The 243,793-nt window shown below is 41.5% G+C and overlaps 2 protein-coding genes across 6 annotated transcripts; one reads left to right on the forward strand and one right to left on the reverse strand.

Annotated features, from left to right (window-relative positions):
* Positions 1–58,166: 58,166 nt before the first annotated feature.
* Positions 58,167–235,013, forward strand: MCPH1 (microcephalin 1). 4 transcript variants are annotated; one of them, XM_061622908.1, is made up of 14 exons: positions 58,239–58,449; positions 60,688–60,779; positions 63,648–63,766; positions 73,302–73,386; positions 74,091–74,205; positions 77,114–77,254; positions 78,261–78,356; positions 84,189–85,175; positions 99,863–99,972; positions 108,193–108,230; positions 110,166–110,328; positions 116,280–116,357; positions 233,107–233,344; positions 234,096–235,013. In XM_061622908.1, the coding sequence occupies exons 1-14, from the start codon at positions 58,257–58,259 to the stop codon at positions 234,155–234,157; spliced, it is 2,517 nt and encodes an 838-aa protein (XP_061478892.1). In that variant the 5' UTR covers positions 58,239–58,256; the 3' UTR covers positions 234,158–235,013. The 4 variants fall into 4 exon arrangements, with proteins under 4 accessions (XP_061478893.1, XP_061478895.1, XP_061478894.1 ...); XM_061622909.1 differs by lacking the exons at positions 233,107–233,344; positions 234,096–235,013 and adding an exon at positions 138,789–138,956 and having other exon boundaries at positions 58,167–58,449; XM_061622911.1 differs by lacking the exons at positions 233,107–233,344; positions 234,096–235,013 and adding an exon at positions 149,508–149,918 and having other exon boundaries at positions 58,169–58,449.
* ANGPT2 (angiopoietin 2) lies at positions 116,686–178,025 on the reverse strand. Of its 2 annotated transcripts, none has more exons than XM_061622912.1 (9): positions 177,294–178,025; positions 151,337–151,492; positions 145,536–145,657; positions 138,135–138,367; positions 136,554–136,684; positions 128,347–128,448; positions 126,359–126,525; positions 122,247–122,377; positions 116,686–117,528 (listed from the first exon to the last, which is right to left on the reverse strand). In XM_061622912.1, exons 1-9 carry the CDS (start codon positions 177,579–177,581, stop codon positions 117,368–117,370), a joined length of 1,491 nt encoding a protein of 496 aa, XP_061478896.1. In that variant the 5' UTR covers positions 177,582–178,025; the 3' UTR covers positions 116,686–117,367. The 2 variants fall into 2 exon arrangements, with proteins under 2 accessions (XP_061478896.1, XP_061478897.1); XM_061622913.1 differs by having other exon boundaries at positions 117,418–117,553.
* Positions 235,014–243,793: the final 8,780 nt, after the last annotated feature.

The raw sequence follows: 243,793 nt of genomic DNA on the forward strand, positions 1-243,793 counted from the left end.
GCCTGTAACAGCTACTTGATCTGAACCTCATTAACGAGTAAGCTGAAAAACGCTCAGGCAACATGATATTCTGTTTGTGAGGAGCCCAATCCTGCCTTTTCTATCGGAGCACAGGTTTAGGGTACCCGGGGGCACCACAATGTAATCCGTTGCATCAGGAGTGAGAAGCGACTGACCTCACTGAGGCAAATTAGCAGCTTTGGTGCAGGAGGGATGAGGGATGGCCCATACAGAATACACAGATTGCTATCCAGGAGCTTTTCCAGGGAAAGAAAAAAGCCTCGCTGTTTCAGAGAGCGTTGTTTTGTTTTCTGTTTTGGGAAGGTTTTTAACAAAAGTGAGGGGCAAGACTGTTGTGTGTGCATGCAGAGAGGTTGTTTTCTTGAGCTGGTTTGTTGGTTTGTTTGAAGCAGCACACCTTAGGAAAACAAATTGCTTTTGCGTAGATGTACCTGGAATCACTAGGTTCTGGGCTTAGATCTGCTACCATGTTGAAGTGGTTAGAGTGTTGAACAAGGACTGGGAAGACCTGGGTTCAAATCTCTGCACAGCCGTAAAGTTCATTCAGGCCAGTCACTGAACCTACCTCACAGGGCTGTGAAATGTGGGAGAGCCATATACACTGCCTTGAATTATTTGGAAGAAAGGCAGGATATTTGGGGGGAATGTAATAAATAATGCCCACTACTACAATCACGCCCAGCTTCACCACAGGACCTGCCACCTTAGGCAACACATAGGGCTCATCCATACTGCTACAAATCCATATTTTCCTTATTCGCATTGTCCCCTGGTAGTCCAAACCTGATTGCTTTGCATTTCCTTCATACTCAGATTAAACTCTTTCTCCATCCATCCTTGCAGGCGCATCCTTTTTTGTTTACTGCTCTTTTGCCATTTGCCTACCTCTGCACCCACCACCCTCCTTCTGTGATCAAGTGAGTCATACACGAATCCATTGGGTTTGTTTATAAACTACCCCTCCCTTCCCATCCCAGCACAGAGCTGACCATCACACACATCAGCAAAAATGGTGGTGGTGGTGGGAGGAACAGAGACAAAAGAAACCAGGAGGAATGGAGCCCCATTCACCTCCCCACTGTGCCCATGAGAGCTCCCACAGCACACATTTAAAGCTTCTGGAAACCTTTCACTCTTGTTTTGATGGGTGCCATTCACTTTCTGAAAACATGCCTCTTCAGATACTGCACGCCCCCAAATCTCCTCTTTATTATTTTTCAGCCTCTGCTTTCTTCTCATCTTGTTGTTTTGCTGAGATTGGCTCAAATCAGATAACAGAGGGAGAAGAGGGAAGGGGAAGATGAACCAATAGGAACCCAACAGAAGCAGGAGGCATGGAAGGAGGTGGAGTTAAACCACCTACATAGGAAACAGTAGGGCAAAGCAACTGCAGATGTCTCCTTGGCAGTAGTATGTAATTGTAACTTCTCTCCTTTTTAGAGTATCCCTGGTATGAGAAAATCAGGATTAAGGGAGGGACAAATGTGGGAAGGCAATTATTGGAGGAGAACATCATTTGGACAATGGATAATTCATGGGCATACAGGAAGCTTACTAGTCACATTAAATGATGAGTATGGATGATACCAGAGTTTGTTTCAAAAGATGAAAGCTGGTGTCACTACCACTTACCAGGATGGGCTGGGGCAGGCATCAGCAAGGTCAAGGCTGTGCTGGTACACCAGCGAGAGCACCAGATTAGCTCTGTTTGAGGCACCTACACAGTCCCCAACTCGCCATCGCTCTGTCCTACCCCTGCATGGTTCCATGAAGTGGCACTGACAACTGTTGGGAGGGAACGGCATGACACTACCCCACTGTGCTAGATGCTCCTGTAGGATCAAGACCATGGCTTGCTGTTCTATGGCCTACAGACATGCATAGGGGAAGGGCATAGCTTAGTGGTAGAAGATCTGCTTTACATGCAGAAGGTCCCAGGTTCAATCTCCCACTGGGAGCGACCCCTGCTTGAAATCCTGGGGAGCTGCTGCCAGTCAGTGTAGACAATTCTGAGGTCAATGGAGCAATGGTCTGAAATAATATAATGCAGCTTCCTATGTATACAACAAAGGGGATTCAGTCTTGAGAACTAACCTTCTGCTTGTGCCAGAATAGCAGCAACAGGTAATAGGACACCTGACCATTTGGAGGTGGTAGGGTAGTAAAAGACCACATGCTCTGCATGCAGAAGATCCCTGATTCAGTCCCGTGACATGTCCAGGTAAAAGGGATAAGGAACCAAGTGATAGATATGCAATCGGCCTGAGACCCAGAAGAGCCGCTGTCAAGGCAGAGCAGACAATCCCGGCTAGTAGATTGACAAATAATCTGACCAGGTATGAGGGAGCTTGCTGTGGTCCTAGAAGAAATCTGCTCATTTTAAAGTCAGAAAAATAACTAGGCTGTATTGATCTGGACAATGGGGCAGAATAACTCCTGAGACATGACGTCCTGGTATAAGGTAGTTCTTTGTCAATTTACGACATTTTCTGGTAAGAGTGGCTTGCTTGCACTTTTTTCAAGGAGTTTGTATTCTGCCACTGTAGGCCTTGCTTAATATATTCTGCTCTAAGTCCAACCTGCACAGTCAAGAATCATGCATAATTTGACAATTTAAAAAAAAAAAGAGTGCAGAATTTACATCACCATGATAGATAGAACCATGTCTTTGCATTAATTACATGTCTAATTCTGGATGCAAGTAAATTTTACAATTAGATAGCAGCACAATATCTTTAATGCTATCACCCAATTAATATTAATCAGCTTAAAAGCATGGTGGTGTGCAAACTATGAAGCTAAGGAAGCCGTCTTGTTTTTTTGTCCCAGGAGCATAAAGCAGAGCCAAGCCACCGAAACAGCAGACTCCACTGAAATAGTCACAGCTTTTATTGAACAGCATGGGATGAGTTGTGACAGCGTCACATTGAAAGAGGATTGCTCACCTTTGTATTCTTACAGGGCCTGCTGTGATTTTGAAATCTGTGTGACAGACAGAGGAGTCACAGGTGCAGCTTTCTCCATCATTGCATCTCCACACTGGGAATAGATCCACCTGTTACATTTCTGTCAGTTCTTCCTTACCTCCATCCTTCTCGCTTGCAAAACGGCTGTCCCATCAAACAGATTATTTTTTCTATTGTTTTACTAGAACCATGAGATCTCCCAACTGGAGCTTGGTGCAAAGGAAATGCATTTAAAGAATTATGAGCCCAGGAATTTGTTTTGAGTGCTAGAACTAAACAGAGTCCACAGTTGTTCCATGCAAGAATCTACTTCTAGTTACCTCAGACTTTCTTCATTTTAGCCATACAGGCTGCAGCATACACACCATACATTTAAAGCACATTTCTCTCCCCCCCCCTGCTTCCTGGGAAATGTAGTTTACTCCTCACAGAGCTACAATTCACAGCACCCATAACAACCTACAGTTCCCAGGATTCGGGGGGGGGATATGTTTTAAATGTGCTTTAAATATATGTTGTGCCTTTTATTAAGATCAGGTGGAGTAATTTTGTTGTTTGTTTGTTTGTTTCTTTGTTTATTAAATTTATATCCCATCCTTCCTCCCAAAAGGAGCCCAGGGCGGCATGCAAAAACACTAAAAGCACTGTAAAATATCCTAGAAACAAAATACTTTAAAACATATTTAAACTAACCAGCTTAAAAAACATGTTTAAAAAAATCTTTAAAACATCTTTAAAAAACTAAAAACATCTTAAACAGCAATTCCAGCACTGACATAGACTGGGACAAGTTCTGTACTTAAAAGGCTTGTTGAAAGAGGAAGGTCTCCAATAGGCACCAAAAAAGATGACAGAGATAGCATCTGTCTAATATTTAAGGGGAGGGAGTTCCAAAGAGTACTAAAGGTCCATTTCCTATGTTGTGCATAGCAAACCTCCTGATAAGATGAGATCTGCAGAAGGCCCTCACCTGCAGAGTGCAGTGATCGACTGGATATAGAAGGTGTAAGACGATCTTATCCTGATCCCAAGCTGTGTAGGGCTTTGTACACCAAAACTAGAACCTTGAACTTGGCCCAGAAGCTAATAAGCAGTCAGTGCAATTCTTTCAGCAGCGGGGTGACATGTTGGCGATACCCTGCCCCAGTGAGCAGTCCTGCCGCCGCATTTTGCACCAGTTACAACTTCCGGACCAACCTCAAGGGCAGCTCCACATAGAGCACATTAAAGTAATGCAGCCTGGAGGTTACCAGTGCATAGATAACAGTGGTCAGGCTATCCCGGTCCAGAAACAGCCACAACTGTCTTACAAGTTGAAGCTGGTAAAAGGCACTCCTAGCCATGGAGGTCACCTGAGCCTCTAGTGACAAAGATGGATACACCCCTAGGCAACAAACCTGCTCTTTCAAAGGGAGTACGGCCCCATCTAAAGTAGGCAATTGACCAATTATCTGAACTCAGAAACTGCCAGCTCACAGCACCTCTGTCTTGCTAGGATTCAGACTCAGTTTATTGGCCCTCATCCAGCCCACCACCCAGTCCAGACAGCGGTCCAGGGCTTGCATGGCCTCTCCCAATTCAGTTCCCAAGAAACAGAGCTGGGTGTCATCAGTGTACTGCTGACACCTTGCCCCAAATCTCCTGATGACCACTCCCAAGGGCTTCATATAGATATTAAATAGCATGGGGGACAAGATGAACGACTGCCAGGGGGCTGAAAGACAATCACCCAATACTATACCTGAAAACAACCCTGGATATAGGATAAGAACCACTGTAAAACAGTGCAACCAATACCCATCTCACCAAGTCAGCTCAGAAGAATACCGTGTTCAATTATATCAAAAGCCACTGAAAGATCAAGTAAGAATAACAGGATCACACTCCCCCTGTCCTTCTCCTGATAACGGTCATCAGGGTGATCAAGGCCTATTCAGTCCCATATCTAGGCCTGAACCCAGATTGGAATGGAACAAGATAATTGTTGTCAGTGTTAATAGAGATTAATTTTGGTTTCTCTTCTTTTCAGTTTTAAATTCACTTCTCCACATGTCTGCATCAGTTTGCTATCTTTTTATGTGAAAACACCATGAAAGTCAGCATTTTAGTGCCCATTCCTCCTAATATACACATTTTTGTATGCCATTTTGCCTCAAATACACATTTTTGCAAGGAATTTTCCCTATTATAATACATTTATTTATGGTTTCTCTCTAATATATGCACTATATATGCGCTAATATATATTATTCACTAATATATGAGGGCCCCCTGCAGATACCATCTTATCAGGAGGTCCATTCCGCACAACATAGGAAGCGGACCTTTAGGGTAGTGACACCTACCCTTTGGAATTCCCTCCCCTTAAATATTAGACAGGCGCCATCTGTGTTATCTTTTTGGTGCCTACTGAAGACCTTCCTCTTTCAACAAGCCTTTTAAATAGAGACCTTATTCTGGTCTGCGTCTGTTTTGGAACTGCTTTTTAAAATGTTTTTAAAGCTTTTTATGTTTTTAAAGATGTTTTGTTTTAATATATTTTAATGTCTTTCTTTAATGATGTTTTAGATTATTTCTATTGTTTTTGTTTGCTGCCCTGGGCTCCTACTAGGAGGAAGGGCAAGATATAAATTTAATAAATAAATTAAAATAATAATAAATTTTACACACGTTTTACCCTAGTATATGCATTCTTGCACACATTATTTCATTGGAAAACTGTTTCACAAAATTCAGAGAAGTGCAAATATTTAAGGTTAGCTGTGTTTTTGTTTACATATTGTTTTGGAAAGTACAAATTAGATAGGTTCACATTAGAATTCAAACAGAACAGAATTTCTCCCCCATCCCTAGTTGTTAAACAACTGGCAGTCAGAAATCCTTATCGATCTACTGCAAATCACCCACATATCTACCAGCAGATCCCTATCTAACATCTGCTCACCTTGGCCTGTATAGTTGGTCTTTTTCATTGCTATCTGATTACCTTTAATAAAATCAAAGTTCCATTGTACATTTGCATGCATTCTATCTCTTACATTATAACATTTAATGCCTTGTCTGACTATGGATCTATTTGGTTATTCATCTTGTACCAAAGGGGCATTAGTAGAGGAATGAAAGCAAATGACTTCCCAGCACACTACAGCTCTTAAGATTTTAGGAAGATTGTTGAAAGCACACACACCTGCTTCCATAAACCTGATCTAAACTGAATGAGTCAAATGCAATTCAGTGCAAACTCAGGCTTGTACTATCACAATAAATAAAATAAATGCTATTATGTGTCCCTTCCGCCTGGGATCACCAATAACTTTTATACCTTGCATCTGTCACCTGCAAAATTTTGTGGAAGATGACAAAGCTATTGGTCTGATAAATTACCACACTTAATCGAGAAATACAATGCGGCTGACTCTCTTCAAAACAATCTCACCGGATTTTCAGATGATGGAGCTCAGCTGTTAATGAGTGACAGGAAATGCAGCACAGACAACAGAGGAAGTGGGGGAAATGTTTACAAATCAAGAGAACGACTACAGAGGGATGAGGAAGTTGCAAGGCTGAAGTTTCTGAGACACTGTGTTTTGTAAACCACATTTGTTATGCATGATTCTGCTGCAATGCATCCTTAAGGGTTATAAGATCTGTAGCTATTTTCTAGGCAAGTCAAACCGGTCAAGTCTGCAAGCAGATCTCTCTCTCTTTTCCTTCCTTGCTGCTGGTCTCCCTTGCCCCTTGCTCTTGGCAGAGTTCCTCTATTCCCCATCCCGTTGCAATTTGTGTACTCTACAGTGCCAACTGCCTACAACAGTCGTCTTGAACTTTTCCTTCGTTTTTCTTTTCCCCATTAGCATTTAGGTAAGAAATTGGTTTACATATGGAATGTGTCTACTCCCTAGGATGTTCTGTTTAGATAGCAATAAATTGAGGGTATGGACAGTTAAGTTCTAGAAAGAGCAACATCTCTTTGGATCCAGACTTAGTTAATGCTCACAGTAGACCCACTGAAATCAGTGGGACTTCAGTTCATCGTAAATTCTCCCACTGATTCCAGTCAATCTACTTTTGGCATAACTAAGTCTGGATTCAACTCAATGACACTCTCTCAATCCATGTTCTCTGCGCACAAGCTGCATTATCCACAAGGTGAAGCCTTGTTCTGTAAGTGCTTGTTCTGACATTGCATTCCTCTGTTCCAGGTGTGGAAAACCTCTGGCCTTCAGATGTTGCTGAACTGCAACTCCCATTGGTCATGCTTGCTAAAGCTGATGGGAGTTGTAGCTCAGCAACATCTGAAGGGCCAAAGGTTCCCCACACCTTTAAAGTGTGAAGAAATGGTTGAAGATGGGAGACATCTACAAGATCATACATATCACAGTCATGCCTGACCTTTCCAACATGATGAGGACTTGGGTGTGATCAATGTAAGTTTTAGACTTTCCCTGCCTATTTTTGTAGTATTTATGACACAAGAACATTCTACAAATGTAATTTTCCACCAAAGGGAATATGGTCTTCCTGAAGTATATCTGAGCATGAGGAATTCAAGTTTCATATCCCCCCCCCTTTGTAGCGTTTATTCTGCAAATTTAATTTTCCACTGAAGAGAATATGGTCTTCTTGAAGTATAGTTTGGTGGTCAAGGAACCAGTAAAGTAAATCAGTAATACTGTCAAATGCTTCAGTTTCTGTGTTGTGACATATCTCTGATTTATACACATTGTAGCCATAAATAAAGGTAATTGGGCACACTTTGATACTTCAAAGGAAGTCTTAAATCCACAATTACTGTAACTGCAGATTCTCCAACTACATTTTGCTGCTAGCCACTAATGATATCACAAATCAAAGATCTGTTGAGTTCATGTGCAAAAATATTTGACTTAAAAAATCTTTGTCTAATTCGCCAAAATGTATTGCTTTAGTAAAAAATATGTCTTAGTGACTACAAAATGGAATATGTGCTTCCCATGGATACACATACATAGTTATGAGCATTCAGAGAGCCAGGGCCAGCCCTATGATTAAGCAGAGTGAGGCAGTTAACTCAGGTAGCACTTGCTCGGGTGGAGAGCAGCATTAAGGTTTGGAAGACGGAGCTGTGCATCTCACATTCCCTGTCCTGCAAGCCCTAAGCTAGCTTACTATCTTCAGGACACTGGTCCTATTCTCAGTGTTGAAGTAAGATTCAGCTATCAGTCCAGTCATCATCTGTACATGGAATGGGGGATACCATCATGTCTTTCACTTCAGAGAGCAAAATGTCTTGGGCTGGCCCTGCAAAGGGCTTTGGCGAAACCTAATTTGAAATTCTGTAGAGGGATAATTAAATTGCCATTAATGAAAATGAGGTCTTTGAACTGAGTATGACTCTCAGACTGCACAATCCAAACTAGCAACTTAGTCTATTTTGTTTGCTCTGCCACTGTGCCTTTTTCTATAGATGTGGATGGAGTGAGTGTTGTGAGACATGCTTGGGAATAAGCCCCACTGAACAAAGTAAGACTACTTCTGAGTAAACATGCATAGACTGGGGCTGTAAAGCTGCAGTTTGAAGCCTCTCATCATCCAAAATTTTCCTTTCACCCAAACTGAGGTTTAGAATTGCCAACCAGACAGGAATCAAAATGTTGTTATGCTCAAGTGATGCAGTTTTGGCACATTATCTAGACTACTGCAAGGTTATGCTCTCTGAGGGGCTTCCTTTATGGCTGGTTCAGATTTTGCACCTGGTGCAGAATGTCACAGCCTGGGTGGTGAGTGGTGCCCCTTATCGGGCACGTATCACGCCAGCATTGAAAGATCTGCACTGGCTGCCTGTTAGCTACTGGGCCAGATTTAAGTTCTTGTTACTTACATATAAAGTCCTAAACAACTCTGGATCAGGTTACCTGAAGGAGCAACTTCCCCTCCATTGCCCCTTAAGGGCATTAAGATCAGCAAATGGAACCCAGTTAGTCTTGCTGCAGACCAATAATTATTGGTTTGTGGTAATGTGAATTTCAGCCTGTATATTTTTGCTCAGAGTTTAATGGAAGCCACCAAAAATCAACCTAGCTCCTCTCTGCAGTCCTATCCTGCATTCTCTTTCTTACAGTGCAATCTAATACATGTTTTCTCAGAAGTCACACTATGTTCAGTGTTTAGGATTGCAGCCTTTGTGTGTGTGTGTGTGTGTGTGTGTGTGTGTGTGTGTGTGTGTGTGTGTAAGAGAAAGAAAGAAAGAAAGAAAGAAAGAAAGAAAGAAAGAAAGAAAGAAAGAAAGAAAGAAAGAAAGAAAGAAAGAAAGAAAGAACAGGGTCCATAGGAAATGTCTTTATCAATAGTTACATGGTTTTCCTCAAAAGAGGCTGAAGTTGACTTGGAAGGGGAAAAACATAAGAGTGTAGTATGGTTTGGGGGTGCTTTTGCACCTCTCCTTCTGCCACATTTGCATCAAAGTCCTCTGTCTATAGTAGAGACCAGCATCAAACTATTTCCCAGATTACCTATCTTGCAATTTTGCTCTTGTCATTCACCTTTACTCAAGAAGCTCCTGCCAGTTCACTCCATCTCCAGTGGTTCAGATAAAATTAAACATGAGTTTGAACATATTAGTCAAGATGAAGAACTTTTTGTCTGTGCCAGCATTCCCCTGGAAGGAACAAAATCGTCCCAAACATTGCATCCTTCAAACAGATGTCTGGGTTACCTGAATAATTCCCCCTTTATACCCAGCTCAGTTATTATATTTGTGGTAATATGGTCAGACTGTAACATCACCATTTCCCTAATCAATTTCAAACTCCTTTCTGGTGCTACCAAGGTCCTTCCCATTTCTCTACCCATATGCCCAAGATGATGTCAGAAGACTCAGGCATCCCCTTTCAATCCCAGAAATCAAAGAATCAAGGAAGTCAATTGCTTAGGTGGGGTACCTATAAGACGGAGAATGCATGGACACTTCTGCAGTTAAACTCTGAATAGGGTTATATTTGCTCCTCTTAATGTTTATGGATATACATTTGCTCTTACGTGGAACGTAAGCAGTTGTGTGGTGGTATTAAACCTGAAATTATTATGCCTATGGGAAACCTACAAGCAGGAGCTACTAACTGATTATTTATATATGCTCAGAGAGTGAGTAATATAGCAGCAGTAAAAAGGGATGAGTGAGGTGGCTTACAACACAAATCTATGGAGTAATCTAAATGGCATTCCTCACCATATTCAGCGTGTTTATGTACCCTTGGAAAGCTAAACAGTCTGCTGAACATCAGTGCCATTGTCTTCTAATAATATTGCAGAACAAAACGGTATTTTGCTTCTTCCTGTATGAATCAAAGTTTCAGTCCTACAAGAGGTGTTTATGGGAAAACAACCATTGATTTCACTGGGTGCCTAAAGCCAAAACATTTGAAGTGTCAAAAAGTAAATTTGGAACTGTGTGCATCTGGCAGGTTAATCCTGCAGTTACTGGCCTGTCCCTCAAGGCTTATGAACTATTATAGAATCTACATTTGGACCAGAGCCAAATTGGCTTCTTCTTGCGGGCAGTTATCTTTCCTGAATACATCACACTAATGCAGAGCCATTATTCATGATCCTCAGAGACTTTTTTCAGACTTGTACTGCCTTAAAGGCCATCAGTAATTGCTAAAGATTGTAAATGATAGTAAGATTTATGGAATACATCCTGAAAACAGTTATTCATGTGCATATGATTACTTGGGAATTTCAATGGGACTCCACACAAGAGGAAGTGGGGAGGCTTGTCAAAAGTGATGATTCAACTTGAAAAACAAAATCTAAAGACTTCAGCAAGAGCTGAATCAGTTTGGTGGAACCAAAGCTAGATCAATTCTAAAGACTTTAGAAAATCTCAGTTTATGGAACATGCTCACTGGGGTAAACAAAAAAGCTTCTGTTTGTTTCAATGGCACTGAAATCAGAGTCTAAAGAATGTCCATACTTGGGAATTGTGCATAAGCTGGGAAATAAGAGAAATGAAGTACAATAAGAAACTGCTGTGCATTTTCTGGAATAGAATTAAGATTTTCTACTAAAAAAATTGTTGTACTATTCTATGAATGGTAGTATAATTTTTTTTAAAAAAAAGTACCTATGGTTCATATTCTGTTTGCATGTGCAGTTAGTTGTTGGTTTAATATAGATATTATGAGGAGTTTTAAAACAAAGAGAAAACTATGATAAGGGTGTAGCTTCTGATCTGGAAGTCTTTCCCTAATCCCTAGTGTGTAGAAACTCGTTCTATAATTCTTCAGTTTTGCAATGAATGCACTCTGCACCTTTTTCTAGGGTATTATCTGTTCTTATTTCTTATGTTCCAGAGTTGTAACTCAGACTTCAGAAACAATCGCGGCTCAGCGAAGAAGTGACACTGGGCTTGCCATTTTTTCTCAGCCTAACGTACCGTATATTCCGGCGTATAAGACGACTGGGCGTATAAGACGACCCCCAACTTTTCCAGTTAAAATATAGAGTTTGGGATATACTCGCCGTATAAGACTACCCCTGCTTATGACATGCAGGTACTTAGCAGGAAAACTGTCACTTATTGTGTTGTTTTGTTTTTGTGCCTAGGAATTACCACCAAAAACTGGGGAAAGATGTGAGAAATCTTTTTTTTAAAAGCAACATTAAATGCCTAGACTCTAGTTTCCAACACTATGGAGTATTTATTGATTGATTAAGAGAATTTATATCCTGCCCTTTTGCTGTTAAAAACAGAGCTCAGCACAGCTTACAAATATAGTAAAAACAATAAAAATACACAATCAGAGAAAAACAAGCCAAAATGTTAGGAAAAGGAGTCTTTCACACCACATGCTCAGTTCTAAATACTGTTGCAGCAAGTTTTACAAGTTCCTCCAGTATTCCACTGGTGCAGGCACTCAGACATTCAAAGTACTGTATGTTTCTTAGGTTTTATAAAAGCAGAGCTTTGCTTAACTCAAAATTTCTTCTCCCTTTGATAACCACATCTACACAGGTTCCACCTCCATACTCAAAATGAAACTGAGTCTGGAAGTGTACAACAACCCCACACATACCTTGCTAATTCGATTATCAATGCCAGGATGTCTGTCTTATCGACTACTCTCCTGCTCCCCCCCCCCACACACACACCGGGCATCATGAAAGACCCAGTCCTGGGCTCAGAAAGAAAATAAATATCTGGTCCTCTTCAAAGTATTGATAAGCCTCTTGTTTTAATTGAAATAATAATTATAAATTCTTGTTCTTATCACTAATGGGAGTTAATTATCTTGCATATGCTGCTGTTGCTTCTATGGCTGTAACGGAGTGAGGTTAAAGATAAGTGAAATGCAAATAGGAAAAAAAAATACAGAAGGCAGTAACACTTTCCTAAATGTAATACCATACCAACCACAACAAGATTCCTATAAGGCAAAAAACTAAGCATCTCACAACCAGTCAGGATTCCTAACCAAAAACCAAAAATATGATAAATGAAGAAATATTTATATAAGCATAACTATCAAATATATTTATTATTTACACAAACTGTAAAGATATTTATAGTGCAATCCTAAATTTATTTATTCAGAAGCAAGTCCCAGCGTATTCAATGGGGCTTACTCAAACAGGGACAGAAATGCAACCTCAAGTGATAAGTAACTTCATTCACACAACCCAAAATTCCGAATCATGCCACTTTACACTGTTTTGCAACTGTTTATACTTGTTTTTATGGTTATTGGATTTTAAATGGCTTTATTTCTTGTTGTGAGCTGCCTTGGTTTCCAACCCTACCTCACAGGGGTGTTGGAAAGACTCCATACACACACGCACACACTGCAGACGTATAAATACATACAGCCCATATAATAGTTTATTGTCAAACCAATTGGTCATTGCAGAAAAATCAGTATTAGTTTTTTAAAAATCAGTATTAGTTTCCTACAGAATAAAAACTGCAATACCTAAGTAAGCCCTGCCTACTTGCTTTAAAATAGGACTGGGGGGGGCAGAAAGAGAACACAAACACAATTCTTTTTTACATTCACTCCAAAGTCCCATTGATTTTCAGCACATTCATAATCATGTCTACTCAAAAGTAATTCCTACTGAATTCAATAGGATTTACTCTGGACATATGGGATTAGCACTGTTTTTACCCCCAAAAGCAACTATTGGGAAGGTTTTCAAAACACTGCCCAGGATCTGACTCCTACACACAACAGGGGGAAAAACTGAAATGTATATACCTACCCAATTTATGAGATTTTCATATAAACAGGAGGGGAAACCACCATTTTCTGCCCTTGCAATGAGGTTTTGCAGACAATGCCACCAAACAAACACTTCACTGATTGGCTGAAATCCTGAACGGGCGGGGTTAAAGCTACGAAGTGCTATACAGTAGTTTAAAAAAAGATTTAACCAGGGGGGGGTGCCTGACGTTTTTATATATATCTCGAGAACCGCACCACCTAGAAACTTAATTTTTTTTTAAATGAAAGCTGAGAATCCGGGCCACCTAAGGGGCTAGCCGGGCGCTGGGTGGCATGCTTAGAATCCGGGTAAAAGCCGGCTATCCGGGCAATATGGCAACCCTAATAAGACGACACCCGGCGTATAAGACGACACCCGACTTTGGAGAAGATTTTCCAGGGTTAAAAAGTCGTCTTATACGCCAGAATATGCGGTATTTTACAGCGTTGTAGTGAAGGTTTTGCGAAAGGGGAATATATAAATATTTATATACATAAATAAAACAGAGGGAGGAGACCAAGCATGTGCCCTCTCTGAGGTCGTATGCCATATGTGATGGGCTGGGGGAAGTTCAGTCCTGGTTTCTGCTAGGATCTGCCTGCAGGAAGTTGAATCCTGCTTGGTTCATGTGCATGAGTGAGCATCCGACTCCTGGAGAAAGCAGGATTGATCAACTAATACGAGGAAAGTTGAATCCTGCTTGGACACTAACTCCCCTACCCTGCAGGCCAACTTTCAGATGGGTAGGACCACACACCTGTCATTTACCTGACATTATTATGACATCAGATGATTGGCAAGTGGGTGGTCCTGTCCACCTGTCAAAAGGGGGAGAGATAAAGATCTGGTTCGCCATACCAAAAAGATTTCCCACCCTTGTCATGTGGCACTTTCATGTCAAGTACTGCCCAATCAGGCATAATGCACAAGAAAGAACACTAACCCTTTGATGGTATGCCCTTACATTGTGATGTGGCTCTAATAATGTCAGCCAGTTATGTACAGCGGGGATCACATCTCACTATATTCATGTCACATCATAGGATAAGTGTTCTTATATCTTATAAGGAAGACGGGGAGGATTTTACACAGGGAAGGCACTTTCAACAGCATCTCCAGATTGTGTAGTTGTATCAAGTTTAAAAAACACCTGGAAATTTAAAGGGCCACTGAAGGGGATCATGGTTGATACCTTCTAAAAAGATAGTTCTGGGGAGAAAATTATCTACACACAGGGAATATGCACACTGATGCTAAATTTTGTTTGTACACTGCCAGACACACTGCTGGTACACTTGAAAGAATGAATGAGAAATAGAAAATTCTCAAATCCTGTATGCAAGTATTACAGAAGAATGAGAGAGTGAGCAGTTTCTAGGACTTGTGCTATCATTGGCCTGAAAGAGACACATTTTCAAAAAAGCAGATGTTACAGGCATATGCACTGGAATGGAATAAACAGACCTAATGTCTCGTTCTCCCGCTTCCTTCTATATGACACTAGTAGCAGCCTGTTGGTGTAAGTTCGTGCTATCTCAGACAATTCCATCTTAAAGAAGAGCATAAGCAGCCTGCACCCATAACTTTGCCTGGTATGTTTTAAAGTCATGTGAAATTCAGCTGTTCAAAACTCCCATTAGGAGAGGCATGTCAGGAAGTTATGGTTACTGTGTAACAGGGAGGAATCCCATGCCTTCTACTTCTTCCAAGCAAATAGAGCAACATCTGGTTTTTCAAATGTATATGTTGAATAGATAGTTGGGTAGATATGAAAGCAATGACAAAATGCTCAGTGCACCAAAATTCCAGGATTTATTTTTTGAAAAATTCCTTGCAACTAGAGTGCCAAAAAGGCCTTTCCTCCTGGCTGCTTTGTGCATGGCACATCCTGGAGAGCCCTTATCCTTCTACATGTATGCACTGTTTGTAGAGATGCTTCCTTGCCAGAGATGCAGTACAATATGATTGCAATATGTGGTGAATGAAAAAAAATTGCTCTTAAGCAGGTCCATGTCAACATTAATAAATTATCTCAATAATAGTCAAGGGCAGCATATTTTGATCTTCAAAGAAAATTCTTGCTTTCATCTATTTATTCACCACCTCAGGGCTTTGAAAAAAATGTGCCAGTTCATTTGGCTTCTAGGTGCTAATCAATTGTTAATTATCTTTAACCATATCGACCTGTTCCTGCTCTTTGTGTCATATAGATTAATGAATGACATTATACAGAGCACAATATCACACTCAGAAAAGAATAGATTCATGTATTATTCACTCCACATAAATATATAGGCTTTATTGGGAATTCTCAAAGGTCTCCAGGAAAGACACTAAGTCTGCAGTCCTAACCCCACTTCCCTGGGAGTTAGCCCCATTGAATTTAATGGGGCATACAGTAATACCTCAGTTAACAAAATAGATGCGCTCCTGGGCATTATTTCTTTAACAGAAACTTTAGTACCAGAAGAGAACAACATGAAAAGAATAGGGATAGGTTCCTACATCCTCTCATAGATGGTGGGGGCAGTTTCAACAGGGGATTTAAAGGGTGCCTACCCAACTTCTCCCTCATCTCCTTCTCCTTTGAATTGTATTGGGTCCTTCCCTCCCCAGCCCTGGGAAAAAGCAAGGGATCTCTGTAATGCAAAGCAAACACACAGGCTTGTCAGTTTCACCTTAGTAAAGTAAAGGCACAGGCTTATTAGTCTGCTAATAGCAAAGCAAAGACAAAGGCTAGTCAGTTTCACCTTAAACCAAAAGCACAGACTTGAAAGTTTAACCATAGCAAAGCAAAACTGGTCAGTCTCACCTTTTAAAAAGCCTTCCTTACAAGGAGCTTGTTCCTGAGGAATATATTAACTGAGGTATTGTACTTCTAAGCAGACATGGTTAGAATTGTGCTGCCAGACAGCAATCCTTTGCATGTTTACTCAGAAGGAAATCTCACTGTGTTCAGTGGGGTTTATCCCAAGGGTTCAGGATTGCCACCTAAGGAACATAGCAGGTAGTCATATACACTGGACAGGAAAATAAACTGTATCATTAAAAAAGGCCAAAGAGGAAAAAGGAAAAAAAGAAAGATAAAGCAAGCACAGATGGTAAGCACACATATCTGAGAGAACTTGATTGCAATTAATAAACTGAAAATTAGCTTTGGACTGGCTGAGGCATTGATGCCTGCACCAATGTCTTTTGGATGAGGAATGCCATGCTTCATCCTTGGAAACATGTACACCCCACACTGCATGAATAATGTCAGTGATTCATGCAATCTAGGACCATCCATTAAATGTCACACTTTTAAAGGACTTTAACCCTTTGGCACTTTGCTCCATTTTCACCTGTACTCTTGAGATGAACCAGACCTATATTAGCCAACTTGCCATGTCTAGCTTTCATTTTTTTTTAAAGGCAGTGTTCCATTTGGGGGAGTCAGGAATGCTACCCTGCCATTTCTTTTGTGTATTTACTTTGTCACTTAGACAACCAAAGCCTCTATCTCCCTTCCTTCCCACCCCACCCTTTCCATCTATTGTCGAATTGCTCATGAAAAGTTCCCAGTATGGTCAATCTAACCTGATTCAAATAGGTAGTTATCTTTGTGTGCACAAAGTTTTTCATGCCTGATTGGCTTTTCATAAGCCCTGACTCTTGTTGACATGTAAATTATCGCAGGGGAATTATTACAGCACCTTCCAACCCCTCTAGTTCTGACATTTTCCCTGTTACAGTGGCTGGAAACTATGGTGAAGAGAGGTAGGCACACTGAGAGATTATTCAAAGCATGTTACATGCCACCAAGAGAAAGATTGCAGCTATAAAAGTCTGAGATAACTCAGATATTTACAGTTTAATAGTTTGACACTTGTGTAAGAGTTTATTGCTATGAACAAGAAAACTCTACTAATTACATTAAGTCCTGACCTTGCTCAGCATCCTGTAGTTTTGATAGGCTACATATAAATATATCTCAGGAAGTCCCCATGTGTTAGGTGATTTGACACATCCCTTTGCAGAATCAGGATTGTCCCCTTTAGACTATTTTCTGGTAACTTAATCCACTACAGCTTTAATTGTTCTGATTAATGGAGCTTCCATAGTTTCCTGGGAGGCTGTTGCACAATCAAAAAGGTTTCTTTATTTGGGAACTTTTTAGATCTAATTTTTTCTTTTTTCAATTTCCTTTAATTGCTAATTAAGTACCATTGGTTTACCCTAACCTCTTGCTCTCTCTTCTTGATATTATTAACATGCTTCAGTGGGCCAATATAGATTGTTTTCGTAACCCGCTTAGTTGCTATTTAACTATGGATCTCTAATTCCTAATCTTTTCCCCCAGTCCTTAACCACTTTCATTGCAGTGCTCTAAATGCCATCCATTTGATCAACATCTGCCTACTGTTATAATTTGTATCATGAAAGCACCCAGCCAGGACTATTTTTGTTCAAATCATAAAGCAGGTTGACTAAAACATTAAAGCTATAGGTTTTATGCTCTTGCTTTTGCTTTTATTCCAGAATATACTACTTGTTATGTATCTTGGAAGAAGTCTTCCCATTTCTCATCTGCACAACACTTTTAACACATATACATTCAAGAAGGTGCATCTTTAGTGGCAGGATAACACCGTTTCAAATGACTCTCAACATAGGGAGCATGCTTCCAAATACCAATTGCTGGAAACGGCAGGAGGGGAGAGGGCTCTTTGCACTCAGGTCCTGTTTGTGGGTTTCCCATGTGCAACTAGTTGGCCACTGTGGGAACAGGATGCTGGACTAGATGGGCCATTGGCCTGATCCAGCCGGCTATGTTCTAAACCTGTCTTCTCATTTGGCTGTACATTATGTTTATTTATTTATTTACCGTATGACCTTCCTTTCTTCCAAGGACCTCTAGGCAGCATACATGGTTCTGTACACATACAGACCACCCCTCATTTTATTCTTACAACAATAAGAACACATTAGCAGAGAAGGCTGACTTGTACCGAGTCAGACCATTGGTCCATGTAGTTCAGTATTGTCTACCCTGACTGGCAGCAGCTCTCCATGATTTCAGACTAGGGATCTCTCCCCGCCCTACCTGGAGATGCTGGGGATGGAATCTGGGACTTCTGCATTCTACTTCTACACTTAGCAGTGGTCCTTCCCCAAAACAGAGAAGAACAGGACGCAATCCTGTAAGGTGGATGCACAGACCAAAGCAGCTGGGGCTGGAAACAGAGTGCAGATTCTTTTTTAAAAAGAGTTGGAGATGGTGTGATAGAAGCATCTTTTTTGTGATCTACATATTCAAGCATGCTGTAGGAGCTTTTCAGGCATAATCGCAAAAGCCTGAAACAAATGAGAACAGACGCAATAAGCGTGAAGGCTCCCGCCCTCCCTCCAGAACGTGTATTATTCATGAAGATGCCAGGGGGGGAGCAGCACATCCCCGTTCCCCACTTGCATGCCCTTCTTAACTGTAAATATAGTGGGGCTTTCATTACTGTGCATTTAGAACTGGTTCATACAGGTCGCGTTTAAGGTCCAAGTACTAAGTTGCACATAATCTGCAGGTGGAGCTTTTCATTTGTCTCGCATCACTTATGTTATTTATTTATTTATATTTATATACTGCCCTTTCCAATACACACATTTAGTTGCTAATCATTTAAGACTCAGTTCATACATTGCTACCTTCTGCCATTGCTAGAGCCTTCAGAGGTCTTATATCCTGATGAGAATTGTAGGAGAGAACAGCAACTGTACAAAGCACCACCTCTGCATGGGGGGCAGCCTATGCAGCTCCCACCATTCATATGTCTTCCATTGTTTGAAAAAATGGAGCCACAACTGTGGTGATGGTGGAGAAACCATGTACATCTACCCCACCTGGCTGCTGTGGTTCATGAGTTGGTGCTTCCTAATTATTCCTGCTTGGCTACATGCTCTGGCTATGCATGCTCCTGCCAGTGATCATGTGGAAACTGGCAAATGTATTACCTGGGGCCAAGTGCAGAGTGACCCACTCTGGGAAAGTCTAGTGATATGAATTCATATGTCACTGAACCAGGCCATGGTAACTGGCAGCACAATGTGAGAACCAACTCCATTGATGCTTATCTATCTTTTGCATTTTGGAGGTGCATTTTTTACACAAAGACACTCAATGCAATGTACAGCACAAGCCTAACCATGCCTGCTCAGAAGAAAATCTTATTGAATTCAGTGGGGCTTACTCCCAGGTAAATGGTGCTAGGATTTCAGCCATATAATATTAAAAACAACAAACATAAATCATAAAAACATTTTCTAAAATTAATTTTATATCCAGCCCTTCCTCACAAAGGAGCCCAGGACAGCAAACACATCAGTGATGCAATCAAAACATATTTAAAACATTTAAAAACATATGCCATGCCCCCCTCAGAGGACTCATCTGAGGAGGAAGAGGAATGGGAGACTGCAGACCCAAGAGAGGGGACAAGCATGGAGACAGCCCAGGACCCTTCACCAGACCAGAGACAAGCCCCTGAGGGAGCCTGCCTGCCAGAATCAGTAAGCGATTAGGAGGCTGCCCCTTCCCCAGCAGAAAGAAGATACTAACAGATGTTGCAGCAATAAAGGCAATCAGCGTGATTAAGGAGCAGGAGAGCTCACAAGAACACAGGCTGATTGTAAGCACCTGGGCCAGCATGCAGAGTACAAAAGGCTGGAAGTAAAGGGAAACTCCTTGCTAGAGTCAATGTCCAGCAAGTCAACATCCAGCAAGTCAACATGTAGGGCACTGTGTGAATTACATTACAAACTGGCTCCAATCTGTGCAAACCACTAGAGATGGGTGATCACCCTCCTGTTTGCTCTGAAAGGCATCAAAGCTTTTGGAGCATTCTAGGAGGACAACCAAAAAGCCTTGAGTGTCTTTACTTACTGGGGGCCAGAATTAGGACTATACCTGAGGATCCTTGGCAGAAATGCCTTGCAGAGTTTTGGTTTCTATTGGGGATTCTGGGACTTGGAATCCTTGCTTGAATTGGAGGAGCTGGTTGAGTCTGCTCTACCACCAGCTGGGGAATTAGACCAAGCTCCTGTTGCTGTGGTTCAGAGCCAACAGAACCAAAAGCTGTGTTGGCACAGATGAAGTCCGGAGAGATAAGTCCTAGAAGAAGTTTACTGAGCAAACTAAACAAAAACAATGTATCATTTGAGGAAAAAGATTTTTTGTCCTTCATTTTAGGCCATGTACTGTACACAACAGGGAGACATACAACCAAACATACAGGGGTAACTCCCTCAGAACTACACAGCCAATCAGAGAATATGCTACCTCATTGAAGAACATGCCACTCTGCCTGATTGCTAAGCAATACCTCCATCTGTCACCTTATTGGTCATGTGACTTCAACACTAACAGCATTAACCCTTATGTTACAAACAGAATGAACTCTGCTGTTGCACTTCCAACAGGCTGATGGTTCAGAGTTCATGGAACCTGAGGCTGGTGTGCTAGAGTCACAGACTCTGAGATGGGACTGTTACAGATGCCATTCCCGGAGCTTCACTTATCAAAGGAATTGAGTGTTTTCTGTACTACCAGATACAGGGAGTACATTAGGCAGGAGATTCTAGAAAGGTGATGAAGGCCCAGGGGTCTTGGTCATTTAAGAACCATGGGGGGTATAGCTTGAGAAAGGTGGGGAAAGAGACGCATAAGGCCTCAATTAATCTCCAGCCTTTATTGGAGCAAATTGTTCACTTGGAGCTATCCGTGATGCTGCATCCACCTTGCTGCCTTGTTTCCATGGGTAGTTGATAAGGATGGGTCAGAACATCAGTGGGAAAAGACTGTTCTGTTGGGGATTAGAAGCACCAATCTCTGTTGTCTCTCCCTGTCACAAGATGGGGAAGACTGCTGAAGAAGGGTTTGACTAGAATCAAGGCAGACAGGCTAAGCCAGCCTTGATTCTGTTGGTAAGAATTTGAAGTGCCCTTGTTAGAATATTTGTAACTCTTCTACAAATAACACGGTGTGTGAATGGCTATCTCACATGTGTGAATGTAACATAGAAGAGTACATACAGGGAAAACTGTCATGAGACTTCCACATTACATATGAAGCTGCTTTATACTGACATACAGCACTGGACCATTTAGGCAAGAACCATCTGCTCTGATAGTAGTTTTCAAAGGACTGTCAACCTAGATGTGAAATTAATCATGAATTTGAATCCCATGCTTGGGATTATCTTTGTTTTTAAAAATATAACAATAGATGTGGGGCGAGGTCCCTGATCTAGATTGGGACTGCACTGTAAGGAAAGGGATGTTAATTAAATCGGGCCAAAGCATCCAATTAGCCCCAAAGCTGTTATGTGTAGCAGATATAAGGTTCTGGGGCAAAAAATAACTTCAGGGGGTATTTTGCAGGAGGAAAGTGTTACAATCCAAATCTCCCCTCCCTCCCCTCCCTCCCTCCCTCCCTCCCTCTCTCTCTCTCTCCCTCTCACACACACACACACACACACAGAGCAGCTGATAGTTTGAAGCAAAAAACAACAACAGGAGAATCCCAAGGATGGGATTCAGAAATATTGCTAACATCATGTCCACTTTGACCCATAATTAGAGGCATTTCTCAGTTCTAGTACCTGAAAGTCTTTTAACAAGGAATAACAGAAATGGAATATGGGACCTTGGACATGCAAAGCAGCTGCTTTGCCAATGGTCTGTGACCCCTCCCCAATGATCCTGTTCACAAAAGATACTTCTGTGTGTTCTATGATAAAATATATCCTTTGTTACACATAGACCCATTAAGTGAGCTGTTATTTGTACACATAGGGAATGGCTCATAATGTGTGGATCAGCCCTTGTCATCTAGGCAGAAAAGAAAAATACTTCCAGGTCAAATAATAAAAAATAATAAAATTTTATTTTTGAGTTGCCTATCTGGCCGAATTAACGGCCACTCTAGGCGACGTACACCAACAGGATAAAATACAATATAAAACCAATACAACACACTCAATAATTAAACCAACCACCACTCTTATATTTAATCAACAACATTAAAAGCTGACCCACCCCAGAGCTCCCGTAGGCCTGCCTGAACAGCCAGGTCTTCAAGGCTCGGTGGAAATCTATCAAGGATGGGGCATGGCGAAGATCGAAAGGAAGGGAATTCCAGAGGGTGGGGGCCACAATCGAAAATGCCCTCTCTCTGGTCTGCACCAGTCTAGCTGTTTTAACTGGTGGGACTGAGATAAGGTCTTGTGTGGCTGATCTTGTCAGGTGGCATGATTGGTGATGCTGGAGGCGCTCCTTCAGATAAACTGGGCCGAAATCGTATAGGGCTTTAAAGGTCAACACCAGCACCTTGAATTGGGCCCAGTAAACAACTGGTAACCAGTGTAGATCCACTAACACCGGAGTGATATGATCACGGCGACGGCTGTTCTTAATCAAACGTGCCGCCGCATTCTGTATCAGCTGTAATTTCTGGACCGTTTTCAAGGGCAACCCCACGTAGAGCGCATTACAGTAGTCTAAACGAGAGGAGACCAGGGCATGTATCACCCGTGGGAGAAGATGGGCAGGAAGGTAGGGTTGCAGCTTCCGTATCAGATGGAGTTGATACCAGGCTGCCCGGCTCACTGCTGAGACTTGAGCCTCCATGGACAGCTGGGAGTCAAGAACGACCCCCAGGCTGCGGACCTGGTCCTTCAGGGGTAATCTTACCCCATTAAATACCAGGTCTATATCTCCCAACCTTCTCCTATCTCCCACGAGCAACACCTCAGTCTTGTCAGGATTTAGTTTCAGCCTATTCCTTCCCATCCATCCACTTACGGATTCCAGGCACTTGGACATGGTATCCACAGCCAACTCTGGTGAGGACTTAAACAAGAGATAGAGCTGAGTATCATCCGCATATTGGTGACACTGCAGCCCAAATCTCCTGATGATGGCCCCCAGCGGCTTTACATAGATGTTGAATAGCATGGGGGAGAGGATAGAACCCTGTGGCACTCCACAATTGAGAGGCCAAGGGTCTGAAACCTCATCTCCCAATGCCACCCATTGGTGCCTGTCTGAAAGATAGGAACGGAGCCACCGTAAAACAGTGCCTCCTATTCCTAATCCCTCCAGGCGGTCTAAAAGGATACCGTGGTCGACGGTATCAAAAGCCGCTGAGAGATCCAGGAGGACGAGGAAGGTATATTCTCCCCTATCCAACGCCCTCCTCATATCATCCACCAGGGCGACCAAGGCTATTTCAGTTCCATGTCCAGTCCTGAAACCCGATTGGAATGGGTCCAGATAATCTGCTTCATCGAAGTGTGTCTGTAACTGTTTGGCCACCACTCGTTCAATCACCTTGCCCAAGAATGGTAAATTAGAGACTGGGCGAAAGTTGTTTAAATCTTGGGGATCCAAGGAGGACTTTTTCAAGATGGGCTTTATTACTGCCTCCTTGAGGGCTGATGGCAAAGCACCCTCTTCCAAGGATGCATTTACCACTGCCTTGATCCTATCGTTCAGCCTCTCTTTGCAGCTCATAATGAGCCATGATGGGCAAGGATCCAATGGACAGGTGGTTGGCTTCACAGTAGAGAGCACCTTGTCCACTTCTTCAGAGGGAAGAGGCTGAAATCGATCCCACCGGACCGGAATGCAACTTGCCGACTCTGGCTCACTTCCTGTGTCCACGGCGTACGGAATTGTGCTCGTCAGGCGCTCGATTTTATCGGCAAAGTGTTTAGCAAATATGTCACAGGAGGCTTTAGAGTGCTCCATGGGTTCCTGGGCAACTGGACCGACCAGGCCTCGGACCACTTGGAACAACCTCCTGGGACAACTCTGTACTCTGGGGAGTTCCACACACACATATTTTCTGCATGGCAAAATATGACACTCTAGCTCTAGTAATCTGAGCAAATTTTGATATGCCTGTTTATTAGTACCCAGCATAGATTTTTGGTGTAATTAATTACCCTACATTATATTCATCTATAGTAGAATTTGTTCTGTTGTAAATTAATATACAGATTAATCAATAGCATATAGATTTACTCTGTGTGCGTGTGTGATATTCTACTTGCAAATGCAACATGTATTCTATATACAACCATCTTGACTTACAGGTACCCTGTTGATAGCTGCTTACAGCAGCATCTCAAGAAGAACTTGTATGTCAGCAAATGAAACTGGCAACATCATCTGGGATGGCATGAGGTTTAGACCTCATTATGAAAGAAAAGGGAAGCAAGCAAACCAGCCAAACCAACCCCATCTTCTCACTGCTACAACCATGCATCTCTCCCTTCCCACCAACCCACCACGGCCCAGCTGCCTCCACCAAACAGCTGTTTAACCTTTTGGATTAATTGGCTCAACCTACATTTAGGCTTGTGGTAAAGAACAAGTTCTCAGACTACTTTTTTCCAAAACAAGCTATGCTTCTAGTTAGCATTTTAATAAGGCAACAAATTAAACAGTTTTTGAGAAAATAATTTTAGAAAAATAATGTTATGACTTGAAAATTACCCATAAGAATAAAACTAGAGATAAATGCATCCAGCTATATCTATTCTAGATAGTTTCCCTCATTAATCCAACATTTAATTCCGTATTCATTTGCATCTCTTAGTTCAGCTTCTGAGTTTTATGCAGCTATTCAGTACTTTCTCCTACAGTGCTTGAACCATACTCTCTCTTTCCAGTGTTCCAAGATTCTTAAAGTGTTCCAGCCCTCTCCCTCTTGTAGTTCGTCAAGTATCTATTTTCACAGCTCTTCAACTTCAGCTTGACTTATAGAATCAAAGAATAGTACAGGTTGAAGGGGCCTATAAGGCCATCGAGTCCAACCCCCTACTTAATGCAGGAATCCAAATTAAAGCATACCCGACAGGTGGCTGCCCAGCTGCCTCTTGAATGCTTCTGGTGTTGGAGAGCCCATCACCTCCCTAGGTAGGTGTATACAATATTTTCACTCTCATCTCACCCAGTCAAACAGTGAGTAGATTCCTAGTTAAGTTTCTATTTCTCTTTAATTGTCAGGTTCCTAGATTGAACCTTTGATCATCCTGTGAAAAACTGACATTTTGACCCTTCTGTACACCACTTCTCCCTGTGAACTTTTGACTCTCCTGTGCAGGAAAGCAAAAGCAACTATTTTACAACCAAAAACCACACATAAAGTAGCTGAAAATCCTGTTCCTTTGTAGCATCTCTGAAAGAAAAAACCCATAAGGAAGACTCATGGAGCATCTGCAGAAGACATTCAAAAGATTCAAGAGCATTCATTTATAATATAAATATTTCACTTGCATTATGATAAATTTATTTTTTACTCTTTCTGATAAAAATGGGGTGAAAAAACCCTAAAACAATCAAATTGATTAGTATTCGTTAGAACAGTCTGCATTCTAGAAGCACATAACTTTTTCTGGCTGCCACCAGAAATGTCCCCTTGCCCAAACCAAGAAATGTTAAAAGTTTAAAAATGAGAATGCTATAATCTCTTTATATTGTTGGAAGTGTTTCCACACCCCTATAGTTTTTGCATAGGAAATCTGTCACATTTGAAGTGGCCATTAGAAGCCTAGCTAAGTGGACTTGGTCTCAAATATTATGGCCTTAACTTTCTGTTTTATGGAGCTTCTTTAAAATTAGATCAAACAATACAGATTTTCCCCCTCTACAAAATAAGCCAAAAATGATTATACTGACAAAAAAGGTTTCTTTGAGGTAATTTCAAATTCTGAACTTCTAGATGTTCTGTGATACTAAATTAAACTGGAAGCATGAACCCCATGGATGGAACAAGACAATAGATAAAAAGGCACAAATTTATTCTGCCTGTATTACTTCTGTTTGACTATTACTAAAGGTGCTTCATAGTTTGATTCAAAGGCTGATTAATGAAAAGAACTTTAACATTTGCACCCATATCAGGATTTTCTTGCTTTAAAGAAAGTTGGGCCTTTTATCTTACCTGATTTTATGGAATAAAGATTCTAATTCTGGCCATTAGCTGTCACATTTTGGAACATGATTTTACATGAACTTGGATTTTCCTTGAGTAAGGACTGAAAGACTTTGGTCTTTGCATGATGATTTGAAAGGCAATGAAGGATAACAAACATGGCAGAAGTAAAAGAACTGCTTGTGTTCATGGACTGTGCTGTTCCAGAGGAATTTTTGACTCCCACCCCTTTGAACATATTTATTTATTTATTTATATCCTGCTCTTCCTCCCAGTAGGAACCCAGGGCACCAACTGACATACACACCTCCTTAGTTTCAAAAGCCACATGGCATATGGGCTTTGGGCCATGGTGGAGGGCTTCTGGAGAAAAAAGACAGTTGTAAAGCCCCATAAGCTAATGGCAGTAGTATCACAGTTCTTTGGACTCTATCCACAATGTATTGGCTGCCAACCACTGGAAAAAAACTAGTATAGGTTTAACACTTATTTTTCTCCTCATTTTTCTTCAGAGAAAGCCAGGTCTAAACCATGCTACATCTGCCAGAATCATAATAAAGTATTTTACATAGGAGTACTCTACCCAAAGGGAAACAGGAACCTTAGGGCACGGTGCTTCATATTCTTTTCCTGGTAAGTTTCTAATGCTGCTTACTAACTGTGGGCCTATTCTTATTGTCCATAGCTCTCATTTGTCCCTTTCTGTTGCTGTGCTGCTGCATGTGCATTTGCAGTAAGTAAACACATACCCATGCACATGAATAATGAAGAGCCAAGAAACACAAATGACAGGCTGGATGTCCATGTGTCATTGGTGCACTAACCTGTGGCTTGAAACATTAGGATGTATCATTTATTCTTTCGCATGACTTCTGAGTGAGCATGCCAGCCTGCTAATTCGTGGAAACTGGAACACCTGTCTGAAAGCAGATCTTTTTGTGGGTAAGTGCTCCATTCTGCTGTTTCAAGCAACAATCTTACATTGTTTCTCATGGTTACTGTCTAAGCATTGTGGGTTTTTCATGATGCACTCATTTCTCTGGAATAAACAACAGAAGCAGGGCCCTAATCAGCAACTCTATCTGGTGTCAACGTGTTTTATAATTGTACTTTGGCCAGAATATTTATTTATTTATCTTACCTTTATATCCTACCTTTTGCATACATCTTGTTGCTAGAGATTCCTAGAGAGGAGATAAACCATAGAGAAGGAAGTGCTTAAAGCAATCTATACATGTCAACTAACCAGGAAAGCTATTAAGCTATTGAATAGCTATGCAGTAGAACATCAACACCTAGAGAAATTGTGCAGCTCTTCTATTGTATTAAAAAGTAGTTCTGAAAAAAAATTGAAGCTGAAGAGGGAAAATATCAGAGGAGCATGTTTTGATCACAACATCATGCAGATGCCCATAAAAAAGTGACCCAACAAAGTGTGGCTATTCCACAGTAAATACTTGGTGCGGAAGCAGCCCTTTACAGTGAAATCCCAGATTTAATTTTTTGGACCAAACCCGCTTTGTCTTCCTACTAGCGAGATAGGAGTTGAATTTAGGCAGTAACACTTTTACTACTGCTTCTGAAATATTGTGTTCTGGAGAAACTTTTTGAGGGACATCTGTGGAAGGGAACTCTGTTCTGTTCTGTTTGTTTTTAAATTATACATCTTATAATTCCTACTTCATGCTTCCTGTAGTGCAGAAACAATGTCATGAACCAGAGCCCAAATCCTCTCTCTTCAGGATGAGACCACAAAGACAATCTCTGGAAGACAATTTTGTTTTGAGAAAAGTCCTTGATACCCCTAACTCCTCATAACCCGCATCATCAGAAAGGACCATGAGGCCAGTTCCTCTTCAGCTTGAAAACTCAAACTACCATTCTTAAACTCCAGCTAATGAAATTCCCCCACTACTTTGCAGTTGCCTCCATGTCAATGAAGTCAAAGTCTCTAAAATCAAGGTGGGACCCTTTCAAGGTGGAAGTCTCTTTCAATGTGGGGAGACAGCCAACAACCTCAAGGAAGTAAAAACACTCCTTAAGGCTCACTCAGAGTTTGCTATAGTTTGTCTGGCTTCCAGCTAAACTCAGAGCTCTCCATGGTGGAAACCCCTAGTTTTGATTATCTAAAATCTAACTTCCTCCTTATCCACATTTCTGGGACCTCCCCTTTGCCAGTCATCCTCAAACCTGACCCTTTTGCTGCATCTCATCATGCATATCAAAACCTGACTCCTGTTCACTGACCTGCCTTTCCAGAATTCAATCGTTCCCTGCCTCTTCTCACTGGACCCTGGATGCGGCCTTAATCAGTTTTTTGCTCCACTGGAATCAGGACCTACCTCTTCCGCAGTACAGAGGCAAAGAGACATGCTAGCACATCAATATTAGTCATCACTGCATTTTGTGGTGAGAATGAATCCAGACCAGTGCTCTTATGTTTTATTTATTTATTTATTTATTTTATTTATTTAATTACATTTCTAGACCGCCCTATAGCAGAAAGCTCTCAGGGCGGTGTACAACAAATATTTGACTTTTGTCTCCCTCTATCTACTTCCATTGCTAATCATAATGAGTTTATTTTAAAAGAAAAACAAGGTATACATTTTTAAATAAAATGTATTTAGCCATTCATATGACCTTTCTTCTTCTAAAATTGTGTGTGTGTGCATTTAAAGTTCCATCCATTTCCAAATATAAACAATTGCACACATCCATCTAAAACAATGTGTTGAAATGTGTGCTTGGTAGGAGATGGGAGGGATGACATGTTGAGACAGGAGTGTGAAATAGCTTGGATAGCGAAGGAGCCACAAATAGGTTCCACACTAAGAAAATTAGGCAAAGATGTGAACAAGTTGTCTATGGGAAAAGGTTGCACAAATACATTGCAACAAATGTAACGTTAAATTATACAGCCACAAGATTGGCTGTATACTATAGCCAGCATAGATTTTTCACATTCCGCAATATTAAATTGAAAATACCCGCATGCCATTCTGATGCTTCCCATAAGCTCATTTCAAAATAAAACTTTACAAAACTCATAGTCCTGAGCTCGGAAATGCTTGCTTAACAACCCTCTCAATTTTCATGGCAATACACAAAAGAGTCAGAGAATCAAGAGTTCAAGGTGTAAAAAGAGAGGGGGGAAAACCAGACCCCTTTTGGACTTTCTTCTGTCAGAGTTTTCATAATCTGTTAAAATTCATTAAAATTCAGTCATATTCACAGAGTACCTGTAATCCTATTACTGACCTTGCCCCATACTCTGACCTTCATCTTCTGCAGTTTAAAAGTTAAAAAAAATGCCTGGCTGATTTTTAATTAATTTAAGAAATTTAGCATTGAAGTCTATCATAACTTTGGGCATGCTCAGTAAGAACCAACTGTCAGTGTTCTAAAAGCCAGACTCATAGCTGCTTGGCTAATCAGCAGGCCACACCCACACCAGAACCTTTATTTCACTTGATACAGTCATGGCTTCCCCCAGAGAATCCTGGTAAGTGTAGTTTGTGAAGGGGGCTGAGAGTAGGCTGCTATTCTCCTGACAGAGCTCCAGTGGCCAGAGTTGTTTAACAGTCAGCTGCTCTGAATGAAGGTCTATGAGGGGAACAGGGCATCGCCAAGCAACTCTCAGCACTCTTCACTAACTACACTTCCAGGATTCTTCGGGGGAAGCCATGACTATCTAAAGTGAAATAAAGGCCTAGTGTGGATGTGGCCAGGGACAGCTTTGGTTTAAATTTGGGTGGGAGACTACATGTGCCTGCTGTAGAATAAAAAGGTGGGAGAAATGCTGAAAAAGAATGATACTATTCACGGTGTTTTCCTTTTAGAAAGGCAAGCAGCTTCCCCTCTGCCCAGTGCCCACCCACCCAATCTCTTCCCCTCCTCCTTCTCCCTCCCCCTCCCCTCCCTCCCTCTTTCCCCCCCCTTGGCCCTCCCCAGGTCAGTTTCACCTATCCTAAGCATGGGTGCATTAGAGTAAATTCCACTGAACTCAAAAATTATTATTATTTATTATTTATTATTTATTACACTTATATACCGCCCGACTAGCAAAAGCTCTCTGGGTGGTGAACAACAAGGAATATAATAAAATACACAATATAATACAATAAAAACATATAACATATAACAATAAATGATCAAAAGTCAGTTACAACAAAAAGAAATCAATAACTTAAGTTAAAAATGCATTGGGAAAGAGGAAGGTTTTAACCTGGCGCCGAAAGGATAGTAGTGTCGGTGCCAGGCACACCTCCTCGGGGAGACTGTTCCACAGTTCGGGGGCCACCACTGAGAAGGCCCTAGATCTTGTCATCACCCTCCGGGCCTCCCTATGAGTCGGAACCCGGAGGAGGGCCTTCGTAGCAGAACGTAGTGAATGGGCAGGTTCGTATCGGGAGAGGTGGTCCGACAGATAGCGTGGTCCCGTGCCGTATAAGGCTTTATAGGTCAATACCAACACTTTGAATCTGGCCTGGAAGCCTATTGGTAGCCAGTGCAAGCATGCCAGAACTGGTGTTATGTGCTCGGACCGCTTGGTCCTTGTCAGCAATCTAGCGGCCGCATTTTGCACTAGCTGCAGCCTCCAAACTGTCTCCAAAGGCAGCCCAATGTAGAGCGCATTGCAGTAATCCAAACGCGAGGTTACCAGAGCATGTACCACCGATGTAAGGTCCTCCTGACTCAGATAGGGACGTAGCTGGGCTACCAACCGAAGTTGGTAGAACGCATTCCGTGCCACCGAGGCTACTTGAGCCTCAAGTGAGAGGGAAGAGTCTAGAACGACTCCCAAGCTCCGAACCCGGTCCTTTAGGGGGAGTGTAACCCCATCCAGGATAGGGTATGTATCCACCATCCGATCAGAGAAACAATCCACTAGCAGCATCTCAGTCTTGTCAGGATTGAACCTCAGTTTATTAGCTCTCATCCAGTCCATTGTCGCGGCCAGGCAACGGTTCAGCACATCAATAGCCTCACCTGAAGAAGATGAAAAGGAGAAGTAGAGCTGCGTGTCATCAGCGTACTGATGACAACGCACTCCAAAACTCCTGATGACCGCACCCAACGGCTTCATGTAGATGTTAAAAAGCATGGGAGACAGAACCGACCCCTGCGGAACTCCACATTGGAGAGCCCACGGAGTCGAGCAATGTTCCCCAAGCACTACCTTCTGGAGACAACCCGCCAAGTAGGAGCGGAACCACAGCCAAGCAGTACCTCCAACTCCCAACTCCGCGAGCCTCCCCAGAAGGATACCATGGTCGATGGTATCAAAAGCCGCTGAGAGATCAAGGAGAATCAACAGAGTTACACTCCCTCTGTCCCTCTCCCGACATAGGTCATCATACAGGGCAACCAAGGCCGTCTCAGTGCCAAAACCAGGCCGAAAGCCCGACTGAAATGGATCTAGATAATCGGTTTCATCCAATAGTGCCTGGAGCTGGCCAGCAACCACTCGTTCCAAGATCTTGCCCAGGAACGGAACATTTGCTACTGGTCTGTAGCTGTTGAAATTTTCTGGGTCCAAGGAAGATTTTTTCAGGAGTGGTCTCACCACCGCCTCTTTCAGACAGTCAGGGACCACTCCCTCTCGTAAAGAGGCGTTTATCACTTCCTTGGCCCAGCCAACTGTTCCTTCCCTGCTAGATTCTATTAGCCAAGAGGGGCACGGATCGAGTATCGAAGTGGTTGCACGTACCAGTCCAAGCACCTTGTCCACGTCCTCGAGCTGAACCAACTGAAATTCATCCAATAAAGCATGACAAGACTGTGCTCCGGACACCTCGTTAGGGTCAACTGCTATAAATTGGGAGTCTAGGTCCCAGTGGATGCATAAGATCTTATGCTGGAAGTGTTCAGCAAACACATTACAGCGAGCCACCGATGATTCTACCGTGTCCTGCAGGCCCAGCTGAAGTAGCCCGCGGACAACTCTAAAAAGCTCCGCTGGGCGGCAAAGAGATGAATTGATGGTGGCAGCAAAATGTTTTTTTGCCGCCCTCACCGCTCTTACATACAACTTGGTGGAGGCACTAACCAGTGCATAATTGCATCCGTCGGGAGTTCGCCTCCATCTCTGCTCAAGCCGCCTATCTTGCTTCATTGCTCTCAGCTCTGGAGTATACCAAGGAGCTGTATGAGCTCTACACAGGAGGTGGCGCACAGGAGCGATCGTGTCAACAGCTCGGGTCATCTCTGTATTCCACAGGTCAACCAGAGCTTCAACAGGAGCGCCAGTCCTGTCAGCTGGAAAAAAACCCAGAGCCCTTTGAAAACCTTCAGGATTCATTAGTCTCCGGGGGCGGACCAATTTAATAGGTCCCCCACCCTTGCAGAGGGAAGAGGCTACTGAGAGTCTAAACTTCAGCAAAAAAAGCATGCAAATAATCAAACCTGCCCTTCCCTCCTCCTCCATCCTATTTCCTCCTTCTTGCCCCTCCCCCCTTCCTTTGCCCCTCTCTCCCCATCCCCTTCCAATCCCCTCCTTCCTCCTCCTTCCTCTCCCCTCCCCCTCCTCCTCCTTCCCTATGGTCAGTTTTACCTATCTTAAGAATGATTGCACGGAAGTAAATCCCATTGAACTCAATAAACATGCAAATGATCAAACCTGCCCCCTCCTCCCTCCCATCACCTCCCTTTTGCCCCTTCATTCACCCCTCCCCTCTCCCCCTCCCCCTCCCCTTCCAATCCCCTCTTTCTCCCTCCCCCTCCTTCCTCTCTCCTCTCCCCTCCTTCCCTCTCCTCTCCCCCTCTCCCATGGTCAGTTTTACCTATCCTAACCATGATTTCATGGGAGTAAATTCCAGTGAATTCAACAAGCATGCAAATGATCAGACTTGCCTTTCCCCTCCTTCCCTTCCTCCTCCCTTCTTCTGCCCCTCCCCTTTTCCTTCTTCCTCCTCCCCTACCCACTCTAGCCATCCCTCCCTCTCTCTTCTCCTCCCCTCAGGGTCAGTTTTACATATGCTAAGCATGATTGTATGGGAGTAAATCCCACTGAACTCGATAACCATGCAAATGATCAAACCTGCCCTCCTTCTCCCCTTCCGCTCCTGCCTGCTCCCATCCCCCTTCTCCACTCTGCCCTTCCTCCCCTCCCTCCTGCTTCCCTCCCCATCCCTTGTGGTTAGTTTCACCTATCCTAAGCATGATTGCAGGGGAATATATCCCATTAAACTCCTATTGAACCATGCAAATGATCAATCCATTCTCAGCAAGCTTGCAGAGGATCCCATTTCTTACCTCCCGGATTAAAAATCAGAGAAATTCACTAATAGACAAAAAACCTTGCAGTTTAAGAATGTACCTATAGCAAACATATATTTCTATCAAACTTTTAAAAGCAGGGAAATTAGGCAGCTATAGTGAATGCACCAGGGGAGCAGGAGACCTGACCTCCTCTCTGAGATATTGTGCTGCCCCGCACATCTGTCAAAATGCAAACACAATTTGGGTTGGTCTTTCACAGTCCAATCCACTTCCTGTGTAGCTCTGAAGAATTTGGTAACTTGTGCCCCTGAACATATGGGGAGTGGTGGCAACACTTGCAATAAGCCCAAATAACAGAAACAAGACATGTGCTGTGCTGATCTTGTTTTAGCAGGCAGGAAGCAACAATATTAAGACAGTTGATATAGTTCAGATAGTGACTTTAAATATGTTTAAATTACTTTGCTAGTTTAGTGAACTTTCCTATAGTAAATCATTTTCTTTTGCTTGTGTTTCCGTAGATATGTGAAGTACAACAACACTTTGCAACACTAAAAAAATCTCCAAAAACAATTGTGGAATAATGGCACTGACTATTCTGCAGAATAGGTTCCAGTGGACATGAGGAGCATCTCAGTTTGCACAAGATAAAACAGTGGGAGGTGAAATATATTCTAGCAAAATTCTAGGTATGCTCTATGTTTTTAATTGACCATGCCCACCTTTCCTTAAGTGAAGTGGTTTAAGCATTACACGCTGAAAACATGTGTCTTGGGCAGGCCAAGTTTTTTTCTTCCAACAGCTAGATTCATTGCTTAAGTAGCAACTTATTGTAATCAGTCTAATTATACAACAAACTGCAGTTTAAGATTCAACTGTTAATGCACCCAAAATAGAAATAGAACATAACCTCCAGTTTAAAACACAAAAGGCTGCCTTTACTATCGTATGACATTGACCAATAAAAAGCCTTTGAAATTAATTTGACACAGATTTCTAGGATGAATAATGAGAGAAATATAGTTTTCTAGGTTAGATTCTCTGTAGAAACAGTAGTAACACAGGGAAAACGCAAAGTAAGAAGAACACCAACAAACATACAAAAATATAATTCTCCATCTTTGGAGATGGCAGGTATTGCCACGACTCACCATATGCTCAGAGCCACATGCTACCAAATCCTTCCAAGCTACACAGGAAGTGGATTGGACTGTGAAAGACCAACCCAAATTGTGTTCACATTTTGACAAATTTGTGGGGCAATCCAATATCTCAGAGAGGAGGTCAGGTCCCCTGCTCCCCTGGGGCATTCACTATAGCTGCCCAATTTCCCTGCTTTTTAAAGTTTGATAGAAATATCTGTTGGCTATAGGTATGTTGTTAAACGGCAAGGTTTTTTGCCTATTAGCGAATAAGGCTCTGCTGTTAAAGGAGGATGAATGAGATAATGTTTTGGAAAAGGGACAACACAAGATTGCAGTCCAGACCAATTGCAGGGAGGCTATCACTCTTTAATGAATTAAAAAACATTTACAAAAGAAAACCTGACTGTAGCCCAATGGGTGATTGACAGTACTTATCATAAATTTATATCCTCCTTTTAAGAAAGGCAGCATATATTAGGCTATCTGATTTTATCTTCACAGACAACTGTGTGGTGTAGTTTAGCGTGACAACCCAAGCCAAGGCTACCCAATGAGTTTTATGGCTGCATATAGATGTGAACACAGCTCCTGGTCTAAATCCTGCATTCTAACCACTAACATCAGACTTAGATTGTGGCAGGTGGTCATCAAGCAAGCACTATCTCCTCAGATGAGTATCAGTAGCAGAGTCTGTAAAAGAAAATTTCTGGTCTGGATATGCTCTGAATGTCTTTTACAAAAAAACTCAGTGCTAAGTTTGGTTTGTTTATTGAAGTATTTGTCTGCATTTCCTGTAGTGAAATGTCTTAAATAGAAAAACGATTATGTTCAGGAAAGACTTTGAATTCTCTTTATGCTCTCTCAACTTGTTTTGTATATGTATTTGTTTTATCCTTGTGTAAAAAGGATTCCATTTGAGAGTGTCAGGATGAGGGTAGGAGGGGGGATTGGCTTCTTCTGTGATCTGAAGAAGAAATGCCTTGGAAAGCTGTGATTAAAAGAAAAACATCTGCAGTCATTCATTTTAGCAAACATTAATAAAAATAGTAAGTCAAAGAAGACAGAGAAGACAGATGGAAAATAAGAAATGTACATAAATTAAATAATAATAAACCCAATTCTGTATAAGACCTTTCATTCAGTTCAGAGCCTCAAAATAGGAAGCAAAATGCTCTTTAAATCTCACAGTATTACAGAAACTGTTCTTGCATCTGACTGAAATAATAGGCTTTTCAAAGGAGTGCCTTTTCCTTTCCAAGTATGGCATACAGACATTTTACGCTGCAATCCTGTGCATGCCTACTCAGAATGTTTCACCAAATTCAATGAAGCTTACTTTCAGGTAAAAGAAATAGAACTGGAGCCTAGGTCAGGTTATTCACAGTCAGGCTGCTCTGATAAAAACAGATATAGAACAGAATGTATCCCAAGAACCGCCCTGGGCTCCTGCTGAGAGGAAGGGCGGGATATAAATCAAATAATAAATAAAATAAATAAAAGAACATCTTGCATTTGGAAGCCAATAGCCTAACAGTTCAACATATATCAGTAACTAGCGAAGTTCAAATAGCATACATATGGTAGAACACATGCCCTGTTTGCATGAGATAATGTTCAGTTCTTAGCACCTCCAGTTAAACAGGGTCTCAGCACGGTTAGGAAAAATCTCTTCCTGAGGACTTGGAGAGCAGCTGTCAGTCAGAATTAACCATCCTGGGTTAGGAAGGCCAAAGGTCTGCCTTGGTGTAAGCCAACATCATGAGCTCATCGTCCATGTACTAATACTGATTCAAATCTTCTCATGCCCAAGCCTGTGCAGCCAACACTGCATCACTGATGCAGGATCAGGGTAATGCCAAGGTACAAGTACAAAAAATCTACAGGGAAAACAATTAAAGGGTGACCCCAAAACAGCCCCACAGTAACTCAATGACACAGAATGTTGAAAAGCAGCCTGCTCGCTTGTAAAACCTACATACTTCAAGAAGGGAGAGTGGAGATAAGCATGCTAAACACTGACACACACACCCATCCCTGGCACCCTCTGACACGGGGAAGGCAGAGGTCTGAGGGTGAGCATCTTCTGCTTGTGAGCCAGAGGCCTGCAATGACGGGGTGAGGCGGAGGAGCTTATCATGCTTCTCCCCACTCTACCTGCTCCTGTATAAGTTGTATCCACGAACAGAATGTGTGAACAGGACTTGAGGGGGAGAGGAAAACCTGACCACTGGGTGGAAAATGGGAATAGAATGGATGGATGGAACAGGAGGACAGAGTATCATACACACCCACCCACACGGTAGAAATGGTTGCTAAGAGACTTATATTTCAAGCCTGGAAGGATAAATACCCACCATCTATTACGCAATGGACTGAACAGCTCACTCCCCAGGCTGCATTTGAACATACTTCATACAGATGACAATTTCAAGTGGATACTGTGACGTCCTTCCCCAGCACCACCTGTGAAGCTCTCACTTGGGGCTACCAGCAGACAGGAATGTCAGGTTTATTCTTACCCTTTACAGCTCTAGCACAGATCTCCCTAGATCCCACTGCTAGGCAGCACCACCAGTCACTTTCTGTAACCCAAACTCCCAGAGACTTTGCCTAAGTCTCTCTATAGCTTGTTACTTTGTGACTGTGTGCCTATGCTGTTCCCAACCCCCTTGTATCTTTATATTTAAAGCATACTACTCTGGGTTGCTCCGGATATGTGACTTGTTACAATTTCTCCCTTCACTGCTGCCACCATTAGATACAGTTTCTGTTCAGCCTTGGTAATTACCTTGCCCTCCCTTCTGCTCTGTATATTCCCCCAGCCAAGGATCAGGCCTTTGGTAAACCAAACAAGTATTTATTTAATATCAGAAATAACAAGATTACTTAAGGAATGTTTCACAAACGTATGGTTTCATCTATTTTCTGTTAGGTACTTAACTTCTTACTAATTGCCTCAGAACTCCGACTCACTCTCCACACCACCAAACCTCCAACCTCTCTCTCAACCTCTCTAACACCCCCTCCCCTACACCTTCCAAACACCACCTCCCAGATTCCACTGTCATTCTTCCATTTATACTCCCAGCCATTCAAACACTCAGCCAATCATCCAGCATTCTACTGCTCATGTACTCCCCCGTCCTCTTTCACTCCACTTACCATATGTCTTCTATATAAACAGCACTTACCATATTTACAATATAATCAGGAACATCACAGATACCTATCTGGACATCTGGAGGGCTTATATTAATTTATATGCCTAACTCAAGATCCAGGTACTGATGGGTAAACTATCTGTGATATTAAATGATGATGGTTTATTGTTATTATAAGTAGTATTCAAATATTATTTTTTCTTTATTTTTTGTACTTTCAATATGTTTTTTTTCCTTTGTTATTTCTTTCTTTACTGTCATTGTTAAATTTGCAACTAAATTAATAAAAACACACACGGTAAAAAGAACTATTTCTTTGTCTGGATAGGTCACTTTTGGTTCACACTGAGAAACTCTTTTTAAATGTCCTCAGGGAGAGAAGAGAGAGGTACCTGCAGGCATCAGTGGAAAAATTAAAGAATTTAATGTAGCTGATATGTGCTTCAAATGTGTGTTGAATGTGCTTTAAATGAATGGTGTGGATCTGCCCTAGGTGTTGCTGTGTATTCATTAGTGAATTGAAAAGAAATATTTTAAAATATACTTTTTTAAACAGGGGAAGGGCTGCAGCTCTGTAGTAGGGCACATGCTTTGCATGCAAAAGTCCAAAATCAAACTCTGGAAAAGACTATTGCCTGGAATCCTGGAGATCCAATGTTAGTCCATCTGATCAGTACTGAGCTAGAGGGTACCAAATAGTGTGAGTCGGTATAAGGCAGATTCATTTGCTCCTAAAAGAGGAAAGAGACCCAAGGGCCACAGCAACTCTGAAATTTATTCATGTATTTAATTTACAACATTTATATACTGCTTTATTGTAAAAAACCTCAAAGTGGTTTACAGAAGGAATTACAACAATACAATTATTGGCAAAAAATTGTTAATGACAGGTATTTAAAAACATTCAAAAAAATAAAACCAACAAGGAGTTAAAAACAGATAAAAAGCATAATAGCTTCTACATGCCTGGGTAGGCTTGCCTAAAGAAAAATGTTCTCAGCAGGTGCCAAAAAAAGTACAATGAAGGCGCCTGCCTAATGTCAATAGGCAGGGAGTCTCAAAGCGTAGGTGCTACCACACTAAAGTATCAATTTCTTACAAGAGCAGAACATGCACTTGGCACCTGTAACATGGAAAGCACACCTTGAACTTGGACTAGTAGTAAATCGGCAACCAGTGCAGATTTCAGAGCAGAGGTATTATGTGCTGATAGAGTCTCACTCATGTCAGCAATAGAGCCACAGCATTCTGCACTAACTGCAGTCCCCGGGGCAGGTTGTGCTGCATAGGGATTTCTGTGATCTTGGCTGACTGGCTTCCAGGATTTTTTTAGTTTTGGTTATGAACCCTGACTGATTGTGGGATGCTGAGTTTTCTGCTTTACTCACAGGAATCTCATTGTGAATGGTATGGAATTGCATTTAGGAAATCACCACTGTCTTTTGTTTTTCTATTTCCATTTCATTTGCTTCTGACTTCATTCCTTTACATCCATAGAAGCAACAACAGTGGTTCCATCTGCTCAGCTCAGCCCCCTTAAACCCACTGATGATGTACCTTGTTTTTTGCATGATGGTTTGTTTCTTGCCCAATTGTGGTAAAAGAGAATTCACATACTGGGAAATGTGGCTTTAATTGCTGTTGTTCCCAAGCTACTGCCTGTGAAGGTAGACCAAACCATGTGTGTTTTCTCTCTGTCAATTATTACTCACTTGAATTGGGTTGGCTGTCAACGTGAGTTTATAGCAGCCCAAAGGCTAGGCAGAGAAGGGTAGAGAATCTTCTTAACTCTTACTCATTTCTCAAACCAATCTCTGCAGTGAATGGTCAAGTTTGTAATGAAGTTTGAAGCAGCCATGTTAAAAGGCAGGGGCAGGGCATTTCAGACAGGAGGTTGCCAACCCGTCTTTGAAATGGGTATCTTTGCAGAGGATCCCTAGTAAAGCCTTACCAGCAGCACGATCCTAACCATATCTGCTCAGAAGAAAGTCCTGTTGAGTTCTATGAGGCTTATGCCCTTAGTAAGTGTGCTTAGAATTGCAGCCTTCAGGGGCATCTATCTTTACTCCTGAGTGCTGCCATCTAACATCTCTACAACATTAGGCTCCCTTCTTCCTACAATGGCCTTCTGGTGACTGGACTGGACTAAAGGCACTTAAACCCCTCATGCCAGAAGCAAGTAGGCTAGATTAAATGTTCCCTACCCAGGCTCTCTAAGCGGTTGAGAAGGAATGATCTCATCACTTTGACCTGGGAACACCCTCATTTAGCGAAGATTTCTATCTTAATTTCCAATCAGAGAATTTTTTTTGTTTGAGTGGCATGCTCCAAGTAACTGTAATTGATTCTTAATGTATCATGCTTAATGACATCACTAGGGCCCACCCCTGAAATCTCAGGGTTTGGGATACTTCTCATGTGGCAACCTTAGGCCTCAGTGCAAACGTACTTGGCTAGCCTTGAGTACTGTGCACCTTATCTTGGGGAAGGAGATGTGTGATCTTTACATAAAGGATGGTGACCAAAACACTTTATTTAGAACTAACCCTTAACACACATTAGGCATGAGAAAAGCCCATCAGAAATCTGTCTCTGCTACCTCAGGGCCTAGTCTCTAGCGCTCCTGAGCTTTGTGTAAAACCTGGACTGGAACTGCTCTAGACCCTGGTGTACCAGAACACATAAAACACTGAGTGGATTCCCTTAATATTACATGGGGCACAATTGGCTGTTCTACCTCAGTCAGTAAAATGCCTTGGGCCAGCTCTTGGCTTAGGCAGATGACAAATTAGGTGAAATTCTAAATTAATTATAGTGGTGATGATGAGCAGCATAAAACCAGAAGTTCATATTTTAAAAGCACATTTGACAAATTTGCCAGTCATGTCATGGATGCAAACAGGGATGGTAGGGTCTGTCAATTTCAGTCAATTTCAGTTTTTCATTTTTCCAATCTTAAATTCAGTTCTCAACATTTCTGCAGCAATTTGTGATTTTTTTAAAACAAAATCCTCGTGAAAATTATTCACCATTTTAGTGCAAACTTCTCCTAACACACACATTTTTGCAAGCAATTTCTATTATTGTTGTTGTTATTATTATTATTATTATTAAATGTTATTTATACCCAGCCTTTCAGCCAAAGGCCCTCAAGGCGGCTTACAAAGAAAAATAAACACAGGTATAAAAATACAATAAAAGCAATACAATTTACAAAAATTAAATTAAATAGCAAATAACATTATAATAACAAATAACATTAAATAACAAATATCATTATCATATAGTGCATTTTGTATGTTATTGTCACTAATATATTAATTTTTATGCAAACATTCCCTAATATATGCATTTTTATAAACATTCATTGGCTGAAGAACTGCATTGCAAAATTTGATTAAGTGCAAATGTCGAAGGATGGCAGTAGGGATGGGGAAAAATATCCACTAAATCAGACTTAGTACCGGATTTTCAGACCGGCACTGATTTCTTGCAGCGGGCTGCGGCTTCCCCCCTCTAATTTGTCCCCAATTTTATGTAATTATCTTCATGATTACAATTGCTATTATCCATTAATGTCCATGGATTTACATAAGCATTTATGTTAAAAATTACTTAATTTTTTAGCCGCCCCAAACAAACAAACAATGGATCAATTCGGCAAGTGCAAAAGCAAGCAGGAACAAAAAACAGTGGATCAGGATTGAACAATGGGCTATTGGAATACAAGTGGATTGGAAATAGGCAGCAAACCCTATTCCTAGATAGCAGTGTTTCTGTTCTCATATTGTTTTGGAAAGTGCGGATTTGATAGATTCAGCTTTAAATGAAAACTGGATTGAATTTCTCCCCAATCCCTAAATGTAAATCAGACAACATTGTGCTTTCTTGTTCTTTGTCTTGTGGTCCACTAAAAGTGAATTGCCAGTCTCTCATACTGTCCACAAGTAGCCTTTTGACTGTGATTTCTGTGTGCCACATCAATACTTCAAGGGACCATCAAAAGGCATTCTTTCAAACAGCCACTAAAGAGTTGTGTGAAAGGCCAAGCTAAAGCACTTTTCAAAACCATGTTAAGACCTCCCTCTTTGTGTTGACTTGCAGCTAAATAGGTAGTGCATGCAACAAATGTAAGATCTTATATTTTGAGCATATATATTTGGATAGGAAGATGTAGAACTGGAGTGAAATAAAATATAATTCTCCCCTTTCTCATAACTCATTTGCTCCCCAGCTTTGGCAAACCAGAATATGGGGATATACTTCCCTAATCTGGAAGAGGAGACACATGCAGACTGAGAATTCTCTTAGACTGCATCTAATCTTTTCTCTGTGCAAAATAGAAATGTTAGCACCATTAGGGCAGTGGACCGTCTGCTGGTCTTGGCAAATGTGCAGCCTTCCACCTTCTGCAACCAGCTCTGATATTCCCTTTAGGAACACAGCTGGACTGTGGATAATCCCTGTAGGATCATCTGTGTGACACCTGAAAGTATTTATTAGGCCTGAAGCATGTAACTGATTAACCCATGCAGTACTAAAACAAGAGGTACTATACCAGTTCCCATTCTTCTATCTGTGCAAGATCTAGCACAGTTATGGCCGCAGAACCTCGAAAGATTTAGTTTCTCTCTTCTCACACAACACTGTAGTGGGAGGTATAAATCAATTCTCCCATGAGCAGAACATTTCTTCATGAGTGGAAGGGCATATCTGGATACAACACTGAGTATAGCCTGGAAAGCAAGGCAAAATTCAGATATGCTATTGAAAGCACAACATATTCAAAGGCTGTATCTGTAGTTGTCTCTTTTACAATCTGTACAGCAGGACTAATCCTCCATATTTTGTTGGACTATAACTCCCGTTATCCCTGACCACTAGCCATGTTGGTTGGGACTGATGGGATCTGTAGTTCAGCAACATCTGGAGGAACGTAGGTTAGCCACCCCTGCTGAAGAGCTTGATTAGTTACAGAGAATTTAGCCCTTCAGGTCTCATGCTTAAGTAAAATTGATCTGCAATATTCAAAACATTCTCACAAGCTAAAGTTTTGCAAAGTTCTCTTCTCATTTATCACCCACTGCAGATGATTTAGCAGTCTGATCCACAAACTTTACAGAATTTTTTTTCCAGAAATATGAAGGCATTATAAATGAATGATGACAGACATGTGTGTATATCACATGACATCATGTCACTAAACATACTGATAAGAAGATAACTTAAACTGTTCCAAAATGTAAACATGTGGAGGGTTTTATGAATATTTGAATGAATAAACTTGGAATCACAGAATAAATCCTCAATGACAGGTTGGTTTTTTTTAATGGAAATGTACTATACATGTTGTGAACTTGTGAGATATTCCAGGCACGGGGGAGAGATATAATCGCTAACAAGTAAAAAACTGTAATAAAACAGCTAGCAAAATACTAAAAGACAAAAAATACAAGGACTGGGAAAGGAAAATCTTCAGATTTCCAGTCATCTCAGCATAACACTCTTTACAAGAAGGTGACATGGACAGAGGGGGATAATATAACCAAAGTTTATATCTTCACCCATTTTTTTTATACCTCTTTATATTCAGAAATAAAACCTTCAGTCTTTATGAGTGAATCATGTTGGTTATCCCCAAATTTACTAATTTATCTCTGTTGGCCAGCTAGTATAGCACAGTGGGGAGGAGAGCCTGGCCTGGAGTCCAGAGTCTGTGAGTTCAAATCCCCGCTTGTGTCTCCTGGGTGTAAAGGGCCAGCTAAAGATCACCCCACAGTGAGTGGCTCAGGGGTTACGTGCTCTGCCACCTGTGCAGCGGTGGACAAGTTGCATAGTCCCAAGGAGCCCAGTTGCCCCCCAGCTGGCAGTTGCGGACAAGGAAGGGGCCGGCTTGTGCAGCTGTGGCAAGCTGAGCAGGCCCTAGCCAGCTGGGGAGGACTAGCCTCAGAGGGAGGCAATGGTAAACCCCCTCTGAATACTGCTTACCATGAAAACCCTATTTGTAGGGTAGCCATAAGTCAGGATTGACTTGAAGGCAGTCCATTTCCATTTTGGCCAGACAACATACTTTGGAGGGGGGGATGGCAAAAGCAATGTGTCTATAGAAAACAATTGGAAAAATTGCTAGTTGTGTTTCCTTTTACGTTTCTAGGTGACTTTCCAAACTCAGTTTAGATCAGAAGGCTATGTAAGGCAGGTTGGGGTGACAGCAAAAGGAGTGAAGGGAAGATTTGCTTTCCCAGCAACATTCTCTGCTAGATTTGTCTTTGCAATGCGTGACATTCCTTTCTTCTTCTTTTCTCAGTAACTGAAATATTGATTTGCTTTTAATGTATATACTTTATTTTGATTTTTGGAAACTGGGGGGGAGGTGATTTCTCATCAGAGCTCAAACCTGCCTAGAAAGTATTTATGACTAGGAGGCCCTTTTCCCTAATCCTAGATGTTTAGATGTTGGTGTGATTGAAGAAAAAGAGCTAATTTCCTTGTCGCAGGCCTAAGCCCTAATATTGAATATGGCAGAAACCCGTTTGGATGGGATCCAGGTAACATCTTGCACAAACAGAAGACATTTCTGCTTGTGCAAGGGAGACCCCTAACTTTCACCAATTCTACGCTCCAGCTAGAGCTTCTAGTACCACATGCCACTCTGTCCCAAGAGGTTTCCCAGCCTTCAGAAGTCGCTTTTCAGCAAGGTGTAAGGGGCCACAGTGGAGAGGAAGTTGGAAAACCCTGTTTTAGAAGGAACTTAGCTCACACTTCTTTGAATCCACATCTTTGAGTTTAGGCTGAAATTAAGACTTCGGTCACTTCCAGACCACCTGTTTATCAAGCATTTGTCCTGATTTATTTGCAGTTTGTGGGGAGATTATAAGACTACAGCTGTTTGTTGACCATTCATTCTAATTTATTTGCAAGATGTTTTTATGACATCATGTCAAGCAATGGTTATCCTACCAATTTCCTTACTTCAAAAAATAAGGTTTTTTGCAAGATGTGTGTTGGGGGGGAGTGCATTTTTTGCACAAAAGTGCCAAATCCACTTTGGTTGTGCAACCTAAACTGCCAGCATGTGTTTTAACACCACCAGCAAAATAGAGAGTATCTGGAAGACAGAGGAGAGTCCATCCAATTTTAATTTATAGATGTAATTGGATACATCCTGACTGTGTTTTCATGGTTCTTGAAAAGGGTTTCTTCTTTGAAATGGAGAATTTTGAATCATAGGTGCTCCCGCAGAGAGGTAACTGCCCCTTCCTGGAGGGGCAACTGTCCCTTCCTTAAAATTCTCAACAAGACTAAATGATGAGAGATACCAATTAGATGTTATATCTTGAAAAAGGATATAAACAAATAGGAAATTAAAACAATGTGAAAACATTTTCAGCCACATTCCCTTAGAAGAGGGGAAAGGCAAAATGGACAAGAATGAGGAAATAAAGAGTAATCATGCTATATTCATGCCATGGCTTAGTCCTGGGTAGTGTGGCAGCAGCACTATAGGAGAGAAGTCCAGCAGCCACAATCGTTGCTCCAAGAACTCACATCTTTGCTCATTTGCTCTAACCTATGGTTTATCTTAGCATTACTTGCAAACCAGGTCACAATCTAATAGAACATTCATCACGATTTTGACTACAACATATTGACTCAGTAGTAACTCCTACTGCACTGAGTGAAGCGATATCCGAGTAGACATATATTGGATTGAACTGCGAAGTGATTTTTTTAAAGATGGTGTTCAAAAAAGAAAAACAAGATACAACAAAACAGTCACAATATGCACACAAACCATTATAACTCTCTAATTTAAAAAAAATCAATTCTCTCCATGGCAGATTTTGTGTGTGTGTGTGTGTTAAAAAGTTGTGCCTGTTTTAAAATACTTTTGGTACCAATACCATTCTTATATTTAACTGACTGACAGAATGTAGGATTCTAACACATCAAACTGGCGCTCCCCCACTTTTTGGATGTTCTCTAGAGAAGATGACAATCAGTGAATGATTGATAATGTGCACCTTCACGACAGTACCTAATTAAAAACAGAGAAAAATGCATACCTACCAGAATATTTTAATTTAAAAAAACCTATATTTCTACAGCTTCTCGTAGGATAATGACAAGGATATAAATGCAATAAATTAATTCATAAATAAGAAAGAAAAACTATTTCCCATGTGAAATGTTATTGCCCCAAATAATATTTACTGACATTTGGGAAAGTGGCTCAACACTTGGCTGTCATATAACCAATTTCTATTGCACCAGGAGTATTGCAATTGTTTTTACAGCAGCACAGTTTCACGAGAGGTCAAAACATAGACTATCAAGATCAGTATGGGAACCAATTTGGATAAATTTGCAGTCAAACTACAAACAAGCATGACTCATACTTAGTATGGAATTTAGCCCTGCTTTCACTCTTATTATGGGATTCATTCCTGGGAGGTTTGCATTAAATCTCTCCCCATCCAAATAATATCTGTCCCCTGTCATTCTCTCCCCTGTCATTTTGACTCTTATGGAAATGCTATGCCAAAGAGGTGTATTTCTGCAGAGTGGCCTAGTGGTGGTAAGGCTATCTTATTATCAGCATTCCAAGTACTCAAAAATAAACCTGCTGAGCCAAATCCAGAAGGGGCGATTTGTTAAATTACAGGACACCAAGAGAGAATAAGATTGGAGGCACTGAATCTGGAGAGGTATAAATACGATGTGACCTGCTTTTTTCTGCAACCATTGCCATAAAAAGTCTCATAGCATTAGTATAGTCCCATTGCATTTTTAAAAGTTCGCAATGTCCTTATTTAAAATACTAACAATACTGATTTGTCACCATTTTTAATTAGATAGTGCTATGTAAGACCTCATCAGAGTAAAATGTTGCATTTGGTATGGCTGATGCAAGGGTGACCAGTCCTGGAAACTGCAGGAGAACTAAACTATTCTTAGCCTGTTAGGATGAGGCATGCAACTAATAAGCTGTGTTGCCAGTCAACATTTGGGATCATTATATGTACAGATGCACCTGACCTGTTTATGTAACATTGTTTGAACCGCTCATTAAATTCTTAAATTATATTCTTTAAAAAACACCAAACCTTTCCATCGAAGGGGAAAAGATCATTTTTCCATGTTAATTTTTATATTTTGTAAATTAGACTTTAAAAGGCACAAAACGATCATGTAACATTCATAAGAGGAAAAATAAGGCAACAGTTGGGATAGTACACTATTGGCAGTCCCCACATACACGTTACATAATTGCATCAAAATTAGGTGGATAAATTAACTACCTTCAGGAACGGATGCTAGATATTTTTGCAGCAGAATAGAAATAACTGCAATTCTTGCACTATAGTGCCATCTACTGTTCAGATGCACGTTTTAAATACACCAGAAATTACCCTTTCCGCAATCAAGTACTCAGCTTGTGTAATTATGCCACTTGCATCTTCTTCCGCTTTGCCTAAGCCAAAAATGGGTGCATTTGACTTGTGCATTTTCAGAGTTTCTGACTTTACCTACATTTCAAAAATGTGATCCTACCATTTCTTCTACGCCCTTATTAAATAGGAGCTTAGAAGGGGACATAACTGCCATACCAGTCCAACATGATGTTATGCCAGTGTTGTTAGATGTTATGAAAGCTGCTTCAGGGTACACTACGTCCACCACCTATTGGATTCCTAATTTGCCCAAGGCACACACTTCACTTTTTCAGTTAAAAGAACTTCAGGGAGCAGAAGTGGGAAAGGCACCTGCTGGAGACCTTGGAGACTCACTGCCAGTTTATTGTAAAATAAAAAATACTAACCTAGACATCTGACTCAGTATGATAATCCCTTATGTTCTTAAACTCTGTTGAACAAAGTAAAATTATACAGCCACAAGAGTGGCTGTATACTATAGCCAGAGTGGATTTTTCACACTCCACAATGTTAAATTGAAAATACCCCTGATGCCATTCTGATCCTTCCCATAAGCTAATTTCAGAACAAAACCTTACAAAATGTATAGTCCTGAACTCAGAAACGCTTGCTTAACAACACTCTCAATTTTCATGGCAATACACAAAACAGTCAAAAAGAATTAAGAGTTCAAAATCTAAACAGAGAGAGAGAAAATCCAGACACCTTTTGGACTTTTTTCTCTCTGAGTCCTCATAATCTGTTGAAATTCATTAAAAATCAGCCATGTTCACAGAGTACCTGTAATCCTAATACTGACCTTGCCCCATACTCTGACCTTCATCTTCTGCAGTTTAAAAGTTTAAAAAATACCTGGCTGATTTTTAATTAATTTAAGAAAATTTGGCTGGAACCCTATGATAGTGTTGGGCATGCTCAGTAAGAGCCAACTGTCAGTGTTCTAAAAGCCAGACTCACAGCTGCTGGGCTTGCCTAATCAGGGAGCCACACCTTTATTTCACTTGTGACAGTCATGGCTTCTACCAGAGAATCCTGGGAAGTGTAGTTTGTGAAGGGTGCTGAAAGGGGATTCCTATTCCACTGACAGAGCTCCAGTGGCCAGAGTGGTTTAACAGTCAGCCACTCTGATTGAAGGCCTGTGAGGGGAACAGGGCGTCTCCTAGCAACTCTCAGAACCCTTCACTAACTACACTTCCCAAGATTCTTTGAGAGAAGCCATGACTGTCCAAAGTGAAATAAAGGCCTGGTGTGGATGTGGCCTGGGACAGCTTTCGTTTAAATTTGGGAGGCAGGCTACATGTGCCTGCTGCAGAATCAAAAGGTGGGGGAAACACTGCAAAGCAATGATACTGTTCACAATGTTTTCCTTTTGGAAAGGAAAGGGGCTTCCCCTCTGCCCAGTGCCCGCCCACCCAATCTCCTCCCCTTCCCCTCATCCTACCCTCCCTGCCCCTCCCCCAGGTCAGTGTTGGACTATGACCTTGGAGACACACAGCCACACAGCCATGAAGCTCACTGGGTGACCTTGGGCCAGTCGCTGCCTCTCAGCCTCAGAGGAAGGCAATGATAAAACTGTTGGCGTGTGTAGCGTGTGTGTGTGTGTGATCCATAAAGCGGTGCCAATGCAGATCGGTTAGAAATGATCCAGACCAAGCAAAGTATTCTTTAAGAGCCTTTACTGGCATTAAGATTCTCTGAAACACAGTTCTCTCTCCATACAAAATCCCCCACACCAGAACTGGCCGTGCGCTCAGCTCTTTATCTGAATGTTGCCCTTGTCAACCAGCTGCTGGCCTTGGGCAGCCTGGCAACAGCTTCTGCACTTTTTAACCCGTTTGCTTCAGATTTTGCTCTTCCTCTCATGTATCTCTTTCTGTGAGAAACACATAAGTCACAGTAGCCCAACAAAAACCACCTCTGAATACTGTTTACCATGAAAACCCTATTCATAGGGTCGCCATAAATTGGGGTCGACTTGAAGGCAGTCAATTTCTATTTTCAAACATGATTGCACAGAAATAAATCCCAGTGAACTCAAAAAGTATGCAACTGGTTAACCCACCCTCCCTTCTCCTCCCTCCTATCACCTTCCTCTTGCCTGTTCCCTTCCCTCCCCTCCTCCTCCAATCCTCTCCTTCCCCTCCTCCTCCTCCTCCTCCCCATGGTCAATTTTACCTATCTTAAGCATGATTGCACGGGAGTAAATACCACTGAACTCAATAAGCATGCAAATAATCAAACCTGCCCTCCCCCTCCAATCTCCTCCTCCTCCCTCCCCTCCCTTTCTCCTTCCTTCTCCTCTCCCCTCCCCCTGCTCCCCCCCATGGTCAGTTTTACCTATCCTAATCATGATTACATAGGAGTAAATCCCATTGAACTCAATAAGCATGCAAATGATCCAACCTGGCTTTCCCCTCCTTCCCCTCTCCTCTCCCTTCCTCCTCCCCTCCCCTCTACCTTCTTCCTCCTTCCCTGCCCACTCCAGCCATCCCTCCCTCCCCCCTGGTAAGTTTTACCTATCCGAAGCATGATTGCACGGGAGTAAATCCCACTGAACTCAATAAACATGCAAAAGATCAAACCTGCTCTTCTTCTCCCCTCCCCTCCTTTCTGCTCCCATCCCCCTGCTACTCTCCCTCCTCCTCCTCCCCTCCCCATCCCCTATGGTCAGTTTCACCTATCCTAAGCATGATTGCAGGGGAGTAAATCACACTGAACTCAATAAACATGCAAATGATCAATCCATTTTCAGCAAGTTTGCACAGGATCCCATTTCTTACCTCCCAGATTAAAAAGCAGAGAAATTCACGAACAGGAAAAAAAAACCTTGCGGTTTAAGAACATACCTATAGCCCACAGATATTTCTATCAAACTTTAAAAAGCAGGGAAAAGTCAGTCCTTGGGTCTTGACATCTCCAGGGAGGAAAGGCTGGTCAGGGAAAAGTGCCTTTCTGAAACCTGGAATACCCGCCACCAATCAGTGAAGAGCTACCAAACTTAGTGGATCGACAGAAAGCAGGATCTTATGTTACTACCTAGAGGATAGTACTGTAGTCCATATTCATGAATAGGCAAAAAAACTTTATGGTTTAAGAACATACCTATGTTGTTGTTATGTGCCTCCAAGTCAACTACGACTTATGGCGACCCTATGAATCAGTGACCTCCAAGGGCATCTGTCATGAACCACCCTGTTCAGATCTTGTAAGTTCAGCTCTGTGGCTTCTTTTATGGAATCAATCCATCTCTTGTTTGGCCTTCCTCTTTTTCTACTCCCTTCTGTTTTTCCAAGCATTATTATCTTTTCTAATGAATCATGTCTTCTCATTATGTGTCCAAAGTATGATAACCTCAGTTTCATCATTTTAGCTTCTAATGATAGTTCTGGTTTAGTTTGTTCTAACACCCAATTATTTGTCTTCTTTGCAGTCCATGGTATCCGCAAAGCTCTTCTCCAACACCACATTTCAAATGAGTTGATTTTTCTCTTATCAGTTTTTTTCACTATCCAACTTTCACATCCATACATAGAGATCGGAAATACCATGGTCTGAATGATCCTGACTTTAGTGTTCAGTGATACATCTTTACATTTGAGGACCTTTTCTAGTTCTCTCACAGCTGCCCTCCCTAGTCTTGGCCTTCTTCTGATTTCTTGACTATTGTCTCCATCTTGGTTAATGACTGTGCCAAGGTATTGATAATTGTCGGAAGGCAGAGCTGGGGTCCCAATCCCGGGGAGCTGGATCCCGGAGAGTTGGGAGAAGAGTATTCGGATGGATGGCAGAGGGAAGGGGGAGGAACTTCCCCCCTTTGGAGCGAAGATGAAACAGAGGAACTGCCAGTGATAAGGTCGCTTAGCAACAGGGAGCCTGAGCCCTCCCTGGACATTCTCACGCCTCCCCCTCTTTCAGGCTCAGAGCAAGAGGGGAAAGAGGGAGGGCTGCTCACAGCCGAAAAGCGGGGAGGCAGTTTACCATCAGCCCCTCCCCTATCCCCCATCCTGGAATCGGAAACTTCAGAAGAGGAGGGGGTGATGCTTCCCCCCTCACCGTGCACACGCAGACAGCTGAAAAGACAGGAGAGAAGGGGGGGAAGGTGGGCAGTACCTGAGGGGCAGTTAAGGAGGAGCGAAAGATTGCGCACCCGTTTGGCCCCTTCTTAAAGAACAGGCGGGAAGAAGTCCCTTGCTCTGTCAACTTTCTCCCAATGCCGCAGGACCTGTATCCCTGTATTGCTTCATGAGAAAACGCAGTCTTTGTTTGGACATTACCCTAATAAAACACGAATTAACTACAGCCGTTGGTCTGGTTCCTGAGTCACATCCTGGGCCTGACAGCTTGACAGAGCCACCTAAATCACCCTCAACGCTCTCTTCACTTGACTGGGACAAGATGTCAAAGGGAGCAGCGGGGGGGACGAACCCCACTTCTGAGACGGAAGAAGTGGAACTCTTGAGGACTAAGGTAGCTGATTTGCAGACGGATGTTCAAGCCCTGCTAGCAGCAGTCAAGGCGCTGAAGACGGATAATCAAACCTTGAAGGCCACGATAGACCAGATGCGAACAGCCCCTCCAGCTGCCGTAGTAAAGGTTCCCATTGGATTGCCCCCAAAATACGCGGGACAAAGTGATCAGTTGGCAACCTTCGTGGCTCAATGTGAGTTATATCTGGATGTCAGGCACACGGAATTTCCAGACGATGGGGCTAAAGTAGCTTTTGTGATTAGCCTCCTGGAGGGAGAAGCTGCAAAATGGGTGACTCCGTATCTCGTGAGAAAGGATACTGTCTTAGGAAGGTACAGAGGATTTATACAGGAGATGACCGAGATGTTTCAAGACCCGCAAAGGGCTGAAACAGTAGCGCGGCAACTAGGCGCTCTGACGCAAGCTAAAGGGACTGTTTCCGAGTACACTAACGCTTTTAAAATTCTGTCCCAGGAAACTGGTTACAATGACGCCGCCCTGATGTTTATGTACCGGAGTGGATTAAATGCTGAAATCCTGGATGAGTTGGCCAGGACCTCCCCCCCCCCCGCTGACCTACCAGGGCTCATCCGGCTATGCCTACAGATAGATCACCGGATGGAAGGAAGGCGCCTGGAAAGGAAGCAGGAGGTCCCGAGATACTCAGCCTCGGCATCCCGCAACAAGACCCTTCCCACTGCAGGGATGGCAGGTAATGCAACTGAGGGACAGGGAGGGGCTAGGCCAAGACTGTCGGAAGAAGAAAAGGAAAGACGACGCCGGGAACGTTTATGCTTTTATTGTTCAAAGCCAGGCCATGTGGCCAGAGACTGTGGACTGAAAGGGGGGAAAGCCGAGCCGTCGGGAAACTAGAACACCCAGTCCACGTGCAGGCCAGTGGACTGGGGGCAGCATTGTATAAAGGCCCCCCAATGATCCAACCTCCCTCAAAGGGGGTGTTGGTCTTGCCTATTCGGATTACAACTTCCAGAGGAGTGGTGTTTAATTCCACTGCCTTAATTGACAGTGGAGCCTCCACAAATTTTATTGATGCAAAGTTAGTCAAGCGTCATGGAATTTCCCGGTGGAAACTGGACGCTCCCCTAGCTGTGGAGACTATCGATGGGAGACCCCTGAAGTCAGGAGGGGTGACACAAGCCACGGAGGAAGTGAAACTTCAAATCCCTGGGCACGAAGAGTTCATTTCGCTATACGTGTCAGATCTCTCGAACTTTGAGGTGATTCTGGGAATGCCCTGGCTAGCAAAGCATGAACCCAAAATAAGTTGGAAGGAGGCGGTGGTGTGGTTCACCTCACAGTATTGCCAGGAGAACTGTCAACCTGAAGGAATCAAGAACACCTTAGCGGGGGCAGTGCAAGAGATCGAGCAAGTGACCCTGCTGCCAAAGTATGAAGAATTCAAAGATGTGTTTGATGAAAAAGAGGCAGAGACTTTACCCTCCCACCGCCCTTACGACTGTGCGATTGACCTAGTGCCAGGAGCCAGCATCCCATCAGGGAGAATCTACTCTCTCACAGAGAATGAGAGGGAGGCCCTGAAGGAATTCCTGGATAAAAACCTGAGGCGAGGATTCATACGCCCCTCACAATCCCCTGCTGGAGCGCCACTATTGTTTGTGAAAAAGAAGGGGGGGAACTCAGACCCTGTAACGACTATCGCGCACTGAACCAGATCACCATCCCCAACAGCTACCCGCTGCCCCTGATCTCAGAGTTGCTGGACCGACTGCGCTCTGCAAAAATCTTCACGAAGTTGGATTTGAGAGGAGCGTACAATCTGATCAGAATGAAGGAGGGAGATGAATGGAAAACAGGATTCTTGACCGCTTACGGACAGTATGAATACCTGGTCATGCCGTTCGGGCTTTGTGGAAGTCCAGGAATTTTTCAAAAATTCATGAACGACGTGTTTAGAGACTTGTTGGACACGTATGTAATCTGTTACTTAGATGATATCCTGGTGTTCTCAAAGAACCAGGAAGACCACGACCAGCATGTGAAGACGGTGTTGAAGAGACTGAGAGAAAATCACCTGTATGCTAAATTAGAGAAATGTGGATTTGACCTCAAGTCTCTAGACTTCCTTGGATATCGAATCTCAGCGGAAGGCGTGGAGATGGACCCAGGGAAAGTAAGCTGCATATTGGACTGGGGCCAACCTGTCACCAAAAAGGATGTACAACGGTTTTTGGGGTTTGCCAATTATTACAGAAAGTTCATTCCAGGGTTTTCCAAATTAACAGCTCCTCTGACTGACTGTTTAAGGGGGAAGAAGAAGTTTCAATGGACAGAGAACGCCACCGAGGCCTTTGAGGAGCTGAAGAGAAGGTTTGCTACTGAGCCCATTCTGCGCTTTGCTGATCCGAACCGCCCTTTCGTAGTGGAAGCAGATGCTTCAGATTTTGCCATCGGGGGGGTCCTGCTACAATTAGACCAAGAAGGGAAGGAGCTGCACCCCTGTGCGTACTTCTCTCGGAAGTTAAAGCCTGCAGAGAAGAACTACACAGTTTGGGAGAAGGAGCTGCTGGCCATCAAGGACTCTTTTGAAAACTGGAGACAATACCTAGAGGGGACCTCTCATCGAATTGAAGTGCGCTCCGACCACAAGAATCTTGAAAGCCTCCAAACCGCCAGAAAGCTGAACCAGAGACAGATAAGATGGTCCCAGTTCTTCACTAGGTTTAACTTCCAGATTACTTACCATGCCCAAGCCAAAAACCAGAGAGCGGATGCCTTATCCAGACAGCCACAATACAAAGAAAGTGAATCCGAGGACCAGCCTCAGTACGTAATCCCGCCAGAGAAATTAACGTTGGGAGTATGCCAGCCTTCATGGGAAGAGGAACTCAAAAAGGCACAACAAGAAGATGCAGACATGCTAAAATATCAGCAGGAGACGGGACAAGGTCAAGACTCAGAAGTAACCTTTCACTGGAGAAATGGACTGTTATGGTTCAAAACCGCCAGATATGTGCCAGAAGGGGAATTAAGGCTCAGAATCCTACGCCAGTGTCATGATTCCATCACAGCGGGACACTTTGGGATTTACAAGACCATTCAGAACGTGGCCAAGGACTTCTGGTGGCCTAAAATGCGTCGGGATATTGAGAGTTATGTAAAGTCCTGCTCTGTCTGTCTGCGGACAAAAACACAAACAGGGACACCAGCAGGACTGTTACAACCGTTGCCTGTCCCACACAAACCCTGGAAGGACCTCTCCATGAATTTTATAACTGATCTACCCAAGTCCCAAGGAATGACAGCCATCTTAGTAGTGGTGGATCTACTTACCAAAATGGCACACTTTCTTCCTTGTGCAGGGGCCTTAGAGGCTAAAGAAACGGCCAAGTTATTCATAAAAGAAGTCTACCGGCTGCATGGATTGCCAAACAGCGTAGTCTCAGACCGAGGAACTCAGTTCACAGCCAAATTTTGGAGAGCAATGTGGAAACAGTTGCAGACGGAATTAAAACTCTCCTCCGCCCATCACCCCCAGACAGATGGGCAGACAGAACGCTTGAACGCCGTTTTGGAAAGATATTTACGAAGTTATGTGTCCTATCAACAGACTGACTGGGTATCATATTTGCATTTTGCAGAGTTCGCCTACAACAATTCTCTGCACTCCAGCACTCAACAAACCCCGTTCTTCGCTAATTATGGATTCCATCCTAAAGTCTTTCCAAGCAGCTCAGAAGGAATGCTGGTACCGGCAGCTGAGAACTTCCTTAAGGAATTGCAAGTGGCGCAACAGACACTGAAACAGCAGTTAAACGAAGCCAAAACGGAGTACAAGCGAGTTGCTGACCTGCGCAGGAACGAGGCCCCCCCCTTCAACCGGGAGACCAGGTATGGCTGTCCACCCGCTTCCTCCAGATGCCGGGCAAATGTAGAAAATTACAAGACAAGAGGGTGGGTCCTTTCGAAATAGAAACTCAAATCAATCCCGTGGCGTACCGACTGAAGCTGCCTGACACGTTTAAAATACATCCTGTGTTCCATCGATCCCTCTTAACGAAAGCCGCCCCTCCCAGTGAGTTACGGCCGGAGGAACCTCCCGGAGCTCCACTCCTGGTAAATGAGCAGCTTGAGTTTGAAGTTGAGGAGATCTTAGATTCCAGGATCAGACGCCACAAGCTGCAGTACTTGATTCACTGGAAAGGCTATGGGGTGGCTGACAGATCATGGGAAGATGCAGCTGATGTGCATGCTCCAGAATTGGTAAAACTTTTCCATCAACGTTTTCCCCACCGTCCCAAGCCAGACAAGGGGAGGGGGGCACAGCCTGGGAGGGGGGATGGTGTCGGAAGGCAGAGCTGGGGTCCCAATCCCAGGGAGCTGGATCCCGGAGAGTTGGGAGAAGAGTATTCGGATGGATGGCAGAGGGAAGGGGGAGGAACTTCCCCCCTTTGGAGCGAAGATGAAACAGAGGAACTGCCAGTGATAAGGTCGCTTAGCAACGGGGAGCCTGAGCCCTCCCTGGAAATTCTCATGCCTCCCCCTCTTTCAGGCTCAGAGCAAGAGGGGAAAGAGGGAGGGCTGCTCACAGCCGAAAAGCGGGGAGGCAGTTTACCATCAGCCCCTCCCCTATCCCCCATCCTGGAATCAGAAACTTCAGAAGAGGAGGGGGTGATGCTTCCCCCCTCACCGCGCACACGCAGACAGCTGAAAAGACAGGAGAGAAGGGGGGGAAGGTGGGCAGTACCTGAGGGGCAGTTAAGGAGGAGCGAAAGATTGCGCACCCTTTTGGCCCCTTCTTAAAGAACAGGCGGGAAGAAGTCCCTTGCTCTGTCAACTTTCTCCCAATGCCGCAGGACCTGTATCCCTGTATTGCTTCATGAGAAAACGCAGTCTTTGTTTGGACATTACCCTAATAAAACACGAATTAACTACAGCCGTTGGTCTGGTTCTTGAGTCACATCCTGGGCCTGACAATAATCCTTGACAAGTTCAATGTCCTCATTGTCAACTGTAAAGTTACATAAATCTTCTGTTGACATTACTTTAGTCTTTTTGACGTTCAGCGGTAGTCCTGCTTTTGTGCTTTCCTCTTTAACTTTCATCAGCAAATCGTTTCATCAGTTTCAAATTGTTACTGGCTTCTGCTAGTAGTATGGTATCGTCTGCATATCTTAAATTATTGATATTTCTCCCTCCAATTTTCACACCTCCTTCATAGAATCATAGAGTTGGAAGGGGCCTTGTAGGCCATCGAGTCCAACCCCCTGCTCACAGCAGGAAATCCACAGCTAGAGCATCTCCCGCAGATAGCTGTCCAGCCTCTGCTTGAAGACATCCAGTTAAGGGGATCCCACCACCTCCCTAGGCAGTTGGTTCCATTGCCGAACTGCCCTTACTGTCAAGAAGTTCCTTCTAATGTCCAGTCTGAATCTACGCTCCTGCAACTTAAAACCATTAGACCTAGTCCTACCCTCTGGGGCAGCAGAGAACAAATCTGTACCCTCCTCTATGTGACAGCCCTTCAGGTACTTAAGAGTGCAATCATGTCACCCCTCAGCCTTCTCTTCACCAGACTGAACATGCCAAGTTCCTTCAACCTTTCCTCTTGGTCCAATCTTTCATCTTGGTCCAATCCTGCTTTCCGTATGATATGTTCTGCGTATAGATTAAATAAATAGGGTGATAAAATACACCCCTATCTCACACTCTTTCCGATGGGGAACCAATCGGTTTCTCCATATTCTGTCCTTACAGTAGCCTCTTGTGCTGAGTATAGGTTGCGCATCAGGACAATCAGATGCTGTGTCACCCCCATTTCTTTTAAAGCATTCCATAGTTTTTCATGATCTACACAGTCAAAGGCTTTGCTGTAATCTATAAAGCACAGGGTGATTTTCTGAAATTCCTTGGTCTGTTCCATTATCCAACATATGTTTGCGATATGATTTCTGGTGCCTCTTCCCTTCCTATGAACAGAGTATCCAAAATGCAACACAAGAACATACCTATAGCCCACAGATATTTCTATCAAACTTTAAAAAGCAGAGAACAGCAGCTATAGTGAATGCACCAGGGGAGCAGGAGACCTGACCTCCTTTCTGAGATATTATACTGCCCTACAAATTTGTCAACATGCAAACACAATTTGGGTTGGTCTTTCACCGTCTAATCCACGTCCTGTGTAGTTCCTGTGTGTCCAGCATCCTACAAACCAATCAGCGTGAAAGGGGAGGGTGTCAGCCACTGAGAAGAGTCTTCTAACATGCTTCTTTGTCCTTTTCTGCTGATTGGAGCCAATCAGAGTGAAAGAAAGCGAGTCAGCCACTGAAAAGACTCTTCCAAGTAGCTAACCCTATCCCCTTTCATGCTGATTGGCTCCTGGGGATGTCTGTTGTTGTGAGAGAAGGCACTAACAAGAATCGCACTCTCAAACCCACAGCAGAAAAAGGTGTGACTAACGTGAAGGGACCTTACACTTCTGCATTTTCCACTACAGTACTTGCTTTTAAGCGCCTTGATTTTCGTTGCTGTTCAAGTTCCTGAGCGATTCTGCCTTTTAACTGTTGAACTGTGCAAAGAAGAAGCACCAACATGCCCACAACAGCAAAAATGCAGCGGTCCCGCCTGCCTCCTCAGGGATGAGCCCCTTTGGCTCGGCGGAGAACTTCCCCAGCCCGGCAGGAACCTTTTTTGGTTTGAACCGCCGCGCGGCTGTCACTATAGAGATAGGAAAAGTCTATAGCCCCTTTTGTTGTCTCTATAGTTTTAATGAGGCTGGGCGGAACCGGAAGAGAGAGGACGGGGGAACGGAAAGAAGGGACGAGGAAGAAGGTATTCCACAGTGCGCATGTGCCCGTTGTAGCCGTTGGTTTAAACAGTGGCGCGTTAAGGGTTGTTCTTGTTCTGTTTCTATGGAGGTTAGCAATGACCCGCGTTGTACTCGAGCTGTCTTGCCAGGTACTGAGCCGGTTGAGGCACGGATTCTGCCAGGCTTCCCGTGGGGAGAAGGGGTGGAAAGCGGGAAGGGGAGTGCGAGGAGGAGGAATGCTGTAGCCTTTTTCATGTCTTGTGCTGGACACGTGCGAGTAAAGGAAAGTGCCTTACATTGAATAGGGATTTTTGTGATAGTGCAGATTTGAGTGGCAATTGCTCTCCAGGGTCTAAGGCTGAGGTCTTCCCGTTTGAGATATCGGGGAATGAACCGCGGAGCCCCATGCACTGAAAGTATGTGCCCCATAACTGAGTAGCGGCAAAGGAGGCCGATTCACACGTAGGAATACGTGGGATTTCAGCATTTTCTACCACACACACACACACCACCGCCTCATCATCCTAGATATGTGCGTTAAGTTAACCCTGGGCTCACTGGAAACATTTTGGGGCTGGAAGAGCAGCTTCTAGCTCAGAGGGCCGTTTTTGATAGTTGGCTGTACATGACTAGTATTTCTTAAGGCCTTTCATCCCCGTTTTAAACAATACTTAATACCTCGTTTTTATCATAATGTTCCTATTTCCTTAGCTGAGTGGCAATTGCAACATCTGAATGATAGAGGGAACCTTATCATTGTAATCATTGTTATTAATACTTATAAAATGTTATGCCTACTTAAGGCAGGTTGTCAGTAAAACAGATACAAATATACACAAATAGTGTTTGCACATACATGCTTCTGCTGTGTCCTAGCAATTCTTGTCTAATGTATTGTACTCTAATTATATTGTAAGCTGGTGAATCTCAACTCTGTGATTTCTCGCTGTATGTAACCATTGTTATTAGAATTTTTTTTTACAAGATAAAATTTACAGCAAAATAGAGTATATCGGAAAAGAACACACACACAAACATCTAGCTCAAGGATGTTGCTGAACTACAGTTCCCATCAGCATCAGCAAACATGGCCATGGCTGATGTAATTTAGTAACATCTGGAAAGCCCAAGGTTTCCCATACCTAATTTAGCTAGTTTAGATAATCGCAAAAAACATGAATCAACTAGGAAGTGTAGCAGCTAAAAAAAGACTCAGTTGGTGTTTTTACACTATGTGCTATACTATCTTTTAGATGGAGTCTCAGCCGTTGCCTCAGTTTCCTTAATGCCACACATATAAGTTAAGTAGAATTAGAATCGTAGTGGTGGGCCTTCCACTTATTCAGTAGCAAAAACCACAGAAGGCAACACTCACTCCACAGGGAAGGAGTGTAAATTGGTGCAAGAAGTAATGCATAAATTAAGTGAAGGAAAAGAGTAGCCTGGGAGACCAGGGTTTGAATTCCCACACAGCCATGAAGCTCACTGGGTGACCTTGGGCCAGTCACTGCCTCTCAGCCTCAGAGGAAGGCAGTGGTAAACCCCATCTGAATACCGCTTACCATGAAAGCCTTATTTGTAGGGTCGCCCATAAGTCGGAATCACCTTAAAGGCAGTCCATTTCATTTTTCTGTCTAGATATGGCGAGAGTTAGTGCTTATATTTGGAACGACCTGTGCTTCTGTCAGTTGTGCTTGAATCAGTGGACCTCTCAAACAAGTTATTCAGTTACAGCATAGCTGCCTGGCACCAATCCCAGCATTTTTGTTGACCTAACTAGGGCACAAGTGGCTCTGTATGACACCAAGTGAGCCCTATTTCTAGCTACTTAAGTAAAACCTAAACACAAGGAGCACTTGTCTGGCTGGTGGTAATGAAAGTACAAATAGGCTCTTAAATAGCACTTCAAGTGTGGGCGTTGTAGATCTGGTCATAACTGGTCATAACCCATATATTGAAGAGCAGAATGTTATCTTCTGCAATCTGTTTGATTAGGCTGCAATCCACTACACACTTAGTGTATGGGAGTAAGTCCCATTGAATCCAGTGGAGCTTACTTCTGAGTAGACATGTGCTGGACTGCAGCCTTAGTCTCTGAAATGTATTTAGAAAAACTATATGAATATGATGCCTAGAGGTAGTTAACTAACATAATACAAAGGAAGTGGTTTAGGATTTGCACTCTGAAAATGGCAATCCAAAGATGATTTAAAAAATTTTCCTGTTATTTAGATCCTTCTCTTTTTATTATCCCTTCATAGGTGTTGTAGCTTATGTTGAAGTATGGTCATCTAGCAGAACAGAAAACTACTCAAAAGCCTTTACTCAACAACTTATTGATATGGGAGCAAAAGTAAGTTACTCTTTTTCAATAAAGTAGAATTATTGTTATTCGAAGCTGCAGCTTACTTGTAATTTTCCATTCATGAGAATTTCTCTTATAAATATTGTAATATCAGTATACCAACATAAAAGCCAGGGTAGACCCACTTTTTCCCATGAAATCTTTGGCACAATCCCTAGTCCCTAGTCCAAACTCACACCCTACTGTAACTAAGCCTAAATTTGTGTAACTAAAATAATTGCATATTCTCCTTGTTTACCTTCCTCTTTTGTGCTTCGAACTTACAGTTTAGAAATAGAAACCAAAGAGATTAGCCATCTTTTTGTAAAGCACAATGTACATGGATAGTGCTGTATTTATGATAACACTTATTAAATTTATTCATGATAGTTTGAAAATACAAAATAGTTTGAAAATAAAATGTGTAAACCAGGGCTGTGGAGTCGGAGTCGGAAGCAATTTTGGGTGGAGTCGGAAGTAATTTTGAGTCGGAGTCGGTAGAAATGCACCGACTCCGGCTTCAAAATAAAAATATTTTAATATTAATATGTTAACATAAATCAATATACATTTGCCATTTATGAAGGAGTCGGAGTCGGACAGTAGAAAAATAGAGGAGCTGGAGTCGGAGACGGACAGTAGAAAAATAGAGGAGTCAAAGGTTTGACGTACCGATTCCACAGCCCTGGTGTAAACTATTGCAAATAATAACTCAGTGGGTTCCATGCCCCATTATGTTCCATTGTTGCTGTGTTATTCAAGAAGCCTGCTCCAAATATGGAATGAAGGGCCATTGTGCATTGTCTCCAGGAGCCTCTTGCTAAGATAACTTGACATATGGAATAGAGGACATTTTCAACTTTTTCAAGGCTTTATATTAATGCCAACTGTTTTAGCAATAAGAATTCAGCCAAATACATATAAAAAAACAAAGTTCCTGCTGAGAAGTACTTCACATGTAGTGAATCCTATCTATTCATGTAATGATACTTTAGACTTTTTAATTTCTAGTAACTTGGGAAGTTATTGCAGGCTGTGACGATCCCACCTTTGACTCCACCTGTCAGGTTCCCAGCTGCTTGTGGCTACGGCCTTTCACTAGGCACCACCTCAGGACACCACCAGGCAGGATCATCATTTTTATTTTTTCTCATTCCGCTATAGCACAGATCTCTCAAGATCCCACTGCTAGGCAGCACCACCAGCCACTGCCTGTAAACAATACTACTAGAGACTTCACCTCAGTCTCCCTATTACTTTGTGTCTGGGTGCCCTTGCTGTCCACAACCCCCCTGTATCTTTGTCTATAAAGCATACAATCCTGGGTTGCTCTGGATACGTGACTTGTTACAATTTCTTCCTTCACCGCTACCACCATTAGATACAGTTTCCCTTCAGCCTTGGTAATTACCCTGCCCTCCCTTCTGGTCTGTATATCCCCAGCCAAGGATCAGGCTTTTGGTAAACCAATAAAAGTATTTATTTGATAACACTAGGAAATAACAAGATTACTTTAGGAATGTTTAACAAGCGTATGGTTTCATATAGTGTCACTCATGTTTCCAGTTATATATATTCTGTCCAAATATCAGCCTAATAGAACCCAAACCTCCCTCAGAACTCTTGTCAACTCAATCCCAACTGCCTCCCACTTCAACTCCTTTCCAATCACTCTCCTCTCAACTCCCCCCTACTCAACTGTCATCCTCTCATTTATACCTTCAGCCATTCAAAACACTCAGCCAATCATCATCCAACATTCTCCCGCATTCTAGCCCATGTACTCCCCCCTCTTACTCAATTCACTTACTATATATCCCTATATAAATCTGCACTTACCATATTTACAGTTTTTAACATATAAGGACATCACACAGGCCAATGCCTGACATTCACATAGTAGATGTTTTTATAAATCCTATACATCATAATAATTTATATACATTAGAAAACTTAATATTTATTATTGTTTTGTTTTTATTTCTGTTTCTACAAACCATCTATGTGAATTATTATTAAAAGAGGTTGGATGAGGGGCACATTTCATCTTTTGTTCTGGGTGAACTTGTTGGAAGTTAGGAGAAAAAATAAAAATCATGTCAGATGTGTTCTGAATCTACCTTTGTACATCGTTACATTGCCCAGTTTATCCCACTTTTCAATCTGGAAGGGTTGCCAAGATGCTATATATAATTACATTAGGGTTGCTTCTTCCCTTTGACACTTTGTTTGATGTGCATCCCAGTATTGCTCTGGGATAGCATATCATTCCCTACACCCCCAACCCAGTTTTCCTTAGGTTGTTGTGGCTGTTCTCGTAATCTTTTATCCTGTTTCACAACTTGATTATTGGCAATTGGGTGGTCAATTGTTGCCTAGCTGCCTGTTCCTTATTCTTTTCTTAAGATGGCTAGAGACCTCTTCACTGCCATGGGCAGAGAGGGGGCAGTCCAGTGTAACAACTGTGCCTCAGGTAAGCTGTTGAGCAATGGCAATTTTAATTTCCTTTTCTGGTTGTGTACTTCTCCTTCCTCTGATTACTGCAGGTCTTAATTTATGCATTTTAAGAATATGCAAGATATTAAAGAAGTTAAATATGAAAAATGCATGTAAAACTTTTTTTATAATGCTCTTAACTGAGGATGTCAATGAACTTAACCATATCATGTTTGTGTTAGACTAGCCAAGGTGCATAGCATATTGCTTTAGAATTAATAAGCTTATTTTTCTCCTTGACAGCTGCTTACTAAAACATGTCAATAACTGACTGTTTTAAAAGCTGCACATTTCCTGCTTATCTAGCAAAGGTGTGTGTAAGAATGTATTACTTTTAGTACAATTTCCATGCAAGGTTTCCTATTTACTTATGTTCTGTAGGTTTCCAAGACTTTCCATAAGCAAGTGACTCATGTAATCTTTAAAGAAGGACTGTCATCTACATGGAATAGAGCTCAGAAGGCTGGGATTAAACTAGTGTCTGTACTTTGGGTAGAAAAGTAAGTACTGAGGAAAGCATATGCTAGAGGGGAAAATTGCCAGCATGCAATTGTTTTATATTTGAATATAATGACTGCAAACAAGAATTAATGGACACAATTATGCAAGATCCAAGACCTAGCCTCCAAAGGAAGCATGCATTATGGAGAGCTCATAGCTCAGTGGTAGCACATATATGTTGTATGTGGAAGATCCCAAGTTCAATCCCAGGTATCGCTAGTTAAAAGCATCTTGGATAATACGGCTAGGGAAATGTTTGCCTGAGACCTTGGTGAGTTGCTGCCAGTCAGAGTAGACCAGGGGTTGCCAACATGACACCTGCATGCCCACATGCTCCTAGAGATGCTTTCCATGTTACCTGCAGGCTACCCTTTCCCACCCCTCCCCCTATTGAAATTAAGCTTCAAAGAAGCATTCTGATCTAGTCAATATGCTAGGTTTCAGTATGTAGTTTTGTAATGAGGGGTATCCCTTAACAGTTTCTCCAGTTTGCAGATGTGTGCCCAGGTCCTAAAAGAGTGGTGACCCCTGGACTAGACAACACTAGAGACGATAGATGAGTGGTACCTTGAAAGATTTATATGTAGTTGACAAGCATTTTTTCTAAAAAAAAAAAAAAAGTGTCTAAAGGTAAGTGACATGGTAGTCTAAAATCTGATGTAAACTACAAAAATATCTTTAAGAAAGATTTCATTTTTCTCATCTTCATAGACAGGTCTGATTTTGTGGGCATAGTTAAAAAGATGACATAATGAGCGTGAAGTGTAATTATTTCTAATTCAGTGTTCTTGAAACAAGTGCATTCAATTTACCCAATATATAGTGGATTATCTTATTCTCCATCTGTGCCAACTGTTTGCTTTGATAGCTGATCTTACTTTGATTTGGTTTATGCTGCAAAATTAATGTGTGATGGCCAAAGCCTTGTTGGCTGTGACATTAATGAAGAATTCTTATCAGATGTATTGTTCATCAAAAAAGCAAGGAATATCAAAATTAGCAGACTTGTATTTTCTCAAATCTGCTCAGTATTAAAAACATAAGCATGTAGAGCACCAACACAGTCTGACTAGTGTATTCATAATTATATACATTTTCAACTTCATTAATAAAATATGCCAGATGTTTGGACCATACTTATAATGCATGTGCCTTACAACTATAAAAGCACTAGGTGTCACTAGAATCATTTTGTTCTGATTACAAAATACTTTGATTTTGTGCTGCAGTCTTACAGATTTGTAGTCTTGATTTTATATCAAAAGTTTGCAAATCAGAGGTTTTCAGACTTCCAACTGAAAGGGAACACTTCTGCGTGTGAACATCTTTATTGTGGAACCCCCATGTTGCAGAATATTCTGCAGTGTAGTTGAAGATGCACTCTCAGTTCTCACAGGGCAGTGTCTGAGCCTGTGTATAACATTTGTTGAACACCCAGTCCACAAAGTCTTCTGGGCACTTCATATCAAGTTCCAGCAATACACAGTTGGAACATATAAATGTTGAAATATTAATTAAAGCACTGTTGCTGTATGTGAACTGAGAGCATCTGAGAACTTGCTGCTTGCACTATAGGTTAGAGAAGTTCCAGCCCAGCCCTTCTGGCAACCTTTTGTCTCCAAGCACATTGGGAAGCCTGCCCAGCACTTGAGGAATGCATTTGCTGCTGTAGCAAAGCACTTGCAATGCACCTACAGAGCTCTCTGGTGGCACTGGGTTACCTGTGCTTTGCTCAGAGAAAGAGTTCTTCCTTGAGTAAGGCATTGTGGCCAAGGTAGTCCTGGAAACTGCCTGCCTTGTTGCTGTTTTGCTGTGGCAGTGCAAATGCTGTTTTAAGTTTTAACAGTAGTAACCTAACAGTCTTCTTAATAATAGGCTTTTGAGGTTTTATGGAAAAAGAACCCTTTTGAAGAATCCTAAGGTTTCCTAGAGTACAGATTGGGAAATAGTGTATTAGATTGTAGAGTAATACAGAAACAGTGTAAGTCCATTATTAGACACCTGGCAATTAGCCTGCGCTGTGAGGTGTGCACATCTTTCATGACACAAAATTCAGTTCACAAAACTCTCAAAAGATTTACTTCTATTATAGAGACACAGAAAAAGTATACCTGAGTTGAGTGACAGAGACCTACCCTGTGTCTTAGGAAATACTTGTCCAGACTACTTTATGCCTACTGAAATTCCTACACTGAAAGTACTTCCATGTGGATTTTAGCTTTCTGCACTTGTAGAGATCTTGGCTGTAATTTATATATAAGAAGTCTATAACCTATGAAGTTTCTAATAGGTCTATAGATTCCTGGGAAAGACTATGAATACAGGCACAGAGGTAGGGAAGAAGCATATCTGTCAGGCTTCGTTGCAAATAAGTTGTTTTGCATTCTGTTCAGCCTGCTGCATGTGGATTTTCACACTTGTTTGATTGACTTGACTAGATCAGGCATGACAAAGGATTAAAACTTCTTGGCATGCTCTTAGATAGGGAAACTACAGCCATGCACGTTAGCAAGAGGTTAACTGTTGGCATGTAGGCAATTCTAAGTTCTTCAGTTTTCAGGATTGAGGAAAATTACTAAGAAAAACAGCAAATTTAGGAATAGTTTAGTGTATGTGAATGGGCTTCCGGCTGCTTCCAGGTAAGTCGCATTGCTTTTTCGTCTGATCTTACCCACGTCAAAAAAGACGTTTACACATACTCAGCGTCTCTATAGTCTTTATATAAACTTTCCGAGCACTTTATCAGGTCTTAGGTGAAACTCGCAAGTCAATCAAGTGTTTTTTATAAGCTTTTACAACCGGGACACTATTAACCTTGCTAGTAGCCTTAAGCTGCTGCCATTATCTTGAATGTCTAAGACTGTTTTATTGCATTTTACTACATAATTGGCTTTATCTCTAAGACACAAACGTTCTAATTGATTTATAATAGCCGAACTGCTTAACTCAAAACAATAAGGCACTAGCAGCTTGTTGTTTTACTGTGTCCCAGCTATTTTATATTCTTTTTATTTCCTTTTGCAAATTTTAACTGTTCAAATTATTACTTCCCTTTTTTTCCTCCGTAACTTCTCACGGACACCCCCCCTGAGGGTGTCAGCATATTTAACAATGACTTCGAGGAACTCATCCCAGAATAGCGTCACTGGGGAAGTTCCTACTTCTAAACGATCCATACAAACTAAAATCTCCAACTTCTTCACACCTATGACTAACTTTTCTGCCTCACCAAAAAACCCTACACCAAATCTTCACTTACCTTCGCTGAGTTCTGCCCACCATGAATGGTCTGTGGATCGGCAACTCTTTGCAAATGCCTGACCGAATCCTCCCATCTCCAAGAATCTTGCGGAGGAACTCCAAGATGCCGGCTTCCACAACTCACTGAGCCTGCTCAATGAAAATGAACTGCCTCCATTATCCTTCTTCACAATCGATTCCTACCAGCCGTCAAATGACTCGCTACTGCCACCTTCTGTTCATAGAAAAGGAAATACTTTTGATGCAATGCCCTTGAATTCATCTAACCATTTAGCATTGCTTGACGAAATAAAACTTATCAAAGATTGCATTATAAAAACAAATCAGCTGCTCAACACAGTTGTTCAGACTGTCCGATCACTCTTACCCTCCTCTTCCTCCCAGAGCTCTACAAAAGTGACTTCAGATGACACGAGTAAGAACCTGAAAAAAACTAAACAATCAAGGCGACACGCTAAACTCTCCAAGAAATCCAAAAACATTAAAAACCAAAAAGTCAACTTTTCTAATAAAATGAACTACAAACCGCTTTTCAAACTCCTTGAGCATCAAAAACCTAAACCAACGCCCAACCGCCTTTACAAAAAAAAATCCTGAAAAAGACAACACCCCTGGCCCTGGGGATCAGTGCCACCTAGCTCCTGTGTTCCCTCAATTGACTAACACTCCTGAAGTGGTCGAAATAAACAACTCTCAAGTTTCATGTCACCATGACTCTGCGCTGATGATTGAGACCCAAACTTCCTTTCAACCGTGGAAATTACAATTACAACTAAATAAATTGGTAATCTCTTACAAAGGCAGATTCAGTGAAACCAGACTGATGTTTCCCAGTATCTCTTTCCTGGACACTTGCTTTAGCAAATCTATGGCGGCCCCTAGACGACGAAATTTCGTTAGGTCTATGAAAATTCTAGCGCAATCATCGCATGAATGGAGGTTGGTTATCACATATCACTCGAGAGATATGGCCAATCACATCTTTCAAAAAAGGAATATCCTATCAAAATTTGGCCTTACAGCTCAAAGATACTACATTAACACAGCACCTCCAACTTCTCTAATGGACCCATGCCTCCAGTCCAGTTTTACAAACTCCTCAGTGTCTCTAGAAAACTCTAACAACACTGTTCCTTCTACGATCTCAAATGACTTTTCAATGCGATCTACTAGTTCTCAGAGGCTGGTCGCCCCAGAACATCTTGACGAGACCCCCTTTCAGGAACTGGATCCTGAAAAAAGCCAACTGGCTGAACTTTATCCTGCTCTACCAGAACCTGAAAGACTATCACTCATCAACAGACTTCGACGTTTGATCTCTCGTCTCCAGTCGTCTTCACAGTCCAATTCCCTGCTAGAAACTCCTGCTTTAAAGGTGGCCGATCACTCTTCTCACTGCAATAAAGGCATGGAAATTGTGGATGAAAAATCTACTACCCATTCTCAGCTCGAACGCTGCCCTAATACCAGTTCCTTGCGGCCCTCTGCCTCCACCAATCTAAGGAACCCCTCCTCAGTCCAAATAATCTCCTCAACTAAGCATAAATCCTCCATAAAGAATGGAGCAATCTTCAATGATGCTAGTGGTTCACTCAACCTAATTGATGAACTTAATTGACAACCATATTTATCCCCTAACGACGATTCTTTAGTCGACTCCACCCTACCTGATAATACAATCAATCCCTTGCAACTCATTTCCTGGAATATTGCAGGTTGGAATTCGAAGGTAACAGACCCCGAATGGTTTCCATACCTCTCCAGATTTGATATCATCGCCCTACAAGAGACTTGGGCTATTGACAAACCCTGCATAAACGGCTTCTCATCCTATGATCTCCCTGCCCTGCCCTCCTCGAGTGGTAGAGCGAAAGGAGGGTTGTTGTCTTTAATATCATCGTCCATTAATATTAAAATACATCCCCTACAGTCTCTTCCCCCATTTGCACTCTCCGTGCTTCTGGTAATAGGCGCCCTTTCAATTATTTTTGTAAACGTGTATATCCCCCCCGCCAAGGATTATGCTTCCACCAACCATAATTGGGAATTATTTGATCACTATATCTCCAATCTTGAGAACTCCCATCCCAATGCAAAAACGCTAATTATGGGAGATCTCAATGCAAGAATTGGTCCTAATAATAATGAACTACTCTCTTTGCCCCTTTGGAGAGGCGAAGAATGCGACCATACAGCCTTTCATTATGAAAGGAATTCGAAAGACACGGTCACTAACTACAGCGGAATTAATCTAGCCCGCTTCATAGCTTCCCATCACATGACCATTTTAAATGGCCTTAAGAACATTGATGATTGTGCCGAATTTACATACATCTCCAACCACGGCTGCAGTGTAATCGACTATGTCTTAATTTCCCAAAAATTGCTAAGTATGATTGATCGATTCTATATCGGAACAAAACTAAGTAGTGATCATCTTCCCCTGAATGTTATATGCATTATCCCTAGAGAGATTCGCCTGGCCCACAAATATAATCTCATTGAAAATTTGACTTCCTACCGTAAAAGACCTATCTGGACACTTTCATTAGCTACAAACATAGGAAAATATTTGTCCGCCCCGAGTACTGTAGCTACTCGCTCCCTGTTGATGAATTCAAATCCTCCGATGAGATCCTCACTGTTTACGACTCTCTATCTTCAGCGTTACGCTCTCTTTTATCCCCTCGACCATCAACCGCCAATTCTAAGAATTTTAATTGCCCTAAATGGTTTGACAAGGAGTGTCAAGCCTTAAAACTACGCCTAAGATCCATCTATCTTAATTATCGTCGTCAACATCTTATTTCCCTCCCCCTGGAGTATTATTTAACCAAGAGACTGTACAAGACAACACTTGCCCGTAAAAAACAACAAGCACTCAAAGAGGAATGGAACAATCTCATTGTTGCATCAAGACAGAATAACTCGGAGAGATTTTGGTCTATTATTACGAAGGCCTTTAGATCCCACCCCATAGCCGTGCACGCTATTTCTCCTCAGACATGGGAAAGTTATTTCACCTCTTTGTATCAGATTAAACACCCAACCAATCCAATAAATTCTTTGTCCTTTGAACTTTCCCTTCTTCCGGATTGGCCGCCTGTCAATCAAGCTGAAATAAGGGATTTGATTGCGGACCTTAAGAAGGGTAAAGCACCAGGCCCAGATAACATCCCTGCTGAACTTCTGCAAGATAACCAGGATTGGTGGGCCCCCCTACTAGCAAAGCTTTTTACCAACTTTAATAAATCGGGTCATTTTCCAATATCATGGCAAGAAGCTACCATTATACCCATCTACAAAAAAGGAGACAGGCAAGACCCCTCCAATTACCGCCCGATTAGTCTGCTTTCCATTATTGGAAAGCTATACGCCTCACATCTGAAAACAAAACTTCAGTCATGGCTTGATGACCAAAACATTCTGGGCTTAGAGCAAGCAGGATTCCAGAAAGGTTGCTCCACTTTGAATCATTGTATAATCTTGCAACATCTTGCTGAAAAATATAACAAACATAACAGTCCTGGTCTCCATGCTGCCTTTATTGATTTAAAGGCCGCATTTGACTCCATACCACGGGACAAACTTTGGCACAAATTAATAAATACCACTATCGATAAAAGACTTCTTTTCCTGATATACAAATTACATCAGAACACTTCCCTCCGAGTTTGCTGCGGTAATGATGGCGGCCTGCCAAACCCCATCCATACATTCACAGGGGTCAGACAAGGCTGCATTTTAGCGCCTCTCCTTTTCAATTTATATCTAAATGACCTGGCAGTGCAGTGTCTCTCCAATGATTTTCATATTCCTAAAATTGCCTCTACATCCTGCCCGTTACTACTATATGCAGATGACGCTGTGCTCTTATCTTTTACGAAGATCGGCCTTACCCGTATGATAAAGGTGTTCATGTCCTATTGCAATGACAACCAACTTGTCATTAATTTCGAAAAAACTAAAATTCTAGTCTTTTCCAATAGCAAATCCCTCCCTGTTTGGTCGATAAATGGACACCAGATCGCACAAGTTGCCTACTACAGATACCTAGGCATAATTTTCCACGCCTCTCTGAGTTGGTCTACCCACATTCGAGCAGCAGTAACGAAAGCAAGGTATTCCACAAAGAATTTACTCCGCTTTTTTCATCACAAAGGCGGCCGTTTTGTCCCAGCCCAGCTGCTGCTTTGATTTTTGTTTACGTCTGTTTGATTTGATTCCATTGTATTATTGTATTTATATATTTTCTGATTGTTTTATTGTTATGTACACCGCCCAGAGAGCCCTCGGGCTTAGGGCGGTATATAAATTAAATAAATAAATAAATAAATAAATAAATAAATTAAACTATTCACATATAAGATTATTCCCCAACTTTTATACGGCGCCCCCATTTGGATTCACTCCCTAGGTCCATCTGTTGAAACCACACTTTCCAGTTTCCTTCGCAGCCTTTCAGCTGTGCCCCGATGTGTTCCCTCAGCAGCATTAAGACTCGAATGCGGGCTGACCTCTTTGGACTGCCGAGCATGGATCATGACTTTCAATTTTTGGGCAAAAATTTCATTTAACCTTCCCCAAGGCCTTCTAGCCCCATTCTGGAACGACACCTATCCCTCTTCTTTGCTCACAAACTGCTGAAAATTGGCCTCTCCAAAGACTATCTGGCCTCCAAATCTCAAAACGATGCACTCTCACAGATCTGTTCTCGGCTTATAGATTTTGATTACCAAAACTCAATCTCTAATGCATCCAAAACATGCTCCCCATTGTCCCTAGATTTATCTTTTGCATCTGGTAAACTTGCCCCCTATTTATATTTTCTTACTTTTCCCAAATTACGTTCAGCCTTTACAAAAGCCAGATTCAATGCCTTAAACTCAGCGATAATGGAAGGGAGATTCCAACGAACCCCTTATGAGCATCGTGTATGCCCTTGCGGTCATGAACAGATCGAAACCCTTTCCCATTCCATTTTGGATTGCCCCCTTTATTCACAAATCCGAACTAAATTCCTTAACCCTATCTTGTCGAACCAGAAATTTAAAAGCTTTTCCCCCGAAGATATGATTGCTCTGCTCCTCACAGGCTCTGACAAAGATATCACCATACAAGTATCAAAATTCGTATCTGCTGCCCAATCAATACGTGCCTCTTTCTAATGCTTGTATCATGAATCTTGCTTTTGTTCTGTATCATATGTCGATTTCTTTTACTCTGTTTTAATTTTTGGGTCCTTGACCGCAAATAAACTACTAGTAGTGTATGTTCTTTCACTGAAATTGTAGTACCTGTGCTTTCAAAAAAATAAGGAAGGCCTTCACTTAAAATGTAAATCAGAGTAAATGATATTTACGTCATGCCAGAAAGGTTTTGTCTTGGACCCTGCCTACTAGCAAAGCTAAGCAATGTGACCCCTGTCCTTAAAATCCTCTGTTCCTTTCCTAACGAGAGTCTAAATTACTAGTTTTGTGCTTTCTTTGTTCTAGTGAATATAAATAGAAATTGTAGCATTTTTAATGTCACTTTTACAAGCAAGCAAATGGTCCATTTGATGACCTAGGTTTTCTAGAAAAGATATGCCTAAGGGATGTTAGATATGGTAGAAGGAACAGATGAGAAGTAGACTAGAGATAGGTTGGTAGGTTTTCAGAGTGAGTAGGTTTATGTTGCAGTCCTCAAGTATTTAGCACCATTGTTGTTGATAGTAAATCTGTGGCACAGCAGTTCTGCAATGGAGGGTGAGGAGAATCTGTGGTAAAACTACTATCACTTCCTATGCCCTGCTAGTTCATTACAACCCAGGAGGTGGCTTTTTCTTTTTCTTCTTATTTTCTTCATATTTTTCTGTTTATTTTCCTTTCCCATTAACATTGGGGATGGGGGTGGAAGGGAAAGAAATTAACACTCCCAGCTGGCATAGTTATTTTGGGGAGCAATGTTTATCTATTTTATTTATTATTTAATTTATATCCTGCCCTTCCTCAGAGCAGGAGCCCAGGACGGCAAGCAAAAGCAGTAAAAACACTTTAAAACATCATAAAAACAGACCTTAAAATACATTAAATGTTGGGGGAATGGGAAGATCCAAGGCTGATCCCACATCACCAGTAGTACATCTGTACCTGTTGTGCTTTCTATGGATTCCCTGGGGACATAATTACTATCCTGGTGGTGATATCATCTATGACCTCTGGTCAGCCACAGCATTGCAGCCAAATTTTATATCAAAGAAATACCTGAGTTCATGTTATTTGTTTTGCTCAGATGCCGAGAGCTTAGAGCACGTGTTGATGAGTCATTGTATCCTGCAATAAATACTAATGAAGGGTTGCCTCAGCTTATTAAAAAGGTGTGTATATAGCTTTTTAATGGCTTTGAACTTATTTATTTTTCCCTTCAAATTGGTCCTACCCTCAGGTCAGTTGTGCGAGTGCTTAAAATTGTTACAAATCCCAGCTTATCTATAAGGCACCTGGGGTTCAGGCAGGGGTGTTTACTAACATTCTGGCCTTGCACCCTGAGAACATTTGCTGGTCATTTTTGTTAACATTGTAGTTATCTGCTGTCACCACCACAAATAAACCTTCCTTTTGGTTCTATAGGTATGTGGTGGCTTCCTCAGTTTCTCATATGAAACCACCCTATTTTGTCAGTCACCTATAATTTATATTATAGATAGGTATGGGTGGGATGTGTGAAATGCATGCTTTTCTATGGAATGTTTCAGTTTGTCATCTTACTATCTTGGATATCCATGGGAAGTCTGCTGAGTATCTGTTTTTTTGCTTATGCAGCATTCCTGCAAATTTTAAATTTCACATTTACAGCAGGAAACCAGTGTATGTATACTGACACTCTGCTAGTTGTGGGTAAGAATGCTTAGGGGCATGTGCTGAGACTTGGGTATTAATAGAAGTATATAATATACTATATACACAAAAAACTTGCAGAATTAGTACAACTGAGTGATGATAGTTCTAGCTTCCCATGTCCTGTGACAAATGTGAAAGATTATTTCTTGTTTATATGAATGCTATAAATGTTGTTTTGTAGCACAAATGCATGCAGCCCAAAGACTTCGTTGAAAAAACTCCAGAAAAAGATAAGAGACTACAAAAAAGGTTGAATATAATGGCTAAAGAGTTAGCTGTACAAAAAGCAGCAACAGGCAAGTATAAAATCTGTTTATATCGCTAATGTCTTTTAACCATTGCACTGAAAAGTAATTCTGGTTGGTTGGTTTGGTTAAAAAACCTTGAGGATAGTCTTATGATGCAGTCTTGCAACTGTACCCAATTGTAACTAACATTAATACATGGAGGCCCTTGTGAAATTTGCAGGGCTAGATGACCAGCAAAGAGGGAGAAGGAATTGGGTAAAGGACCTGCTTCATCATTTTGCTCCCTCTTTCTTCCCTTTCCCTACTGATTCTTTCTTTGTGGAAGAAAGAGGAACAGGAGCAAGGAAATAAAGAGAGCGTTTGCTCTTGCTTCTCCACATCCTTCTCAAATCCTCCCTACCAGTGAACGTCTCCATGTCCCCTATGGTCAGTTAAAGGAGGGATTGGGGATCAGTGTACTTCTGAATCCTTTGATTTCCCTTCTGCAGGCTGTTTGGTTGTGCAGGGAAAACTCAGGTGTGCTCAGCCAACACACTTAGCTTCTGGTCTCTTTTCTGGGCTAGTCTCTTGTGCACTCCTCTCTTCAGCTGGAGATAGAGCAAAGCACATATGCACCACTCACATTCAGATCTGGCTTTAGGTAAAAAAAAGAGTCATTTTGACGTCACAACCACCCATACCATAGTTTTCTTACAAGGATAGAGAGACCATTCTATCTTCCCTTCCTTGCCACCACCCAGTTTAGTCATGTAGCCTTTCCACACTGTGGAACTCTATAGGGTGTTATAAACCAAGTAACATCTGTTTGAAATCATATTTTCTGTTAAGGTTTCCAAAATTGTTGCCTTTTAAATACTAAAGATGCAGGTCCTGATCTAGCAGCAGCAATCTTTGTATAGAAATAGGTTTCCATACTGTAGTGAAAAAGCTAGCTATGTATGGTAGGAGAACCTCTGGATCCACCATCTGGCTTCCACATGCATTTTCTTCCCAAAGAGAGAGGCAATAAAGCTCTTCTGTTAGGATTATAAGTGGGAAGTAAGTGAATTAATAAATACATTAAGACTGTCTGGGTGCCCTAGTTCCTATCTTGTCCTGTTCGTGGTGAGTGCTATCTCAACAGTTTCAAACATTTTGGGCCGGATAGAAGCAGGTGATCTCTGAATTGGGGCAGGGGGGAAACCAACAACTGCAATCTGTATTCAGGGTTGTCTGAATCAAGGTGGTTAAATTCATTTTACTATTGCTCCTTCTTAAGCAAATAGCAAACTTAAGCAGTGGGTGCAAACAGGTATATAGCCAAACAGGGTTACTGTAAAGCAATACCAACATGCTTGAGGGAACTCTGAGGTCTACAGACGTAGAAAACTCTTATAAAAAAAACACCCAAAAACCTATGGTGGCAACACACATCCAGCAACCTTATGAGGGCTGAGCATTCTCAGTAGTCAGGAATGGTGAGTTATCAATACAAGCTACTCTCCACATTCCTTTGGTATTCCTTAGGTTAACTGTTTTCAATTAGCTGATTATCTTAAGAAAATGCAAGATATCCTGAAGCTTTTACTTCTGCTAGACTTAATGACCTGCCTTCCCATATTTATGTGGGAAAGTGTGCTGATACATCATTGGCTCTGAGGAACTATCCATGCTGTGATTTTTAGGTGGAAACTGTCTTTCTCTTCTGGATTTTTTTTCCTGGAATTTAGTCAAGTAATTGCCCCCCTTTTGGCCTCTTCACCTGAGAGATCAGTAAGTTTTATTAAAGGTATTAGCTGATAAAATTCCTGGAGTTTCTTTAGCAGTGGCAGTAGTAGATAAACCAGGAAGTAGCTGGTGAAAAGACCAGCTTGATCTTACCATCCTGCAGATCACCCTTGTTGGATTAGCATCGGTTGGTCATGTCACCTTATATAGTACTGCAAGGATAGCCAATGTGGAGACCTCCGTGTGGTGGTGGACTCAATAAGCCCCAGCCAGTATAGGCAATGGTCAGGGATGATAGGAAGTGGAGTCCAGTAATTTCTACAGGACACCACATTGAGTCTTCCTCTTGTATCTATTTTGTTCTTTTAGCAACTGTGACTGAATCTGTAATCTGCTTCTGAAACTGAATCTGCTTCAGCTTTAATCTGATGGCCACTTTAGCTGAACTGAATATCATCAAGAAGAATGTTGTAGAAATGGAAAAGATTCAAAAAAGGGCAACCAAGGTTATCGGGGATGGAGCAACTCCCCTATGAGGAAAGGTTGCAGCTTTTTAGTTTAGAGAAAAGGCAAGTCAGAGGTGACATGATGGAAGTTTATAAAATTATGCATGACATGGAGAGAGTGGTTAGAGAAGTTTTTCTCTCCCTTTCATAACATGAGAACTCATGGATATCCAATGAAACTGAGTGCTGAAAGATTCAGGACAGATCAAAGAAAGTACTTCACACAGCACAGAGGATTAGAAAAATTCATGGAGGGTAACAGTATCAAAGGCTACTGCCCACAATGGCAATGCTCTACCTCCACAGTTGGAGGCAGTATGCTTCTGAATACCAGTTGCTGGAAACTGCAGGGGAGGGGGAGTGCTCTTGCACTAATGATCCTGCTTGTGGGCTTCCCAAGGGCATATGGTTGGCAACTGTGAAAATTGTATGCTGGACTAGATGGGCCATTGGCCTGATCCAGCAGGCTCTTCTTATGTAATGAAGTGTACTAGGAGAGGATATGGCTGGTTGGTTTGAACCATGAACAAGAGTGTTCATGTTAAGAGGGGAAGATACACTGGAATACTTTTGTTGCAGGCCCCAACTTGTTTAGATGTGTTTGAAAACTTTATTCAAAATCTGTTGCTATGGCAGGAATGCTTTGTATAAATTTAGCTTTTCAAAATGTTACCTATACTCCAATATTTGTCCGCTATTGGATATCACATCCTCCTAGTAACTTATCATCTATAACTGTTTAGAGACGGATATACCAGTTCTATTCTTTGAAGATGATGGTTCACTAGTGTACAGCCCAGCAAGTAAAATCAAGTATCAGTGCAGTGCAATGGAGAGAAGGATAAAAGACATGAAGGAGAAAAGGGAAAATCTTTCCCCTACAGGTATGATGATAGATGTTGTGTGTGATTTGTGAAAGGACAAACATTTTATCTTTTAATTGCTGAAGTTTTCTGGGTGTTGTCACCATTTTGCAAGAATATACTGGAAAATGGAATACTGCCCCTTCCTCTCCAACTTTATGCTCTAAATTATGTTAGATTGTGTAAACCACCTGAGTTGATTGTCTGAGGTCTGTAGTTTATTAATACATATGCTCTCTATGCCCATACGTGTTGCAGTTTTATTCACTTTGCTCATATTGTACACAGGTATGAGCAGAGTTCTGTTAAACTTCAGGATAAGTAGTGTTGGGATGTGGGCTTTTCTTTGGACCCAAGAACATGTTATGTTTTAGTTCTTAAAGTATATTTTAATATATATTTTTAAATATTACAATTAGTATTTATTTTTCTGTTATGGCTGTTGCTTCCATAGCAATATGAAAAAAAACTAGAAACCATATGGATATTTACCATAAATTTGGGTGTGGGGTGGGAGGTTCATAGTGATATCCTTCCCCCTCCCCTCCTGATCTGCCAGAACATCTTCACTAATAATGCAAGATGTTAATTTCTTGGCAGGGATCTTCTGTATTTTGTTGCGTCAATATATTTTATACGTTGATGCTATGGATCATCTTTAGCTTTACAGGATTGGGTTGGGAATCAAGCTGAAACAAAACTTGGGCTGGCAAAATGTCTTTTAGGGTGCTGGCCAAGAATTGATTTAACTACTCTGAACTGAGGTTATGCATGAAGTGTGGGAATATTCTGCCTGTCAGATCCAGATTTAAGCTGTTGCTACCTCTTCACTGAGGATGCACGAGGCTCTCAGTATCTTTGACCATTTAAGACTGAACACTAAATGCATCTAAAATATTGAAAACCTATTTGAATCTCTAAATAATGTGTACATCTACACATTAGTATTTAACAAAGGGATTCATTCTAAGCCTAATCATGTATTGAAAAGCTAAAATTGAATTTAGCCAATTATTTGCATTTTTAGCTTCACAGATGTCTCAAGTATCTGATTCCTGTTATACTCCAGCAGTCAATGAACCAATTCTTGTTTCTACCAGTTCGACTTGTGTACTGTCAGGAGGTAAAAAAAGGAAGAAAACTTGTAAAACTAATATAGTATTGAACTTTACATATCTGTATTTTCTTTTTTAAAAATATATCTAAAATGTGTATATTGGTATTGAAACTTTCACACATAGAAACTTCATATAGTCATATATAAAATTTAAAAATAAATATTAAATATGGTCTCATATTAGATAGTGAATCATAAATAAAGTATTTGAGATTAAATTGTCTACCATGTATATGGCTTATTTCAAAGGCTTGCTTCATTGGATACGTATTGTGTGATCCTGTTTTGTCATACAAAGATGAAGAAATGCATGAAATGTTTTCCTGAAGAAAACTGAAAGACTTCTGTCAGCATGAGAGGGAAACATTAGGTGTTTTGGTGCTGTAGCATGCCCAGTTGTTAACACAAAAGAATAAATTACTTTTAGGCTCTGGCCTCTTCTTGTTCAGAACTCCACTGCCCCAAATTAATCACGGGCATTAGCTCTATGTACAGCAGCCTTTCCCAACCAGTGTGCCTCCAGATGTTGTTGGACCACAATTCCCATCTTTCCTGACCATTGGCAATGCTGGCTGAGGCTGATGGGAGTTGTGGTCCAACAACATCTGGAGGTACACTGGTTGGGAAAGGCTGATCTACAGGCTACTTGTGTGTAGATTGTGGCATGGTGCGCCAGGAGCTTTATAGCCCCACCCCTGATCTAGCATCTTCTCCTTGCAACAATTGTGTTGCATGCAGTCATGTGTAGAAAATCCCCAGTGTATAAGCTCATGTGTAGAAGCTCTGTATGATTGAGATAGCAGCCGAACTTACTTGTGAGCAAGAGGTTGCACAGTGGGATTTCCTTGCAGAGTCTTATGTGTAAAGTATACTTCTTTCAAGAAGCAGAGGGTAGAGTTAAAATATGGCCCAACTTAGCACTCTGTGGCCCTGCATGTGAGTAATATAACCATAGGGCTAATACAGGAATACCTCGCATTAACGTACTCAATGGGACCAGAGCGAATATGTAAACCGAAAATGTCCTTAAAGTGAAGCACTACCTTTTTAAACTTTTTTTACCTCTCCTTCATGCGGAGCCTCAAAGCCCCGCACTAAAGCCTCTGCTGCTGTGCTGCTGCGCCTCTCAGCTGATCGCGATCGCGCCTCCCAGCTGATTTGTGGTGGCGCGATCGCATCTATTTCCACCCCTACGCACTGTTAAGTGTCCGTAAGCGTGAAGCAAGCATACGTAAACAGGGGCATGGTGGAGTATGGAGTATGTCCGTAAAAGCGAGTATACATTAAGTGAAGGTCCGTATAGCGGGGTATTCCTGTATTGTATTTGAAAATGGAATTTTGATTTTGTGTTTGATATGCTGAAAGCATCTGAATTCTGCTGGCACACATGGATCATGTTTGGGGCTTAAAAAGTCAAGATATGAACAAGCCTCGTGCTCAGGCATGCAGCCCATCCCTCCTCTCTTCTCAGCGCATTACAGTTAAATCCAGATGATTTAAAGTAACCATAGTTTCCTGTTTTATCAACGGGAAACTGGTTAATTTAAGACTTCATGGCTTACCGTAGTGTGCCAAGAAGGGAAGGAACAGTGCAAGGGCAAAAAGCTTCTGCAGAACTTGGCTTAATAAGCCGAGATGCGATTGTTCAAAACTAACTGTACTGTATTTCATCTTATTGGGATTTATTTAAGTATTTTTATTTATAAAATGATTTCTACCCTGCGTTTCAGTCCTCAGCGGGTGCAACCGTTTCTCTTCACTCCCCAAGAATGCTCCTGGGGATATGTTTCATCATTTCCAGGAGCATTTTGTCCCAGAAACATGGCTGGGTTGCTCAAAACAGCTAAGCTGCCGCTCAAAGTGGCAGCAAGGTGGTGAGTTTTTTTCATAAAATAAAACATTTTAAAAACTGTTGCTGTTTTGTATTTAAAGACAACCTCCCTCAAAAATCCTTAGAATTTCTTTTGCCACCAAAAGCCATTATATATTTTCTAAAAAAAAACCAAAAAAAAAAACCCGCTTGCATTTTGCAGACAGCAAATGGTCCTCCAAAATTGAGGAGGATATTTGGCCCAGCTTTAATACTTTATTATGTTTTGACTTTTAAGTTTTGTAAACTGCCCTGGGATATAGGGTTTTATGCACATAATTTTAATTTGTTTATCTCCTGTGTAAGAAATTTTTTTTGTGAAGAAGTCTCTTCCAAGCAAGTCTGGTGCTGCTCTCTGTTTTACTACCTGAAGAGAAAGTATGTGTTCACATCTAACAATAAATCATAGTTTAGTGTTGTATGCATGATCCCTGGTCTCGTGTGCTCCCCACTTCCCTCTCCTTCAGCACAGCTATGAGGAAAATATCCAAAGCATTTACTCCCATTATCTCCTGACCATGGTTTGTTATGTCTGAACCTGGACAAACTGGTTAGTGTTAGCTATGGTGTATTGAAACCAGCCAACTTCATACTTTGCTTAGTGATCCTTTTTTCAATCAATTGTAGTTAGCATTTACCATAGCTCCTAGTTTGGACATAACAAACTATGGCTGAAACTGAACCCCGACAAGACCGAGGTACTGCTTGTGGGGGACAAGAGAAGGTTGGGAACCGTTGACCTGAAGTTCAATGGGGTGAGTTTACCCCTAAAGGACCAGGTCCGCAGCCTCGGGGTTGTACTAAAAAAGAATTTGAGGAGCACATTGCTAAGAACATAAAAACCAACAACAAAAAATTCTATAAATACATTCAAAGCAGGAGACCATCTAGGGAGACAATTGGACCCTTGGATGATAAGGGAGTCAAAGGTGTACTAAAGAACGATAAGGAGATTGCAGAGAAGCTAAATGAATTCTTTGCATCTGTCTTCACAGTGGAAGATATAGGGCAGATCCCTGAACCTGAACTAACATTTGCAGGAAGGGATTCTGAGGAACTGAGACAAATAGTGGTAACGAGAGAGGAAGTTCTAGGCTTAATGGACAATATAAAAACTGACAAATCACCGGGCCCGGATGGCATCCACCCGAGAGTTCTCAAAGAACTCAAAGGTGAAATTGCTGATCTGCTAACTAAAACATGTAACTTGTCCCTCGGGTCCTCCTCCGTGCCTGAGGACTGGAAAGTGGCAAATGTAACGCCAATCTTCAAAAAGGGATCCAGAGGGGATCCCGGAAATTACAGGCCAGTTAGCTTAACTTCTGTCCCTGGAAAACTGGTAGAAAGTATTATTAAAGCTAGATTAACTAAGCACATAGAAGAACAAGCCTTGCTGAAGCAGAGTCAGCATGGCTTCTGCAAGGGAAAGTCCTGTCTCAGTAACCTATTAGAATTCTTTGAGAGTGTCAACAAGCATATAGATAGAGGTGATCCAGTGGACATAGTGTACTTAGACTTTCAAAAAGCGTTTGACAAGGTACCTCACCAAAGGCTTCTGAGGAAGCTTAGCAGTCATGGAATAAGAGGAGAGGTCCTCTTGTGGATAAGGAATTGGTTAAGAAGCAGAAAGCAGAGAGTAGGAATAAACGGACAGTTCTCTCAATGGAGGGCTGTAGAAAGTGGAGTCCCTCAAGGATCGGTATTGGGACCTGTACTTTTCAACTTGTTCATTAATGACCTAGAATTAAGAGTGAGCAGTGAAGTGGCCAAGTTTGCTGACGACACTAAATTGTTCAGGGTTGTTAAAACAAAAAGGGATTGCGAAGAGCTCCAAAAAGACCTCTCCAAACTGAGTGAATGGGCGGAAAAATGGCAAATGCAATTCAATATAAACAAGTGTAAAATTATGCATATTGGAGCAAAAAATCTTAATTTCACATATACGCTCATGGGGTCTGAACTGGCGGTGACTGACCAGGAGAGAGACCTCGGGGTTGTGGTGGACAGCACGATGAAAATGTCGACCCAGTGTGCGGCAGCTGTGAGAAAGGCAAATTCCATGCTAGCGATAATTAGGAAAGGTATTGAAAATAAAACAGCCGATATCATAATGCCGTTGTATAAATCTATGGTGCGACCGCATTTGGAATACTGTGTACAGTTCTGGTCGCCTCATCTCAGAAAGGATATAGAGTTGGAAAAGGTTCAGAAGAGGGCAACCAGAATGATCAAGGGGATGGAGCGACTCCCTTACGAGGAAAGGTTGCAGCATTTGGGGCTTTTTAGTTTAGAGAAAAGGCGGGTCAGAGGAGACATGATAGAAGTGTATAAAATTATGCATGGCATTGAGAAAGTGGATAGAGAAAAGTTCTTCTCCCTCTCTCATAATACTAGAACTCGTGGACATTCAAAGAAGCTGAATGTTGGAAGATTCGGGACAGACAAAAGGAAGTACTTCTTTACTCAGCGCATAGTTAAACTATGGAATTTGCTCCCACAAGATGCAGTAATGGCCACCAGCTTGGATGGCTTTAAAAGAAGATTAGACAAATTCATGGAGGACAGGGCTATCAATGGCTACTCGCCATGATGGCTGTGCTCTGCCACCCTAGTCAGAGGCAGCATGCTTCTGAAAACCAGTTGCCGGAAGCCTCAGGAGGGGAGAGTGTTCTTGCACTCAGGTCCTGTTTGCGGGCTTCCCCCAGGCACCTGGTTGGCCAATGTGAGAACAGGATGCTGGACTAGATGGGCCACTGGCCTGATCCAGCAGGCTCTTCTTATGTTCTTACTTGATTCCAAGCTGTCCATGGAGGCTCAGATTTCGGCTGTGAGCCGGGCAGCTTGGTACCAACTACACCTTATACGTAGGCTGCAACCCTACCTTCCTGTTCATCAGCTCCCACTGGTAGTACATGCCCTGGTCACCTCTAGATTAGATTACTGTAATGCACTCTACGTGTGGTTACCCTTGAAAATGGTCCGGAAACTACAACTTATTCAAAATGCGGCGGCTCGATTACTCACAAACAGTCGTCGCCGGGGCCACATCACGCCAGTGTTGTTCGATCTGCACTGGCTTCCAGTTGTTTTCCGGGCCCAATTCAAGGTGTTGGTTTTAACCTTTAAATCCCTACACGGTCTCGGCCCAGTTTATCTAAAGGAGCACCTACCACGCCACCAATCATGCCGCCTGACAAGATCGGCCACACAAGGCCTTCTCTCAGTCCCGCCAACCAAAGCAGCTAGGTTGGCGGGCACTAGAGAGAAGGCCTTTTCAGTGGCGGCCCCCACCCTCTGGAACTCCTTCCCACAAGATCTTCGGCACATCTCTTCCCTGAATATGTTCCGCAAGGCCTTAAAGACCTGGCTTTTTCAGTAGGCTTTCGGGACTTCTGGGGAGGCTTAATATTCTTCTGTTTTAAATGCCTCCTATTATGTATTGTTTGCTATTATAATTTATATATTTCACTGTATTTTTATATTGTATTCTGCCATATTTATTGTATGTACGTCGCCTAGAGTGGCCATTGGCCAGATAGGCGACACATAAATTAAATTTATTATTATTTATTATTATTATTTTATAACAACAAACCATGGCTAGGTGAAAACAGAAGCAGATGCTTCTAATCTCTTCACCACTCAGCTAGATAGGGGGGGTACACAACCCTAAGGAATGTACACAAACATGAGGATTGTGCATGTTCCACTAAATATGGTTTAGTATTCAGCCAATGGATGTAAACTAGAGAATGTTACGTGTACCTAATCCCATTGAAATAAGTGATACTTAGTGCTCATTCTGTTTAATTCAATGGAACCTAGAGAAACCTAAACTTTCCTAGATTTTGACCTGTTAGATAAATGATTGAATAGAGCTGTACCTAAAATTCATATTCATTTCTTTGAATGATAAGATGCTTCTTGTTTTCTGCTTTTAATATAATGCTGTTGCTTTTTGCTTTTAGGAGACAGCAGTGACCACTTAAACTCAAGTTTCACTAACTTGTTGAGAAATTCTAAAAGCAAGAATCTTAGAAAGGGATCTACCAAATGTGTGCTTGAAGTTGAAAGCGTCACAGATGTTTCCATGGGTGCTTTAGGGAGTTCTCCGGTTTCCACAGGTGGCTCCAAACATACAAATCCAAGACAACCTAGTGGCAAACATTTAAGAAAAAAAGTGTGCTTGGAAGGTGACTTACTTCCCCAAATGGCAAAAACTGAAATGTCTTCTGCACAGAAACATGGTGATAGGAATGATTGGTTTACCACCACAACTGGAAATTGCATTTTTCAGGCAAACAATGATTACAGAGTTTCTCCAGAAAAAAATGATCACTTGGAAGTTGCTGAAAGTAGGAGCAACAATTGCTCAAATTCAGAAATTGATTTACCTTCAATTAATCCAACTCTTTCTCCAGGAACAACTGATTGTTCTTCCACTTGCAAAAAGCAAAAGAAACCGAGGAGATCGAGTCTTCGACAGAATACCTCAGTGTTATCTGAGAGTGATTCTCAAAGTGAATTCTTGAAATCAGTGCTCACCCCTGTTGAGTCTACTAAAGACCAAGATACTTCTTTCGAAGATTATTTTTCACCTTCTAACCTTAATAAAAATAAAATAAGAGTTAGCCTTCCTTTTCAATTCCTGCAGAAATCAGAGGGTCCTAATGGAATGGTTTGTAAATATAGCCATTCAAGAAGTAATCCAGAGGCAATGTTGCAAGGGTCAAGTAAAACCGGTGCAAGTTACAGCGAAAAGAAGAAACGAGTGCCTGAGACTGAGAATGCTAAAAGTAGTGACTGCATGCTGTCTTGGAATAAAGAAAGTGCAACTATAAACTGCATGTCAGATTGTGAAAGAGACACTATGGAGACCCCAGACTGTCTTCTAAACCCCAGTATTCATGAAAGGATTTCCACAACCAGTATCAATAGATGTTCTCCCACTCCTGGTAAGTTGCTTCAAAGACGTGAACATCCAGAGCGATCACTGTGAACTATTTAAAAATACTTGAAAATCTTCATTCCAAAGTGCAGATTGAGATATATAGTTTTTTTGAAAACTGATTCAAGGAAGAAAACTTCTGTGTGCATGGTATCAATACTAGTGGAAAAACTGCACTAAAAAATACTTTCAGAGAGTCCCGATTTGGAAAATAAATGGAGTGAAATATCTGTTGCATGCAGCTGAAAATAGGAGGCTTTTTGATAGTATTTTATGTGTACTTTTGTAACCACATTGTACGTTCGCTTAATACCAACAGCCTTTTGAATACTTAGAATGGATTGTAAAATGCCTCTTAATGTCTAACATAGGAGAAAGATTTCACATCAATGGTAAATCACTAAGGGAAGAATTATGTATTTTAAATCTATTACATTTATAGCCCACCTTTCCTCCAAGGAGCTCAAGGTGGCGTACATGCTCCTGCCCCCTCCATTTTATCCACACAACAACCCTGTGGTGTAGATTAGGCTGAGAGATGGTGACTGGCCCAAAGTCACCCAGTGGGCTCTGTGGCCAAGTGGGGATTTGAACACTGGTCTCCCAGGTCCTAGTCTGATACACTAACTACTACACTGTACTGCCTCAAGTCATAATAAATAATAATAATAAATTTTATTTTTCAGCTGCCTATCTGTCCGGGTTAGGGACACTCTAGGCGACGAACAACAGAATAAAGCAATACATATACATCAACATAATCAAATTTTAAGCTAAAGAAACCATCCGTTAATTCAATTATAACATAAATTAATCTGTCCCAATCTTGTAGGCCTGCCTGAACAGCCAGGTCTTCAAGGCTCGGAGATAGCTGGACAAGGAGGGAGCATGTCTGAGATCAAAAGGGAGGGAGTTCCAGAGGGTGGGGGCCACAACAGAGAATGCCCTCTCTCTGGTTCGCACCAGCCTAGCTGTTCTCACCGGTGGGACCGAGAGAAGGTCTTGCGAGGCTGATCTCGTCAGGCGGCACAATCGGTGATTCTGGAGGCGTTCCTTCAGATATACTGGGCCGAAACCGTATAGGGTTTTAAAGGTCAACACCAACACCTTGAATTGGGCCCGGTAGACAACTGGTAACCAGTGAAGATCTAATAACACTGGGGTGATATGCTCCCAGCGACGGCTATGCGTAATCAAGCATGCCGCCGCATTCTGTACCAGCTGTAATTTCTGGACCGTTTTAAAGGGTAACCCCACGTAGAGCGCATTGCAGTAGTCTAAGCGAGAGGAGACCAGGGCATGTATCACCTGAGGGAGCAGGTGAACAGGAAGATAGGGACGCAGTCTCCGTATCAGATGTAATTGATACCAAGCTGCCTGGCTCACTGCTGTAATCTGAGCCTCCATGGACAGCTGGGAGTCAAGTATGACCCCAAGACTGCGGACCTGGTCTTTCAGGGGTAAACTTACCCCATCAAGCATCAGGTCAGTAATTCCTAATTTCCTTTTATCTCCCACAAGTAATACCTCAGTCTTGTCGGGGTTCAGCTTCAGCCTATTCTCTCCCATCCATCCACTTACGGATTTCAGGCACTTGGACATGGTGTTCACAGCCAACTCTGGTGAGGACTTAAAGGAGAGATAGAGCTGAGTGTCATCTGCGTACTGGTGGCACTGCAGCCCAAAACTCCTGATGATGGCTCCCAGCGGTTTCACATAGATGTTGAATAGCATGGGAGAGAGGATAGAACCCTGTGGCACTCCACAATGAAGAGGCCAAGGGTCTGAAACCTCATCTCCCAATGCCACCCGTTGCTGCCTATCCGAGAGTCATAACCTGGTATAGAGGGAGAGTGTGATCTTGGGGGCTGTCCAACAAACAAAGGGGCTTTGGATCCATCAGTATCATGCCTGTGGAGCTTTCCACTGGCAGAGATGTCTACTGATGGGAAGCACCTCGTTGCAATTCTAATTCCCTCCCTCCAGGGATTAGGATTACTGTATTAGACATTTTGCTGTCTGCAAATAGTTACTTCTTGTTTTTAAAAGTAAGTTTGACTGTTATAAACGGTCATGATTTAGAAAGCTCTAGAATAGTAGTGATCAGAATTTCTGTGCAGAACTAAACAATTTCAGCATGTATTTTTTAAAGCTGGTATATGAATCATGGGGGAAACTACAGCATTAGAATTCATAATTATTGTGTGCAGTAGGGCCCCACTCATACGGCAGGCTACATCCCTGACCCCCACCGAAAAGTGAAAATAGCCAGAAAGTGGGACATAGCCTGAAGCCTGCTGCTGCTCCGGCGCAATCAGGTGGAGCACGGGGAGCTCTAGCCGCTTTGCCCCTGAAGCTCCCCGCGCTACAGCTGATTGCCCTGCTGGCACTGTACTAGCAGAACACCACAAAGCAGGGCGCCAAGAAGCGGGGCTCTACTATATATTATTTTGTAAGAATGTGTTTCTTACAATGCAAGTTAAATTGTTCATCAAACTACTGACATTTCAGGCCTCGAGTGAGTACCTGGAAGTAGTTTTGTGGCCATTTTGAATGGGACATTGTTTTATGTTGATTAGGATTAAATGTTTAGGGATTACATGCTTCTGTAACTTCAAGGAAAATACAGTGCATACGATGTATATGGGAAGCCGTTTAGCCATATAGAAGTGAAGTAAAAGTGGCAAAAATGGATGATTTGCATTTAAATCTGTTTTGTGAAGATTTTGTAAATGACTCTTGAAGAGAATTATTGCCAACTAAAAATGTGTGTGCTGATTAAAAAAATGTAGTTTAAATCCAGACTATCAGCATGAATTACTTAATTCTGTAATGTAATGTAGACGGTAGTTTAAGCAGTCATTAAATGTAAAATAATTTGTTCTAGTAAAGAGGAAGCTTTTTTAAAAGTCCATGTCTCCTATTTATACAGCAGACCTTCTTAACAATTGCTTCTGGTTAGCCTTTGGGCCACAGTGAAATGTTAACTTCTTGTTCTTGATTTCCCAGCATTTCACAGTAGTGAAATTTAAGTAACTTCTTTCCAAGTAAACATGCATAGGATTGTGCTATAAGTTTGCAATTCTAAATGCACATAATGGCCTGATCTTACGCATATTTATTAAAAACTACATTTTACTGTGGCCAGTTGAGCTTATTCCCAAATAAGTATACAGTAGGGCCCCGCTTACCGGTGCTCCGCTAATGCGGCGGCTTTCATTCCCCGTTTTAAAGCCGATTTTGCCGTTCTTGCGGCATTTTCACGCGATGTGCCCCATTATACTCAATGGGGTTCCGCTTTACGGCGATTTCCGCTTTACGGCGGGGGTCCGGAACAGAACCTGCCGTATAAGCGGGGCCCGCCTGTATATGAGATTACAGACTTAAGAAGTATACTCCTTCGGTATTCTGACAGAACTGGAGCAGGAGCAGGTTTGGAAGAGGAATCATTATACATGTAGTCAGAGTAAACCTGGTTGTGTTCATTTCTCAAGTCAATCAGCCAGAATTCACATCTTAGTTTTATGCTGAGAAACGTGATATGCTGCATGTACAAAACAGCAATCCTACTTTACAGACATCTAAACTGAATATAACATTTTCAGCAGTGATATGGGGCAGATTTTTTTTCTGTGCGTCATTTTTCACAAAATAAATTCCATTTCATAAGTGCATCAGTGACTGAATAGATGCCAAATGCATATATAATATTAGGCAAGCTTGGCAGTTTCAAAATTATAGCTTTATTTACTAGATTCAATAAAGATGCTAAATTAGATCACTCCCTAGGGAATCATCAAATATTCCGATGTAAACTGGCCAACTCAATTTTTTCCTGCAAGAGTTATTAGCTGACTGCATTGAGCCTATTATTTGATCTGTAGCATAAATGTAAATTTCTTACATATGAGTAAAATCACTGAAGAACTTCTGTATAGGCTTTGTGACCTGTTGGAAACTGAGATTTTCAAGATTTTAGTCTTAGCCTCTGATTTTGAATGCTTCAGAATAGTAATACGAGATTAAGTGGCTTCATTGGCAATTACTTCAGCTATCATTGAAGCAAAATATTCTATAACATGCAACTCTCCCTGATGTTTTCTTTTAGACTGCCATGTACATCACTTTGTAACATAATGAACACAAGCGATATTTCTTAGAGCTGGTTCATGATTGTATGTAGAGGCCCTTCACAATTATACTTTATTAACATTGGAGCTAATGTGGAGTGTGTTCTTTCTACACCACATCAGTAACATCTGAAACTCTGGATCATGTAGGAGGATCATAGAAAGTAGAGTTGGAAGGGATCTATAAGGCCATCAGGTCCAACCCCCTGCTCAATACAGGAATCCAAATCAAAGCATTTCCAACAGATGGCTGTGCAGCTGCCTCTTGAATGCCTCCAGTGTCGGAGAGCCCACTACCTCTCTAGGTAATTGGTTCCATTGTTGTATGGCTCTAACAGGATGTTTTTCTTGATGTTCAGACAAAATCTGGCTTCCTGCAACTTGAGCCCATTATTCCATGTCCTGCACTCCGGAACGATCGAGAAGAGATCCCGGCCCTCCTCTATGTGACAACCTTTCATGTACTTGAAGAGTGCTATCATATCTCCCCTCAGTCTTCTCCAGGCTAAACATGCCCAGTTCTTTCAGTCTCTCCTCATAGGGCTTTGTTTCCAGTCCCCTGATCATCCTTGTTGCCCTTTTCTTTTTTTTCTTTTTTTTTTTAATAATTTTTATTCAAATTTTTCAAAAAACAAACAAAACAAAGTCAAAAAAAATAACAATACCACAACAAAAAATAAAAAATAAAATAGTTGACTTCCGATTTGTCGCAGATCAGCTATAAGTATACAATATACATCAAACCTGTCCCTTAATATATACATACAGAATCCCTTTTCTCCATAGGCTGTCTTAATTAATCGTCAAATCCCAATATCATCATTTTATTTTGATCTTTCAACAAAAAGTCTAAGAGAGGCTTCCATTCCTTAAGAAATGTATCTGTCGATTTTTCTCTAAGTAAACATGTCAATTTATCCATTTCTACTAAGTCCATTAATTTCAATAGCCATTCTTCCATTGTTGGTGTTGATTCCATTTTCCACTTTTGTGCATATAATAATCTTGCTGCCGTAATCATATATAATATTATTCTTCCATATTTCTTTTCTATTTGTTTATCCATAAAACCCAATAAAAAAAATTCTGGTTTTGATTGAATATTTATCTTCAGAATTTTTTGCATCTTCCTACCTATCTGTGCCCAAAATGATTTTGCCTTTTTACACAGCCACCACTTATGATAAAATGATCCTTCTTGTTGTTTACATTTCCAACAAACATTAGAAACATTACTATACATTTTTGACAACTTTTCTGGAGTCATATACCAACGGTACATCATTTTATAAAAATTTTCTTTTAAGATTATAGCATAGTGTAAATTTCAAGCCTTTTTTCCACATATTTTCCCATTGATCCATTTGTATGTTATAACCAAAATTTTTTGCCCACTTTACCATACACTCTTTTACTTGTTCTTCCTCCATATCCATTTTCAATAAGAGTTTATACATTTTCGCAATTATATTTTCATCATTTGTACACAATCCTATTTCAAAATCAGATTTACTTATTTCAAACCCATACATTTTCTTATCTATTTTATATCTTTCTAACAATTGTAAATAGGCAAACCATTGAAAACTATATCCTTCCTTTGTCAGTTGTTCTCTCTCTTTCATTATATATTCTCCATGTACATTTTCTAATAGTTCTTGATAAGTTAACCATTTCTCTTTTCCAGCCATTTCTCTTCTGTAAAACGCTTCTTGACTTGAGACACATAATGGTATTTTCGAATAAAACCTTGGTTTATATCTATTCCATATTTTCAACAGAGGACGTCTTATAAAATGATTGTTAAAGTCTACATTTACTTTTGCTTTGTCATACCATAGATATCCATGCCATCCCCACTTCAAATTATGGCCCTCCAAATCCAATAGTCTTTTATTCCTCAATAAGATCCATCCCTTTATCCAGACTAGACAGCAGGCAGCAAAATAAAGTCTCAGATTTGGTAATCCCAGTACTCCTCTTTCTTTGGCATCTTGTAGTAGTTTAAATTTAACTCTTGGTTTTTTTCCTTGCCATACAAATTTAGAGATATCTTTTTGCCATTGTTTAAAAGGTAAATCAGAGGATATTACAGGTATTGTTTGAAACAGAAACATCATTCTCGGTAATACATTCATTTTTATCACAGATATTCTACCCATTAATGACAGTTGTAGTTTATCCCGTTTTAGCAAGTCTTTCTTAATCTCTGTCCATAATTTTTCATAATTATTATGAAACAACTTCGAATTTTTGTTTGTCATAATGATACCTAAATATTTCAACTTTTTCTCTATTGTAAAATCTGTCTTGTCCATTAACTCTTTCTGTTCCCTTAAAGTTAAATTTTTCACCAACATCTTTGTTTTTTGATTGTTGATCTTAAATCCTGCTAACGATCCAAATTCTTTTAATTTGTCCATCAATACATTAATTCCTTCCAAAGGGTTTTCTAGTACAATTATCAAATCATCAGCAAATGCTCTCAATTTATATTCTTCTTTTTTTATCTTTAATCCCGAAATTCTTTTATCTTGCCTTATATCTCTAAGCAGCACTTCTAAAACCAGAATAAATAAAAGGGGAGATAAAGGACATCCCTGTCTTGTACCCTTTTGTATTTCACATGAATCCGTTAAATCTCCATTAACAATTATCTGAGCCTTCTGAGATGTATAAATCGATCTAATCCATTTTATAAAATTATCTCCAAAATCCATTTGCTCCAAAACCTGAAACATAAATTTCCAATTCAAATTATCAAATGCTTTTTCAGCATCTAAAAAAATCAAAGCTGCTTGTTTATCATTTCGTTGTTCTAAATATTCCAAGACATTCAAGACATTTCTGACGTTGTCACGTAATTGTCTTTTAGGTAAAAACCCTGATTGATCTTCCTGAATAAATTGTTGCAATATTATTTTCAATCTTTCTGCCAAGATCGTTGTAAAAATTTTATAGTCATTATTCAATAGAGATATTGGTTGATAATTTTTTGTTTTAGTTAAATCTTGCTCCTCTTTAGGTATTAATGTTATATTAGCATTTTTCCAACTATCCGGTATCTTTCCCTCTTGCAGAATAAGATTCATTGTAGACTGTAAAGGTAGTAAGAGTTCTTCCTCCAAACATTTATAATACATTGCAGATAACCCATCTGGTCCTGGTGCCTTTCCTAATTTAATTTTGTTTATAGCTTCAGATATCTCTCTTGACGTAATAGGGCCATTAATAGCTTGTCTCTGAAAATCTGTAATTTTAGGCAAATTCTGTTTAGATATATACTCTTCTATTTTTTCAGATGGAATTTCCTGACATTTGTACAATGTTGAGTAATATTGATGAAAAATCTTTTTGATTTTTACATTATCTGTCAACGTCTCTTCTCCTTCTTGTATCTTTAAAATAATATTTTTGACGTTCTTTTCTTAATTTATATGCTAACCATTTCCCAGGTTTATTTGCAAATTCAAAAGTCCTTTGTTCAGCAAAATTTAGTTTTCTTTCAATTTCTCTAACTGTCAGCATTGATACTTGCTTCTGTAACATTTTAATTTGATTTACAATAGAAACTTTAGTTGGATTCTTTTTCAATTCTTCCTCTTTTTGTTTTATTTCTTCCAAAATTAATTGCATTTTCTGTTGTTTCTTTTTTTTTAATTCAGAGTTACATTTAATAAAATATCCCCTCATAAATGCCTTACTTGTATCCCAAACGATATTTTCACTTGTTCCTTTATGTAAATTATGTTCAAAAAACTCTTTTAATTTCTTCTTACATTTTTGTACTACTTTGTCATTCTGTAATAAAGATTCATTTAGTCTCCATCTAAATCCAAGATTTTTTTTTTTTTAAATTAATATCACAGGATTATGATCCGAAAAAGTTTTTGGTAATATATCCATTTTAAAAGTATCCTTCGCTAAAATTTTAGACATCCAAATCATATCAATCCTCGAGAATGTTTTGTGTCTTTCTGAAAAATAAGTAAATTCCTTTGCATTATCATTTATATATCTCCAGGTATCCACCAATTCTAAATGTTCCATCAGTTCAAAGCAAATCTTCGGTAATTTACCCTGTGTCTCTTTGATATTTTTTTCAGAAAGCTTATCAATTTTTGGTGAGATTACCCCATTCCAATCACCCATGACACACCAATGATCATATGAAAACTCTGACAATTTTTCCATAAGTCCTGTGTAAAACCTTGTTTTATCTTCATTGGGGGCATAAATACCCACTATCAAAATGTTTGTACCCTGTAGAGTAATTTCAACCCCCACAAATCTACCACTATCATCCAGTAATACCAATTTAGGAAGCAATTGTGGGTTAATGTAGAGAACAACTCCATTTTTTTTTTTTGGTCCAGCCGAAATAAATTCTTCACCCAAATTTTTACAAATCAAATATTTGGAATCTTTCTTCTTAATATGAGTTTCTTGTAAACAAATTATATCCAATTTTAGTTTTTTCAAATAATGAAACACTTTCTTTCTCTTCTGCGCCGTGTTGGCTCCATTTATATTCCAAGTTAGATATTTGTAATCCATCTTTAAGCGTGTATTTTAAAATGTGCCTGATGCTCCTTTTAATCCATCATCTTCCTTCCCTTTGAGTTTATCTTCATCCATGTCTTTTGAAGCTTTTCTCAAGAAGTCCCTTGCTTTTTGAACAGTATTCAATCTATATTTCTGTTGTCTGAATGTAAAAATCACTCCTTCTGGAACATCCCATCTAAACTGAATTTTGCGTTGCTTGAGTTTCTCTGTAAGGAAAGCATATTCTTTTCTCTTACGTAAAAGTCTAATAGGAATTTCTTTCATCACCAGTATTTCCTTACCATCAATTTTAAAGGTATTTTTAAAGTGTTGCTGTAATACCATATCTCTGGTCGTCTTCTTTATAAAATGAACAAGCACATCTCTTGGAATTTTATTCATTGTTGCATATCTGGAATTAATTCTATACACTTTGTCTATTTCAAATTCCATCCGATCTTCATTCAAATCCAGAAATTTTACTAAAGCATTAACAATTTTATCTCTGATGTCTTCACCTGTTTCCTCAGGGATTGCACGGAATCTCAAACAATGTTCTTTGTTTTTCATTTCAGTCACAGCCATATAGTCCAAGTTTTTTTCTAATTCCAGATTTAATATATCTGTTCTATTCTCCAAGATTTGTACCTTTTCTTTAGTATTTTTTGCATCCTCCTTTATTTGCCCAATTGTCCCTTTAATCTCATCCACTTGTGTTTTAATATAGTCTTTTATATCTGTCAGTTCAGTTTTCATTTCCTGTTTTATATCATTAATCCCTTCCATTATTTTTTGAAACATATCTGGGGGTATAGCCCCTTCCTGTGGATCAGTAGAACCTCTTCGCTCCTGGGCCTTAATTGCTTTTTTAGTTGTCATTTTCAAGAGAAGCCTTTAATTTCTGATATTAATCACTGTTCCAAAACCTAGAGGCAGTCTATTTCTTTTTTTTTTCCTCCACCAACAAAAAAGTTAATATTCCAGGCCTGTTATTGTAATCCAGTCAGCACAACACAGTTCTTATCTACGGCCAAGAATGCAAAACAATTCTGGTTCCCAACACCAAACGATTAGTAACATGTACGAGCAGCAGATTCGTCCAAAAAGAAATAGTCCAAGGAGAAAAATAGTCCAAAATATATTTCCATCAAATAATAATTACCTCTCATCCGTTTTTAAGCTTTAAAACTCCAAATTCAGGCCAGCTTTTTGTCGTAAAAAAAAGTATATAAGTTGTTTACATTTTCTTTCTTCCTTAATTATATTTAAAAGAGAAAAAGTATGACTCACCCAGGTTTCTCAGTTGCTGATTCGTAAACAAATCCCTTTTATTGTAGTAATTTAAGCCAAATGATAAGATTTAGACAGAAGTAGGCTCGCTGGTTAAGGACGTTTTTTTAAGAAGAAAAAAAAACGCTTCGCTTTTTTTCAGTACAGCTTGCATGGAAATCCTGATTCCGTCTTCAGCTGATCGGCATGCCTTCTTATCTCAGGGATTTCCTGGTCGATTCCAGCCGCCGACAGCTCAACGAAGTCTTGTGGAAAATCTGATCGGTTCTCCTATACCTTGGAGAACATTTTAGCCAGTCAAAGTTTCCTCTGGCTGGCTTTTAACCTGAAAAAAGCTTCCTCTGAGGCAGAGATCTCTCAGAGACAGTCACCAGCTGAGCACTCACTTCCGGGAAGTCCCTTGTTGCCCTTTTCTGAACCTGTTCCAGTTTGTCTGCATCCTTCTTGAAATGCGGAGACCAGAACTGGACGCAATTCAAGATGAGGCCTAACTAGTGCTGAATAGAGGGAAACTAATACTTCACGTGATTTGGAAACTATACTTCTGTTAATGCAGCCTAATATAGCATTTGCCTTTTTTGCAGCCACATCGCACTGTTAGGTCCCTTTGAATTTTGTTTCTGTCTTCTACAGTATTAGCTATGTCCCCAGTTTTGTATCATCTGCAAATTTGATAAGCACGCTCTGTAGTTCCTCATCCAAGTCATTAATAAAAATGTTGAAGAGCACTGGGCCCAGGACCAAGCCCTGTGGTACCCCACTCGTTACTTCTGCCCAGTTTGAGAAGGAACCATTGATAAGCACTCTGAGTACAATTCTGGAGCCTACTGTGGATCCACCGGATAGTTGTTCCATCCAGTCCACATTTAGCTAGCTTGCTAATCAGAATATCATGGGGCACTTTGTCAAAAGCTTTGCTGAAATTGAGATATATTATGTCCACAGCATTCTGACAGTCTACAAGGGAGGTTATGCAATCAAAAAATGAGATAAGATTAGTTTTGCAGGATCTGTTCTTCATAAATCCATGTTGGCTCCTAGTAATCACTTCATTGTTTTCAAGGTGCTAACAGATTGATTGCTTTATAATCTGCTCCAGAGTTTTTCCAGGAATTGATGTTAGGCTGACTGGTCTGCAGTTCCCTGGTTCCTCTTTTTTGAAGATAGAGAAAACATTATCTCTCCTCCAGTAATCCGGCACTTCACCAGTACTCCATGATTTCGCAAAGATAATAGACAGTGGTTCTGAGAGTTCTTCAGTCAGTTCCTTCAATGCTCTAGGATGCAGTTTATCAGGCCCTGCCAATTTGAACACATTCAAAGTGATTAGTTATTCCTTGACCGTTTGTCTATCAATCTCAAGCTCCAATCCTGCCCCTTCTACTTCATGTTTCCTGGGAGGGTCATAGACCCTTTTTTGGGAGAAGACTGAGCCAAAGTAGGAATTGAGCACTTCTGCCTTTGTCATCTGTTATCATTTTGCCATCTTCAGAGCTTGGAAAAGTTACTTTTTTGAACGACAACTCCCATCAGCCCCAGCCAGCATGGCCACTGGATTGGGCTGATGGGAGTTGTCGTTCAAAAAAGTAACCTTTCCAAGCTCTAGCCATCCTCATTGAGTAGCTGTGCCATCATTTCCTTTCTTTGTCTTTTACTATGGACGTACCTGAAGAAAGCTTTTTTGTTGCTTTTAGCATCCCTCGCTAACCTCAGCTCATTCTCAGCTTTAGCCTTCTTGACTCCATCCCTGCAATTCCATGATACCTGCCTGTACTCTTCCTTGTGGCCTGGCCTTCTTTCCACTTTTTATGTGTCCTTTTTTGTTTTCAGGTCATCTGTAAGCTTTTTGTGAAGCCACATTGGCTTCTGCTGTTTCCCCCCTTTTTTCCTTGTTGGAATTGCTTGCCATTGCTCTTTTAGAATTTTGTTTTTTAGAAACTCCCACCCATCATAGACTCCTTTTCTCATTAGGGTGGCTTGCCATGGAACCGTACTTACAATTGTTCTGAGTTTATTAAAATCGGCTTTCCTGAAGTCCAGAGTACGCGTATGGCTTCTCTCAGCTTTTGCTTCTGTTAAAATCAAGAATTCAAGTATGGTGTGGTCACTTTCCCCCAGAGTTCCCGTAACTGCCACTTCGTCCACCAAATCATCTCTATTGGTTAGAATCAAGTCCAGGATAGTTGATCCTCTGGTTGCTTCCTCCACTTTCTGTATGAGAAAGTTATCTCCAACACAAGTCAGAAATTTCTTGGAGGGGCCGTGTTTGGCAGAATTTGTCAGAGTTTTTTTAACACAATCTTTCCATGGCTGTGTTAGCTCAAGACACATATAGGTTAGTTTACCAAGAACCCTATGCACACACCTAGACACTTCTGTGTATGTGCCATGGCTTCAACAGTTTGCTCTTTATTGCAGCGTTTTATACTGCATTAAATGTTGCTCATTTGCTTGGGAGTTGGAGGGGGGTGCCTCAACTTTATAAGCCGTGTTTCATGCAGTACAGTGTGTCAAGAAATCCATTTTCTTTGGCCTATAAACTTGGCTTTGCCATGTGGGATTGAGGGTAATATCTTGCTTCTGCAAGCTGACTATTCCCGTTAACTAAGACATGATCTCATGACAGAAGTTACCTGCATTATTTGGTGTGAGCTAGTACTCAAGATCACCAGCCTGAGCTACCTGTGGGAGCACATGTCCACAAAAGACCCTAGAATATTGCATCACCAGGAGTCTCCTGATTAGATTGATAGATCCCTTAGCTGTTGCTATGCCCTTCCTTATAAGAAGTTAGCATTTATTTTGTCCTGTTGCCCCACATCTTGCCTTGATGCTACATCTTAGGACTTAGGTGATGTGCTCTGCTGTTCCTGGTGGGGTCAGGTATCTGATATTCTACCCTATCTTGGCATGTATTAGAGTTAGGGATAGTTAGTCTATTCTTTATTTTTATCTTATGGTTCAATTCTCAACTGTCTTTGGATTATGATGGGTGATTTATACCTATGGTTTATGGGTATTCTTGGTTTTAGGATTTTTGTGCTGCTATTTTTATGCACATAATTTTTAATAAAGCTACCTCATACTGACTGCTGTGTGTGTTCTTTCAGGTAAGCCTTGAGAAGTAAATCAGCATTTTGGCCTGGCTAACTGCTACTGAATAGTCTGGCTTCGGGCTTCAAGAAGCAGAGAGCTTGGTATTTAGCTCTTGCCTCATTGGAACCCTAAGGATGTCCATTTAATTTAAGATTTGGAAATCTGACCCCACCATGTATGGAAGGAGTGGTGGCAGTATGACCTGCTTTACAGGATTGGTTTTGGTTATTTTCCAGCCCTGGTAAGATTGGCAACTCCAGGGTGTCTTACAAGAGCTGTGATTTCCAGGATCTTGGGACCCAGTGATCTTCACACAGGGAACTTTGGCAGGAGGGATGCTCACTCACGCATCTGCTAAAGCTCACTATGCAGCTATTTGGATCTCTGCCAGTGTACTTCTAATGGTCCACTTGAAAAATTAGCGGAGTCTTTTAGCACCTTAAAGATAAATAAATTATGGCATAAGCATTTGTGGGCTAGAGTGCACTTCATCAGATGTAAGTGTAGAATAGAAATCTGTCAATCTCATGAAGAAATTCACCTAAAGATAGAAAGACTCTCTTTTTCTAAGGAGCAACAGGAAATGCGTTGTCTGTAGTAATCCTTTCCACCCAGGACAGGAATATGTACTACACAAGAGTCAGCCTAGTTCCATTATGAAATATATTTTCCCTGCATTACAAGTTGCTTTTAAAAACTTAGTACTTTTACAGTGAGATGTACTAGCTAGAGGCTTTCGCTGCTGGTTGTCCAAGTTGAGTTACAACAGCCTCCTAGTGATGTATTTGTAGATGTCTGGAAATGCATTTAATGTATGTTCAGGGAGTTTCTATAATGCCTGATTATGGAATCATAAACATTTCAAACATTTTAACATCTGAATTAGCAGGCAAAAGAGTGCATGTATATGCATAATCAGCAAGGCTAAAAATTAAGCTAGATGTCTAAGCAATAAATAGCATGGCAAGAATCCAAATAATACATAAGGAACACAGTACAGTATATGAACCTGGAGTTTTGTTTAAAAGGGACTTGTCTCTTTGGCAGTGCAAACTTGTATGGTAAAAATTTAGCAAAATTAAGGTTTGGTACATATCCTGTCCTATAATGCTGCCTATAAAAGTCACAGATTAAGTTGGATAAGAAACTAGAACATCTTGAAGGAGTCTTCAGTGGCATCGATATGTACTTTTTAATTGCGTTTATATCCTGCCTTTCCTCCAAGGAAGCTCAAGATACTATATGTGGTGCTCCTCTCCATTTTATTCTCACAAGAACCTGGTGAGATAGGTTGGGCTGAGAGGCAGTGACTGGCCCAGGGTCACCCAGTGAGCTTCATGGCAACATTTTTATAAAAATATATTCTTAGAAAGCAATTGCTTAGTTCAGAGATGAAAAGATTTTATGTAATATTGGGGCGGGGGAAGCAAATTTTTTTGGAAGATCCAGTGCATAAAGCAAATTAGTTGGACAGACCTCTCCACCTAGTTGGAAACAGCATATCAATCACATTTTTTAAAAAGGTCATTCTGCAAAAAATACGTTTTTATGGAAGCCTTTTGTGCCATACTGTATCTAACTTTATTCCTGTTCCAAATTATTTACTCCTGTTTTGAATGAACTTGATTTCTAGGTGGTGACAAACTTTCCATGGGTGATGTCAAAGATGGTTCTTGTGACCTTTTGTGTGACCAAATGAATGAGACTTGTGGGAAATTAAAGAGTACCGGGAGAACCAAAAAGGTGAGTCCACCTAGTCAGAATATCAAGACTCTTGACCCAATCCAGTGTATATTGGAAGTGCATATCAGGGCTGCAGCTCTGGAGGAATCGTTCCCCCCCCCCATTTTCCCTATGCTCAGTATTTTTAATTTAAATCATCACCACCACTCATCCATCTGATATTTGCTTCGTTAAGGGGAAAAAAGAGAGACAGCAGTATTGTACCTGTCTTCCCCCCCCCCAGTGAGTTTCAACCGAGGGGGATGATTATGATAAATATTAATAATATTGTGAACATAATGTGTTTTAAACTGTTTTTAATATTTGTACTGTTACCCACCCTGGGATCATCCGGACAGATAATAAATCATATAATAATAAATCACATAATAATATATGATCATATAATAATAAATACAGCAAGGCTTTTTATTATTGAGCTTTATTAGCGAGCCATGTAACAGTGTATCCTGCATCCTAACAGAAATGGTCCTGTTCAGGGTACCTGCCAGCCCATTCCATCTAAGCAAGACATTCTACTCTTCTCCGCCTCTCTGGTTTTCTGTTTTCCAATTTAACATTCCATGCCCATGGCATATACTTGTCCTCACTGAGCTGTGGGGTTGTTGTTTTTTTGAGGGAAGGGTTACTTCCTAACTTTTAAAAAATAACTGTACTTCCTCGTTCTCTTGCATGTTGATACTTTTCTTGATCCTCAGTGGCCCCATTTTGGCTCCAATCCCTTTGGCACTCAACGACCTGAGTTTGTTATTAGGATGAGTGATGATTAATGACTCTTACATTGTTTGAAAAACTTTCTGCCCTGATGTATTTTATAATGTTCTTTTTAATTGTCTGCATGGTAAGCTGCCTTAGAAATATTTTATTTTTAAAGGCAAGGCACAAATGAATAATTATATAAGTTTTTGTATTCTATTTCTCTTATATATATTTTCCAAGTTCAAGAGTCAGTGTCACTTATGTAGCCATAACAGCACCACCCACGTACAAGAGGGGAGGGATCTTTAGTTAAAAAGCAGCCCAGTCAGCATGCTCAGTTGCCACAACATATTGACTGACTTTGAGGAAAGAGGTGATGGAAAACTGGAAGAAATGGGAATTCAATGAGGTATTATGGAGGAGGGTATGGCTAACAGACTTGAACAGTAAAGAAGAGTACCCTAGGTCATTTTGTTGCAGGTCCCACTTATAGTCAGTTGGTATAGTTGCTTCACATATGGCCATACTACCCTGAACATTAAACTTGTATATTTGTTTTTAATGTTTTTAATTGCTGTAAACCGCCCAGAGAGCTTCGGCTATGGGGTGGTATATAAAAGTAATAAATAAACATGCCTGATCTCATCTGATCTCAGAAGCTAAGCAGGGTCAGGCCTGGTTAGTACCTGGATTGGAGACCGCCTGGGAATACCAGGTGCCATAGGCTTAGAGGAGACAATGGTAAATGACCTCTGAATACCTCTTACCATGAAAACCCTATGAATATATCCAAAAAAAGATTCATAGGGTTGACACAAGTCATAATCGACTTGAAGGCATATAACAACAGTTGCTTCAATATTTAACATGAAATTTACTTTACTCCTGACTTCTAAAACTTAACAAATTTTGAAATAGCTGTTAATATTTGTGTAACTTGAGTATAAGATGGTCAGCAATTTAAAGGCTATATCCTCAATATTGCCTTTGCTTACTAATTTTTCAACACACAAGCAAGCAGAGACATGGGCAAAAAGATTCCATAAGCACCGCACCGTCTCTGAACAGCTTTGGAAGAATACTATCATTTCCCTGTGGTTGAATTTGTGTTTGGGACTGAGCAGCTGAAGTGTATGTTAAGGGGAGAGCTTTGGGAAAGCCTTGCCTGATCACACATCATAATGGGTTAGATCCAAAGTTGCTCAAATATCCAAGAATCGTCTTGTTCTTCACCAAATTCTATATAACGTGTTCTGCACCCATGTAACATACACTATTTTCATAGTAGGGGTATTCATATAACCTCTATTCCATGCTGAAAGCACACGTGAGAGGTAAGGAAGATGACAGCATGGGAGATCATATCAGATAACAAGTTGAAAGGTTTATTGGATCAAAAGGACAAATTATTGATGGACCTAAGTAAAAGATATTAAATTGTTAGAACAAGGTGGGAAAGAGATGTGGGATTTGTTGTTGCAGAACTGAGATGGCTCGAGATATGGTGCTGTGTGAAAGAAAGTTTTCTTGGATTATTGATAAGCAAAGTTCAGTATAAATTTGTCCCGTTCAGAGCAGGATCCACGAGGCTGAGACACAGGTGCAATTAACTCTTGTTTTATTAAAGTAATGGATACATCAAAAGCAATGCGCTTCATAAGAATCTCTACACTAGCTCACTAGAATTCCCTAACTACACTCTAGATATGCTCTGCAACATGTGAAGGAATTTGGTAACATGTGCCTCAGCATATTGTGAGTGGTGGCAACACCTGCAATCAGCCCAAATAATAGAAACAAGACATGTGCTGTGCTGATCTTGTTTTAGCAGGGAGGAAGCAACATTATTAAGACAGTTGATATAGTTCAGATAGTCACTTTAAATATGTCTGATTTACTTTGCTATTTTAGTGAAGTTTCCTATAGGAAATCATTTTCTTTTGTTTCTACTTCTGTGAATATGTGAAGTACAGCAATACGTTTTAAAATTTATACTAAAACAAATCTCCAAAAATAATTGTGGAATAATGGCACTGACTGTTCTGCAGAACACTCTCCAGTGGACATGAGGAGTGTTTCAGTTTGCCCAAGATAAAACAGTGGGAGGTGAAATACATTCTGTCAGCTCTTCACTGAGACAGCAGTGTTGGTGGGGGTGCAGGCAGGGCTGGAGATTCCTTGGTAATTGCCAGGCCGTAAGTCCTCAGCTGGCAGCTTGGCTATAAATCTGCCAGGCTAGCAAGGAGGAAGCAAGATAAGGGCAGAGGCCGTTCAAAGCTTACGTGCCAAGCCAGAAATCCAGAAGAGACGTCAGTGAAGGTCCGGGTCTAGTTTGCCGAGAGATCAGTCCAAGTCAAGGTTCAGGGGATAGGAAGACACACAGTGGTCACGCCTGACGTTGTAGTCAGCAACAAGCTGAAGCCAAGGTTTGACATTTAAGGAGCAGGTTTGTCAGCAGGTGTGAGCCATCAGCGTTTTGGCCTTAAGTGGACAGGCCTGCCCCTCTTCTGCCTGACCTTCTGTTGTCTATGTTCTGCAGGTGAGGGGGGAGTATCCTGTTCACTGACTGCGTCTGGCTGAAGGGCTTCAGCTGTGTCTGGGGTGCTCTGCAGCTGAGGGGGAGAAGGAGCTGGGTTCTCAGCAGTGTCCTCCATTTCTCCTTCTGGGTCTGCTGCTTCTGGGTCTGCTGCTGTTACTCCTGAGTCATCCTCGTCTGATGAGTCCTCTGACGGGGCCATGACACTTTCTAGCAAAATGCTAGGTGTGCTCTATGTTTTTAATTGACCATGCCCACCTTGCCTTAAATGAAGTGATTTAAACATAGCAGGCTGAAAACATGCATCCTCTTTTTTCCAGCAGCTAGAGTCATTGCTTAAGTAGCAACATACTGTAATCAGTTTGATTTTACATCAAACTGCAGTTTCAGATTCAACTGTTAATGCACCCAAAATAGAAATAGAACATAACCTCCAATTTGAAACACAAAAGGCTGTCATCATCATATGACACTAACCAATAAAAAGGATTTGAAATTAATAAAAATAAATTTGACACAGATTTCTAGGATGAATAATGAGAGAAATAAAATTTTCTGGTCTAGATTCTCTGTAGAAACATTAGTAACACAGGAAAGAAGCAAAGTAAGAAGAACGCCAACAAACATACAAAAATATAATTCTCCGTCTCTGGAGATGGCAGGTGTTACCACCACTCACCATATGCTCAGAGGCACGTTACCAAATTCTTCCAAGCTACACAGGAAGTGCATTGGACTGTGAAAGTCCAACCCAAATTGTGTTCACATTTTGACAAATTTGTAGGGCAGTCCAGTATCTCAGAGAGGAGGTCAGGTCTCCTCCCCTGGTGCATTCACTATAGCTGCCCAATTTCCCTGCTTTTTAAAGTTTGGTAGAAATATCTGTGGGCTATAGGTACATTCTTAAACCGCAAGGTTTTTTGCCTATTAGTGAATACATATGTAAGTTTGCCTAGATCCCACTCCCACACCATTATGATCAGATTGTAGCTGAAGCACAAGGTGTCCCTTTGTACACCTTGGCTATAGTACATGTTCAGACAGCTTCATAGCCAAAACTGACAGGGTGAATTGGCCCTTAACTAAAACTAAATCTGAGTGCTATCCTGATTAAGACTCCCATTTGTTTCAATGTTATAATTAAAAGATCTGAACTTTGATTAGATCTTCACGTCCTTTATAGCTAAAAAAACAAAGATCCATTTCAAAATATATAACATGACATTAAGGACAGAAAAAGACCTGGAACACAAGAGGGCATAACCACATTGAAGTGAATGCAGAAATTAATTAACACTACTCAAAACAGAATTTTTCAAGCCACTTTATTTTGGGAAAAAGCCTCTTGACACAAAAGGAAACAAACATTTGTTTAAACCCCACAAGCAACTCGAAGTAGAAAACGATTTTCATTACCCATTTATACCTGTTAAATCACATTTAATTTTGTCCTTTTCCATATATATTTTTGCCTTTGCTGCAGGACATACCTTTTGTGTTTTTATTAAGTTTGATAGAAATATCTGTTGGCTATAGGTACATTCTTAAACTGCAGGGTTTTTTGCCTATTAGTGAATAATATAATAATTAGTGATAGGGGTAACTCTCCCCAGTGTTCATCTTCCTTTAATTGGATTGAAGAGGATATTTCTGCTTAACAAAAGTTCCTAGTAAAAGTGCAGCGGATAGCAGCTAGAATAATGGAAATGGAAATGGAAAAAACTCTCAAGTCCCATCTATATATTGAAGGGACATGATCTGGCAGAAATTGATATGCTGACTGACTTGGTTTATAAGGGAAATTGAAGCTTTTATAATGCAAAGTTTAGGCATGAGTCCAATCCTCCCCTGCAGGAGTGATGGGCAGATTAAGATGGTCTGCCCCTGGAGACTAATGGAATCCGCTGGATTCCTCAATGCCCTGGGGGAGTTCCTAGTAAATAGAGCAGGTGACCCTGCTGAAGCCCTTGTCATGCTGTGGAACAGCGCAGCACATCGGGCTCTTGACACGGTTGCCCCTGAGTGCCCTCTCCGGCATTGTGGAGCCTGGTTTGCACCTTGGTACACCAGTGAGATAAGGGTAATGAAACAGGCTGGACAATGGCTAGAGTGCAAGTGGCGAAAGACGTGCTGTGAGACTGATCAGGCACAAGTAAAACATAACTGTGCCTACTGTGCAGCGGTGAGGATGGCAAAGAAGGCCCACTTCTCTGCCACCATCACCTCCTCAAACAGCCGTCCAGTGGAGCTTTTCCATATTGTCAGGGGTCTCTTGACATCAACTCCAGGAAATGGAGTTTTAGACCCTTCTGAGGCCCACTGAATTGTTTACAAGGCACTTTGAGGGTTAAGTTGCTCACCTCTGTAACAATCTCGATGCCTTATCTACATCTACTGTAGTCCCCAGTGAGGTGTCCAGTGAAACGTCTGCTACAACTTCTTGGGATCAGTTTGAGTTGATGCGACCTGGTGATGCAGACAAGGTGCTTGCGACGATGTGGCAGCAACGTGTCCTCTTGACCATTGCCCTTCTTGGCTTATTAAAGCTTCCCGGGGGGGGGTTAACCGAGTGGATCCAGGGTGTGGTCAACAGATTGTTGCAGCAGGGAGTGGTTCTAGCCTCCCTGAAAGAGGTGGTGATTTGACCACTCCTGAAAAAGCCCACCCTGGACCCATTGGTTTGCAACAACTACCACCTAGTCACAAATATTTCTTTTTAAGGAAGGTGATTAAGAGGGTTGTGGTGCAGCAGTTGCAAGTTTTCTTGGATGAAACATTGTCTTGACCCATTCCAGTCTGAGTTCAGGCCTGGTTGTGGACTGAATCAGCCTTGGTTGCCCTGATGGATGACCTTTATCGGGAGAAAAACAGGGGGAGTGCAACCTGGCTATTCTTATTTGATCTCTTGTCAGCTTTTGATACCATTGACCATGGCATCCTTCTAGGCCGACTTGGTGAGATGGGTATTGGAGGCACTGTTTTAGAGTGGTTCCAATCCTATTTCCTAGGTCATTTTCAGAGAATAACATTAGATTATTATCTTTCAACCCCCTGGCAGTTGTGCCATAGGGTGCTGCAAGGTACCATCTTGTCCCCCATGCTGTTTAACATCTATATGAAGCCCTTGGTAATGGTCATCAGGAGATTTGGGGTGAGGTGTCAACAGTACACTGATGATACCCAGCTCTGTTTCTTGGGAACATCTGAACTGGGAGAGGCTGTGCAAGCCCTGGACCAGTGCCTGGACTAGGTGGTGGCATGGATGAGGACCAATAAACTGAGTCTGAATCCTAGCAAGATGGAGACGATGTGGGTTGGTGCTTCCCGATTTCGGATCATTGGTCAGTTGCCTGCTTTTGATGGGGTCGTACTCCCTTTGAAAGAGAAGGTCCATTGTCTGGGGGTGCTCCTGGTTCCATCTTTATCACTAGAGGCCCAAGTGACCAGTGGGTAGGAGTGCCTTTTACCAGCTTTGGCTAGTAAGACAGCTGTGCCTGTTTCTGGACCAGGATAGCCTGACCACTGTTGTCTATGCATTGATAACCTCCAGGCTATACTACTTTAATGCACTCTATATGGGGCTACCCTTGAGATTGATCCAGAAGCTGCAGCTGATGCAAAATGCAACGGCAAGACTGCTCACTGGGGCAGGGTATCGCCAACATGTCACCCCACTGCTGAAACAATTGCACTGACTACCTATAAGCTACCAGGCTAAGTTCAAGGTTCTAGTTTTGGTATACAAATCCCTATACAGCTTGGGACCAGGATACCTGAAAGACCGTCTTATTCCTTATATACCGAGTAGATCACTGTGCTCTGCAGGTGAGGCTTCCTGCAGATTTCATCTTATCAGGAGGTCTGTTCCACACAACATAGGAAATGGTCCTTTAGTGTAGTAGCACCTACACTTTGGAATTCCCTCCCTTACCTCTTGGCGCCTACTGAAGACCTTCCTCTTTCAACCAGCCTTTTAAGTTGAGACCTTATCCCAGTTTGCGTCTGTGTTGCAATTGCTTTTTAATATATTTTTCAACATTTTTGAAAAAGAGATTTTTAAATCTTTTTTAAAAAATGTTTTGTTTTAATATGTTTTTAATAGTTTTGTTTTAATACATTTTTATATTATATACTATTTTTATGACGTTTTAAAGTGTTTTTAGTGCTTTTGTCTGTCGCCCTGGGCTCCTACTGGAGAAAGGGCAGGATATAATAAATAATCAATAAATAGAATTTGCTCAGGGGTGGTTATGTTTTGTAAACTACCAGAACATAAATTATGGGAATGTGGTACTTGAAAGACCTTTATTATGGTAAACAATGAATTATGAATACAATTTATTTATTTTTAAATGAAAGCACACATGAGAGGGCCATGTGGTTGAAGCTGGCCAACACATCTCTCCCACCATCAGTGCATACACTGGCTGTGCCCCCTGCTGGCCTACACAACAGGGACTCCTGGACCAGTCACAATTCCTCTGCTTGTGAATAAACCCCACACATGTATATTAAGCCCTGGCCTCCAAACGCATAGCTGGCAGGGCATGACCGGTGGGTACTGCGACAGCAGGAAGGTGGAGCTAGACGGCATGATCCTGAAACTGCCTCATGGGTCCTTCCAAGGTAGGAGGGGAGATGTGTGAACTTCCTCCACTCTGTGTAAGATACCATGTTTCCACTTAATGGTCACAAGTTGGATTACTTTGTTTAGAAAATCAAGAACTTGTTTGAGCATGCTCCAGTGCTCAGTCTTTTCCCCAACAGAAGCCTGTGCAATCACAACACGAGATGAAGTCTAGTTTTACTAGATATTCCTGGTGTAGCCTTTGTCTATTGTACCTATAAACTGGTAGGTGAAAACTTTAATGTTCATATGGTTAATACCTTCAATGGAAAGCTGAACTCCCCACAACTCTGTGGAGGGAAATGTTTATACTTGTTTAACTTTCTTTCCCCCCCCCTTTCCTTCCTTAAATCTTTAGCCATCAAGAACATTAGTCATGACAAACATGTCCTCTGAGTAAGTACTAGATATTTTGATGACATTCCTTCTGGCATGTATCTTGAACACACATGTTTGGCTACATCACCTGGCATATTGAATAACACCTCTTTTTAGACCGTACATGAAATAGATTGTACATAGGAATATAGGATGCTGCTTATACTGAGTCAGACCATTGGTTCAGCTAGCTCAGTGTTATCTACACTGACTGGTAGCAGCTCTCCGGGTTTTAGGCTGGGTTCTCTCCCAGCTCTTCCTGGAGATCCCAGGGATTGAACATGGGACCTTCTGCATGCAAAGCAGATGCTCTACCACTGAGCGACTGTCCTAGGCGGGTGTTATGATCCAGTGCAGAGTAAACATGGGGAGGGCAGTGGTGATGAACTTGCTAGCTCCTCTCTGCCTTCATCATTATTCCCATCACCATCAACTTATGGAGGGCAACTCTGTGAACAGTAAAGCTTCTGGTATCTGTGGAAGCTCCTCACGCATTATAGGACACTGAAAAATGAGGGTTCCAAAATGTGTGAAGAGCCTCCATGGATACAGGAAGCCCCCCTTTTCACAAAGTTGTCCTCTACAAGTTGAGGGCACTTGTCCCTTCTGTCCACCCCCCATGTATTTACTCTTCATTGGATCACACCTGCATGATAGAACTAGTATTTCAGCTATGTAACTTAAATGGCAACATTTGATTGACTATAGTAGTAATAATAGAGTTGACAACATCAAGCTAGAACTGGTAAAACTACTATTAAAAGCTTCTATTTGTAGCATGCAGTGATTACAAAGATCAAGATGAGAAGACATGAAGTCTAACTTGGGCTCTACAGTTTGCTTTAGTTTTGCATACTTTCTAGCTGTTTTTAAAACACACCTTAACATTAAAAATCTGTTTCAGCTATTTTTTTTGTGTAAAAGGAACTGTGCAAGAAATATTATTTTCCAAAGGATGCTACAAATATTAAAAGATTGAGTGTAGCTGTCATGTGATATTTATGGATGTCTAGCTAGACTTCTCCACAGCAAAGAGCATCTGACGAACTCACACTTTGCATTACATTTTGGGATATTTTCTCAAATGCTTTGCCTGGGGGAGATGTGTTTGCAAATACAATCAGTCTGTTTCTGGACACAATTCAAAGTGCTGGTGATGACCTATAAAGCCCTATACGGCTTAGATCCAGGCTATTTATCAGACCGTATCTCCCTGTATGAGCCTGCCCGGGCCCTGAGATCCTCAGGAGAGGCCCTTCTCTCAATACCCACATCTTCTCAAGTATGACTAGTGGGGACGCATGAGAGGGCCTTCTCGGTGGCTGCCCCTAGGCTTTGGAATTCCCTTCCTAAGGAGATAAGAATGACCCCCTCTTTGCAGTCCTTCTGCCGACAAGCAAAGACCTTCCTATTCCAACAAGCCTTTGGAGTTGAAGGCTAAGGATAGGGCGTGAAGGGTGCTGCATTGCTAATGTCTATTATATCATTTTTAAACTAGTCTGAACTCTTTTAGCTATATGTGTGTATGGTTTTAATATTGGAAATAGTTTAATCTTATTTTAATGTAGACTTTGTATGTTTTTAATTATATGTATTTTTTATCTGGAAGCCGCCATGAGTTCCAGTTTTGGGAAAATGGTGGGGTATAAATAAAGATGATAATAATAATAATAATAATAATAATAATAATAATAATAATAATAATAATAATAATAATAATAATAATTTGTTGCATGAAGAAAAAGTGGAGAAATGTGACTGACAATGCAATCTTCTGTATGTTTACAGAAGTCCCAAAATCTTACTCCCTTGTGTTTAGGATTGCAGCCTGAGTTATGACCAGCTTATCTCTATTGATCTATTTCATTGGTTATGATTATGCAATTACATGCATTTTGTAATTAAAAACCCATTAAACTAATACCATGGTCTTCTCTCCGTCTCTCTTTAAAGGAAGCAGAATGCCATTGTTCAGGTGGTGAAGAAGCTGGGAGGCTTTCTATTTTCAGATGAAGTGTGTGAAAATACAAGCCATGTGATTGCAGGGAGCCCCTGTCGTACCTTAAACGTATTGATGGGAATTGCTCGGGGCTGTTGGATTCTCTGTTATGAGTGGGTAAGTAATATGACTGACCATCCATATGCTGTTTCTTTTTTTCCATTAACAGTGTGTTCACTCATGTCACATTTAACACAAAATTCACTTCAGGTGAACTATTTAAGGTTTGTTGATCCGGATAGCTTGAGTTTTTCCAGTGTTATTTTACTAAGCAATATGAACTTCTAAATTTAAGCAATGATACTTCCACATTTCTCTTACATTCTTTTGAAATATGATGCTCCCAGTGGGAGCTTTTTTCCTAAAGCAAATAGAAAGAACAGGGGACTGGGACTTAAAGCAACCCCATCCCAGAGTCTCTCTCGAGATGCCCCATCCCTGCAATTTACCAATCATGGAATTTCTAATTGTGTGATTGGCATTTTGTCTATTTTGATCCCTTGTGATGTCACACAGGATGAGTGCATAGAACATGGTGTTCACCAAGACTCAGTGTAGTTTTCTTAGGCAGCAGCAGTGATATCCTAGTAAGAAATCAACATCCCTAAAGTGTTACCAGGTTTGAAATGAGTTATCCTGGCAGCAGTGAAAAGGGATTGTGCAGCAACTGCACGGTATGCAAAGAAAAAATGGAAAAATTCATAATGTCCAGAATTCATAAGAAGAAATGTTGAACTAAAAAGCAATGGATACATTTAGTAAAAGTGGGCAGGCCACTTAATACTGTTGTTGTTGTTTGTTCAATATATTTCCTACTTTTCTTCCAAGCGAGCCTAGAAAAGATCAGCTATAAGAAAGCACATTCTTGCCACTTTATTTTAAAGAGATTTTAAAAATCACCAGCTATATTTGCACAGTACTGAGGTTATCATACTTTGGACACATAATGAGAAGACATGATTCATTAAAAAATATAATAATGCTGGAGAAAACAGAAGGGAGTAGAAAAAGAGGAAGGCCAAACAAGAGATGATTGATTCGATAAAGGAAGCCACAGACCTGAACCTACAAGATCTGAACAGGGTGGTTCATGACAGATGCTCTTGGAGGTCGCTGATTCATAGGGTCGCCATAAGTCGTAGTCGACTTGAAGGCTCATAACAACAACAACAACAACAAGCAAGTTAGCTTGGAGATTGTGTCTAATGTACACTTTCTGTTTTTACCTATTTAGTGCTACATCAGTGGTAGCCATTTCCCTTTAAATGTAATATTTTGTTGCTATTTGTCTTTTCTCAGTCATCATGTTCCCATTAGCAGTGTTCAAACTGACCTGCATAACCTATGTTGTGTATTCTATGGTGAAAATGTAGAGTTGACAGTTTTTCAAATAATAAAATCTGAGCAATGCCCAGTGGAAGAGCCCTTGAGATCCAGGCCCAGAATGCAGATTGCATGGGGACTGAGCCTGGGAAAAACTCCAAGAATTTTTTGAGCAAGTCGGTATTTAATTTCAGTTTCTCCTTATCTCAGCTTGTTGTATGCAAACCAGCGATCATAGTTTATCACAAACTCTGGTTAAATTAAACAAGTCTGCTTCATTAACCCATGATTTATTGGGAAACTGACCAGAGTTTGTGATAAACCAGAGTTTCTGGTTCATATGCAAAGGAAGTGAAACAATGCTGGCAAAGTCCTTCTCCCTTCTACTCAATAAAAAAGAAGGGAGGGCAGAATCCCAAAACTTCAGTCAGGCATTTTTTTTTGTCTCGTGCACATAGCACTAAGCCATGGATTATCATTATGTTTGAGTTTTTAGAGACAATTTGAGGCCTTTATCCAACCATTAATGCTTCTGAGCCTTTTACAGCTTACTGCAGCTACTTTGGGTAAAACAACAACAAAAACTCAGGGAAAACATTGATGTGACTGAGCATCCAGTTTGACCCCAACTTTAAAGAAAAAGGAAAAAAGGCTGACAATAAAGCAAACTGTTTTAAAACTGTTTTAATCTGTTTTTACCTTTTGTACACCGCCCTGAGAGCTAGAAAGCTATAGGGCGGTTTAGAAATCTAATAAAATAATAATAATAATGTACAAGACAATAACTGTATGAAATATTTTATATGTGAAAAATATGATAGAACACATCCCCGTCTTTTTCTTAAATAGGGACTAGTGGCGGAAATGACACAAGTAAGCAGGTTACTGTAGAGGATGTCATATTGTTCCTGTGGAAAAAGTCATTGACCAGTTTTAAATTGCACTTGTTTTGATCTTTTGTTAAAATCTCTTTGTAATGCTCCTTCCGGGAATGGGCATGTTAAACCATTGTTATGAACATCCCAGCTGCTGACCACTGATTTAATAATGAATGGCTTTGATTTTTGCTGTCTCGCCTTTTGTTTCACACACATCCAATTTTGCATAGCATTTAGCAGCAGAAACTACAATCAAAGTAAGCTGCTGTAATTACAGACAAGTTACAGCTGAGAAAGGAGGGCCAGTTTATACAAGGAAGCCTAAACTATTTGTGCATATCCTTGCATGTGTAGTCAACAGTGGAGGCTTGTGGCTCTGGTGTCAGCGGGGCAGTGAATCTTCTTTGGGTTTTAGTCTAAACTTTCAAGGAGCTGTCCAAGTCTTTGAAAGTTCAGACTAAAACCCAGAGTTGGTTCATTGCCCAACTGACATTGGAGACACCAGTAAGAACATAAGAACATAAGAAGAGCCTGCTGGATCAGGCCAGTGGCCCATCTAGTCCAGCATCCTGTTCTCACAGTGGCCAACCAGGTGCCTGGGGGAAGCCCGCAAGCAGGACCCGAGTGCAAGAACACTCTCCCCTCCTGAGGCTTCCGGCAACTGGTTTTCAGAAGCATGCTGCCTCTGACTAGGGTGGCAGAGCACAGCCATCATGGCTAGTAGCCATTGATAGCCCTGTCCTCCATGAATTTGTCTAATCTTCTTTTAAAGCCATCCAAGCTGGCGGCCATTACTGCATCTTGTGGAAGCAAATTCCATAGTTTAACTATGCGCTGAGTAAAGAAGTACTTCCTTTTGTCTGTCCTGAATCTTCCAACATTCAGCTTCTTTGAATGTCTACGAGTTCTAGTATTATGAGAGAGGGAGAAGAACTTTTCTCTATCCACTTTCTCAATGCCATGCATAATTTTATACACTTCTATCATGTCTCCTCTGACCCGCCTTTTCTCTAAACTAAAAAGCCCCAAATGCTGCAACCTTTCCTCGTAAGGGAGTCGCTCCATCCCCTTGATCATTCTGGTTGCCCTCTTCTGAACCTTTTCCAACTCTATAATATCCTTTCTGAGATGAGGCGACCAGAACTGTACACAGTATTCCAAATGCGGTCGCACCATGGATTTATACAACGGCATTATGATATCAGCTGTTTTATTTTCAATACCTTTCCTAATTATTGCTAGCATGGAATTTGCCTTTTTCACAGCTGCCGCACACTGGGTCGACATTTTCATCGTGCTGTCCACCACAACCCCGAGGTCTCTCTCCTGGTCGGTCACCGCCAGTTCAGACCCCATGAGCGTATATGTGAAATTAAGATTTTTTGCTCCAATATGCATAATTTTACACTTGTTTATATTGAATTGCATTTGCCATTTTTCCGCCCATTCACTCAGTTTGGAGAGGTCTTTTTGGAGCTCTTCGCAATCCCTTTTTGTTTTAACAACCCTGAACAATTTAGTGTCGTCAGCAAACTTGGCCACTTCACTGCTGACTCCACTGGTAGTCAACCAGATAGTCAAAAGAAACCAACAGCTATACTTTGCGTTTGTAATTGTTTTCTGGCAAGACTGGCAATTCCTGGAAGCAATTTTCAACCAAACATTGGTAAATATTGACTTGTATTCCAAGAATACCATCTACAAGTGGATGGCACTTCAGGAAACCTCTCTGTGCAATGGAGGTTTCCTGATTTCCACCAAGTCTTTTCCCTAGCTATAGGCAGCTGCACCACATGCTTGCTATCCAGGGTAGCCACCCACCCACCCTAAGGAGTACTTTTGGGCAGGTACAAGGAACTACAGGAGGAAAGCAGTTTCACTCACAGTTCCTGCTGCCCAGATAAATCCTGCTGCATTTTCTCTGTCTCCATCAACATTTTCCACAAGGGCAGCCATGTTACAGCACAATCCCAACCTTATCTACTCAGAAGTAAGCCCTATTGAATTCAGTGGGGACTACTGACAGGTCGCTTGAGGCTCAAGTGGCCTCGGTGGCTCGGAATGCATTTTACCATCTTCGTTTAGTAGCCCAACTATACCCCTATCTGGACAGCGATGATCTCGCTTCAGTTGGTAACTTCTAGATTGGATTACTGTAATGCACTCTACGTAGGGCTGCCCTTGAAGACAGTTTGGAAACTTCAGCTGGTGCAAAACGCAGCAGCCAGGCTATTGACGAGGACCAATCGGTCTGCGCATATAACACCTGTCCTGGCCCGTTTGCACTGGCTACCTATTTGTTTCCGAGCCAGATTCAAGGTGCTGGTTTTGACCTATAAAGCCTTACACGGTGTGGGACCACAGTACCTTGTGGAACGCCTCTCCCGCTATGAACCTACCTGTTCACTTCGTTCAGTATCTAAGGCCCTCCTCCGGGTACCATCTCACCAGGATGCCCGGAGGATTGTTACCAGATCTAGGGCCTTTTCTGTAGTGGCCCCCGAATTGTGGAACAGCTTACCTGAAGAGATACGCCTGGCGCCTACGGTGCTTTCTTTTAGGCGCCAGGTTAAGACCTGGCTGTACTCCCAGGCTTTTTAATGTTTTTAATGTTATGTTTATGTCTACGTTTTATTTTAATATTGTTGTTGATATATGTGATTGATTTTATTATAATATTGTATTTTTAATCTGTTTTGTACACCGCCCAGAGAGCTACTAGCTATGGGCGGTCTAAAAATGAAACAAATAAATAAATAAAATAAAATGGGGTTTGAATTGCAGCCTTAATCTATTGCAGCAAAAACAACAAAGAATTGTATGGCACCTTAAGCTTCCATGGTCATCCTATGCCATAAGACAGCATTTGATGAAGTGGACTCTAGTCCATAAAAAGTTAAGGTATAATATATTTGTTAATCTGTATGTGCCACGAGATTGTTTTTACACCAGTATCGATATTCTGCTGCAAGGGTCTTCTCTTGCACCTCACGCATGGAATGCCCTTTCCTTTGACGTACGGCTGGTCTTGTTCACCTTATGGGGCCAACTAAAAACATACCTCTTAACTCAGGCCTTTGTGGGAGGTTGATGGAGTTCAATCCAAGAGCTGTATGGTGAAGAAAGTTTGGAGTTACATATGATGGTTTTAAGTGTGGCATTATTAATTAGTTTGTTAATTTGGTTGGTTGGTTAGTTAGTTAATTAATATCTCACCCTTCCTTCCAAAGGGAGTCCAAAGTTAGACTCTTATGCTAACCCACCTTGGGATCGTTAATCATTGGAGAGGGCTAGAAATGAAATAAATAAATAGAGCTTGGGCTGAATGGCTAGGTTCCAAAGAAATGGGCAATTGCTTTTCATTCGCAAAAGGGTATTGAGGTTGTGCTTCTTGGACAGTTGTTTTCCTTGCAGTGCTGCAAACTTGCTTCTCAAACCGAGGACACCTCAAAAGGGGTCTGAGATACAGCTTGGGAGTCTGCTGTTTGAAGAAAAAAATGAAAAGCCCCAAATCCCACATGCCACGGGCATGCCTGAAATAACAATGTGGATCCTGGCCGTATCTACAGATTTGGAAACTCTTAACTCTCATTCTCAGGTTTTTTTTCTTGGCTTTTAAGTTTTCATTTTACATTGTTGCGCCATAGTATTTCACTTCTGAGAAATGGTTTAAGTAGATAAAAATTTACAGTGTGCAATGTTTTCTTTACCATGCTATGTTCTAATCGTAACTTTCCAGAATCTAAAAATGGAAAAAAGTGGAGCCCTGCTCAGCTTCTAATTTATTTTACTTATGTATTCCAAGAGACTATTCTGCAGCTTCTGCATACAGCTATTAATTATAGTTTGATTTTCTTCACTTTGTAGGTATTGTGGTCTCTTGAATATGGCCACTGGATTTCTGAAGAACCATATGAACTCTCTCTGGATTTCCCTGCAGCTCCAGTAAGTAATACAATCTTTGTTTAACTTATTCAGAAAAAAAGTCAAATTTTTCTTGGCATCCAGAACAACAATAGCAGTGTTCTTGCAATATAGCTGATGAGACGTTAATAGGATTTCCCCCCCTCTGAATGAAGGTCTGTTGGCAGAAGAATATACAAACCTTCAAGTTATAGAAAGCTTCTAATCTGTACCTAATTCTCAGGTAAAAGAAACAGCAACATTTAGTTGTTTTTTAAAAAAGCATCCAAAATACTGAGAAATTTTTAACATAAAGGAACTAGGAAAGAAGAATAGTGCAATTTTCATACAAATTATATTGAATCACACAATAAAACTCTATGTGCTGCAGGGATATTTTTCAGTTTTAAAATACTAATACATATATCTGATATTTTAAGAAAAAATAGTTATCTGTTATATATTCAGTACTTGATTTTTAGAGAAGACATGTAAGGCATAGAAATATTTTTACAAAACCTTATTAAATATACTAGCATGTATTACCTAATATCCCTGAATGTGTGATTACTTATGGTAGGAATCAGAGTATAGGAATTAATTACAAAATGACACATTATTTACATAATTACAACCATGGCATGAGATAGGAATAGGATATAGTTTACAAAGGAGTGTCCTTGATTTAAGGTAGCCATTAAAGTTCAGTGAAAAGGCATAAAGAAACATTTCTAAAGCTTAAGTAATTTTAGATGGTAATTTCACAGTTCCAGTTATACATAATGTTCTAGACAATGAAGACTAGGCTTTTTGGGAGTCCTTCTCTTGTTTCCTTTTGCCAAATCATTATTGCATCAGAGATCTCTTCTTTCTTGACATTTAATTGTGATGAAATTCAGTGGCTGTTGAAAACAAGTTGATTCCTGCAGAATGTATGTGCATGTTGTCCAGGTGAAAAACCAGTTAAGATGTATCTGTGGTCTTAAAATATTTGTCATATACAGTATTTTAAAGTTGTTTCAATATGCACTTAATACAAACAACAAATGTTTTTAGAAGTCTGTTGGTCTGATCATCATAGTTGTGGCCTTGAGAGAGTAGCCTGATCCTTTCCAGTAGTACCATTTAACCCCTTTAAATTTGTTTGTGTTCTGTCGCAATGGATAGTACAGGCCATTCAAATTGGAAGGACCGCATGCATCAAACCACCATCCTGTTTAAAAAAAATTTAAAAGAGCCTGAAAAAACAATAAATGCATTTTTTCAAGTTGTATACACAAATCTCAATTTAAGATTTTTTTTTTTAATCTCAAAATATGTACATGAACACAATATGTTGATTACTATTACTGTTACTGTTGCTGCTGCTTGGGCCAGAAGCCATTGCAGATACAAACAAAAGGATTAACAGAGTTAAAACATAAAGTTATTTACAACAGATATAACATATAAAATGAGAAATCTAAATACTTAAATAAAATTAACAGGGAATTTGATCACTTATAAAATTAAAATAGGTTATAATCTAAAATCAGAGCATTTAGCAAAAACGTTAAATCAAGGCATCCCCCAAACAGGCAACTGCATTATCAGTGATAATTTTTTCACAAATTCTTGATGCTGCCAAAGCAAAAAGTGAGACCCTATAAGTTACAGTAGTGTCTGTATCAGCCAAGAGAAGAAAAATATTCTCTGGCACAGAGTTAAAAAGCAGGAAAGATAAAATAAAATCCAGAAACTTAGATCGAGGTTCTGAATACAATGGACAAAACAGCAAGTAGTGTGGCAGGTCTTCAATCAGATACACAGAGGCAGAGGGCCAAAGGAGTCCGGGAGTATCTACCATCAATCAGTGCTGTTGGCATTGTATTATACAGCCACGAGAGTGGCTGTATACTATAGTCAGCATGGATTTTTCTCATTCCGCAAAGTTAAATAGAAAATACCTCCCATGCCATTCTGATCCTTTCCATAAGATCATTTCAAAACAAAACATTACAACACTTATAGTCCTGAACTCAGAAACGCTTGCTTAACAACCCTCTAAATATTCTTACACAAAACAGTCAGAGAGAATCGAGAGTTCAAAGTGTCAAAAGAGAGAGAGAGAAACCAGACCCCTTGGGACTATTTTCTGTCAGAGTTCTCATCGTGTGTTGAAATCAATTAAAAATCAGCCATGTTCACAGAGTCCCTGTAATCCTATTACTGACCTTGCCCCATACTCTGACCTTCATCTTCTGCAGTTTAAAAGTTTAAAAAATGCCAGACTGATTTTTAATTAATTTAAGAAATTTAGCATTGAAGTCTATCATAACTTCGGGCATGCTTAGTAAGAACCAACTGTCAGTGTTCTAAAAGCCAGACTCCCACTGCTGGGCTTGGCTAATCAGGGGGCAACACCCACACCAGACTTTGATTTCACTTTAGACAGTCATGGCTTCCCCCAGAGAATCCTGGTAAGTGTAGTTTGTGAAGGGTGCTGAGAGGAGACCCCTATTCCCCTAATAGAACTCCAGTGGCCAGAGTCACCCACTCTGATGCTCTGTGAGTGGAACAGGGCATCTCCTATCAATTCTCAGCACCCTTCACTAACTACAGTTCCCGGGATTCTTTGGGAGAAGCCATGACTGCCTAAAGTGAAATAACAGTCTGGTGTGGATGTGGCCAGGGACAGCTTTAGTTTAAATTTGGGTGGGTGGCTACATGTGCCTGCTATAGAATAAAAAGGTGGGGGAAACAGTGAAAAAGAATGATATTGTTCACAATGTTTTCCTTTTGAAAAGGAAAGAGGCTTCTCCTCCCCTCCCCTCCCTGCCCCTCCCCCAGGTCAGTTTCACCTATCCTAAGCATGATTGCACAGGAGTAAATCCCATGGAACTCGAAAAGCATGCAAATGATCAAACCTGCCCTCCCCCTCCCTCCTATTCCCTCCCTCTGTTCTCTTCCCTTTCCCTTCCTTCACCCCTCCCTTCACCCCTCCCTCCCCCATGATCAGTTTTACCTGTCCTAGGACTACAACCTGGGAGACCAGGGTTTGAATCCCCACACAGCCATGAAGCTCACTGGGTGTCCTTGGGCCAGTCACTGCCTCTCAGCATCAGAGGAAGGCAATGGCAAACCACCTCTGAATACTGCTTACCATGAAAACCCTATCAATAGGGTTGCCATAAGTCGGAATCAACTTGAAGGCAGTCCATTTCATTTTCAAGCATGACTGCACGGGAGTAAATCCCATTGAACTCAATGTATGCAAATGATCAAACCTGCCCTCCTCCTCTCCCTCCTGCCTGCTTCCCTTCCCCTCCCCCCCTCCCCTCCCGTGGTCAGTTTCACCTATTATAAGCATGATTGCAGGGGAGTCAATCCCACTGAACTCAATAAGCATGCAAATAATCCATTCTCAGCAAACTTGCACGGGATCCCATTTCTTACCTCCCCAACTAAAAAGCAGGGGAAATTCACTACTAGGCAAAAAAGCTTGCGGTTTGAGAACATACCTATAACCAACAGATCTTTCTATCAAACTTTAAAAAGCAGGGAAATTGGGCAGCTATAGTGAATGCACCAGGGGAGCAGGAGACCTGACCTCCTCTCTGAGATATTATACTGCCCTACAAACTGGTCAAAATGCAAACACATTTTGGGTTGGTCTTTCACAGTCCAATCCACTTCCTGTGTAGCTTGGAAGAATTGTAGCTTGGTGGGACCACCCACCTATCAGTTACCTGATGTTGTCATGACATTGGTTGATTGGCAGGTGGGTGGCCCTGCCAACTGTCAAAGTTGGCCTGTAGGATGGTAAGGAAAATACAGATCTGACCCACTGGGCACAGAAGTACATTACTTTTATTGGACCAGGAGAGATATTTCCAATTGTTATTACTATCTTTAACAGCAGTTTTAGCAATGTTTACAAAGCTAAGTTCCTGTGGTAGAACATCCCTGCTGGATGAGACCAAAGGCTGATCTAGTTCAACATCCTGTTTCCCACAATGGCCAACCAGATGCCCGGGAAATCCCACAAGCAGGATATGAGGGCAATAACACTTTCCTACTGTTATTTTCCGGCAACTGCCATTCAGAAGCATTTGCCTCTGATCCTGGATATATCATCACCAGTAGCCATAGTATTTGATTGTGCATGTGTACCCTCTTTAATAGCAATACTGAAAAGGAAACATGGGCAGAATGTACACTGAAACTTTCTTTGTTTGCTCAAATTAGATCATCGGTCTAACATTTTCCTAAATTTTAATTTGTCCCTTGTAGCTCTTTAGGTATTAATGAAATTGAAATCTTGCAATAGCATATGTGTTTTTAAACTGTTATGTTAAAATTAATGGCTGGACTCTGTATGAAGCAAAGCCCAAAAGATACTGAGATGGGAGATAAATTTAATGTGCTTTCATTTTTCCTGTAGCCATGAACTGTTAGGACCATTTAAATAAATAAGTAAAACAACGTATTTACAGTTTTAGCACAGTCATTTTGGCAACCATAGTTTTAGTTGGTAAAACAGTTGTCCAGTTCCTCTTTTTCCAGTTGAGTATAACTCCTTTTATATTTCAAGTACCATTTCAGGACTTGAGAGGCAATTGTAACCTGTTTTGCTTCATAAAACATTATTTCAATTTGAAATGCAATTTTTATAATCCACAATATAACTAGAATAACTTGTCTACATTTTGTATTACACTTTGGGTATATTAATGTAATCAGATTTATTTGTAGTGTTAATACACAATTTACTTTAGAAATATTATTTCCACCTCAGTCATGAATTAGGCTCCAGTCCATAACACAGTTATGCTAATGTCAGGTGAGTGTTATAAATAGAACTACGGTACTATGGCAATCTTTATTAGGACTACTGTAAATACTTGTGAACTTTAAGCTGTCATTAAAGTCAGCACTACACTTAACATTCAGGTGTGTCAATTTTGTATAAATAATAGCCAATAGGATTCAGAAAGATTAAGATAACTCTTCTTGCACCATATATATTTGCAAACTGGGGTGTGAATGATTGGGTTCTGTATAATTCTTACAACCCAGTAAGTGCCAATTTAAGCTACTTAGCTGTTACACTGGAACATAATGCTATACTATGGTTTAGTTATAAGAACTACCCTAGTTTCCCCAAGAGACTCTCACCCCTCCCATCGCAGCCCAGACCAGACAAACTATGGTTATCTAAGCTATGGTTAGTACAAACAAGCTAAACCAGAATTTATTAAGATGACTTATTTTAACTAACTGATATTAAGATTAACCACAACTTAGTCTTATGTACTGTGATTAATCTAAATCAGAAGAAGAACTTTCTGATCTCTTCCTTGAAGCTATGCCAGAGGAGGAGAGGGGAAGAGGAGTGCATGAGCCCACTTGGAGTATGGTTTAGCAGTGGGTCCAAATGTAACCAGTATCCTAATTCTAGGTTGAATCCTGACCTGTGATTGAGCTATGGGCACTTTGTAGTCATGTGTCTTGAGTTAATGCTGTCATGCTGTTATTGTAACAATTAAAGGGTTCAAAAGGAGGGGATGGAGTTCATGATTGGACTGTTTGCCACTCCCATAATCCCTTCACATCCTCTATGAACATATCTGAATTGAGCAAGCTATTGATGGTTGCACTCTTGCAGTCATAATGTTTTAGTGGTTGTACGAGTGCAATATCCCAGAACTGATTGCTGTTCTGTTGAGCGCAGCCCTGCCACCTGATCTTGTCCGCTTTTGGCTTAATCAGTTTCTCACTTCTGATTCAAAAGTGAGTAGTAACATGCAGAAGCCATTGAATCGGCTTATTCAGGCTTTATCACGATTTTGTTCAGTTAGCATGGCAAAATGTACTTTATGGCTTGATTAAGTGCCAACAGAAATAGGAAGAGTGTGAAAATAGGAAGAGAGTAGAAAATGCTACATTTACCTCCTGTGAGCATTTGTGAGCATTTGCAGATGCATTTGTCATTGTCTGCATCCTTTGTGCTAAAACCATTTCCTGGTTGGCTTATGCTGCTTATTTTGCCTGCTGTCCCCGAAAGTCCTTTAAGGTGGATCCTGTAGAAAAGCAAAGTGGGAAACCAATGAATACATGCTAAAGCAGTTGTGGTGGAAGTGTTTTCCAAGAAGTATCCTGTTCTGCAGTTAATGATCTACTATGTGTCTTTTGCACAGAGTATGCCAGGAACGTCTTGTCAACAAAATATGTTGTTCTGGAAGAGGAATAGCCTGATTGCTTCTGAAATGTTGTACTAGATTAACTGTACTAGATTAACAAAACAACAAAAAATGATAGCTATTGTGTTAAGTAATGACCTATATTCTGGCATCATAATATTAAAATAGCTGGAAATCTATATATATATATAATTACTGGTCTTCTAATTCTCTCCCTTGCCCCATTTTCCCGTTGTCACTACATTGATTCTGATGTTTTACTAAATAAGTGTTGACTAAAACTTGCTTTTTCTAGTTAGATACATTATAGTATCCTATATAGGTTTAAGATATTGTGAGAGGAGGGAGGCAGGAAATGGAAAACAATTCCATCACTTTAATAGGTTGATGGAATTCATCAACTTCTTAAAACTCATACAATTAACCAATTAAGTTTTCTATCATTGGGTCATCTTATCCATATCTATTTGTGTGCTCTGTAAGGCCCCAGAGTAGAATCATTAAAGGTAAAGTGGATCAGCCAATTTATTTATATAGATATCAGTATGTATATATAATTTCTTTTTCTTTCCTTCATTTTGTTTCTCTTATTCTTTTGTTTTTCTTTTTTCTTCGTTAAATTTGCTAATAATTGTTTTTAAAAGTAGTTCCGCGACAAGGCTTTCAGCTGGGTAAAAAGGTGACCCTGATTAATCCTGCAGTGTGTTTATAATGTTTGTACTTATTTAGGTAGAAGAGGCATCTCCCCTTTCCTATCATATAGGAGGGGAACACCTTTTCTGAGATGTGCTGCTTATAGCACATCTATGCATCATCTAAGACAGGTGGGGAGCCTGTGGCTCTCCAGATGTTGCTAGACTAGAATCCCCATCATCCCAGACCATTATCCATGTTGGCTGGGGCTGATATGAATTAGAATCCAACAACATATGGAGGGCCACAGGTTCCCCACTCCCGATCAAAATCCAAAGACAGTTTTTTTCTCTCTTCAAAATATTTTATTCATGTTCAGATTTATATAGATGGAACTAACAACCTATTAAAACTCATACAATTTACCAGTTATGGTTTATTTCATTGGGACATAGTGCTAGTGCTCTGATGTTTTGGCACAGAAAGTAGTCTCGCAGATCCAAAAGTTGGAATTAGAAAGCATTTAGTTTATATTCCTGAAAGAAGTGGTCTTATTTTCAAAAGTTCTCAGCCCCCCACTGCTTCTTAAGATTCTAACAGAAAGAGACTGTTTGACCCAATTGCTATACTGCAGAATTGAAATATGTCATTTTTTAAGTTCAAATTTATAAACATATTTAAGGCGTTACTCAGAAGAATACTCTTGGGAGCATTACAAAGAACCCAAAACAAACCTATCCAAAACTTGATATTCAAACTTGTCCTGATAAAATTAGGGCCCCTTTTACATTTTCCTATTTGTGATTTGAAAATGTCTGTGAGTACCAGTCAGCAAATGACTACTGATGTATAGTGTGGGAACATTACCTCAGATTCAGCACCAACCATTCAGATGAAATACATATGCAGCCATTTTCTGGCAACTCTTCCACCTGCACTATTGCACTTTTGAAAACATTTAATATCCAACATAGCAGCAGTCAGTGGAGGTTAACAGCATCAAGCATCTTTCCTCTTGGGAGATGCATACACAGCTTAGATCACTATACATGTAACTCATGGTAGTACATGCAGCCTTATTGCATATTATTATCATCATTATCATCATCACCATCCGCACTTCAGGTTAAAGTCACAGGACAAGTTACAACAATTTAAAATACAACATTAAAAGAGTTTAAAACAAATTACAATCACAAAGTAGTGCGAGTCCTAAAAATATATGTCTCAGGTCTCAAAGACCAGGGTAAAGACCTGCATGCCCAGCATTTACCAAAAGCTGTATAGTGAAGCTGCCAGGCGCACCTCTGTGGGGAGTTCCACAACTTAGGGGCTGCCACAGAGAATGGGTGGGTGGGTGTCCCCAGCCACACACACCCCTGAGCTTCTGGGATCACTGGAACTACCAAGAGGGTCCCCTCTGTTGATCATAAGACCCTGTTTGTGGATCAGGTTCACTGGATGAATAGGGAAGACTTGTCATCGCTAGTTTATGTTGGATTTCTTCAGTCACCATCTAATTTCATCTGTGTCAATGTTTATGTTGGTTTTCTCTGCTGCTTTGCATTTCAAAGTTTTTGAAATGATAAATAGAAATTGCTTTTAAGTAATGTTGCTATATAGTTTAACAATCAGGTTGACTATCAAAATATCTGTTTCATAAGTCCATATTTTTAAACACTACATTTTATGGCTCAAGAACTTGGTTGCATTTCAAAAGGAGCTATATTTGCAGACAGCTATCTTCATCTGTAGATGTTATTTTTTAATAATGTAAATGGACAAGGGTAATGACCCATTTTGCAAAGGTTACCTTTATAAAGATTATATTGCCTTAACTTAAAAAATAAAAATCCTTGCTGAAAATCTTAACTATTTTCAGATGAGGAAATATTTATGTTGGAGTTGGAATGATTTTTTTGCTTCCTAGTCGAGAAGAATCTAAAACTTTCTTTTGGATATTGCTGTGATCCACAAAATGCTTAAGTGGGCTGTACCTAACTAAACTTATGTCCTTGTAATATAAATAAATTTCTACTGGCATTCTTTTAACATAAGAAGAGCCCTGATGGATCAAACCAAAGGCCCATCTTGTTCAGCATCTTGTTCTCACAGGAGCCATCCAGATGCTTTTGGGAAGTGTGCAAGCAGGACGTGAACATAAAAGCACTCTCCAGACCAGTATATCTCAGCAACTGCTATTCGGAGGTACACTGCCTCACATACTGGATGTAGTGCACAGCCATAATGGCTAGTAGCCACTAATAGCCTTATACTCCATGAATTTATCTAAATTCCCTTTAAAGTCATCCATGTTAATGGCCATCACTGTATCTTTCAGGATAAAATTCCATAACTATACACGGTGTGAAGAAGTACTTTCTTTTATCTCTCCTGCAAGTTACGCCATTTGGCTCCTCAGGTTCTAGTAGTATGAGAGAAAAACCTCTCTCAATCCAATTTCTGTACACCATGCATAATTTTACATCCTCTTCCCCCGTACTCTCCTCTCTTTTTCTAAACTAACAAGCCCCAACTGTAACTTTTCCTCATAGATGAGTTGCTCCAGCCCTTTGATCAGTTTGGTTGCCCTTTTCTGAGCCTTTTCCAGCTGTACAATATCCTTTTTGATGTGTGGCAAATACTATAAAAAGATATTTGCAATGAATTACCTATTAATAAAATATCTAAGATGCTTTGATCTACTTTGATACAATTCAATGCCATTTTGAATCAAGATGGCAGACTGAACATTTCAAAACTGCACTTTTGTTGTTTCTTTGAGTTCCTGAGCAATGCCAAGTACAAGGCCCAACTGAGATGTGTATCTTTTTCCCAACATTTTTTTAAAAAACAAAAACAAAAGCAGTCTTAGGAGGCTGTGAGTTTGAATGGAAGATTGGAGGAGCTGCTTAACCCTTTCCCCCTCTGCCCATTTCTTCTCTCAAAATGTAGCCTCTGGAGGTGATTTTCCATCCTCAGAGGAAAATAATATATGCAAGCGTCTTCCAAAGAAAAATAAGGGTTGTAATCCTATACATGGGAGTAATTTCTGTTTAATTCAGTGGGGCTCATATCTGAATGGTCATGTATAGGATTGAATTGCACATTGTATTTAACCATTTTCCAGCAGAAAACAGTATCTTTTATATTAGTAATAACATTTTTAACAGTAGTAATTGAGCTTGTAGATGAGCCAATTTTTAATTCTTTTCAGAATTGACTTACCTGTATTTTAGTTCTTCACTTGCAAGATAGAAATGTTCATATAAGGAATATGCCTCAGTTCCTTCCCAGTCCTTCAACTGTATTTTAAGAACGTATTGCTTCTGATTGGTTAGTTGGGAAACGAACTCATTTCCCAGCCAGTATTCCCCAGAAGGGTTCCCAAATCCCTGTAATCCAAATGGGATATTTAACTATATAATAATAATAATAATAATAATAATAATAATAATAATAATAAATTTAATTTTTGTGTCGCCTATCTGGCCGAAACCACTCTAGGCGACGTACAACATTAAATTCAACAATACATAATAATACAATACATAATAAAATACAATGCAGTCAACAATAACCATTTTAAAAAGCGGCAGTACAGGGCCATCAATAGACAATTTTAAAACAATATAAAGAAATTAGCCCACCCCGGGGACCCCAAAGGCCTGTCCAAAGAGCCATGTTTTTAAGGCTCGGCGAAATGTATCTAGGGAAGGGGCATGGCGAAGATCGAACGGGAGGGAGTTCCAGAGAGTGGGGGCCGCCACTGAGAATGCCCTCTCTCTAGTCCCCACCAACCTAGCTGTTTTCGTTGGTGGGACGGAGAGAAGGCCCTGTGTGGCTGATCTGGTCGGGCGGCTTAGTTGGTGGTACTGGAGGTGCTCCTTCAGGTAAACTGGGCCGAGACCGTATAGGGATTTAAAGGTTAAGACCAACACCTTGAATTGGGCCCGGAAAACAACTGGAAGCCAATGTAGATGAAATAACACCGGCGTGATGTGATCACAGCGGCGGCTGTTTGTAAGCAGGCGTGCCGCCGCATTCTGCACCAGTTGTAGTTTCCGGACCGTTTTCAAGGGTAACCCCACGTAGAGCGCATTGCAGTAGTCTAATCGAGAGGTGACCAGGGCATGTACCACCAGTGGGAGCTGATGAATAGGAAGGTAGGGTTGCAACCTCCGTATGAGGTGTAGTTGATACCAAGCTGCCCGGCTCACTGCCGAAATCTGAGCCTCCATGGACAGCTTGGAATCAAGAACAACCCCGAGGCTGCGGACCTGATCCTTCAGGGGCAATTTTACCCCATTAAGATTCAGGTCAGCAACACCCAACCTTCCCCTGTCACCCACAAGTAGCACCTCGGTCTTATCAGGATTGAGCTTCAGCCTGTTTCTTCCCATCCACCCACTCACGGATTCCAGGCACTTGGACAAGGTCTCTACAGCCAACTCCGGTGAAGATTTAAAGGAGAGATAGAGCTGCGTGTCATCAGCATATTGGTGACACCGCAGCCCAAAACCCCTGATGATAGCTCCCAGCGGTTTTACATAGATGTTAAATAGCATGGGAGAGAGGATAGAACCCTGTGGTACTCCAAGTTTTGCTTGACTTTGAGGTCAGCAGTTCATGCCTTGTTATGGTTGTCAGCCTTTCATCTCATAAAATGTATGGCAATGCCAAAGTTTCTGGGTGTTTCCAATTTTTTGAGAAGCCAATTTCAACAAATGCAAACTTAAGAGTTGAGAAACAAAATAGATCTGTGTATTTGCTAGCTTGGGGGGGGGAAGGGATGCCAGTAGAACGATCCATGTGTTTAAAAACTAGTATAAATTAATCATCTCTGTGTTAATAGCCAACATACAGAAAATGTATAAATTTCCTTTGTAAAACACAAACCTCTTGCAAATGAAACGGGTTAAATTACTCCAGTTTTATCCAAAGAAAACACCATATTATATAGATCTAAGAATTATAGTTAATCTTAAGCATCTGCAGCTCAGCTGCAAGACCCATGATTTGCATGCAGAAGACCCCAGGTTCAGGCCCGTCTTCTCTGGTTAAAAGGTTTTTGGTTTCAGAGCTGTGAAAGATCTTATAACCACCAATATAGGGGTAACATCAATTGAAGCAGCAGGTGAATTCTAACCAAGGCTATTCAGACATCTATCAGAAAGTGCATTCATCAAGATTATGGCATTGTCAGTCTGCCTTACCTCTTTGTACTCGGCCCATGTTCGGTCAAAGTCTACTCTGCCATCTGAGCGTCGCTGAATAATTGTCCAACCTCCACCACTGGCTTCCATATCACAGTATGTCTGTTAGTACATACAAGCACTGAAATTACTCACACTTCATTTGATTCATTGTATCTAATGTAAGGGGAAAGATCTGACAAAATGCATGGCTATGGGATGGGAGAGGGAAGGAGGAAGAAACTTATTTGCTCGCTTCAGTGGTATGATGACCTGTTTGGTGTGTAAATGTTGTTAGGATAATCCAGCAAGGGAGATAACAAGTATGTACTGAAGAATGCTGTGGAGGGAGAAAAAACTGTACTGAGTTATGTAGGGGATGTGGCCAAAGTGTTCCTGTGCTACTTGTACACAAAGTCATTGCAGAACCAGTCATTCCTTTGGAAGGTGGAAGAGAATTAGTTCCTTCTTGCCCCCATCATTGCCCTTAAATCTCACTGTACTAACCATCTGTTTGGCAGAGGAGCTTCTTGGCCACAGTCCTCTGATGCACTAAGGGATCCATTGATTGAGTCCCGTTTATCTAACAAACAGGAGTTGGGAACTTGTGACCCTCCAGAGGTTACTGGACTAAAATCCCATCCTGTCCATTAGCTGTGTTGGCTGGGGCTGATAGGAGTTGGAGTCCCAACAGCATCTGGATGGCTACAGGTTACCCCTCCCCCGTGATCTAAATACTCTGTGTTACAATGAAAACATATTCCTGAAGTAGTTACAAATGTTGTCTAAACTCTCTTTCCAGCAGATCCTGTATCTTGCTGCCAATTTTGGTTTCCAAAACACTTTTGTTTTTGAAGTCCTTTCTCTATTCCTCTGGGGGAGACCAACATAAAGCTGAAAACTAAGAAGCATCATTCATGGACAGAAGCCCATATAATCAAAGATTGGATTAGAAATATAATGGTAGATAGAAAGCATTCCCTTTAAAAAATGCATGACTAATTCTAGATCAAGAGGTTCTTTTACTATGGCTCTTCAGCTTTCTCAATAAGCTAGGTAGGAACATTTTCACTACCAAAGAGCGTAATTTAAGATTTAAAATTACAAGAGTGTTCCCAGAGTTTTTCAAACAGGTGTTGTACTGAAATGGTAAACAGCCATATAATTCACAAAAACATTGATGTGCACAGAGTAGCATTTTAGCAATATAATGTATGTAATTTCTATGAAACATGAGACAAAAGTTGAAATCCAAAGAATCACAAGCTTAGTGAGATTTTGGCTATGTGCTTTTCAAAAACCAGTCCTCCCTGGCACAAAGCAAAGTTTTTTTTAAACTTCTGGTGTTTGTGATGTGACATGGGGGCCTGCTATTTCAAAGGGGGTGGGGAATCATGTCCCACTGACCTGCCTCAAGCTTTTTTTGATTACATGTAGGACATAAATATAATTGGGCCCATTAGATTGTTTTTGTTGTTGTTGAATGGGGGAAATGAGATCACTCTAACAATAGCACAGTGGTATGTCTTGGACTAGAATGTAAGTGACAGTCACTGTCGTGTAGTGGTTAGAGTGTTGGACTATGACCTGGGAGACCAGGGTTCAAATCCCCACATAGCCATGAAGCTGACTGGGTGACCTTGGGCCAGTCACAGTCTCTCAGCCTCAGAGGAAGGCAATGGTAAACCACCTCTGAATACTGCTCATCTTGAAAACCCTATTCATTGGGTCGCCATAAGTCAGGACCGACTTGAAGGCAGTCCATTTCCATTTTCAGAATGTAAGTGTGTCAACTGTGTATTGTGCTTTCTAATGAAACATTGTAGGGAAAAAACAAGATCAGTAATGTACATTGTGCAGCAGTGTTTATAAGTCTCTTGAGAGTTAAGAGTGAGCACTGAGAGGAAAAAGATCAAAACACAAGCAGCCAGAGTTGGACAAGTAACAGGCAATTATGTGTCACTGCCCAAAAAGTAATGCAAAATAACATCAATAACCCCTTCAAAATATATGGCAGTTTGATATAATAATTTGAGCGTCTAATCCCAGTCTACAAAAATGTCATCAATAATGGTAGTAATTCTTCAGTTTCCATATGTAGAGTTAAATCCACCAGGACTGCTTCTGTACAAGCAGAAGGGGTGTTATATGAGTCTCTATGTAAGCTGCACTGAAATGAATGAAGGCGATGCAATAATAGTGTTTGATGGATTGCACTCCTAAGGCTGTGATCAACCATTAAACTTCTCTTTCTGCAAATAAGAGGTAGCATCATGAAGTCTAAACACTATAATCATTGTACTCCATGTAGCAGGTCTGGGAATAAAAATAGTATCATCAATCATACTGCCTAATTGCTGGCCTAACAATGACCCTGTTTTGTCAGGGTGGTTTCTAAAAAGATTTTTACAGGAACATACTAAAATAGTGGTACGCAGAAATCTGATGATTACTTGAAATATATATAGTGACATGTGCTACCAAAAGCCTGTTGAGTAATTTCTCAAGTACTGAAGGATGTATTGAAGTCATTTTATGAAATTGAACAGGACAGCCAAACTGAAAACATTTAAATTACAATGCTGAGAATCACTTTTGTGTAGGGCACACAGCTAATGTGGTGCCCTCTGTTTGTTATGGACTACAAATCCCATCATCCCTGATGATTGGCCATGCTGGCTAGAGATGATGAGAGTCATAGTCCAAAACGTTAGGGGAGCATGACATTGACTATTCCTGGTTTAGTGATATGGATAGTGTGATGATATACAATACAAATAAACTAAGGGAGTATTTGCTTTAAAAAAAACAACCAGCATTTTTTTTCTTCATTAGCTTGTTCCTCAGCTTCCTGGTTTGATTCAGTGTATGACTGTGGTAGTGGAGGGAATTTGTACAAGGGGTGGGGGGTGCCATGCAATCCTACAGCCTGTTCCATGTCCCTAAATGATGATTAGCTATTACCAGAGCTTGGAAAAGTTACTTTTCTTTTAACTACAACTCCCATCAGCCCCAGCCAGCATGGCAACTGGACTGGCTGATGGGAGTTGTAGTTCAAAAAAGTAACTTTTCCAAGCTCTGGCCATTACATCTACATCAGCCCAGCTGTAGGTTAAAAACATAGTCTTTTATTTGGACTGAGCCCAAACCAGAGGAGATATGTGATTGTTTACACTGATCAGGGCATAGGGTTCTCCATAGCTCTTCCATAAGTATTTCTGAAATGTTTCCAGACTTTTTGAAAAGTTGACTCTCACAAGAAAGTAGCCTTAAGCAAAACAGTTTTGATTATGCAAAATTTTGTCTGCTGAATCCCTTGGTGCAGCATGTAGAATTGTCTTGTTTGTCCACTAATAAACTGAAGATTGGAGAAGTAACTTCAAGTGCACTGCTGTTCTAACCTTCTGTATGCATGTTCAACAATTTAGCAACAAATTATCTCAGTTTTTGTAAAATTAATCTAGCTGAAGAACAATTAGATGGGGACAGGTATTCATTATGATGGTCAAAGAAGTTCTGTCTGCGTATTATCTCCAGACTGTTGATCTATATAAGGATAGACTATGGAAAACAATTTTAGCACTCTTCCATGAGAGGCCAGCTTTGCCTAGCAGTTCCTTCCCTCCCGTACCACTCTTCCATGAGCCCTAAAACGATAGCTACTACTGTTGCTTTTTCCTTTTCTAAACTGGAAAGTCTAAACTGGAGCCATCAGCCTCAAGTAACACATCATTGGCTGGCAGCAGTAGCTGGGAGGAACCAGCCACACATATAAAGTCAGAGCACCCTAGCGAGGGAGCCTGCTCCACGAGCTAGAGGGAGCCCCAGCTGACGAAGCGTCAAGGCCCCAGCTGACAAAGCGTCAAGGCAAGTTAAGCAGCAGAGCGAGTTCAGCAGCAGGGCGAGGAGGCCAGGGCCCCCCACTCTGCCCATCTGTTCCCTGACCTCAACTAAACCGCAGTCTCCAACCCATTGACGTAATAAACCTTAAACAAAACTATGCAGGTAAGAAGCCAGCATGTGTGTGGGGGCTTTCCAGTGTTTTGCACCGCCTGCAGCATGTATGACTATCTGCCTGTTGGACAGAAGTCGTGGGTGTGCTCTCGGTGCAATGAGCTCCTGGCTCTCGGGAACTACTTCATTTCCTTGAGGCCAAGGTGGCGGACCTGGAAAAGCTGAGAGAGGCAGAGAGGTGTGTGGAGGAGGCCTTCAGGGACGTTATAGCTGTGTCCCACTCCAATGATGATAGCTCTCCTGCTATCATGGAGAACGATGGTCTCGGGGAAGGAGAGCATCCAGCTGAGGAAGAGGGAAACGATCCCTTAGAAGGGACCCATTCCTTGGGGGATGAGCAGCTATTCTCTCGTGCCGAGGATATATCTCCAGGGGGTGGAGGGATCCTTGTAGTGGGTGATTTGATCATTAGGAACATAGACAGTGGGGTGTGTGATGGGCGTGTAGACCGCAAGGTGTTTTGCCTACCTGGTGCGAAGGTTGCGGATATCGCCCGTCGTTTAGATAGTTTGGTAGACAGTGCTGGGGAGGAGTCAGTGGTCGTGGTGCACGTTGGCACCAATGACATGGGGAAATGCAGCCGTGAGGTCCTGGAAGCAAAATTTAGGTTGCTAGGTAGGATGCTGAAAGCCAGGACCTCCAAGGTGGCTTTCTCTGAAATGCTACCGGTTCCACGTGCAGGACCAGCCAGACAGGCCCAGCTTTGCAGTCTCAATGCGTGGATGAGACGATGGTGTTGGGTGGAAGGGTTTGGATTTGTTAGGCACTGGGGAACTTTTTGGGACAAGCCGGGCCTGTACAAAAGGGACGGGCTCCACTTGAACCAGAATGGAACCAGACTGCTGGCGCTTAACATTAAAAAGGTAGCAGAGCAGCTTTTAAACTGACTGAGGGGGGAAACCCGACAGGAGCTGAGGAAGGTCCGGTTCGGAATAAACCCTCCCCCCGGGATAAAAAACAAAGAAATGATGAAATTTTAAAAGGGGTAGGCCTAGAAGTAGGCATTGTGAGAGCAGGGGCACAGGATATAAATTCAGAAGAGCAAAATTACCACAGGCCTAACCACAAGTGCCAAAGACACTTGAAGAGAGACACTGCTTACAAGTGCCTGTACGCTAATGCTAGGAGCCTGCGAACCAAGATGGGAGAACTGGAGTGCTTGGTCTTAGAGGAGAGCATTGATATAGTGAGCATAACGGAGACCTGGTGGAATGGAGAAAACCAGTGGGATACGGTTATCCCTGGATATAAACTATATTGGAAGGACAGGGAAGGACGTATTGGTGGTGGAGTCGCTCTATACGTGAAAGAAGGCATTGAATCCAGCAAGCTCGAAACCCCAAAAGAGGCAGACTCCTCCACAGAATCGTTGTGGGTGGTGATACCATGCCCCAGGAGGGACTTAATACTGGGAACGATCTATCGTCCCCCTGATCAAAATGCTCAGGGAGACCTTGAGATGAGATATGAAATTGAGGAAGCATCCAAACTAGGAAATGTGGTAGTAATGGGTGACTTCAACTACCCGGACATAGACTGGCCACATATGTGTTCCAGTCATGACAAAGAAGCAAAGTTTCTAGATATTCTAAATGACTATTCCCTAGACCAGTTGGTCATGGAACCGACCAGAGGGACGGCAACCCTGGACTTAATCCTCAGTGGGGACCGGGACCTGGTGCGAGATGTAAGTGTTGTTGAACCGATTGGGAGCAGTGACCACAGTGCTATTAAATTAAACATACATGTAACTGGCCAATTGCCAAGAAAATCCAACACGGTCACATTTGACTTCAAAAGAGGAAACTTCACAAAAATGAGGGGGTTGGTAAAAAGAAAGCTGAAAAACAAAGTCCAGAGGGCCACATCACTCGAAAATGCTTGGAAGTTGTTTAAAAACACTATATTAGAAGCTCAACTGGAGTGCATACCGCAGATCAGAAAAGGTACCGCCAGGGCCAAGAAGATGCCAGCATGGTTAACAAGCAAAGTCAAGGAAGCTCTTAGAGGCAAAAAGTCTTCCTTCAGAAAATGGAAGTCTTGTCCGAATGAAGAAAATAAAAAAGAACACAAACTCTGGCAAAAGAAATGCAAGAAGACAATAAGGGATGCTAAAAAAGAATTTGAGGAGCACATTGCTAAGAACATAAAAACCAACAACAAACAATTCTATAAATACATTCAAAGCAGGAGACCATTTAGGGAGGCGATTGGACCCTTGGATGATAAGGGAGTCAAAGGTGTACTAAAGAACGATAAGGAGATTGCAGAGAAGCTAAATGAATTTTTTGCATCTGTCTTCACAGTGGAAGATATAGGGCAGATCCCTGAACCTGAACTAACATTTGCAGGAAGGGATTCTGAGGAACTGAGACAAATAGTGGTAACGAGAGAGGAAGTTCTAGGCTTAATGGACAATATAAAAACTGACAAATCACCGGGCCCGGATGGCATCCACCCGAGAGTTCTCAAAGAACTCAAATGTGAAATTGCTGATCTGCTAACTAAAATATGTAACTTGTCCCTCGGGTCCTCCTCCGTGCCTGAGGACTGGAAAGTGGCAAATGTAACGCCAATCTTCAAAAAGGGATCCAGAGGGGATCCCGGAAATTACAGGCCAGTTAGCTTAACTTCTGTCCCTGGAAAACTGGTAGAAAGTATTATTAAAGCTAGATTAACTAAGCACATAGAAGAACAAGCCTTGCTGAGGCAGAGCCAGCATGGCTTCTGCAGGGGAAAGTCCTGTCTCAGTAACCTATTAGAATTCTTTGAGAGTGTCAACAAGCATATAGATAGAGGTGATCCAGTGGACATAGTGTACTTAGACTTTCAAAAAGCGTTTGACAAGGTACCTCACCAAAGACTTCTGAGGAAGCTTAGCAGTCATGGAATAAGAGGAGAGGTCCTCTTGTGGATAAGGAATTGGTTAAGAAGCAGAAAGCAGAGAGTAGGAATCAACTGACAGTTCTCCCAGTGGAGGGCTGTAGAAAGTGGAGTCCCTCAAGGATCGGTATTGGGACCTGTACTTTTCAACTTGTTCATTAATGACCTAGAATTAGGAGTGAGCAGTGAAGTGGCCAAGTTTGCTGACGACACTAAATTGTTCAGGGTTGTTAAAACAAAAAGGGATTGCGAAGAGCTCCAAAAAGACCTCTCCAAACTGAGTGAATGGGCGGAAAAATGGCAAATGCAATTCAATGTAAACAAGTGTAAAATTATCCATATTGGAGCAAAAAATCTTAATTTCACATATACGCTCATGGGGTCTGAACTGGCGGTGACTGACCAGGAGAGAGACCTCGGGGTTGTAGTGGACAGCACGATGAAAATGTCGACCCAGTGTGCGGCAGCTGTGAAAAAGGCAAATTCCATGCTAGCGATAATTAGGAAAAGTATTGAAAATAAAACAGCCGATATCATAATGCTGTTGTATAAATCTATGGTGCGGTCGCATTTGGAATACTGTGTACAGTTCTGGTCGCCTCATCTCAAAAAGGATATTATAGAGTTGGAAAAGGTTCAGAAGAGGGCAACCAGAATGATCAAGGGGATGGAGCGACTCCCTTATGAGGAAAGGTTGCAGCATTTGGGGCTTTTTAGTTTAGAGAAAAGGCGGGTCAGAGGAGACATGATAGAAGTGTATAAAATTATGCATGGCATTGAGAAAGTGGATAGAGAAAAGTTCTTCTCCCTCTCTCATAATACTAGAACTCGTGGACATTCAAAGAAGCTGAATGTTGGAAGATTCGGGACAGACAAAAGGAAGTACTTCTTTACTCAGCGCATAGTTAAACTATGGAATTTGCTCCCACAAGATGCAGTAATGGCCACCAGCTTGGATGGCTTTAAAAGAAGATTAGACAAGTTCATGGAGGACAGGGCTATCAATGGCTACTAGCCGTGATGGCTGTGCTCTGCCACCCTAGTCAGAGGCAGCATGCTTCTGAAAACCAGTTGCCGGAAGCCTCAGGAGGGGAGAGTGTTCTTGCACTCGGGTCCTGTTTGCGGGCTTCCCCCAGGCACCTGGTTGGCCACTGTGAGAACAGGATGCTGGACTAGATGGGCCACTGGCCTGATCCAGTAGGCTCTTCTTATGTTCTTATGTTCTTAATTCCATGCTGAGTTCAAAAGTTCTTAACTTTATATAATGCATTTTCTAAAAATCTTGAAGGAGGGCTTAGTGCTGGCTAAATTAAACCAAGAATATACTGTACCTTTTTCTCCTCTCCTGTATTAGGCACTGTCAATGTATAGATACCACTGGTGGTAAGTCCTGATTTGAATGCTTCAGCACAGTCCTTGAAACTGATCTGTTCTTCTTCAGCTACCAAAGTGTTCTTGGATGCTAAAAAGCAAGCACACATAATAAACATATTGTACATAAAATATAAATGTATTAAAATGGCATTTGTAGCTGAGAAATCTCTTAAGGTCTGCCATAAAGCTGACTTTAGCTATATACCCTTTTCTCTCTTGCCTCATTTGTTCCAAGCTTGTCAAATTGTTTACAAATTGTTTAGATAAGGTTCATAAATTTGGTTTGCTTAAACTACAAGGTTGTTTCCAGCTTTTTAATTATTTTTCCACACTTCTCTGATAGTTGACACTTTTAGAAACGTCCCCTCTTGACTTTGGCAAATATTCAGGATTTTTGTTTCCACATTGGTGCTGAGGCCAACATGGCTTGTTGACTTGTTTGTGCACTAACTTAAGAGATAACATCAGCAGAAACATGCACAGCTTTGGAAATGTTCTTAACATACTATCTTTAGGCTTTTTAACACTGAATTACCCTGCAGAGGGCACAGCGATTCTGAATTTGCTTAACTGCATTTACAGTATTTGTAACTACAAATGGAAACTGTCATTCAATATTGCAATGACAAGTGCAGCTGTTGAGCATTTCAGGCAGCCATGTCTTCCAGGATAATCCTTTCAGTTCCCCACCCCACCCTTCTAACAGCCATTCAGTATTCCATGCCCACTAAGTATGCTGGGTCCCCACTGGGCTGTTTGTGAGTAGGTCCCCCTAAATATTTTTATGTGGATGGTGCTGTTTTAGCTACATAAAAGTCCACACTTAGAGAAGGAGTTTGCTCTTAGCATATAGGAGTATAGTAATTAATTTGGAATAAAGTTTTTTCTCAAGTTCTGAGGCAGTTAATGTTTAATAACAAAATAGCTTCCCTGGTACATTCTAAGAGTATTGGATTTAATTCTGTGCATGCTGCTTGGGAGATTTCACATAAAAAGTGGGAGCTAAACTTAAACAACCTGAGGGAAACTCTTCATATTCCAAAAACTAGGGAATGTAAAGTGGTTTAGTTGGCATTAGCTGGGTCATCTTCATTCCTAGTGTCCCACAAGCTGAAAGAGACAGCCTCTGACTCCTCAAAGGGTTAATTCAATTCTAATACTAGAGAGCAACCAGAATTGTCTTTGGCAGAAATTGGTCCTCTGTGGTTGCATTGTCCTAGTGCCAGAGGCTCTGGCCCTCTGTGTGACCCACAGGTTGTCATTCTCAGAATTACTATGGTATGAGGTTTAACACCCACATATGAAAGTAGACTAACCAGCTTTCACACTGGTGCCAAAGTCAGAGTATCTTTGGCACTCGTCATTCCTTTCTTTATACCCACATGGATAGGCAATAAACTGACCTAAGCCTGCACATACCTGTTATAATTATACTTTATGTTTGGAAAGAATCTGAGGGTAATTGTGGAGGTGGGGGAATGTTGACCAAAAGGAAATTGTTTCTTACTATGGCAGTTAGCGTATTCTGCTTCACTTACGGTTTGGTGTAGAAATCATGGCGAACAAGTTCTGCACCGTCTCCCTCAGATCATGTTGCTGTTTTTGCAGGAATGAGTTGTTAGCTGTGGCAGTAACCAGCTGTTTTTCTAGTTCTTCTATTATAGAGTTCTGTCTGGAAACTAGAGACTGAAGCTTATCTTTTTCGTCTTTAATTGACTGTAATTGGGAGGTGTGCTTGTCTTCCATATCAAGAACTTTTTTTTCTAAAAAGCTAGCAAATAAGAGGTGGAAAAAACAGTGTGATTGCTACAGCATTTCTATGTGGCTAAAGTGAAAAAAGCAAAGACAGAAAATCCTAAAAATGAGCCAGTTAAGGAACTGTGAGTGTCTAGAATTGGGGCTGGTCAGATGTTACTAGCAATACCAAAAAATCAGCCTGGTGTGCCTCTCAAGTATCCCTCCTCTCCCCCAGTCCCTAATGGTGTGGGAAAAAGTAATGTCGGATACAAGCTATACCAGGGTTATTTGAGTGTAGCATCTAACTCGCTGATTTGTTTCTCCCAAATAATGGCTGTTTTGCTGTGGCAAGAGATTCCCAATGCTGTGTTATGAAAAAAAGTAATTCCTGTAGCCAGGTTATCCAAATTGATCAAATGTATAGAATAATCCTCTTTTTTTTCATAATTCTGCAGCTTCACCATTTCTGCATTATTTATTCTGATTCTGACAACCATAACAAGGAACCAGGATCTATGCAGGTCACTAAAGTCCTATGCCAAGGTCTGGAAAATCTGATTCAGCTGCCCGTTTCACAGCTGAAAGTTCAGCAGCCATTGTTCACATGATTTCAAATGCATCTTCAGAAAACAGCTACAAAAATTTTAAATGGGGGGACAAAATCTGAAATTCTAACGATGCTGAATTTTTCAGTCAATGCTATATTTGGTTTTGCTATATATACATACTCCTGTTAACTGATATATACACACCGCAGTGGATGCACCACATTCAGATAACTTCTGTACAGCCTCAATCATGTGTATTTGAATCCATTAGAAATGTATTCGGTATGATGTTTCCTGCTTTAGAGTAGGGCACAGCTAAAATGAATGACCTTCAGGTTCTAATGAAGAATACACAACACACTGATGGAGCCTTTGTGTTCACTCCTGATCTTCTTAGTATCCCTGAGAAACTGTGTTGGATCAGTAGACTAGATTTCATTTTACACTTCTCCTATTTACACTGAGGAAATCTTTCATAATGTGTGTTCCAAAGCATACATGTAGCAAAGGATGTGTGGTGCATTCAAATGCTATTCCTATACTTACCACAATAAATGACATTGTAATATTGAACCCATATTTACTTTGCTCCTCTTGGGTAAAGTATCTTGTTTGCATAAAACTAACCTTGCAGGAGCATACACAAATATATCAGGGGAGTGAAGAGAAACGTGAAAACATGCCCTTTCCCCTCAGTGTTAATGATTACTAGAACAGAAAAGTTTTCAGCATAGGCTTCCTACTGAATCGCACAATTTGGCTGTTTTTTACATTCTGCTGTAAATATAAGATGGCAGTCCTGTGATGTGACACATATTTGGTCTTCATCTGAGAAAACAACTTGTTTTTTTCTGTAATATAGCTGTTGACACATCAACATCTTGCTTTGAAGCAGAACAGATGGGCTACTTATGCATTCACTATTGATAAACTGCATCAGTATCAAATTACAGTCCAGTTTTGAGAACGATAAGGTTCGTTTTCCTTACATACGAAACTAGCCAACTTCAGGACATGCACAAAGTAAACGAAGGTCACCATTCCCCTCTTTTTTTCCAGCTGACCTAATGTGATCCCAGCTCAGCAAGAAATGTTAACATTTCTGTTAGCCAGTTGTCATTCAAATATACTGGGTAAACAAAAAGAGACTCAAAGTCCTTTGATGTTCTACACTGAATATAGATGCAGGCAGGGATCATGTCTGGCTCTCAAAAAATACAAAAGGAAGCCAAGAGTGTAATCAAATACTTATTCTTTGGCGATTTAAAAATGATAACATTTTTGAAGCATCCAGTGCAGCTGGATACCCAGATTTTGCCTGGCAATCAAATAAGCTTGCTCCATTAGGGATGATGAATGAGTTTCCCTGCATTTCAAAAGCTGGTAAATAAGTTAGACATAAAATCCACCAACTTGTCACACCAGATAAATTGCAAAATTGGTTTATAATATGGCTGTGCTACAGCCCAGTAGACTTCCATACACTATAGAAAGAGACACACAAACAAGAGATGGATTCATTTTCCATCTGATAGGAAGAAACTCCTTCCCATTATGTTCCTTGATAAGATCAAGATCTCTTCCCCGACTTCATTAAAAGAATAAATAAATTCTGCTTTCTGAGTGGAAAGGCAATGGAATTCCTTTGCTAATGCATATAATGAGCTCAAAGTTGATAGATCATTGCCCAAATTCAAAAGAATTATACATATCAACAAGGATGGCTAATTGTTCTGTTACAGCAGCCACCACCGACCTGGTGTCCTCCAAAATATCTGGAGGGTGCCAGATGGGTAAAGGGCATCTTACAATATCGTTGCAATGACTAAACTGTGAAACCATTCTCCCTTTCCAAATAGTATATCAGTTTTATTAGTTGTAGCCACAATGAGTGGAAGAAAAAGTATGGAGTTCAAGAGAGAATTTTTGTGAGGGTGAAGACTAAAAATTGCTGAGCTTAAACAAGCAGGGGAGAACTTAGATCTTACTTCAGCTGGTGGCTATTTTCAAAAAAGGACCTATGTGCATGCAAGTTGTATTTCACATACTGCATACAGTCTTAGAAATGAAGAATGTGGCCCCCTCAAATTTGGCACATTTTGCAAATTCCATGCATACAAATAATATTTCCTGGTGTTAAATAAGTCATTTCAGGTTTCATCCATTTCTTTTCATTGAAACAATAGCATGATGTTTGTTTGAAATATCCTGAAGTTAATGTCTAATCATGTGCCTGCAAGGGGTCCAGTGCCTGCAAGGGGTCCAGTGCCTGCAAGGGGAAGAGGACCATCACCGCCCAGGGAGGGAGAGCCATTTGCCTGCCTGTGCTGCTGCTGCTGCTGCGCTCCTGCTTGGCTAACATCTCTGCTCTCTCCTTCTTGGGCTCCTGCTCTGCACGTGGGCACCTTGCAAGACCAGGCCCCAGGTACTCAGCCAGCTGTGCCTGATACTGTTCCACCTGTCCCTTCTTTGGAGGGGATATATAAGCCGGCTGGCTGAGGGGGCTTGGGAGATCCAGTGCCTGCAAGGGGAAGAGGACCATCACCGCCCAGGGAGGGAGAGCCATCTGCCTGCTTTGCTGCTGCTGCTTGGTCAACATCTCTGCTCTCTCCTTCTTGGGCTCCTGCTCTGCATGTGGGCACCTTGCAGGACCAGGCTCCAGGTACTCAGCCAGCTGTGCCTGATACTGTTCCACCTGTCCCTTCTCTGGAGGGGATATATAAGCCGGCTGGCTGAGGGGGCTTGGGAGATCCAGTGCCTGCAAGGGGAAGAGGACCATCACCGCCCAGGGAGGGAGAGCCATCTGCCTGCTTTGCTGCTGCTGCTTGGTCAACATCTTTGCTCTCTCCTTCTTGGGCTTCTGCTCTGCACGTGGGCACCTTGCAGGACCAGGCCTCAGGTACTCAGCCAGCTGTGCCTGATACTGTTCCACCTGTCCCTTCTCTGGAGGGGATATATAAGCCGGCTGGCTGAGGGGGCTTGGGAGATCCAGTGCCTGCAAGGGGAAGAGGACCATCACCGCCCAGGGGGGGAGAGCCATCTGCCTGCTTTGCTGCTGCTGCTTGGTCAACATCTCTGCTCTCTCCTTCTTGGGCTCCTGCTCTGCACGTGGGCACCTTGCAGGACCAGGCCCCAGGTACTCAGCCAGCTGTGGCTGATACTGTTCCATCTGTCCCTTCTTTGGAGGGGATATATAAGCCGGCTTCGCTGAGGGGGCTTGGGAGATCCAGTGCCTGCAAGGGGAAGAGGACCATCACCACCCAGGGAGGGAGAGCCATCTGCCTGCCTGCGCTGCTGCTGCTGCTGCTTAGTTGACGTCTCTCCCCAGGAAGACAGGGGCAATTTTTTAAATTCTTAATTTTAATTTTTGGGGTGGGGGGCCTGCCTGATTGGCAGACGGGGAGGAGGTCATGTGCAGGTCGGAAGGGAATATTGTGGGAGTGGTGGGGAGCCGCAGCAATATGAGGCTTGGCGGCAGATCCTGGAAGGGCGCGGGTGGCAGGCCACGCCAATTTAGGGGAACAAGGGATAGATGTATTATACCCATCCCTTGTTCCGGGCCTGCCCAAAACCAGAAGATAACTGGGGGATGTAAGACTCCATCCAACCTTCGACTGCTGTTATGTAACGCCAGGTCTGTCGTTCAGAAAACATCGCTCATCCACGATCTTATCCTGGATGAGAACGCGGACCTGGTGTGCATTACGGAGACCTGGCTGGATGAGGCCTCAGCTCCCATACTTGAGGCCATGTGTCCAGCGGGTTTCCAATATGCACAGCAGCCGAGGATTGGTAGGCGGGGAGGGGGGGTGGCAGTTATTTATCGGGAGTCCTTGGTTCTCACCAGACCTCCTCTCCACGAGACCAAGTTTGTTGATTGTATGTACTGGAGGTTGGGACCAAAGGGCAGTTTAGGAATTCTGCTTGTGTACCGCCCACCCCGCTGCACAGCAGACTCCCTGACCGAGGTGCTTGAGGTGGTCTCGGCTGTGCAGTTGTTTACCCCAAATCTATTGGTTTTCGGGGATTTCAACGTGCATGCCGAGGCCGCTCTCACTGGAGCCCCTCGGGATTTCATTGAGACCATGACTTCATGGGAACTGCACCTACGTAATATAGGTCCCACCCATGTAGCCGGCCATACTATTGACCTTGTGTTTGTCTCGGGAGAGAAGGGAAGTGATCTGAAAATGGGGAATGTTTTTTCTAGCCCTGTGTCATGGTCAGATCACTACCTGGTGAATATGGATCTCTCACTGCCGCATACCCTCCACAGGGGACAAGGACCTACTAGGATGGTCCGCCCCAGACGTCTAATGGAGCCCAAAGGATTCCTGAATGCGCTGGGTGATTTGGAGCTTACTGAAGGACACCCGGTCGAAACCCTGGTGATGGAGTGGAATGAGGAGATCACTAGGGCAATAGACTGGGTGGCACCGAAACGTCCTCTTCCCCTGAACAGAACTCAGACTGCACCCTGGTACACACCACGGTTACGCGGTCTGAGACAGGAGGTGAGACGACTAGAACGCCGATGGCGGAAGTCGAGCGCTGAAGGCGATCGAACACTGGTTAGAGCAGCAATAGCGGCCTACCAGCGGGCAACAAAGGCAGCAAAGAGGCATTTTTTTGCTGCCTCTATTGCGTCGGCAGAGTGCTGTCCCAGGAGGTTGTTCCAAGTGGTCCGAAGCCTGGTCGGTCCAGTTGCGCAGGAACCTATGGAACACTCAAAAGCCTCCTGTGACACATTTGTAAAACACTTTGCCGATAAAGTCGAGCGCCTAAAGGGCAAGATTCCGTACGTCGTGGTTACAAGTAGTGGTCCAGAGGCGGCCAGTTGCAATCCGGTCTGCTGGAATCGGTTTGAGCTTCTTCTCTCTGATGACGTGGACAAGGTGCTCTCTACTGTGAAACCAACCACTTGCTTGCTTGATCCTTGCCCTTCATGGCTCATTGTAAGCTGTAAAGAGAGACTGGGCAAAGGGATCAGGGCAATGGTAAATGCATCCTTGGAGGAGGGTGCAATGCCATTAGCCCTCAAGGAGGCAGTGATAAGACCTATTTTGAAAAAGCCCTCCTTGGACCCCCAAGATTTAAACAACTTTCACCCAGTCTCCAATTTACCATTCTTGGGCAAGGTGATTGAGCGTGTGGTGGCTAAACAGTTACAGACACACTTGGAGGAAGCAGATTATTTAGATCCTTTCCAGTCGGGCTTCAGGACTGGACACGGAACTGAAACAGCCTTGGTCGCTCTGGTGGATGATATGAGGAGGGCGTTGGATAGGGGAGAACATACTTTCCTCATCCTCCTGGATCTCTCAGCGGCTTTCGATACCGTTGACCACGGTATCCTGTTAAATCGCTTGGAGGGATTGGGAATGGGAGGCACTGTTTTACGGTGGTTCCGTTCCTATCTCTCCAACAGATATCAACGAGTAGCGTTGGGGGATGAGGTTTCAGACCCTTGGCCCCTTAATTGTGGTGTGCCACAGGGCTCTATCCTCGCCCCCATGCTATTCAACATTTATATGAAACCGCTGGGAGCTATCATCAGGAGTTTTGGGCTGCAGTGTCACCAGTATGCGGATGACACGCAGCTCTATCTCTCGTTTAAATCCTCACCAGAGTTGGCTGTGGAAACCTTGTCCAATTGCCTGGAGTCCGTAAGTGGATGGATGGGAGAGAACAGGCTGAAGCTGAACCCCGACAAGACCAAGGTGTTACTGGTGGGGGATAAGGGAAGGTTGGGAAACTTTGACCTGGTGTTTAATGGGGTGAGATTGCCCCTAAAGGACCAGGTCCGCAGCCTGGGGGTCATTTTGGGCTCTCAATTGTCCATGGAGCCCCAGGTATCTGCAGTAAGTCGGGCAGCCTGGTACCAACTTCATCTGGTACAGAGGCTGCGACCCTACCTTCCTATACATCTGCTTCCACGAGTGATACATGCCCTGGTCTCCTCTCGATTAGACTACTGTAATGCGCTCTACATGGGGTTACCCTTGAAGACGGTCTGGAAATTGCAGCTGGTACAGAATGCGGTGGCACGCTTAATAAAGCAAAGCCGTCGCCGGGATCATGTCACCCCAGTGTTGATGGAGCTACACTGGTTGCCAGTTGTATACCGGGCCCAATTCAAGGTGTTGGTATTAACCTTTAAAACCCTAAACGGTTTTGGCCCAGTTTATCTGAAGGAATGCCTCCAGTATCACCAAATATGCCACCAAACAAGATCGGCCTCACAAGACCTTCTCTCGGTCCCACCGGTGAAAACAGCTAGCCTGGCCCCCACCCTCTGGAACTTCCTTCCTTTTGACCTTCGACATGCCTCCTCCCTGATGGCTTTTCGTCGAGCCTTAAAGACCTTGTTATTCAGGCAGGCCTACAGGATTTCTGGGGTGGGTTAGGCTATTATGTTGTATTACTAACGGGTGGTTTAGATGTATTGTTGTTTAATATGGTGACTGTTGTATGAATATGTTTTAAATTGTATTTTATATTGTGTAAGTTGCCCAGAGTGTCTGTTAAGTCAGACAGATGGGCAACTAACAAATTTTATTATTATTATTATTATTATGTGATTATGTGCTCCCCTGCTGGAAAAAACTAACAATTGATATCAACAATACATTACCAAATAGGAAGAGTTATTACCTGTTTTTTTCTTGCAGTTTTCCTATCTCGCTGGTCTGATCCAAAATCTGCCTTTCTAGTTTGTTAGTTGAAAGGGAATGTGCCAGAAGCTGCAGCTCAAGCCTTGTTGTCTGATTCAGTACCTACATTTTGAGAAACGCAATTTCCAATCTCATTTGAAAATTCAGAATAGCTTACAAGTCATTCATATCCTAAAATAACGAGACTGTCATCCTGATTACCTGAATGAGAGGCAAACCACAGCCTCCTTAAAAACGTTTTGATAAAACCTTAAGTGGTATTTAATTACAGCTGCAGATCAGATAAGATTGCATGTAGTTTATGTGGTCAGTATCTACCTTATGTTGTGGCCTGAGCTGTCCTCACTTTTATAAAGGACCAAGTGCATCCATATATGTAGCCTCCTAGATATGGCAGCATTTTTGTGAATGTGTTGATTCTTGCCCAAGCTGCCATACTGCCTGGATTTACTTACAGGTCACTATGGGTATACCTGAGGACAGGCTGAGTCCCATGTTGCGTTCCCCTAATGATTATGCTCCAAAGGTCATCAGACTATCACACCAAGCTATGGGTGACTGGGTAAACTGGCTCAAAGTATTGGACCTCTAGTAAGAGAATGTTCATGAGGTCTTTCTCTGTTTTTATGATGGATGCTGTTAATCTTCACCACTACCCTTGAGTGGGTCACTGTTAATCTCAAATGATGAACTGCCAATTAAGACTGAAAGATGTTGACTTACCTAAGTCTATGGCTGAAGTCAGATCTGGGTACACTATTATTTTCTTTTCTTGTTTTGGTAATAATTTTTATGGGAATCTTTGAGTTTCAGAGTAAATACAAGGCCAGAAAAGGATATTAAAACAGTTATTCAACAACCCCTCCTCACCCCCGACAGCAGACAGAAAAATCAAGAAGAAAATAATATTGTGTCATACAGCACTAAAAACCAGAAAGGTGAAAAGGTATCATCAAATCCAGTACACAGTGCACTAACTGGCAAAGTATAAATGAGAAACATAAGAGGAAGTATTCATACAGAAAGAGACAAAAATTTCCGGCTGGGATCAAGAGATGATTCATCCAGCAGGACAGAGCATAAAAAAATAAAGTAAGAGAAAGTTACAAATTTGGGTACAGTATACTATCTGTGGCAATTCTGATCTCAGTTGAGATCAAAATGTCAGAATGTTGTCCTCCTCACTGTTTCCAGTAGAGTGCCTGAATTAGCCTGTATAAGCAGCCTAAATAATTTTTTTAAGGGGGGCAAGTTGTCATTTTAAAGGGGCTAATTGGCTTATAGTGTCACTCTTGTTTATTTATTCAATTTATATCCTGCCCTTCCTCCCAAGGGACCCCAGGGTGGCACATGCTCAAATGTTGGCAAGAGCCTACCTATTCCATCAAATGCTTTTCAATTTAAATAGTTCTCTTATTCTTTAGGAAATTACTTCATGTTTTATAGGAAATTCCCTCCCGACCCCTATGCAAGTCACAGTTTGTATAGACAGAGATTGAGTTGGTTTGTTTTTTCTTTTTTGATGAATCATTCCATGGTTTCAGGTTGAATAGGATAATAGTTCTGTATCTGCTTCTTATGTACATTCCTTTTGAAGTCTCAGGAATTCCATCTGTTTTTGAGAATGAGGAAGCAGGACTGTCACATGGACTATTGCCTAGTGTTCCATTTGGCTACATGTTCTTTAGTCAGTATTACTTTCTTCACTGAATTGTAAAAAAAACCCCTCCGTTTTAATTCATCAAAATTTGGCTTCAGTTGGCAGGAGGAATTTATTATTGACATCCTTCATGTTGAATGATTGTTCAGGGCATGATTTCACACATAAGTGTATTTCTAAATTGTTGCAGAGGAATTAATTAATTTTAGGTTTCAGGGTGGCATACAACAGAAAAAAAATTAAACCATCAAGAAGAAAACAGCAGATAAAACTTCAAAAAAAGATTAAAACTTGCACAATTAAATTGGTAAAATCTATTAAAACAGCTCTGTAAATAAAAATATTTTTGCCTGGTGCCTAAATTCTAGCCGTGTTGATGCCAAGTGAACTTCTCTGAGAATGGTATTCCATAACTGGGGCTCCACTGCCAAGAAAGCGCTCTCCCTTGTAGATCATATTTGTACCTCTGGCAGAAGAGGTACATGGGAAGGGCCTCTGCAGAAGATCTTAATCAGCAAGCAGGTTGAAATGAACATCCCTAAGGTATTTGGGCCCCAAACCATTTTGGCTTTTAAAGAACCAACACCTTCAATTGGGCCCGGGAATAAACAGGCAGCCACTGAAGTTCTTTTAAAACTGCTGTGATGTGGATGAATCAGGCCACAACAGTCAATATTGGGGCAGTTATAGTCTGTATTAAATGAAGCGTCTGAACTGCCTTCAAGGGCAGCCCTACAAACAACACATTGTAGTAATCCACTTTACCAGAACAAGGATCACTGTGGCCAGAATTAGTGTCTTTGAAAGACCAGTTGTTTACTTAATCCCTTTAAGTTGTCAATTAAACCCAGTGCAAACACAGTAACCAGTACAGATCTTCAGCTTCCAAGCAAAAACTTGGTTATAAAAGCATCCTTCAGACATATTAGTTTGTAGTAGTGAGATATTACACATGGATTGAAATTGATTCACATGGAATTTAGGATGTGGTCAAACTAATGTTTCATAGGATGCAACATCACAGGCCAAAAACAGGAGTTCTCTACAACCATTATTTAGTGAAATCCTTTCCCTGGTGTGTGAATTTACCACACACAGTGAATTTATATGTTTGGAGAGCATTTGAAAATATAACTCCCACACCTGCAGTCTGAAGTGGTGCATTCCAGAATTCTGTCACCTCATTTTGGGTCACATATAGAATGCTTCTGGTTTAATACTAGTAAAAAATGTGCTAACAAAAGTGTTTCCTCCCCCCTCCCTCTCCAGCCACCCTTCAGTTTAAAAGTCTGGAAAACAACTATAACTATAAACAAGTTCTTCATGAAAACTTATTTCGCTTATTCTAAGAATGTAAGGAGTTTTGAAATGATTTTTTTCTTTCAGAACATCTATATTGTTTGTTCTGTAAATGTAATAGTTTGTGGTTACTCAATAATAACCACACTTTTGGATGGGATTTGACTTGAAATCTATAATGAGGGATACTTTTTGTTGTTGTTCCAGTTTGAGTATGAGAACCTCTCTGTTCCCCTTATGGAACCACAATTGATTTGGGACTTGGGCATCAACATGAAAAAATGTGACAATTTATTTTTCTTTGTAGCTTCTTTTTACTCCCTAACCTTCCTCCCACTCAGTTCAGTCTTTTGATTTATCCTGCAACTAAATCATAACTATTGAAATGCTCAGGCTTATCCAAGTTTCTTCTCAGACTATGTCTTGCGTAAGGGTGCATAACTTGGGTCTCTCTAAGAGTCGGCTGAGTGCTGCATAAATGGCCCCAGCAGATGGAAGGTCTGTATTTTGATCCCAGTTCAGATCAGAACCTCATCTCTGTTTCAGTTCCCCTGGAGGGGGAGTGGGAGGAAAAACAGGAATAATAGTAACCTACTTGAAACACTGTGCAAATTAAAGTGCTATATAAACAATAAGGGCAAAGCAAAAAAAACCAAAAAAAACCTTAAAAGGGGTGTACTGGGGACAGAATGGAGTATAATTTCCATTGCCTAACGAGAAATACCATTATTAGGCATATGCCAACACAAGACAGTCTGATCTTTCCTGCTTGTCCTCCAGTTGTTCCTGCTCACGACCTGCTAGGGTTCTAGTGAGCAAGGTTAATCTCTGCTTTTTCCAAAGCAGGCTACTACCAATTTGTCCTAGTCCAAGCCCTTTTTTCTCACATAATTCTCCCCTTCTTGACCTGTGTCAATTGCAAACTAGCCAAGCGAAATGCGTTGAATTGCTGCCCAGCATCCTCTTTGCTAATCATGGGGTGCTCTCTTTCAGTTTTTGCACCGTAGCTACTTTCATCATACAAGAGCCCATGGAAATACAGAGTACTCAGTGGACTGCATATGGTAGGGGTGAGAGTGACATCTGAAATCCATGAAGGAAAAGCAGAAAGAAACAAGCTGTTCCTTAAAGGATGGCTCTACTCCTGAAACTCTGTGACTCAGAATAATACTTTCCTCACAAACTGTCACCAGCCATGAATCACTAACATAAAGAACTATCCAGTCAAGTGGGAAATGTGGGGGAGCCACTTGGAATACGTGGCCAAAAAGAAGGAAAAACCCCATCTGACTGCACTTGCATTAATGCAAGCAACTATATTTGCTGGAAAGCTTTACCACATGGTAAACGGTTGTCTGTATTAATGCCTATAGAAAGAGATGTTTACCATGTTGATCCGCCAGATTGTGTGGAGGACTTTTATGTCCATGTCCTGAGCCCCATCAAGCATGCAGAGCTAACTGGGCAGCACTCTGGATTGCCTACTAAATAAAAAGTGTAACCTATACTTTGAAATGGCCATCTAACTGCAGTCTTCTTTGATGCATCAAATGCTTCCGTTTTGCAAGACGAGTAAGTGGAAAGTGTCTCATGAAACTGGAATTATATCTTTCATCCGATAAAGCACAACTCTGGGGTTACCAATGGGGTACATGGGGGCAGTGGTGCTCTTGACTTCCCCAGTGCTCATGAAGTCCCTGCCCTGCTTGCTCACTGTCCCTTTTGCTCATGCCCCCCCTTGTTAATAACTACACTGAGCTGAAGGGAGCAGTACAAAAAACAAACTTCTTAAAACTCAGATCAGCTTGTAGCTCCGTGGCTGAGAATCTGCCTTGCATGTAGGTTCGATCCCTGACTTCTCCTGGTAGGGCTGAGAGAGACCCGTCTGGAGTTCTGGACAGCCGCTGTGCTAGTCAGTGTAGACACTACTGAGTTAGATGAACCACTGCTCTGACTTGCTGTGAGATTCCTGTATTCCTATAACAGCTGAACAGAAAGTGGAGCAACTAGTGAACAAAAGGAGGGGGGGGAGGAAAAGTGGGTCATCAGGAGAGAGAGAAAGTGAATGGAGGGAGAGGAGAGAGAGTTGAGTGCGAGAGAGAAAAGGTGCATGCACACACACACAAGATGGAGCACGTAAAATGGAACCTCTTAAAATAGCATTGTTTCACAGGTTCCACTATCATCACTATCAAATCACAGATCACATCTGTGTCCATTGACTGAACTGTACAGATCTATTATATTACATGAAAATCATGAAGATTCATGAAAATTTGTGCCTTGAATCAATTCAACTAAGTCCTACTCAAAGTGGAAATACTAAAATTAATGAACCTAAATTAGTCATGCCAATTAACTTCAGTGGGTCTATTCTGAGTAGGCACTGGATACCACCCAATGTTTTTGTGGAGCTGTGAAGCACCAGATCTGTGATTTTTATCATCCAGACTAGCGATGCTAGATTTAATTTATTGGCTATTTTTGGTGGACCCTGCATAAAATCATGAAAACTCAAGAAGATGTTTTAAATCTTCTTACTGAATCTGATTTTTCCCCAGATGCCATGAAAAAGTATAGTGTGTATATGTGTGTGTGTGTTCTCACTTGCTGTCTGTCTGCAGGGGTGGAAGACTGACCTAGGAGAGTAGAGAGAGAATCAACTAGAGAGAATGGTGCCCCCACCGCACATGCTCAAAATTCCAAATGTGCCCAACACACCAAAAAGAATGGCAACCCCTTATAACTCTAACACACACAATACAGAGCACTTTAGTCTTTGGGGTTCAGACTTAGTTTCAGGTTGGACTATTGGTACTTACATGTGCTTCGACGTCTGTTAATTTCCGGGTCTGTTCAGCTGTTTGATTTAGTAGGTTTGTGCCTATTTCGATCATTACCGCTGTCTGGTTCTGCACAGCATTCTGCTGGATTTCTACCATTTCTTTTTTCATGTTATCCTGAATATAATTTTCGAGCTGCATGGCAGAAGAAAAAGAATGTTTATGTTCCTGCCCTATTTTGTTTAGTTATCAACATTATTCTGCACGGATTGCTAAGTGTTTCTGAAAGTGCAGGTGCTTTCCCTCCATTGCCACCCTGGGCTCCTTCAGGAGGTAAACTGGGATATAAATTAGATTGCATAAATGATGGGAGTGGAGGGGAGTGGGAATTGAACAGGCAAGACAACATGAGGAAACCTTTTATAAGCCAGATATCAGCAAGTGGAGACCCCTGAGCCTTGGGACCAGTACTACCATTATGGAAGGTGAGACAGTCAATTCAAGCACCAGATACTGGTGAGTGGAGGATGATGGCACTCCCACTATTTCCCTGGGCCACCTAAGCTACCCTGTCCTGTGTTCCCATAGACAGTCTGTTGTTTTTAGGTGGACGCTGTTCTGTTACCAGTGATGAAGGGATATTTAACTGCCATTCCAGTTGGTTTCTTCATGTGAAAAGCAGATCATTATCTTGACTTCGCCTCAGGCAGCAAAATAAGAACATAGGAGAGCCTGCTGGATCGGGCCAAGGGCCCATCTAGTCCAGCATCCTATTTTCATAGTGGCCAACCTGATGCCTGTGGGAGGCCCACAAGTGGCACATGAGCACAAGAGCACTCTCCCCTCCTGCAGTTTCCAGGAACTGACATTCAGAAGCTTACTGCCTCTGACAGTGGGGGTCTTGGGGTGGCCCTGCTAATGGTAGCCAATGTAGAGACGAGGGGGATGTGAAAGGAGCATTTCATATGACCTATGGGACTTGCCAGGAGTTCACTTGTCAGGCAGTATAATTCATTCCCTCTCCAGAGTGACCATCTAGTGAAAACTAGTTTCTAATCAGGGTTCTCTGCAAAGAACTGGAAGGGGGGGCTTTTTCTATGTATCCCATCTGTCCCTGATTTCCAGCATATCTCCCCGGTAAAACATTGTCCTATTTCATCCCAATCTCCCTTTTTTGAGAAAATGTTGGGGCGTTTTTTTCTTTAAAAGGGGGATATATTGCCTCCACTAATGCTCTTCAGATTTCTTCGGACTGAATATCTGAATTAAATATGTGAATAGAAGGAGACAAATATTGAATCAAGTACATATGCATGGAAATGCACAAACCTGGATGCAAGACAAGCACATTGTTTCCCTTTACTCATCGTGCTCAATTTTTTCCCCCTCACATTTTCTGTTTAGTCAGATCAACTGTAAGATCAAATATTTTGTTCTTGTTTTAGAAAGGAAACCATTTATAAACAATGTAATAAAATGCTAAGTGTACCTTGTCTCAGAAGCTCACACAGAACTGACTGTTTTAGAGTTAATACCACAGGCAGCAGGTGCTGAAGCAGAAGAGGGCACAGGTAGTGGTGCTCAGTGTGGGAACAGATGTGGCAAATATGTCTACATAGTCATCTGTCTGCATTCTCAAACACTGCTCTGGGCATGCTGTTAAGTGTAAGAACCTTGACAAGTTGGACAAGTATTTGTATACTTGCAAGACTTGGCTATATGGCTGCTTCCCGCCATTGTCACCTCTGGCGGCGATGCGCCGGTGTTATAGCCACAGTTGAAATTTTATTTAGATATGAGAGTAGCTTAGACAAAGGCTTAAGAGTTTAGTCACCTTCCTGAACCAAGAGTTCAAATATATAAAATCATCTTATACCTTTATTGTTAGGGATTTGACAAGAAGTCTGGTATGCTGTAACAATGTACACTGTTGCTCAACTGTTGAGCAAACAAAACATGAAAAGTAAGGGTGAGAAACAATGTCTTCCTTCTAGGAATGCCAAAATAGCAACCGTTTCAGCATGTCTAGCCAAGACCATCTTCCAAGGCTTTGATTATTTTTTATATGTTTTGTATTACAAATTAGCAAATGTGGTGACTTTCCTTAAACTTTGAATTATCTGAAAACAGGTTTTCTTTCTTTCTCTCTCTCTTTTTGATTTCCAGGGTTTGTGACAATAATGCCTGTATTTTATATCTATAAATCTCTGACCTGCATGGATTTTATTTCATTTAAATTGGTTCTTGGAATTTAGTTCTTAAAAATGCAACCCATCATAAGGAGTCCTATTTAGTGCTAAATTCATTTCCTTGGGTGCTGGAAGATCATGTAAGATCATGTTTTCTCCCCCACACACACACACACTGAACCCCAGATATAGTAGTAGATACTGTATGTAGGATTAATTCCTGATATATTTAGACAGCTAGTTTAAACTTTCTGTCTGAAAACCTTGCATTTTTTAATTTATACTTTGCACAAACCTTTCCATTAGTTCATCACCCCAATTTTACTTAACCATAATTTCTTGGCCTGTGAAGTTGCCTTGTAGACTCAAAAAGGTGAGCCTATTGTACTTTGTTATTTCCACAGACAACTGGGAGAGGTGGCAGTGATTCAGGTAGCTCATCTGCATTTCAAAGGATTTGCCATCTATTTCTCTGGACATCGCCTGACCTGAGGGAAATCAGTGACATAAACTTGTGTATCTGGTTGTTGTTTCGACGGGAGGGGAATGCCATACTGTTCTCACCATCTTGGCCCTTTAAGGGGAATGGGGACTAGACTGCTTACAGTTGCAAGGAAATAAAAGGAAACGTATAGCTTAGTTTTATTTTTATTTTTTTTCAATAATTTTTATTCAGATTTTCATAAAACATACAAGACAAAATCATAAAACATTCAAAGACAAAAAACAAAATCAAAAATAGTTAAACAAAAAGAAAAAAAGAAAAAAAAAAACAAAAATAAAAAATAAAGAGTAAAATATTGACTTCCCATTTGTCAAAGATCAAATCAGTTATAAGTCTATAATATATAACAATCCTGTCTCTTAAGTCATATTATAAAATCACTTTCCTCCAGTAGTTATCTTACTTAATCATCAAATCTCATAAACATTACTTTATTCTTTCCACAAAAAGTCAAAGAGAGGTTTCAATTCTTTAAGAAATATATCTATCCATTTTTTTTTCCAGATAAGCATATCGATTAATCCATCTCATTACTAATTATGATAATCTTATTGTCATAACCATAGTCAAAATAAACATTTCAATTAATCCATCACATCAGAATCTGTTAGGTTCAATAATTTCAGTAGCCATTGTTCTATTATCTCTATTAGTTCCATTTTCCATCTTCCATCTTCAGTAGTCTTGTTAAGTCCAGTAATTTCAATATCCAATCTTCCATTATCAGTATTCCATAATAATCTTGCTGTCAAAGCCATAGTCATATAGTAAGAGTCTGATGGGGATTACCTCTATCCCAAATATTTTCTTGCCATCCATTCTGAATAGGTTGCTGAAATACTGCTGTAAAATCATATCTCTGTTCTTTTTTTCAAAATACACTGGGTCATCTCTTAAAAGTTTTTCCATTGTCACATGGCTGCAGTTAATTCCATAGATTTTCTCTATATTGGGCTCCATCACATCATTCCAGTCCAGAAGATTATCCATGCCATTGATAACTTTATCTCTAGAATCTTCATTCATTTCTTCAGAGATAACATTGAGTTCCAAACAATAGATTTTATTTCTAAAGTCCATAGACTCCAAATCTTGTTCCTGTTCCACGTTGGTTCCAATCTCCGGGATCTCCTCTCTCACAGGGACCCCTATTCCAGTCTCCAGGGTCACCTCTCTCACAGGGACCCCTGTTCCAATCTCCGGGGTCTCCTCTCTCACAGGGACCCCTTCCAGGGTCACCTCTCTCACAGGGACCCTTATATCTTTAATCTCCTGCTTCATTTTACTCAATTCAATTTTCATTATCTCAATCTCATCCATTATTTTCTGAAACATAGTTATTTCCAGATTTTCAGCCACTTTCTTAATTGCCATTTTAAAAGAAAAATATAGGAAAACCACTTCTTATTTCAGCAACAATTGGGTTAATACTCCAAACTTGGTGACATCACAGTATAAACAGAGCAGACAGCCTTATCTCTCCAATAGTTAAGTAAACAAAATGCAGTTCCCAGGATCGAAACAATTAATGGCAATCGTCAAGAAACAGATTCGTCAAAATAAAATAGACCAAAAAGAAAGTAGTCTCAAAACAGTATAATATTTTTCAAAATAAAAATCTGGAATAGAAATCCCTCTTCTGTGTATATCTTTAGAATGCAAATCCAGGACAGCTTTTTGCAACAAAAACAGAGATAAGCTATTAATTAGTGCGTAGCAGAGAGAAGTTATGGCTCCCCAGTGAGATGTCAAAAACTGATCAATCTGGCAAATCTCTTTTAAACAGCAACAATTTAAGTCAAGTAAAAGAAAAATATAGAAAGAAGGGTGCTTGCCTGTTAGTGCGTTCTCTCTTAGAAGATAAGATGAACGTTCGCTTTAACAGATAGAGCTTGCTGTTGAAAATCCGTCCCACTTTCGTCGGCTGGACCTCGTCCCATAAATTAATGAGATCTGGTCGTCCCAACAAAAATAGGCTTTGAGGTTAATCTCTTCGTTTCTCCCTACCCGGGAGAAGTTTAATCAGTCAAAAAAAAAAGAAAAAACTGACTGATATATCTGAATAAGCTTCTTTTGAGGCAGGAGCCCGTCTCAAAAGCAGGCACAGGCTAAGTCACCCTTCCCGGAAGTCCGTATAGCTTAGTTTTAGACTATTCCTTGAACAGTTTGAACTACATTATTAATCATTTTAAAATTAAGAATGGATTTGCTAGTTCGTGTCTAAAATGAAGACTCTCCCCAATCCTTCTTGTTTATGTCTGTTTCATAGAACAAGCCAGGCACCAGACTAACAAATTGGTTGTGCTTTTCTAGAGATATTTCAGTTCTTCAGCCATATGATTTATAATTCCATCTCAATGAAGAATACCTAGAACCTCTCATTTATGAGGTAAAGGTTTTGCTTTTTTTTTAAATGTAGCTAGGCATTTATGTTCTAGGCAGCAATAACTGTTGTATAGACAGCTCTTTGTTTTCGCCAAGTAAGTGCCACCCTTTACAAATGGCACAAGTAAATAGTGCAGTACATGAGGCAGACCACTGCGTGTGTGTGTGGGGGGGGAAATTCACATAAAATTTAAGAGTGAAAATATTTTGTTGCTTGGAGACAATAAGGCTGGAATCTTGACTGCCCTGGGAATGCGCATTGGAATGCTTGACTTTTCTTTAAACAGCATAACCTCCCCTGCCATATTGCATGCTGCTTTTGAAAATCCCTTCAGGTTGCCCAATGGCATGGAGGGAAAAGCTGCTGTTTGAACTCCCATTCCCTCACATGAAACTTGTTGCCCAGTTCTTCAAGTTCTTCAACTCTGAAGCTAAGACTTGAAAGAGCTGCTTTAGGGATACCTGAGGGTATAAGTCTCCAATTTGTCTTGTGTATCAGCCTTTAAAAAGTATGGGCATGATTCTGTTTACATGCATGCACAGACACCATACGGCTAGGGAGAATATGGAGGACAGGAAGCTGGGTATGAAGATGTGACTGAAGATTGAGGGAGAGGGCTGAAAAGGAAAGGCACCGGCCAATTTACTCTGCCTTCTTGATGCACTCAAGACGGTTCCTTCTGTAGATTAACAGCAGAAGACAGCTGTGTCAATGTAAAGTCTAGGGTGAATAAGTGTGGTATGGAACATGGGCAGAGAGAATTTCCTGCCCTGAAAATTCTTTTTTCCCATTCCACAGCCTTCTCCCTCTACCTCCATCCGCCCCCTAACTCCTAGCTTCCAGAAATTCACAATGAGTGGCCCAAGTTCATGCAGGAAGCTTTGTGTCTGGGTGCATATTTGAACTCAGGTCCCCCTGGTCCAGCTCTCTAACAGTTACTTTACTGGCTTTCAGTTGAGGTCAGAAGTGCAAGTATGAGTCCCGCTGGTGGGTGAGGCATGGCAGTGGAGAGATGAAAACCCCTGTGTCTATACAACTAAAAAATAATATCTAAAGGGAGAGTAGTTGATGGCAATGGGATGAGATTTTAGACTTCCTACAAAGTGGGGAACTGCATTGTGCATGTGTATAACGGGTGAGGGACAAAAACAAGATATTCATTACAGCTGTGTGAAAGACGGTTGTGCAAAATGCCAGTATAACACCTGGAAAATCTACTGTTCCTTAATGTAACAGATACTGCAATGTGAAAGGCATTTTAGAAATCGGGACAAAAGTGCTACCAATTTAGGCTGCTTTCAGACATGGGGCTTATTGCATTCATTTAAAGGATTAAAATGGTAGCGCTTTTGTCCTGATTTCTAAAATGCCTTTCACATTGCAGTACCTGTTGCATTGAGGAACAGTAGCTTTTTCAGCTGATATACCAGCATTTCGCACAAATGTCTTTCACACGACTACAATGAACAATGTCTTGTTTTAGTCCCTCACCTGTTATACATATGCGCACTGTAGTTCCCCACTGTGCAGGGGGTCTAAGATCTTGTCCTGTTGCCATGCAACCCCTCTCCCTTGAGTGTCTGACTTTTCTTTTTTAGTTGTTTAGACACGGGTGCGTGTGGGAAATGCTGCTGCTATCTGCACCTACGCTGGAATACCAGTACAGTTTTCATCAAGCAAAAAAGCCCCGCATTCCTAAACGGTGAGAACACACTGCATGCTGGGATGCCTATCACATGCGTGGCTGCCACTAGCAAAAAACTCTGGCAAGTTTCCAGGTTCCCAAGCTTGCAAACGGATTGTTTCTAGTATTACTTATCACGAAAAATTTGCACAAAACTTGCACTATATTCCACTAGAATTTCAGAACTAGCTTGTATGTGTGAAAGATCAAATATAATGCGCAAATTACCAAGTGAGAAATCATCAGAATAACAGAATAAAGTGCAGTGTGAAAGCATCCCTAATCCGTTAAACTAATGCAGTAAGCCCCGTGTCTGAAAGCAGCCCTAGACAGGTGGCACCTCTGTTATTCAGTGGGATTTTTGACTGCGACTACCAAACCACACCAACTGCTTTTGAAAGTCTAATGAGTTTTAAAAGGCTTTCTGTGTGCCACAGGAGGATGCAGTTTGAGAAACACAAGCTACCTTGGGCATGCAGAATCTTTCAACAGTTCTTTAGATCGTAGCCAAAGTTTGTTTATTTTTATTATCAGCATTATTTATAAAAAAATTTACCCACGTTTTTATTGTACAATAATCTGAAAGCAGAGTAAAATAGCAATAAAAGCTGTTTTATCAGTAAACATTTTAAAAAAGAAGTACGCATACATATTTATTATATTTATTACATTTGTTACATTTCCTCCAAGGAGTTCAAGGCGGTATATATGATGCTCTTTGCCCCTTTTTACCCTCACAACAACCCTGTGAGGTAAATTAGGCTAAGAGATGGTGACTGGCTCAAGGTCACGCTGGGCTCCTTCTGGAAGGAAGGGCGGGATATAAATTTATTACATGAATAAATCAATACGGTCACTGGTGAGTTTCATGGCTGAGTGGGTATTTGAACCAGGGTCTTCCCAATCCCTATCAAACTTTGCAGTCTAACTACTACACCACATTGGCACTCTGAAGCTGTATTCCAATGGTTTGCTCATAAGAAGTGCTTTTCAGTCATAGCTGTTTTCACAGAATCAGCTCTAGAGTGACCCAACACCATACGATGAGTCTCATGAGTTAAGTAAAACAAATAAACAACCCTGAGACAAGATGGTAAAGTGGAGTAGCAGTTTCCACCTGTGATCTTACCGCACATTTACTGCACTTAAACATCACCAGAAGTCTAGCTTTGGCAAGGTATATTCCAGAAGATTCTACATCTAGCCATGTACCATGCACCCAATAATTATTTTGTCCTGTATAATTTCTTTGTGCATGTCTCAAATTTAGCCCGGAGAGACCATATAGTGGGCCACGTTTGCATTATGTGGAAGGGCACACAGGAAATCTATGAATTTGCTCTAGGTTACTGTGATGGGTGGTAAAGGAGGTACAGGAACAGCATGTCCCTGTAATATGGTTTGTTCAATTAGAGGTTTTATTCCTATGTACAGCCAGTGTGGTGTTGTGGTTAAGATGTTGGACTATGACCTGGGAGACCAGGGTTTGAATCCCCACACAGCCATGACACTCACTGGGTGACCCTGGGCCAGTCACTGCCTCTCAGCCTCAGAGAAAGGCAAAGGTAAACCCCCTCTGAATACCGCTTACCATGAAAACCCTATTAATAGGATCACCATGTCACGATCAACTTGAAGGCAGTCCATACATATATACAGTACGTATGTAACTAGAGCAGACATTAAGCATCTGAGACTCGGGTAAGCAAATAATAATGATGGAAAATAGCATTACATAGGTGAGTTAAGGTGATTGCTTTTTTCTAATTGAAGGCAGACTATTAAAGATGCAAAGAAGATTTATGAACCACAAAAAAATGCAGCCCTTCTTTAAGGGCATGTCTTAAAAGGAACAGGCTGAGGGGGACTATCACTGCTGTTCTCCATGACTGCAATGGGAATTCCAACATGTACACACTGCTCTGGCAGATACACACATCTAATGTGATCTACCAGCTATTTCAACAACTATATTCTTAAGCCGTCTGAATTCTGTTTGGTTTATGGGACTAATTCATCTTAAATGCAAGGATTCTTGCTTCAATAGCTTGTCAACTCTGAAAGCAAGCACCATGTTTTAGCAACTATTTTTGGCCACATTTGTAATGACAGTCAGAAAAATCCCTTCACGATGTGGGAAAAAGATTCAGATGCCACATATTATTTCTCATAAACAGAAAAATATCATTTGTAATGTGCTGCTTAACTGTGTTGACAAATTAATCATTTTACATAATGCTTTAAGTCATCAGATGCCAGTGCTCGCTTGACAGGGGCCCCTGACCCACATACCAGTTGTGACAGATCCCTTAGCTACTGGGTTTAGAAGGTTGAGGAGAGGCATGATTTGGCTAAAATGGGTGGAAATCAGGAAGTGGGGCTTATAGATAATAATAATAAATAATAAAATTTTATTTCTGGGTCGCCTATCTGGCTGGGTCAGCGGCCACTCTAGGCGACGTACAATTAGAATTAAATACAATTAAATACATCATATAAAATACACATACAAACCAACAACTCCAATCTAAAATTAATCTAATTAATTTCATTAAGGGCCCCCTACCCTCCACATTTTGAGCACTGAATCAATTGTCACCTTCTACCAGCATGTTGGTAATAATTCAGATCCCTTCTGCATAACTTAAAATTAAAAGAATTATAGTTTCAAAGTTCACTTCTTACCATGACATTCTCTCATTTATTCTCTGCTTTTTGTTTTCTGTTCTCTTAATGTTAAAATGACATTTTTACACACACACACACACACAAGTCTCTGTAACAAGAATGACATCTTAGTAAATTTGCAGCATGAGAAATACATCACTCCAGGCTAGAAGAGAGTCAATTCAAAATTGGTTTGCTGCCCTTTATAGTTTGGGCAGGAAGTCCCTGTAGATTTCTGTTGTTTGTCAAGAAAAAACAATCCTCTTGAGAATGCAGATGGAAATGCTTGAGAAGCCTACAGTATTAGTTTTATACACGGCCTGCTGAGAGTGTCTGTGTCAGTCCAGACCTCCAGCTAAGCTTGCCTCTCTTATCTCCTTTTCCTGTCAACAAACAAAAAAGGTGACAGTAACTCAACGAAAACTAGCTAGACAGACATTGAGATAGATGAAATGCTCAGGGCAACTAGCATGTATATGTGTGTTTACATGTATGTCACATCATCCTGAAAACGTAAGTGATAGCTCTTAGAACTGTAAACAAAGACGAGAATCAAAATTCCGGGCAGGATATCGTGAATGAAAACCATTTGTGTGCTAAGTTACAAAGAAAGCTATTGTCTTTGAAGTTAAATGCATCAACTATTTTTGATTGGCTTTTTGAAAATTCTTGAGTACTATGGAATTCAATGATTCAGAAAGCTAGAAAGGTGTAACTTGGTCTTGCTGTTTAATTGGTTCTGGAAAGCACCAATAGACTTCATTGTCTCTTTTGGCAGTACCTGTATGCATTATGAAACTCTGGATCTATCCAAAACAGCGCTTCTCATTTGTCAAAAGCTACCACCACAATTACTTAAGTTGCTGTGCTGGGATATAAGTTTGGTTGTTTGTTGTACAGGATTTTTACCTGCTTAGGCACCTTATAACAATTAATGAAAAATGCAAAAACAACAACCCTAAAATGATACATTCATATGGATAAAAACAGAGCTAGCAGATTAAAACAATCTATAAAATAATTGAAAACACATTTAAATACAATTTTTTAAAAATATAGGATAGGATAATAGATAGGATGGATTTTGCCTGGTACCTAAAAGATGACAGAGACAACACTAAGCATACATGCCTACAGAGAGAATTCCACAGTTTGGGCCTCATCACAAACAAGGCCCCTTTCTCTGGTAACCACCTGTTCGACCTCTGAAGGTAGGAGGAGTACACAGAGAAGGGCCTCTGGTGAAGCTGATATGAACCTACACATATTTGTTCAGAAGAAAATCCCTTTAGTTCAATGGGACTGATTTCCTACTACCTCAGGAATTTCACCTATTGTGATTTAAAATGAAGTAGTTCAGAATAATTGGTATATAATCCATTATGCAAGATCTGGGAGCCTCTATTTTTTCATACTGTGTGGTGATGTCCACTATGCAGGGAAAGTGTATAAATGAGACCCAGTTCATACATTTTCCCATGCCACCATAAAAAACCATAGTTTGCTTTAATTGATTATGGAATTTGGAGGTATGATAATTTTCTTCAAGTGTGCAGCCTATAAGCATGATTAGGATCACCAGTCACAGTTAAAAATGGTAGTTACTATATACTGACCACATGTACTTACTAAAATCTTTCTTGCGCCAGTGTGACATTCATCAAATTTGTAAGCAAGTCCTGTTTTACTGCATCCACATGTCCTTTTTTTAAAAAAAAAAAAACCTGGTTCTTATGTTAATTTTTAAAATAGAAAGTCACCATTAAACACCCTTTATATCTTCCAGTCTCGCATACCATGCACTTCTTTTAAATAAATACCACATGACACACTCAAGCAATCTAATATTAAGTTGCACATTTAGGTGAAAATTGAAAACAAAATAAATGCTGTTATAAAGATCACATTTGCATGGTGCCTTTGCCACAGCAAAAATTATCATGAGAGCTGAACCAAAGTTAGCTTTCAGTAACCACCATGGGAAGTAGTTGTATTTATATTTGTATTTATATTTATATATACCAGAAATTACCAAGGCAGTGTACAACATAACTTAAAATCATCCATGACTAAAACACACTAAGCACTATAAAGATACAAAATAGTTTTGGTATCTGGTATTAAAATATTAGAGGCCCAGGAAGACCAGAGTAAACAGGAAAGTTTTTACCAAGCAGTAAAATATGAGTGCCCGCTGGATTTCCAGGGGAAGACTGTTCCACAAGTGGACACTACCAGAGAGAGTGTCTGATTTCAAGTGGTTTTCTATTATGACTGTCGGCAGAATGCACCACAACCAAAAGGGCTTTCTCTGAAAGTAATAATGGGAAGGCAGATCTATATGGGGGAAGGTAAAATGTCCCATGCATATGCTCAACACACTGGGGTATTCAGGTTTCAGACAGACACGTTAACCAGAATGCTAAAATATTGTAAAGCATGAGATGAGGAGAGGGGAAGAGAATGTCTTCAGTATAAGAAGCATATCTCTAGTGTATCCTACAGTATGTATGTGAAAAATCATGAACTCTGAATCATTGCACAGCATTCCAGACATTTACAATATTCTTTTAAGGTTCTGCCTTTGAATGAAACGTGTGAGAATCACCCAACTCTTAACTGGCAATATGCCAGCCTCAGTATATAACATTTGTCTGCATTCCATGTATTATTGAAAGCACAATGACATTCTCTTAGAAGTAGAATGCATTACAATTTGCACTGTTAGATTCCCTCCAGTATTACAAGCTGGTAGGTGCAAAGATTTCTCTTTACGATATGGCACTGCTTTTCCAGGAAAATACAACTTTGTAGGCTACACATACAGCAGAATGAGGTGGCAGAATGGACTAAGCCACTTCAGACTTTAGGTGGGGAATCATGTGTTTTGTTTTCCTATGATACCAGTAAACCTACCTACAGACTGAAAGGTAGCACTAAAGGAGCAGGCTGGGCTAGAAAGGCCCAGGAATAGGCAGGTTGGCAACTTGAGAACAGGTTTGTTTTGTCCCGTAGGCTGCAGTCCTATACACACTTACCTGGGAGTAAAATGCAGCGGCCAGATTAGTAACAAGGACCAGACGGTCCGAACATATAAAACCGATTCTGGCCCGCTTGCACTGGCTGCCTGTATGTTTCCGAGCTCGATTCAAGGTGCTGGTTTTGACCTATAAAGCCTTACATGGCTTGGGACCACAATACCTGATGGAACGCCTCTCCCGATACAAACCTACCCATACACTACGTTCAAGATCAAAGGCCCTCCTATGGGTGCCTACTCCGAGGGAAGCTCAGAGAATGGCAACAAGGGAGAGGGCGTTCTCAGTGGTGGCCCCCAAATTATGGAATGATCTCCCTGATGAGGTGCGTCTGACGCCATCACTGTTATCTTTTCGGTGCCAGGTCAAGACTTTCCTCTTCTCCCAGGCATTTTAGCATGTTTTTAAATTGTTTTTTTTTTAAGTGTTTTTAAATTCGTATATTTGTGTATTTGTTTTTAATGTTTTAATTGTTGTGAACCACGCAGAGAGCTTCGGCTATGGGGTGGTATACAAATGTAATAATAATAATAATAATAATAATAATAATAATAACTCAATTAGGCCTCATCTGCATTCTTCATTAAATTGCTTTCTCCAAAAACTCCTGGCAACTGTAGTTTGTCAAGGGTGCTGAGAGTTGTGAGGAGATGCCTGTTCCCCTCATAGAGCTACAGTGCTAGAGTTCTCTGTGGACTTACTGTTAAACTATTCAGAGACTGTAGCTCTGTGAGAAGAATGTATCTCCTAACAATTATCAGCATCCTTCACAAACTACACTTCCCAGGATTCATAGGGGGAAGCCACTACTGTTTAAAGTGAAAAAATAGTAGAATAAATGTGAATGTAGCCTATGTTTGGTTGCTGCCTGTATGTGGTGCCCACAATAGTTTCTCCAGTGTGCAAACAACATACTTCCACAAAAAGGTTGGCAATCCTGTTTTAAAGCATAAATATCAATGTGGTTATAGGAGCTCTGAAAGGGATGCCTAATAAGAATTTCCTGGAAGTTAGTGGGAGTCCACTAACATGGGAGACCAGGGTTCGAATCCCCACACAGCCATGAAGCTCACTGGGTGACCTTGGGCCAGTCACTGCCTCTCAGCCTCATGAAAACCCTATTCATTGGGTCGCCATAAGTCGGAATCGACTTGAAGGCAGAACATATACATTTTATGAATATCCTTCATTTGGATACTAATGTGCCATAATGCATTGTAATTAATTTTCTTGTATAATAGAATAACTTGCTGTGTTTCACTTTTGCCTCCTTCTATTGGAATGAAGGCTGTACCTCCTTTTTTTTTTTACTTTTTTATTACTCATAACTGATTTAGTTTGGATATTAGTGCTGTGCCCCCCCCCAAAAAAAATCCTGCATGTTTAAAAAATTCTCCATTAATTAAAGAGTGGGAAAATATGTCTGGAAATTATAAAAATGGAGAGAATTTCAGTGAAATTCTCCTCGTGGGATGCAGGCTTTTTGCTACATTTTCCTTACCTTCAAGGTGTCTGAGGGATGTTTGTGAGTATCCATTCTTTCATACTACATATCATATGACAAGTGATCTGTACTCTGTAGCCTTCCAAGTGCACATGTTTCAGTTAAAGCCCATTACAAGGTAACTCTTCCCACAGGGCTTTTTCAGATGGAAGCATGTGCTGCCAGGGAGACTGCAGAGTGCTGAAGAAATGTTTACAGGTGGCAGGCGCCACCTTGCAACAAGATAAGCTCAAAATGCTGTACTGACTGAAATTCTTAAAAAATGGAAGCCTTTTTCACAGGGGGAAAAGTTTTTAAAGAAATTGGAAGACAGATTTCGACATAGCATTAATAGAATGAAGGCCACAATGCTTATGCACAAAGGCAGAAATGTTTTGAACACTTAATTCCATAGTAGACTCTATCTACCATTGTTATGGCTCTGTCGCTGGTTTCTTTTTTCTCACATAAAATTAATGTCATTTAATTCGGTTTCACCAGGCCCTCCAGCTAGTTAAGAAGTGTTAAGATATTCCGCTTCAACAGAGCTTGAATGACCAATGTAAAACATCCAATGTATAACAGAATTAATGGGAAATCCACATGTAGATTATAACACTACTGAGCATACATATATGCCAGGAAGTTATAGCCAATTGCGGCTTTCCACTGTGTGTGTGTGTGTATGTGTGTAACAGTTGCTGACATTCCTCAACTACAGATCCCCATACAGCATAACACTCTACCTTAGAGCATCCCCTGATCCTCTGGAGCGGCATAGTGGGAGCAGGTGGGCTGCAACTGGGAGGAAATTGGCCAAAAAAAAAATGAGTTGCTCAGAAATCTTTTCTGCTCATGCATAAGGATCTTTGTATCCAAGTCACAATGCCTAATTTGTGAGGCACACCCCCATCTATTTTTGCATCACAGGGTATAAATTTTCTTCAGAGATAATTATATATGCCTCCAACCCTTTACTGTGAAATCCCTCATATTCAACTGATGACGTTTTTTTGTGAAAAGCAACTGAATTCGCTTGGCTTTTGTGCTGGTTTGTATGCAGCAATAAAGACACTACTTTGATTTCCCAAGCATGCTACTTGTGTTTTAGCTTCCTAAGGGTACCTGCTTGCTGATTGCCAAGCATTAGACTCAACTTAAACAATATTGCACTTGAATATAATTGCTCTCAAAATAGTTTATTTTGAAAGAATATAAATATATTTCAGCCTGTATGAACACAGCATTTCAGAAGGTCTTTAACCACTCTTCCAAAAGTTCATATTGATCTTTCTAAATATTCACAAAGATGTCAGAGAGTTCCATAATTAGATGGGTATACAGCAGGTGGGCAAACATATCTCAGATATCTACAATATTTTCTACAATAGATGCATATCCGCTATAAGAATCTTTTTTTGCTAGAGATGATGGAGCAGCTTGCAAATGCAGAGTTAGTACTGTGTAAACCAGTATTATATATTCCCTCTTTCTTTAATTTATTCTGTTAAATAATGATTGGGTCTATGACTGTAAATTAAATAAAGTAAGTAAATAATCAAATTTACAAATCAAGAATTTGCTAGGTTTACTTTAAAATATTAATATGTTTTCCAAGCACATACTGTAAGAATCAAGGTTAGGTTATAAATTAAATGTGTCATGAAAACCTGTTTGTTGTGTTCAAGTCTTGCAGAAAGCTCACCTCACTAGGAACTAGCATGATTATTTAGACTAGTGATGTGGGGCAGAAAATTTCCCAGTGCTTTATTTTTTCATGAAAAAATTTCCGTCTGGCTAACAAGCTCTAACAACAAGAAATTAATCAGCAAAATTTACAAATGATTAGTTAATAAATAATTTAAACAGAAATGGAACAAAGATCTGATTCACCCTTAATTCAGAAATAAATGGCATACAGAATTTATTAATTTCAGTCTAACAGTATCACAAAATGAGTGGATATGGCCATTCAGTAACATACTTCCTTCACTAAAAGATGCAAACTTGAAAGATTTCCCCCCCAAAAAATCATGTACCAATGGCATCCAACTCCACATAGGCTAAGTAAAAGATATGAATTTAATATCACATGTTGGAGATATAACACAATAAAAGCAGACTTTATCCATATAAATTCCAATCATATCAATGCACTTGAACAAAGTACTTAATATCATATTTAACTTAATTAGTTATCAACTAATTGGAACAACCCCCAAAATTACTGTGCTATTTAAAGCTGATTTACACCTTGTATCAACCCTCTTAATCACTGCAAGACTTTGTCTAAGGCAGCACTGAAAATCTCCTGCAGCCTCCTATGACAGAATAGCTCATAAAATATAAAACACCTTGCCAAATTTACTTTCTACTTCAGAGCCAAAGAAAGCACACTAGATGATAAATTTATGAAAAATAGGCTCTGCTCATTAATTATTGGAATAATAAAATATAAGATAATATAAAACCTTATGTCTTGTTTCTTCCACTTTAACATCCTGCCCTTAATAGTTTTTAGCATTCTCAACATATTCAATATTTTTCAGTATCTCCAATAAGTTAGGGGTGTTTTTTTTCCTAATAATATATTTAACTTGCATCTAACATGTCAATATGCATTTTTTCCTTTTCTGTACATTTTGGAACCTGACCTTATAAACATTTAAAAAGAAAAAAATCCATTTCATCAGTTCATTAATAACAATGATGCCAAGTGAAAATACAATATTAGGCAAGCTTGGCAGTTTCAAGGTTTTTAGCTTTGTTTACTAAATGCAAGTAAAATAAACATGCTAACTTACATCACAGTCTAGGCATCAGAAAATTTTCCAATGCAAACTGAAAAATAGTAATTTTCCTATTAAAATTAAAAGTTATAATACCCTATAGGAAAATGTTCCAATTCAAAATTTCCTGAAAAACCTACATAGCTACTTAGATGTGGTAGGGCACAGAGTAGCTTACATAATATCCTGTGTTTTGTGTTGGGTCATGTTTGTCATTCCTATTGTGCTACCTGTCAGGTGTTTCTATAATATTTTTATCCTGCATTTTCACTAAAAAGTTCAAGGTGGCTTACAGCACAAGAAAACATTAAAATGCAAGCAATTTTTAGAGCAAGTTAGCAGTGCATTGTATTTCAGGTCCTAGGCCTTTTTAGGAAATAAATTATAATCCTGTTGTGACTGCAGCGGGAGCTAGAAGAAACAAATTGGTGTTAAATATGTGAGGGTGGGACAACAGAGGCTGCACCTTTATTGAATACAAAGCTTATTTTCTGGAAATAATTGAACACATTTTTGTTCTGATGGGCTTTCCCAGCTGCATGAATGGGTCTCTGCCATGGGTGTCTATTTTGTAATGTTTTTGTTTTGTGTTAAATATGCCTACTTTGTGTGTGTATGTTTTAACTGGTTTTTGTTGTTTTTATTGTACATCTTGAAACGCTTGTGCAGAAGGCGATTCAAATCATCATAATCTGCCTGAAAGTTATCCCATATAAGAGTACTGCAACTAAAAAGTGGGGTTACTGTTTACAAGCTCCCTCTACATATTCTGTTTATGTAAATATGTGTTCTCTTTTGTACTATCTCTATGTATTTTCTCTATCCAATTCTGTGTGACAGATTTGCATGACATCTGACAATTGGGGCTGCTGTTGCAGCTGACTATTTCTGCCATGCCAGTGCAGCATCCTTTGCAACATGAGTAAACTAGTCCAAGTCATGTAGTGGCACAACCTTTGTGCTCCCTCCTAAAACTTTACAGTAGGGCCCCGCTTTACGGCGTTCCGCTTTAAGGCGTTCCGCTTTCATTTTCAATTTTAAAGGTATTTTTTGCTCTTTTGCGACATTTTATGCCGTTTTCGCGTCATTTTTGCGCGATGCGGCCCATTATAGTGAATGGGGCTCCGCTTTACAGTGATTTCTGCTTTACGGCGGGGGTCCAGAACAGAACCCGCCGTATAAGCGGGGCCCGCCTGTATTTGCTTTCCAGAAGCTTGTTACATCAGGCCATTCACTTCTCAAAAATCCTCTTTGGATTTACCAATTCAACAGGAATTAGGCAGAGTCAAGAAACTCTCAAAAGAAATAGCACATGGTAAGAATCTATCCGTATCTAAAATATTCATATCATTCTCTGCAGCAAGATGGCTCAAATATTGTGTAAGACATCAGCTAAATAGCCTCTTCACATAGAACAGGAGATCCAGTTCAGAGGACAAATCCCCTTCCCCCCAAAAAACACAACTTGATGCCATGAATCAAAGTTGAACAATTTCCTGCTAGTGGAATACTATATGTGGTGGTGTTAAACGGTATTGTCAATCAGAGACAACGACGATATGCACTTTCGTTAACTGTGGAACAGAGTCAGTACAGAGAACATGTCAAAGGAAGTCTTGGATAGAAATAACGGCAAACGGATATGGGAAGGCAGCAATGCTGGCATTTTGCTTTCCCCCCACCCCCTTCCCCAGTGCTACTTGAAGCAGGTCACTTCAGCGTATTGTATGACATGGCTGTCCCTGGGAAGCAGTTAAGTATGTCTCGCATCCTAGCACACCAGTCAATTACAAATTTGAAATAAAATCACGGGGACTATTTTGCTTCATAGCTAAACCAAGTTATGTTACTGTGGAGGTCTGCACAAAACAGATTGGCCAGTGGGGTCTGCTCACATCTCAAAGATCTAAAAATTCTATTAACATTAAAAATTCCATTAACAGCTGTACAGTAATATCAGTATGGTATGGTATGAATTGTCTCCATTACAATGTTAAGGAATTTGAAAAGGTCAATGTATTTTTCCCTTGCTGGTTTACATCAGTTTTTTCAAAGCAACTGAAGTGCAGCGAGCATATTCCACTCTGGAAGGAAACTTGGTGATGGACAGTATACAAATTTTTTAAAGTAGTAAAAATAAATAAATATTCTGGCTAATATTGCTTTTTATAAAACGTACTATACACATCAGTTATTTAGGATTTTTGTATGTGGAGTTAAAACTACGAAGTTTTAACTAGAAGCTTAACTAAAATACTTTTTAAAAATAGTTTTTTAAAAGTAACGCTTTCCCACAAAGCTGGACAAACGCAGTGGACTAGTTTGTAATCTAAAAGAGTGTATATAATTCTAGGCTCTGTCAGAGGAGCTTATCCACGGAGCACAACGTAGTCCCTTTCATCTATCTGAAAAGAATAGGCCACATAGCAACCATAGCCATTTTATGAATAATAAATAATAAAATCCAACTTCTGAGTGGAAGCCCTGTACTATTCAGCCAAGTGTTTTAACGTATGGCTGAGAGGTCAATCAACTGATCCGGGCAACTGTCTATTCAATTCAGTACTGTCTGCTTTGACTAGTCTTTCCCAGCCCTGCTAGTGGAGATCCTTTAGCAGAAGGTGCAAGAGATTAAATGTAGGACAGTGAAGCATCTACTCTACCACAGAGCTGAAGTTTCCAGTTGTCTGGCTGTTATTTGGCCATGGGAAAATATTTTCAGATATACCATGTAGCCAAGAGTGGTAGCTAGCAGCCTTCCTTATTTGCTCGACTGCAAGCATCTCTAAACAGGAACAAGGGGTAGAAACACACTCACCGTTCTGCTGGTTCCTGTGCATCTCCACCTCTCTCTTCTGAAAACGGGGGCTCATGACACTAGTATTACTCGCCTCTTTTATTCCTGGTGGGAGCAGCTTTTAAGTGCTTTTTTTAAAATTCAGCTTCAAGGAGATTTTGCAATTGATTGGCAGATAACCCGTTCCCCCTCCAGGTGTGGCTAATGGAAAGGCTTTGATCTGGCGACTAGTGTGTTCACAGCCAAAGTCTTAGGATTCAGGAACACCAGGAGGGAAACATGTTGCATAGTAGCACTAGTCTAGGATTACCAAATAGCCATGGAGTAAAAGTTGCATGTGTAGTGTATCACACTGGCATGCACTATGCGTTGTGGTCCAAATGCATGCTGTGTGGCTCCGTACAGCTCTACCCATAAGAGAACCATGAAGGTGACCAGCGCCATTGGGCAGTGTGCATTTGGTGACTGCATACAGCTGTGTCATGCAGATGACCCAGCAACAGACCTGTAGCCAACCTTCCTTGTTAGGTGGGGCAGCCATATTTCTAGGTGAGGCATCTGAGGGAGACAGATGCATAGTGCCAGCCAATCCTACACACACACTGATGGAGAGGATGTGAGGGCCAGGCCAGGGTAAGGGAAAGGCAGTGACCTTCCCCTTCACTCCTCCCCCATCCTTAGGGGGTGCTAACTTACATGAATGAAGATTAATCTGTTGGAATTGTCCCACCCTTTCTTGAGAGATTCCCAGGAATACCAGACTCGAAAGCTTGACTAGCCTATAGCTACAGTCCCTTTTCACCTGTGGCCTGTCCCTGTGTTCTGATTCTGAACTGAACTACTTTGGTAAAAACAGGGAGCTCCTGGGCTTGGCTTTGATGCTGCATTAGGTATCTCATTTTTAGATTCTACTTGAAAAACAAACTTGCTCCTATTATTAAAACAAGGTATCATTCTTTAAATGGAGGTTGTCATTGGAAATTGGAAAGAAGACAATTTTCCAGAAAATCCTGGGGGTGGCGGAGAAGCACAGCTCTAGGGGGTGGCACTCCCATTCCCCCCCCCATGGCTACAGCGCTGCCAAGCTACCCCAGTGTAGAACCAGAGCTTCAATCCTGTTAGGCAAAAGACTGCCAGCCCATTACAACCCAGGCACCTTTTCAGACAGTACATAATATGTCATTCTTGGCATGCAGATTTGAGATGTAAAGGACAGGAGATCCTAGAGTCCCTTCAGAGAGGTAATGACGTGTTGCCTTAACAATAATGACACTTCACTTACATTCATTAACAAGTTGCCCTTAGATGCTTTTTAAAAGTTCCTGTTAGGAGGAAGAAACTCTACACATGCCTAGAGGCACTTTGCCCTAGGTGCCAGAATGATTATAAATAAAATTTGGCCTCAAACACAAGTACCCAGGAATCAAGACTACCACCAGGTCAATTTCATTTGCTAGGGTGAGAGGGTGAAGCTCCTAGGAGGGACTGGGCTTTGGAATCTTACAGACGTTTGTGCAATTAGCTGAATTCTCTAGCCTCCACACATTGAAACAAAAGGGCTATGCCAGCTAGTCCCACCCGTGGCTTGTGCTGCTTGCTGATATCTGCACATTCAGCATGAATGTCTGCAGCAAGAAAGCTTATGTGTATATATAGCTGTATAAGCAAAGGCTTCCAATGATTTGGAACCTTGCATGATTGGGTGATTGGTCTGCTGAATGCATGGATTTTGGGGTAGGGCAAACCAGCATGTGCACCATTGGAGGTGGGACTGGCCAGCGTAGCCCTGATCCCGTGTATGAGCATCACTTCTGTTCTTTGTTACTATTCTAAAAAAAAAAAAAAGTAACAGTATTTAATTGAGCAATCACTTGCCAGCCCTAGTTCAAAAAGCCATTTTGCACAATCAGGCAGGAGAGATATTACACAGAATCTTGAGACAAGCGATGTTAATAGGCTAGGCCCAGTCTACCTGAGAGAGATCTTCCAAGTGCTTTTGCCCCATCAAAACTACAGAGGGGAACAGAGGCTGCACATATGGCTTTGGCATCATGGTTGCTGATGATGCAATCTCATTTTTCTCACTCTATGGATTACAAGGCCCCACACTGACAAGCAGCTGCTGTACATTCCATGCTGCTAAATAAACAGGTTCCCTAGCAACACTCACACCTCACTTGAAACTAACAATGTGTCCTGTTGCCTTTAATTACATGCTCTGTGTCACTGATCTTCTGCAGAGGATATAATAACAGCATGAAAAAAGTGTAATTATAATGAATATCAAGCTGTCAATATGCTGAGATGTTAGGGAGACCCTGGGCAAGGTGCGAAGCTTCCTCTGTATAACAGGCATGGGAAAGAAAAAAGGTAATAAATGGGCACACAGATGGGGACCTGAATTGGCACAGCTTCCTGCCTGGATGCACAGCTAAGTGGTGGTGCAGGATTTGGGGAAGCAGGGACATATTCTCCAGAATTTGACCAGTGTGAGTGTGTCCATATAAGAGTATATTTGTGTGAGAATGTATGCGCAACTATTTTCTGAGCCGTATTTTGATACGCATTCCCAGTATTTAATGGGCATCTTCCCGACTGATTTATAATGTTTCTTTACAACAAATAGTTTATAGAAAGAGGATGAATACATTGTAGTTTACCCTTTGCCACACGTCATATCTGTTTCACACCTCTCTTGAAACAGTAACAACAAATCTCATTCAGTGCAACTCCTAGCTATAAGAGTATAACTAAGTTGCTGCACAGCCATCACAGCTGTCTGCCCTCTCTGTCTGATATGTTAGGCTATTTCTGTGAAGCAGTTGTGAATCAAATTAAAGACCATACCTGTTTGCAAGTTGAATCAGGGTTTATTAAATGTTAAGACTGTCCTGATTTTCCACACCTTAAACCTACTGCAACCATGGATTAAAAGGTAGCAGTAATAGTTTCAGATTGTGCTTGGAAACAAAATTATAGTATCCATCAAGTATTTTAGAAATTGGTTAAATTGGATGTGATTTATTGTTTAGCTGACAGTGAATTCAAACCAGCTTGGTTTTCTGTTGCAAAATTGGGGAAACTTATACAGAAATGGAAAATGCCAGGTCTGGTGCAGGCTTGAAAGGAATATTGTGGTGCAGATGATTAGATGCATTATAGGGTTCTCCGTTCTCTTGAAAAGTGATTTGCTGTAACATGCTACATTAAACTGGCCTGCGGTTTGGTATGCTAGATACTAGCTTTGCTCAGACTTCAAACATATTGGTATTTTTAGAAAAGGGATTTAAAACATATTGGAAGATTAGATGCTGTGCTAATAATAGTAATCTCACATTAACTGCAAGGGCATCAGTGCTGACTGTGGTTCTCTAGGAACTTCTAAAACCCTGGCCATGATTTTCTGTGAGTTTCCGGAATGCATAACAGCTCTGACACCTTTTAACTTCCTATTGCGATGGTGAAGCAACCACAGTGACTTCCACTCTCTTCCATTCAGACAGTTTGGTGACCATTCAGAAACATAACATTTCCTTTTGATGATTGATTAAAAGTGGAAATGTAATACTGTTTGAGGATACAGAACATATTTGAAACAAAGCTTTTATGGATAACTAGAAAGAATTTGATGTTGAGAGTGTTATTTCAGTCACACTTTAAAACCAAGTGTTTTCTGTTGTTTAATAGATTCACTAAAGGAGAAAGAAAAATTTAGATTTGTCAGATTTTCCAGAATTGTTCTTTGAATATTAATGTGTGAAATACTTCTTTAAAAGTGGAGTGGTTACAAAGTGGAGTTGGGGGGCATTCATTTGCCACAGCTTGTAAATAAAAGATTTTTAAAATAATGAACTGGGTTAGTCCCTTGAGATTTTTCTTCACATTATGTTCATTCACAGGTATCATTAGAAAAACAGTTTTGAATACCAGTTGGCTGAGGATGAAGAGGCTAAGGGGAAGGGCTGTGGCTTAGTGATAGAACCATCTGCTTTGCATGCAGAAGAAATCAAGTTCAGTCCTTGACATCTCCAGATAGGGCTGGGAGAGACTCCCTGCCTGAACCCTGGGGAGTGGCTGCCACTCAGTGTAGACAATACTGAGCTAGATGGACCAATGGTCTGACTCAGCATAAGGCAGCTTCCTGTGTTCCTAAAATAGTGTAAGTGCCAGATGTTAAAGGAATGACAAGTTAAACACAAAACCATGTCATCCAATAGAAAGCTTAGGCTGCAGTACTATCCCCGCTTACCTGAGAGTAAATCCTATAAAACTCAATGGGCCTTACTTTTGAGCGGATGTATAGGATTGTATTGTCAGCTGATAAAATGTAGTTACGTTTTTTGTTTATTTGTTTTAAATGGAATGGTGGCTAGTTCCAGTGACTTTGCTAAACTTCCATGGTCATAATGAATTTCCTAGGTATCAACTGGCAAAAGAGAAGGATAATGAGATTTGCTAGTAAATTGTTTTAATCTGAATAGTGCCAAACTGAAAAGGCAATCTTGCAATTGATCCAGAATTCCCTAGTTATTTTATGCTTTACTTAGTTATCAAGTGGAGGAAGGGGGTAGAATGCAGAAAGCCAACTTTTTTTTCCTTTGTAAGTCAGCATTAAATATAAAAACAATGTAAATAAGCCTGGGTTCCAAAATCTTTTTTCTTGATATAAAAAAGAGTGATGGCATGACATTTACATTCAACATTTTTGCAACATGCAGTTTGACCTTTTTTCATGCCCACTCAGAAGTAAGCCCCACTGAGTTCAATGGGACTTACTCCCAGATAGGCCAACTAAGACTAATTGAAACTGAGGTCTCATTGTTCTGTTAGATACATAGTTATTTAAACACCCCAGCATAGTTTAGGTTATAAGACATTTTTAAATATCCACATTACTGTGCAATGACACTTTAGAAACTTACCGTATCTGCATTTTTACATGCAAATAGTCTGCTAGTTTACATGCTGAATGAAACAAGCTCCAGTGGAGGGGGGAAGGGACATTAGACTGCAATCACAGTTGAAAGTAAATGTTTGGCTGAAAACTTTAAATGGGTCTATATTAGGTATGAATGTATTTATTTATTGTCAGGTTATTGTAATGATATGCATTGTGAGTATTTGCAGCCTTCTCTATAATATACTGACATATTAAATGTAAACCTTGGGTAAAGCTGCAGTCCTTACCAAACCCACTAGACAATTAATCCTATTGAATTTAATGGGCCTTACTTCTGAATAAACATATTTAGGTTCTCGGTGCATGCATTTCTTCCTTAGAAGACAGATGATGTATCATGTGACATTCCAAGGATATCATGCAATTAAGTTGCACTTTCTACTCAGTTTTTTCCCAGTGGCATCTGTGTTCGTTTATGATGCTTTCATAGGCACACTTACTTCAAAGTGAATCCCATTTAATTCAGTGATACTTCAGAGTAAACATTAGTAGATTGAACTGTCACTCAGTCTAAATAAACTATTCAATACTCTTGAAGGTAGTGTTGATTTTGTTAGCTTTTTCCTATGTAGGATGTTTGTTCTCAAATTTGTGTGTATGTAATTAACCTATTATTCATTATATTTATCCATTACGGTCTAGTACTGCAGCAATTACGTAGTGACTTCGAGAAAACATTGTCATCCCTGCCATGTAATGTTAATTCACATGCACACAAAAATGAATCCCAATATTCATGTCAGTAACTCATTCAAAATAATTAAAATATTATTCACAGATATGTTCTGTACTAGCCTACAAAGCTCTTGTTCCATAATACTGTTGCTGAAATCCCATTCACATCTTTGGGACTATAGCATGTCTTATTTGCAATCATATGTGCACACTGTTGGAAGATAGCTTTTGATCCTTCACAGCCTGTACACAAGAATAGGCACCCCTCTTGCACATTATATGATATGCTATGGGTACACACAGTGCATACTTGGTCTTCCTGCTAATTTTTTCAGTGTGTGAAGCTGCTCTTGGTAACTTGTTGACTATGACCTGCAATCCTAAACAGGCTTAACTGGAAGTAACTTCTACTGGAACTGATGTGTCTAGGAACATACTGCCAAATATGAATCCCTACTTATCTCACAGACGCATGCATCTGGGCATGTACACACTGCATGGCATTCAGACAGTATAATATAGATAGAAATAAAGGAGCCACTGTTAATTGTTCATAAAAGAACCAAAAAGCAGGATATAACATTTTAAAACAAACAGTAAATCAGTTTTTCTACTTCCAGAAACAAACTTCCTCACACTGCATTTTTCACATGGCTGTAAATAGCATTCAGTTCTACTAACTGCTGTCAACAAAGTTATTTGTAAAGAATAACGGAATAAACTGTCCTGCAACACAATGTACCCATCAAAAGGAAGACAGCAAATCAGTATATTGTGCTGCTGCTGGAGCCCAACAGAGAGTAGAAATGGTATCTTTTTTTACCTTCATTAGCCACTGAGTGTTGTTTTCCAGGATGTTTTCGAGCAGCTGGAGCCTTTGTACGGAATCATCATAATCTAAGGGTGCATCCCTCTGCACTGCATTAGAAACGTAGGAGGTAGAAGAAGATCGGCAATTGTCCGTTTCAGGCAAAAGAAAAGTGTAGCTACACAATCCATGTTGGACTTGGTACTGCTTTTTGCCTAGAGTCTCTATGCTTTTCCGAAAGGAGTTATATCCTGAAACCAGAACGAGATTGCAGCTCAAAATAAAATAAACATGCCGCCACATTTTCTCTTTTATAAACCAGCTAATTCAATGTTAAAGAGCTAAGGTTATCTAGATAGCCTCTTCCAACAGTCACTGCCCCACTGACATGTGTAAATTTGGGGAAGGGGAGTGAGTCCCAGTTTCTTGTTGAGTTCCAAGCTTGGTTAAAAAGTTGCAAACTGTCACATGCAGATCTCTCTCAGCTGCTGCTAGATCTGTGGTCCATTTTCAGATTCTGTGTTTTTTTTAAAAAAATAACAATCATTTGCTATCCATATTATTCAGTATCCTTGTCTTCAGATAGTTTGATAAAAGCACTCAAGCATGTGCAGCTAGTAACATTCCTCCTTTCTTGTGTATTTGTTATCTTCCTGGTAAGAGTTGCTTTGAGGCAGCATGGCTGTTTAGAGCATGCTGTTTTATCCATTTAGCGTCCTGCAGGAAGCCTCTCTGGAGGCAAAACTGAATCAGCTACAGGAGGCCTGTGAATTTCCTAAGCACCTCCCCAATTAAGGATCTCCAAGATCTCATATTGTCCCTGAAAACTCTGATGTGGGATTTTTTAAATTGAGGCTTTATCTGTTCTTTTTAATACTTTAAAATTTTAAAGCACAGTCATATGCATTCCTTCGCTTCCTGTTGGAGAAATGGGAAAAGTCCCTTTTGAGCTTAATCTTAAAATCAACACTGTGTGACTTGCTTAGCATTTTGTGCAAATGGAAATCTTATTTCCAAACAAAAGCAGACTTCAGTTTATCCTGCTAGAAAAACATAAGTGGATATTTAGCCCAAAGTATTAACATCATAGTGTATTTTAGGAGGTACAAAATGTTGGAAATTAGTTTGGAACCAAATAATCAATACATTGAAGGTGCACTGGTCCAGGTTAGAGGTCCAGATTAGCCCTTGCATTCTCCAATTCCCTCCTTCACTTTCTGATTCATGAAAACTGTGGTTTGCAATGACATCGACAGTCAGCAAACTATGGTTTCCACACATGAGAATCGGAACCATGATATAAATTGAGTTCCCAATTCTGGTTTGGAAGCAAATTATGGTTTGTGCAAACTATGGTTTGCCTCCATTCAGACACCCTGGCAATCTGTAACTTGTGTGAACCAGCAAGTCACACAAATGAGTGGTGGTCTCTGAGTGCACAAGTGGAAGAAGGGAGCACGTATATGACTCCCATTGTGCCTCAACTGGCCATTGTCTTTTTCCTGCTTCTTTACCTAAATGGGTGATAATACACTTCCAACTGCAACTCAGTAGGTTACTTGGAAGTGTGTGTGCAGAGCTTGAAATATTACTTTTAAAAAGTAATAAATTACAGTTACAATTACATGGCCCAAAAAGTAGTAATTAGAGTTACAATTACAATTGCTCTGAAAGTAACTGGTTACTTTGCTTTTCCTCCAAAGTAATCACTACAATTACATTTCAGTTACTTTTTAAAAAAAGCCTACAAGGTGCTGGCCTTGGCTGCTGCACATCTAAGTAGCCTAAAACAACATTAAAAATAAACACACACATACAGAGGTAGTAGAATAATTCTTTTTATCCATAAGATAGCAATGGTGGTCTCTCCGCTGGTAACAGAGGTGGGAAGGAAGGCAGAGGCCACTACTCAGATCTTTGCACGTCAAACCAAGTGCAACCCCCCCCCCTCAACCAGCCAGCATAATCTCTCTCATTTAACCACCTCCCGGACCCTGCCCTGCTACCAACTAAGGGACACTCACCCAAGCAAACATTTTCCCCTGAGATGGAAAAAAGTTAAAATACTGCAAATGCAGCACAGTAGGCAGAGAGGGTGGTGGAGGCCACTTTGTGTGCCAAGTGCAAACACAGTACACACATACACACATTGTCATCTTTCACCTCCACAGTTCTTTATCTCCATTCTGCTGCTGCCTCCTTCTCCTCCTTTATCCATGGTCTTGCCCTCCATCTCCTTTTCCCCTCCACTCCATTCTTCACCACCACCATCCATTTTTTAAACAATTGTTTTCTCCACTCCACCCTGTCTCACTCTCCACCTCCCTACCCACCCACAGAGCATGAGGGAAGAGCGACACTGCACAGAAGCCCAGTTTGAGGCACATGATTTTCATCCACAAATCAGAGCAGAAGACTTCCCCTGATTCCCCTCCAGTAATGCCCCAAAGTCATGCTAGAAACATTACAATTACTCCACAAAAGTAATAAAATTTCTCCTAGTTCTATTACAATCAAAATGTAAAGGAATTACCCACTTGTTCCTCAAAAAAGTAATGAATTACTTCCAAGCTGTGGGTGTGTGTGTGCTTAAATTTCAGTCCCAGACTACCTTATTTTTCAGACTCCTGTCTGTGTGGAAGCCCAAATGTCCTAAATATTCTGGTTCTCTATCATCCCCTCTTCCTTTCCCCCATTTGTACTAAAGCACAGGTGTGCAGCCTGCAATCTGCCCTCCAACCTCACTTTTATGCAACCCCAACACCTCCTTAAGCTGCCCTCATCTTCAATCCTGTCACAGATTATGTTTTACTCTTCACCTCCTCCTTGTTGTTTCTCCCTTTTTCTAAGTAGCATCAGGACAATTGCAAGGAGCAGTATTTTATTCAATAGAAATAAATTGATGCTGTTTTGGGGTTTTTTTGTTTTTTTGTTTGTCCTATATGAATGTGAGTGTGTGCACACTAAAATCAGAAAGGAATTGCTTTCATTTGCAAGCAACTCCCATCAGCCCCCAGACAGCAAAACATCTGGAGGGTGCCAGTTTAGGGAAAGGCTGGAATAGACAATACATTTTTTCTTCCCAGTCATGTCCTTTAGATTACAAGCCTGCGGGCAGGGAGTCTCTTGTTTGTCATTTTTATTAATATTTTGTAAGCCACTCTGGGAGCCTTTTTGGCTAGGGAGTGGGGTAAAAATGGCTTTAAATAAATAAATAAAATAAATCGTATTCCAGAATTAGAATTAGTCTGTTGTACAGAAAAAGACTGTATATTGACCAATCAAATCCAATGGTGCTTCCTTCTCAGTAGACCTGCATAGGATGGGGAATTCTAATCTCAGATGAAAAAAATGGAAATGGACTGCCTTCAAGTCGATCCCGACTTATGGCTACCCTATGAATAGGGTGTTCATGGTAAGCGGTATTCAGAGGGGGTTTACCATTGCCTCCCTCTGAGGCTAGTCCTCCCCAGCTGGCTAGGACCTGCTCAGCTTGCCACAGCTGCACAAGCCAGCCCCTTCCTTGTCCGCAACTGCCACCTGGGGGGCAACTGGTCTCCTTGGGACTATGCAGCTTGCCCACGGCTGCACAGGTGGCAGGGCACGTAACCCCTGAGCCACTCACTGTGGGGTGATCTTTAGCTGGCCCTTGACACCCAGGAGACACGAGCGGGGATTTGAACTCACAGACTCTGGACTCCCAGCCAGGCTCTCCTCCCCACTGTGCTATACCAGCTGTCAATCTGAGATAGCAATGGTGAATTTATCTATGTATTTAAAATATTGCTTAGCATCTCCTCATTAGAAGTTTCCTGGGTGGTGTATTTAAGTGTGAAAACAATTTACACAATATACACAACATAAACACAACAAATGCAATGTCCACCTGCGTGCACAACAGAAATCTGCTTGAACACCAAGACTTTCTATTTCTGTTTTCCACCTCTCACCCCCCCACCCCCCCCCCCACAAATCTGCTCTGGAGGATCTCCTGACCCTTCAGAGCAGATTTGTAAGGAAAAAGACTGCACCCGAAGACAAAATATGTGATAAATGTCACATGCCTTTTGGGCCGGATTCTGCTTTAACAAGTCAAGAAAGGACTGTGTCCTTCCAGACTTGATGTAAGATTGTCTAACCACACTCCATAAACGTTCTCCTATCCTCTGTGAATCCTAAGAGTATCCTTCTCCCAGTTAGAAACTCTCTCAAGCGGACTAGCATTCTTTATTGAGCATGGTTTGTCATGTTTTGCTTGGTGAAGTATGATGACTTTTGTGGTGAAGAATATGCTTTGTGGATGTGTCAGCCCAATTACACATTGGCTTTCTGCTCCTGGTGTCCATAGTATGCCCTCTTTCTCATCAGTGTCAACATTAGATGCCTGAAGGAGGGGAAATAGTTGGAATCTCCCTTAATGTCCTGGAATGTATCCTGCTAGTTTTACCACAGGATGCTAACAGGGCAAGAACAGCAAGGCCCAAGGGAAGATTCTTGGCCGTATTCTTCATGATCTAGGATGCAGCCCTCCCTCAGCCACATTGCTATTTTAGATTTTCTGAGTCACATTCAATATTAGCTCCCAAACAATCTTGAGTTTGGTATGCCATTGAGAAACCCACGTAGTGATCCTAATCAAACATGGGTGTAATTCTGGTTTCTGTACATACCAGAGCAGTCACATAACTATCATCCACTCCATACCACATTTTCTTCCTTATCCTAAAGAAGAGTTCTGGAGAAGTCCCAAGCTTGCTTATATCTTTTGTGATATTTTAGTTGGTATGACACTACTGGGATTGGGGGGAGGGCTGCTTTCCCCAGGTGGACCAACATAGCTGTCTTTGCTTTTATACAGCCATCTTTGTGCATGCAAAACAACAGATTCCATGCACAGAAAGCATTGCATGAATTAGCAACATCTTTTCCTCCTTTCTTTGGCCTATAGAATAATGATGCAACTTTTTTTCTCATAGTCCATGGCTTGTAGGATAAAGATATCCAATTGTTCACCCTGATTCTCATTTAATAGCTCTAGTGAAATACAGGCATACCCTGCTTAACGTCGCTTCACTTAACGTCGCCTCACTATAACATACATGCTCCATACGCCACCAAACCCCGCTTAACGTATGCGTGCTTCGCAATTACGGACACTTAATGCCATCTAGTGGCGATTGCAGTGCAGTACATGCATAGATAATTGCTTCACTTCAAGTACATTTTCACTTTACATACACGCTCTGGTCCCATTGCGTATGTTAAAGTGGGGTATGCCTGTAACTAAGTGAAAAAACAGATTTAGAAGCCTTTCTAGATTACTAGAATGTGCATAAATATCTGCCACTTTCAGGCATATCTTGCCTCTGAAAGTTCATATAATAAACTAGTAGCTTGCAAGAGATGTCTCCTGGCATGCAGAACTTTTTTTTCTTAATTGTCCTGCAAACTACCATGGGTACTCATCTTTTTTCACTATCTTTGTTTTCCCATTATTTGCCATCCCCATGGAGAACTCAGGTTGAGAAATCATGAAGTGCCCAAGATCTCCTGAGTCTTGGGTATGGGTGGACAACCTGCAGCACACCTGCAATGGTAGCAGATTTGTGGCACTTGTGGCATGGCTAGACAGGACCTAGAGGGGTGGTAAGCCAGGCACAGTGAGACCTGTATTCTTGCATGTGTGTCTCTTGCTGCTGTTTGTTCTGTATTTATTAGACCCCATATGGAGAGCCATATAGTGCTGTGATCGATGAATAGCAAAATAAAAAAATTAAGTTGTGAAAGCAATGATGGCCAGAGAGGAACGTGTGCACAGACTGATCAGAGCCCCAGTAAGTTCTGCTATGCCACTATACTCACTTTGCAAAGCCATTTTTTAAAAATTCACCCACTCTCAGACATGCAGGTAGCCAAGGAAGTGCAGACCCCTCCCTCTGAGATCCTTGTGTAATAGGGGGCTCTGCAGTCCTGACCCAGCTCCTCAAAAGAAGCAGCCATTTAAAAGTATATTGAAATTGTGGAGGAAACATGTAAACATGCTGTCCTCAAAGCAGTATGAAGGGCTGCACTGAAAGGTGTTGAAAGAGAACACTCTTTTCAATTTTGTATACATTACAAGAGAGCCAGTGTGGTGTAATGGTTAGAGTGTTGGACTATGGCCTGGGAGACCAGGGTTCGAATCCCCACACAGCCACGAAGCTCACTGGGTGACCTTAGGCCAGTCACTGCCTCTCAGCCTCAAAGGAAAGCAATGGTAAACCCCCTCTGAGTACCACTTACCATGAAAACACTATTCATAGGGTCGCCATAAGTCGGGATAGACTTGAAGGCAGTCCATTTCCATACATTACAAAACAACAATTGTTTTCATATAATTAATACGTTCCTTACATATTCAAAATGTTTAAAATAGATCATATACAATTTTTCTAAACTGTGTGTTTTATGTGTAAAGACTAATAAATATTAGATTGTGTTTCTTATTTAAATCCCTTCAAAAAAGTGACAATTTTCAGTATTTTGTTTATTCATTATTATTCATCAGATTTATATCCTTCTGGGAGGAAGGGCAGGATTAAAAATAAATAAATGAATAAATAAAATATCATGCCCTTACACCTAAAGGAGCTCCTCTTTTTTGCACTATTAATTACATTAACAATTGATGATCCACCCAGTCCTCAATTATTCCTAGCTCCTTTCTTAAATATTGCATGACCTACCTCAATTCTTTCAGTCTTTCTTGATAATCCCCCTGGTTCTTTAACATTATTGTTAATTTGCCAATTGTCATTTGTTCCCATAGACATCTACTTAGCTCTTTTTTAAAGCTAGGCTTACATTTATCTTTCTATATTTTTAATACATAATCTTTGCTAAAGTTAATATACACAATACCTGCATTTTAATGTTCTTTGATTGTCCACATAATTCAAAAGACATAATAACATATTGTTATCACTAATCAATTTTATCTTAATGTATCACTGACAACACCATCTTCCAGTGCCTTCCGACTGTCTCCACCATATATGAATAAAATCTCCTGTATTTTCATTGCAGAATTAACATTTGTCATTACCTAATCCTTCTGCCTTTTTACTTATCTGTGCATTTTAACTACAATTGTCTCTAAAATTGTCTCACGAAGTTGTAACCAGTGCCAAATAAAAATTTCAAAACTTCATCTAGTATTTCCATCTGCAAATCTTTTGCTATATATCTGTGCTTTAATTCATTTGTATGAGTTAGCATCTCATATAATCTTGTGAATCATGTGACACCAGCTTTTCTAATCAACCTTTCAAACTCCTATATTCTTAACTCCTTCCTTTGTTCTAATCTGTTTTTAAAAGATCTTATTTGTATATACTGAAAATATAGGGAGGATTACTGTCAATTTCTCTTTCATTTGTTCCCATGTCCTTATCTTTTCCAATCCTCATAGTTGTTCATGCCATTTTCTTTCCATAAACTAAAATCCCCCAAATCATATGTCCATCAAGACTGAATCTTTCATCCTCTATTACAGATGCAATTGGTGAAATACCAGGTCCTAAATAAGACTTGTGTTTATTGCTTATTGTTATGCACCCATTATCTACAGTAATGCCTCGCATTAACGTACTCAATGGGACCAGAGCGAGTACGTAAACCGAAAATGTCCATAAAGTGAAGCACTACCTTTTAAAACTTTTCCCCTCTCCTTCATGCGGAGCCTCAAAGCCCCACGCTAAAGCCTCTGCTGCTGCGCTGCCGTGCCTCTCAGCTGATCGCAATCGCGCCTCCCAGCTGATTTGCGGTGGTGCAATCGCGTCTATTTCCACCCCCCACCTGCCGCGCTCTCCCTAACCCTAACCCTGTAAGTGGTTTGCTAGTTGTGTTTCTGGAGAAATACAGGGATATGGAGCATGTACGTTATAGCAAGGCAACTTTAAGTGAAGCAACGTTAAGCAGGGTATGCCTGTATAAAACTGTGTCCATGATACAATTTTGTCTACTGTTTTTGGACATCCACAGTATATTTGCTTTGATAATAGATTTGATATATTTGTTTAATAGCCACTCTCTTTCTGGAACTGCTGTGCTGCCTATGATAGCATGCCTCATAAAATCTTTCCACGTCTGGAATAGCCAATCTACCTCTTCCAAGATTCTCACACCTCAGTAATTTATCCACCCTCGACTTCTTCCCTTACCAAATAAATTGGGTATTATCAGATTTTGCCATTCTAGTAGAGACATTACTTTTGGTAACACATTCATTTGAATTATGCAGAACAGTGTTTTCCACTGAAGTGCTGGAAAGTCACTATTAATTGTCAGATTCTCTGACATGTTGCTGTTGGAGCAGCAATAGTAACGTCTAAGGCCTGTGGAGTGGACAGCTAATATCATTGCTTTCCCACAGCTTCAGCGACCTGCATTTGGGAAGAGGCAAGAGTTGCAGACAGGGTGCTTCTCCCCAAGGGACATAATCATGGGGTGGGGTGGGGGGCATATTTTTCTGCAGAACCTTTAAAGAGAAACAGTTGGAGTACAATACCTTTTCAGTCACTGTTATCTTTTCTCTCTTTTTTTAATGTACAGACCTATCTTGGAGGTCTGCTTTCAGGCAGAAAAACAGGATATGTAAATATTTTAAATAAATAAAGTGAGAGAATCAAAGCCTTTCTTTAGATTTTTTTTTTGTCCCTTGAGGACACAGCTATTAAAATTAAAGGAGGAGGGACTGCTGCTAGCCACTCTGAACCCATGGGATAGAGTGGGATATAAATCAAATAAATACATCAACCATTTTTGCACATTTTGTATATTTTTATATCTAGGTCCTTCCCAGCCCTACAGCTGTCTTCCCCACTCCCCATCCAGCCTCTCACAAACAGCAAAACAAAGTTGAAGGAGGGGAGCTTGGGTGCTTTAATTTGCTTCAGGTGTAAACCCATTTTTAAAATAATGTTTTAGTCTTTCATGATATCTATCTTCTCATCTTCATGCTTAGTATATACTTCAAAAGGAACAATTGTTTCTGTGCTGTGATTTCCTCCTTGTTTTTGATTGATTATACACTTTTAGATATAAAAAAGCAAATATTACCTCAGTATATGTAAAGTACAAATTAGATCTCTCCCCCCCTTTTTTTTTAAAGGGCATTTGCTCAACATAACTCACCTTATAAAAGGGGTGAAAGATATAGTTTGCCAGATGTGCTTCAGGCATTTTCTTTCCTGGGAAACAGTAATTTCCCCTTCCTCAGGCAGTGTTGTTGTGTGTGTGTGTTTTTAAAATCCACACGGTATATTTCGTAGCTCTTTTAAAAGAGATTCCTGGATCCCACTGGCTTTACTTCCAGCTGCACAGCCTCTATTTGATGGGCATATAGAGAGGCATTTTTGTGAGATCTTTGGCTCCAAAGCAGGGAGCATAAACATTTGGGAAGTAACATAAAACTCTGTAGACTGACATCCATGCATATCCTCGACATACCTCCTTGTAAGTCAGCCCCATTGATTTTGATTGAACTTCAGTTCCAGTAGAATTTAGATTGCAACACTGCTCCCATTTGTTTCTTTAAAAAAAAAACTTCTATGCTGCTTTTTATTGAGGAATTCCAAAGCAGTATACAAATATTAAAACTCAGTATGAACAGCAAAACTAATACAATGCAAAATAGAGTAATACAAAAGGAAATCCATAATAGTTGACAGCCTGTGTTTTATCATTGTAGTTAACTTGTAACTTGAGGTGCATTAGGTACACCCAGGACTGATGTTAATGGTCAGGAAGTGAAGAAATAGATTTAATGTATCTGCATAACAGTTGGTGCGTGTCTTGCATATGATGGACAACTGTTCCCCATGGCGGGTGTCACCATTGTAAAAGCCCTCTTCCAGGGGGTTGCCAGATGAATATTTCAGTTGTACCACCAAAACCTTGAACTTGGCTTCTGGAGATTAGCCAGTGTAATTCCTTTTGTAGGGGTGATGTTCTCACAGTAGGTACGATTGCCCTTGAAAGACCAGGTCCGTAGCCTGGGGGTCTTTCTTGACTCCCAGCTGTCTATGGAGGCTCAAGTTTCAGCTGTGAGCCGAGCAGCTCTGTATCAACTCCATCTGATACGGAGGCTACGCCCCTACCTTCCCAATCATCTGCTCCCACCGGTGGTACATGCCCTGATCACCACTCGCCTAGACTACTGTAATGCGCTCTACGTGGGGTTACCCTTGAAAATGGTTCGGAAATTACAGCTGGTACAGAATGCAGCGGCACGTCTGATTGCAGGCAGCCGCCATAGAGATCACATCACTCTTGTGTTGAAGGAGTTGCATTGGTTACCGGTTGTGTACCGAACCCAATTCAAGGTGTTGGTTTTAACCTTTAAAACCCTATACGGTTGTGGCCCAGCCTATCTGAAGGAGCGCCTCCAGCATCGACAGGGATGCCGCTCAACAAGATCGACCTCAGAGGGTCTTCTCTGGATCCCACCAGTCAAAATAGCTAGGCTGGTGAGGACTCGAGAGAGGGCCTTCTCAATAGTGGCCCCCACCCTCTGGAACTCTCTCCCAGGTGATATATGGCATGCTCCGTCTATAATGAGCTTCCGCAGGACCCTGAAGACTTGGCTTTTTAGGCGGGCGTTTCAGATGGGCTAGTTTCTTTTTACTGTTTTTAAATTTTAATTGTTTTATGTACTGTTTTATCTTGTACGTCGCCCAGAGTGTCTGGACAACCAGCCAGATGGGCGACTAACAAATTTAATAATAAATAAATAATAAATAAAATAAACAGGTCACTCCACTGAGCAACTGAGTCACTGCATTCTGCACCAGCTGCAGCTTTCAAACTGGCCTTAATGGCAGCCCCACATAAAGTGCATTTCGGTAATCCAGTGTTGAGGTTACCAGTGCATAGATCACTGTGGTCAAGCTATCCCTGTCTGGGGCTGTTGTAGTTGGTGTAGCAACTGAGACGCTTAAAAACACTTAAGTCAATTGACTGTGGAATGAAAAGAATTATGCTATATTTTCTCCAGACCTCCAAACCATTTTTGTTGATGATGACAGTAGGAAATGCCCTATTCCCCTGGCAGAGCTCCAGTGGTCAGAGGGGTTTAATAGTCAATCCCTGTTCTGGGGATTGTAGCTGTGTGAGGGGAATAGGGCCTCTCCTAGCAACTCTCAGCACCCTTCACAAATTACACTTTCCAGGATTTTGGGGGGAAGCCATGACTATCTAAAGTCAAATAAGAGGTACATGTTACCAAATTCTTCCAAGCTACACAGGAAGTGGATTGGACTGTGAAAGACCATCCCAAATTAAGTTTGCATTTCTACAAATTGGTAGGGCAGTACAATATCTCAGAGAGGAGGTCAGGTCTCCTGCTCCCCTGGTGCATTCACTATAGCTGCCCAATTTCCCTGCTTTTTAAAGTTTGCTAGAAATATCTGTGGGCTATTGGTATGTTCTTAAACCTCAAGGTTTTTTTTTGCTTATTAGTGGATGTATATGGGCTTCCCAAAGACTTTCCATTGCACATGGAATGCATTCCACCACTCTTATAATTTTACTTTTAAATAGGCTTCATTTATAAGTTATCTTATCTGAAACAAATCTGTATTCAGACCATTTAGGCTACAAACCTATCCCTACTTGCTTGGGAGTAAGCCCCATTGTAGTGGGGCTTAATAGAGTAGGCACATATAGGATTGGGCTGCTGATCCAATCTAAAGTACAACCATCTAACAGAATTTTGTCTTTATGTATGCTATCTCTTACAATGAAGTTTCAAGAGAGAGAAAAATGCATTGCTTTGGACAGGCATGTTTAGTGATGGATTTTTAAACTCTTTTAAGTAGCCATGAATGTTGTCTTCCAAACACCCTAGTCTCTTCTGCTGTTTCAAGCTGGCATTTGTGAATCAATGGGTATAAATACATGTTACCTCAACGCTGGAGTCACACGACTTGTTAAAAACTGATGTCAGAGAGAATAAAAAGGAAGTGAGAAACTGGGTAAGAGGAATAAACAATGGTTTTAGAGCAAAAGAACATTTGTGGCAACAGCAAAGTAATTAGTTCCTGACATCTGTTTCCCTAACAGAAAATGCAATTGTATGTTAACCCCTTTATAAATGCAAGCTGTATGTTTGTAGAGAATTTTGATATGGATGCTAATATACATTGGTGTACATCTTATTGTGAATAGAGTTCCTTTAAACTAGACATTCCATCACAACAGGTTAAATTTCCCCCCTGATTCTTATCAGCTAAGCTCTTATATTTTCTGTTCTGGCTTTAAAACAGAAGTATCTAAAAAAAATTTTTTTTAATGATGCATCCTATATCCTGCTAAACATGCTTTATTTATATTGATCTCACTCAGTTCTGATAAAACCAAATTTACCTTTTCTTCTCCTCCCTCTGTGTCCTCCATGTGGAATTTTAGATTGCAAGCACCTCAGGGCAGAGCCTGTTTCTTATGTGTTTCACAGGTACTCTGCTAATATTAATAATAATGAGTTTGGTTTTTTTTTATCGTAGCTTGCATCTGAATGTGTTAACAGCCTTAGTGCATAGTGCCTGTGATCAAAAAGACTAGCTGTAGGCCCCATTCCCAATTCAACGTCTCTTGAATGTTGCAGGATCCCCTGGGTTGGTATTCAATGCAGTCTAGGGGGCTGCACTTGGAAAGGAGAATGGGAATTGCAGATCATAGAGTTGGAGGAGGCCTTGCAGGCCAGCTAGAGCCCTTGCTTAATGCAGGAAATACAGAGTTAGAGCATCCCCAACAGATAGCTGTCTCCTCTCTGCTTGAAGACCTCCAGCAAGGGAGAGCTTACAGGTAATTTGTTCCATTGTTGAACTGTTATTGCCATCAAGAAGTTTTTCTTGATGTTCAGTAGAAATCTACCATCCTGTAACTTAAACCTTTTGGATCTCTGGGGCTATAGAGAGCAAGTCACTGCCCTCTTCTATGTCACAGTCCTATTATGTCACAGTGTTATCAATCCCCTTCCCCCAAATATATTCTTCTCCAGGCTAAACATACCCAGATCCCTCAGCCTTTCCTCATAGGTCTCGTTTTCCATATCACAGGCCATCTTCAGTGCTTTCTGGACTGTTCCAATTTGGCTACATACTTCTTAAGTGTGGTGCCCAGAATGGGACATAGTACTCCAAATGAGTCCTGACTAGTACACAATAAGGTAAAACTACATAAGAACATAGCTACATCAAGCCATTCTGTGACACAGATAGTTCTATTAATGCAGCCTAACATCATATTAGCCTTTTCCTTTTTTGTTGTTGCAGCCATATCATGCTGCTGAGTCATGTTCACCTTATCAACCATACTCCCAAGATCCTTTGCACATATATTTATTTGTTTTATTTATTATTTTTATATTAATGTAATATCTTGCCCTTCCTCCCAGGAGGAGCCCAAGGTGGCAAACAAAAACACTAAAAACTTTCTAAAACATATGAAAACAAAACATTTTGAAAAACATATGAAAACAAAACATCTTAAAAACAGCTTTAAAAACATTTTGAAAAGCAGTTGCAACACAGATGCAGACTAGGGTAAGGTTTCTACTTAAAAGGCTTGTTGAAAGAGGAAGGTCTTCAGTAGGTGCTGAAAAGATAACAGAGACGGTGTCTAATATTTAAGGGGAGGGAATTCCAAAGTGTTCGTGCTACAACACTAAAGGTCTGCTTCGTATGTTGTGCAGAACAGACCTCCTGATAAGATGGTATATGGAGGAGACCCGCCCCTGCAAAGCACGGTGATCAACTGGGTATATAAGGGGTAATATGATCTTTCAGATATCCTGGTCCCAAGGTGCATAGGGCTTTGTACACCAAAACCAGAACTTTGAACAAGGTCCAATAGCTAAATGGGCAGCCAGTGCTATTATTTCAACAGCAGGGCAGCATGTTGGCAATGCCCTATGACAGTCAAGCTAGATCATCTTTCCACTGGAAGCATCTTAGGCACAATCTGGGATGCCACCCAATATGCATTAATACAATATGCATAAGTACTTTCCTGATTGCAGTTTGTGTACTGCTTTAAAATTCATGTGCCACAAAGTCAGAAGTGTTGTCTTATCAATCCTTCAACTATTTAGATTTTCATTTGACTAGACCTTTTGCTTTGAAACTTCCTGGAATGTGATCCTATACTGATTTTCTTTTCTGTGTCTACCTCATATACAGTACAGCATGGTATGCCTTGATTTTAATAATAGGAATTAATCTGTTAGGAATGAAGATCTCAGAGGATGAAGACCTCCCTTCTTTTCTCATCCTGGTTCTTTAAAAGATATATGAGATATTATAAAATATGTAACATGAAAAAGATCCCTGGAGTTAATGCTGTTTTATGAACAAGCTTATTTGTATAGAATAAGATTAATGTGGGGAAATCAAAATGGACATTCTCCAACCAAATATAGTTAACCCGCTTTTGTTTTCAAAATCTATTTGTCTTTTGTTTGTGCTGCTAGGTGAAATTTCCGTACTTTATCCTATGTTCCTGATTCAGTTATTGGCATCTCCAGGGAGAGCAAAGAAAGACTTTTGCCAATCAGTATAGGCAATACTGACCTAAATGGACCACTTGGTCTCATTTGGCATAAGGCAGCTTCCTATGTTCACTTAGGAGCGCACTCCCTGCTGAGCCAGCAGATAACTCTATTCCACTGATGTACCAGTAAAAATCATGTTAGTCCATAAAGTACAGCATTAGAATGTATATTCTATGCTTTTTTGTGAGGTCTGAATTATTGTCTGTTTCACGTGTGTGTGTGTGTGTCGTATTTTGAACCTCTGAGAGTTAAGTCTTGTCGCTCAAATCCAGACTCTCAGGTATTATTCCTACTGCCTGGGCACAACTCTATTAAAATCAAAATATGGTAACAATATATTTAGCAAGGACAGTTTGGGTGAACACCACAGGGTAGCTGGAATGTACCAAATAGGCCTCAGCAGGAAATGTCATGGTATTTGACCCAGTGCAAATGCAGCTGTTTCTGTGATGGGTGTATGACTCCTGGCAAAGTCTTTGCGCTCTCTCTCTCGCTCTCTCGCTCTCTCGTTTGGTCTGTTTCAAATAATTTTGATATTAGAAGCCTGCAAGAATGATAGAAAAGCTATTGGCTATTGGCACAAGATCTTTTTGTAAAATGGAATGGAAAGTTACAGAAAAGTTTCCCAAACTGTTTTGACCCATTTCAGTTTTTATGTATGCACAGAAAGTCATGAAGAATGTAAATATTAATTAACAGCATTTCTACTGAATGCAGAGGAGTGATATCCTTTATGGTCAATTTATATGTATGTCCAGTTTATTAAAAACAACTGGTTTAGAGATGCAGCTCCTCATCAACTGGTGTTTCAGTCACTGATTAAATGGACCTGTTGATATTGCTCCCAGACTCAACACAATTAATCCTATAACCTGTGCACAAGTTACTCTGTTAGAATCACAATGCAGTAAAAATAAAAATGTGTTGTATCCTGACTCAGTTAGTTAAACTCATGTGACGTAATCTAAGTCATGACTAACTTGATTTCAGTAAACATAGTTCAGGTTATACTCAGTGTGCTTCCAGCCCTGGGCAATTTAGCAGCGTTCAGTCACTGCTGTACTGTTTTAACCTAGAAGTGGATTAGCAACTCTGCTTTCAGGAGATTAACACTCTCTAGCCAAGTGGGCAGTCCGTATTTCCCCAGCCCAAGATGTTTTTTGTGGGGATGATTTTTATTAGGACCGTTGTGTGGACTCACCTACAAGCTCCTCCTTGCCCCTGGGATCACGCATAACGATAGATGTGCTTCATTTTTTTTTACAGGGTGATAAGGGAATAGTTGTGTTCCACTGATTTTTACCTAGTGCAAATTACATCAAAGTGGAAACAGAAATATGCTTTAAAGGTTATTGAAGGCAGTATGGGTGGGCAGTTCTCGGGTCTGGGAACTGGGAAATCTGCCTGTTATAGATGGGGCTACACTCTCTGAAAGGACAAGTATGTGGTTTTTGGTGTGCAGTTGAATCCAGCTCTGTCCTTAGAGGTCCACATGACTTCAGTGGCAAAGAGTGACTACTGCCAGCTCCCGTATTCCTGGACAGGAGTAGCCTACCTATTGTGACCCATGTGTTGATAACCTCTCAACTGGTATACTGTAACATGTTCTACAGTAGGGCCCGGCTTTGTGGCGCTTCGCTTTACAGCAATTTGCTAATGCGGTGGCTTTCAGTTAGGGAAAGTCCCTGCATTAAGGCTCTTGTTCCGTTTTTACAGTGTTTTTTTTCCGTCGCACGCCATTTTGACGTCATTTTTGCGCGACGCGTCCCATTATCATCAATGGGTTTCGCTTTACGGCGATTTTCGATTTATGGCGGGGGTCCGGAACGGAACCCGTCGTATGAGCGGGGCCCTACTGTATATGGGGCTACCCTTGTTGTTGGTTCAGAAGCTTTAGCTAGTGCCGAGTGCTATGGCTAGGTTGTTTAGAGGGGCTTCCTATCAAGTATATATAACCAAAATGGAGGGATCTGCCCTGGCTACTCATTTGCTACTAAGCCAAGTTTCCTTAATAGTTTTTACCTACTAAGCCATAAACAGCTTGGGAACAGGTTAACCTGGTCACCTTTCTGTTTGCAGTAGCATTTCCTGTCTGCTGATCAGGGCCGGCGCCAGAGGATGGTCAGGTTGGACCCTGGCCAACGGCCCCTGCAGCCCAGAGAGGCCCCTGAAGGGCCCTTCCCTAGGGTTGGAAGGTAGCATTCCCATTCCACAGTCCATAGCAGCATTGACTCCCACCCCTGCCACAGATCGCAGACAGGGAGCTCCCAGGGCCCCCTCTATACAGATCATGCAGGCTTCAATAACCTTGCACGCATGCCTCACCTACCTCTCCCATTGCTGGGAATGCTGTGCGTGCTTCACGCACATGCCTACCATCAACCAATATGGTAGCAGAGGCTTCCCTAAGGGGCTGACATCCATGCCGCCATCAAATGTGTTCATGGAAAGTGATATATATGTTTTAAATAGAATAAAATACTTTTTACTGACTGCTCCTGGGGGTACCCTGCTGTGATACTGTGATGCCAAAAAAGTTTTGTCCCAATTTGTCCATTTTCAAAAAATAAAATGAAAAATTACTGACCACTTCCATGGGTCCCCTTTTGGAAGGCCACCTTGAGAACTACAATTCTTACCACACCCACTTTTATACTTTGTCCACACCCACTTTGATATGCAGCCTCCAGTGAGTGTGGCCTGCAGGCCGAGAAATGTTAACCATCCCTGGGCTAGAGCAATCTGTACAGGCCAGAATCAGCCAGAGTAGCATCGTGATGAGCCATATATACCTGGCGAAATTTTGCAGCTTTCTCATTTAATTTTTTAAAAGTCAGATTTTCTAAATTCGGGGGGGGGAATAACACAAGCTGGACAGGGAAAACATAAGCGGAAGATGTTCTGCTCATCACATTGTGCAGATGCCCCATAAAACAGTAAATGCCCAGTGTGGAGACAAGCAGAGGAACAGCTGCACCACCATTCATGAAATGAAAAAGGGGAAATGGGGAAAGCTGCACAGGTGCAGAATTCATATTTCAAGGATATCAAGTATAAAATGTGTGAACAAATAAGGAATGATATGTGATAAATCCCAATGCATTTCAAGTATCATTCTTCAGGGAATCGGAGAAGGAGGCAGTGTAGAAGCAGCTTTAGTTGGATCCAACCCACTATATTTAGCAGGGACAATTTGGGTGAACACCACTGGAGAGCTGGAAAGTACCAAAGAAACCCCAGCAGGAAATGTGTTCAGATTCATCCCAGTGCAAATGCAGCTATTTTTGAGATGGATCTTTTGTTTACAAAGCCGTTGCTCCTTTTTTTTGTCTCTGTCTGTCTGTCATCTATCTATCTAATTTCTAGAAGTCTAAAAGAATGATGGAAAGGGTAATTAGCATGAGTTCATGTATATTGGAGCAGAAAGAATAAAATAAAGTTTCCCGGCCAGCCCAAATGTAGACTGTCTCTATCTCATTTCAGTTTTGATATATATTTGGAAAGGAAGCTTTAGTATATTCATATGGGGAATATAAATATTAATTACTGGTGTATGTATTGAATTCAGAGAACTGGAGCTCTTTATGGCCCATTCTTTTCTTTTTTTTTAAAGGATGGCCAGATTACATACCAGGGATGTTGGTCTGTTGAGAAAACAACTGTAGATTTTACAAACTCCTTCTCCCTGCAGGCCCCCCACCTCCCGAAAATCTGCTCTGGAGGGACCTCTGGAAGAGTGTGGGAAATGGTGTGGGGGGAGAAGGGGGAATGTGAAAATCTTATTTCCCCTCCTTTCTCTAATCTTGTGATTGCAAACAGCCATTCAGTTTTGTACAGTGCAAGTCTGACTCCGTTCCATTGTTTTTTAGGAGGCCTTAGATGACAGGAAAACTGTCTGCACTTTTAACACAAGCAAATTATCACTTAGTATTGCAGTCACTGATTGGTGAAGAAGCATGTTTGAGCTCACCCTCCACTTAGTCCTGGCAGGCACAAATAATAGATAACTCTACTTCATTGGCGAGTAACAATAATGAGCCAATCAGCTTATACGTATACAGAATGTATATGCATGAGTTCTACTTCACCTGAAAGTTGGTCATGTCCCATGCTTTCATTTGTGTGAGATCTGAATTTTTGGACCATCTCACTGAGGTGGAGGCAATATTTCTAACCAATGAGAGTTAAAAACGTAAGAAGAACCCTGCTGGATTACACCAAAGGCCCATCAAGTCCAGCATCCTGATCTCATAGTAGCCAATGAGAGGCCAGTGGAAACCCCATTTGTGTTTCCCAGCAACTGCCACTGGTATTCAAAGACATACTGCCTCTGACACTACAGATAGTACACAGCTATCATTGCTAGTAGCCATTGATAGCCTTATCTTCCATGAATTTATCTAAACCCATTTTAAAATAATCCAAGGTGGTGGCGATTACTTCAACTTGTGGTAGCAAATTCCAGAGTTTAACTGTGCACAATATGAAGTAATACTTTTGTCCATCCTGAATCTTCTAACATTCAGCTTCGTTCTAGTATTATGAGAAAGGGAGAAAAAACTCTCTGCACTTCCTCCACACCATGCATAATTGTATTCACCTCTACCTTGCCTTTTCCTACTTGCCTGGTTTTGAAACTAAAAAGCTCCAAGTGTGGTAACCTTTTATCTAGGAGAGTTGTTCCAGCCCCTGATCATTTCATTTGCTCTTTTCTGAACCTTTTCCAGTACTACAATATTCTTTTTGAGGTGAGACAACCAGAACTGTACACAGTATTCTAAGTGTGGTCTCAGTATAGATTAATATAACAGCATTATGATAGTGGCAGTTTTATTTTCAATCCCTTTCCTAATAGTTCCTAACATGGAATTCACCTTTTTCACAACTGCCACACATTGGGTTGACATTTCTTTCGAGCTATCTGCCATGGTCTCAAGATCTTTCCTTGTTAAACACTTGTTCAGACTCCATTAGTGTACTGTTAGGATTTTTTTCTCCACCCCCAGCGTGCATCACTTTCCACTTCCTTACAATGGCATTTGCCATCTTCATGCCCAGTTTGGAGAGACCCTTTTGTTGGTTCTCACAATACTTACCATCCTGAACAATTTGGTGTTATCAGCAAACTTGGCCCTTAACTCCAGATCATTTATGAAACTAATATTTGATGTTAATATTTATTGTATCAGGTCAACATACTGGGTAGCATCTCAACCAACTGTATGACACTTAAAATATCAGTTATAAATACGTATACATTCACTTGGAAATATGATTCATTACCCTTGATCTGGTGATTCTTGTAAGGCGGGTGAAGAAGTTTTATTTCATGTCTTTCGGAACCCAACTGGCCACCCCTAATACATTGCCAGAAGATTTTTTATACAAACAAGTGGGAATCTACACCTTTGAAGGAGAAGAACTAATACACACATGCAAACTCATGAACACATACAGAAGGCTTTCTGGATTAGGTTCATTGGTTCCAAAGAAGGTTACCTGAAAGTGTGCAAAGGATTGCAACCTTAGCTTGTATTAGGAATATAATAGAGCTGTAGTTACATCAACTGCAATTATAGATTTGGATGATAATGATGATTTGATTTATATACCACTTATATGCCAGAATGGCATATAAATCCATGCATAAATAAATACAAAATAAAACAATTCCATCAAAACATTAAAAACATCCATATTTAAAATATACAATAAAACTCATATTGTTAAATGATAAAAAGCATAACAATTAACATAGTTAACAGAGCAAAATTATAACACTTGGATCAGGAAGTTCAAAAGAATGCTTGGCTAAACAGGTGTGTCTTCAAGAGCTGGTAGAATGCCAATGGAGAAGGGACCTCCCATATTTCAGCAGGGAGAGCATTTTACAACCCTGGGGCAACCAGTGAAAAAGCCTGTCTCCATTTTACCACAAGCCAATAATCTTCAGACTGTGTCAAAACTAACAAAGTTCTATCTGTTGATCTTAATGCTCTTACCAGGCAGTGGAAAGGAAGTCCCCCCCCGTTAAACTGGTCCAGAATTATTTAGCAACTTTTATGTAAATAGCAGAAACTTAAAAATGGCTTGGTGGCTAATAAAATGGCTTGGTGGTACTGCATTGTAGTGGTTCCGCTCCTGCTTGGTGGGTGGACTCCAGAAGGTGGTGCTTGAAGAACATTGCTCGGCCCCATGGATTCTCCAGTATGGGATTCCACAGGGGTTAGTTCTGTCCCCCATGCTGTTCAACATCTACATGAAACCATTGGGTGCAGTCATCCGGAGCTTTGAAGTGCGTTGCCATCAGTACGCTGATGACATGGAGCTCTATTTCTCATTCTCATTCTCTTCAAGTGAGGCTGTCAATGTGCTGAACCGGTGCCTGGCTGCAACAATGGACTGGATGAGGGCTAATAAACTGAAGCTCAATCCAGAAAAGACTGAGATGCTGCTAGTGGGTGGTTCTTCTGACCGGATGGTGGATGTCCAACCTGTCCTGGATGGGATTGCACTCCCCCTGAAGGAGCAGGTTTGTAGCTTGGGGTTTTTCCTAGAACCATCTTTGTCACTTGAGGCTCAGGTAGCCTCAGTGGCACGGAGTGCCTTCTACCAACTTTGGTTGGTGGCCCAGCTATGCCCCTATCTGGACAGGGATAACCTGGCTTCACTTGTCCATGCTCTGGTAACCTCCTAGTTAGATTACTGCAATGCACTCTACGTGGGGCTGCCTTTGAAGATGGTTCAGAAACTGCAGCTTTTGCAAAATGCAGTGACGAGATTGGTAACAGGGACCAGACGGTTCGAACATATAAAACCAATTCCGGCCCGCTTGCATTGGCTGCCTGTATGTTTCTGAGCTCGATTCAAGGTGTTGGTTTTAACCTATAGAGCCTTGCATGGCCTGGGACCACAATACCTGATGGAAATCCTCTCCCGACACAAACCTACCTGTACACTATGCTCAACATCAAAGGTCCTCCTCCGGGTGCTTACTCCAAGGGAAGTTGGCAACAAGGGAGAGGGCCTTCTCAGTGGTGGCCCCCAAATTATGGAATAAATTTTGTGACGAGGTGCTCCTGGCGCCAACATCTTTTCGGCGCCAGGTCAAGACTTTCCTCTTCTCTGAGGCATTTTACCAGCATTTGAATAGCATGTGTTTTTAACTTGCTTATTGGTTTTTATGGGTTTTAATTTGGTATGGTTTAAATTTGTATACTTGTTTTTAATGTTCTTAATTATTGTAAACCGTCCAGAGAGCTTCAGCTATCGGGCAGTATATAAATGCAATAAATAAATAAATAAAATAATAGTCAGACCATGTAGATCTCTTAGCACTGATGCGATATATGCCTGATAAGGAGCACCATTCACTACCAGGGCTGTAACGTTCTGCACCAACTTCAGCCTCCGGACCAGCTGCAAGGGAAGACCCATATATTGCATGCATTACAATAGTCCAAATAGTCTAGCTTTACCTGCTCATCTATTGGTTGTATGACACTTCTTTACCATAATTTTTTTAATATGAACATATGTGAAAGGAACTCAAATTACTTACAAAAGTCAAACTAATACGTGTAAAATCTTCTGATACAAAACGTGTAAAGATAAGTGCTTATCTATATTTTGTGTCAAATGCTGACTTGTTGATTCTTTTAATAGTTTATATTCCACAATTTACTACATCTTTAGATAAACAGCTGGAGAAACAGAGCATACTATTTATGGTTGTCTTAAATCTTAGAAGAGAAAAACCATAGTTTGTCAGTATTAGGCAGCTGTTTAGGAATCTTTAATGGCTCTTGCTCATCATTCATTTGGGCACTATATCCAGCAATAAAAACAACTTTTAAATGGACAAAATTCGGACTTTGAGGCTTGAAAAAAATAATTTTCAGAAACATTTATATTAAAATTCTAGACATTAATCTAGCCAAACTCCTCCTTCTAACACATGAAGGGGCTGTTCTGTGGCAATTAATTATTCTTGTTGAATCTGCAAGATGTGCTGGAGGAGACATTGTCCAGCCCAAGACAATTTGCTGCCTGAGGCAGCAAATGCTGTCCTTCCTCCAGTATAACAAAGGGTGGGCATGTTTTATTTATAAAAACATTTGTGTACCCCTATTCATTTTTTTTAAGAAAAATGGTTTACAACAATCATATATATATATATATATATATATATATATATATACACACACACACACACACAATAAAACCATGTAAAAAGTTTAAGTTATTTTAAACTTTAAACTTTATTTTGGCATGTGGGGCAGAAAATTCAAGAAATGCCTCTTTCTTCTTACTGGCAGTAAATAATGAAGTAATGATAAATATTCAATTAGCTGCACTTTCATGGCACCCAAAATCAGGTGCCCAAGGCAACCACCCCATTCTATCTAATGGTGGTCTCATGGCCTACATGAAAAGACAAGTGCATAACCCAAGTAGAGTTACCAGGTCTCTGTTTTTTGGCCGGAGTCTCCGGTTTTTTGGGGGGCCCTCCGGCTCTCCGGCTAGCACCCCTTAATCTCTGGACTCTCAGCTTCAATTTTTTAAAAAATTAAGTTTCTAGGTGGTCTGGTTCCCAAGATATACACCAAAACGTCAGCCACCACCACCCCGTGACTGATTAATCTATTTAACTGATACAACGCTGAAGTTGGTTCCTAGTTCCCAGTTTCTTATTTGCTGAAAGTTCAAAACACTAAAAAAGAAGAAGAGTTGACAACTACAGCAACTTCAAACCAAACTTAACATGTCTCTGAACCCCAAAATATATGTTGGGATACCCTGTATGATATATTACTGTGATCGGGGGACTCTCCCCGTCAAGAATAACAATACATTCTTGCAATCAAAATAATCAGGCTTCTGATATTATCATAAATACATAATGATGTCATAAAATCATAAAAAATAAGTAACTGGGGGTGCCCACCCCAAACTCTGCTCTGGGACAGGACAAATCATATACCCCATGAAAGGGGAGGGTGTCCTCTACGAGATGCCACTGCGTCCCACCTGGCCCAGAGCTTCTGCTGGGTGTAGGGCACGGAGGAGGGCATCTATGCAAAATCAAAGCAGACCAAAACATACAGGAAAAAATAAGTAACTGGGGGTGCCCACCCCAAAATCTGCTCTGGGCCAGGACAAATCATATACCCCATGAAAAGGGAGGGTGTCCTCTATGAGATGCCGCTGCGTCCCACCTGGCCCAGAGCTTCTGCTGGGCTCAGGGGAAGGATGAGGGCATCTATGCAGACAGAAAGGGTAGAGAATCTTCTTACTCTCACTCATTTCTCAGACCTCTTTCTGAAGTGAAGGGTCAAATCTGTAAAGAAGTTTGGAGCAGCCACATTAAAAGATAAGGGCAGGGCATTCCAGGCAGGGGGTTGCCAACCCTGCTTTGATATGGATGTCTTTGCAGAGGAACCCTAGTCAAGCTTTACCAAGAGCACAATCCAAACTATATCTACTCAAAAGTAAGTCCTGTTGAGTTCTATGGGGGCTTAGTCCCTTAGTACGTGTGTTTAGAATTGCAGCCTTCAGGGGCATCCATCTTTACTCCCGAATGCTCCCATCTAACATCTCCACAACACTAGGCTCCTTTCTTCCTACAGTGGCCTTCTGGTGACTGGCCTGGCCTGAAAGCACTTAAACCCTTCTTGCCGAAAGCAAGTAGGCTAGATTAAATGTTCCCTACCCAGGCTCCATCTTTTAGCTAAGATGTCTAGCTTAATTTCCAGTCAGATTTTTTTTTAATTGTATGCTCCAAGCAACTGTGGTTGATGCTTAATGTATCATGCTTAATGACATCACTTGGGCCTGCCCTGTAACATCACTCGGGCCCACCCCTAAAATCTTTTGGGATGCTTCTGACCTGGCAACCCTAAACCCAAGAGTAGTTCGGTTTCTTCCTCCCAAAGATTATTTTGTCCAATCTATATGCTCTTGACTCCAAAAGAATTCATTTTCTAAGACTGGTAATTTAAGGTCTTGAGTGTATGCTTTCTTGCTGACCCTAAAGTCTGCTGCCTATCAATTTCAGGTAACAATAACAAATTTGGTATTCTGAGTTGATTCTTTCTTCACACATACACTTATTCATACCCTATTTTGCATCCGTGTTTAACTAGTATTGACCACCAAATTGTGAGAGTATGTAAACTTTGGAAGAATAGCTGCTGATTTTAATTTGCTTGCCTTTTCATGTCTCTTGGCATTTGCAGTGAGCAGATTTATATTTTTGTTTGTCATGTCTCTTAGTATGAGTGTAATTCCTGTGCCTGGCAGGGACGTTGGCTAATAAATGCCCTTGTGTGAATTTGGGGCATACCTCCTCTGAATACGAGCATTACAAGGTATAAGGAAACATGGATCAGCCCAATCAATTGAAATTAATGGGTAAGCCAATGCAGGCAGGTGCAGCTGAAGCACTTCTGCCTGGAATAGTAAATTGGATTAGGTTAAAACAATAAAGCTGTGTTCATTTACATTCAAATGATAGAAGGCTGCAATCCTACATGCACTTATCTGAAAGTAAACCCTTTGAATACAATTGGACTTGCTTCAGAACAAATATGGGTAGGATTGCACAGTGATTGTTTTTACAGCCAATTATCATTTGATTTCTGTCCCCGCCCCCCGCCCCCATGTTATCATTTGGATCTAGCAAAATAACCTTTTTAAACTAACAATGTTTGGTTCCTGAAAATAATAGCAGATTAATTTTTTCAAAGCAAAGATATTTGCACATGCTTCCTTGCTTTATGCTTTCAGGTGCTTCTATCCAAAAAGTTAGATTGCTGGGCTTGATACTCTCTTCTTTCATCTATTGATTGTTGGAAAGAGTATGAAAACCTGCTACGGAGGCAAAGAGTTTGTGATCCCTAAAAACATCCAACTTATCTTACTCCTGAAGAATACCAACAGAGTTAAGAAAGGCATTCCAAGACCTTATTTATTTATTAATTATTAGATTTATATCTTGCCCTTCCTCCTAGTAGGAGCCCAGGACGGCAAACAAAAGCACTAAAAACACTTTAAAACATCAAAAAAAAAGATTTTAAAATATATTAAAACAAAACATCTTTAAAATATTTTTAAAAGCTGTTAAAACATCTTTTTGAAAAAATAAAAGGTTGGAAAACATATTAAAAAGGAATTCCAACACAGACTGGGATAAGGTCTCTGCTTAAAAGGCTTGTAGAAAGAGGAAGGTCTTCAGTAGGTGCCAAAAAGATAACAGAGATGGCGCCTGTCTAATATTTAAGGGAAAGGAATTCCAAAGGGTAGGTGCCACTACACTAAAGGTCCGCTTCCTATGTTGTGCGGAATGCACCTTCTGATAAGGAGGCCCTCATCTGCAGAGTGCAGCTGGTTGGCCGCTGTGAGAACAGGATGTTGGACTAGATGGGTCACTGGCCTGATCCAGCAGGCTCTTCTTATGTTCTTATGTTCTTAATGACTGGTTACGTACGCGGTAGAGACGGTCTTTCAGGTATTCTGGTCCCAAGCTATATAGGGCTTTGTATACCAAATCTAGAACCTTGAACTTAGCCTGATAGCTAATAGGTAGCCAGTGCAATTCTTTCAGCAGCAGAGTGACATGCTCAGGATACCCTGCCCTACCCTGCGAGTGAGCAGTCTCACTGCCACATTTTGCACCAGCTGCAGCTTCCAGACTAACCTCTACACCCCACAAAGAGAACATTATAGTAATCCAGCCTGGAGGTTACCAGTGCATGGATAAGAGTGGTCAGGCTATCCTGGTCCAGAAACGGCCACAGCTGTCTTACCAGCCGAAGCTGGTAAAAGGCACTCCTAGCCACCGAAGTCACCTGGGCCACTAGGGACAAATATGGATCCAGGAGCACCTCCAGATTATGGGCCTGCTCTTTCAGAGGGAGAATGACCCCATCCAAAGCAGGCAACTGACCAATTATCTGAATTTGGGAACCACCAACACACAGCATCTCTGTCTTGCTAGGATTCAGGCTCAGTTTATTGGCCCTCATCCAGCCCACCACCGAGTCCAGGCAGCAGTCCAGGACTTGCACAGCCTCTCTCGATTCAGATGTTACAGAGTAATAGAGCTGGGTATCGTCAGCATACTGCTGACACCTCGCCCCAAATTTCCTGATGACTGATCCCAAGGACTTCATATAGATGCTAAACAGCATGGGGGACAAGGTGGTACTCTGCAGCACCCCACAGCACAACTGCCAGGGGGCCAACAGATAATCACCCAATGCTATTCTCTGAAAACCACACTAGAGATAGGATCGAAACCACTGGCTCCAATACCCATCTCACCAAGTCGGCCCAGAAGGATATTATGGTCAATGGTATCAAAAGCCGCCAAGAGACCAAGTAAGAATAACAGGGTCACACTCCCCCTGTTCTTCTCCCGATAAAGGTCATCCATCAGGGCGACCAAGGCAGATTCAGTCTCATAACTAGGCCTGAACCCAGACAGATCAAGATAATCTGTTTAATCCAAGAATACTTGCAATTGCTGCACCACAACCCTCTTAATCACCTTCTCTAAGAAGGAGGTAATTGTGAACGGGTGGTAGTTGTTGCAAAACAATGGGTCCAGGGTGGGCTTTTTCAGATGCAGTCAGATCGCCACCTCTTTCAGGGCTGCTGGAACCACTCCCTCCCACAACAATGCATTGACCACACCCTGGATCCGCTTTGTCAAACCCCCTTGGCAAACTTTAATAAGCCAAGAAGGGCAAGGGTTGAGAGGACATGTTGCTGACCACATCGTTGCAAGCACTTTGTCCATATCATCAGGCCACATCAATTGAAACCGTTCCCAAGAAGTTGCAGCAAACATTGCACTGGACACCTCACTGGGGACTACAGTAGTTGTGGATGGGGCATCAACTTTGCTAAGGAGGCAAGCAACTTTACCGTCAAGGTGCCTTGCAAACAATTCACATTGGGCCTCTGAAGGGTCTAAAACTTCATTTCCTGAAGTTGATGTCAACAGACCCCTAGCAATACGGAAAAGCTCCACTGGACAGAGAACTGGGCCTTGCTGCCCTCACTGCTTTATGGTAGGCATGGTCATGATGTTTTGCTTGTGCCTGATCAGCCTCACAGCACATCTTTCACCACTTGCACTCTAGTCGCCATCCAGCTTGTTTCATTGCCCTTAGCTCACTGGTGTACCAAGGTGCAAACCGGGCTCCACAAGGCCGGAGAGGGCGTTTGGGGGCAACTGTGTCAAGAGCCAGATGTGCTGTGCTGTTCCACAACATGACAAGGGCTTCAACAGGGTCACCTGCTCTATCTACTGGGAACTCCCCCAGGGCATTCAGGAATCCTGTGGATTTCATTAACCTCTGGGGGTGGACCATCTTAATCTGTCTATCATTCCTGCAGAGGAGGATTGGAGCCATAAGTCTAAACTTCATCAAGAAGTGGTGTGACCATGACAATGGGGCGACATCCACCCACCCTATCTCCAGACAACCCCTTCCTCCCTCTGGAGCAAAAACCAAGTTGAGGGTGTGCCCTGCCCTTTGTGTCAGGCCGGTGACAACTTGAGACAGCCCCAGGTCATCATGGAGGCTATGAAGTCCTGAGCTGGAACACTAGAGGCAGCCTCAGCATGGACATTGAAATAACTCAAGACTATCATTCTGGGCTCCTCCAATACCACAGCCAAGATGGCCTCCGCCAGCTCAGTCAGAGAAACTGCTGGGCAGCAGGATAGATAGTACATCAGCAGCAACCCTAGTTTACTGTGTCTTTGGCCCGACACCAGGTGCAGGCCTTCACAGCCAGCTCCATGACAGAGTGGTTTCCTCGTGACAGATATGGAAGTTCTGTAGACCACAGCAACTCCTCCCCCCCCATCCCTGCAACCTATGCTGGTGTTGCACCGAGTATCCAGGTGGGCAAAGCTGCGTCAGATCAACTTCTCCCGGCTCATGCACCCAGGACTCAGTAATATACACCAAACTGGCACCTTCATCCACAATCAAATCATGAATGAGTGTGGTCTTCTTGTATACCAATCTGGCATTAAACAACAATACACACAGGCCAGTGGGCACAGCGGATGAGCAGCAAGGAACCCATGCATGAGAGAAGTGGGAGCGAGGAACAAAGTGTATATAGCCTTGCCCTCATCTTCTATGGCAGTTCACCACCTCCTCATTGCTATACTTCCCTCTACACATGATCACTGAAATCAGGGTGGCATCACCCATGTTCCTCTTTACTAAGACTCTTCCTAAACACCTGATATGGACCCAACAAGAGCCCACCAACAAAACCTACCTGAACTAATTATCCCAGTAGGCTTCTGCAAGAATTGGGAGCAGTCAAACCCACTCAATATTGTTCACACAGTGCACAACTACTCCCCCCACTCTCACACCCAGGGAGGGCCAGCCCTCTGCCAGTTGCAGAATCTCACTCTGAAGGCATCTGGTGAGTTTCTCCTATCATTCAGTTCACTGTACAGGCTCTCACCCTGTGCAGGAACTACATATGTGCCATACGCCCTCCCCACTACCAATCTCCTCTAGATTGGTTAAAAAAATAGAAGGGGGTAGTGCCCTCACCCTAAGGAACTCCACAAGGGCCGATCCCCTTTGGTGTTGCCCCTTCGGTGGCAACCCTGCTACCAGCAGACCCTCCACTCAAGGGCAGCTGGGCTTTTATGTGCTCTGACCCAACCAGGAGCTGATGCAAGAGACTGCAAGATTGACTGCATCTCTCTGGAGTCAGGGTCAGGCAGGGGGTCCCAGTCATTGCAGCACTTACCAGGGACTTCAGCTGTCTCAAGAGAGAGCAACCTAGAGGAGTGAGCAAGCAAGCACCCAGATGCTCAGACAGATACTCCCAGGGCAGGTGTTCTGCAGTCTCCCAGTGCTGCAGCTGTTCCCCTTTGCACTGAGCTTGCACTGTCTTCTACCAAATAGCATATAAGTGGTGTTCACATGTTACATTCAACAACAGTTGAGCTGTACAAATCAAAAAGTATACACTCTTTTACACATACACTTGTATACGTGTAGATATAGCTTGTGCCTGTGTTCAGTGTAAAATGTGAACGAGCCTATCATATTGTAGCAATGATGGTTACAGATCTGTCCCTATCTTTTTCTTGTATGTTACTCCCTGTAAAAAAAAGTGGGTGTTTCCCCCCTGCCACACCTAAAGGAAAACTGCAGATTTTTTCCTATAAAATTATTATAATACTATTTTTTGTATTTTACTTTATCCAAATTGATTTTTTTCCCTTCAGTGCTGCTGAAGTCTGGCTACAAAGACTTAATATGGACCACTCACTTTCTTCCCTTAGGAATCTTCCACTCATCCTTTCTCTGTCTGGTTTGTTTCCCTTGCCTTTCCTTCCTTCCCCTCTCTCCATTGTTTCCCACCTGCAGCAATTTACATAGCCTGTGTCTAGTGGTGTTCTTCTGCTGACAGACTGAGTGGAGGCTGCCATCAGTGGAACAGGGAGGAAGGTGATTTTCTTTTGCCAATTTCCCCTCCCCCTGCACCACTTCTGATGCTATTTCAAAGGGTCCCAAAACCCTCTGGATCCCATTGGTGGGACAGAGGGAGGAGGAATCAATGAATAACCTCATTCCCCAGTCTCCTGATGGAGACCCCTGATACAATCACCTGTAAGCTCCTTGGAGCAAAGATCGGTCTATGACTTATTCAGCTCTGCAAGTCTGTATGTCATTTCTGGTGCTGTATAGTAAATGAATGATTTTACTATATGAAGTGTTCTTGGAGCATCTCAGTCTTTCTAAAGCAGGGGTGGCCAATGCAGTGGTCTCCAGATGTTGTGAGATACAATCAGTCCAGCCATCAGGCCAATGTTCAGGAATGATGGGACTTGAAGACTACAACATCTGGGGGGCACCATGTTGGCTACCCCTGATCTAGTCCATACATATGGCAGATGTCCTATTATTCTCTTCAAATGCAATAAAAATTAACCAGTGCACTGTTCTTTCAAATGTTTGTTATGTCTGTGATGAATGATGCTTGTTTTTCTGGGCTCTTTAATTAGAGTGTTTCTACATTTGCCAAAGAAAATGTTGGAAGGCAGACAAAAACTGAAATTATAGGAACAGGGCTTGATGTAATAGCTTATTTGTAAAGGAAACACAACTTGTTTGGTATTTTATTGAAACAGGAAGTTCAACAAACCGATCGCAGGAGTAACAAAAAATTCTCAGGTGCTAGTTGAGTCATCTGTTGTTGGACGTAATCACATTCTCCCTGATTTGCTTTTAAAGTTTTGTGTGGTTTTTTAAGGAAGGAAATTAAGCATGGCTTTGTAAATCTGTCTTCTAAGAGCAACCAGCTGAAATAATTCAGCACTGTAAGCACCATGCAGTATGGATTTCTGCTAGACCTTTCTGTTTTAATATAAGCCAGGTTTCTACAAGTTTTTCTAAAAAAAAATGGCAAAGGATGCAGGGATAGCTTTAAACCAGACTTCAAACCTAGAATCTGAAGCTGGTTTTCAATCCCTTGCCAAAAGTAATGTTCATTAATTTTGGCCTTGATGCCATTGTAGCGCAACAACCTCTGAAGCTTAGCCCTTTCCTTTTAGCAGAACCCTGGATATTGACAAACCTGTTGTCATCTGTTGTATGTCACTGTAAATGTAGCTTTAGCAGGAACATCTTTATTGTTGATATGGTTGATTAACATGAGTGTGCTGATCTTGTAAGGGTGCACTTGAGTAAACTGAATGGTATCTATATCGAACTGTAGTTAGATGAAGTTTCGTTTACAGCCACAGGAGTGGCTGTATACTATAGTCAGCGTGGATTTTTCACATTCTGCAATGTTAAGTTAAAAGTGCCTCCCCATGCTTCCCCATTCTGATGCTTCCCAAAACTTATAGTCCTGAACTCAGAAATGCTTAACAACTCTCTAAATTTTCATGGCCATACAGTTTCTGTTATTTGGGCTGATTGCAGGTGTTGCCATCGCTCACCATATGCTCAGAGGCATATGTTACCAAATTCTTCCAAGCTACACAGCAAATGGATTGGACTGTGAAAGACCAAGCCAACATGTGTTTGCATTGTGACAGATTTGTAGGGCAGTCCAATATCTTTGAGAGGAGGTCAGGTCTCCTGCTCCCCTGGTGCATTCGCTACAGCTGCCCAATTTCCCTGTTTTTTAAAGTTTGACAGAAATATCTGTTGGCTATAGGTACGTTCTTAAACCGCAGGGTTTTTTGCCTGTTAGTGAATTTTAACTAGAACATGACAAGAACTGAACATGGGAACTTTTGCATTAAAAAGTGTGTGTTCTACCATTTAACGGTGGGTGTTTCCCTTGGTTTAATAATGTAGCTTGCTATGTTGCATACAGGCTTCTGATTGAGAAAAACGTATCTAAAAGTCCCTTGGGTTTAGACAACTAGTTTCATGACTCTTTGGACCTTGGCCTTTGCATCCATCTCTGTAAGTTGCATTTATTCGGGGGTCTGGTTCAGTGTTGTGTTCACCTTTGCTTTACCAGGCAACATTTGCATGTTTGTTTATTACTTCTGATGCACTGAAAGAGCTTTTATTCCAGAAATAACAGTTATCAGAGAGATTGCTGAAAGCAAAAGCCTGGCAAACGTGCTCCCCAAAGATTTCTTTCCCAAGCAATGTTGTTAGTTCATCATAAATGGAATACTACATTAAGAGTCACTCTTTGTTTTATTAACCAAAAATATGCATTATGCTAGACTTTCTGTTCTGTCTAAAACAAACTACAATTATTAAAAGCACAGGCAGGGTACATTCTTTAGCTGAGATGCCATTAAGACGCCCAACAGTACCTCACAGTGTGCCAAACATTTTAAAAATAAATAAATTTCAAGCTTCATTTGTGCTTCAAATGCTAGAATAAATGATGGGAAGGGAACACAATCCCCTTGGGAATCTACAAACAACTTTTTAAAAACCTTGTATCCCATTTTCATGCTTTAGGATGCTCTTAGCCACGTTGTTCAATATGACTCTGAATTATTTATTTATTTGGACAATTTCTATACTGCTTATATTTAAACAAAACTCTAGATTGTTTACAACAGAAGTTAAAACGTCAGGCAGAGCAATCCAAATTGCCGGAGGCCATTGGGAGTGAAACTGGCAGAGGTGGAGCTGGTGGAAGGAGCCACCACATCCAGCTGTGGCTCAGAGGCTCCTTGGAGGGGAGGATGATAGCTGCACAATACATATTTCCTTCCACCTCCCCTTTTCCTGGCTTACTGGCTGCCATGACAGAGGGCTGTGGGAGGGAGCAGAACTGTACCTGTATATCACACAAACTCCCCAGCCCCTCCTCCGACATGCCCTGGAACTCCCCTTTTGCAGGCTTTCCACCAGCTCCCCTTCTGCTGGGCTGGGGTTCCCCGGTGGACCTCCAGCTGAGCCAGCCGAGCTGCAGCTGAGCTGGGATGAAGACCTTATGCCAACAAAGACCAACATAGCCTGGCTGAGCCAGGACCCAGTTGGCTCAGCCAGAGGTTCGCCATATCCAACTCGCCTCAGCCTGGTGTAAATGTGAGTTGGATTGTGCCCTTAAATAGCCAGCAAATTCCAAAAAAACCCAACATCAACCACCACCAAAAAATTTCTACAGTCCATAAAACACAACTGAATAAAACATCCTCTAAACAAAAAATAAACATTCCACATAAAAATCAACTATAATAATACAATAAAAATTAATAAAACTATTCTGCAGAAAAGTCAGTGCCATTATTCCACAATTGTTTTTGGAGCTTTTTTTTTTAGTGTTGCAAAGTGTTGTTGTACTTCACATATTTACAGAAACAGAAGCAAAAGAAAATGATTTACTATAGAAAACTTCACTAAAATTGCACAGTAAATCAAACATATTTAAAGTGACTATCTGAACTATATCAACTCCCTGATAAACCAAGATCAGCACAGCACATGTCTTGTTTCTGTTATTTGGGCTGATTGCAGGTGTTGCCACCACTCACCATATGCTCAGAGGCACATGTTACTAAATTCTTGCAAGCTACACAGGAAGTGGATTGGACTGTGAAAGACCAACCCAAATTGTGTTTGCATTTTGACAAATTTGTAGGGCAGTCCAGTACATCAGAGAGGAGGTCAGGTCTCCTGCTCCCCTGGTGCATTCACTATAGCTGCCCAATTTCTCTGCTATTTAATCTGGGAGGTAAGAAATAGGATCATGTGCAAGTTTGCTGAGAATGGATTGATCATTTGCATGCTTGTTGAGTTCAGTGGGATTGACTCCCCTGCAATCATGCTTAGGATAGGTGAAACTGACTGGAGGGGAGGAGGTGGAGGGAAGCAGGCAGGAGGGAGAGGACGAGGGCAGGTTTGATCATATACATGTTTATTGAGTTCAGTGGGATTTGCTCCTGTGCAATCATGCTTAGGTTAAGTAAAACTGACCATGGGGAGGGAGGCCTAGAATGGGCAGGGGAGGAGGAAGAAGGAAGAGCGGAGGGGAGGAAGAAAGGAGGAGGAAGGGAGAGGAGAGGAGAAGGAGGGAAAAGGCAGATCTGATTATTTGCATGCTTATTGAGTTCAGTGGGATTTATTCCCGTGCAGTCATGGCTAGGATAGGTAAAACTGACCATGGAGAAGGAGGGTGGGAAGTAGAGGGAAGAAGAAAGGCAGGGAGAGGGGAGCAGAAGGAGCAGGAGGGTGAAGGAGAGGATTGGAAGGGAAGGGGGAGGGGAGGTGATGGGAGGGTGGAGGAGGGGAGGGCAGGTTTGACCATTTGCATGCTTGAGTTCAATGGGATTTACTCCCGTGCAATCATGCTTAGGATAGGTAAAACTGACCATGGGGGAGGGGAAGGAGGGGAGGAGGAAGGAGGAGATTGGAAGGGGCAAGAGGAAGGAGGAGGAGAGGAGGGCAGTTTTGATCATTTGCATGCTTTTTGAGCAGTGGGATTTACTCCTGTGCAATCATGCTTAGGATAGGTGAAACTGTCCTGGTGAAGGGGTAGGGAGGAGAGGGGGGATTGGATGGGTGGGCACTGGTCAGAGGTGAAGGCCATTTCCTTTCCAAAAGAAAAACATTGTGAACAGTATCATTCTTTTTCAGGGTTTCCCCTACCTTCTTATTCTTGAGCAGCCACATGTAGCCTCCCACCCAAATTTAAACCAAAGCTGTCCCTAGCCACATCCACACCAGACCTTTATTTCACTTTAGATAGTCATGGCTTCTCCCAAACAGTCCTGGGAAGTGTAGTTAGTGAAGGGTGCTGAGAGTTGCTAGGAGATGCCCTGTTCCCCTCACAGACCTTCAATCAGAGCGGCTGACTGTTACACCAGTCTGGCCACTGGAGCTCTGTCAGGGCAATAGGAGTCTCCTCTCAGCACCCTTCACAAACTACACTTCCCAGGATTCTTTGGGGGAAGCCATGACTGTCTAAAGTGAAATAAAGGTCTGGTGTGGGCAGGGCCAGTTCTAAAGGGCAGCCAGGTTGGGCACTGGCCCGAGGGTCTCGGAGCTACAGGAGCCCCTGAGGGGCCCTCTGCTCCCCTTCTGCGATCCGTGCCCCCCCACACCCCCCACTTACCTGTCAGCCAGCTTTTTAGCATTGCCCTTAATGAAAATGGCAGCCGCAGCTTCCCTAAGGTACTGAAGCTGCTGTCACCATCTTAGTTGATGACAGAGATGTGCACGCATAGCACGCATGTGTGCCATCAACAAAGATGGCGGCGGAGGCTTCATTCCCTTTAGGGAAACCGCAGCCACCATCTTCATTAAGGGCAGTGGTAAAGACTAGACAGGTAGGGGGTTCGTGGGGGGCTGGGGGAGATGCGTGCACACACACACACACACCAACCGGGGGGCCAGGGCAAGCTGATGCCCAAGGGCCCCTGCATGCCTGGAGCCAGCCCTGGGTGTGGGTGTGGCCCTGATTAGGCAAGCCAAGCAGCACTGAGTCTGGCTTTTAGAACATTGATAGTTGGTTCTTATTGAGCATGCCCAGCCTTATCATTGAGTTCAATGCTAAATTTCTTAAATTAATTAAAAAGCGGCCAGGTATTTTTTTTACCCTTTAAACTGCAGAAGTTGAAGATCAGACTATGGGGCAAGGTCAGTAATAGGATTATAGGTACTCTCTGACCATGGTTGATTATTAATTAATTTCAAGAAATTATGAGACAGAAAACACTCCAAAAGGTATGTGGTTTTTCTCTCTCTCTTTTTACACTTTGAACTTTCGATTCTCTCTGGATGCTTTGTGTATCGCATAAGCATTTCTGAGTTCAGGACTATACGTTTTGTAAGGTTTTGTTTTGAAATGAGCTTATGGGAAGCATCAGAATGGCATGGGGGTATTTTTCAATTTAACATTGCGGAATGCAAGAAAATCCATGCTGACTATAGTATTCAGCCACTCTTATGGCTGTATCATGATCAAAATCACCTTGGTCCTGAATCTATGGACTAGGGAGCAGTGAATTGTCAGGATGGGGGTGGTCTAGGTAACAAAGTCACCCATCTGTTTAACTGCTCTTCTTGCATGGCCTCTGATATTGCTAGTACTGTATTTTTGCTAATGTTCTCTCAATTGTTTGTAATTATTTAATTTGTTGTGATGAAGGAGGGATGACTTTGTTTTATGGTTCGCTGATATGTTGTTGATATTGGGTGAGATCTAATTATATCTGCCCCCTTTCCCGAAAGGAAGTCTGCTAGTGCAATGTGATTTTGTCCCTCCAGCCCTCCCTTCCAAATCTGCTCCAAAGAGTCTTCCATCCCTCCATAGAAGGTTTTGGAGTTGCACAGTGGCCTGGAGAAGGATGGGGAGAAAGGAAAAGCCCCATTAATCAGCCATATTATTGTTGTTGTTGTTATTGGTTTTTTATTTATCTTGTACTACATTATTCTTAATGTGTATTAATTTATTTTTAGTTATATTTTGAATTGTTATAGGATGGCAAAGTGATTTTGTTGCATATTTTGTCACTTCTGTGGGGTGAAAGCTGCTTTACATGCAATAATGTAGAACGGTGGTATACAAATTCAAAATGAGATGAAAAGAATCAGGTAGCAGGTGATGTGAGAGACCTCTGCCTGAATTCCCAGAGAGGGATTACCAGTTGGAGAAGGTAGTACGAGGTTAGATGGAGAAATAGTCTGGCCTGGTACAAGGGAAATTTAATTAGCAGTTTGTGATATGGTTTAGGAGTCAGCTGTTCAGAGATAAAGAAATCAAAAAGCACACTGGGCAAACACAAGCCCTTTGCATGACTCTAAGTAGCTTTTAGGAACTTAGTCAAAGCATCTAATATGTTACTTGTCATAAAGAAGGTGATTTAAAATGGACTTCTAATACCACTATGCTATTTCCCCACCCCCTTTGGGGAAGGACCATAGCTCAGTAGTAGAGCATCTGCTTTGAAAGCAGTAGGTCCCAGGTTCAGTCCTCAGCATCTCCAGGTAGTACTAGGAGATACCCCTGTCTGAAACTCAGGAGAACTGCTGTTAGTCAGTGTAGAGAATACTGCACTAGATGGTCCAATGGTCTGACTCAGTATAAGGCAGCTTCCTAGATTCCCCCTATTAGTGAAGTAAGAAACTAGCTTGTGGATGTGCTGGGCAGCCAAAAAGGAGGGGGAGAAAAGAACAAAAGCAGGTTTCTACCTTGGAGAGATGCCCAAAGTAGGAAGCAAAAATCTCAATTTTTTCAAAGGATCCTCCCAACCCAATCCCACCGCTCCTGTGAGGTTTAGGGTGGCACATTTGTGCTGCCCCCTTGCTTCCAAAGGAACATTGGTGTGTCACTTTCAACTCTTTAGCCTGGAGCCTAAAGTGAGGTGGGTGGGCGACTTGTCTTGATGATGCATTCCTCTTCTGGCCCCAGTTCCTTTCCTCTTAAGAATTCCTTCAGTTGTGAGGGGTTGCTCCCATTCCATTTCAAGAACATTGAAGGATTGGCCTCAGAGAACCCAGTTTGTCTTAAAACCATAAGATACAGAATTCTATCCAGAACCACCATGAGTAGAGTTCTGTTCATGGGATGCTCCTGCAGGCAGAAAGAGGGAAGGCAATTATTGCAGGTACCTCCTCCCCCAAGCAGTCCCCTGTGTCTGTTGACCATATCTTTGCTAGTGTGATAACTCAAAGAATTGAGCATAAGGATTAGAAGTGAGAATTGTGTTGTCATTCCTTGTGGAATAAGAGCAGTAACAGTACTCAAGTCAGTTATGCTTGCATTGGCTGCCTGTATGTTTCCGAGCTTGATTCAAGGTGCTGGTTTTAACCTATAAAGCCTTACACGGCTTGGGACCACAATACTTGGTGGAACGCCTCTCCCGACACGAACCCACCTGTACACTACCCTCAACATCCAAGGCCCTCCTCCGGGTGCCTACTCCGAGGGAAGCTGGGAGGGTGGCAACAAGGGAGAGGGCCTTCTCAGTGGTGGCCCCTAAATTATGGAATGATTTTCCTGATGAGGTGTGCCTGGCGCCAACACTGTTATCTTTTCGGTGCCAGGTCAAGACTTTCCTCTTCTCCCAGGCATTTTAGCATGTGTTTTTAATGTTTTTTTAAAAAATGTATTTTTAAATGTGTATATTTGTTTTTAATGTTTTTAATTGTTGTAAACCTGCCAGAGAGCTTCGGCTGTGGGGCAGTATATAAATGTAATTAATAAAATAAATAAATAAATAAATAAATTGCATCAAATCTGAATGATTAGGAATCCTGAATTCTTTAATATATCTTTTCTATTGTTTTCATCACTTTCATATTGAAGGGGGAAAGATCTAACTAGAACAGGATTAAAGTTGTTAATGCAATGTAAATGAGATGTTTTTTTAAAAACTGGTTTATATATATCTCATACATATTAGAATGTAGGCCCAAAGACATGTTTCTGGTCAAATTTTTATTTGCTGTACAGGGAAAAAATGATTCAGACATTTTCAAGTATGAATTTGAATGTCTGCCAGGCAATAGATTCATATGCCCTACATTTTTACAGAGTATTCCCACTGGAAGGTTGTCATTCAGACAGTTATTGAAATTAACTTTTCTTATCAGTGTGTGAGAGAAAGTAAGGCTTATCTGTCAACAGAGTGTAAAGGCACATTTTAGTCACATTGTCTGTGTTCTAGTTTCTTTTCCCTCCCCTTTTCTTCTTGGGCATGGAATGGAACATACTTGAATAGTACACACACACAGAGAGAGAGAATAGCTAAGAAGAAAATATACTTCATGTAGTACATTAGCTTTCAATTGTGAATGGACCAACGGTGGAAGTATGGCAGCACTCTTGTCGTCTCTTAATTCCTTTTTTTGTGAAGACAACCTATATGAACATGAACTTTATTAAGTATTATAATGGATGCTGAAATCATCACATAGCTTGACATTGTAGTCCTGTAATATGTGAGTTGCTGGATATGATCTGTATATGCAAGACAGCCTTTGAGTCTTTTTTTATTGGACTTGTTTGGGAATTGCTTAACTGCTGATCAGTGCAATCTGCTTGGAGAGCAGTTGCTCTCTTTTTGTAGAGCTGGAGGGACTGAATCTTCCAGTTTCAGAGAGTATATGTGTGAGAGACTGTCTTTGTTTACGGGCCAAAAATATGAATGTAGTTATCATATCTACACCCAAGTCATTGTAGCTAGGGGCCGAGAAGGACAGCCTGAACCCTTCCTGCACCCACGCCATGCAGCTGCTACAAGCGGCACTAAGATTTCAACAGCACTATCAGAAGACTCCCGGTAATTCATGCTGATTCCAACTAAATGTGCCAGCAACTCCTAACAACTTCAATGACTCCGTTCCATCTATTTCTGATGTTATTCATGGCATAGGTGACTGTTCACTGTTTCTCAGGTTCCATTTGTGGGAATAGGTGACAATGCATACATCCAATCCAGTCCAGCAACATCTGCAGGGATATAAATTGTAATTGCTGTTTTTTAAATAATGTTGTAATTGCTGGTTTTTTGGGTTTTTTTTAAATGATATTTGTTATTTAATTTTTGTAAATTGCATTGCCTTTGTTGATGGATTTTTATGATTGTGCCTATTTTTTTGTAAGCCGCCTTGAGGGCCTGTGGCCAAAAGGCAAGGTAGAAATAAATTTAATAATAATAATAGGGTTGATTTGTATGGGCCTCTGACTCGTGAAAGTCATTTATTTCTTTCTTCATCCATTTGATTTTGGTAATCTGTGCTGGCCCTGGTCATGCATATAAATGCACATGCAAAATAATAATTTTGGGTATCACACATGGGATGCCATACAAACAAAAAGTGTGGCTGATTTCCAATAAAGTAGCATTATATGTATGTCGCTGAAAATGACTCCATAGCACAAGTCACTTTCCTGGTCACTGAGAATAAGAATTAGCACCAGACAGGGATGATTTATGTTGCAAATGGAAAGGGAGTTGGTTGTGTTGTGTGTGTTTTTTAAAAAGCTACAAATTACAAGATTTGATATGTGTGGGCAGGTGTGTCAGTAGCTTCTATGGACATTTACAAGTCTAATTTTGCACATGCACTTCAGTGTGTTGTGGAGGGTACCACACATACAGGAACCTAGACTTTGGATGTTAGAAGCATGTGCAAGCTCACTCTAAATCCTGTTGATTTCAGAACATCTTTTCGGGTGTTCAAATAGATACAATAAATGTATATGGGAAGGGGAGTGGCAGCCTCTTCCCCTGGCCTATAGACATTCATTAAGATGTGTGTAAGATAGGGTTGCCAGGTCAGAAGCATCGCAAACCCTGAGATTTCAGGGGCTGGCCTCACACGGGCAGGTTATAGTGATGTCATGGGGCGGGCCCAAGTAATGTCATTGAGCATGATACATTAAGCATCAACCACAGTTGCTTGGAGCATACAATTAAAACAAAACATTTCTCTGATTGGAAATTAAGATAGAAATCTTAGCTAAAAGATAGAGCCTGGGTAGGTGTCAGGCCCAGGATGTGACTCCGGAACCAGACCAACGATTGTAGTTAATTCGTGTTTTATTAGGGTAATGTCCAAACAAAGACTGCGTTTTCTCATGAATCAATACAGGGATACAGGTCCTGCGGCATTGGGAGAAAGTTGACAGAGCAAGGGACTTCTTCCCGCCTGTTCTTTAAGAAGGGGCCAAACGGGCGCGCAATCTTTCGCTCCTCCTTAACTGCCCCTCAGGTACTGCCCGCCTTCCCCCCTTCTCTCCTGTCTTTTCAGCTGTCTGCGTGTGCGCGGTGAGGGGGGAAGCATCACCCCCTCCTCTTCTGAAGTTTCCGATTCCAGGATGGGGGATAGGGGAGGGGCTGATGGTAAACTGCCTCCCTGCTTTTCGGCTGTGAGCAGCCCTCCCTCTTCCCCCTCTTGCTCTGAGCCTGAAAGAGGGGGAGGCGTGAGAATGTCCAGGGAGGGCTCAGGCTCCCCGTTGCTAAGCGACCTTATCACTGGCAGTTCCTCTGTTTCGTCTTCGCTCCAAAGGGGGGAAGTTCCTCCCCCTTCCCTCTGCCATCCATCTGAATACTCTTCTCCCAACTCTCCGGGATCCAGCTCCCCAGGATTGGGACCCCAGCTCTGCCTTCCGACAGTAGGGAACATTTAATCTAGCCTATTTGCTTCTGGCAAGAAAGGTTGAACTGCACTCAAGCCAGGCCAGTCAGCAGAAGGCCATTGTAGGAAGAAAGGAGCCTAGTGTAGTGGAGATGTTAGATAGGAGCACTCAGGAATAAAGATGGATGCTTCTGAAGGCTGCAATTCTAAACACACTTTCTAAGCCCCATAGAACTCAATAGGACTTTCTGAGTAGATATGGTTTGGATTGTGCTGTTGGTAAAGCTTGACTAGGGATCCCCTGCAAAGATATCCATATCCAAGCAGGGTTGGGAACTCCCTGCCTGGAATGCCCCGCCTGTAACTTTTAACATGGCTGCTCCAAACTTCTTTATGGATTTGACCCTTCACTTCAGAAAGAGGTTTGAGAAATGAGTAAGAGTAAGAAGATTCTCTGCCCTTTTCTGTCTACCTTGTGGGCTTCTATAAACTCACTTAGACAGTCTACACAATTCCAGTGAATAATAATTGAAAGAGAGAAAACACATATGGTTTGATTTACCTTCACAGATAGCAGCTTGGGAAACAACAATTGCAGCCACACTTCCCAGTATGTGAGTTCTCTTTTACTACTATTGGACAAGAAACAAACTGTCATGCAACCAAAAAGGTGCATCATCAGTGGGTTTAAGGGGGTTATGCTGAGCACATGGAACCACTGTTGTTGTTTCTATGGATGTAAGGAGTGAGATTAAAGGTAAATGAAATGCAAACAGAAAAATAAAAACAAAAGACAGTGATGATTTCCTAATACTCAATACCATACCAACCACAACAAAATTTCTGAGTAAGGCAGAAAACTCAGCATCCCACAACCAGTCAGGATTCCTAACCAAAAACCAAAACTAAAAAAATCCTGACAGCCAGTCAGCCAAGGTCACAGAAATTCCCATGCAACACCTGACTTGGGGGCTGCAGTTAGTGCAGAATGCTGTGGCACGATTGCTGACAAAAGTGAGACCCTGTCAGCACTTAATACCTCTGCACTGAAATCTGCACTAGTTTCCAATTTGCTACCAGGCCAATTTCAAGGTGTGCTATCCATGTTACGGGTGCCACAGAGTACTCGTTCTGCTCTTGTAAGAAATCAGCCCTTCAGTGTGGCAGCACCTACACATTGGAACTCCCTGCCTATTGACATTAGGCAGACACCTTCATTGTACTCTTTTCAGGACCTGTGGAAACATTTTTCTTTAGGCAAACCTACCCAGGCAGGTAGAAGCTATTGTGTTTTTTATTTGTTTTTAACTCATTGTTGGTTTTATTATTTTGAATGTTTTTAAATACCTGTCATTAACATTTTTGCCAGTAATTTTATTGTTTTAATTCCTTCTGTAAACCACTTTGAATTTTTTTACAATAAAGCGGTATATAGATGTTGGAAATAAAATACATAAATAAATTTTGGAGTCACTCTGGCCCTTGAGTCTCTTCCCACTTTTAGGAACAAAGGAATCTGCCTTATACCGGTACTGATGATATGGACTAGCATTGGCTCTCCAGGATTCCAGGCAATAGTCTTTTCCAGAAATTGAATTTTGGACCTTTCCATGCAAAGCATATGCCCTGCCACTGAGCTACAACACTTCCCCTGTTTAAAAAGTATATTTTAAAATTGTTCTTTTCAATTCACTAATGAATGCACAGCATACCTAGGGCAGATTCATTTAAATCATTCATTTAAAGCACATTAAACACATTTGAAGCACATGAATTCCACCACAGAATCATGGGAACTGTAGTTTGTTAAGGGTAGTGGGAACAATACGGTGAGGGGGAAACTATACTTCCCAGGCTTCTTTGGGGGAAGTCATGTGTTTTAAATGCAAGTTGGATGTGCTTTAAATGTATTGTGTGGATCTACTTAATAAACTTTGACTGCATGTAAATCATTTTAATTAATTAAAATGGAAATGAGCTATAAAGTTTAATGGGTGACCATGGGCTACTCACCATCTCTCAGCCTAATCTTCCCCTCAGGATGAAAATAACAGAGGGGAACTATGACCACCAAAGGAAGAAGGGCACACTTAAAAGGTAGAGGAAGTAATAATGTACAACCATAGCGTGAAATCAAATGACATAGTATGAAGAAATATTTATATAAGCATGACTGTCAAAGATGTTTATTATTTACACAACCTGTAAAAATATTTGTAGTGCAATCCTTTTTTTTTTTTTTTTCAATAATTTTTATTCAGATTTTCATAAAACATACAAGACAAAATCATAAAACATTCAAAGACAAAAAACAAAATCAAAAATAGTTAAACAAAAAGAAAAAAAGAAAAAAAAAAACAAAAATAAAAAATAAAGAGTAAAATATTGACTTCCCATTTGTCAAAGATCAAATCAGTTATAAGTCTATAATATATAACAATCCTGTCTCTTAAGTCATATTATAAAATCACTTTCCTCCAGTAGTTATCTTACTTAATCATCAAATCTCATAAACATTACTTTATTCTTTCCACAAAAAGTCAAAGAGAGGTTTCAATTCTTTAAGAAATATATCTATCAATTTTTTTTTCCAGATAAGCATATCGATTAATCCATCTCATTACTAATTATGATAATCTTATTGTCAAAACCATAGTCAAAATAAACATTTCAATTAATCCATCACATCAGAATCTGTTAGGTTCAATAATTTCAGTAGCCATTGTTCTATTATCTCTATTAGTTCCATTTTCCATCTTCCATCTTCAGTAGTCTTGTTAAGTCCAGTAATTTCAATATCCAATCTTCCATTATCAGTATTCCATAATAATCTTGCTGTCAAAGCCATAGTCATATAGTAAGAGTCTGATGGGGATTACCTCTATCCCAAATATTTTCTTGCCATCCATTCTGAATAGGTTGCTGAAATACTGCTGTAAAATCATATCTCTGTTCTTTTTTTCAAAATACACTGGGTCATCTCTTAAAAGTTTTTCCATTGTCACATGGCTGCAGATAATTCCATAGATTTTCTCTATATTGGGCTCCATCACATCATTCCAGTCCAGAAGATTATCCATGCCATTGATAACTTTATCTCTAGAATCTTCATTCATTTCTTCAGAGATAACATTGAGTTCCAAACAATAGATTTTATTTCTAAAGTCCATAGACTCCAAATCTTGTTCCTGTTCCACGTTGGTTCCAATCTCCGGGATCTCCTCTCTCACAGGGACCCCTATTCCAGTCTCCAGGGTCGCCTCTCTCACAGGGACCCCTGTTCCAATCTCCGGGGTCTCCTCTCTCACAGGGACCCCTTCCAGGGTCACCTCTCTCACAGGGACCCTTATATCTTTAATCTCCTGCTTCATTTTACTCAATTCAATTTTCATTATCTCAATCTCATCCATTATTTTCTGAAACATAGTTATTTCCAGATTTTCAGCCACTTTCTTAATTGCCATTTTAAAAGAAAAATATAGGAAAACCACTTCTTATTTCAGCAACAATTGGGTTAATACTCCAAACTTGGTGACATCACAGTATAAACAGAGCAGACAGCCTTATCTCTCCAATAGTTAAGTAAACAAAATGCAGTTCCCAGGATCGAAACAATTAATGGCAATCGTCAAGAAACAGATTCGTCAAAATAAAATAGACCAAAAAGAGAGTAGTCTCAAAACAGTATAATATTTTTCAAAATAAAAATCTGGAATAGAAATCCCTCTTCTGTGTATATCTTTAGAATGCAAATCCAGGACAGCTTTTTGCAACAAAAACAGAGATAAGCTATTAATTAGTGCGTAGCAGAGAGAAGTTATGGCTCCCCAGTGAGATGTCAAAAACTGATCAATCTGGCAAATCTCTTTTAAACAGCAACAATTTAAGTCAAGTAAAAGAAAAATATAGAAAGAAGGGTGCTTGCCTGTTAGTGCGTTCTCTCTTAGAAGATAAGGTGAACGTTCGCTTTATCAGATAGAGCTTGCTGTTAAAAATCCGTCCCACCTTCGTCGGCTGGACCTCGTCCCATAAATTAATGAGATCTGGTCATCCCAACAAAAATAGGCTTTGAGGTTAATCTCTTCGTTTCTCCCTACCCGGGAGAAGTTTAATCAGTCAAAAAAAAAAGAAAGAACTGACTGATATATCTGAATAAGCTTCTTTTGAGGCAGGAGCCCGTCTCAAAAGCAGGCACAGGCTAAGTCACCCTTCCCGGAAGTCTAAAAAATATTTGTAGTGCAATCCTATGATTGTTTACTCAGAAGCAAGTCCCAATGTATTCAATGGGACTTAGTCAAACAGGGAAGCGTGGACAGAACTGCAGCCTAAAGTGATAAGGAATACTCACCCAACCCCACATTCAGAATCATGCCACTTTAAGCTGTTTTGCAACTGTTAGGGGAAGGTTAGTGGAATCTGTAGTGTCTTCAGGAAATATGGTTTATTTATTTACACACATTCCAACCTGAACTTAAGATGGAGTGCTTCAAAGCATTAGCAGTCCAATAGATCTTGCTTTTCCATCGGGCTTGTAGGAGGCATCCTAAGGCCACTGTGCAGGGAGCCAGCCTCTTTTCCTGTCTCCAGTTCCCAGCCTTTCCTCAGACTAAACAAACCTCTCTTTGGCCCAGAACGGGGGGGCTTTCGTGAAGAGCTTCAATAACAATAGGCAGGGCTGGTGCCAGGCATGACTGGGCCCTTGCATATCAGCCTGTCCTGGGCCTGAGGCGCCATAACCAACACCCCCTGATACAGGCAGCACAGGGCTAATAAGCCCACCTGCGCACCCCATCTACCTCTCATGTGAATGATGTCTGTACATAGTGCACATGCCTGCCATTAACCAAGATGGTGACGGGGGTGTCAACCCCTTAGGGAAGCCCCCGCCACCATCTTGGGTGATGGCAGGCATGCGCATGGTGTGCATGTCACAATGACAGGAGAGGTAGGTGGGGTGTGCCTGCTGGCTTGTTGAAGCCTGTACTGTCTGTATTGGGTGGGCTTGTGGGAGCTCCCTCTCACTGTTCCATGGAGGGTCAGGTTGCAGGACCTGACGCTACTACAGATCACAGAATAGAAGTGCCACCTTCCCACCCTAAGGGTGGCCCTTCAGGGGCCCTTGGCCAGGGCCTAACCTGGCCACCCTCTGGTGCTGGCCCTGACAATAGGATCTCCTTGGCCCGTTTGCCAGTTAATGGGCACTTGATAGACCCATTAGCCACCTGGTCCCTGACTAACAAAGGAGACGCATCTGACCAACAGAACAGGTTTCTCAGCTGCAGAGTCTACCTCCAGGTGCAGGGTTCCAAATCAGAGGCTGGAAGGGGACTCATAGAAATCATTTATCTCAGCCCCCAAATCCAAAACAATATGCCATCTTAAACTCACTTGATGCCAACTTACTTGATGTCCTCTCCATTGATTTGATGGAGCAAGCAAACATACATTTTCTTTGCTCTCAAATGTGAACAATTTCTATACAAACTGAAGAAATGTATGCAGTGTCTCTTTCAACGAATCTGATTGTTCATTATTGTTGTTGTTGTTATCTTTATATTTATTGCCCATCCTTCATCAATAGGTCCCAGGGTGGGTTACAATTTTAAAAAACTAAAAGGAAAAAAAACCCACACTACATTCACAGGAATAGGGTAATTCCTAAAAACATACATCTAGATGTGCCAAAGGTCAGGGTAAAGAGGTGTCTTTAGCATTCAGCAAAAATTGTACAATGAAGTTGCTAGGCGTACCCCTGCAGGCAGGGAACACCACAGCTTAGGGGCTGCCACAGAGAGAGCCCTCTCTACACACACCCCAAACTTCAGATAGTGGCAGAACTTCCACAAAGATCCCCTTTGTTGATTTTAACACCTGTAGGGAAGGAGACTGCCTCTCAGATATTTGGGGCCTAACTCATTATATAGGGTTTTAAACAGTAATATGAGCACCTTGAATTGGGCTGGGAAATGAACTGGCAACCAATGCAAAGTGCTTTAGCACAGGGGTTATATGAGTTCTAAAAGCAACCCCAGCCAGTAATCTGGCCACTGTATTTTGGACCAGTTTCTGAGTCATCTTCAAGAGCAACCCCACACAGAGTGCATTGCAATAATCCAATCTGGTATCTGGAAGTTACCAGAGCATACAGTACTGTTACCAAGTCATCTCTGTCAAAAAGGGACTATAGCTGGCAAACTAACTGGAGCTGGAAATAGGCACTCCTAGCCACCTGAGCCTCCAGTGGCAATATTGGATCCAGGAGTATCCCCAACCTACAAACCTGATCCTTCAACAGAAGTGCAACGCCATCCAGAACAGGCCATCTTCCCATCTCCTGGACTGGAAGACTTGTAACACATAACACCTCTGTCTTTTTAGGATTCAGTTTCTTGGCCCATATCCATCCCATCATTGCCTCCAGACATCTATCTTGTATCTCAACTACCTCTCCTGTATCAGATGGAATAGAGAGAGAGAGAGCTGGGTGTCATCGGCATATTGGTGGCACGTCACTCCAAAACTCCTGATTACTGCTCCCAGCAGCTTCATATAAATGTTAAATAGCATGGGGGGCAACACAGGAAACCTCCCATGGTGTTTAATAGAAGCCTTCCATAACTATTTTCTGGAAACATCCCTGGAAGTAGGAGCAGAACCACTGAAGTATAGTGCTCCCCAACCCACACCTCCCTGAGCCACTCCAGATACCAGATACTGTGGTAAATGGTATCCAAGTCAGCAAGAGATCAAGAACAACAAACAGGGTTACACTCCCCCCTCATCTCTTGCTCAACAAATGGCAGTTTCAGCACCATGACCAGGCCTAGAGCCAGTGCTAATACCAATTTCAAAGGGGGGGGTTGTCTGCAATTAACCCCATAAGCTCTGTTCGTAGTCTCAGTTCTAGCAATTCTAACACAACATACATTTAAATGTACGACATAACCTGACATTGTGGTTTAGAATCTTTTCATTCTGGCATATCCTGATTTTGTTTTTATTGTGAAACGTATAAAACAGAAGCCATTTTTCCTCATTTAGTTTTCTTGTCTACTTGAGCACACTGCCAGCATCATAGGAGCCACTGTGAAAACAGAAAGGCTTTTTGTTACGACCACAAGAAATAAAGGCTTTCAAGAACAATGTTGAACAAGCAAGAATACAGCAAGTCCTCTAAATCATGTCCTCCAAAATGTGTAAAACAGCAGAATTACAATCAAGTTACATAGTATATATGTTCCTTCTAACAAACTCAGGCTCTTGCTTGGTTTTAACATAAACAGAACTTGTCACTTCTAATCAGCTTCAGATTGGAAACTTTAATGCTCCAGGCTAGCAAAAGCGATGAAACAATTTTAGCACAATCTGGTTTGATTATTAATTTTAGATCAAGTAATGCTAGATTAAAGTCTCTTGCTGATTATTTTTCTTCTTCTGGATTTTGCTGATTAGCCTAAACAGGCAACATGGGAGACTAGTAGATGCCTCTGATGGAAGAGAAATGCTATTTTGAGTAGCTGAATTTATTTATTTATTTTATTTATTTATTGTATTTGTATACCGCCCCACAGCCGAAGCTCTCTGGGCGGTTTACAGTAACTAAAAACATTAAAAAAAAATATACAAATTTAAAACACATCTTTTAAAAACAATTTAAAAAACAATTTAAACAATTTAAAACAATTTTAAAAACACATGCTAAAATGCCTGGGAGAAGAGGAAAGTCTTGACCTGGCGCCGAAAAGATAACAGTGATGGTGCCACACGCACCTCGTCAGTGAGATCATTCCATAATTTGGGGGCCACCACTGAGAAGGCCCTCTCCCTTGTTGCCACCCTCCCAGCTTCCCTCGGAGTAGGCACCCGGAGGAGGGCCTTGGATGCTGAGCACAGTGTACGGGTGGGTTCATATCGGGGGAGACGTTCCATCAGGTACTGTGGTCCCAAGCCGTGTAAGGCTTTATAGGTTAAAACCAGCACCTTGAATCGAGCTCGGAAACATACAGGCAGCCAATGCAAGCTGCTAGCTGAAAAGTTTGTATCATATTTATCATTAGAAGGTTCTAACATTTTTTTCAAAATGTGTATGATACCATGTTGACTTGAGCACTTAGCACAGAGTTAGGAAATCTCTAGCTCTCCAGTTGTTGGACTTATTTATTTATGCGATTTTCTTCCCAGGAGCATTTAACATTGAAGTAAAGGGTAGGGAACCAGATATTGTTGGACTGAACTCCCCATCAGCCCCAACCCATTGTGACCAGCAGTCAGGGACCTCCTCTCTGAGATATTGTACTGCCCTACATATTTGTCAAAATGCAAACACAATTTGGCTTGGTCTTTCACAGTCCAATCCACTTCCTGTGCAGCTTGGAAGAATTTTAGTGAATTTCCCTGCTTTTTAATCCGGGAGGTAAGAAAGGGGATCCTGTCCAAGTTTGCTGAGAATGGATTGATCATTTGCATGCTTATTGAGTTCAGTGGGATTTACTCCCCTGCAATCATGCTTAGGATAGGTGAAACTGACCACAGGGGATGGGGAGGGGGGGAGGAGGAGGAGGGAGGGGAGGAAATGCAGAGGGGAGGACTGGGATGGGAGCAGGCAGGAGGGGGGGAGGAGAAGGACAGGTTTGATCATTTGCATGTTTATTAAATTCAGTGCAATTTACTGCTGTGAAATCATGCTTAGGATAGGTAAAACTGACCAGGGGGAGAGGGAGGAAGGGCTGGAGTGGGCAGGGAAGGAGGAAGAAGATGGGAGGGGAAGAGGAAGGGAGAGGAGAGGGGAAGGGGGAGAAAAGCAGGTCTGATTATTTGCATGCTTATTGAGTTCAATAGGATTTACTCCTATGCAATCATGGTTAGGATAGGAAAAACTGACTATGCGGGAGGAGGAGGGGGAAGGAGCATATTGGAGGGGTCAAAAGAAGGGGGAGGGGAGGGCAGGTGTGATCACTTGCATGCTTAAATAGTTCAATGGTATTTACTTCCGTGCAATCATGCTTAAGATAGGTAAAACTGACCGTGGGGAGGAGGAAGGGGAGGGGAAGAAGGGGAAAGAGGAAGGAGGGGATTGGAAGGGGATGGCGATGGGGAGGGAGGGGCAAAGGAAGGGAAAGGGGGCAAGAGGGAAGGGATAGGAGGGAGGAGAAGGGAGGGTGGGTTTGATCATTTGCATGCTTTTTGAGTTCAGTGGGATTTGTTTCTGTGCAATCATGTTTGAAAATGGAAATGGACTACCTTCAAGTCGATCCTGACTTATGTTGACCGTATGAATAGGGTTTTCATGGTAAACTATATTCAGAGGTGGTTTTACCATTGCCTTCCTCTGAGGCTGAGAGGCAGTGACTGGCCCAAGGTCACCCAGTGAGCTTCATGGCTGTGTGGGGATTCGAAACCTGGTCTCCCAGGTCGTAGTCCAACACTGACCTGGGAGGGAGCAGGGAGGGGAGGGGGAGGGGGAGGGGAGGAGAATGGGTGGGTGGGCACTGGGCAGAGGGGAAGCCCCTTTCCTTTCAAAAAGGAAAACATTGTGAACAGTATCATTGCTTTTCAGCGTTTCCCCCGCCTTTTTATTCTACAGCAGGCACATGTAGCCTTCCACCCAAATTTAAACTAAAGCTGTCCCTGGCCACATCCACACCAGGCCTTTATTTCACTTTGGACAGTCATGGCTTCTCTCAAAGAATCCTGGGAAGTGTAGTTAGTGAAGGGTGCTGAGAGTTGCTAGGAGATGCCCTGTTCCTCTCACAGACCTTCAATCAGAGCGGCTGACTGTTACACCAGTCTGGCCACTGGAGCTCTCTCAGTGGAACAGGAGTCTCCTCTCAGCACCCTTCACAAACTACACTTCCCAGGATTTTCTGAGGGAAGCCATGACTGTCTCAAGTGAAATCAAAGTCTGGTGTGGGTGTGACCCCCTGATTAGCCAAACCCAGCAGCTGTGAGTCTGGCTTTTAGAACTCTGACAGTTGGTTCTTACTGAGCATGCCCGACGTTATCATAGGGTTCCAGCCATAATTTCTTGAATTAATTAAAAATCAGTGAGGCATTTTTTTAACTTTTAAACTGCAGAAGATGAAGGTCAGAGTATGGGGCAAGGTCATTATTAGGATTACAGGTACTATGTGAACATGGCTGTTTTTTTAATGAATTTCAACAGATTATGAGAACTCTTGAGAGAAAAAAGTCCAAAAGGGCTCTGGGATTTTTCCCTCTCTTTTTAGACTTTGAACTCTCTATTCTCTCTGACTGTTTTGTTTATTGCCATGAAAATTGAGAGGGTTGTTAAGCAAGAGTTTCTGAGTTCAGGACTGTAAGTTTTATAAGGTGTTGTTTTGAAATGAGCTTATGGGAAGCATAAGAATGGGAAGGGGAGTATTTTCAATTTAACATTGTGGAATGTGAAAAATCCACTCTGGCTATAGTATACAACCACTCTTGTGGCTGTATAATATACTGACATCTGCACTGGCTGCCCATCTACTACTGAGCCAAGTTACAAAGCCCTGAACAACTTAGGTCCACAGTATCTTAGGGATTGCCTGAATCCTTTTATCTCAGCTCAGTCACTGAAATCATCTACATGAGAGGCATTGGTCATCCCCCGAGGTGGTGAGGCTCATTTAACATTGACAGGAAATCGAGCCTTCAGTGTCATCGGTCCAGTTCTCTGGAATGCTCGAGATTCAGCAGGCGCTTTTGTTTTAACCTTTAAACATCCGCTGAAAACCTTTCTATTCCACTGGGCTTATGCAGGCAATTAAGATATCTTTTTGCAGCAGATGACCTTTATTTTTACTGTATTTTAATGGTTTCTACTGTGCTGTTTTTATGCATTCTAAACATCTTTGTTTTTTAAAATGAATTCATGGTATACAAATATGTTTATAAAATAAAATAAAAAAAGTATTCCCAATATTTTTTTAATTAACCCACCATTCCTCCAAGAAGCTCAGGGCAGTCTACATTGTTCTCTGTCCCTTTCTTGTGAAAATAAAATGAGGCTGGGTGACTTTTTCTAGGTTACCAAATAAGCATCATGGATTAGTAGGGATTTGAACCTGGGTCTCCCCAATCCTTGTTCAGCACTACCCATTTCCCCAAATCCTGGTTAGAGGGAATAATCATTTTAGCATTGCCCCTGGCTAGTACCATTGTACTAGTAACTATAAACAAAAAAAATTAACATATTCTTATTTTTGAATCTAATTTCTCACTATATACACATTTCTAAGCATAGGTATGCCAGCATTTCAGCTGCTGAGAATATGAAGTCAGTTGGTTTTCTGATGCAAATCTGAAAAATGAGCCACTTGAGTGCATCAGTTCTGCTATTGGATGTTTTTCTTATGTTTCCGAATGCACTCCTGTAGAAGTCTGGTTCTTTTGCCTTGATAAAATTGTTGTATAGATATTGAATTATGTAAACCACATAAGTGCTACTGCATATGGAAAAAAATTGAAATGTGCATTGGCTTTGACCAAATGGATTTTTGAAATGCATTCACTTAGAGGTCTGTCAGCACAACTGCACTGATGAAAATGACCCTGCTAATGATCATTTAATGGAGTGCCTCTGGAGACATGTGTTACTCCAGATTAGCTAATTGTTGATATTGTTAGTTCTCCTAAATGCAATGATTGGCTTGTCTCAACATGAAATATATCTGTTACCAGATGCCAATGTTGCTGAATGCTCTTTTTTAAGGCCAGGGTGATATGATCAAAAGTGAGACTAAAAGACTCTCTTTGGGTGCTTTCATTTTGGTCTTCTATAGATTTTCCTGTCTTGATTTAGAGCTTTGTCCTCTGCTGATAAGGTTATGTCCTCTTGATGACCTCTACCTCTTAAGCTATTGTGATCATTATAGAGCAGAAGCAGCTAACCTTTTTGGGCCCAAAGCAGCCACATTTGTTCTTGGCCAACCCCTGAGGGCCACATGCCAGCAGGGGCTACAGCCAAAGCAAAAATAGGTGTTGCCACCTCACTTTTACTCATTCTCACATATGCACACTCACTCACCACGCATGCAGACAGGCAGAGCAGGAGGTGTTTTTCCTTTCCATCTGATCAATTTCTGAAGAGCAGAGAGCAATTGTCTTCCCTGTTACAATGCTGGAATTCATGACAGTGTACATACTGTTGTGGTCTCCCATCTGGGTACTGACAAGGCCCAAACCTGCTTTGCTTGGGAAGGTTGCTATGTCATGTGCCACCAGACCATGCCTTGGAATCTGGATAACTTCATTACCATTAACTTTTTCCTGAAATGCAAAAGGGCAAATGTCAAAATCCTATCAAAAACCCACAGGCAATGGTCTAGATCTCACTGAAATGATGAACCAGACTGTATTACTTCAGGCTGCAGGTGAGGATTCACATGGTTCAGAGCTCCCTCATGAGGAAAATGTTTCCTATGCCTAGAAAACTAGCATGTGAGGGAGAAGACTAAGCTTGACTAAGACTAAGCTTTTCTCTGACTCATGGTTTTCTTCATGGATGGGATTTGTTTCACAACTCTTGATTGTTATGGACATGGAGAGAACACGAGAATAATGGAGTAGTATCTGCAAAAACTGCATATCTAACAAATTTATTGTGGCACAAGCAGTGCTGGAAGTGAGGTGGAATGTAACCATCCCCCTTTTTTCAGGTAGACATAACTGAATGTGGCCTAATCATCCCACTTCCTTTTTTTCCTTCCACCTTGAAACCATTCTCCTTCCCTCTTTTTCCCACTTCGGACATTGTGCCTGAGCCTTCATAGGCAAGAACCAGGGCTGGCACCAAGCATGACTGGGCCCTTGGGCACAGCCTGCCCTGGGCCCCCTGCTCCCAGCTCCCCCTACAGACCGTGTGGGACCACTCCATCTACCTCTTCTCTCTTTCTGTGAATGCCCTGCACACTGGGTGTACAGGTTGCTGCCATCAACCAAGATGGTGGCAGAGGCTTCTCTAAGGGGCTGATACCCCTGCCGCCATCTTTATTGATGGCATGCATGCACACTATGCTGCATGCACACACATGCCTGCCATCAATCTAGATGGTGGTAGGGGCATCAGCCCTTTAGAGAAGCCTCTGCTGCCGTCTTGGTTGATTGCAGCTGTGTGTGCAGCATGCAGGGCATTCACAGAAAGGGAGGTAGGTGGAGCGGGTGGGCACCACGGGCCCGCACAGTTTGCGGGGATGTGTGTTGGGAGCTATGTCTCTGTGATCTGCGGCAGGGTTGGGAGTTTACCTTGCCGAGGATTGCAGAAGGGGAGCGCTACCCCCACACTCTAAGGAGGGGCCCTTCAGGGGCCCTCAGCCAGGACCTGACCTGGCTGCCCTTTGGCACCAGCCCTGGCAAGAGCCTGCTTCATGTAACACATTAGGTCCATGCACATGATGGATTCAACTTCTGTGCCATGCCATATCTGTTGGCCTTTAACACATCATAGGATTTTTATTCTTTTTCCTGCATGTGACTAACAGAACAATCCCAATCCCTGCTGAAGGCAGACAGTGAGAGAGGTTAGGAAGAAGTGGAAGTGTGGCTTCATTGGTGGGCATGAGCTCTGCCACCTAGATGGTCTGTACATCTAGAGGTACCAGTATGCCTGCAGAGAGTTCTGTGGACATAGATGTATCACCATCACTAGGACCTGATCCAAGGCAATCTGGGGATGTACTAAGGTTGGCCTTGGATTCAGTAGAGCCAAAGCCTCCTGCCAGACAGGAGATTAAATGAAATAAAATAAACTGGTGAGAGGAAGAAGAAGAAAAGCTCCCACCTCCCATCCTGGTTAAGCCAGCAATGCTTTGTGACAGTAGTAGATCATGCACCACTTGCTTCTCCCATCCCCACAAGTACTTAGGAATAGTCTGTATGAGTGCAATCCTGTGCCCTCATATCTGAGAGTAAACCCCACTGAGCAGGGGGTTTTATGTCTGAGTAAACATAAATAGGCTTGTTTTGTTAGATGGCTAAACTTTTGGAATTCAAGAGTATTTTTATTTTATCGTTTATTTTATAAATGTATTATCTGCCTTTCAACTTAAAAGTTCCAAAAGCGGTAAGAAAGTGGAAAACTTGGAAACAAATTACAGTACAGTTAAAAGAAATCCTGACAATAATTCACCATAAAATGGGCTTTCTTTTTCCCACATGCTTGTGGTTTGTTCAAATGTTTTTTTAAAAATATAGAAGAATAGGAATAATCAGAAAGGTTTTATGATGGAATTCATATTCTAGTTATCTATTACTAGAAAAATAAATGAATAATTCAGTGACCAAATTGCAGCATCAGTGTTTTTAAAAACATTTTCTTAGAATCTGTAGAATTTGCAGAAATGGAATTCAGGCATTATATTAATTCGAAGTTTACTTTTTTTTTTTAAAGAAGGCAATTGGGCTCAGTTAAATAACTAAGTATAAAATATAAGTATATAAGTAGTTTTCTGAATATCAAGGTTGTTCTGACATAGTTTTCTTAAAATTGTAGAGCTTGTATCAATGTCATATGGGTCTTTTTATGTGATACATCTGGGACTTCGTGATAGTCTTATCTTGGTTAGCTTTAAATCAGAGACACTGCATTAGTAGACTTTTATGCACGTTAATATTTTATGTGCAACAGTACATTTTCTAAAGACTACATAAAACAGTGTCCTTTGTTCTCTTAAAACAGATCTGCCGATTTCAACGCTACCTTCCAAATAGAAACGATCACCAGAAACTCTTTTCAGATCACCCTGTAATGTTCATATCTCCTACTAGTCAACCACCCTGTGAGAAACTGTGTGAGCTGGTAGAGCTTTGTGGAGGAAAAGTGTGCAAAACCCTCCGACAGGCTAAAATCTGTATTGGAGAATGTAAGGTTGGAAAGTACACAGACGTACAATGTTTATCTGAAAAATGGATTCTAGGTAAGAGGTGTGATTATTACTTGCTAACATAAAACGATAGCTATGTTTGCATTTATACATCCGCCCCCATGTTAACAGAACCACCAGTTTTCAACTTGCACATAGTGCTGACTCACAAAAATAGATTTTCCTACACACAAGAAACTATAGACCCTTCATCTACCACATCCAAGTCCTCCGTAACTTAGCAAAGCATTAATGTGTGAACTTGGCTGTACATAGATATCGCTAGCACATATTTCTATATCCATCATCAAACTTCTTTCTATGATCAGAAAAAGTGCTGTGGCTATACCCACATAATATACTTGAGTTCACACTGATCACAGATATATGCATGGTAAAGGAGAGGCCATGCCTGCTTGCACATAGGAAAAACTGTTTGCATCACCTAATTGTTGCTATCTGAGCTGCTACAGTTCTTCCCAGCAAGGTTGCATTACTGACCCTGCCTATCCCTACACACAAACTTCTTTATGTGCAGTGAAATTAAGAGTGGGCCTTGCACTCTTTTGCTTTCTGCTCACAGCGTGTATAAGTGAATATTTGGACTAAGAAATCTGCAGTTATCAGAAAACAATTTCCTTTGACCTGAGCATTGAACCCACTAAGTTAAGTGGGTTTAATATTGAGGCTGAAAGGAGATTCTCACATTCGATTAACAAATGGATCTCCCAGTTTACTGATTGCTCCTGTACAAATCTGTTGATTCTGTGCTCATTCTAAATAACATCCTTCATTTTCCCCACAGATTCAATCACACAGCACAAGATCTGTCCACTTGAAAACTACACATTTCAAAATAAGGATTAGGGTACATGTGTTTATTCATTACTCTCTTGAACATCATACTTCATCTTACAAACTGAACAATAAATACTTCAAGTTTTGTAAATGTCATGGCATGAAACATGTTAAAAAACCATGCTCACTTAAAAAAAAGCCTCCAAGTTACAAGGATCTGTTACTTTAAGGTGGTGAAGGGAATAAGCAAGTCTAAGGGCTACACTTATTCTGTCCCATGGTAAAAAAGGCCATCTAAACAGTGATTGAACATCACATGGATAATTACATTGTATTTGGCCTCATGTAGCCATTTTAACAGCGGATATTGCAGTGGGCTGCACATGGTGCCATTTGTTTATGGAATCAAAGCCTGTACAACATCAAGACAGAAGAGATGAATTTTCAACTTAGCAAATATTTTTCCCTTTATAAGTTTAAATTTTATTTGCAGCTTTCTTACAAACTTTTAACAGAAATGGCAATAGAAGGCTATCTGCAAATGAGGAACCACCCTTTATAAGCAAGCATATGAACCCCTTTGTTAGGAAACTTTCTGCCAAGACAGCAATATATTATGGACTGAAATAGAAATAAATAAAAAGTGACATGTGAAAACATGGTTCCCAGTAAAGAACGGTATAAGATTTTAAAAATTATTCTTAAAAGTTTGCATATCATGGTCTTCTAGCCCTCTCATAAATATTTTACGCACAAAAACCCTGTCATCACTAATTTATGTAACGTAACATTCCAAATTGATTTTCTCATAAGTTGTCTTGAAATGAATTTCAAGTTATGTACTATGCAACCTCTTGGGACCGCTGCTCATTTTTTTAGGCACATATGTAACAGATTTTACAGTGGGAGACTAATAAAATATCTTTACAACAAGCGTATTTAAATTACAGAGGCTCTACAGAAATCTTTGCGTTCAAAGGAAATTTTCTACTCACTTGATAGCTGTCTCAGGTTTTACACGTATAGCTTTTTTGTTAAACAGCTCTGATTTTAGTTAAAAACAAGAACATTTTCCCCTGGTATTAGTGACAAATCAGTATTCACCAGAGGTTACACTGGAGAATTGTTCTAAACACACATGCACATGCATATCTGCAAAGATCCTTATGTAAAAGGATAACACAGTCTGCGTCTGTTGAAATTGCTTTTTAATATGTTTTTAACCTTTTTTAAAAAAAGATCTTTTGAAAACTTTTAAAAAAAATGTTTTTAAAGATGTTTTGTTTTAATGTATTTTAAAGTCTGTTTTATTATGTTTTAAAGTGTTTTTAGTGTTTTTGTTTGCCGCCCTGGGCTTCTGCTGGGAGGAAAGGCAGGATATAAATCACCAGGAAACCACTCTGTCTTGGAGCTGGCTGTGAGGGCCTGCACCTGGTGTTGGGCCGAGGAGACAGTAAACTAGGGTTGCTGCTGGTGTATCGTCCACCCTGCTGCTCGGCAGCTTCTCTGACTGAGCTGTCAGAGGCTGTCTCTGCTGTGGTGTTGGAGGAGCCCAGAACAATAGTGCTGGGTGATTTCAATGTCCATGCTGAGGCTGCCTCTAGTGTTCCGGCTTGGAACTTCATGGCCTCCATGACGACCATGGGGCTGTCTCAAGTTGTTACTGGCTCAACACATAGGGCAGGGCACACCCTCGACTTGGTTTTTGCTCCAGATGGAGGAAGGGGTGGTCTGGAGATAGGGGAGTGGATGTCATCCCATTGTCACGGTTAGATCACTTCCTGGTGAAGTTTAGACTTATGGCTCCGATCCTTCCCTGCATGGGGGGGGTGGACAGATTAAGATGGTCCGCCCCCGGAGCCTAATAGAATCCATAAGATTCCTGAATGCCCTGGGGGAGTTCCCAGTAGATAGAGCAGGTGACCCTGTTGAAGCCATTGTCACGCTGTAGAACAGCAAGGTGCATTGGGCTCTTGACACGGTTGCCCCTGAGCACCCTCTCTGGCATTGTGGAGCCCGACCTGCACCTTGGTACACCAGTGAGCTAAGGACAATGAAACAAGCTGGATGACGGCTAGAGCACAAGTGGCGAAAGACATGCTGTGAGGCTGATTGGGCATGAGTAAAACATCATGACCGTGCCTACTGGTGGCGGTGAAGGCCCACTTCTCTGCCTCCATCACATCCTCAAGTAGCCATCCAGTGGGGCTTTTCTGTATTGTCAGGGGTCTGTTGACATCAACTCCAGGAAATGGAGTTTTAGATCCTTCGGAGGCCCACTGTGAATTGTTTGCAAGGCACTTTGAGGGTAAAGTTGCTCGCCTCCGTAGCAGTCTTGATGCCCCCTCCACATCTACTGTAGTCCCCAATGAGGTTCCAATGCAACTTCGTGGGAACGGTTTCACTTGATGTGGCCTGATGATGTAAACGGGTGGTTGCCGGCCGACTCCAGGGGCTCTTGGATGACACTGATTATCTTGATCCATTTCAATCCGGTTTTAGGCCCGGTTTTGGCACCGAAACAGCCTTGGTCGCCCTGTATGATGACCTTTGTCGGGAGAGGGACAGGGGGAGTGTGACTCTGTTGATTCTCCTTGATCTCTAAGCTGCTTTTGATACCATCGACCATGGTATCCTTCTGGGGAGACTCACGGAGTTGGGAGTCGGGGGTACTGCTTGGCAGTGGCTCCGCTCCTACTTGGTGGGTCGTCACCAGAAGGTAGTGCTTGGGGAACACTGCTCGACACCCTGGACTCTCCATTGTGGAGTTCCGCAGGGATTGGTACTGTCCCCCATGCTTTTCAACATCTACATGCAGCCGCTGGGTGCGGTCATCAGGAGTTTTGGGGTGCGTTGTCATCAGTATGCTGATGACACGCAACTCTATTTCTCCTTTTCATCCTCTTCAGGTGAGGCTGTTAACGTGCTAAACTGTTGCCTGACCGCGATAATGGACTGGATGGGGGCTAACAAACTGAAGCTCAATCCAGACAAGACCAAGACGCTGTTGGTGAGTGCCTTCACTGCCCAGATGGAGGATGTTCATCCTGTTCTTGATGGGGTTACACTCCCCTTGAAGGAACAGGTTCGTAGCTTGGGAGTCCTTTTCGATCCTTCCTTGTCTCTCGAGGCCCAGGTGGCCTCGGTGGCACGGAACGCTTTTTACCATCTTCGACTGGTAGCCCAGCTACGTCCCTATCTGGACAGTGACGACCTCGCCTCAGTTGTTCACGCTCTGGTAACTTCTAGGTTGGACTACTGCAATGCGCTCTACGTTGGGCTGCCCTTGAAGATAGTTCGGAAACTACAGCTAGTCCAGAATGCAGCGGCCAGACTACTGACGCGGACCAGAAGGTCCGCTCATATAACACCCGTTCTGGCCCGTCTGCACTGGCTTCCTATTTGTTTCCGGGCTAAATTCAAAGTGCTGGTTTTGACCTATAAAGCCCTACACGGCATGGGACCGCAATACCTGGTGGAACGCCTCTCCCAATACGAACCTACCCGTACACTGCGCTCGACATCTAAGGCCCTCCTCCGAGTGCCATCCCATCGAGAAGCTCGGAGGGTGGTGACCAGAACTAGGGCCTTCTCGGTGGTGGCCCCCGAATTGTGGAATAGTCTCCCTGATGAGGTATGCCTGGCGCCGACGCTGCTATCTTTTCAGCGCCAGGTGAAAACCTTTTTATACTCCCAGGCATTTTTAAATGTATCTTAATAATTGTTTTTATCGTGTATTTTAAACAGTATCTTATTATTGTTATATTTTGATGTTGCTTGGTTGTTGTTGTTTGTTGTTTTGACTTTTGATTTTGTTATATTTACTGTATTTATATATTTTGCTTGTGTTATCTTTTATGTACACCGCCCAGAGAGCCTTTTTGGCTTAGGGCGGTATATAAATTAAATTAAATAAATAAGGTGTTTGCAATGATGTGGCCAGCAACGAGTCCTCTCAACCCTTGCCATTCTTGGCTTATTAAAGCTTGTTGAGGGGGTCTGACCGAGTGGATCCAAGGTGTGATGAACGCATCATTGCGGGAGGGAATGGTTCCAGCCACCTTGAAAGAGACGGTGATCCGACCACTCCTGAAAAAGCCCATTGGTTTGTGACAACTACCGACCGGTTGCAAATACCCCCTTTTTAGGGAAGGTGATTGAGAGGGTTGTGGCGCAGCAACTGCAAGTACTCTTGGATGAAACAGATTATCTTGACCCATCCCAGTCTGGGTTCAGGCCTGGTTATGGGACTGAATCGGCCTTGGTCGCCTTGATGGATGACCTTTATCAGGAGAAGAACAGGGGAAGTGTGACCCTGTTAATAATAATAATAATAATAATATTTTATTTATTGGTCGCCTATCTGTCCAGGTTAGTGGACACTCTAGGCAACTTACAATAACAAAAAGCTATACATAATATACATATACAAAAACAAACCACAGTCCTAAACAATTTAAAACCAATTTCCAATTAAAACATCATAAAATTAATCCTCCTTAATCCCACAAAAAAATAATAATAATAAGGCGAAGTCGGCCTTGGGTACGTCTGCTTGGGTCAGACATACTCCCACGTGTTGGCACACAGCTGGGGCTTAGCCAGTGGGCCACAGTACAGTGGTTGGGCTGCCGAGGGATGTGCTGGGACGGGCTCCTTCCTACGCTTTCCCAGTCGGCAGTGGTTCGTCATGTGCCACAGTTTTTGGTTATTCACCTGGGCGGTAATGAGGCATGTGCGGACATGCAGTTGGCGAGGCAATGAAGGCCATGGGCCTCAGTTTGGCAGGCATGTGCGGACATGCAGTTGGCGAGGCAACGGAAGGGCATGGCCCTCAGTTTGGCAGGCATGTGCGGACATGCAGTTTGCGAGGCAACAGAAGGCCATGGCCTCAGTTTGGCAGGCATGTGCGGACATGCAGTTTGCGAGGCAACAGAAGGCCATGGCCTCAGTTTGGCAGGCATGTGCGGACATGCAGTTGGCGAGGCAATGAAGGCCATGGCCTCAGTTTGGCAGGCATGTGCAGACATGCAGTTCAGGAGGCAACGATGGTCGGAAGGCCAACCTGCGTCACCGTCTGCCCCTGGTGCCCTGAAACTCCAAGTGGATGAGACATGTTGGCCCCAAAGGCGACCCGTATCCTGCCCTCGGGCCGTATAACCCGGAGCTGCAGGCCTCCGGAACCGCCAGTCACCTCCAAAGATGCCTAAAGGTGTCACCTAGCTGTCCTTCACCTTTACACTTTCCCACACTTCCTTGCCATAAAGCGACCAATTAAGATATTAAGATCAAACAGCCAAATCAACCTAATAACCAGAAATGCACCCGTGCTAACCCTGAGCCCCCTCACTGCTAACCACAGTATGGAGTAGGCAAAAGAAACCCGCCAGCTAAAGCGCAGGCAAGCCAAAAATTCCTAGTCGGCCCTGAAGCGACCAAATTAATCACACTGCAGCAGAGGGAGGATAGGGCGGGTGCCAAAGAAGAAGAGGAGGGTGAGGGGCCGGCGCGAGCTTAAATAGGCTTGGCCGCTCGTCGCCCGCAGCGCGCCTTGATGACGTCATGCCAGTCCTGGCGCGCCTGCCCTTCCTCTAAATGGCGGCTAGGGCTTCACCCCAGGCCGCAAATCTCGCCCCGCAGCTGGTAAGTACCATGCGGAGCGGGGAGTTGCAGCCCAGGGGTGAAATAAGACACAGACACAATATATATTTGGGTTAAATAACGGGCCACTTTATTAACCAAATTCACATTGCATAACAAACCTACAGAGGGGAACATAAGTGCGGGATTCTCCTGGTGAGTCAGGCAAAGCCTGCTTGCAGCTATTGGGGCAATTCAACCCCTGCCAGGCAAGGGGCTGCCAATCTGCCAACCCCTTGCCCTGACCACACCCATAGGGTGTGTAGGAAGGCCAACCTGCATCACCACCTGCCCCCGGTGTCCTGAAACTCCGAGTGGATGAGACATGTTGGCCCCAAAGGCGACCCATATCCTGCCCTCGGGCCGTATAACCCGGAGCTGCAGGCCTCCGGAACCGCCAATCACCTCCAAAGATGCCTAAAGGTGTCACCTAGCTGCCCTTCACCTTTACACTTTCCCACATTTCCTTGCCACCAAAGAGGGGACAAACCTCTGTTTAGTCCCCACTTGCCCCACTTCCAAACAACAACTCATGGGTATTGGAGGCACTGTTTTACAGTGGTTCTGATCCTATCTCCAGGGTCACTCTCAGAGAATAGCATTGGGTGACTGTCTGGCAGCTGTGCTGTAGGGTGTCGCAGGGTACCATCTTGTCCCCCATGCTGTTTAACATCTATATGAAGCCCTTGGGAGCAGTCATCAGGAGCTTTGGGGCGAGTTGTCAGCAGTATGCTGATGATACCCAGCTCTATTTCTCCATAACATCTGAATCAGGAGAGGCCATGCAAGCCCTGGAGTGGTGGGCTGGATGAGGGCCAATAAACTGAGTCTGAATCCTAGTAAGATGGAGGCACTATGGGTTGGTGGTTCCCAAGTTCGGATGATTGGTCAGTTGCCTGCTTTGGATGGGGTCGTACTCCCTCTGAAAGAGCAGGCCCATAGTCTGGGGGTCCTCCTGGATCCATTTTTGTCCCTGGAGGCCCAGGTGACCTCCGTGGCTAGGAGTACCTTTCACCAGCTTCGGCTGGTAAGACAGCTGCAGCCGTTTCTGGACCGGGATAGCCTGACCACTGTTGTCCACGCACTGAACATTCAGGCTGCATTACTGTAATGTGCTCTATGTGGGCCTGCCCTTGAAGTTGGTCCAGAAGCTGCAGCTGGTGCAAAATGCGGCATAAGACTACTCACTGAGGCAGGGTATCGCCAACGTGTCACCCCACTGCTGAAAGAATTGCACTGGCTGCCCATTTGCTATCGGGCCAAGTTCAAGGTTCTAGTTTTGGTGTACAAAGCCCTATACAGCTCGGGACCAGGATACGAAGGATACGAATGCGGAGGAGGGTGTGCCTTGAGCCTAGACTGGGAAGGTTCACCGGAGCGGCACATTTCCCGGGACAGTGTTGACTCTGCTGCTGTTTCCCTTGTCCGCCATTGCTGGGCCGGCTTCCTCTCTCTGTTCTTTCTAGAGGGGCTTTTCTTGCTTTGTGTGTGTCTTTGCCGGTTTGGAGATGGGCGTTTGCCTCCCATCTTTTCTCCTGGGCCCTTTTTAGAAGGCCAAGGAGAGGAGTGAATTTTTGCTTTGTGATTTGTTAATGTATTTTATTGGATGTTGTAACTGCTGCTTTTTGTAAATTGTATTGTTTTTATTGATGTATTTTTATATTTGTGTTTATTTTTTTTGTAAGCCGCCTTGAGGGCCTTTTGGCCAAAAGGCGGGGTAGAAAGAAACAACAACAACAACAATAATAATAATACCTGAAAGACCATCTTACCCCTTATATACCCAGTTGATCACTGCGCTCTGCAGGTGAGGGCCTCCTACAGATAACATCTTATCAGGAGGTTTGTTCTGCACAATGTAGGAAACGGACCTTTAGTGTGGCAGCACCTACCCTGTGGAATTCCCTCCCTTTGAATATTAGGCAGCCGCCATCTCTGCTATCTTTTCGGTGCCTTTTGAAGACTTTCCTCTTTCAACAAATCTTTTAAGTTGAGACCTATCCCATTCTGCGTCTGTGTTAGAATTGCTTAATGTTTTTTTTAATAATGTTTTAACCCTTTTTTAAAAGATGTTTTTAAAGATTTTAAAAATGTTTTTAACGTTTTGTTTTAATGTATTTAAAGGTGTCTTTTCATGATGTTTTAAAGTGTTTTTAGCGTTTCTGTTTGCTGCCCTGGGCTCCTGCTGGGAGGAAGGGCGGGATATAAATCTAATCAAATAACTAAATGTCTCTTCCTGGATGTAGCACTTGGGCCCATTTCACACTACTGTGGGAAACCACTGTAGTAAAGCTACAATTCTCATCATCCCTAACTATTAGCTGTGTTGTTTGGGTCAGGTGGGAGCTGGAGTTCAATAGCATCTGGAGGGCCAGAGGTTCCCCACCCCTGCAGTACAGTATAGGACCTAACAGCAGGAACTCTGCATCACTACTGGGGTCTGTGGAGAGAGAGAAGCCAAGCTATTGGCCAACACCTTGAACCAATTCCTGAGAGCTATCAGAGCAGTCCCATCTTCCGAATGCTGCCACAGCTTTGTATCAGCGGAATACTTCATCAAGGACTGGGCCAGGGAATTTCAGATGATTAGAGCAGAACTGTCTAGTTGTGCCCCAGTTTGTATTTTAGTCAGATGCTGCATTAACTTCTGTTTGTATAATTGCTGCTCATGTGAACGATAGGAGTGGCCTATCGGAATCTAGTGGTAAATTCTGTTGTGTGTCATAGATAACATTGTGAGTTTATTGCACATAGATTCATTTTATATATCACACACACCCACACTCTTCCCACAGCTGAAGGATTTCACTGCTATCATCAAGAGACATTAAGATTATTTTCAAACATACGAACACAACCTGGATGTATCCAGCAATAAATATCATTCTGTGGATGAACATCATTCAAACAGACCAGTTTGTGGCAATTCAGTGTGTTGGGTATTGTCAAATATTAGCATACAGACTGGCCAGTAGCTGTTCTGGTGACAGTTCAGAGGTTTTCGGCATACCAGTAGCATAACAGCATTTATAGCTTTCATCACCTGGGAATGGAAGGAAAAAACTTCTCTTTCTCCAATTCAGATTTGGAGTTTGTCTACATGGCCTGAAGGAGGACACTTTCATTGTTCACATTGCCTTAAGAGGAACTGATATTTTCAAATACCTATTTCTGTTTTCCAGCTGTTAAACTAGTATTTGGGTTCATGAAATACAATTTGATATATAGGAAGCGCACTAAAATCTGGCTTTCCCATTCAACCTGATACAAAAATAAAACTTTTAAAATATTTTTTTCTGTTGAAAACAATTAGAACACTCCTGAAAGGAACTTGTATAAAGGCATCTCCTAACAAGCACATATATGATGTCAGAAATAAGAAGGTGTTCTACTTCCTCATAAAAAGCTCAGTTTTAGGGTCCATTTTATTGTTTCTTAAATAAATGGAACTGTTTCCTGACGTTTTGATTCCCCATAGCTATCTTCCATAAAGTATCACAACAAGCTGAAGGCATTCATACTTAACCTTCCACCTAACTGTGCTTCCTGAATTGAAACATCTGTTATCAGAAGACAGTGTTCTTAATGCTTCAACCCACTGTACAGAGGTCCTTTTCATCATAAAATAGGGCCTTAAAATAACTTTCTTCCACCCACAGCAGCTAGTAATAATAATGAGATTGCCTGGGGGTGTTTGATGGCAAGGCTGAAAGCTAATGATAAGTGGGCGGAGCTGACATCTCATTTGTTGCACAGGGTTTTCTGCTATACAGGCCTCTAGGCAGCATATATTGTGGATAATAAGCTAGTAAAAGACTGTGCTGGTGCTAAAGTAGGAGCCATCTGCAGTCTCTTTCCTAGGGCACAGATTGGTTTAGCTCTCATTTTTTCATCGTGTTCTGGGCCAAAACTTTGAAGTGCTTCTTTCTTCAATACAACAACTTCTTGAAAGTGATAAAAATATTTGCATTATGCTGTGTTATTTGAAATTCCTAAATAATATGATTTTGCTGTTGCTATGATTTTTGGAGTCAGTGAGCTATTTAACACTAGTCTCCCAGTGAA

Source organism: Rhineura floridana, chromosome 4 (genome assembly GCF_030035675.1).
Source record: "Rhineura floridana isolate rRhiFlo1 chromosome 4, rRhiFlo1.hap2, whole genome shotgun sequence".
NCBI lineage: Eukaryota > Metazoa > Chordata > Lepidosauria > Squamata > Rhineuridae > Rhineura > Rhineura floridana.

Bases quoted from the DNA above. Each gene is read 5' to 3' on its own strand.
- MCPH1 (XM_061622908.1), top strand. From the start codon at position 58,257: ATGAGCCCCTTTGGCTCGGCGGAGAACTTCCCCAGCCCGGCAGGAACC. The intron at 63,767-73,301 runs GTAAGTACTGAG...TGTTTTGCTCAG, and splicing joins TCTGTACTTTGGGTAGAAAA to ATGCCGAGAGCTTAGAGCAC. The intron at 108,231-110,165 runs GTAAGTACTAGA...CTCTCTTTAAAG, and splicing joins ATGACAAACATGTCCTCTGA to GAAGCAGAATGCCATTGTTC.
- ANGPT2 (XM_061622912.1), bottom strand. From the start codon at position 177,581: ATGTGGCGGCATGTTTATTTTATTTTGAGCTGCAATCTCGTTCTGGTT. The intron at 151,493-177,293 runs GTAAAAAAAGAT...TCTGCCATGCAG, and splicing joins ACACTCAGTGGCTAATGAAG to CTCGAAAATTATATTCAGGA. The intron at 138,368-145,535 runs GTAATAACTCTT...CTTATTTGCTAG, and splicing joins AAACTGCAAGAAAAAAACAG to CTTTTTAGAAAAAAAAGTTC.